This window comes from Lagenorhynchus albirostris, chromosome 3, assembly GCF_949774975.1.
Source record: "Lagenorhynchus albirostris chromosome 3, mLagAlb1.1, whole genome shotgun sequence".
NCBI classification, from domain to species: Eukaryota; Metazoa; Chordata; class Mammalia; order Artiodactyla; family Delphinidae; genus Lagenorhynchus; species Lagenorhynchus albirostris.
In genome coordinates, this window is record NC_083097.1 from 163,984,884 (window position 1) to 164,226,592 (window position 241,709).

A 241,709-nucleotide genomic window follows, 5' to 3' on the forward strand; every position below is an offset into this window, starting at 1 on the left:
CTGTACCTGTCCATCAAAGAACCTCCTCCCGTTCTTGTGATTGTCGTGTCTACTGGAGTCTTCCGGAGCAGAGGGTAGGCCCGCAGTACTCGCCAACGCGCGCCACCTCCTGGTAGGATGCAGTGGCGATCCTCACTTGTGAGTTTCTGGGCTCTAGAGAAAACTAAAAGTCCCAGAATGCGTCTCGGGCCCGGGCTTGCAAATCAGCTCCCTGCGCGGGGTCCCAATGCACTTTGAAGGTGAGAGTCAGGCTGTTAATGGTTCCTAGGGAGAGGCAGTCTAGCACGGCCTCGCTGGCTCCCACTTTCATTCCTATTAAGACGCCTCCATGCCCTTGCAAACGCTGTGCTCTCCCCTAGGAATACCTTCCGCTCACGCCTGTCTTGATGCGGCTAACGCTCCAACGTTGTTCCCCTGCCTCTTGAACTTCAACGCATCTTGGATCTTTTTTTTAAAAATAAATTTATTTATTTTTTATTTTTGTCTGTGTTGGGTCTTCACTGCGTGTGGGCTTTCTCTAGTCGCAGCGAGCAGGGGCTACTCTTCGTTGCAGTGCGTGGGCTTCTCATTGCAGTGGCTTCTCTTGTTGCAGAACATGGGCTTCTAGGCATGCGGGCTTCAGTGGTTGTGGCACGCGGGCTCAGTAGTTATGGCTGGCGGGCTCTAGAGCACAGGCTCAGTAGTTGTTAGTTGCTTAGTTGCTTCGCAGCACGTGGGATCTTCCCGGACCAGGGTTCGAACCGTGTTCCCTGCATTGGCAGGCAGATTCTTCCAGGGAAGCCCCTGGATCTTTTCGAGTACCCGATGAAACTCAACGGACCCTTTCCCCAGGAAAAAACACGTTATTTTGCAGGTAACGTTGGGGGTTCTGGGAACTGGGAACTCTTGACCACTTGGAAAAGAGGCCGGGAATAGGGGGAACAATTTTAAGACAAATGATTTGATTATGCTGGGCATAGATAGGCCAGAGAGACAGCCCAGTAAGGAGCTAGCAGCAAAGGAGGTGGGGAAGTAGTCTGACAGAGCGGGGTGGTAACAGGGGAATGGAGAAAGGAGGAGTAGGAGGATGGCAGAGTGGCCAAAGGTATATGCCTGCTCCATGACCCAAAACTATTAGTCTCAGAGATAGGCAAAAAGACTGACAATGTTTGGCACTGCAGCCTTGACCACGATCACAGAAACCTGGAAACACCCTAACTGCTCATCCATAGAGCTCATTAAATAAATACTATGCAGCATCTGTAAACAAGATTGAGGAAGTTTTCATGTACTGACGTGTAAACAATTTGAGATACACTAAGAGAAGGGAAAAAAGCAAGGTACAGAACTGCATGTATAGGATGCTGACATTCATGAAAAAATGTACACATGGAAAATTTATGGAAGAATACACAAATTGATAATTATGATATTTGAATTGTAGATCCTACAAGTGTTACTTTTTCAGTTTAAAAAACTGTAGCTTCTAAGAGCACCACCAGCTCTGTAATTGGCCATATCTGGATTAGATCCTAGGCCTGTTTATTTGCTGGGTGATAATGACCAAGTGACTTCATTTCTCAGTTTCCTCATCTGTAAAATGGGGAACCATAAAGTTGCAAGAATTAAATACACTTGATGACCATTTAGAACAGTGCCAGGCACAGTATAAGCACCTTCTAGATCACACATGTTATTATCACTGTGTTTACTGACAACTAGATTAAGTCTGAAGAGTCAAGGTCAAGAACCAGAGCTTTGGAGCCCAGGTGCTTCTTCCTTGATGGTGACCTTGGCAAGTGACTTCCCCCTCTCTGGACCTGTTTCCCCACCCCCAGGATGGCTGGGGGGCCTGAGCCACAGGAAAGGAATGCAGCTCCCACTCAGAGCACTTCCTACATGCTCAGTTTCCAGATAACAACTGCTGCTATGGTTACTTGTTGTTATTATCAGTTGGGGGTGGGGGTGACATGGGCCCCAGTGACACTCAGACCAGGAAGGGAACCTAGACAGGCCACCTCCCCAAGAAGACACGGACACACTCTATGTTATAATTTAAAAAAAAAAAAAATCCTTCAATATCTCCCATCCCCTCCCTCCCTCCCTCCCCCAAGCGGGGTCATCCCAGTGTGATTCCCACAGAGGCCAGGGCTTCAGTGGCCCAGGAGGGACAGAGGGTGGGGTCCCCGTACATGGTGCCCATAAAGTCCCTCACGAAGTCGGGGAAGCGCTTCTCCACAATGCTGGCGCGTACAGCGCTCATCAGCCGCAGCTGCAGTGGGGAGGGGGGTCAGCAATCAGCCACCAGCATAGGGGAGACCCCCATCCCCCTTGCCTCACCCCTCCCAGCTACAGGCCCACCTGATAGGCGATGTTGTGGACAGTGAGGTGGTGCAGGGCCGCGGTGTTGTCGCTATGGAGCAGTGTGTGCAGGAAGGCCCGGCTGTGCCTGGGGACAGAAGGAGGGGGGTCAGCAGTGCCGGGTCCTGCCCCCCTCCCTGCCCTCCCCCTGCCCCCAGGCTCCATCCTCCCCTACTTTTGGCAGGTGGGACAGGCACACTCTGGGTCTATGGGGCGGAAGTCTTTCTCATACTGTTTCTTCTTCAGCGGCAGGTTCCCCGTGGGCACCAGGGCAGAGCCAAAGCGCTGGGGGTGGACAGGGGGAGGGGAAGGTGGGTCAACCAGGTCTTCCCCCCCTCCTTGGCCCCCGCAATCCCTCTCCGGTCTCTCCCCTGCCAAGGGCCTCACCGCTGTCCGTGTGGGGAAGACGCAGTCAAACATGTCGCATCCGAGAGCCACGCAGACCACCAGATCAGTGGCATAGCTGGGGGTGGGGCCGTGGGGGAGGGGAGCAGAGAACCTCAAGCCCTGGTCACATACCCAGGGCCCCCATCCCCAAGAATGGCACCCTCAGAACCACCCCCAGCAGAGGGCCATGTCCTCCTCAGTTCCCTCCCAAGCAGGGCTGTGTCCTTCCCCCTCCCCGACCCCCAGAGGCAGGGGTTCCCAGGAATCCCCTCCCCGTAGGCAGGGCTATCTCCCCTCTCCTCCACATACCCGACCCCCATCAGGTATCGGGGCTTGTCCTTAGGCAGCCTTGAGGTGCTCAGTGCCACCATCCTCCAGAACTGGCCCTTGCTCTCACCCCCGCTCAGGCCCCCGATGGCGAAGCCTGGCACGTCTCTCTTGGTCATCTCTAGGGGTGCAGAGGCAAGGTCAGCGGTGATCAGAAAAAAGGAAATAGGCCACAGTCTCCTCCTCTTCTTCCTCCTCACCCTCAGGGCAGACCCTGCCCAGACCTCCACAGGCCATCAGGAAAAGAAAATGTGACAGAGAGAGAGAGAGAGAGAGAGTGTATGTGTGGTGTATGTGTGTCTGGGGGCTGCTGGTGATCTCAGCTACCGTTTATAGAATGCCTGCTGCATGTCAGGGCTTCTTCTTCAATCCTCAGGAGAGAGGCCCAGGGCCCACACTCCCTTAGCTGAAACCTAAGATGAAGCCAGATGTGTTTCAAAATTTTCTAGGTTTTAGAACAGTGAACATCCTACATGCTGAAGAACAGCCTGTCATCAAACGCTGTAACATTTTGACAACAAAATGTGTAAAGACTCCTAACAAACTGGGGTCAGTAAGTCTGATCTTGCCACCAAATGAATTGCAAATTCTTGCGTGTTTTGGATATTAGAAGTGGGCAGGGGAATTCCTGGGCGGTCCAGTGGTTAGGGATCTGCACTTCCACTGCAGGGGGTGCAGGTTCGATTCCTGGTCAGGGAGCTAAGATCCCACATGCCTCGCAGTAAGACCAGAAAAAGAAAAAACAGAAGTGGGCAATTAGGCTCCAGAATTGCAGGGCAGGAGCTGCAGATCTGCACTGTGGTTGAGGCATGCAGAGCTTAAACCACTGGCCCCAGGCCACATATGCCAGAGGCTGGATTCGAACCCAGGTCTAGCCTCAAAACCAAGACTTATCTCTGGCCCCAGCTGCCCAGTTCAACTAGGGGGGAGGCCACAGCATTGACAAAGCAGGCCTGGTCTGGGGCTGGGTTTTGAAGCCGGAGTGAGCAGCAGAACCAACTGGGGATGAGTTGTTCAAATGCAGCTTCCCAGGTCCGCCCTGGCCCCAGACTCTGACCCAGTCATAGGGAGAGCCTGGGGGGTTCTGGTGCAGGCGAGACTCAGAGCACTGAGAAGCACCACCGGGACAGTGCTTGTCAAACTGCAGGTGGCTGAGAAATGAATTTGATTTGATGGGATGAGATCAGGGTTGTTGCTGTTGTTGTTTTTTTTAAATGAGAATAGAAAATATTGTATCAAAGATTCTCTCGTGTATAATGGTAAATGCTTCAGGAAGCCTTGGTTTCCACTCTCATATATGTGCACGCATCCAGAGCCATGACACGAAATGTACTTCTGACTGTGGGTCTCCATTAAAAAGACTTACTGGACCGGGGTGGGGGTGGAGACTGGGGGTGGTGGGCAGTTTGAGGACAAAAGGAATTACAACAGGACAGTCTTCACAACAGCATACACTGATGCCAGGTGCAGGTGGGACACCTTGAACAAATTTTCCCATTTATTCCTCACTTCGATCCCATGACATTGGGAGTATGTTCCCATTTTACAGAGGAAGAAAGTGAGGCTCAGAGAGGCCAAACCACTAGCCTAAGGATGCACAGCCATGAGGCAACAGATCAGGGGGTTGGATCCAGCTGTGTGGACTCCAGAACCCAGAGTCTTTTCCGTGACACCTCACTGCCTTTGAGCCCCCATCTCTGCCTCCACTTTGTCTCCATGACCACGGTCTTGGTTCAGGCCTCACTGTCACCCTCCCCCTGGGCAACTACTCCAGCTTCCTCTATGGGCCTTACGCTTCCTATCTCATTGGGATTTTTCTCCCACTCTCCCACTCAACAGCCTTCCATAGCTCCCCAGCACCTCGGTGTGCTGTCCCAGGGCCTCCACCATCAGCACAATGCCTCGGGCCCAACCCCTTGCTCCTGACTGACTGCATGTCTCACTCCCCAGGGATGGAGCAGCTCCATGTATCTGTTAATGCTGTAGGTTCCAGAGCCCAAGGTCTGGGTTCAAATCCCAGCTCTGCAACATGCACGCTGTGTGGCTGGGCGTAAGTAACTTAACAGCTCTGTGCCTCAGTTTCCCCTCCTATAACCTTGGGAACCTGGTAGTTCCCACCTTACAGGATCTTTATGAAACCTCAATGGGTCAGTCCATGACCAGCGTCTGGCATAGTGCCTGGTGAACACCCGAAAATTGATAGCTATTGGAATTTTTATTCTCCAAACACACTCTGCTCCATGCTGCCTGAGGGCCTTTGCTTCAGCTGTTCCTTCCACCTAGAGTGCTCTTTTGTTAATTAATAACCACTCTTGGACTTCTTGTCCAACCACTTGTGGCGGAGTGGTTAAGAATCTGTCTGCCAATGCAGGAGACACGGGATCGATCCCTGGTCCAGGAAGATCCCACATGCCGCGGAGCAACTAAGCCCGTGCCGCACAACTACTGAGCCTGCACTCTAGAGCCCACAAGTCATAACTACTGAACCCACACGCCCCAACTACTGAGCCCACATGCTGCAACTACTGAAGCCTGCGCGCCTAGAGCCTGTACTCTGAAACAAGAGAAGCCACCGCAATGAGAAGTGCATGCACTGCAACAAAAAGTAGCCCTTGCATGCCACAACTAGAGAAAAGCCTGCATGCAGCAATGAAGACCCAATGCAACCAGAAAAATAAATAAATAAAAATTTAAAAAGAGAGAAAAAATAATAAATAAAAATAGGTGTTGCAATATTAACATCAGAAAAAAATAAAATTCAAAGCAACCCACATCAGGGGCTTCCCTGGTGGCACAGTGGTTGAGAGTCCGCCTGCCGATGCAGGGGACACGGGTTCGTGCCCCGGTCCAGGAAGATCCCACATGCCGCGGAGCAGCTGGGCCCGTGAGCCATGGCCGCTGAGCCTGCGCATCCGGAGCCTGGGCTCCGCAGCGGGAGAGGCCACAACAGTGAGAGGCCCGCATACCGCAAAAAAAACAAAAACAAAAATAAAACAAAAACAAAGCAACCCACATCAAAAAAAACAAGGAAACTATTAAAAAAAAACAACAACACATAATAATCACTCTTGGGAACTCCCTGGCGGTCCAGTGGTTAGGACTCCACACTTTCACTGCCGAGGGCCTGGGTTCAGTCCCTGGTTGGGGAACTAAGATCCCACAAGCCGCAGCGCAGCCAAAAACAAAAACAAAAAAACCGCCAACTCTCTCAGCACCATCGCATGCCAGGCCCACGTGGGGCTCTCTGCAATGGAAAAGCCCTGGTCCTGTTGGCACATGGCTTTACCTTCGAGGCAGGTGGCCCGGAGATCCGCATCCAGCCCACCCTGGATGATGGCGAAGAGGTTCTGTTTGTCCGGCCGCTGATGGGCTGCAATGCACCGGTCCAGCCAGCGGATTGATCTGAAAGAGGACCCTGGTTGTAAGCCATAGGGACTTGGTGAGGGGTAGGGAGATAAGGCTGCAGGACCAGGATCCTCTCCCTCTCCCCCTCCCTCTCCGAACACACACACACACACACACACACACACACACACACACACACACACCTGTACATGGCCTCTTCCACACGTGGCCCTGTCACAGTGCTGCTGACCACATCATCCAGCTGCATGATGATGTCTGAGCCTGGAGAGTGAGACAGGAACACAGTCACTGGGAAAGCCCCCACGTTGAGGACAAGCTGGACCCCAGGTCCCTCTCCAGGTCTTGCTGACTCCCAGTTAACCCCCAATCTGCTTATACAGCAACCAGAGGAAGCTTTTCAAAATGCACATCTGATCTTGCCACCCACCAGCTAAAACCCTGCCCTGGCACTACTGTAGAATAAAATCCCACCTCGGGGATTCCCTGGCGGTCCAGTGGTTAGGACTCGGCGCTTTCACTGCCGAGGTCCCGGGTTCAATCCCTGGTCGGAGAACTGAAACCTCACAACCTGTGCGGTGCAGCCAAAAAAAAAAATCCCACCTCTGCAGATTTACCCTTCAAGAACCAAATGACGTGTGTAGCAAGTGATTCTTCACAGTGTGTTGGGTAATAGCAAGATGGGAGTCCAAGTGTCACAGGGGTCTAGTTAAGTAAACCATGGTCCAGGCCTTAATGGAAGGTTCTTTCCCACAATTCCAAAATCCAGAAACTTCTCAAAATCATAGGATTTTTCTTATGCTTATGGCATCCTCATTTGGCAGCAAAACCTGAGACAGTTGTCATCTTTTTTTTTTTTTTTTTTCCGGTACGCAGGCCTCTCACCGCTGTGGCCTCTCCCACTGCGGAGCACAGGCTCCGGACGCACAGGCCCAGCGGCCATGGCCCACGGGCCCAGCTGCTCGGCGGCTCGCGGGATCCTCCCAGACCGGGGCACGAACCCGCGTCCCCTGCACCGGCAGGCGGACTCTCAACCACTGCGCCACCAGGGAAGCCCAATAGTTGTCATCTTTTTAAAAACCTAATTTACTGTGAAGGTTCATAAGTGTTAATGCAATAAATGTGAAGTGTAGGGACTTCCCTGGCAGTCCAGTGGTTAAGACTCTGCACTTCCACTGCAGGGGGTATGGGTTTGATCCCTGGTCAGGGAACTAAGATCTGGCATGCCGCACAGTGCAGCCAAAAAAAAGAAAAAAACAAATGGTTAAGATGGTAAATTTTATGTTATGTGTATTTTAACACAATTTTTTTTAATTGAAAAAAAAGAAGTGGGCTTCCCTGGTGGCGCAGTGGTTGAGAGTCCGCCTGCCGATGCAGGGGACACAGGTTCGTTCCCCGGTCTGGGAGGATCCCACATGCCGCGGAGCAGCTGGGCCCGTGAGCCGTGGCCGCTGAGCCTGCGCGTCTGGAGTCTGTGCTCCGCAACGGGAGAGGCCACGAGAGTGAGAGGCCCGCGTACCGAAAAAAACAAAAAAAAGTGAAGTGTAATACCACAGGGTACTGCCCCAGACCCAATTGAGGTACTGTGTAATAAATGGTATGTACCCTTTATTATCTTTCTAAAATGTGAGAATTCTGAATTCTGACACCTATCTGGCCACAAGAATTTCAGATTAGAGACTGTGGACTTATAGGTTAGAAATCGCAAGGAAATATTGCCAAGATGTATCATTATAGGAAAAAAGCACAGTGTACCACACTAGCCAAAGATGGGGCGATTTGAGAAGCAATAAGTATTTTAACTGCAATTGATTGAAATGTATCAAATACATTTAAACCCATGAGTGCATGGTGATCCTAAAAAACTAAACATTAGTTGATCATTGCTAGAAGATGCTACATAATCAACCCATAAAAACTAGTAAATGAGGGAAAAGAATGAATCCCACTCTTCCTGTGTGAACTAAACTGCTTGCTCTCCCAGGAGTAGGTGAGAAATGTTTCTCTTTACAGAAGTAATCTGGCTAATAAATGAAGAAAGGATGACAGAATTGGAACATCACCGGTTTGCAATTCCTAATAATGGTTCCTGGGGAGGAGCATGACAGCTCACTGGGAGAGACAGGCAGACATCAGATGCCCCCTGATGGACAGACACACTGTGAAGACTTCTTGCCAAAAGGAAGAAGGACTTGAATCTGGCTCTAACCTCTAGATCCAAGTACCAACCTACAGGAAATCTAGAGGGTGGAGGAAAACTATTACACGACACCCAGGGGATGCAACCAGCAAAATTCAGACCCGGTGAAACACTATAGGGCAAAGGAACCAGTTTCTTCAAGAAGCAAATTGCTGGGACTTCCCTGGTGGTCCAGTGGTTAAGAATCTGCCTTCCAATTCAGGGGACGTGGGTTCGATCCCTGGTCAGGGAACTAAGATCCCACATGCCGCGGGGCAACTAAGCCCATGCACCACAACTACTGAGCCAACGCACCACAACTAGAGAGCCTGTGTACTGCAACTACTGAACCCACACGCTCTGGAACCCGTGCACCACAACTATAGAGAAGCCCGTGCGCCTCAACGAAAGATCCTGCGTGCCACAACTAAGACCCGACACAGCCACAATAAATAAATAAATAAATCTTTTTTAAAAAAAGAAGAAGCAAATTGCTGGGGCATCCCCTGGCAGTCCAATCATTACGACTCTGGGCTTCCACTGCAGGGGGCATGGATTCCATCCCTGGTTGGGGAACTACAATCCCACAAGCTGCTCGGCTCGGCCAAAAAAAAAAAAAAAATTTAATGAAAAAAAAAGAAGCAAAAAGAAAAAGCAAATTGCTAAAAAAAAAAAATGGAATTGGAAGGCAAAACTATATGATATGTAATATATATAATATATTTAAAAAGACAAGAGATCTTTCAAACAACTGCAGTATCTGCACATTATTTGGATCCTGAAGTAAACACACTGTAAGAAAAACTGACATTTATGAAATGACTGGAACGTTGAACACTGGCCAGATATTTGATGATGTTAATGAATTATTGTTAATTGTTTGTAGGTGGGATGATGGTATTGTGATTATGTTTAAAAAAAAAAAAAAGAAACTATGGGTCTTCCCTCGTCGTGCAGTGGTTAAGAATCCACCTGCCAATGCAGGGGACACGGGTTCGAGCCCTGGTCAAAGAAGATCCCACATGCCGTGGATCAACTAAGCCCGTGTGCTGCAACTACTGAGCCTGCGCTCTAGCCCGCGAGCCACAACTACTAAAGCCCATGAGCCACAACTACTGAAGCCTGCGTGCCTAGAGCCCGTGCTCCGCAACAAGAGAAGCCACTGCAATGAGAAGCCTGTGCACTGCAACGAAGAGTAGCCCACGCTCACCGCAACTAGAGAAAGCCGTGCACAGCAACGAAAACCCAACATAGCCAAAAATAATAAATAAAATTTTTTAAAAAACTATGTTTTGGAGATAAAAATTAAAATACTTAGAGGTGAAGTGGTAGGACGTCTGAGATTCGGTTTGATATAATACAGATGATCTACGGAGACTAAGAAGCTAGAAAAAGAAAACCAATGCAAAACTAGCGAAAAAATTAAAAATAAACAAGATACATAAGATTGCAACTATCAAAAAATAAAATAAAATCAATGAAGCATATCTATTAACTAGTATGTTATTTGGCTATAAAAAGGAATAAAGTACTGATGCATACTACAACATAGCTGAACCTGAAAAACATTATGTTAAGTAAAAGAAGCCATTCACAAAGACCTCCTATTGTATGATTTCATTTACATAAAATGTCTAGAATACACGAATCTATAGAGACAGAAAGTAGATTACATAGGACTGGAGGAGGGAGGAATAGGGAGTGATTGATAATGGATACAAGATTTCTTTTTGGGGTGATAAAAGTGTTCTGAAATTAGATTGTGGTGATGGTTGTACAACTCTGTGAATACACTGAAAACCACTGAACTGTACATTTTATATTTATTTATTTTTGATCTTCTTTTTTTTTTAATTTTTTTTTTATCTTTGGCCACACTGTGCAGCATGTGGGATCTTAGTTCCCCGACCAGGGATCACACCTGTGCCCACTGCATTGGTAGCATGGAGTCTTAACCACTGGACTTCCAGGGAAGTCCCAACCTGTACATTTTATTTATTTTTTATTTTTTTTTCCACAGTCGCCGACGCCCCAACCTGTACATTTTAAATGGGTGAATTGTCTGTATATCATATCTCAATAAAGCCATTTAAAAAAAAAAAAAACAAAGAAGTCAACAAAACAGAAAACCAACAAATGAAGAAAATGAATAAGCCAGAAGTTGGTTTTTGGAAAAGATCAACAAACTCGAAATCAATAAACCCTTAACAGACATCAAGAAAGAAGAGATCACAAGTTTTTAACATCAGGAACGAAAAAGGAGACATCACTACAGGCACTATAACATTAAGAGGTTAATAAGAGAATATTAATGATCAACTTTATGCCAAGAAAGTTGAAATAAAGTTCAAGGAATGGCCAAATTCCTTGAAAAATCCAACTTATCAAATCTGACCCAAAATGAAACACAAAATCTGAATAGCCAAATCAAAATGTCAAATAAATCGAATTCATCATTAAAAACCTTACCACAACAAAACTCCAGGCCCAGGGGGATTTACTGGACAATTCTATGAAACATAACACCAATCTTAGGCAAATTCCAACAGAAAATAACATGGGAGAAGCAAAGTGGGCTATGATACTGATGAAACATAATGGCTGTGACCTGGTGATTGTTGAAGCTGGGTGACAGGTCAATGGGGTTGTGTCTATTTTGGTATACACTTGAAATTTTCCAAAATTAATAAAAATGCAAGGTACAGAAGAATGTGCCATAAATAGCATGCTCTCATCATGGAAAAAATAAGACTAGATTTGAACTTGCTTGTATTTACATAAACTCTGGAAGAATACATAAGAAACTAGAAAGAGTGGTGACTTGTGAAAGAGATGGATAGAATATAGGCATGGGAAGACCACTGTTTCCTGCACACATCTTTATATAGAAATATATACAAAATGTCTTCTTGTTCAAGTTTTTTCTTTAAAGGACAAACCAAAACTCACAAGGTCCTGTAGGACCTGTCCCCAACACCTCCCTGTCCTCACCCTACACACACACACACACACACACACTCCCCCTACCCCACTCAGCTCCAGCCATGCCAGTCTTGGTCCTGCTTCAGGTCCTTTGCACTGGCTGCTTCCTCTTTCCAGAACATACTTCCCCCCTTTGGACATCTAGTTTATTCCTCCTCATCCATATAGGTTTTAGGCCTAGGGCAACATTCCCTGAGCCTACAGACTGAATCATGCCAAAAGTCCCATGTACTTGGCCTTCACAGTCAGGGTCCCAACCTTATATCTATTTGTGCCTTTAAAACAAAATTTTTTTTTTTTTTTGGCTGCACCATGTGGCTTGCAGGATCTTAGTTCCCTGACCAGGGATCGAACCCGTGCCCCCTGCAGTGGAAGCACAGAGTCCTAACCACTGGACCACCAGGGAATTCCCTAATAACTTATTTTAATAATAATATATAATTATTCAAAATGTTAAATGCACCCCCAATTTAAAAAAATACAACAGGACATTTGGTGAAAAGTCTCTTGCCCACCAAGGGAAGGATTACAAAGGGGCAGAAGTAACCCTTTAGGGGTGATGGACATGTTCACTATCTTGATTATGGTCAAGGTTTCATGGGTGTATACATGTGTCAAAACGTACCAGAGGGTACACTTTAAATATGTGCGGTTTATTGCATGTCAATTATATCCCAATTTTTTAAAAAGGAAAAGAATTTAAATGCTCCCTGTCTACCCAGCTCTTCAGTTCCCTTCCCTCCGAGAACCTATACTAGTTTCTTATTTTTCTTTCCTGAGATACCGTAAGCAAATCATGTGTTTGGGATTTGGGGTTTTTTTTCCCAATACAAATGGAAATATACAATGCACTCTACCTGCACTGTTTTTTGGGGGTTTTTTTTTTCTCTTTTTTCTGCCTTTCTAATTAAGATGTTTTCACCAATGCCTGTCTCCCTTTTGGACTGTAAGTTCCACGGATGGTACGGCACCAGCACCCAGGCCCATTGCTATAAGCAGAAGCCACAGAATCTGTACATAGAGGGGTCTAAAAGCACCAGTCTGTTTGGAAGATGGGAAGTTTTGAACCTGTTTCCATAGCACTTTATGAGATTGAGAAATGTTAATTGTCCTTATCAAGGAATAGGGGATATTGATGGAGATGGGAGGGGTCTAAAGCCTCCCCGATACCTCCCTTGTTGCCCCCATTATTTCAACATATCTTTGCCCAGCTAATTTACTATTTAAGAGAAACAGTAACAAGAAAGATAATACGAAAAGCTACTAATACATGTCAGGCATTGTGATAAGAGATTTACTGACATTACATCGTCATTTTTGTGAACTATCCCCTCAGGTGAGGCTCAGGGAGGGGGAGTGACTTGCCCAAAGCCGAGCCGCACGAAAAGAGCAGGCCCGCCTCACCTCCACCTCCGAAAGGCAGGGGAAGGGGCGGCTCCCCGGTATCCGCTCACCCAGCGCGTTCTGGATCTCCACGGATCTCTCGGGGCTCAGAAGGGTCTCGTCACCATCGTAAGGGGAGCGGAAGCGGACGCCCTCCTCCGTCACTTCGGACAGGGACACCAGGGACACCATCTGGAAGCCGCCGCTGTCCTGAGGGAAACCCCACCGCAGGGCTGACAAGAACGGGACTGGGAAAATCCACGCCCAAGGAGGGCTCTCGGATCCCGGCGCTGACCCCGCCTTACCGTCAGCAGGTTGTGCGGCCAATTCATAAAGCCGTGGAGACCGCGGGCTTTCTGGATCAGCTCGGGGCCCTGGGGTGGGGGAAGAAGGGTCAGGCTAGGGGTGAGGGCAGCCCTTGGGGCTCATATTGGGGCGACAGGGTTGGCCAACTTCCATCCTCGCTGGTTCCTCAAGCCCAGCACAAGGCCTGAGCCATCCGGGACTCTCGATATGCGTTTTGTCGATAGAGTTTAGGAGGCGTGCCCGGGTCTAGGGAATCTCCTGGGCTCCCCCACGCCTCGCCGCCGCCCAGCCCGGGGCACAGCCCACCCACCGGCCTCAGACCCAAATGGTAGGTGTTGCCCAGGCAGATGCGGCAGCCCAACGCGTCCAGTTGCTCGGCCGTGATGCCCTTCATGGTGGCCTGCGTGCCCACTGGCATGAACACTGGAGTAGCCACCGGCCCATGTGGCAGCCGCAGCTCCCCTGCCCGGGCCCTAGAGCGGCTACACTCGGCCACCAGTCTCATGATGCGCGGAGCCGACTCCAGGGATGTCGGGCTGACAACTGCCGCCATCTTGCCTGCCGGAACCACGTGGTCCGTGGAACACCCTGGGCGGCGCCATGTTGGCTGAGGTCACGTGGCGCGCGACGCGGGCCGAAGCTTGGGGAGAGCGTCAGATGAACCATGGAAACGGACGTCTGCGAGCTTGTCTCTGCGCTGCGCCCAGTTAGTTCCCACAGGCAGCACACTGCTGGGAAGTATTAAAATTGTCTTGGTTTGGAGGCCCGTTCCTGCCAATTCCTCGAAGTAAAAGCCTCTCTAGCTATAATTTTATCTTCCATCAAATGGGCCGAATAATAGTATCTAGACATAGGGACGTTGCGAATACTGAATGACAGGATGGATGTATATAGATTTTTACACAGTGCCTGACGTAATCTTTTGTCAATTTTTTTTTTGGCCGCCCCTGTCAGCTTGCGGGATCCTAGTTCCCCGACCAGGGATACAACCTGGGTCCTAACCCACTAATAATAATAATAACAGTATAGATATATATTAATACTTTAATAATCTTATGGTTGGAAATGGAGCTGATATCTGACCTGGCCAGCAGAGGGCGCGTTTGCCCCAGAAGCCTTCCTTTCGGGACCACCCGCCGAAAGCCCCGCTGATCTCAGCAAGAGCCTGACCTAGAGGCTTTGGGCTAATGCTACCAGTTTCTCAGTGTGGTGGAGTCCTCACTGAGTCCACATCTGGAAAGCGCCCACCAATGAAGCCCACCTCAGGGCCTTTGAACTTGCTATTGCCATTGTCAGCAACACTCATCTGATATTCCCACACTGGCTCATATTTTCACCGTCAGTTGCTCCTGACTCCCCCAATCTTAAAAACCCTCCACCACCGATGACTGTATATCACATATCCTGTAATTGATATGATGCTTTTAAAAACCTCTATACAGGACTTCCCCGGTGGTGCAGTGGTTAAGAATCTGCCTGCCAATGCAGGGGACACAGGTTCCAGCACTGGTCTGGGAAGATCCCACATGCCACGGAGTAACTAAGTCCGTGCACCGCAACTACTGAGGCTGCACTCTGGAGCCCGCGAGCCACAACTACTGAAGCCTGCGCGCCTAGAGCCTTGTGCTCTGCAATAAGAGAAGCCACCGCAATGAGAAGCCCTTGTACCACAACGAAGAGTAGCCCCCGCTCGTTGTAACTAGAGAGAGCTGCAGCGTGCATCAATGAAGAGGCAAAGCAGCCAAAAATAAATGAATAAGATAAACAAATTAATTTTTTAAAAAACCCTCTATACATTGACAATACCCAAATTTTTATTCTCAGCATAGTCTTCTCTCCTGAACTCCCATCTCCTCTTGAGAGATGCCTCCTTGACACCCTCAGTGGGCATCTGTAGACATCCAAACTCCACATGTCTAAAGCAGAATTCATGATGTCCTCCCAAGCTCGCCTACCTACCTCCGTCTTCCCCTTCTCAGTAGTACCAGCTCATGCCCTCCACCTCTGGGACTGAACTTAAAAAAGGCCTAAAGGTTTGGAGGGATTAGTGTCACTACTGGCCAGGCTGTGATTTGGAGGGGGCCAAAAAAAAAAAACAATGAAAAGAAAAGAAAGTCCAATCATATAATATTTACTTTCTAATTTATTATATACATTTTATTTCCATTCCTGAAATAAATCCAGCTTGGTCATGGTATTTTTTTTTTTTTTTTTTTTTTTTTTTTTTTTTTTTTGCGGTACGCGGGCCTCCCACTGTTGTGGCCTCTCCCGTTGCGGAGCACAGGCTCCGGACGCGCAGGCTCAGCGGCCATGGCTCACAGGCCCAGCCGCTCCGCGGCATGTGGGATATTCCCGGACCGGGGCACGAACCCGTGTCCCCTGCATCGGCAGGCGGACTCTCAACCACTGTGCCACCAGGGAAGCCCTTGTATATCTTTTTACTTGATATTAAAATAAGTACTCCAGGAACTTCCCTGGTGGCTCAGTGGTTAAATAATCCACCTGCCAATGCAGGGGACATGGGTTTGAGCCCTGGTCCGGGAAGATCCCACATGCCACGGAGCAACAAAGCCCGTGTGCTGCAACTACTGAGCCTGTGCTCTAGAGCTAGCGAACCACAACTACTGAAGCCCACGCACCTAGAGCCCGTGATCTGCAACAAGAGAAGTCACCGCAATGAGAAGCCCCCGCACCGCAACGAAGAGTAGCCCCCGCTCGCCGCAACTAGAGAAAGCCCGCACACAGCAATGAAGACCCAACGCAGCCAAAAATAAATACGTTAAATAAATTAAAAAAAAACTACTCCAGGGGACTTCCCTGGTGGTCCTGTGGTTAAGAATCCGCCTTCCAGTGCAGGAGACGAGGGTTCGATCCCTGGTCAGGGAACTAAGAACCCACATGCCACGGGACAACTAAGCCCGCGCGCCGCAACTACTGAGCCCACACACTCTGGAGCCAGTGCTCCACAACTAGAGAGAAGCCTACTCACCGCAACGAAGAGCCCGTGAGACACAACGAGAGATCACACGTGCCGCAATTAAGACCCTATGCAGCCAATAAATAGATAAATATTTTAATATTTTAATAAATAAATAAATAATAAAAGAAAATAAAATAACCTCTCCAATTACTTTCATGTTATGATAACCCTTAAATATTTTTGTATATCCCACTATTTAGAAATTTTCTGTCTCATTTGTGTATATTTAGAAAACAACAAAAAGCTGGATTTTTGTACTTTTCCACCGTTCCAATGATCTTTGCCTTTTATTGATAAGTTTAGTCGATTTACATTTATAATGGTTACCAATATACATTTATAATGGATCTGATACCATCTTTTTACAGACTTTCTATTCTTGTAGCTTCTGTGGGTTCTTATATTTGTTTTTTCTTTCCCATCTCTCTTGCCTTCTTTTGAATCAATCAAAAAATTTTTCTCAATTCATTTTCCCTCTTATTTTATGAAACTTCTGTGCACTTTATTTTTTTGTGGTAGATGCTCTAGCAATTTTAAGTGGCATACTTAAAAAATTATAGATTTTTACCTTTACCATGGTCCCAATCAACTTAAGGTTTCTAGACAGTTGAACTCAGAACTCAGAAGGCTTGTCTGTCCAGTGTTTGATATCTTGATTGGGGTTTTTTTCCTCACAAATTTGGCATTATTGTTGTTCTTGTTGTTTTATGCAATCAATGTTTATAAATATATTCACATATATAGCAATATCTTTGCTTATAACTTCTACTCACAGATCTCAGATCAATTTCTGTTTGTCAGAAGTACCTCTTTGACACTTTTTTCAATAATAAGAACCCTGTGTTTATAAACTTTCTAAATTTCTGTTTACCTAAAAGAAATTTATTTTGCCCTGGTGCTTGAAAAATTGTTTCACCGAATATAGAATTCTAGGTTGACAATTATTTTCTCTTAGCATATTGAATTTATTCCACTTGTGGCTTCTATTATCACTTAAGAAATAGTAAGTGATATTGTAATGTAAATATAAATGCTATTTCTTGAGATCTGTTTTTGTCTTTCTGGTTTCCTTTAAAAATTATTCCTTTATCTTTGCCAGTTTGCAATTTCACATGATGTATCTAATAATTTTAATTTATCCTGTTTGGGATTCCCTGGACTTCTTGGATGTGAGGATTGTGGTCTTTCCATAATTTTGGCAAATTCTCAGTTATTCTCTCTTTGAAGAGCTGCACTTGTCTGTAACTAAGCCTCAACACAGGTAGCTGTGAGTAGAATGAGAAATACTGACTTGCTGCCCTTCCTGAGAAGTTAGCCCTCCGACTGGGGAGCAACCTCCTGCTACTGGTTACTCCAGTCTGGACTGGAGTTTCCATCTCGCTGAACTGGTATAAAGGAGGGAGGTAGGAGATATCAAATACCAGCTCCCTGGTCTAGCTGAATTTACTCATAGATTTTTTTCAATAGTTGTTTCCTCATTTACTGTATGCCCTTGAGATTATTTCCAGAGACTTTAAATGATTGTTTTATAATACTTTTCACGTTTCACTAAGAAGTGGATCTGTGAAGCTCCTCAAGCTAGCATGCAGGAGATCGATTACCTTTTTAATATTTTTTGATGTTTTTATTTCCCATTCAAAAAATTAAATATATTCGCAGTATATACATATATCAAATCATTATGTTGTACACCTAAACTAGTACAGTGTTATATGTTAATTATATCTCAATAAAAGGGGGGAAAGAAATCTTTTAGAAAATATGAAAAAAGTTTAAAATGGTAAAATTTATATTTTACCACAGTATATGGTAAATATATATATGTAAATAAAACGTGTGCACTAACAAAAAATGTATGAAATACAAAGAAGTTTTTGAGAACTCAGGAATTTAATAAACTTGACTTATGATTCCATTTTAATTAAATAGATTTAAGTTTTTTAAATAGATAATACATGCTTAAAAAATACACATAAAATGTATACTGTGAATTATCTTTCCCATGCCTGTCCCATGTAAATAGTTCTCATCTCTTAATTTTTTTTTAACCTCTTAATATTAAGTGATGTTTAGTATGCATTCATTTTTCTTTTCCTTCTTTTTTTTTTTTTTTGCTGCGTTGGGTCTTCGTTGCTGCGCACCGGCTTTCTCTAGTTGCGGCGAATGGGGGGCTACTCTTCGTTGCGGTGCCCAGGCTTCTCATTTCGGTGGCTTCCCATTTCGGTGACACGGCCTCTACGCACGGGGGGCTTCAGTAGTACGGCGCACGGGCTCGATTGCTCCACGGCATGTGGGATATTCCCCGACCCGGGCTCGAACCCCTGTCCCCTGCATTGGCAGGCAGATTCTTAACCACTGCGGCACCAGGGAAGTCCTTAGTATTCACTCTTGTCTATACTTACATATTTTTCAGCATATAAAAGAAAATATGTACTTTATTGTTGCAGTTGTTTTGTTTAGGGTTGATTCATCTCAATATACTAATGGTGGGGTTTTTTTTTTAATCTTCTGGAATCTTTCATAGACTAACAGAGTGTTTGAACTGTCATTTTCCACTAGTCATGGATCACTGACTCATGGAATTGTCTAAAAATTTCAAAACCCTTACAACTTACTCTAGTGTAAGTTTCATAATAGTTTTTTTTTTTTAACTCAATAGCAAAAAAGAGGTATGGGAGAAATTGCCGTCTGTCCCACAGCTATTCCACTAATAAAATCATATTATACCACATCTAGTCCCTGTGATTTGTTTAATGTTCCTTACAAGTATGTTTGTAAAATTCATTTGTGTTGTATGTAGTTGTGATCCATTCATTTCTTTTTTATGTATTGGTATAAATATACCACGATGTACTTATAATTTCTCCAGTCAATGGACTTGTGAACTCTTCAGTTTTTGTTTTTAAAGATTCATTCATCATTTATTTATTTATTTATTTATTTATTTTTGGCTGTGTCCGGTCTTAGTTGCAGCATGCGGGATCTTCGTTGAGGCATGCAGGATCTTTTGTTGTAGCACGCAGGCTCTTCGTTGTGGTGCACAGGCTCCAGAGCGCATGGGCTCTGTAGTTTGCAGCACTCGGGCTCTCTAGTTGAGGCATGCGAGCTCAGTAGTTGTGGCACAGTCTTAGTTGCCCCACGGCATGTGGGGTCTTAGTTCCCTGACGAGGGATCGAAGCGTCCCCTGTGTTGTAAGGCAGATTCTTTACCACTGCACCACCAGGGAAGTCCCCAGCTTTTGTTTTGTGTGTTTGGTTTTGCTATTATAAACAGTGCTGCTCTGAGCATTTGTGTGTGCATCTCGTTGTACACTTCTGCAAGAATCCTAGGAATAGAACTGCAGGACCCTAGATCAGGTGTATATTCAACTGGAAAAGGCAGGACCAACTTTTTTCAAGGTGATCACACCAATTGACATCCACAACAGCAGTGTAGATAAGCTTCCTCATCAGGTTTTCACCAACTATATTTATAGAACTGTTCGATTTTGCCGATCGGGTGCCTGAGAAATGGCATCTCCTTTGGCTTTAATGTGCATTCCATGATTTTATGCTGCTGAGGTTGAACACTTTTTCAGATGTTTGAGCCATTTACTGACATCTTTCATTACTCAGATGATTTGGCAGCAGAATTCAACACAGCTGAGCTGAACACTCCTTATTAAAATATATATGTACTGGGACTTCCCTCGTGGTGCAGTGGCTAAGACTCCGTGCTCCCAGTGCAGGGGGCCCGGGTTCGATCCCTGGTCAGGGAACTAGATCCCACATGCATGCCACAACTGAGAGCTCGAATGGTGCAATTAAAGATCCCGTAACTAAGAACTAACTAAGATGCTGTAACTAAGATCTGGCACAGTCTAAATAAATAAATTTTAAAATAAAATAAAATATATGTGTGTGTGTATATATATATATATATAAATCTTCATATGGAACAAAAATACAAAATATTGGTCTTTGGAGGTTGTAACTACAAGAGTGTTCAATGAACGGCATTTTTGTATTTTATGCACTTTTCTGTATTTGTAATATTTCATATTTCTGAATGTATAAAAAATTCAGAAAGTACAAAAGTTGAACAAACTCATCCCCCCCACACTCACTTTCCAACTCAGCCTTTCCTAATAACATGTTTTATCAGATTCTTGTGTCCTTCTAGTGTTTTTTCATGCAAACAGAAGCAAATGTTAAGTTCAATACTTACTTTTATCCCTTTATACACAAAAGGAGGCTTGCTAGTTACTGTGGGGCATGCACTTCCCTTCTTGTGTACACCTTGGAGGCCATCCCATGTCAGTACATAGTCTCCTTGTTTTTTTTCTTTTTTAATTAATTAATTTATTTTTAAAAAATTTGGCCACACTGCATGGCTTGTGGGATCTTAATTCCCCAACCAGGGATTGAACTCAGGCCCTTGGAGTGAAAGTGAGGCATCCCAACCACTGGACCACCAGGAAATTCCCATCCTTGTTCTTTTTCAAAAGTTGTCTAGTATTCCAAAGTATGGGTAGACCATCTCTCACTTATGGGGTCTCCTGTTGATTCTCACTTGTGTTGTGAGTAATCTTTTGCTTCTACAAACAAGGCTGCAGTGAATGATCTTGTATTTAAGTTATTTCACAGGGCAGCAAGTATTTCTTTAGGAAGATTTTCCAGCAGCTAGATGACTAGGTCAAAGAGAATAATAAATCCTATTCAATGCCCTCTATAGGGTTTGTGGCGTTTGCACCTTCACCAGCAAGCAGTATATGGAAGTGCCTGTTTCTGCACAGCCTCTCCAACGCCATTTCACCTGTCCCCTTAACAGGAGAACTCTGGTAACTCTGTGTTATTATTATTATTATTTTTAAAGCATGCATTTTTTCCCCTTTTTAAAAAAAATTATTTAATTTAACTTATTTTTGGCTTCTTTGGGTCTTCGTTGCTATGCATGGGCTTTCTCTAGTTGTGGGGAGCGGGAGCTACTCTTCGTTGCGGTGCGCGTCTTTCTCATTGTGGTGGCTTCTGTTGTTCCAGAGCACGGGCTCTAGGCGCGCGGGTTTCAGTAGTTGTGGCGCGCAGGCTCAGTAGTTGTGGTTCGTACGGGCTCTAGAGCGCAGGCTCAGTAGTTGTGGCGCACGAGGCCAGCCGCTCCGCGGCGTGTGGGATCTTCCCGGACCAGGGCACGAACCCGTGTCCCCTGCATCGGCAGTCGGACTCTCAACCACTGCGCCACCAGGGAAGCCCACTCCCACCTTCTTGAAACATTCTTCCTATAGCTTTTCTAGCCTCATTCTCCTGATTTTCCAATATTTCTTTTCGTTCTCCCCCAAAATTATGATGATTAAGAGCCAACGCTGCCAACACTAATGGAGCAGGTGCCAGTGTGTGTCGGGTGTCTGGTAAGCCATACGCTGTCATTGCCTTATTGGACTCTCACAGGACAATGAGGTGGGTACTATTATCATCTCCATTTTATGAATAAAGTAATTGAGGCAGAGATATTTACTAACTCCCTCCTGGTCACAGGAGTAGTAATCCAGGAACAGGAATTGAAATCTCGGCCTGTCTGAGCCCTGTGAAGCCGCCCTCTCATACAGCGTCTTTTCCTGAAGAAGGCAGTGTTAGGGATTGCAGCACAGAGCAGGGGCGAAAGGGTTACAGCCAGAGGAAGTGGAAGAGGGGATTCAGGCTCAGCCACTCAGAAGCCAGGTGACTTTAGTCAGGCGATGGCCACTCTGTGAGTCTCAGTGTCTTCATCTTTAAATTGGGGTAGAGGGTCATTATGAAGGTACACAGTAAATGCCAACATACACACATGAATAAACATTACGGAGCACCCACTCTGTGTCAGGCACTGTTCTCACAGCGGGCAACATAGCAGTGAAAAAACAGACAAAAATCCATTCCCTGGAGGGGTGAACAAGAAAAAATTGTAAAACACGTCATGTCTCGGGTGGTAATGAGCGTTGGGAATAAAGAGGGCAGGAAAGGAGAGGAGTTGGGAGGTGACTATTTTAAGTAGCGTGGTCAGGACCAGACTCACTGAGAAGGTGAGATTTGAGGTAAGGCCTGAAGGAGATGAGGGAGGGGCCAAATGAGATCCGAGAGAGCATTTCAGGCAGTGGGAACAGTGAGAGCGAAGGCTCTGTGAGGTGGGAATGTATCTGGATCGTTTGCAGTGCAGCAGGGAGAGCAGTGTGGCTGGAGGGAGTGAGGGAAGGAGCGGAAGGTGAGTGTGGCAAGGTCACAGCGTGAGATCCTGAAAGGCCTCTGGTTTGCGGTGGGGACTTTGGCGTTCCTCTGAGCTACATAGAAGCATGGAGTGAAGGGAGCCTTTTCTATCACCAGAGGTAAAGTCGGGGTTGGAGGTGGGGTGCAGTGGCACCTCCTTTACCGTTTCGGCGCCTCTCAGCAGGGAGGGCTGTGGGGGGGCCACAAGACCGCCCGTTGAGGCAGCGCTACGAGCGCGGCTTCAGCACTCTGGACAGAGCCGCGCACGTCGCCCGGAGACCAGGGAGGCAACCGCCCTCGGGGCGGAGCCTGCGGAGGCGGCCTATTAAAAGCGGCGCGCTTTGCGCAAGTGCCCATCCCATAGGACCGGGGCCATGGGCGAAGCTTGAGAAACTGTCCAATGAGAAGCGCTGGCTCGATGACACAGCGTACGATGTCAAGGGGCGGAGCCTGTGAAAAGCACCCATTCGGAGCGGGGCCTGTTGATTGGCCCTGTTGAAGCGTCGGTGCGCCAAGAGGCGGTCCTAGGGGCAAGGAGGACGTCGTTTTTGAAAGGGTGGTGTTTGCACAAGCGAGTCCTCGGGTGATTTCTGCGCCCCTCAAGTGGAAGCCCGCGTACCTTTCCAGGTGCGTGACCGGGGTTGGTACTCTCAGTAGATTCTCCAACCTCCCCTTCCTTGGCGTCCCCGCAACTGCGCAGCGTACCCCGCCCCCCCAGAACTAGACGTAGGGGACTGCCCTTAAGGAGTGGGTACTAAGGTCCAGGAATCCAGAAGGGCAGGAGTTTCTGGGCGTGGAGTGGAAAATCCAGAACCTCTGGATGAGAGTTGGGGGTTTGAATACCTCTGATGTTGAAATAGGGCTCCCAGAAGCCTGGATGGTATTTTCTCTGGTTTATCCAGCTGGGGGTGGGAGCTGTCTTGTGAGATAGTCTCGGCCCCCACAGACCTGGTGCCAGGATGCCAGCATTTTGGGAAACACTGGGAAGGCCACAGGCCCAGGACTTGCGACCTGTGCGGAATGACCTCTGTGGCCACTCCTTAAACATTCCTGCTTGTTTTCCCACAGCACAGCAGAGAGCTGGTGAGTCTGGACCCCTCTCCTTCCTGTGTCCTGGGGCAAGGCAATGCATCTCTCTTGGTCCCAGTCAGCTGTCTGGGATATTCAGTTTTATCCCCTCTTGGGTCTGGAAGTTGATCCCTCACCAAGTCCAGTGGACTTTTGCCACATAAATCACTCTGAACCTCAGCTCAGATGTTCCAGAACTCAAGCCTCTTTCCTGGTCTCTCAGCCTCCATTCTCACCTCTCCCACACACATGTTCTTCGCCCAATAGCCAAAGGGACTGTTCCTGAGCATCACTCAGCCTGGGTTCTTCCCAGCTCAGAATCTTTCCATGGCTCCCCATTGTCCTCAGGATAAAGGTTAGAAGACCTCTGCCTGCCCGTCAAGGCCCAGCACTGGGTGGCTCCAGGATTACATCAAACCACACTTTTTCCTTTTTGCAACCAAAATGCCTCACTCATCTGACTTTAGCTCCTTGCAGTCCATTCCCACCTCTCAGGAGAATTGTTTGAGCCGTCTGTTCCCTTGGCATGGCATACCCTTGGCTCACCCCCTCAACACTGTCTTGAGACACAGAAAACCTTTCCTGACACTCCCTGCCCCAGCTGGGACAGGGCCCTCTTGGTGCCTGGAAGCTCCATGAGGGCAGCGGCCAGGTTCACTGCCACATTCCCAGCCTGCAGTACAGGACTGATACGTAAGCAATACCCAATAAATACATGTTGCGTGAATGAAACAAATGAGCACATGAAGTTTCCATTTATTCCGGGATGGGTTAGAATGAGCCTCTCAGCCAAAAACACGTGCTGCACTGTTGCCCAAAATTGTGTCCAGAGGTCTTGGAACAGGCCAGCAAAGGGAAGGAAGAGCCGGCGTGGCGCTCACACCTGGACATGGACTCCTGAGGCTGGACAGCCCAGCTGCAGAGAGGTCCAGGCCTGGGTCCCTAGGGGCAGGGCCAGCCCTGTTGGTTACACAAGACTGGTTGATGATCGGAGGTCCCTGCCAGGGTAGTCGGGCAGCTGGGTGGTGACTTCAGGTCAGGCTGGACCCCAGGGACAACCAGGGCCCCAGTGACTGCTAAATCTAGAGGCGCAAATCCTGGATTTGCCTCCCCCATTCCTGCTCAGAAGCCCCCTTTCATCCTAGGTCTCTGATCCCCAATACTTCTCCCTGGGATCAATTCAAATTCCCGGCAAGGCCCTGCCCCTCCCTGGGACATCATCTCATCCCGCCATGAGGTGTCAGTCGTGTGCTTTCTCCCTTCCTACCTTCCCTCCAAAGACATCCTCCAGGGTGGTGCCCAGTCCCAGGTCACTGACCCCCAGGGCCTATCCACCAAGCACCCTGTCCCGATCAACTTGCTGAGGCTGTGGGCCATCGACCCTTCTGCTGATACTCCTGGTGCTCTCTGCTGGTGACTCCAGGACGCATGACACCACCCTCCAGCAACACGTGGGCCAAGACATCTCTTCCTAAGCCAGCTGTTGCCCACCATGGCCCTGGCTGAGGAGGAGGAGCTGGAGAAGCAGCTCTGCTAGGACCTCCTCCAGGCTGGCCTCCTGGACTTGGAGGGCAATAGGCCTGGGCGGAGGCCTCAGTCAGCTTTGAAGGAGTGATGCACCAGCAGCAAGGCCTTCTTCATGCTCAAGGTGTCAGCCACATCTTCCTGAACCCAGCTTCCTGGGGTGGTCCTGAGGGCTGGGATACTGTTGTTGGCCAGCTGCATCACCACCAGCGAGGTCCCTGAGCACAGTCAGGGTGCCAAGGATCTGGGCTCACGAGCTGTCTCCTCAGGACAGTTACCTGTGCTGCAAAGATGCTGCTGGCTCTGTGGCATCCAGACCTGACTACGGTAACCCTGTCTGTGTTCGACAAACTCCCAGGGCTGTGCCTGCATCAATGAAGATGAAACCTTCACCCAGCCTTGTACTGGGCCGAATACTGTCCCCCAAAACAGTATTTCCAAGTCTTAACAGCCGATATCTGTGAACGTGACCTTACTTGGAAAGGTCTTTGTAGATGTTTTTAAGGATCTTGGGATGAACTCATCCTAGACTAGCGTGGGCCCCAAATCCAATGACTGGTGCCCTTATATAAGGGAGGAGATTTAAGACGCAGAGACTCACAGGAAAATGTCATGTGAAGACAGAGGCAGAGATTGGTGCGATGCTGTCACGAGCCAAGGGACGGCTGGAGCCACCAGAAGCTGGAAGAGGCAAGGGGAAATCCTGCTTGCTTCCCAGTTAACGCCCTCTTTTTGGCAATAAACTTGTCCTGACCATGGCAAAGACTCAGATAGGCATCTGATCAAAGATAAGCCACCCGGGGTCTAGCCCTTCCCCGCAACAGATGAACATGGCAGCAAGTCTCAACTCCCTGAGGACTTGTCACCATAGGTACATATTTAGCCGCTGCCTTCCCTAACCTTGAGAGTCATTCCCTTGCGGTGAGTCTGCATTCAGAAATGTGAATGGTGGTGGTGGCTGCTGCTTGGGAAACCAATGGTGAAACCTGTGTTGAAAACGCAGGTCCATGGTTGAAGGCATTTGGCAGGCGTCGCAGGAGTGTTCCTCGCCATGGACTTCTCTCAGTGACACAGCTTCCGTCCACAGTTTTATCCTATCTTCTGAAACACAAGGTCCAAGTGATCTTGTGTGGGTCTCTTTTTTTCCATCCCCTGGACCTGTCTGGGAGAGGAGTCGAGGCTGGAAGCCATCCCTCAGGTCTGTCTCTGGTCTCCAAGTGCAAATGCCTGAGGGATCCCAGGGGACTTCAGGCCAACACAAATGTTTGCACTCTGGGACCCGCTCCCAGGGCTGGACCATTTGGCATCCCAGGCCTCCTCTGCTCTGGCAGTAAGCAAAATTCTTCCAATGTTTCCTCTTTTAGTGGAGAACACCTTTCTCTCACCTCCCCAAGAAGGCAAATCTTCATCCTTTGAAGGCACACTGGACTTGCTGCCTCAGCTGAGTGATTCTGAGTCAAGAATGGTTCGCACTTCTCCCAGAGGCCATGGTTAACCAAGCACGGGAGGCCAAGGGGCCACAGTCTTTTTTTTTCATGTGTGTGCCGTACGTGGGCCTCTCACTGTTGTGGCCTCTCCCGTTGCAGAGCACAGGCTCCGGACGCGCAGGCTCAGCAGCCATGGCTCACGGGCCCAGCCGCTCCGCGGCATGTGGGATCTTCCCGGACCGGGGCACGAACCCGCGTCCCCTGCATCGGCAGGCGGACTCCCAACCACTGCGCCACCAGGGAAGCCCGAAGGGGCCACAATCTTGAACAGTACCTGCTCTGAGAGAGTGGAGAGGCAGCAAGACTAGGTGGGTTCCTGTAGAGATGCAGTCCCAGGCCTCAGTGAGGGGCTCGTTCCAGACAGGCGGGTAAAGCAATCCGGGCGCGACCCCCACTTCTCCCGGACCCAGGGCCAGAGTTGAGAAGGGGGCTGCTCTGGGGAGGGTTCCTCCACCTGCGCACTGCTGACATTCAAGTGTAGAATGGTCAGCAGCATCCCTGGCCTCTACCCACTAGGTGACAGACGTCTCCCAACCACTGCAAAATTACCCAGGATCGTGAAGCACGCCAACCGTGCACTCTGTGGAACACGCTCGAGGTGGGGCGGCACCAGGGGAAAGGCCGTGGCTGCTGCAGACACAAAGCGCCATCCTGGCACGGATGCTTCTGTGGCTGGGTTCCCTAGATCTCGGCATCTTTCAGCCAGATTCAACTGGGCTTTTTTAGGTTACACGTACCCAACCTACAAGGATGTTTTACTCCGTGGTGACTTGAAATTGCACTTCAAACCATATGAGAATTCATGGAGAAAACAAAGCATGCCCAACTGTGTGAGCAAACCCCCTACAGCAGTGTGGGTCTCCGGAAGTCACTCTGCAGCCCAACGGGAGAGCTGGGACTATGGCGCCGCTGGGACACCGGTTCTACAAGCTGCCAGGAAACTGGGTTGCTGGCCTTGGCTGTTCTCTGGTGACCAGGGACTGCCCTGCCCCCCACACCCTGCCTTCCCGTGCTGGGAACAGAGTGGAGGAACCTGCCCATCTTGCTGCTGGTGGCCCAGACACCCAGGCCTACGACAGGCACAGAGTTTTGTTTTTCTTTATTCGTCTACATTCAGCTCAATTCAGATGTACTGCCTGAATGAACCAGACATACAAAAAAACCCCCCACTCTTTCCCACTGGTTTTTAAAATAAAATCTTCACTTATAAAACTGAAACACTAAAGCATTAAAATACAGAAAGCTCGTTTAACTCACTTCACAAAAGCATTAACAGATGAAGTATCCCTTCCGTTACTATTTAAAGACAAACTGAGTTAACACTAACACCAATTGTAAATAGACAGAGGGATACTTAATTGCAAGAACTCAAAAAAACTCTACTCAGACAAAGTTGTAATGGCAACTAACAAACCACTGAAGACACGGAGTCCCAAACACAGCTAAATATGGGTCACAGGACGGGTCACAGGAGTGACCAGCTGCACCTCACAACACAGCAACGTGGACAGGGTAGGGCGGAAGGGGCCTGGAGAGGCCGGTTGACATGTTAACTGTGATGCATAAAACTGAATCTTACAACGGGGGAGTAAGTGCAGAAGGTACAAATCTTCACCCCTTGGGGGCTTTATCTGTACTGGTAGTTCATGCTGTGATCTGCGTTTCTGCCGTAGCCCCCCTGTGACGACTGGTAGGAGCTGGGAGGGCCGCTGTAATTCTGGCTGGACCCCGGGGAGTTGTAGTTCGACTGTGATGAGTAGCCTCCTAAGGGAGAGAGGGGGGAGGGTTAGAGGTGAGAGGCACAGGCCTGCCCCGCGGTCAGAGAGCAGGACGTCAGCCAACACCAGAACTGTGTCTGCCGGAGAGATCGCAGCAGGGCAGCCATGGAAGCTCCACCTTGTTCTGCTAAGTGCCTTTCCAGGGTCACTGGGCCTAGTTGTCCCAAAAACCCTGAGGTGGGACCATCAGCCCTGCGTTTATGAGGGGTGGGGAGCTGCCCAGCCACGACGCATGGGCAGCGGAAGCTGTAACCGGGGGCTGCCTGAGCACAGGCTGAGCTCACCACCCCAAACCAGAGCTCCACGTCAGGCTCTGTTTGGCCCTCACTGTTCTCCGTATTCTTTCCCGTTGGTGCCAACATTTAATAGTAGGGCAGGGCTTCCCTGGTGGCGCAGTGGTTGGGAGTCCGCCTGCCGATGCAGGGGACATGGGTCCGTGCCCCGGTCCGGGAGGATCCCACATGCTGTGGAGCGGCTGGGCCCGTGAGCCATGGCCGCTGAGCCTGCGCGTCCGGAGCCTGTTGCTCCGCAGCAGGAGAGGCCACAGCAGTGAGAGGCCTGCGTACCGCAAAAAAAAAAAAAAAAAAAAAAAAGAGTAGGGCAATTTCTGAACGCCTGGCTCGGGAAGAACCCGACGCTGGAGCTGTGCCTAAGCCCGTGCTCTCACAGGGTCCTGGTGTGCCCGTGTCTCCCACGCCTTGTTCTTACCCCACATGGAAGCCAAGCTGCAGCTGCCACCGGGGCCCCCCTACCTGTGCTGCTATCTGCCCAGGCCAGGCCACGCCCCCTCCTCATGGAATCCGTGTGGTCCCTGCTGGCTCTGAGTTTAAGGGGCCCCATGCTGTGCTGCCTGCTGCCCCAGGCCCACCTTGTTTGCCTTGGTATGAGGAGCCGCCCCCAGAACCTCCGCCGTAGCCCCCGTGTGACCCTGGATTGTAGGACGACCCGCCTGAGCCGTAGCTGTTCCCGCCGCTTCGGCCTCCACTACCACTGTAGTCTGGGGGAGAGAAGATAACACAGTTAAGGGGCTGTGGCCAAGACTGCGGCTGGGGCGATCTAGGTTCCTTGTGCGCGGCCTCGGCAGTGGCAGGAGCTCAGCTGACGCCTGGGCCTTGCCCGATCCCCATCTTGACTGATGAAATTTGGCACCCTCAGTCCAACCACGAAGCGCCGGGGGCCACTGGAGCCCTGTAATGTCATCACGTTCTGAAGCCCAGGTCCATCCTGCCTTCCCGCCTGCTCCTCCATCCCAGGGTCCCCAGCAGCCTCCTCCCCTCTCCCACCCAGCCAGGTACCCGAGGCCCACCGCCAGGCCCACGCACAGGCAGCACAGCTTCTTTAAGGTCCCCGGCACGCAGCTGCCCGCTATCCTGCTGTGCACGAGTTCACACCCACGCTTCCCCAGGCCTGCTGGGTCTGTGCACGAGGTGGAAGGACCGGCAGACGGGGAAGTTAACTCAGGATGTGTTGGGGGCTGTCTCCAGAGCCCATCCCTGGAGATGACCTTGCAGCAGCTGGCCCAGACTCACAGGCTCTATCCACCCTTGGGCCCCAGCCTCAGCCCACAGCCTCCGGGACCTCGGAGAAGGCAACAGGGACGGACCAGCAAAGACCTGGGCCAGGGGACCCTGCTGTCAGGATTTTCCTAACGCCCGCCCTGCAGCCAGCACCACCCGGCTTCCTTCCAGTCCCTCCACCAGAAGTCAGGTTGGGGCAGGGCTGAGCTTCCACCACTCCTTGGGATGTGCTGCTGGCCTGGACCCCTGGAGGCTCTGGAAGCCAACTCACTGAATTTGCTCTCGTAGCTGTAGTCTGATCCGCCCCCGCCTCCGGGGGAGCTGTAGGAGTTTGAGTAGGAGGAGTAGTTGCCTTGTCCATGATTATAGCCTTTCTGCTTGCCCTGTGGGGGGCCGTAGTTGCTGTACTGGCTCTGGTTGTAGGACTGCTGCTGGCCCTGGTGGGACTGGTAGCCCGAGCCGTAGGAGGGCTTCTGCTGGCCCCCGTGCGGCTGCTTCTTCCCGGCGTGTTTCGGGGGCACTGGTGAGTTGTAGTTGTCACCTTGGTAGTAGGAACCGTAGCCAGAAGAGCCACCACCGCCCCCGCCGCCGCCACCACCACCGGCATTCCCAGAATGCCCTCCGTTGCTGTAGAACTGACCTAAACAGGAAGGCAGCGGGTCAGCTGGAGGATCGGGAGACGGGGGAGGGGAAGGAGAGGGAAGGTCACAGCTGTGGGCCCTGAAGGCTGACCCACAAGCCCACTGGCCAGGCCCGGAGAGACGGAAAGAGGCAGGAGAGTGAGGAGCAGCGGCTCCGGTCCTTGAAGCAGCCTGGTATGGACTGGCCCAGCCTTCAGCCCCACTCACCCATCAGCTGACGACAACAATGGCTCTCTGCCCAAGCAGCGGCACGACAGCAGGCCAGCAGCAGCTTTCGCAGCGGATGTCAACATTACAATGAGATGGGCTCCAAGCGCGGGATGACATTCACGACTAGCTGACTGCTACCCAGATGTCCCCAACGGTGAGAGGAAAAGCAAAGCCCCAAAGAAGCAGCTGGCCACCGCCACCTCCCCCCTGCTGTGCTGGGAAGAGGCTCTGTAGTCCCAGGCCTGGGTGACCCCCGGAGCTGCTGTGTAACGATGCCCCTAAAAGCCAGTCGTTCCTGGAAGACCAGCTGGTCCAACCTGGGTCTGGGAGGACCGAATGGAGACTTAGCCCAATGACCTAGGGCATCTCCCTGGTGTGACTGCCACAGCCTCGTGGGCGGAATGAAACACTATGGCTGGGTTCAGAAGACCCAGGTGGGCCCTCAAGCTACTGCCTTGGGTGGCCCCCCCCAGAGGGCCCCTCCTTACTCCCAGCACAGCTGCCGGGCGCAGGCAGGACCCAGGGGCAGGACTGACAAGCGTGCAGCCAGGCCGCCACATTCTCAGGCCCTGGAGCGGAGAATGTCACGGTGGGTCCCCCCTCTGGTTACTAGGTACAGACCCCGGAAGACAGGTTTCTTAACACAGCCCCACCACTCAGATGAACTGACGGGGCATGGGTCAGCTAAGGTGAGGCGACAGGAAGAGAACAGGTCATGTGGGTGGCTCTCCGACCCAGCCAGGCAATCCCTAGCATTCACACAAGGGCTGCAGAACTCTCGGGCTCCTGGAGCAGGCGGGCCTGGGTGCACCTGTGCTGGCTGGCCGCTGCCCCTGCCACAGACAGCCGGGGCTGGTGCCTGGTGTGGCCACTATGCCCAGGGTGGGAGGACGGGGAGAGGACGCTCCCCACACACCCTGCCCTTCCTTCCCGTATTTAGCACCAAGGATCTCCTGCCTTTTGAATGGGGTTAATTCCTTCCACCCGCTGCAGATGTACGCCCCACACCGCTGTGTCTTGGGTGGTTTGAACAATAATCTGGATAGAACTGATCTGCAACATCAGTTAATTTTCTCTAGACCCTTCCACCCACACCACCCAAAGCCAAAAACACCAAGGAGAAGGACGTGTCCCACAATGCAAGAAAGTAAACGCGCGAAGGCTTCTCAAGGAGGCTGGAGGACAGGAGGTCCCCTGCAGACCCCCTCTCGGAAGCCCACCACCTCGGCTGCCCACGACCAGCACTGAGCGCCTCCTCGCCCCTCCGCCAGTGTGGGAATGAATGAAGACGCCAAGGACTGAGGGCTTGTTACTTTAACATGTATTGATTAAAAAAAAATAATAATAATAATAAAGGGGAGGGGAAATTTTCAACGTCATTTCAGGATAACTATTTCCTGGTATAAAAAGACATTATTCTCAAACAATAACTTTCTAGGAAAAAAAAATACATCATGCAATCAAAGTTTTAAAAAGTTTCACTGAATGTTTCAAACCCCTGGGAACAAATTATGTAATAACCGTTTTGACCAATTTTTTGCCTGACTGAATAAACGCAAAATTTTGCAAGTCAACGCAGAGGCAGGCCTTGCTGCAAAAAAACCTGCTGACCAGAGCCCAAACTACACTCATTCCCAAGAAGGACTCCCGCCAAGAGACGGGGGTCTCATTCAAGAGCCAAAACGCCTGTGTGTGCCTCTGCGCACAAAGGAGAAGCCACACAAGCTCAAGCCTGCACCCTGAGGTGAGAGGGCAGCAGCTTTCCGGGCCTTCTGGACTCTGCCGTGGACGTGCGCCCAGCAGCACAGGCCCTGCTGAGGCTTGGCTCTTCACTGGAGAATTGTGCTATGTATTAAGCTCTTCCTGCTGGATTATTTTTAAAGCCCCATTAAAAAAAAAAAAAAGAAAAGAAAAGAAAAGAAAAATGGAAAAAAAACCTCTAGAATCCCATGCGTTTGCAGGTGTGATTACGACTTGCAAAATTCCACGTTCTCTCTTCCTTAAAGCCTGTCTGTTTCTTGCACTAATAGTGGAAGCACAGTTTTGATACCTTTGAGAGTTCACCTCTAGCTAAAGCAGCCACAGAACATTGCATCCCGGAACAAGAACCCACCAGAGCATTTACAAAAGGTGGAAGAGGTTAACTTAGCACAATATACAATTCCCCAACGTTCCCAACGTTTCACATGCTTATGAAAAAACAACAAAAAAAAGGCTGGTTGCTCTGGATTCAGATGTGGTGAAATCGTTACTGTCAAAGGCATCAACCAGATTTGGGAATTTGTTAAAAGGTTAAAAATTCATACAAAACCTGCTGTAAATTAAGACAAAGGTAGATTAAAATGCATTATTATCTGTCTCTTAAATAAAGTAATGCTTTCCATAAAAAGCAAAGGTGGGCTTTTGCCTTGATGCTGACCAACGCTGGCTCTAGAATTCTGTGCAATTCTGCACAAAAAACACATTCTCTGAAAATTGTTTTCCACTTATTGTGAACTTCAATATGACCAAGTTCAAAGGCAAATCACGATAAAAACTGCCATTGTCTTAAATTCTGCAGGCTAAGAGTTTCAGACAAGCTGCGGTGACAAGCCACGGTTGAGAAACCCAGTGAAGCACAGGGCACAGCACGGACACTTTGGGTTTTGGAGTTCGAGAAAATTGGAGTAAAAAGTTGATTTTGTGTGCAATACTTTTAGATGCTCTAGGAAGACCCAAAATCATGATAGCCGTAGCAGTCTGTGAAAAAGTCACCTACAAAAGGGGGAGACAGAGCAGAGAAAAAAAATTAGAATTCTTTTGAAAAATGGCACAGAGCGCCACATTTGAAATTCATGTTTTAGATTTCTCTGCTCCTGTAACCCCCCAATGAAGGCTCCTTCTCAAGACAAGAGCTGTGCACTGTCAGGAAAAGTATTATCACAGGATTGGTGCTTCGCATGGCTTAAAGCAGAGAAATTTAAAATTCTGACTTTTAATGAACTTTCAAGTCACACAAGTGTGTGCATTAACATTTAAAGAGTAAATTACACTTTTGCAGGATGGGGGGTGCTGGAGGACCGCCTGACCTAACCACCGAGAATGGGTGCCAGCCGCCCTTAAGCCTCAGGGAGGCTGCTCCTGCTGCTGGGCCACCCTGCTCTAACTCAGGCCACGGGAGCTAAGCTGCAGCTTCTCCCCAAGCTCAGACAAAGAGAAACACACACTTACTGTAGCCGGCGGTCGCCGAGTTGCCTCCATACCCGTAGCTGCCATACCCGGCGCCTGAAAGGGAACAGACAGGGTCACCAGGGCAGGAGGTGGGTCTGCCGGCCCCCCTGCCTCTTCTGGCATCTCAGTTGGCCCCAGGGGTCCCACCCACTCCAGGGAGCAGGCCGAGCCCACTGGGACAGCACAGGACAATGGTCCTCACCAGCATTCATGTAGCCTCCATGGTTGGCGCCACCAAAGCCTCTCCCTCGACCTCGACCTCGGATGTTCCCTCCTCTTCCCCGTCCTCGGAGATTGGGGGGCGGGGGCACTTCGTTGTGCATGGGACCCCCCATGCCGAACCCAGGGTTATGTGGCTGGACGGGAAAGAAGACAGACGGGTTACATTCGCCTCCCACTCGAATCACCAGAGAATACACGCCAAGGTCAGAGAGTTCCGGGGTGACCGCTCACCTTAGCAGCAAATTTCGGTCCACCTCTCACAGGCACGGGGGCTCTCTTCTTCTTGTTGGCCTCAAGGGCTAGAGGGGCGTCAGGGAACAGCTTTTCTAGCGCAGCAAGGGCGGCATATGCTTTGGCCACCTTTTTGTTTGAGCCAGCGCCTTGAAACTTCTGTCCGTCCACCTCGACCTGGGAAGAACACATGCGTGTCTGGGGTGACCCAACACCCACCTTGGGACGGGGGGGAGTCTCCAAGGACTCCAGGCCCCCCCAGGACCCGCCCCCAGGACCACTCACCTCCATGACGAAGCGCTTGTCGTGGCTGCCCCCTGTCTCTGAGATGAGCTCATACTTGAGGCCACGCCTCTTCTCATTAAGTTCCATAACAGGGTTCTTGCCATGCTTGGTCAGGATCGGCCCCTGCTGTTTTACGTTCTCAGGGAAAACAGAAAAGAAAACCAACAAACTCAGCTAAGGGCTTTCCAGCACGTGGAGGAGGGCAGCCGCCCCTATGTCATGGCTGAGGCCCTCCGCTCCATCCCCCTCGCCACTCCCGTCTCCAGAAATCATCTGTGGCCTTCCCAGCAATGGGACCACCTCCACCCACACCCCATCTCCCGGGGAAACGGCACACCCTCGACTGCAGGCCACCCCAGTGCAGCCCCAGATGCTGGGTCAACACCAGCAAGGGCCTCTTGGTCATGGCTCAATAGCTCACACCCAACTCCCTCCAGAGGCTCCTGGACTGGAAGGTACACTCTCTTGGGGTAAGAGAACAAGGACCAGTAACTGTCCTGGTTCATGGGACCCAGGGCTGCCTGCTCCTTCCTGCCGGGCACCCCAGCACCCATCCCGTGCTCACCTCGGCAGTGGGATCTGAGGGAAAGGCAGCGCTGGGGGTCGAGACAGCTTCCACCACAGGTGGAGGGGCCACCACGGCTGGCTTCGCCTCTGTCTCCTCAGCTGAGTCTTCCCCCTTGCTGGAGTCTCTGCCTTCGGCACCCGTGGGCAAGCCCATGTCCTGTAACACCTGCAGGAGGGAGACCCAGGCCCCCAGTGAGGGAGGGCTCAACCACGCAGAACCCCTCCCACACCCGGGGTCCTGACTCAGAAGTTCCTAGGGTAGCGTCCAGCTAACTGGAGGAGCTTTCCTATAGCTGCCAAGACCACCTCGATGCCCGGCCACACTTGGGGGCCCTCTGCCCATCAGCTACAGTGATGATGGCATTCTTGCCACGTGTGACTTGGCTACCCTTCAGGAATCTAACCATTGCAGTATGCGCATGCCCTCCTTTAGCCTCGTGCTTAAACAGGGGATGATGGCTCTGAAGGGGAGCAAGATGAGGGAAGTGTTTTGCCGTTGTACGACGCTGCCGGCCGCGCTCACCTTAACGGCCACGTGCAACTTGGCAGTCTTTTTGGAGGGCCCAGAAGCCTCGAATGAGTTGCCGTCTACCTCCACAGACATGGTGAAGATGGGGGCGTGAACTGGACCGGTCTGGGAAACCAGTTTGTACTGCAGCCCCGGCTTGAGCTGGTTCAGTCTCATCAGGGCATTCATCGCTTGGGGAGGCTCTGCTTTCTCCTCTAGAGAGAACACACCAATGTTGCTCTGGAAAGTCAGTCAATTCTGAACCGGGCAGGGGAACCTGTCCTGACTGCGCCCTGATGCACGACGTGGAGGACTGGGCAGGGGGCTGGGCGGCAACACGTGCCGAGGCCTTGCCTGCCCCACTCCCAGGCGCACACCACGCCTGCGGTCACCAGCTGAGGCACGTCCACCCCACTTGTGCTCCATACCCATGCTGTATTTATTTAATCATTCTTAAAAGGACTGAAGTATCATGTCCGAGAAAGAGAAGGCAAAAGGAGGTATCCCACTCACTTTGGGGTGAACCTTAATTGAAGCCACGTGGAGGGTAAAACAAGGACTATGAATGAATGCTGGTACCTTTCTTCTGAATCTTCTTCTTCTTTTTGCTGGGAGACTTTTCCTCCCCATCTTCCTCCATTGGGCGTTTCATGGGCGTAATGGCGTAGGTGGTACTGGGGGGTATTTGCACTGAAACGAGACAAGGACAGAAGCAGCTGAGACTCCAGTCTGGGCTCTACTGGGAGCGTGCGATGATACCGCCTGCCTGGGCATGGGCACTGCGCCATGCTTACCTGTGTAGTCCACTGGGTTTTCATTCTTTGGTTTCTTGGGCATCTTCGAAGGCAAGGGGTCCATACCCAGGACCTTATGGAGCTGGCCAAACGCAGCAAGTCGCAGAGCATGCTGGAGAAGGGGAAGAGGAACCTGACTCAGCCGCCCTGCGTTCCCAGCCAACGTGTGTGCTCTCACTAATGCCTTCTGGAAGGGGTGGGAGCTGACGGGTTGCTAACGGTCTCCCCTATAACAGCGAGGGGTCCCCAACAGCCAGGGCCCAGCCTTGCTGTGGGGGAAGGCCAGCCTGTGACCACCCCCCTCGAGAGGATTACAGGAGACCCCAACCTGGGGACTGGTTGCCACACGGAGCCACGTGGTGGGCCTGCGAGGGAAGGACTCCTGGAGCAGTCCGCACGCAAACACATCTCCCCGCTGAACTCGGTGTCTGAAAACAGCACTCGAGCAGGCTGAGGGGGCAGGCGACAACCACGCGTGGCGCCAGGGGAAAGAAGCAACCCAGATTGGGGCACCCTGTATCAGGCACGATCCCTTGACCTTCAGAATCCCCAGCCTGAGCCTATGAGTCCAGTGGCTACCCTGAGAATACCCAGTAATGGAACTGGAAGCCAGTGATTACAGACTGGGTAAGGGCTCACGTTGGCAATGGCGATGACTATACCTGCGCACTCTGTGTGATATCTTCCCGTTGCTGTCTGTCTAGATGCCCAATAGCATCAGTGGCTTCTTTTTCACAAGGGTCATAAATGCCAGAACCATCTGAAGGCAGGAAACAAGGAAGATATGCAGAGGATTATCTTTTAGCATCTCCGAAGAGTTGTGCTGGCTGAGGGAACCAAGTGCGTTACCCCCCGCGCCCCATCCACACCCAGCTCTGGAAAACACACCGAGCTCGGTGACCCACTCGGCATCCAGCCTGTGAGAGAAATAATCCACATGTATCTCAGAGCATGGAGCTCGCGTGGGAGTGGGTCACCACTGCCCCGGATCCGCCCTGAGTCACAGCTGCGGAGCCGGCACAGGGCTGGATATGATGGTGCAAGAGGGTAGTCACATGCTTCATCCCTAGGGGGACACGGGGATGCTGCTGCCCTAACCCGGTCAGGGGACCCGCCAGGAAGTGGCCTCAGGGCCTCAATCCCTGTCCTTTCCCTGCAACTTGCAAAGCACAAGGCCCCAACCTGGCATCACGATGCCTGAAGCCAGGCACTCCAGCACTCTCCGCAGGGCCTCGCCAGCACCCATTGGTCTGTTGGCTGTACCGATGGACTTCTCACAGAGAAGCTCGAGGGGCTGAAAGGCAAGAGGGACAGTTAACTACAGTGTCCAGGAGGGAGTTGGCTGATGCTGAGGAGCTGTTGCCGTGTGTGTGTATGTGTGTGTGTGTGCGGGCGCGCGTCCAAGACAGGACACCTGGAGTGGGTCTTAACCAACTTCTCCTTAAAGGACCAGACGTTAAAGGGGCAGGCTGTGTGGGCCAAGAGGCAAAGTTGAAGCTGTTACATAGGTACTTATACTTAAAATACAGCCATTTAAAAACATAAAAAGCATTCTTAACTATAGATAAACAGGCAACTAGCCAAAATTGGCCTGTGGGCCTCAGTTTGCTGACCCCTGTCCAAGAACAGCTACAAAACCCTCTTCACGGAGAGCAATCTGTCACAGTAAGTGTGCCACCTGGCCGGCCCCTGCCTAGGTTGAGCTGTGCACCTTCCATGGGAGTCTGGTCTCGTTCTCATCCCCACCCAGGGTGTGGCACACAGTAGTTGCTCAATGAGCAGCTATGACTGGAGTATCGGCCACACCCTGAAGGGCCACTCCAGCCCATTTACCATTAACATATTCTTGGGATCTGGGAGGTCTCTGCACACATGACCCAGGGTGGCTATAGCTACAAAGGTGCCTTACCCATCCTCTGAGGGGACCCCAGGTGGGAACGCGGGTGCACAGGTCCCTCAGGACCCGGATGACAATGACACACGACTTCAGCCCATTGGCTCTGGCCTAGAGGAACAAAGCACAGGCTTTTCACACCAAGGCACCTCCCTGAACACAAGGCAAACATGAAAAACACAAGTCTCAGGGTGCTACTTTGTCAAGGGTAAACGGTGAACGTTCACAACCATCAAGTGTGTGGTCGGCAGCGACTTCACCGAGTGGACGAGAATGATGTTACTCTTGGCACAAAGCAGCAGCTACCCACCTACTCAGTCACAAGCCTCCTTTGGGGGTGTCAAATTTGTCTATGCGTGCTCCTTTAGCAACTGCACGCCTGCAGGTGCTAAGTCCAGCACGGTGCTCTTCAATGTTACCGAAACTTTATGGTGAAAATTAGCCAAGTTAAAACTTAGGAATTCTCTACCGAAAGACAAATAGAAGAACAAAATGCAAACCTGGAACCACTTGGCGTGTCGGAGGGACGCCAAGGCAGCAAGGCATTTCTGCCTGTCCAGAACGTCCGGGGGATCGTTGACTGATAGCGTTTCTATTCATGGATGGAATAAGAAGACAAGGTACAGTTTGACCAAGGGGTTTCTGTCAGGTGGAAAGGGGATGTGGCAGCTTCCTAAGGGGCAGCTGAGGCTCCCAGAATCTCAAGTCATCTCCACCCTTGACCAGGGAAGGAGACGCTCAAGTGCATTTAACTCTGCCCCAAGAGGAGATGGTAAAAATCAGAGGCCCCCTCCAAAAAACAAAAAAACAAAAAACCAAAAAAACAACAATAAGAAAAACAAAAACAAAAGTGGGAAGTTACTCTAAAAGGAATAATCCCATGGGGGAGGGGGACAGATAGGTGGATCCTATCTTCTAGTAGAGACTATTACCTTGCTTCCTCCCCAGGATCTCCCAATAAATTAGCTATGCTAAAAAATTCATTAGCAAAAAACGAAAAACAAAACCAAAAACCAAAAACCAAAAAAAAAAAAAAAATAGGCAGGGGGTGGGGAGTAGAAATGCACTCCCTCTCTGCTTCCCACAGGCCTTCCCCTGAGGCGTCTATGGCAAAGGGGACCACCTCCGCCCACCAGGCAGGACTGCCCTAGCCCCAGCCCTTGACAGAGAGAGTCCTGTTGGTCAAAGGTCCAGCGTCCCTAAATTGATAAACTAGAAGGGCTCTGGTAGTAAATCAGGTATCGGAACCGAAGGTAATCAAAGAACAGCAACAAGGGCACGGCGTTAGCCTGTGCTGCAGCAAAACCGGAGCGTTTGTCGTTTCCACCATCTGTGCATCAGGGGTTTGGATAAGGCCTGTCACTTTTACTTTGAGGTGTGAGAGTTGTGACTGAAAAACGTCCACCCAGCGATGTATGAGGAGCCCTGGGTGGACTTTGAATCGTGAAAGCATTATCACTGTCTGAGGTTCAGAGACTTGATTTGAAAATCACTCAATTGTTTAAAACTTTATCCAAAACTCTGCATCAGCTCTTTGCGTTTCAATCACTGCAACTGATAAAAGCAGCCAATGGAAGAGGACAAACGAAGAAGACCTCGGTTCTGCTGCAACACAAGCTGTTTGCACAAGTCCAACGTGATGCTCATGCAGAAACCATCTGGTTGTCTTCCATAATTTAAAAAGCCTATAATCACCAGGGACACACTTTTCCAAGGCCAGAGACTGGCTCAACAGAAAAAAATCACATTTAACACCGATGAGAACATCCAAGGATTAAGACAAACAAAAATGGTGCAATCCTCTAGGAAAAGTGCTACTCACTTTTAGTGCAACCGTTTTGTCAAACTCCCAGGACTGAAACCGAGTGGGAGATGTGATCTCAGAGTAAAAGGTGGTCAAAGCTACACCGCTATCCTTTTATCAAAGCAGTCTAAAACTGAATAGCACGTTTGAATCGTGAGGGAACACCAAGTTGCCAGTGTCCTGCTGGCCTTTCTCAGCCTCCCTACCTCCAGCTAATACTTTCTCCATTTCTTCTCTGACAACAGGGGATGTCAGGTGGATGGTCAGGGACAATGGAGGCTCTTTTGTGTTTTTTATCACAATCGCGGCATCGTCGACAGATTGGAGTATTTCGTACTTGTCATCTGTAACAGCCTACAAAAGAAAATGCAACTTTCAAACGCACTTTCCCCCCAAGGCTATCGACAGTTCTGTTTAGCTCCTGGTTACTACAGCAGACAGGCCAGTTTCTTGGACTGTGACTGACAGCAGTCCCTTCAGCTAGGGGTCAGAACCTCCCTCTTGCAGGACAGGTCTTTGGCCATCTTCCAGGTACACCAAGGAGGAGGTGACTACTTAGAGGATTTTCACAGGAAGCTTTATAATGTAATGGTAAGAGAGTTTAGGGTCTGGGAGGAGATGAGGGTGTGAATCCTCATTTTGTTGCTTGGTTGTTGTGTAACTGGACAAATCACTTCATCTCATCAAGATTGTGGTTTCTAATTTGTAAAATGGACTTAGTGACACGGCCGACAGCACAAGGCTGCAGAGGACTTGAACCGGACACTCCGTGGAAAGCACAGCACCCAGCACAGAGTCGGCATCCAGCCACCGCTATTTCCACACCAGGCTGAGCAGCTATCACAGAATGCGGGATGATGGAAACTGTGTGCAGTAAAATAGTCTCATCATATGATGCCTATAAAAGCACACACTTGCTGCAAATGCACGTGTCTATAAGAGGACGTTCACAATTGTGACTTCTGCTTTCTTCTTTATACCAGTTTATATGCCTTGATCAAGAAAACTCGAGCGTTTTTGATTTTTTTCAAGAAAAACAAAGTAAATACATTACGGGGAGGACAAAGGCACTATGGAAAATCTAAGTTGACTTTTCTCCACCTCAGCACTACGGACGCTCTGGGCCAGATCACTCTTGGTTGTAGGGCTGTCCTGTGCACTGGAGGACCTTGAGCAACATCTCCAGCCTCTATACCTAGGAGATGCCAGTAGCACCCAACTCCTCCTGCTGTGACAACTAAAACTACCTCTAGATTCGCCACATGTCCCCTGGGGTGCAAAATCTGCCCCAGTCAAAAAACACCAAGCTAAATTGATAAAAATATACTTTCTTTGTATCTATCTTTAAAGACTCTTCAAAAACTGTCTTTCCTTTAGAAACATTTACGTCAAATTAATTTTCTTCACTTAATATACTTTTTATAGACAGATTAAAATTAACTGATCAATTCTGACCTCTGTCCTGAATCCCCAGTTGTCAGTCACACGTGACAGTACGTACCTTCACACGTGACAGAACATACCTTCACACGTGAAAACGAACAGTGTGTCTAAGAGAGTCTTTACTTTCTTCTTTTGCTTATCCTGTCACTAAATCCAGGGTAAATGTGTCCCAAAGAGGCACTGAGTGGCAGTGACACTCAAGAGGTTCTGAAGCCCCAGACCTCACCAGCTGGGTATGTGGGGTCAGTTACTGAGCTCCCCACACCTCAGTCACATCTTCGAAAATACTTAGATGATAAAGTCCTATCTCAATCATTACGATGAAATGATAAAGAGCTCTTCTGGCCTAGAGTCTGGTGTAGTCAATGCTCAAGAAATGCCAGAGGCTATTATTTATGTAGTACTTTTGTAATAAGACAAATAAATCGGTTAAAAAATTTTTTTTATGTTCAGCTTTGCATCAGGGAGGAAGAGTCAACAACTGTGCTACCTATTCATCCACTCACCCGCCCATCCATCACTGGAATCTGGATGTGAAGGTCATGCCCAGTGAGGCCCAAAAACAGTGCAGCCTTGTGCATGGCAGGCACTGGGCCCTTCTTGGCTGCCAGAGCATCTGGGTGGCTCTGCAGCGTCCTGCCTGTCACCTACAGAAGGTGTGAGCACAGCAGGCGCAAGGCTGGGTTTGGAGTGTGCCTCTTGGCGCACAGCGCGGTTGGGCACCTCTTCCCCTGACCACCCTCCAACCCCAGTGGTGGTGGTCACACTCACAGCGAGCTGGATGGCCAGGTTGTCAGCCACCTTGTCCAGGAGGGCGGTCGTGGGCTTCTCCTTACACAGCAGCACCAGCTCCAGGTCCAGGTCCCCCTTGAGCAGCAGGCCCTTTGCCACGAGGCCAACACGCATCACGCCCCTCAGGGTTCTAGTCACATGCTCTGCCTTCTGCTCCCTGAGGGACAGCCCAACACATGCTCAGTGAGAGATTCCATCTGGCCAGAACCCAGGGATCCTGGAAAGGCTGGAGTTTCTTAGAAAAGGAGGTGCTCAACCCTAGCCTGGCCAGTCTCCCTAGAAAGGAGAAAGGAAAAAACAAAACAAACACACAAACAAACAAAAAACAACCACCCTACAAAACCAACTTACCCGGCCCCTTCTTTGGTCTCGTCCTCTGGGGGCACATCCACATTCTCAGACTCAGCGTGATCGCCACTACCTTTCTCCTGCTCATCGATCCAGTCGGACACAGCCTTGAGAGCCCGCTCCGTGTGGGACACCATGTTCTGAACTGCCTCCAGCTCCTCTTGTGTCGGATAAACAGAAGAATGCTTTGCCATCACATGGCGATCATCATTCACAAAAATTCTCACTGGACGCTGGAAATGTGAAAAATTAGTTAAAAACAATGCAACTTGACGCTTATCTTTTAAGCTGTACAACTGAGAATTATTCATATGAAAATAAAACTATATGAACTTATCTGAAAGCCTGAGCAGGACAACCAAACATAACAGCTGTGCTTTCTCTAGGTGGTGGGAGGAAGGGGGCATTTACTTTACACGTTTCTATATTACTAGAATTGTTACACTATGTACTTGAAAAAAGTCCAATGAAAAATGATTACAGAATCAAATGCTTTGGGGACGCGAGACAGTGAAGGGGATTAAGAGGAACAAACTATTAAGTATAAAATAGGCAAGTTACAAGGACACAATGAGCAGGATTGGGAAGGTAGCCAATATTTTATAAAAACTTTATATGGAATATAATCTACAATAAGTTATCAAATTACTGTTGTACACCTGAAACTAATATGATATTGTAAGTCAACTACTTCAATTTAGAAAAAAGAATCCAATGCTTTGGGGCAACACTACAGACATTTTTGTACATGAATGAAGAAACCGTATCTATGATTAAGAAAAAAACTTTCTTACCATTTTTACTTCTTTTCCTGTAGTGTCTGGAAATCAAATTTTTCCTTATCTTTTCAAATTGTGACAGATTTCCTTGGTGTTATCAATACTTCAACTATCTATAAGATCAGAAAATCTTTTTAGTTTCACATATTTCATCAATGGATGAATCTTAGCAGTCAGATATTCAGCAGGATGCAAACGGCGCTGCCTCAGGAAGGAGGCCCGTCCACACAGCAGGACACATCTTTATTTCCAAGTAACCACTAAGCCACGGTACAAACAACTAATTATAAAATTCCATAAAAATGAAAACAGCTGGTTTCTAGATGGTGCGTCTCACTTCGGGCCCACACTCAGGTGATTTTTACTTTTTTAAAAATCCCTTTTTATCGTATCTTTATATAAGTATGCCAATTTTTACAAATAAAAAATAAGCCTTTTAACAAGCCTCCAGAAAATGGTACAGGTGAAAATGTTCAGCAAAATCTTGGTATTTGGAGAAGAAAGAGGGAAAGAGCTCTGGTCCTTGAGGGTGATGAAGAGATGGAAGGAAAGCAGGAAACAGAGGGGCTCAAAAGGCTTCTGTAAACTGGAGAGGCAAGAACCTTCTGAAACGTCAGGTGCATGTGGCCACTGCAGCACATGGACACACACCTGTGGGTTCAATTCTGGAGTGGTTGAGACAACTGAAATACACAACAGAAGTCTTCAAGACAAACGTAGCTATAATTACAATTTTGGACTCTAAATAACATGCTGACTACAACCTACTCAATTCCCACTCTATGCAAACAGTCTGGTCCACACTGAAATCTTCCAAATGAGTAAACAACCAAAAAAACCCCATCAGCGTAATAGACAACAGATGAATCCACCCATTCCCTCCAGCCACATAACAGCTAGCCCCTTGCATCCACACCAGTTACCAGCCAGGGCAGCAGGTTCATCTCTGAAACACACCCCCTTCAAGGATAAACTCCGACATGACTAGCCAGAACAAGAATTTCCCACAATGCTTCAGGACTACTTAGCAATCTCATCGAAAACTTGAAGGGTTCCAAAGTAGAACCTGAAAATCTAAGGGTGGAATGACAGGCGATGTCCCTGCAGAGCCAGGCAAAAGGACAGGTGGCGTCAAATTCTTCTTGACATGGGAGGGAGGGAAGGGAGGAGTGGAGGACCAGTCCCTGGGCTCAGCTCCTGGCTGAGCCTGGGCCCTTGGTAGTCACCAAGTGGGAGCTTTTGCAAAGATGTGGGCCTGAAACTTTGCCAGCTGTGCCACTACATGTGTGGCCTTGAAGTTTCGTTGGAGTTTCCTTCTAACCTGCAACATGAATCTACTCCTCTACCTCTTCAAGGAGACTGTGAAAATTAAATGAATTGACCTATGGAAAGCATGGAGCATAAATCCCACAGACCCGCAAAAACAGCACCAACTTCTGCTACAGACAAGATGTACATCACTGGCTGTTGTAGGGCGGAGCACATGCAAAAGCACATCCTGTATTAAGGGAATAATTGTTCATTCAGTTAGGAACGAATGATATTACGGCTGTGTTTGAAAAGAACGTCTTTGGGGCTTCCCTTGTGGCGCAGTAGTTAAGAATCCATCTGCCATTGCAGGGGACACAGGTTCGATCCCTGGTCCGGGAAGATCCCACATGCCGCGGAGCATCTAAGCCCGTGTGCCACAACTACTGAAGCCTGCGCGCCTAGAGCCTGTGCTCTGCAACAAGAGAAGCCACCACGATGAGAAGCCCGCGCATCACAACGAAGAGTAGCCCCCGCTCACCGCAACTAAAGCCCGCGCGCAGCAACGAAGACTCAATGCAGCTAAAATAAATAATGGCTTAAACTACATGCCTGGTATTTGCTCTAAAATACTCCAGTGAGGTTGTGAGTGGAGAAGGGAAAAGGATAAATCAACACTGGAAAATGTTGATACCTGCTGAAGATGAGGATGGGTATACTGGGATCATTTGTACATGTTTGAAAATTTCCATAATAGTTTTTGGTTTTTTTTAAAAGTGAGTAGTAAACAAGAATTCTTACAAAAGTGCAACCATGGCAGGTAATCTAAAATTTAAAGCAAAGCTCAGAAAACCAATTCTAAACTGACAAGAGGCAGGCCATCAGAAATCACAGCTGACTGGTGAGGAGCCCATGTTAAACAGCCCCCAGTCCTGGCCATATCTATACTGAAACTTCATCAATCTGATAATGAAGGATGATGTTTAAAACTGTATTTACTTATTCAAAAGTATTCAGCATGCACCTCCCCTGTGCCAGGCCTTGAGCTAGATGCTGGGACAGTGATGAACACAGCACTCAAGTCCCCCATTCCCGTGGACCTGGCCAGCGAGTGTACCCTAAAGGAGAAACGCCTTCCCTCCAAATCCAACATGGTGCCCGGAGCCAATGCATCACTGTACACTTACCACCTCTTCATTTTACATTCTTCCTCCACCACAGATATCAGATATAGAGACTCGAAAACAACAGAGCTTAAACTGAGATCCCAGGTGACTAAGACCTTTTTATTCAGGGTTTTGTAGGACCGATATTGTCTAAAATCTTCTAAAAGGAGCTCCTGGAAGAAATGGTTGATTCGGCACCTGATGCACAACTATGGTGGGTGAGCCTGGGTCACGCTGCAGTGTCAGAAAGCAAGGAAACATGCACAGATTACTGCAGGCTTGTCCAAAGGACAACTGAGCTGACCTATGAAGACTTCCAGTGGCTACATTTGGGGCAACTATCAAAAAAGAAAAAGGAAAAAAAAAGCTACCCAGATGAAGTTCTCAAACTCAGCAAAACAGCCAAAACTCATCAGCGGTTGCCTCTGGGGGATGGTGGCAGGAAACACCTGGGAAGGGGTCCCGGTCATGGTCTACATCTTGGTAATACTGATGGGGACATGCAGTGGTCAAAATCCATTGAACTGGATATTCAAGATCTGTACGTTTACTTCAAAAGAAAAAAAACGTAAATAAATACTGGACTCTAGTTAATATTTAGAGGAAAGACTACAACTTTCTGCTACTTTGAAAAGCATCGTAAAAATAGATTATGTTAATTATATTTCAATAAAATGAAGTGGACTGAAAGATGAAAAGAATAGAGATGGAGAGATATGTGAAACACAACTAAAGTCAGATGTCAATGGCATATAGGACTTCCCTGGTGGCACAGTGGTTAAGAATCCGCCTGCCAATGCAGGGAACATGGGTTCGAGCCCTGGTCCAGGAAGATCCCACATGCCGCAGAGCAACTAAGCCCGTGTGCCACAGCTACTGAGCCTGCGCTCTAGAGCCCTTGAGCCACAACTACTGAGCCCGCATGCCACAACTACTGAAGCCCGTGCACCTAGAACCCATGCTCCGCACTGAGAAGCCACCACAACGAGAAGCCCGCGCACTGCAATGAAGAGTAGCTCCCGCTCGCCACAACTAGAGAAAGCCCACGCGCAGCCACGAAGACCCAACGCAGCCAAAAATAAATAAATAAAATAAAATGAAACATTAAAAAAAAAAAGATATTCACTGTGTAAAACATCAGCCCATCACAGCCCTCAAGGACACTTGTGCACCCCCAAATGCTCCTGTCTTCGGCAAACGTCCCGCAGCGAGGTCTCCATCTGCTGTCTTCACTGCTAAAACTCAGAGCATGGCTGTGGCCTGTGCTCCAGCAGGCTGCCTCACTTGAGAGGCAGGCCCAAGAAGGGACCCCTAAAGGGGTTCACTGGGCTGTGGCTAACTCTGACCACCACCCTTGGCCCATCTGCGATCCTTTCATCCCCTGGCCCTCCTCCCTCAGGCCAGGCCTTAGTGGCGATGGCTTTTGATTCAGGGGGACAAAGTGAGTAAGAGTACTTATTCTGTGAACTAAAACAAACACGTAAAAACTGAAGTCAGGAATTCCCGGGCGGTCCAGCGGTTAGGCTTCTGTACTCTCAGTGCCGAGGGTACGAGTTCAGTCCCTGGTTGGGGAACTGAGATCTCACAATCCGCGAGGCAAAGCCAAAAATAAATAAATAATAAAAACTGGAGTCAGGACTTCCCTGGTGGCGCAGTAGTTGACAGTCCGCCTGCCGATGCAGGGGACACGGGTTCGTGCCCCAGTCCGGGAAGATCCCACGTGCCGCGGAGCGGCTGGGCCCGTGAGCCATGGCCGCTGAGCCTGCACGTCAGGCTCCGCAACGGATGAGGCCACAACAGTGAGAGGCCCGCGTACCACAAAACAAACAAACAAAAAACTGGAGTCAATACTTCTTTGCAGGGCAACAAAACCGGCCTCACTTGCCTCTGCGTGAGCCTTTATCTGTCATCCAAATCAGCCTCTTGGAAGCCAGCTGCTCCAGTCCTGAATACCAGAGAATCCACCTCATTTAACCTCCTTTTCAAGATTTTGAGGAACACTGCTGGCAAGAAACCCACAATACCCACCTATATATGCAACACTCCACTGCCCCCTGCCAATCTAACTTTAAACCCAAGCCTTGAAAGGCTCACAGAGCTGCTCCTGCAACCTCATTCAGGATTCAAACCAGGCCCAACTGAAGCCTGATATTTACCAGCCCAGCCTCTCTGAAAAGAAGTCCAAAAGAAGAACGAGTGAAGAGCGAAGAATCAGGATCTTAAACAACCTCTGTGTGGTTTTGGGATGTTCTAACATGCAGGGATCAGGTTTCTTTCTTTTGTTCTCAAAACCAGCCCACCCAGAGCACGCAGAGTTACAGAAGTTTAAACGACAGCATGCAGTGAGATGACCACCTCTCTGACCTCTCACTAACTGGAATATGCCGTTCATGACCACTTGCTGTTGGGAAAGAAACGTGCCCAAGTCAGCATGTGTGGATCAACACATGTCTGTAGAATGAATGAAGAGGTGTAGTGACAACACCCCAACAGGTATGGCCCCACCTATCTTCCAGAGTAAATTCCCCCATCCAGGGTACTTCACAAAACCTTAGAGTCCCAGTCACTCCTGGGAATGATCCCAAACTGCATGCTCCTCTTAAAGAGACCTAATTAGGCTTTAAAAGGTACAGGACCCAATCCTGGTTCCCTGACCTCTGGAGATATAATCCTATCCTGGAATGAGAAATGGAATAATACACACATACAACTTGTAAGTGACTCCTTAAGCTTTTACAGATTCACATCATCGAGGATATATGGAAAATAATTTTAACAAAGCAACCCAGCCAGAAGAGGCTAATCTAAAATCTGATTATGGATGCCACTGTGAGAAAATTTTCAATTCAAGACATATCTTAAGTCTAGTGCAATGGTTCCCAGTTCTGTCCCCCACAGTGTTTTTACTGGTCCATAGGGAGGTATAAAGTTAGGAATAAAGATGTTCACAAATATTTTCAATTTAAAGGACTGTCCTTGGGACTTCCCTGGTGGCGCAGTGGTTAAGAATCCGCCTGCCAGCGCATGGGACACGGGTTCTAGCCCTGGTCCAGAAAGATCCCACATGCCGTGGAGCACCTTAGCCCGTGCACCACAACTACTGAGTCCACGTGCCACAACTACTGAAGCCCACGCCTAGAGCCTATGCTCCACAACAAGAGAAGCCACTGCAACAAGAAGCCCGCGCACCGCAATGAAGAACAGCCCCCACTCGCCACAACTAGAGAAAGCCCGCGTGCAGCCAACAAGACCCAACAAAGCCAAAAATAAAGAAGAAAGGACCGTCCTTTACTCTAAACTTATTTTCTTCCTATATGTTCAGTATTAAAACATCCTTTTTTCTTATGAAAAGGTGGAGATGGAGTATGTTAATTAATTAAAAAGATATTTTAACTGGCAAATGCAGGTTGTTGCCTAAATTGCTTCTGGAACTATAACTGGTCTGTAAGACCCAGGCCTCCAGGCCCAATGACACGGTGGAACAGCCACAGGTCTCAGAAACAGAAGCCCCAGGTTTGTGCCCACCTGGGCTTTCCAACCTGGCCACTGTGGAACCTCCAACAAATCACTTTATCTTTTCAGAGCTCATTTCAAAAATGAGATTAAAACACTACCTACACCTAAGAGCCGCAAACAGTTAAGGATTAAAGGTGACAAGGTGGAAAAATGCTCTATCAGCTGTAAAACTACAAATGCAACGTATTGAAGGAGTAATTTCAGCTACTCTTGGATGAACCAACAGAAATATTTTAACATCTGCCTGTGAAAAAACAATATTACAGCAAAAAGGTTTAATGTGACTCCAAGTGGGAATTATTAAACTCTTTTAGCAACATGCCCTTCAGGCAGCAAGGGGGGAAGGGAAGCCAGCTTAGAAATCCTTAAGAGGGAGGGGCAGGCAGAGGCAACCTTCCCCTGTGTTCCCATGGGAAAGCCTCAGATTTATTTTATTTTATTTTATTTTATTTATTTTTGGCTGTGTTGGGTCTTCGTTGCTGCACGTGGGCTTTCTCTAGCTGCAGAGAGCAGGGGTTCTTCGTTTCGGTGCATGGGCTTCTCACTGCGGTGGATTCTCTTTGTTGTGGAGCACAGGCTCTAGGCCCATGGGCTTCACTAGCTTGTGGCCCGTGGGGTCAGTAACTGTGGTGCACGAGCTTAATTGCTCCACAGTATGTGGGATCTTACCGGGCCTGGGATTGAACCAGAGTCCCCTGCATTGACAGGCAGATTCTTAACCACTGAGCCACCAGGGAAATAACCAGTTTTTTAAAAAACTAGTTTCTAGTTAAGAAACAAAACAAAAAAATGACTGGCTCTCAAAGGCTGTTAAATATTAACAACATGCAAACTGTGAATTATTTTAGTGGGTAAGTTTCTTTTTCAAATGAAACTTTTAAATTTTGAGATATTGTAGCTTCTCATGCAGCTGTAAGAAATAACAGCGAGATCCCCCATGTACTCTACCCAGTTTCCCCCAATGGCAACATCTTGCAAACTCTAGAACAATATCACAACCGCAATCAGATACAGACTGCTGCTGTCACAAGGATCCCTCCTGTTGCCCTTTACAGTCACACTCACCTTCCAACTGTCCCCCCTCCCCAATGCCTAACCCCTAGCAACCACTAATCCTTTTAAGGTTTCTGTAATTTTAGCATTCCAAGAATGTTATATTAATGGAATTGTAAAGCATACAACTTTTCAGGATTGGCTTGTCTGTTGCAGCGTAACTGCCTCAAGATTCATCCAAGTTGTGTGTGTATTGACAGTTTGTTCTTTATTATTGCTAACTAGTATTCCATGATAAAGATGTACTATAGTTTAACCATTCACCCATTAAAGGACATCTGGGTGGGTTCTAGTTCTTGGCTGTTATAAATAAATATTAAGAGACACTATGAACCATGGGGCCAGGCTGGTCATTTCCATATTAGGGAAATTTAGACTGGTTTTTTTTGAATTATGAATAAACAGTAAGAATTATTAACCTGCAAAAGCTCTAAATGTACCACTGAAAAGCAAGCCTAACTTATCACATTCATCCTTTACACACACACACACCACACACACTCAGATAAAAGAAAGAAATCAGTTCAAAGGCAAGCAGCACAAAAGCAAGTGGCCTAGAAGATTATCCCAGTAAGACCTTACCCTTGAGCTTGAACCACAATCCTAATGGAAATCATATAAATGGCTGTTTCCAGGAAAATTACCATGAACCTCAAATTGCCAATAGCACCTCTTCTCACTAATCACCTAAGATTAAAAAAATAATCTGGAATAAATTTACAGACTCTAATAAAAGGACACACATTCAACTTTGTAAATGATCCTTTGTGATCTTATATGGACAAGAAAATATCCCTTGGACAGTAAACTCATTTTATTGTTAAAACTAGAGCCACGTTTTCAATTTCTTCATTATGTGGACATCCAATGAGAAGAGAAAAAAATTAAATTTCAACTGGACATCATTTCACAAAACATCTGAAAACAGCTGATGTTACAAGTCTGAATGAAGGACTTCCCTGGTGGTCCAGCGGCTAAGACTTGGCACTCCCAATGCAGGGGGCCCGGGTTTGATCCCTGGTCGGGGAACTAGATCCCAAATGCTGCAACTAAGAACCAATCTAACCAAATAAATAAATATTAATAAAAAAAAGTCTGACTGAATTTCCAATTGCTATTTATAACAGTATCACCTAAAAAGTGATGTCTAGGAAAAATCCCACAGAGATTTAACAGAACATAACAATGGCAAGAAACAATTTCTTTTAGCAAGTCAGCACACTGACAAGCCTCCCCAACAAACATATGCCTACCCTGCTTTCAGTATTATTTCTGTAACACTGTTAGCACCGAGGCAGCACCGACTTACCCTAAATAACAAAGTAGGAGGGAAACTAGTGGCTTCAGACAAAATTGTCAAATGCTGCAGCAGAAGACTAAAGTCCGCCTCATCTCTTCAGGGCCACAACCCCATTTCACTAACCAACAGTGTGTAGGCTCCCATCAAACCACTATTTGCCTCTAATTCCGAACCCTGCCACTGGAAAAAGAAATCAAATCTTTCTTGCCCAGGACTTGGCTAAAATAAAATATAATATATAATAATATACAGAGGGACTTCCCTGGTGGTGCAGTGGTTAAGAATCCACCTGCCAATGCAGGGGACACAGGTTCGAACCCTGGTCCGGGAAGATCCCACATGCTGCAGAGCAACTAAGCCTGTGCGCCACAACTACTGAGCCTGCGCTCTAGACCCCACGAGCCACAACTACTGAAGCCCACACGCCTAGAGCCCATGCTCCGCCAACAAGCCACTGAAATGAGAAGCCCGTGCACCGCAAGAGTAGCCCCCGCCTGCTGCAACTAGAGAAAGCCTGCACGCAGCAACGAAGACCCAACACAGCCATAAATTAATAATAATAATACACAGAGCCTAAAAATCCTAACTCCTAAGAATTTTCGATCAAAGCAACGTGCAAATCAAGTATCACCATTTTGTGGGCCATACCTGCTAATACTAGATGGTGACACTTTACACATCTTTCAAGACTGCACAAAGTTAAGCAACTTAATGACAAAACACAGCAGGAGGGCAAGTTTCCAGGGGGAAGGAATCATTCCTCTGAGATGTAAAAGGTGAAATCAGGAAGAACTGGAGAGAAAGATGAGAAAGGTAAGTAAGAGGGAGCTGCCTCAGCCCAAAGAAAACTTCTAAAGCCTTTTTCAAAACTGAGCACACAGGGCTTCCCTCGTGGTGCAGTGGTTAAGAATCCGCCTGCCCATGCAGGGGACACCGGTTCGAGCCCTGGTCGGGGAAGATCCCACATGCCGCGGAGCAACTAAGCCTGTGCGCCACAACTACTGAGCCTGCGCTCTAGAGCCCATGCACCACAACTATTGAGCCCATGCGCCACAAATACTGAAACTCGCACGCCTAGAGCCCATGCTCCGCAACAAGAGAAGCCACCGCAATGAGAAGCCCGCACACCGCAACTAAGACTAGTCCCTGCTCGCCGCAAATAAAAGAAAGCCCACATGCAGCAACGAGGACCCAATGCAGCCAAAAATAAATAAATAATTTTTAAAAAGTGAGCACACTTCCAACTCCCACACGCTGCTGAAGCCTACAAGTTCTGCCTATGTTTAACCAAAGAGAAGAGATTTATAGACTTGTAAAAGGCTCTTTCCTTATCAGCGACTCCACCTGTCCCTATGTGGCAAATTTAACCAGGGGAGCATGAGCACCATATTTGTGACATCAAAATATTAACAGCCAGTGGACTTCCCTGACGGTGCAGTAGTTAAGAATCCACCTGCAAATTCAGGGGACACGGGTTCGAGCCCTGGCCTGGGAAGATCCCACATTCTGCGGAGCAACTAAGCCCGTGCGCCACTACTGCTGAGCCTGCGCGCTATGGCCCGCAAGCCACAGCTACTGAGCCCGTGTGCCACAACTACTGAAGCTGGCGTGCCTAGAGCCTGTGCTCCGCGATGACAAGCTACAGCAATGAGAAGTCTGCGCACCGCAATGAAGAGCAGCCCCCACTCGACGCAACTAGAGAAAGCCTACGCGCAACAACGAAGACCCAACACAGCCAAAAATAAATAAATTTAAAAAACCAAAGTGTTCTCCTTAAACTGAGAAAAGAAAAGATATTAATAGCCAGGACTTCCCTGGTGGCACAGTGGTTAAGAATCCGCCTGCCAATGCAGGGGACATAGGTTCGAGCCTTGGTCCGGGAAGATCCCACATGCCACGGAGCAACTAAGCCCGTGTGCCACAACTACTGAGCCTGCGCTCTAGAGCCTGTGAGCCACAACTACTGAGCCCGCATGCCACAACTACTGAAGCCCATGCACCTAGAGCGTGTGCTCCACAAGAAGAGCCACTGCAATGAGAAGCCCGCGCACAACGAAGAGTAGCCCCCGATCACCACAACTAGAAAAAGCCCGCGCACTGCAATGAAGACCCAACGCAGACAAAAAGTAAAATTAAAAATACATAATATATGTGTATATTAGCAGCCACTCCTGCCAATATTTTTTGTTTGTTTTGACAAGAAAATAATTTAAGAAAAATAAGACACAGCCTTAGATTCCTCACTCCCAGGAATGTGGGCATCTCCTCGAGTACAGTGGAAGTAGTTAAAGGAATTTTTACCTACAGGCACTGGACAAGTTCAATCAGGAAAAAACAAAGAAAAACTGCAAATGATTAGGCACCACTCCACTCCACAAACAGGGAGATTCCCAGGCTGGCCCAAGCTTCAGCAGGGTAGGGAGACCCTGATAAATTAGTGCCCAGTGCTAGCAAAGCCAAGCCTGGCAGTAACTGCCTGCCTCCAATCAATTCAGACAACACTAGAGTCTGCACAGATTCTATTCACAAATCCCAGGGACCAGGAGCTGTCCACAAGGCCAAGAGACAGCTCAGGGGTAAAGACCCAGGACTAGTGACAGGGATAGTAGCACCTACCAGTGCCCTGGGGCCTTCCCCCCCCATTCCAGCTGTGAATGAGCCTCTGGTTCCCACATTTCATTCACAGTCTGAGCGGCTGCTGTAGCTACATCCCATGAGACCACACACAAAGCATAGTGGCAGCACTGTGAGCAATCCGTGGAGGAAAAGAGCCTAAAGTTGTAAATTTCAGTCCTAACTTCGGGTGACACCTTGTGTTTTCCCGTGGACTCCAAATATGCCAACCAGACCACTCATTTTAAAGCCATCACAGTCCTAAACAATCATAAAAAGATTCAGAATCACTGAAATACCTGGGTCTGGAAAAGGCTAGCCAATGCTTCCTTGCTGATGGATCAGGTCCCCAAGGCAGAATCCCAAGCAACTTTCAAACAGTTTTGGAAATATTGAGAAGAGATGGCTTACTCTCCCTAGGTTTAGACAGTGAACTGGGGGAGAACATGCTGATCACTGTACACCCCAAATAATTCCCCCAGGCGGAGTATTACCCTGGACAGAACCTCAAGAGCAACCCCAAGAATCTGTCACTCAACTACTTGAGAAAATAAGGTAGAAAAGGGAAAGGGTTTCAAGCTCTCATGCTTGGGTCCCAATCTTGCAGATCACAGGACACTCAAATATCGCACCACATCACAGTTTTGGGGTAGAATGAATGCCAAGTCCGAAGCAATCTGGAGAAAATTCAACATCAATGAAACACCTGAATTAAAAAGAAGAAAAGCTTAAACCCTCCGCCAAATCTGGCTCCTGATCTGGGGGAGGCCTAGGTAGCCAGAGATTTGGGAACCCCATGAAGCCTCCTTTGCAATCCAAATAATGACGGGGTTCCAGGGAGGGGGTCTGCCTCTCTGCCCCACGTAAGGACAAAGGAGGCGACGTTTCCCGCCTTGGGAACCTGGGACCCTCCTGGAACTCGGGGCGGGACTGGGACAAAGAGGAGGACAGATGGGAAGGGGGGTCGCCCCCGCAGCGCGGGTCAGGATGCTCCTGGCCGGAGGGGGGTGTGTGCTGCCGGCACGTGCGCGCGTGCGCGCCACAACAGACAAAGCCCGGCCCGGGGGAGGCGGCGGCCGGGGGCCCGGTGCGCGCGCACCCCCCGCGAGAGGCGCCGCCGCCGGCCGAGGGGCCGCGAGGGGGGGCGGATGCGCGCGCACCGGGCCCTCGCCGCCGCCATTTTGTTTCCTCGGCACAATGGGGGAGAGTAACGGCCGAGCGCGGGAGCAAGGCTGGCAAGGAAGGAATGAGCCAGGCGCCAGAGCGAGAGGACTGGGCGGAAGCGGGGAGCGCGGGGCGCCTCAGGCCTTGTCACCTCGACTCTTCAGCCGATCCCGCGCTAAGTGGGAGGAGGGGCGGGGGGAGGGGGAGAGGCGGGAGCGGGCCCGGCCGCCGCCACATTGACTCTTACCTTGTCCGCGTCCCGTTCTCCGACCGCAGCCGCCGCCCTCCTGCCAGATCCCGCCGGGGTCTCGCCCCAAAAGCCACGCGGTGCGCACCGGGCTGCTGAGTCCAACTGCAATGGCGAGAAGAGGAGGAGGAGGAGCCGGAGCCGGGGCCGGGGGCGAGCGGGCGGGCGCGCGCCGGGGAGGTGCGGGGCCACGTGACCGGTCGGAGCCCCGCCCCTTCGCCGCCGCGTTGCCGCTCGACGCAGGCCCAGCCGGAGAGGGAAGGAGGGACAAAGAGAGATAAGGAGGTGGGCCCTAGTCACGTGACAGAACCGTAGGCGTTACGTGGCGTCGGAACGTTTCCCTCCCCTTTCCACGCCTCTACTTGATCATGTGACAGTGGCAAATTCAGCGTTCTCCTTGGCCACGTGACAAGGACCGTGGCGCCTTCCCGTTGTCGTATTGGTAGGCCTGCATCATGTGACAACATCGCGGCTCTTTTTTTCAATGGCGGTTTTTTGAGAGGCCATTACCACGTGAGGCAGGGCGAACGTCTGAGTCTCTCTGCGGTTGCTAGTTTACGCGCCTGCGCGGACGCCATCTTACACTCGTTGAAGTACGTTGGCGGAAACGGGAAGGAAGCTTGCGCGTGAGCGTACTCATAGTGGCTTGTTCTCGGTAGAGGAGGTTCGGCCTCCAATCGAGGGATTACCGCGGAACTTACTCCCCACTGTCCGCATCTCCTGCGAGAGGCCGAGCAGACTCGAGGTGCGTGTGCGAGGAAAGGGCGGGCCGAGCTCCTCGTTGCTGCCCCGGGACTGGTGCCAAGCGAGCGCCCCGGGTCTTTGGTGTTAAAACTTTATCCGGTGTAGCGCCCAGCCGGATTGCCGAGCTTCTGAAGGGCAGAACCGAGTTGGCCGGGATCTTCCAGCCGCCCACTCACAGATGGAGAAACGGACGCCCGATCCAGAAAAAAACCCAACTGGAGACTTAACGGTCTTTGGTGGGAGAGCTGGGGCTGCGACAGAGATGCTCGGCCAACCACTTCTCAGGGCTCATAAGTAAAGCTACCGGGGACCGAGCGCCTTTTCTTTACAAGCCTGGTGTCGTTGAATCCTCCCGAGCGCTTCGTGAGATCCCCGATGTACAACCTATGCATAAACTAAACGCCACTCATCTCCAGTGTCAGGATCAAGTTGGCGCTCGACAGGCGTCGTTGTTAGGCAGGTTGTCGTGTGCGAGTCTGTGATTCAGACTGCCGAGATTTGGAGCAAGGAGTAGTTCAAAAGCTTTCCTTCCTAAAGAAGGCGAGAAGTTCAAAACTTACGGCCTAATAACGGATTTTCCTTGCAAAAACGTAGGGATGGTGCAACTAATTTGTTAAGAATGCAAGATCCAGGGTCGCACTAGGTTTGAGTCTCCCGGTGTGACCAAGAATAGTGCCCCTCCCTGAGCCTCCGTTTTGTTATCTACAAAATGGTGATGATTTATTTTCTTAAAAGCACCTGGCACAATTCTTTGTGCAGAACAAATGCCCCAAAATGATAGTTGTTACTAACAAGGTAAGGTGTAAAAATGTGATTACAGAATGAGTGCATGCTGTACCTATCACTTTTCATTTTTGTTTACACTTAGATCTTGAACCAATAATCTATTCATACGATATAAATAAAATGTCAAATGTGCAAAACGATGTGAGAAAACAAAGTCAATTTGTCTCCTCCAGACACCCTCCTTTTTGGCAACCATTGTAAAGTTTTTTGTGTGTATCTCTCCAGAGATGTTTTAGTTCCAGAGATGCTTAATTATGTTTTTATTAGAGTTTCTCGTAAATAATAGACGCTCTGCATCTTGCTTTTTTCCCCCGACTTGGAGATCTTTCTTTAAATAAAGCTTGAGATTGAAAAAAGTTTTGGTTAAATTAATGGGGCAGTATTCAGACAAAATTAGCTAAAATAAATTTAATTGTTCAAGGTCACCATGACAATAAAGGTGATAACTTGGCTTTAACACTGAGTTAGAGATCAGCTATTCCTCTGCGTGACACTTGAGGGAAGAGGCTCAGAGGTGGGGCAAGTTGACTAAGCTAATAGCGCTACCAAGTGGCAGAACAAGGAAGGTTTCTAGTTTTCTGATTGGCAAGCCCATAGGACCTTTCTTGGGAGGGACCCAAGGTTGCTTTTTTTTTTTTTTTTTCTGGCTGCGCCAGGCAGCTTGCAGTATCTTAGTTCCCTGACCAGGTAGCGAAACTGGGCCCACATCAGTGAAAGCGCTGAGTCCTAACCACTGGACTGCCAGGCAATTCCCAAGGTTACATTTCTGAAGAAGTGGCTTTTGAGGATCTCATTCCTCTAAGGTAGCCCTTACCAAATTCCTTTGATATATGGGCAGATAAGATCATGATTACAGGCCAAGGCTCCATGGAGGAGCCCAGGATGGACCTGAAGAGTTTTTGAACCACAAAGTGTTGCTGGAGTGGCTGGCATGGAGTTAATGCTAAAGAAACAGTTGTGTGGGGCTTCCCTGGTGGCGCAGTGATTGAGAGTCCGTCTGCCGATGCAGGGGACGCGGGTTCGTGCCCCGGTCCGGGAAGATCCCACATGCCACGGAGCGGCTGGGCCCGTGAGCCATGGCCGCTGAGCCTGCGCGTGCGGAGCCTGTGCTCCGCAACGGGAGAGGCCACAACAGTGAGAGGCCCGCGTACCGCAAAAAAAAAAAAAAAAAAAAAAAAAACAGTTGTGGTTGTGATTGTTACCTATTGGACTGGTGCCCCGTCCAACCAGATTCTTTCAGTGACGTGGTCCATTAAAGTGCAGGTGAGGTGATGAGAAAACCAGAACTCCCTTAAGAGTGTATTCCCGTGGACCCACCCGTACGCCATCCACCAGGAGCTGCTGGGTAAGAGGTTTTCAGCCCGGCCTTCCTTGTCCATGTTCTCTCCTTGGTCACCATACAAGATGGAGACCCAAGATGTCATCTGCCCTCTCATCCCTACACCTCCACCCTGGCCCAGCCTCCCACCCTTGCCTTTCCATTATTCCATGGTTAGCAACCCCCTGTATGCATAACAATTCTCTCACCTCCTTGCCTTAGCTGACCCCTGCCCACTGTCATCTGGCTTTACCTTCTGTCTCCATTACACCCACTCCCTCATTAGTTGAAGAGTGAGGTCTGCCCCTCTCCTCTTGCAGTCCCTTGATCTAAATAGATTCTGCCATCCTGTGGGACTTTAGTGTCTTCATGAACATCCTCTCCATTCCTTGCCTTCCTCAACTTAAGAGATTTCTCCTACTTCAGGCCCCCAACCCCAAAGTCCCCTGATCACACCCAAGAACTCCGCTTGAAAGTTTTTTGAACCACACCTGCTGCTTTCCCACCCTCTCAGTAGAGTGAACGTAGGTTGACCGCCGTGCTTTGGGGAACCACCCCGCTCCCTTGCTCAATCTGTAGTTCAGTTGTTGGGTCCCCACTGCTGGACTCTGAAACTAGTCCCATGGCCTGGCTACAATGATTGGCTTAGCAGTAACTGACCAAAGTCAGGCTAGTCAGAGCCAGTGAGCACCAGCCTTGGGATCTGTGGGTAAAAGAAGCCTTTATTTCTCTGATCTTGAAGCCAAAGTACAAGGTGTGGTTGGGGGACAGGGAGTGTTTGACAGAGAATGAAACTGACCTGGAAGAAAGCTGAGCCAAAAGATGGGGCAAGAAAACATTACGGTGTTTACTCCAAAAATTAAACATAGAATTAACATGTCATCCAGCAATTCCACTTTTTATCTCTTTTTCTTTTTGGCCGTGCCACAAGATATGTGAGATCTTAGTTCCCTGACCAGGGATCAAACCTGCACCCCTGGCATTGGAAGCATGGAGTCTTAACCACTGGACTGCCAGGGAAGTCCTGGCAATTCCACTTCTGAGTATATACCCAAAAGAAATGAAAGCAGGGACTTGACATACTTGTACACCCAAGTTGGTAGCAGCATTAATAGCCAAAAGGTAGAAGCAACTCAAATGTCCATGGATGGATGAATGGATGGATAAACAAAAGGAAAGGAAATTCTGACACATGCTACAATGTGGATGAACCTTGAGGACATTTTGTTAAGTGAAACAAACCAGTCACAAAAGGACAAATACTGCATGAGTCTATTCATTTGAGTCCCTAGAGGAGTCAAGTCCATAGACACAGAGAGTAGGATGGCGGGTGCCAGGGCTGGGGGAGGGGGATGGGGAGTTAGTGTTTGATGAGGACAGAGTTTCAGTTTGAGAAGACGAAAAAGTTCTGGAGATGCCTGGTGGTTGCCCAACAATGTGAATGTGCCTAATGCCACTGAACTGCACAGTTTAAAATGGTTATGGTGGTAAATTTAACGTGTATTTTACGACGGTGTTTTGTTTTTTTTTGGCTGTGTTGGGTCTTCGTTGCTGCGCGTCGGCTTTCTCTAGTTGCGGCGAGCTGGGGCTACTCTTCATTGCGGTACGCGGGCTTCTCATTGCGGTGGCTTCTCGTTGCAGAGCACGGGCTCTAGGCGTGCGGGCTCAGTAGTTGTGGCGTACGGGCTTAGTTGCTCCGTGGAGTGTGGGATCTTCCCGGACCACGGATCGATACCGTGTCCCCTGCGTTGGCAGGCGGATTCTTAACCACTGCACCACCAGGGAAGTTCCAACACAGTTCCTCTTCAGTCCCTTGTATCTACTACATGAAGTGCATGGCTGAGCGCACTCAAAGTGGCTGTACGTGGGTCACCCACCGATGTGCCCATATCAGGCCAACCTCACAGATAAGTAATATAATATTTACCCAATCCTAAGTGTAGAGCTTGGTAAATTTTTACATAGCATACATCTGTGTAAGTACCACCCCAGTCAAGACAAGGAACATTGTCACCACCCCAGGAAGTTACCTCCTGCCCTTCCCAGCCAATTGCCAGGCCTTTTCTTACATCACCAGGGTGAACATTACCTGTTCTAGAATGTTACAGAATTGGAAGACATCTTTGTGTCTGTCCCTTGCCTGGGCCACTTTTGAGTTTTCTGCCAGCTTGTAACTGGCCTGCACATCTGTACTTCCTTTCCAAAAGGGCAGCAGTCCTCTCCCCCTGGCCTGGCCTCATCCTGACTCATTCTATATACCTCTCAGAGAGGCAAACTGCAGCAATGAATGCCGGCCACCAGAGCTGGTAACTTACAGACTGTCTCTGGAGGCAGAGGAGCTGGCCTTAGAGGCCATGCAGCTGGGAGCAGCTGCTGGGACCCAGTGAGAAAACCATCCAATGGGCCTGGCCTCATGGAGCTGACCTAGAAAGGGAGGAAGGCAATAAACAACGAGCGAAGTATGTAAGATGTCCATAGTGGCAAGTGCAGTGGCGAAAATAAAGCTGGGGGTGCAGGGCCAGGGTGGGTGCGATTTTAAGTCAGATGGTGTGCAGAAAAGCCCTTACGGGGAGCCTAAGGACCTAGGCCAAGCAGATTGCTGGGTAGAGAGTCTTCCAGGCAGAGGGAACAGTCAGTGCAAAGTCCCAGAGGTTGTCTGTGCTTGTGGAAGGAGCAGCGAGGAGGAGGCCCGAGGGGCTGGAACAGGGCCAGTGAGGGAGGAGGGGAAGAAGCACCTTGCAGGAAAGGGTGAAGAGGTCCTATAGGGCCCCCTGGACCCACATGGAGACAGTGGCTTTCACTCTGGGTGCCTTGAACTCCAAAGGAGGGTTTTGGTTTGGTTTGGGTTGGGTTTTTTTATTGGAGTATAGTTGATTTACAACTGTGTCAGTTTCAGGTGTACAGCAAAGTCAATCACACATATACATATATCCACTCTTTTTTTTTTTTTAGATTCTTTTCCCATATAGGCCATTACAGAGTATTGAGTAGAGTTCCCTGTGCTATACAGCAGGTTCTTTTTAGCTACGTAGGAGGGTCTTGAGCAGCAGAGAGATAGGATCCATCCTTCATCTCTCCCTTGCCCATACCCTCAAGTCCCTGCTCCTCTCCATTAGCCACAACTAAATCTAGCTTTCCACCTGCACCTTGTACCCCGGTGAGTTTGGGGGGAGAAAAGAAACTCCCACAACCCTCGTAACATTCCTTGTTCATTCCTTGTTCACGCGGTGCTCTCCCGCACGCAAAGATGATTTCTCACACCTTCATTCTTCTCACAGCTCTGCCATCTCCCCATGCTCTGCTCTCAGCTGATGACCTTCCTGCTTATTTCAAGAGCAAACAGTTGCTCCCATGCATATTCTTCCACCACTAAAGCCATGAGCACTTGTGCCCACATCCCTGTCTTCCCCCATCTCCAGATGTCCCTCTCTGGCTCTCCTCAAGTCCACTTTTTCTCCTCCTCTCCCCAGGGCTCAGACTGGCCTCTGTCTAGGGCAGGTAGTCTCAGCCAGCCCTGGGGACGTGAAAGACCATCCAAAACACTGAACACTCTTGATGGCATGCCTGCAGCCTGAAATTCTCCCCTGTGGTCCAGATCCACCCATGCAACCATCTATGTGACAGCTTCCCTTGGAGGTATTTTGTCCAATGGGTTCCAAAATGAACCTACCTGGGACTTCCCTGGCGGTCCAGTGGTTAAGACTCTGCGCTTCCAATGCAGGGGGTGTGGGTTCGATCCCTGGTTGAGGAACTAAGATCTCACATGCTGCGTGGCGCAGCTAAAAAAAAAAACAAAAAAACCCAACCTACCTACCCAGATCCCTTCGGGTCCACTTTATCATTTCTCTGCACCCTTGCCAGGGCTTTGTGTGGTTTTGCACCACTGCCTGTACCTGCAACTCTTCTTCAGAGAACTACCCCTGGGCTCTGGACCACGTTGCCAATGCACCTTTGCTAGCACACTCAGAGAATCAGAAGTGCCTGGGAGCTTACCTTCCCCTGGGGCGACCTCTAATCAATGACTTACCAGTGCAGGCTGTAACTCAACCTCCAGAGCTCCCTGGCAATCAGGCGACATGTGCCCTCTGCAGGACTCTGCCTGGGCTTGCCTCCACTCAGAGCTGTGCTTCCTCCTGCTTTTTTGGCTCTTTTCCTTTTTTAAAAAAATATTTATTTATTTATTTATTTAGCTGTGCCAGGTCTTAGTTGAGGCACACGGGATATTTGTTGCTGCGTGCCGGATCTTTTAGTTGTGGCATGCAGGCTTTACCTAGTTCCCTAACCAGGGATCGACCCCAGGCCCACTGCATTGGGAGCTCAGAGTCTTAACCACTGGACCACCAGGGAAGTCCCAGCTCCTTTCTTTCACATTCCACGTGTAATCAATCAGGTCAGCTTCTCTTCAGATTATATCCAAAATCTGCACACGTTTTATCACCAAGACACATCAGAGCATGTGCTGGGACTAGAGCAGTAGCCTCCTCTTTGGTCTCCCTGCTTCTACTTTTGCTAACACTGGGCACTTTCCAGATCAGGCACTGTGCTAAACCCTTTACATTCATTCAGCTGTTTCATGCCTCTATACTGAGTGCCTGCTCTGTCCCAGGCACTCCGCCCAGCCCTGGGAGAAAGTCTCAATACTAAATAGGCAAGATCTCACATTCTGGGTGGGGAGACTGACAGTTAGCAAGTGAAAATACAAAGAAGTAATTGCAGACTGTGACAAGTGCCATGAGGAAAAGAAACGGTGACGTGGTCATCACTAAGAGAGGCCAACTTTTTTTTTTAATTAATTAATTAATTTTTGGCTGCGCTGGTCTTCATTGCTGCATGCAGGCTTTCTCTAGTTGCGGAGAGCAGGGACTACTCTTCGCTGCGGTGCGCAGGCTTCTCATTGCGGTGGCTTCTCTTGTCGCGGAGCATGGGCTCAAGGCGCGCGTGTTTCCGTAGTTGTGGCTCGCGGGCTCTAGAGCGCAGGCTCAGTAGGTGTGGCGCAAGGGCTTAGTTGCTCCGCGGCATGTGGGATCCTGCCAGATCAGGGCTCGAACCCGTGCGCCCTGCATTGGCAGGTGGATTCTTAACCTTCTTAACCACTGCGCCACCAGGGAAGTCCCAAGGCCAACTTTTTTTTTTTTTTTTTTTTGCGGCACGCGGGCCTCTCACTGTTGTGGCCTCTCCAGTTGCGGAACACAGGCTCCGGATGCGCAGGCTCAGCGGCCATGGCTCACAGGCCCAGCCGCTCCGCAGCATGTGGGATCTTCCCGGACTGGGGCACAAACCCGTGTCCCCCGCATCGGCAGGCGGACTCTCAACCACTGCGCCACCAGGGAAGTCCCAAGGCCAACTTTTGATGAGCAGGGAAGGCTTCCTGGAGGTAAGCGCTGAGCTGAAGGCAGGATGGGGAGCTAGCTGTAGAAAGAGCCAGGTGGAGAGCGTTTCAGGCACAATCCCTGGGGCCAGGGTGTCTGGATGAATCAGCAAGAGGGTGTTAATGGGGCGGATGGGGCAGGGCCTTGTGGGCTGCCATGAAGACTTTGGCTTTCACTCAGTAAAAGGGAGCAACGGAGGGTTCTTGAGCAGAGGAGGGGTGTGAACTCACTCCGGTGTTAGCAGGCGCCCTTCCGCACCTGTGGGGGAAACAGTGAAGGAGTGGGGACGGAGGAGTTGATAACGAAGGTTGGGAGCTGAAACTATGGGGAGAAGTGAGCAGGTTTAGGAGCTGTTTTGGAGGCGGGGTTAACAGGAGCTGGGGGGTAAGAAAGGAACAAACCTAAAAGATCGAACGAACAAGGAAACCCAAAGAACATCTGTACAGGATAGCGGGTGAGGGCTTTGGAGACCTGACCGTCTCAGCCCTTTTCCTGCTGGGGTCACCTTCAGACACGTCGCCCAACTCACCTGCCTTAATTAGTGAATGGCGACAGTACATAAGCAGATGAGAAGTACTCCAGAAATGGTCGTTATTTAAGAAAAAATTCCGGAGGCAGGAATGTAGGAGGGAGAAAGGCAGTTAACATGGTGGAGCAGTTGGCCCAGAGGTGACAGTAAGCGAGCTGGCACCAAGGGGGCAGTAGCGAGCCTCCAGGTTAGCAGGGTCGGGCAGCTTGGCAGGTCTGAAGCCCTTTAGACGAGACTATGGTGCCCAGGTGCCTGGCCAGGGACAAAGCAGGCCTGGGGGCACATGTCCAGGCTGTGTGATGAGGAGGTAGGCAGGTCACTGCCACCTTCTGCAGTCCGAGGATCAAAGCCTAATAAGGGCTATTTGTTCAGGAGAAACCTGAGCCGCCTGCATGGTGGAATTCAGGCGGAGGCCAGCAGACAGAGGCTTCCTGCCCTCCCTCCTTCTCCCTGGGGAGAGTAGCCCCAGATCAGAGGATCCCAGGGAGGTTGAAGCTGGGGTTCCCCCTACCAGCCTCCCACTCCCCCCACAAACACTCCAGGCTCCGGCTCTGTACAATAGGCACTTTATTAGTGGTTGGAATGCAGTTACAAGTAGGGCTGTACGGACAGAACGGGGGAGGGGGCGGCAGGCACTGGAGACAGAAACCCCAGGCTGGGATTTCTCCAGATCCCGGATTGGGATCCTGGATTGGATTGAGCGGGGGTGGGGTGGGGTGGGGGCTTGGGATATGGCGAAGGGGGAACCAGCACACCCGTTCCCCCCGAGTTCAACAAATTTGGCAAAAGGATCCTCAAGGGGAGGTGACTGGGCGGGGGGAGGGGTCCCCCCATTTGCCCAGGGCATCTGCCCATCTCCCCACTTCCTCTGAAATCATCCCTTGGGTGGATTCAGTTTCTTTTCTCTCTTACAAAGAGAGCTGTGTCAATAACTGGCAGAGAAGGGCGGCGGGGGGCGGCGGGATTCGGCCCAACCTGCCAGCCAGCCGGTTTCCATTAAGCCGCTATTAGCGACCTCCTCCCCCCTGTTCCACACCAGCTTGATCCCAGCCTCCCTCCCCGGACAGCCTGCCTTCTGTGCCAGGAGACACCCCTACCTGGCACACCCCCACCCCAACCCTACCCGAGGAGGGGACATCGGAAAGCATTCCTCAGTGGCCCCATCTCAGCCGTGATGACAGACAGAAAAAAAGCTAACAGACCATTTAACGCATGTCCAGGTTAAAAAAATAATAATAAACGCCTGCAGCAGTCGGTAACCAGTTGTTCAGCCCCAGAGAAGGGTCCTGGCATCCTGGCCGGAGCAAACGCAAGTGAAAAGTGGACTTCCTGTGGCCACCGCTGCTGCAGACACAAACACTGTCCTGTCATAAGAGGGGGACAGGAAGCGGAGGGCAGCCCGCAGAGGGCCCTTGCATGTCAGACGTCAAGAAGCCTCGCTGGGCTTCTCATCCGGGCCAGTGGGGGCTGGAGAGACTCATCGCACAGTTTTTTTGGAGGGTGGGGGGCGGCCGTGAAAACGCGGACTGGCCCTTGGCATAGGGAGGAGATCCCACAAATCCTCCAGGTTCCCGGAAACTGGTGGTAACTGGATGATGGGGAGGGGCAGGAAGGGGGCGGCAGTGATAGGACTTCAGGTCAGCCCGATGGGCTGGGGGTTCTGACCCAGCTGCCAAGCACCCATTGTGAGACTTCCGGGGAGGGGTAGGAGGGCGGGGCCTTTAAGACTCCACCGGCTTCTTGTTGGTCTTGTTCAAAAGCTTCTTGAGGGTGAGAGACATGAAGTAAGGCCTCTCAGCGGTGCCATCGTTCCTCTCCAGGTCCTCCACTGCGGAGAGAGAGGCCCCAGAGCAGGTGGCATGAGGGGAGCCCACGGGCAGGGGCCTTAGGGGACAGGGTGGGCGGACAGGGGCCACAGAGAAGCCTCAGAGGGTTAGGAAGCAAGACATGCTGGGACTGGAGGGGGCGGACTGGAGCAGGCTGGGAACTCGACACACACACACACCCACACACATGCTCCCCACTCCCAGGCCAGGAAGCCCCGCGTGCACCCCCGATCTACAGGGAGGAAACTAGGAGGCCTGCGTGGCCTCCAAGCCAGCCTCCCTCTCTACTCCTCAACTTCGCCCCGCTTCCCCTCCTCCTCCGCACTCTCCTTCAACAGGATGTCTCTCAGCTGGGGCGACATGAAGTAGGGTCGCTCCTGAGAGCCGTCATTCCTTTCCAGGTCCTCACCTGGGCTCCCCCCAGGAACCAGCAGGGGGGGAATGGGGGTGGTCAGGAAGGGAGGGAAAGAGGGAGGCAGGGAAGAACAGGGAAGCCAGCAGGCATGGAGGAGAGGAAGAGAAAGAGAAAACAAAACAAAAAAACACAGACAGATGGAGAGACCAGAGTTAGTGGCAGCCACCGATCCCACCCGCCCCGCCGCAACAAAGCCGGAAACTCCGAAGCTGAGGGCCCAGGGGCACAGTGTTCTAGTTGCAGCCTGGACCAGGGGACAACAGGATGGAGAAGCTCTGAGCGCAGGGGGAAGCTGAGAGGGGGCGCGCCAGGGCCCTGCGACGAGGGACAGCCAGGCCCTAGGGGAGGCTGCGGGCACTGGGTTGGCACGTGTACCCCCATCGGAGGGAGACGTTCTGCCCAGAGGGGAGAAGGGAGTCAGGGCCCAGGAAGGGTGGGGATGAGGGGTTACTCACAGAAACAGAGGAATAGTGTGTCCACACACATGCCGTAGACGCTGAAGAAGCCGTGGGCAATCAGGTAGGAGCCAACAATCACCGTCTAGGCGAGGAGAGACAAGCTGTTTCCACCCCAGCTCCTGCTCAGGGCAACCCCCCACTCACCACCACGTCCCTCCCCAGCTGGGGTTATGGCATTTCCCTGCTGATAAGCCCCTCCTCCGGACCTCCCCGGTGCTGCAGTGGTTAAGAATCTGCCTGTCGGTGCAGTAGTTAAGAATCTGCCTGTCGATGCAGTGGACACAGGTTCGATCCCTGGTCCGGGAAGATCCCACATGCCGCGGAGCAGCTGAGCCCACGCACCACAACTACTGAGCCCGCATGCCACAACTACTGAAGCCTGCGCGCCCTAGAGCCCGTGCTCCGCAACAAGAGAAGCCACCGCAGTGAGAAGCCCGCGCACCACAACGAAGAGTAGCCCCCACTTGCCACAACTAGAGAAAGCCTGCGCGCAGCAACAAAGACCCAGTGCAGCCAAAAAAAAAAAAAGCCCCTCCTCTTAGGCCTTCCTCTGGCTGCAATTTTATGCATCTTCAGGGCAAGACAGGTTTAATGCTCACAACCCTACTAGACTGTGTCTATCCCGTTTATAACTATATCCCCAGTTAGGACTTCCCTGGTAGTCTAGTGGTTAAGACTCTGCACTTCCACTGCAGGGGATGTGGGTTCGATCCCTGGTCGTGGAACTAAGATCCCGCATGGCACGAGATGTGGCCAAAAATATAAATAATTTAAAATTTTTTTGTTAATTTAAAAATAACTATATCCCCAGCAATCTGGAAACTCACGGGGCCTTGGTAGGTACCTGATAAGCATTTATTGACTGAAGTGAGCAGACTTCAGAGAGATTACATAACTTGCCCAGAGTCACTCAGAACTAGCAAATAAAGAACTAAGATACAAATCGAGGTCACATATATACACTAATGTGTATAAAATAGATAACTAATAAGAACCTGCTGTATAAAAAATAAATAAAATAAAATTCAAAAAAAAAAATCGAGGTCACTGGGCTCCAAGGCCTGCACTCAGATACTGTACTGCTCTTAGGGTGATGACCTAATCCCTCCATGGCCCCATCACCTCCCTGCCCTTATCTCCACCTCCTGGACACTTCACTCCCTCCACACCAGCCACACTGATTTGCTCACTGTTCCTGGCATAGTCCTGTCTCAGGGCTTCCGTACTTGTTCCCTCTGCCTGGATGTTGCCTGCATCTTCTTCAGATCTTAGGTGTGACATCACTTCCACGGGGAAGCCCCCTGGACTCCCACACCTGCCCACATCCTCCACCACAAGCTCTAACAATTGGTTCCCTGTAATTCTGCCCTGTGGCACACACAAGTCTGCAAGCGTGCATCCAATGCGGAGCATCATTGGTTAATGTCGATTTACTCCTAAACTGTAAGGCCTTTTTCTTTTTTTTTGGCTGCACGGCATGTGGGATCTTGGTTCCCCGACCAGGGATCGAACCCGTGCCCCCTGCAGTGGAAAAGCGGAGTCCTAACTGCTGGACCGCCAGGGAAGTCCCAAACTGTAAGGCCTTTACAGGTCATGCCTGGAACGTGGTCGGTACTTAATGTTTGTGTCCTGAATTAACAACTCCCTTCTTCTGAGCCCCATCCACATCTGTCTAGTCAAAGGAAGCTAGGCAAGTCCCAACATCTTCTCCCCAACCCCTGTCTGTCCCCAAAAGTTCATACCAGTATAGGGACCCAGTAATAATTGAGGGGTGGTGCTGTGTCCTGCACGATCCTGATTCGGTGGGTGAAGAAGAAGAAAGCCAGGATCCCTGGAGAGGGGGAGGAAACCGGGATGGTTGAGGGTTCTGGATAAAGGAAATAGCTCCCCTCAAGAAGACCCCAGAGAAGAAGACAGTTATCAGAGAAGACGTGGGGGCCCGACAGCAGCTCACAAGCGGCCCCCAACAGGCTCCCGCAGCTGGACAGCACTCACCCACACTACCCACGATCAGAAGTTTGCCCAACAGGAAGAGGAAGTCGGTAACTTTGTCCAGGACAGCCACCCTGCCGGGGACAGTAGGAAACAGGCATGAGTGCTGGCTCAGGGCCTGGGGGAGGAGGGAGGTGGCCAGAGGACAGTGTTTTCCCAGACCTGATGATGTTTCTCATGAGGAGGAAGAAGGCGTTTCTGGCTGAGGTGCAGAAGTTGGTGCCGTAGATGGCAATCTGGAGGGAGGTGGGAGGGACGGATCAGGCCCAGTGGGTGGGGAATGAGGGCTCCTCCACCCAGCAGGAGCTGGTGGGTTAGTGCCTGGTCCCAGGCTTACTCACCATGATGTAGGCATTCCTGTTGAGGAATCTGATGAATTTCTCCAGGCACCAGAAGCAGCATTTGAGACAGGTCATGAGGAACTTTGCAAACTTGTTCTCCGCAGCTGGTAGATGAGGGAGAGATGCAGAGGTGGGTGAGAGGAGACCCCACTCGGCCTGGTAGGAGCCCCCTATCTCCTTGTTACACACACTTGCCATAGTCCAGGACCCTTAGAGCCCACCTTCTCAAAGAGATGGGGAGAGGAGACTTGATCCAGGACCTCAGGCCCAGCCTCCAAGACAATAAGCGGCGACAACCCACGCTGCTATCCTGGCCCCGCCTCCAGGGCAGAAGCCAATCCTTGATGCCTCCTTGGCTCCACCCCAAAGTACAACCAATCCCAGCCCAACCCTCTCGTCAGGAACCAATGGTGGCCCAGTCCTCTTGTTCCCACCCCCTCAGCAGTAAGAACACCCAGTGGGCTCTTTCAGCCACCCCCCTCCATCACAGGAACCAATCACTCAAGACCCTCATCCCCACCCTTTCCCCACCATAGGCAGAAACCAATCTCTGTCCTACCACCTTAGCCCCACCCCCCCACAAGAACCAATCCTAAGCTGCCCCTCAGCCCCCCCCCCCCACCTCGGGAGTTACTGCCAACCATCTGTGGGCCATACCTTTCAGGCGCTGATCCAAGTACTCGAGTATCACTCGGATGATCTGCACGATGGCCAGAATGAGGGAGCCGAAGGCCAGAGAGCCTGTGTGATACCTTTGGGCCGAGGGAGTGGTCAGTGGTCCAGCCAGGCCTCTTCCACTCCAACTCACCCCTACCCCCAGCCCACCTTGGGCCCCACCTGAGCGCCCGGCCAAAGGCAGAGAAGAGTGGGAAGGCAGGCAGGTCATCCGGCTTGTTCAGGGCCCAGTAGTAGGAGGCGAAGGCGCCAGCTAGCGTGACCTGGCCCAGCGCCAGCACGAAGTTGGCCAGCCAGAAGAACATGAAAGCATTGAAGATCTGCAGGCCCAGCAGGGCCCGGTGGTAAGTCGACTCACCACCGTAGAAGGCGAACTGGCAGTGGGCTCCAGGGCACAGGCGGGATTCATTGGAGGAGGGGAAGGTCTGTGGGAGGGACGCAGAGCCTGGTCACATCATAGGGGCTAGGGGTTCAGAGTGGGCTCTGGGCATCAGGTCAGACCTGTCAGGTAGACCACGAGATGGGACAGGAGTCATGGGGAACAGAGTTAAGTCAAGGAATTGGGGGGTTAGGATAGGGGCTTTCAAAAGGCCTTCTAGAAACAAGATTAGGGATCATCATCCCAATGGGTGTCAGGGAGGCGGGATAAGCTACCTTGGGGATCAATGGAGTGGCCATGTGGACAGATCACAAGTGGCAGAGATCAGTATGAGGACCATGGAAGGCAGGTTAGGGGCTTGTGAAAGGCAAGACGGGGCTCTAAAGGAAGAACTGACCACCACTGGGTTAAGAGAGGGGTGTCGGGGCAGGAAATGAAGTCAAGGCGTGGGGGAAGGTGGGTAGATCAGCACTTAGTGGGTGGGGGGGAGGAGGTGCCAGGCTGGATCTCTTCCTCTCCATGCCACCCACATCTGGCACAGGACAGACGGCAGGCACCAAATGTTTGCTGAATGGTCCCCAAGTGGGGATGAGAGGCCTTCAGATCAACTGTGGGCTGCTAGGGAAAGAGCCACCCCGCCACTTCCGGACACCCACCTCAGGGTTGCACGTTTTCCCAGCAACTGAGCAAGCGGTGTCATTGAAGATCTTATAGACAGCTTCGTTGGAAGTGGACAGAAAGCTAGAGGCTCATTAAGGAACCCAACGTCTGGGATTAGGGACCACAGGGGCATGTGGAAAAGAATCCATTCCCACACCAGGTTCAGGCTCTGCCCCCAGGATGTAGGTCACCTCCAGGCAAGTGTGGCACTTAGCCCCCAGCCCCGGGGTCGGAGATCGGGGTCTGACGGTGGATACATAGCGGTGCTAGCCCAGTAGGCGATGCAAAGGCACAGCAGGAAGAAGGTGACCAGCGGGTACAGCAAGGAGCACATCACGTATCCCACAGCCCTGGGAGGAGTAGAAACACAGACATCAAGGCCCGAGCAGCCCTGGGACTACCCCAGCCTGACCCCCTGGCACCCCGGCACCCACCTGCTGGCTTCTTTAATGAGTGCAATGGCGATGAGAATTCTCTTCCGTAGAAAGATGAGCAGTAAGATGATAATAACCTCGAGGATGCTCAGAATGATCACTGCGCCGGGCGGGGGGGGGGGGGGCGGGCAGAGAGTGATCAAGTCTGCCACCTGCCTGGGCTCCCCACTCCCACCCAGGCCTCACTGAATGGGGAGCTGGGACTCACTGAAGGCCATCCAGGTCTGCCGCAAGTGCAGGTACACGCGGAGGTCCGTCTGGAAGCCAAGGTCCACCAGGGAGATGTCAGAGCCGGCCTCACCACGCAGTCGAGCGTACTCCATGTAGCAATGAAATATTCCTGCATGGGGAACCACCGTGCTACGACTGACCTCAGCCCTCCGACGGCTCCCGCAACATTACAAAGCATGTACAACCACACCCATTTAACAGAAGCCCACACCCATTTAACAGAAACAAACACCAAGGCTGAGAGGGGCTGCCATCACTTGCTGCTGCCTCAGGGCCTTTACCTGCTGTTCCTGCTGCCTGGTTCAGTCTCCCCCCAACTGGTTCTTCACATCCTCTAGTCCCTGCTCAAATGTCACCTTCTCATGAGACCTTCTGGGATCTCTTCCCCCATTTAGAATCATACCCTCTTACATTCCAACTTCTTATCCCCCTTCACAGCTTTGACATCCCAGAGGTTTTCTGGTTTGTTTCTTGCCCATCTTGCCCATCCCCTCTGGAATATAAGCTCCACAAGAGTAAGGATTTGTCCTGTTTTATTCACTGCTGTAAGCCCAGGACCTAGAAGACTGCCCAGAACATAGCAGCCATTCAGTACATGATGGATGAATGAATGAGTGAATAGAAGTCAGGACGCTGTGTGGCCTGAGGCTTTCCTGACCCCTCTGCCATCCTGGAACAATGATTCATGGGTGGGGAGGGAGGACACGGGTGCTAACGTCCAGTGGGGTAGCATTAGGGATTTTCACCATTCCCCTTAGCTCTGGTAGAAGAAAGTTATAAAGTACAGATAAAGTACAAAAAGCTAGTCACCAAAACGGCCAGCACCCAGCTAGAAACGACTATGAACGAATATTTTGGGACTTTCCTGGCAGTCCACTGGTTAGGACTCCACACTTCCACTGCAGGAGGCATGGGTTCAATCCCTGGTCGGGGAACTAAGATCCCACGTGCTGCGCGGCATGGCCAAAACAAAATTTTTTTGTAGATGAATATTTTAACATCTGTGTCTCCAGTGTAGGTTGCACATCCAGCATCTTTCCTCTTGGAAAGTTTAAATGAATAAACAGAACGTGAAGCATCGGCTTCTGAGCACTGCCTCTGAGTTCCACAGGCCTCAGGCCCTCCTGCATCTCATCCGCAGACTGTCTTCTTCTCATTAAGTCTCCTAACTAGTAAATACTAATTATCCCCAATTTATAGAGAAGGAAATTGAGGCATGGGGAGGTGGAGTCACCTGCCCAAGGTCACAGAGCAAGGAAGTGGCAGAGCCAGCGTTTGAACCCTGGGCTTCCTGATGCCAGAGCATGTGGCCCTAGCCACTGTGCAAAATGGTATACTTTAGAATGCATTTGCTGTCGATGAAATACAGATCCAGTCCCGCTTGGGAAGATTATGATGCAATGGTTGTTTCCAAGTACCTGCTCTCATAAACAATGTTGAGATGAATATCTTCACAAATATTCCAAATAAAAGATGGAGGATGTCGGATGGCTCAGGAGAAGTTTTGTTTTGTTTTTTTTTCGGCTGTGCCACACGGCTTGGAGGATCTTAGTTCTCCAACCAGGGATCAAACCCAGGCCCCATCAGTGGAAGCGCCAAGTCCTAACCACTGGACCGCCAGGGCCAGAAGATCCTTGATAGGCCGATGACAGCTCAAAGGGCACAGGCATTTTGCCGACTGTGGGGAGGGGAGGACACAGGGAGGGAGAGACATACCGTAGCCTAGGACCAAAATCACCATGACAATCATCACCCAGACCATAATGCCAGCCAAGAAGCGGAGCAGGACGATGAACAGGAGGCTCAATACCATGGCGATGACCAGGCCTCTGGGGGATAAAATGGGTGCATGAGCGGACCCCACCCCTTCACCAGTCTCAGACAGGGCAGCCCAATGAGGGCTACCTTCCCTCTCAACTTACATGATAATCCAGTACCAGGAGACTGTATAATCTTCAAATATCCTCATGGCCAGCTGCCGGGCCTCCAGGACTCCATTGGCCTTCCTGGGGGAAGGCAGATAAGGCTTTAGGTCGGACCCCGCTCCCTGATTGGGCCAGCCCCAGGGGATACCCTGTCCCACCCAGGAAACTGTGATGTCAGCATGGTGGGTCACAGTCCTCACTTGGCGCCTTCCACCAGCTCCGTGATGTTTTTCCGAAAGCCGTGCCCATCCTCATAGGTTGTCTCGTTGCCCACCATGAGGACCCCCTTGTGGCTGTGGATGTCTGGGAAGCACCGCTGGGCCACTGCACAGAGCAGGGGATAGGACCAGTCAGGCTGAGCCCCTGAAACCTCCCCATGCCCCTCCCAAGCTCATGGGAACCCAGACTCACGGGGTTTGCTGGGGGTGAGGACGGCGGGGCAGTCGCCATCTCGGAGGACCTCAGCCACACCCTGCCAAGAGACAGGGAGGGGGTCAATCCTGCGGGCCAGCACTCTCGACCTGCCCCTGCCTGGGCAGTGACCTGCTTACCTTGTTGTTCTGGAAGCCGGGCACACAGAACTGCTTGTAGTACTCAAAGTCCTGGGATCTGTGAGCGTTCAGGTAGGTGAGGTAACGGTCAGGACATTTCTCCACGCAGATCTTGGGGGGGCAGGAGGCAGGGTTTGAGTGGGGTCTGGACAGACACCTGATCGCCTCTCAAGACAGAGGTCCCATCCCCTTCCCCCTATTCACCAGGGAGAGAGAAAGGGCTGGGAGAGAAGCTGCTGCTACAGAGGGAAAAAGGACCTGATGGTGGAAGTGGGGGACAGGAAAGAGGTGGGGAGGGGACAAGTTACCTGGGGGGTGGGACACTGGAATTCCAGCAGGACCATGGGGCTGGCACACTTCACAATGTTGAAATAAAACAGGAAGGGTTTGTTCCTGGGGTTGGGGAAGGGAGATGGAAACTGTCAAGACTTCTCAATCAGCTTATATAGACCATCTTAACAAAAACAACAATAATAACCACAGCAGCAGCAACTCCGTGCCAGGTGCTCTTCTAAGCACTGGACACGTGCTGGCTCATCTAACCATCACAACAGCCCCATGAGAGTGGGACTGTCATGATCCCCATTTCAGAGATAAGGAAAATGAGACCCAGAGAGGTTGAGACACTTGCCGTAGGTCACACAGCCAGGGAATGGCACAGCGTGGATTGAACTTGCTCTTTTACCTCACCTATTCATCACCTGCGGACATCAGATCTGGGACTGTCTCCTCTCTGTCTCTCCCCTAAAATATGGGCCACCAGAGGACAAGACTTTGAATGTCTCATTTAGTGCTGTGTCCCCAAGGCCTAGAACAGAGGCTGGGGATGGCGGGAGTTTTATAAATACTTGTTGACTGGACTAGTGGATGGATGGAGGCGAGGAAAGCCTAGAACCTTCTCCCCAGTGCTCATGAAGCTCTCCCGCACACTCCTCCCCAGACCCAGCAGGCCCCAAGGAGCCAGACTCACTCATTATTCGTGCCCTTCTGCCCGCAGAACTCGCCTCGGCTATCAGTGGGGTAGATCACTTTTCGAGGGTCCCCGTGAGTCCAAGCTGTGGAGGGATCCAGAGATGCCGAGGGGCTGCCACTCCTCAGCACCAGCCCCACTTCTGCCCCAGAGGCGGTGGCTTGCCCTTCCACCCTGGAACCCCAATCCCATCCCCTCCTTTGCTCACCTATGATGCCTACAGCCACATAGCCCACAATGGCCAGGAGGAGGAACACACAGCAAATGACGTCTGTGCAGCCTCTGGGGAGCAAGAGACCGTGTCAGGGTGGGAGTACTGGTGCCCTGGATATCATGGACCCATCCTGCCTTGTACACATATATATTTGGACACATGTTCCTGAGTGGTACCCATGCTGTGCCGAAGGGCACGTGCATTTTAAATATTAATACCTTTCATTGCAGCACTATTTACAAAAGCCAAGATATGGAAGCAACCTAAGTGCCATCCCTAGATCAATGGATAAAGATGGGGTGTATATGTATACAAGAGAATATTACTCAGCCCCCCATAAAGGATGAAATCTTGCCATTCGCGGCAGCAGGGAATAGATCTGGAGGATATTCTGCTACGTGAAATAAGTCACACGGAGAAACAAATAACGTATGCTTTCACTTATATGTGGAATCTAAAAACATGAAACAAATGAATCAACAAACAGAAAGAGACTCATAGATGCAGAGAACAAACTGGCAGTTGTCAGACTAGGGGTGGGTGGGGGATGGACGAAACAGGTAGAGGGGATTAAGAGGTACAAAATTCCAACTACAAAATAAGTAAGTCATAGGGATGTAATATACACACAGAGAATACAGTCAGTAATACTGTAACAACTTTGGGGACTTCCCTTGTGGTGCAGTGGATAAGACTCCATGCTCCCAATACAGGGGCCCCGGGTTCGATCCCTGGTCAGGAAACTAGATCTCACATGCATGCCACAACTAAGAGTTTGCATGCCACAACTAAGGAGCCCTGGAGCCACAACTAAGGAGCCCACATGCTGCAACTAAGGAGCTGATGAGCTGCAACTAAGGAGCCCACCTGCCATAACTAAGACCTAGCACAACCAAATAAATAAATATTTTAAAAAAATATATTGTAACAACTTTGTATGGTGATGGGTGGTAACTGGTCTGATTGCAGTGATCATTTCATGATGTATAAAAATATCAAATTACTATGTTGCACACCTGAAACTAATATAACATTGTATATTAATTATAACTCAATTAAAAAAATGAAAAACTAAATTTTAATACCTCATGCTACACTGTCCTCAAAGCAGGTTGCAGCAATGTTCAGCTCTCTTTTGATTAAGTGCCCATTTCCCTACATCCTTACCAGCATAGCACATTAATGTTTTTTAAAAGTGAAGCTATTTTGTGGTGATCAGTTTGTAATGTATAGAAATACTGAATCACTATGCTGTGCACCAGGAACTAACATAGTGATGTAGGTCAATTATACTTCAAAAACAGACTAACTGGGAAGAGATACGGGAATATATGTATAACTGATTCACTTTGTTATAAAGCAGAAACTAACACACCATTGTAAAGCAATTATACTCCAATAAAGATGTAAAAAAAAAATAACTAACTCATAGAAAAAGATATCAGATTTGTGGCTACCAGAGGTGGCAGTTGGGGAGTGGAAAGGGGCATTGGATGAAGGTATTCAAAAGGTACAAACTTCCAATTATAAGGTAAATAAGTGATGTAATGTACACACGGTAAATACAATGTTGTATGATATATGTGAAAGTTGTTAAGAGAGGAAATTTTAAGAGTTCTCATCACAAGGAAAAGTTATTTTTTTCTTCTTCTTTTCTTTCATATCTATATGAGATCATGGATGTTCACTAAACTTTTTGTGGTAATCATTTCATGATATATGTAAATCAAATCATTAGGCTGGGGCTTCCCTGGTGGCGCAGTGGTTGAGAGTCCGCCTGCCAATGCAGGGACACAGGTTCAAGCCCCGGTCTGGGAAGATCCCACATGCTGCGGAGCAAGTAAGCCCGTGCGCCACGACTACTGAGCCTGCGTTCTAGAGCCCGCGAGCCACAACTACTGAGCCCACATGCCACAACTACTGAAGCCTGCGCGCCTAGATCCCGTGCTCCACAAGAGAAGCCCTCGCAATGAGAAGCCCGCCTGCCACAACGAAGAGTAGCCCCTGCTCGAGGGAACTAGAGAAAGTCCGCACACAGCAACACAGACCCAACGCAGCCAAAAAATTTTAAAAAATTTTTTAAATTAAAAAATCATTATGCTGTACACCTTAAACTTATTCAGTACTGTATATCAATTATATCTCAATAAAACTGGAAGAAAAAACGAAAACAAAAACCCATAAGTTTCACCAACCATGTTAGCACTTACTAAAAAGAAAAAATTAAACTATTATCATAAGATTAAATACGAACATGATAAAATTTAAACCACACAGGAATGTACATAACCAAGAACTGTCTCCCACATAACCCTCCTCTCCAGGAGTAACCTGTTTTAGTGATTTCTAGTGAGTTCTTTATTCACTGGTACAAATGTTTTCCAAAAAAACTTTTTTTTGGTTAACTCAAGTATGATTATGATACATCCACTATTTGTGTCTTGTTTTTTTCACTAACATATTGAGAGGGATCCAAGTGACTATTTATAAAGGCTCTTGTACATTTTAACAGCTGTGTAATAAAATAACCTAAGGATGCACTGTAATGTATCTAACTAGTTCCAAGAGATGCAACTCAGATTGTTGGTTTTTGCCATTTTCAAAAAGGCAGCATTATCATACAATTTTGCCCATCTATGCACGGTGTACTGGGAGAATTTTTTTCATAGAATTTTAATCTCTGGAACAAACAGCTGTACATCAAAAAAAGAGAAAAAGTCATATTTCCAAATTCCCTTCAAAAAAGACTGTATCAATTAGTTTCAGAGCAGAATATGTGTCAATCTTTTAAAAATTGAGGTAACATTGATTTATAACATTATGTAAGTTTCATGTGTACATTATATTTCTACTTCTGTATACCCTAGTGTGTCAATCTTTTTAGCCTCTGCCAATCTGTGATGGGGAAATTCTGTTTGGTTACTGTTTTAAATTACATTCCTTTACTTTCCAGTGAGTTTGAGCATTTCTCCATAACTCCACTGTTTACAGTATTTCTTGTTCTATAAATGATCTGTTCCAGTCTTTTGCCTGAATTTTAAAAATTCATTTGTAAAGACTTTGTATATTAAGGAAATTCCTTTATCGTTCTTTTATCATTCTTTTAAGTTCTTTTATCGTTAAGTTGCAAATATTTATCACCAGGTTGTTGGAGTACAAATGCGGAGGTGTGTAAAGAAACAGGGGTGGAGGCAGTGTTAGTAGAGACCCCTCCCCTCTCAGGAACCCAGACGGCTTACCTGTTGTAAATGGGTCCTTTGAAGGTGGGGTCATACTTCTGTGGTGTTCCTGAAATTCAGCAAGATTGAGCTGAGTGATCCAAGATGACGGTGGCAGACCACCCTTCCCCAGATGTTCCTAGGGGTGTCTTGGCCACGGAGAAGTAAGATTCAGAGATCCTGAGGATTTTCTGTGAACAGCCCGATTTATCACCTGACGACCACTCACTGGGAGGGGGCTGGAAAAAAGGCTACCAGCGAGCCCGGTGGAGAGGGGAGAGTCCAAGGTGGGATCTGGAGATGGTTCTCACAGGAGTCCTGGGGAGGCTGCGAGGACAGACCCTTCGGATGAGGGAGTTTGGAGGGACCTCTGGGTGGACGTTGGGGTGAAGGGTGCTGCCAGGTGACGATGGGGGGTTGGGGGGGTACAGGTCGAGATCTGCAATTCCGCTCCCCCCTCGTCCCCCCATCCCGGGTCCTCCCGGTGCCCCCTCCCCCTCCAAGTTGCCAGGCCCGGGCGCGGGAGCGGGGCACTGCCTACCGTGCTTCCCGTAGTAATGCTGCCGCTCGCCCCCCATCCCTGCGGGCGCCCTGCCCCGACGGCCCACTGACGGCTCGCGCTCCCTCTCTGCCCTCGGGTCCAGACGCGCAGGAGTCCCGAGGGAGGGAGGGACCGAGGGACCGACGGACGGCGGCCCCTCCCAGCAGAGCCAGGCGGGGCGGCCCAAACCGGTCAGACCGGCCCTAGCAGAGCTGCTGCCTCAGACGGACTGGACCACGGAACGGAGGGAGGGAGAGAGAGAGGGAGGGAGGAGAGGACCGGGCGGGGCGGCAGCTGCTCCCGTCACTCACCCGCAGCCCAATTTAGCCCTCTCCGCACCGCCCCCCGGCCGCCCAGCCCCCACCCGGGGAACTCTGTGGCTTCATTCTGTGGCTTCACCCTGCGGCCTGGGCTAGCCCCCTGCCCCCAACCAGGCGACACCGCCCTAGAACATCTCTCAACCCTGGAAAGCGCCTAATTACTGTCCCATTCTCCAGGTATGGAAACTGAGGCATAGGGAGGTCAGTGTCTAGCCAGGCACAGCAAAACGGGCAGCTGGCTTAACCCGAACAACCGATGACAAGAGTATTTGGGCTGAAAACTCTCCAACCTGTGGATGCATTTTTTTAAAAAGTAAATGCCAACAGTTAAATATTGGGACAGTCCATGTAAAAAGCCACATCCCTGTCTCTGGAAAACTGCCAAATTAGGACTGACAGCCCCCAGTGCCACATCCCTTTCTGGCATTGCCCCCAGCTGGTCCTTTTGTGGCCCCCAAGGCTACACACCTCAGCTCACCACCCTTGCACACTTTCACTGTCGATAATCCTGAAGCCACTGCTTTGAAGAACACGTATTTATTGAGCACCTATTGGGTACAGTGGCATGTGAGAGACCTAGTCTTGTGGGTCTGCTCTTGTGGAGCTGATATCCTACCAGGTGGCCCTGGATTTGAATGTTCCTGCCCCATCTGAGCCCGAGGATACTCAGGCCAGGGCCTTACCTTCTCTGAGTCTCAGCTTCCTCAACTGTGAAATGGGTCTAAAGCATAAAACCAAAACCAGACAAAGACCAGGCATGGGATACCAAGAAGTGTACAGTTGGCACGGGTGCAGTATATTGTCAGTGTAGGAAGACTCAGCTGATATGGATGTATACAGTAGGTATGGGGGTACTGCCAGCATGGGGTATATGGCCCACATGGAGGTATACAATTCGGGGTGTTTAATCAGTGTGGGGTGTACAGTAGGGGTAGCGGTATACAGCTGGTGGGAGGTATACAGTCAGCGGGGAGTTATACAGCTGGTGTGAGGGTACACAGTCAGCATAGCATTCCCAGTCAGCTGGCTACACCCCCTACACCAACCATCCACCCCGGCGCCAGCTGTATACTCTCTTGATCATGTGCCTGTTCAAACTGCATCTCCCAACAGCCCTTGGGGCCAGTTGTATACTTCATAGTACAACCAGCTCTACAGGTGACATGGCATGATACAGTCGGCGTTAGGGTGTAGTCAGCAGGAAGAGATATCCAGTGTGAAGCATACAGCCAGCGTGGGGTTATAAGAGAACAGTTGGTGCTCAATAATCGTACCTGCTGCCTCAGAGTCAGGCACCCCCTGATGGGACTCTGGTCGCCAGCTCAGCTTGCGCCTAGAGAAATGTCACACCACCCCCGCAGTGGCTTCTAGCTGTGGAGGCCCCACCTACCCCCTGGCCCACAGGCTTCAGCAAACAGGCGAGGCCCAAGGCTCCAGGCCATGCCCTTGGGTGACCAGGCCTCCCAAAGTAGCCCTGTAGTTGCCACAGTCCCTGCCAGCCCAAAGGCTGGCTGGTCCCACCCCGCCCAGTGCAAGCAGTGCCCAGGCCACAGCCTCTCTCTTCCCAGATACGCTAGGTCCCCTGGGGACACTCTTGCAAACTCCGGCCTTCAGCCACCAGCTCCGCCCTGATGATGCTCAAATATGGGTCCCTGGGGAGGGCCTCACTCCTGAGCAGCACGACCCTGTGGCACCTGCCCCCCAGCACCCTACATGGGGGTCTCATGGGCACCTCCCACTCAGCATGACCACATCGAGCCCCCATTGTCCCCCAAGCTGCTCTGTCCTCCTGAGTGCTCAGGCTGGAAACCTGGGACACGTCTCTCTTTGCTTCACATCAGCTTTGCCTTCAGAATCTATTCAGGATCCAACCACCCTCACCCCCTGTTTGACTCCCACCCTTGTCACACAGCTGTCGTCTCCTGCCTGGACAGCGCAGGTGCCTCCACCCTGGTATCTCAGCTCCCACACTTGTCCCCCACTGTCCACTCCCCCACAGGGGCCAGAGGAGCCTGTGGACACCCGAGTCAGGGCACTCCCTCCTCTGCCCTGAACCCTCTATGGCTCCCATAAGCCCAACTCCTCACCATTCCCACAAGGCCTTGCCTGCTCTGCCCTATCCCCTCCTCCCTGCCTTCACGCCTCCCACTCTCCCCTTTCCTTGCTCTGTTCCAGCCTCACTGGCACCCTGGTTATACTGTAGGTTATACTGGTTACACTGTATACTGTTTTTTAACCTTTTTCACATTTATTAAAGGTTTTGACCATGAGGGCTTCATAAAATGTCAAGAAATTCTATTTGCCATCTAACCGTCTACCTCTAAATAGGGGACAAACACTAGTATAGCGACTGTTTTAACGTGGAAAATGTTTTAAATTTTTTGAGAAAAGAATGATGCATATATATATTTTTTTCCTTTTTGAATTTCAACCCCCAAAATATTCCAGCAAAAAAATCGGGGGAGGTTGGGCTGGGTCTCCTTCAATGGGCATCTGTTGCCCAGGAGGATGGTGGACTTGCCCTCACCCAGGCCACCACCGGCCCATGTCCCCCCTGATTAGACTATAAACTCACCAGACACAGTCTCACCTCGGGACATTTGCTCTGGCTGTTCCCTTTCCCCGGAAAGCTCTTCCCTGAGACAGTCATTTGGCTCCACCTCCTTCAAGCTCAAACATCACCTCCTCAGAGAGGCTTTCTCTGACCATCCTGTCTAAAACAGCACCCTTGAGGGGAAGAGGTTAAGAATCCTCCTGCCAATGAAGGGGACACGGGCTCGAGCCCTGGTCTGGGAAGATCCCACATGCTGTGGAGCAACTAAGCCCGTGCGCTACAACTACTGAGCCTGTGCTCTAGAGCCCACGTGCCACATCTACTGAGCCCGCGAGCTACAACTACTGAGCCCGCGAGCTACAACTACTGAGCCCGCGAGCCTGGAGCCCGTGCTCGGCAATGAGAGAAGCCACCACAATAAGAAGCCCGCGCACCACAACAAAGAGTAGCCCCTGCTCGCCGCAACTAGAGAAAGCCTGCGCACAGCAGTGAAGACCCAGTGCAGGCAAAAATAAAAATAAATAAAATAAATAATTAAAAAAAAAAATAAAACAGCACCCTTTCCCCCTTCTCTCCTGTTACCCTATTTTATTTTGTTTCTGACTCATTTACACATTGACTATTGTCTGCCCCCATGTCTGTTTGCTGCACAAGGGCAGGGATTTATGTCTGTTTTGTTCATAACTTTGTCCCCAGCACCCAGCATAGCATCTGGCACAAGACAGGCACTCAGTCAGAGTTTGTTAAATGAATAACCACGATATATAATCCATGTATAATACAGCTAAAACTGAAAATAAAAATGCAGCTTTGAGTTTTCCGGGTGCACGTATTTAAAAAATTAATTTTCGAATTTTATACATATAAGAATTGAATACATGATAAAAGTGGAATTTCCAGTTGGCAGGGAAAGGATAAATCAGTCAGTAGCCTTGACTGCTCATTTGGAAGAAGATAAAGTTAACTCCACTCCCACCACATAGCAAAACAAATTCCACATGGATTAATCATGCAAAAATATAAAACTCAAAACTATGACAAGTAGGATGGGAAAACACAAGAGCATATTTCTACCATCTGATAGCAGGTGAGACAGGTAAGGTGGGTGGGGGAAGAGAGAAAGGAGTGCCGGAAGTTTCTTATGTCAGCCAAACTGGCAGTGGGAACCATCAGATAAGAACAGCTGGGGCTGGGACTTCCCTGGCAGTCCAGCGGTTAAGAACCAAGGAATATCTTTCAGACACTGGCGCAGAGCTCTTTACAATACGGGTGATCCTATCAACAACCCATTTTAGGGAATTGCCTGGCGGTCCAGTGGTTAGGACTCAGCGCTTTCACTGCCGAGGGCCCAGGTTCAATCCCTGGTCGGGGATCTAAGATCCCACAAGCCGCGCGGTGCAGCCAAAACACATCAATTTTACAGCGGAGGAAACCGAGGCTCACGGAGAGGAAGTGGCTCCCCCAGTCACCAAGCAACAAGTGGTCAGTCCCTACTCCAGTTCTGATGAATTAGTGGAAGCCACTGAGGGTGTCTGAACAGGAGCATGATGAGGCCGGGCTGGGGAGGGGAAGACACATGGGGAAGTCTCAGACAGCTCTCAGGGAAATTGGTGGCCGTGGATGGGACAGATGGGCTATGGCCTTCCTGTGTGAACTTGAGTTATCCCTCTTTGAGATGGAACTAAAGAAGCAGAGAGGCACCTGGTGTAGCCTTGGCTCAGGGCATTGCCTTGTGGGTGGCTCAGGAAATATAAGAGGGAACAAGGTACTGTCATCTGATGGGTTCCATTAACTCTCATTTTAACATTAGCCAAGTGGGGACGGAGGGAGGGGCAAGGCAAATACTAATGGTTTGATAATTGAGCCTGAGGATGGAAACTTGCTGAATCTTTGCAAAAATGCTGCAAAATAATAACAGTGGAATGCCCCAGTGCCTCCACATTTCTGACCCGTTTACTGTCTGCCAGGCACTTTTCTAAAACGTTACACGGTTTACCTCAGCTCACCCTTATAGCAACTTTGTGAGGTTGATCCCATCATTACCCCCATTTGACAGATGCAGAAACTGAGGCCCAGAGAGAAACACATGCTGGTGGCCACAAAGATGGTGAGCAACAGAGCTGGGCCACCCAGCTCCTGAGTTAGTGTTTTCTATGGCTGCTGTAAGTAATTAACACCAACTTGGTGGTTCAAAACACAAATTTATTATCTTATGGTTCTAGAGATCAGATGTCCAAAGTGAATCTCACTAGGCTAAAATCAGGGTGCTGGCCGGGCTGCGTTTCCTTGCCTATTCCAGCTTCTAGAAGCCTCCCTCATTCCTCAGCTCGTGGCCTCCTCCTCCTCCACCCTCAAAGCCAGCATTCTCATTAAGCCCACATCTGCTTCCATTGCTACATCTTCTCCTCTGACTCCCCTGCCTCCCTCTTTTCTTCTTTGTGGCCACACCGCGTGGCATGCAGGATCTTAGTTCCCTGACCAAGGATCGAACACACGCCCCCTGCAGTGGAAGCGCAGAGACTTAACCACTGGACAGCCAGGGAAGTCCCCCTCTTTTCTTTATAAGGACCCTTGTCCTTGGGGCCACCTGGATAATCCAGAATAATCTCCCCATCTAATGATCCTAAATTTAGTCCCATCTGCAAAGTGCCTTATGCGTGTATGGTAACATATTCATAGGTTCCAGGAACTAGGACATGGACGTCTTTGGGGGGACCATTATCCTGCCTACCACAGTGTCTTTTTTTTTTAAGATTTTTTTTTCTTTTGACGTGGACCATTTTTAAAGTCTTTATTGAACTTGTTACAATATTGCTTCTGTTTTATGTTTTGGTTTTCTTGCTGCAAAGCATGTGGGATCTTAGCTCCCCGACCAGGGATCGAACCCACACCCCCTGCACTGGAAGGTGAAGTCTTAACCACTGGACAGCCAGGGAAGTCCCTACCACGGTGTCTTAACCATTTAGGCCACGGGTTGACAAACCATCCGTCCCCTGTGGGGCAAATCCATCCACCATGCTTTCATATGGCTCAGCACTAGGAATGGTCTTTCCATATTGTTTTTTTTTTAAATAAATTTATTTTGTTTATTTTTGACTGCATTGGGTCTTCGTTGCTGTGCCCGGGCTTTCTCTAATTGTGGCAAGCAGGGGCTACTCTTCATTGCCGTGCACGTGCTTCTCATTGCAGTGGCTTCTCTTGTTGCAGAGCACGGGCTCTAAGCACGCGGGCTTCAGGAGCTGTGGCACGAGGGCTCAGTAATTGTGGCTCGCGGGCTCTAGAGAGCAGGCTCAATAGTTGTGGCGCACGGGTTTAGTTGCTCCGTGGTTTGTGGGATCTTCTCAGACCAGGGCTCGAACCCGTGTCCCCTGCATGGGCAGGCGGATTCTTAGCCACTGCACCACCAGGGAAGTCCCCGTTTTCGTATTGTTGATGGCTGCTTGCTTTCATGTTGTCTGTGGTCTATGGCAGACTCGAGTAGCAGGCATAGATTGTATGTGAAAATATTGACTCTCTGGCCCTTTACAGCAGTTCGCTGCCCCCTGGTCTCTAAGCCATCAACCCACACGTGTTGAGCCCAAGTCTGTGCCAGCATGTTTCATGTGCTCTGCTTACAACAACCGGCAGGGTAAAGGCATGTCATCCATTCCCGGTAATGTGGGTGGGGAAATGGACAAGCCCCTTCCCTCTCCAGGCTAACGTTTTCCTGTGTGGAGAATGGGACTCATCCTTGCATTTACTGGTAGCTGTTGCCAGGGCTTGGTGCTCAAAAAGCACTTAGCACAGGTCTGGGGTACAAGGTTTTAAGGAATGGTAACCAGGGGAATTCCCTGGTGGTCCAGTGGTTGGGACTCGCTTTCACTGCCGAGGGCTCGGGTTTGATCCCCGGTCAGGGAACTAAAATCCCGCAAGCCACGGCACGGCCAAAAGAAAACAAAAAAATAAGAAAAAAGAAACGCTAACCAGGAGCACGGTACCATTTGACAGAGGGGGCAAACTGAGGCCACGTGCTCAGACCACATAGCTGGTGAGGGATGGAGCTCTGAATCAAACCAAGGTCCCTCCGGCTCCAACCCAGGCCTTTTGTGGGCAGATACTGGCAGAGGCAGAGCTAAAGATGTGACAGTGGTGGGGGAGAAGGCATGGGAAAGTCGGACCGTTAGACCAGGATCGGGGAGGGGAGGCGGCCGTTGGGTCCCAGCCTTACTGAGTACGACGGCCGGCCCACCCGGTTCAGTGGGTGTAGGAGATAAGGGAACAGATACAGGCTACCCAGTCACGATACTCGTGCCAGGACATCAAGTGCCACCCAGCCTGAGGCTTCTGGATACAGGCCAAGTCCCCAAAGCCTACAACAGCCAAGGGCCTCGCCCATGCAGCCAGGCCAGCTCACCATTGCCTTCCCAGAAATCTCTGCCTGGGTAATAGGCATCCCAGCTGCCCAGAAAAATCCCTTTGACAAAAGGTTGGGGTAGGAAAGCTAGAAGTGATTCTACTGGCCACCATGATAGGACCAAAGATAGAGCACCTGTTGTGTGCCGGGCACCAAAGCAGTTATTTCCTTCTAGGAATCCATTTTTTCCTTTCAACGAGGCTCTGAGGACGGATGGCACAATGAAGAAATGGAGGCACAGAGATGCTTTGTGACTTGTCTGAAATCACACAGCCGGCAGGAGCTGAGATTTTGAACTCTGGTCCTGACACCATGCTCTCTTTTTTTTTTTTTTCCAAAAATTTTTTCAGTTGTTTTTGGTCGCACTGCGAGGCTCGTGGGATCTTAGTTCCCTGACCAGGGATCGAACCCAGGCCCTCCCTTGGCAGCGAAAGCACAGAGTCCTAACCACTGGACTGCCAGGGAATTCTCTCAATTTTTATTTTATATTGGAGTATAGTTGATTAACAATGTTGTGTTAGTTTCAGGTGTACAGCGGAATGATTCCATTATACATATACACCTATCTATTCTTTTTCAAATCCTTTTCCCATTTAGGTTATTACACAGTATTGAGCAGAGTTCCTTGTTGGTTATCTATACCATGCTCTTGAAATGTGTGCTCTGTGAATAACTCCGATTAACTAAGCATTTACTGTAGACCCATCTCTGAGCTAAGTGCTATACCCACATGAGTTCACTGAACCCTTGAGGCAGCCCCGAGAGGGAGCTGATACTGTCATTAACCCCATTTTCTGGATGGAGAAATTGAGGCTCAGATATGCAAAAGGTACAGATATGAAAGGTTCATGGATACTAAAGGTCTCTGCTAGTACAGAGCTAGAAGAATGGAGCTGGGACTGGAACGGAGCCAATCCTGGGTTCCAGAACCTGGCTGAGAGTCAGAACTCTGCTTAACTTTTTTGTAGATGTGTTCATTTATTTAGCCCCTTGCTACAAGGCGATTCATGTCCCTTGACTAGTGCTATCACCTCTGGTCTGGTTTCCTGGCTTCTGCCATTGCACCCCAGAAAGGCCAGGGGGTACCTGTGAACCCCTGAGTCAGGCTAGGTTCCTCCTCTGCTCAGAACTCAATGACTCCCACCTCTCTCAGAACAGAAGCCCAGGGAATTCCCTGGCAGTCCAGTGGTCCAGTGGTTAGGACTCCGCGCTTCCACTGCCCAGGTTCAATCCCTGGTGGGGGAACTAAGATTCTGTAAGCTACGTGGCACGGCCAAAAAAAAAAAAAGAGCAGAAGTCCAAGTCGTCCCATGACCCACAAAGCCCTGTACACTCTGCCCATCCCCTCTCTGCCCCCACCTCTTCCCATTCTACCCCCTTGATCTCTCCACTCCAGCCACACGCGCCTCTTGGCTGCTCCTCAAACACACCAGACACGCTCCAGCCCCAGGGCCTTTGCACATGCCTTGCCCACTGCCTGAAACATTCTGTACAGCTCCCTCTCTCACTCCTCTGGTCACCTCAGGATGACCTTCTCTGATCCTGTTTGAAATTTTAAACCGTGCTTCCAGGCCCTATAGATCACTCCTATCCCTCCTTCCTGCTAAACTTTTCTCCAGAGCACCTTCTCTGACATTGTGAGAATTTTCCCCATTCATCTTAGTATCTTGTCTGGGTTCCTTTCTACAATTTCAGCTTGACAAGTGCTGGATCTCCAGGGTCTAGGACAGAACCTGGCACATGGTACCAGCACAATAAATGTTTGCTGAAGGAAGTTATGAATGAACTTGCTTATGTTAAGTAAACTGTATGCTTATCAAGACTAAAACAAAAAACAACTTCAGGCAGAACAAGCCTTTGGACTAAGAAAAATCCCTCTCCCTCTCACCCCTGGCCCAGAGCCCTCACTTCCTCTCCCTGGGGGCAGTTCCTCTCACTGGTTTCCCTTCTAGACACTGTCCACAGGGCACATACCTAAGTAGATTTCTAGATGTTTATCCCTCATCCCCCCTGTTTTGTTACACACCCTGTTCCTCACTTTGCTATTTCACAAACTAACATAATTAGACATTGTTTTGCATCTGCAAGGCTCTTCATCTCACAAGGGAACATAGTAGCCCACCCTAGGAACAGTACCCTTTCTCATTAAACCAGCCTGAGGAGCTTTAAAAAGATACAGATGCCACACATACACACAGAAATAAACAGTCTAAGCTCTGGAAAGAGTCTTCTTGGCTGTCTTACCTCCGGGGTGAGGACAGCTAGCTGAGGGTATGTGAAGGGTTCTTTCACTTGGAAAGCTAAAATCTTCTGTGCGGTTGAGGGCTTATTTTTAATTTTCAGCCCCTACCCCCAGCCCAGCAGAGAGAATATATTAATTTTGTTATAAAAGAACTTCAAATCCTGTTTAAAAATAATCCTCCCTGGGAACTCCCTGGTCCAGTAGTTAGGACTTGGCACTTTCACTGCCGTGGCCCAGGTTCAATCCCTGGTGGGGAAACTAAGATCCCGCAACCTGCGTGGTGTGGTCAAAATAATAATTATTATTATTATTCTCCCATTGGGGATTGACTGGGAAGGGGCAGGAGAGAACTTTCTGGAGTGATGAGAAGGTTCTTACAAGAGATCTACAAGTTTTTTCTAAGGGCCAGGTATTAAAAATTTTAAGCTTTCTGGTTCAAATGTCATCTCTATCACATATTCTTCTAAGAACGCTTTAAAAATACAAGAGCCATTCTTAGTCCAGGCCACAGTGCAACAATGTAATAACAATACCTTATACTACTGAGCTATACCCTTAAAAATGGTTTCGATGGTAAATTTTATGTTATGTATTTTACCACAAAAATTTTAAAAAGTATATTAATAATGATAGGCGCTCGGGCTTCCCTGGTGGCACAGTGGTTAAGAATCCGCCTGCCAATGTAGGACGTACGGGTTCGAGCCCTGGTCGGGTAAGATCCCACATGCCGCTGAGCAATGAAGCCCGTGCACCACAACTACTGAACCTGCACTCTAGAGCCTGCGAGCCACAACTACTGAGCCTGCATGCCTAGAGCCCGTGCTCCGCAACAAGAAAAGCCACCGCAATGAGAAGCCCATGCACTGCAAGGAAGAGTAGCCCCCGCTCGCTGCAACTAAAGAAAGCCCGAGTGCAGCAACGAAGACCAAACGCAGCCAAAAAGAGAAAAACAAATACCGTATGCAGCCAAAAATAAAAGTAAAAAAATAAAAACAAAAAAATTAAAAAAAAATAATGATAGGCCCTCCTTGGGCATGAGGGGATTCAGGAAACTGGTAATATTTTTTACCTGATCTAGATGCTGGTTACCTCATACATTTAGAATCTATACCCTTTTACGTATGAATTTTCTACTTCAATAAAAACTTTAGGGAGTTCTCTGGTGGCCTAGTGGTTAGGATTTGGTGCTGTCACTGCTATGGCCCAGATTTGATCCCTGGTCGGGGAATTGAGATCCTGCAAGCTGCACGGCAGGGCCAAAATATATTAAATAAATAAAATGAAATTTCATCTTAAAAAAAATGTTTAAAATATTCTGCTTGATTGGTTCAATGTAAGAGGGTCCACCCACAAATGCACAGCTTAATGCAGCCATCAGCAAAGATTGAGAAGGGTTTCCAGGTGCTGATGTGAGAAAGGGGTCATCTCTGACATATATTAAGAAAAAGGAGAAAAAAAGCAACACGATGTGAAACAAACACCTTTTCATTCAACAAATATTTGTTGAGCACCTACTATGTGCTATGTGCCAGGCACTGTGGATACACCTTCAAACCAAACAGACATGCCTTCTTGCCTCATGAAGCTAGTACTCTAGGGATTTGCTGACATTTTTGTAAAAGGGGAAAAAAGCCACTAAATAAAGAATATGTATATAATTGCATGCAAAGGTCTAAGGCCTAGACTTTGGAAGAAAACACAAGATGTTGTAATACTGATGCATCCCAAGAACGAAGTGTGATGTTGGGAGAGGGAGCAAGAGGGAGATTTTTCATGATAAAGCTTGTTATCTTTTGTTTTTTGAAGCATGTGAATGTATTATCTCTTCCCCTGCAAAAGTTACAATTAACAATATCCTCTTCCACAATATTTTTAACAATTCAGATGCCAGAGCCCTACTGCTGGCTGAGTTGAACTCTCTAGCGAGTGAGCCATGGAATCTGCTTTTAAAACAAGCACCATGACTTTTTTCCCAGTCCCCGAACCCCATCAGAGTCTATTGTTTTAGGTTCTAGAATCTTTTTCCACACTGCTCATGCCAAGAGTGGGCTGGGAAGGATGGCAGTGCCCCTTGTTGACATCCGTCGGGGCCGGGAGCCATTTCCTGGCTTCCTCAGAGATGCTGCCTTTCTCTAGATATGGTGTCTGATAGGGAAGGAGCTTTCTGTCCTGCCCAGTCTTGTCCAAGTATGTGCCTCAACAGATAGGGCTGCTTCTCCAGCAGCTCATGGAAAAATCCATGTCCCCAGTATCACCAGTCCCAGAGCCCTCCTGAGCACGTACAGCTTACCAGGCACTGTGCAAAACACTTCCCACCAGCCAGTACAGTCTGCCCAGCCCTACAGATGAGGATACAGAGTCTCAGAGAGGTCACCAACTCGCACATGGCCACACAGCTTGTATGTATCAGAACCAACCAGGATTTGAGCCTATGTCTGTCTGACATCACCCACTAAATTCACAATGACCGATGGGAAGGCACTGGGGTACAAGGGAGGATTTGTGAGCCACTCTTTCCAAACCACACTGTTCCCAAAGGAAATCTTGTTATCTGATTTCACAGGGCAGAGCAAGGGCCCTAGGTTTTTGGTTCTGATGAGAATGGACTACTTACAAACTAAGCAAGACACCACCACCCCCCGCCCACTCTGAGGATTCAAGCCATGTGGCCCCTCTGGAGGAGTTGAGGGCCTGGCTGCAAGACCCAGCTGAAGTCTCCATCTCACACTCTCCAGCCTCACAGAGAGAAATAATTAAGCAACTGTGTGGTTTGTTTGCTGTTCCCTCTGCCACATTTTGCTTAAATCTTCCCATGGCTGGCTCAACCTCCAGCCCTTGGTCACCTAAAATAATCCCAGATGATCCTCCCCCCACCACACACACTCCTACCTAAAATTACGTATTTCTTCAAGAATTTTTCCACTCTGTTGACTGCTGTGTTCTCCGTGTCTAGACACTGCCTGAAGGATGCTCAATACATATTTGTCGATGGAATGTGCTTCTAGTGCCCAGCACAAGGTCTGTTGGGCACATAGGTCCCCTGTCTCCTGTGTGTTCCTGGCAAGACCATGCATGGCTGGCTCCCTCTGGCCAAATTCAAGGCTGGGTGAATCATATCACTGTCCACTCTGCCCCCAGGCTTGCCTCAGGGAGACCAAAGATCCCTCAGGTGCTGCCCACAGGCAGGCAGGACCCCAGGCAGAGAATCCCAGATCAGAGACAGCCAGCCACACCGAAGGGACGCACAGCACGGGCAGCCACAGGGTCTGGGGCTTGGGCCAAAACCAAGAGCAAGGGGGCCCCTCAGGAGGTCTGGGCTGGCAGCTTCAAGCAGAGAGGGGAGAGGCTGTGCAGTTGCCAGGCCCTTGGCTGGGCTGGGCAGGGAGAGCCCAGCCTCCCCTATCTGTCTCTCTTTGCAGCCTCTGAAGGCCACAGTCCCTGGGGGGAGGGAGGCACAGCTCTCGCCAGCTCGTTTTTCTTGATTATTTTTGAGCGGTTTCCGGCCCCCTCCCCAAGGCCCTTCGGTCTCACAGTTTCCAGGAAGTTTCAGACACACAAGGAGGGGTGGCAGAGCCCCTTTAGCCCAAGGCAGTGCCACGTGGGCCGTGTGCCCACCTGAGCCCTGGGGACCCAAAATGGAGGAGAAAAGAGAAACTGAGGACCGCACACCCCTCCGTGGAACCCTGGGAAGGGAAGCTCTGCAGGGCGTGGGTGGGGAGGAAGCCTCATCTTTGCCCCATCCCATAGGCCCAGAGGCCGCCCTCAGAGGTTCGCGGGAGGGGGTCCCGTCGCTGGGACCCCTCGAAATGGGAGCGAGCGCCCCCGGCTCCTTGCACAGGGCGGGGAAAGTTTCTCAATTGTTTCCTGTTTCCTTCCTGTCCCTTCGCCGGTGGCGCCCTTGTTTCCGCCCTTCCCAGACGGCGGGCGAGACCCGATCGCCTCCCACCCCAGCACTGGGTCTGCCTAGTCTTGCCTCAGTTTCCCCATCTGGCCGAAAGCCCGGAACGGCTACTTCTAAGGGAGTGTGAGCAGGAGGAAGAAGTGGATAAAGGGAATTGGAAGAGGAGGATTTGGGGAGGTTGGGGCCCTGGTCCTTTTCCGAGCCCCGGTCGCCGTTCCTCCCCTCCCCCGCCCTGCATCGAGCCGCCCAGATAACGGGACCTCCCCGGGCGGAGCATGCGCCGTGTGTCCCGGCCCATCAGCCGGAGGGGGAGCAGGGGCTCCCGAGAGGGGATGCAGGGCGACCTGGCGGGAGCAGGTGGGTGTGGGCTCGGCGCAGAGCAGGATGCAAGGCCGGGAAGCAGGAGGCCCCCAGCTGCAGCGCAGCTGTTTAAGATCTCGGATGTCTCCCCCCACCAAGGCCCCCGAACTCAGCAGAGGCGGCCGCGGGCCAGAGGCGGCTCCTACCGTAGGCTCCGTCCTTCCGCTCGTCCACCATGGCCGCGGCGGGCGGGGAGGGGAGTCTGAGCCAGCGCGACCCCAGCCCGGCAGGGCGAGAGGCTCCGCGGGCTGCAGCGCCCCGCCCCGGGTCCGGGCCCGCCCCTCCCACCGGGTCATCCCCTCGCGACCCCACCAATGGGAGTCCCGAGCGGGTGGGGGCGGGACCCAGGGGCGGGGTCGAGCTCGGGAAGGGGTGGAGCCCCAACCTTTGTTTCCTATCTGGGCTCTCAGAGAGACCCTCTAGGTTCGTTTAGTGGGCAAGGAGCAGTCGTCATTCATTCAATCTATCCATCCACTCATTCGCCAGATAGATATTGAGTGTCGACGGTGTGCCAGTGAACAGACAAAAAGATGCTATTTTTCATTCATCAGATTGGCAAGAATTTTAGAGTTTGGTAACATCAAGCGGGGTGAGCTGATGCTGTGGGTCAGAATGTTCTCTGGCAGAAAGATTAAATCCAAACCGTGTTCACCCTATATGATTCCTCTCTGCCACTGATCCTGGAGAAACCATATGCACGGCGAGTACGTGCCAAAAGGTGTTACCTGCAGTTTTGGGAGTTCTTGTAAAAAATGGTGGAGAACATGTATGTCCACCAATTGAGGGGTGCATACAACACAACACAACAGAACACCATACAATGGATGAAAAGAATGAAATCATTAGGGAAATGCAAATTAAAACTTGATAATAACACCACTACATACTCACTGGAATAGCTAAAACTCAAAATACTGAGGGTACCGAGTGTTAGTTAGTATCTGGACCAAATGGGGCTCTCCTACACTGCTGGTGGGAATGTAAAATGGTACAACTACTTGGAAAAAAGATCTGGTAGTTTCTTATAAACGGGCATCAACCATATGACCCAGACATTCTACTCCTAAGTATTTACCCAAGAAAAATAAAACCAAAACCACTAAAAAAAAGAAAGAATAGAAAAGAAACCCACAAAATGTGTATGCAAATGTTCATAGCAGCTCTGTAATAGCTTTATTCATAATGGCTCCTAGCTTGAAGCAACCCAAGTGTCCAGTGTCCATCAACGGGTGAATGGTTCGTCAAACTATGGTCCATCCATACCATGGAATACTCCTCGGCAAGAAGAAGGAATGAACTATTATTGGTAACTGCCACAGCATGGATGAATCTAAAAAAAAAAAAAGACATTATGCTCAGTGAAAAAGGCCAGAGACTTTGATATGAAGTTCTAGAACAGGCATAGCTAATCAACCCATGGAACATGAATCAGAGGTGGCCTTTGCTGTTGGTAGTGATTGGCAGGAAAGGCCATAGGGTGACTTCCTGCGGGGGCAGAAACAGGACTGTGGTTAAACAGATGGGTTCAGTTTGTCACAGTTACTTGACTTCTGCCCTTTCTTAATATATGTTACATTTTAATAGTGGGAAATATCTCAATAGTTTGAGAAAGAAGGAGGTGGCCCTGCAGGTTAGTGCAAGAGTAAATGTTTAAGGAGATTAGTCAGCATCAGGTGAGGTATTAAGTGCTTTTCATTAAATCTTTATCACCTTTTTCCCATTGGGGAAAATGACACAGGGAGATTAAGCAATTTATTAAGTATTTTGTGTTACTTCTTGCAACCATTTTCCAGCTGCAGAAAATGACACAGAGAGGGTAATTAATTTACCCACAAACACACAGTTAGTGAGCACTGAGCTGAACAAGAATTTGAACGCGTGAAGGCTAACTTCACATTCCACATACATTCCACACCCCTCAGCCATAACCCTGCAGAGTAGCTCAGCTAGGCTTTCAGGTCCTATTGGTGAGTAAAAATAGCAAGTTGCTTTTAGTCGGTTACCTTTGGCATGAGAAAGAGAAAGAGAGAGAGATACATCAAACAGACACACAGACACACATCTGCACATAACAACAGAAAAAGATTTCAACTTTATAGGGGATGTCAGAAGGACCAGGATGGGGGAGGGGAGGCAAAGGGGACTTTTTCCTAATCTATCATGTTCTATCTATCTTTCTCTCTGTCTCTTTAGTGGAAGAAAGTATTCATGCGTTTCTTGGGTAATGAAAACTCTATTTCAAAAAATAGATTCCAGGGGGCTTCCCTGGTGGCGCAGTGGTTGAGAGTCTGCCTGCCGATGCAGGGGACACGGGTTCGTGGCCCGGTCCGGGAAGATCCCACGTGCCGCGGAGCGGCTGGGCCCGTGAGCCACAACTACTGAACCTGCGCTGTAGAGCCCGCGAGCCACAACTGCTGAAGCCTGGGCGCCTAGAGCCCGTGCTCCGCAACAAGAGAAGCCACCGCAATGAGAAGCCCGCTCACCGCAACTAGAGAAAGCCCGCACACAGCAACAAAGACCCAACGCAGCCAAAAATAGATAAATAAAATTAAATTAAAAAAAACAAAAAATAGATTCCGTGGAAATTCCCTGGCGGTCCAGTAGTGAGGACTCTACCTTTACACTGCAGGGGGTGAAGTTTCGATCCCTGGTTGGAGAACTAAGACCCCGCATGCCGCGGGGGATGGAGGGAGGGGGATGGGGAGTTATTGCTTACTGGGGACAGAGTTTCCGTTTCAAAAGAGAAAAAGAGTTCAGGAAATGGGTGGCAGTGTTGGTTGTGCAACAATGTGAATGTACTTAATGCTACTGGACTGGACACTTAAAATGGATAAAATGGCAGATTTTATGTGGTAAATATATATTAGCACAATAAAAGTTTTTAAAATAGCTTTTTAAAAATACGGTGCAACACAGTTGTGATGGGGGCACAGGAGACTTGGGAAAGCAAAGAGGAGGGATCTGACCTAGACAGGGGGTGGGAGGTCAGAAAGGGCTTCTGAAGAGGAGGCCTGAGAGCTGAGTGAGAACCAGGCGGAGTCAGTGTGTCTGAGTCAATGGGTTCAAGCGTGCCTCCTGGGAGAGGTCATCAGGGGTCAAACTTTGTCAAGCAGGGCAGCTTGAGGGCATTGGGGAGCCCTGGGCTATGTGAGGGTGAGGGAGGGCCATAGGACTGTGAGTTTCAGGGAGATGCCTTTAGTGGTGTGGAAAAGAGATTAAGGGGGGTGTCTAGAGGCAAGGTCCCTGTAGGCATCTAGGAGGAACTGGGGCAGGGCCTCAGCCTCTAGGGACGGGGGAGGTTGCAGCTGCAGTGGGGCAGCTGGGCACACAGAGCTGCTCTGTTCTCTGATCCCACTGAAGCTTTTGGGCTCATGAATTTTTCAGCCAAACAGACCTTGAGTTTCAGATTCCAGGGCGCTGGGCCCAGGCTTTTAGGTTCTGTTTACTGCCTGAAAACATCTGAGGGCCCCAGGAGAAGGGCCCTTGCAATGTTCAGTGATGCTGGGGCTGGGGCGAGGGACTGGCAGTGTCCTCAATCCACCCAGTTTACCTTCTGAGCAAGGGGCTGGTGGAGGCACGAAGGACACCCCTCTTTTGGGCAGAGGCAACCTAAAACCTTGGGCTTTGCAGGGCTAGAATTTCCAGCTCTGCCTCCGCTGGCTGGGTGATTTTTGTACAAATCATTCACTCTTTCTGAGCCTCAGTTTTCCTATCTGTCAAATGGAGATAACAGGTTTCCTAACTCAGAACATTGTCTCCCACATTGGAGACTTTTAGGGGAGCCCCAGAGTGTAGTGAGCACCAAATAGGGGTTAGCTATTGTTAGTAATAGTAATGCTTGTATCCTGTAATGAGACAGAAGAGGGCTGGGACCTAGCTCTCAAACTCCACAACGCAGGTTCCAATTCTGGCTCAATTGCCGTGTGGTCTTGGGCAAGTGGCTTCACCTCTCTGTGCTTCTGTTTCTTTCTCTGTAAGAGGACATGAAGGTAAGTGCTCAGTGGATGATATTAGAAGCAGTGGGTGGTTCTGATAGATGCTGTACTCTCTCCTTCCTTCCTCAGGTCCCCTGTGGGGATGCCCATCCCCCCTTCAGAGACTGATAAAGACCTGGGGCTGGGTTTGGTGAAGGAGGGACTAAGCATGGGAGAGCTGAGTGTCTCCCCCTAGAGGCCCTGCAGGACCCTCCCTCCCTCTGTGGAGCATGATCATTCTCAGGCAGGCTGAGATTTATTTTCCCTTTCCTTTCCCCTCCCCACCACAAACTTCCCTGCCAACAATCTTAGGGTGGAACCCAGGGTCCACGGTAGCTGATGAGCTGGGAGGCTCCATCGCAGGCACAGTTCCAAGCATCGTGTTGCATGTCATAACTCAGCTGAGCTGCGCTGTAACCTAATTAGGAAAGAGCAGTGGTTTTTTTTACTGTGTTTGTTTATATTTTGTTCTGTTTTTTTTTCCTTTTTTTCTCTTTTTTTTTTCATTTTGCAAGGTTTTTAAAAAAATTTTATTGGAGTATAGTTGATTTACAATGTTGTGTTAGTTTCAGGTGTACAGCAAAGTGATTCAGTTATACATATGCATACATTCATTCTTTTTCAGATTCATTTCTCATATAGGTTATCACAGAATATTGAGTAGAGTTCCCTGTGCTATACGGTAGGTCCTTGTTGGTTATCTACCTTATTATATATAGTGGTGTGTGTATGTAATCCCAAGTTCCTGATTGATCCCTCCCTATTTTTTTTTTTTTTTTTTTTTTTTTTTTTGCGGTACGCGAGCCTCTCCCATTGCGGAGCACAGGCTCCGGACGCGCGGGCTCAGCGGCCATGGCTCACGGGCCCAGCCGCTCCGCGGCATGTGGGATCCTCCCAGACCGGGACATGAACTCGTGTCCCCTGCATCGGCAGGCAGACTCTCAACCACTGCGCCACCAGGGAAGCCCCCCTATTCTTTTTATTTTATTTGTGTGTGTTTTAATTGAAGTATAGTTGATTTACAATATCATATTAGTTTAAGATGTACAGTACAGTGATTCAGTTATAATATATATATATATACACACACACACACACACACATTATTCTTCAGATTCTTTTCCCTTATAGGTTACTACATAATATTGTATATATTCTCTGTGTTATACAGTAGGTCCTTGTTGGTTATAGTAAAGTGCAGTTTTAACTGTATCTCATAGATGTGCAAACCGAGATCCAGGGAGGGGAAGCCAGGTGCCCAAGGCCATCCAGCTGGCTGCTTGCATACCCAGGACTTGAGCCTAAGCCGTAAGGTCCAGAGCCCATGCACTCAACCAGCACACACACGAACAACAACAGAAACAATACTATTACCAGCTTTGTGCCAGGCTCTGCAGTGGGACTTTCCCTTGGGTTGCCCCTGCTCTGAAGATCATGGTGGAAATTCACGGATGGGAAGCCCGTGAACTTCAGCACAGTTAAGGGATCGGCAAATAGTCCCTGGCAGTAATGGGATCTCATCACATCACCATTTACCCTCAGGACTTTCTCAAATGTCAGCTCCTTCTCTGATCTCCCTGCCTCACAGCCCCCCATTTATTCTCCAACACACACACACACACACACACACACACACACACACACACACACACACGCCTCACAGCTTGTGGGATCCTAGTTCCCCGACCAAGGATGGAACCTGGGCCCTCAGCAGTGAAAGCGTGGAGTCCTAACCACTGGACCACCAGGGAATTCTCAAGGGTCACCTTATTTTTTTTGGTTTTCAAGTTGCATACCTCTCGCCCTCCCTAGGAGGAGAGCAGTGGAGTAGCTTTGTCTGCGTCACCATCCATAGTGTCCCAGGAGCGCTCAATAAATATTCACTCACTGAATGAACCATCATCACCATAATGAAAATGGCTTCCACATATCCAGTCTAGCACACAGTAGGTGCTCAATAAATGTAGGTTGAGTGAATAATATAATAATTATAGTCATACTAATGATGACCATTTATCTTTTCAACATTCTATCAACATCCTAATGTCACATAGTAGGACCTTATAAATACGTTGGGAATGAATAAGAGTAACATCAGGGGAGGGAATTCCCTGGTGGTCCAGTGGTTAGGACTCCACGCTGTCACTGCTGAGGGCCCGGATTCGATCCCTGGTCAGGGAACTAAGATCCCACAAGCCGCGTGGCGCAGCCAAAAAAAACAAAAAAAAAGAGTTAACATTAGGGGATAAAGGTGTGGTACATATATGCATTGGAATACCACTCAGCTATAAAAAAAGAATGAAATAATGCCATTTGCAGCCACATGGATGAATCTAGAGATTATCATACTAAGTGAAATAAGTCAGACAAAGACAAATATCATATGATATCACATGTGGAATCTAAAATATGACACAAATGAATTTATCTACAAAACAGAAACAGACTCACAGACACATAGAACAGACTTGTGGTTGCAAGGGGAAGGGGGGTGGGAGAGGGATGGATTGGGAGTTTGGGATTAGCAGAAGCAAACTATTATACATAGTATGGATAAACAACAAGGTCCTGGCCTTCCCTGGTGGTGCAGTGGTTAAGAATCTGCCTGCCAATGCAGGGGACATGGGTTCGAGCCCTGGTCCGGGAAGATCTCACATGCCGCGAAGCAACTAAGCCCATGTGCCACAACTACTGAGGCTGCGCTCTAGAACCCGTAAGCCACAACTACTGAAGCCTGCATGCCTAGAGCCCGAGCTCCACAACAAGAGAAGCCACCGCAATGAGAAGACCGCGCACCGCAACGAAGAGTAGCCCTGGCTCACTGCAACTAGAGAAAGCCTGTGCCCAGCAACGAAGACCCAATGCAGCCCAAAATATAATTAATTAATTAAAGAAAACCAAGGTCATACTGTATAGCACAGGGAACTATATTCAATATCCTGTGATAAACCCATAACGGAAAAGAATATGAAAAAGAATGTATATATATGTATAACTGAATCACTTTGCTGTACGGCAGAAATTAACACAACATTGTAAATCAACTATACTTCAATAAAATAAATTTTATTTTATTTATGTATTTATTTATTTTTGGCCACGCCCTGTGACTTGTGGGAACTTAGTTCCCTGACTAAGGATCGAACCCACACCCTCGGCAGTGAAAGCATGGAGTCTTAACCACTGGACTTCCAGGGAATTCCCTAATAAAATAAATTAAAAAAAAAAAGTAACATTAGAGTGTCGGTCAACAGATGAATGGATAAAGAAGATGTAGTATATATACACAATGGAATACTACTCAGCTGTAAAAAAGAACAAAATTTTGCTATTTGCAGCAACATGGATGGACTTGGAGGGCATTATGTTAAGTGAAATAAGTCAGACAGAGAATGACAAATATTGTATTATATCACTTATATGTGGAATCTAAAAATTACGACAAACCAGTGAATACAACAAAAAAGAACCAGACTCACAGATATAGAGGATAAACTAATGGTTACCAGTGGCAGGGGGAGGGGCAATATAGGGATGGGGGGGTGAGGCACAAACTATTAGGTGTAAGATAGGCTACAGCATGTATTGTACAACACGGGGAATAGAGCCAATATTTTGTAACAATTGCCAATGGAGTGTGACCTTTAAAAACGGTATAAAAATTTTTTTAATTAAAAAAAATTGAAAGAGTAACGTTAGGAATAACAATAAAAAGCAGCTACTTGGGGAATTCCCTGGCGGTCCAGTGATTAAGGCTCTGCGCTTCAAGAGCAGCCCCCGCTCACCACAACTAGAGAAAGCCCGCGCGCAGCAACAAAGACCCAACGCAGCCAAAAATAAATAAAAATAAAAAATAAAAATAAAAAAAAAAAGACTCTGAGCTTCCACGGCAGGGGCCACTTGTTTGATCCCTGGTCGGGGAAGTAAGATCCCACATGGCTGTGGCCAAAAAAAAAAAAAAAAAAGGCAGCTACATTTGTCCTGCTAAGAATGTAACTCATAGTTCCTGTCACTGAGTGAAAGAATAAATTATTTAGTAAATATTTATGGTAATAATTAATTAATTAGACACATATTGAGCACCCAGCACTGGGCCCTGGGGACACAGACATGAAAAGGACAAAGTCCCTGCTCTATTCGGGTGCACATGCAGTGGGAGTGACAGAAGAAACAAGATGAGTGGATGGGGACTTCCCTGGTGGCACAATGGTCAAGAATCCGCCTGCCAGTGCAGGGGACATGGGTTCGAGCCCTGGTCCAGGAAGATCCCACATGCCGCGGAGCAACTAAGCCCGTGCGCCACAACTACTGAGCCTGCACTCGAGAGCCCGCGTGCCACAACTACTGAAGCCCACGCGCCTAGAGCCCATGCTCCGCAACAAGAGAAGCCACCCGACGAGAAGCCCGTGCACCGCACTGAAGAGTAGCCCCTGCTCGCCGCAACTAGAGAAAGCTTGCGCACAGCAACGAACGAAGACTCAACGCAGCCAAAACAATAAAATAAAATTAAAAAATAATTAATCAGTTAATTAAAAAAAAAGATGAGTGGATGGGTGGATGGATGAATGGTTGATTGGTTGGATGGATAGATGAATAGATGGATGAATGGATGGGTGGATGGTTGGTTGGATGCATAGTTGGTTGGTCTGGGGTCCCCACCCATCAGCCCTCCAGGGCGCAAAGGGAAAGTGAGGCGGGGCAGCTGTCCCATCCGAAGCTCCGCCCCTCCCCGCCCCCGCAGCGTCTTCTCGTCGGCAGACTGCGCCGCTCACCTGGTGGCCTCCCCTTTAAGACGCGCTCACCTGGGTGCTCACCTGCGCGCGGGCGCTTCCGCAGGAAGAAGGAAGCGGCGCCACCGTCGCCTCCCGGCCCTCCCTCCCCACCAGCCAGGTCCGCCGGCCGCCACCATGTCCGCCTCGGCTGTCTTCATCCTCGATGTCAAGGGCAAGGTGAGTCTGGGCGCAGGGAGTGGGGAACGGACAGGTGAGGCTGCACCCTCCCGGACCCCGAGACGGCCCCTTCTTGCAGGCAGCGAGGCCCCGGAAAGCTCTGGGGGCGTGGGGACACCCCTCCCCCAATCCCTGGGAGTCCCGCGTCGAATCCCACCTCCACTGTTCACTAGCCGCGTGTCTGAGGCAAGGGGCTTCTCCTCTCTGAGCCTCAGTCTCCCTGTCCGTACAAATGGGAATAACAGAAGTCCCCACCCAAGAAGAACGAATACAACCTATGCGTGTATACCACCTAGCACAGTAGCCCTGCTGCAAACATTAGGCGTTCAGTCAATTGAAATTATTATTTCTGTCGCCATCATCATCCACAGTACTAATATTTGGGAAAGACAGCAGGGGCCGGAGAGCCTAATTCCCCTTTGGGGCTGTCTTGTCCCTTTCTGGTGCCCCCTCCCATTCGTCTTGTCATTCGGTAGCAATAATAACAGTGGCGGTGAAAATAATATTTCTGATAATAATCATAGTGGGAGCTAAGGTGTGTGAGGACCTGCGGGTGCCCTCTCTGTTCTAAACACTGGACTAAACAACCTCACCAAGTAGGTATTATTATTGCTGCTTGCCAGGCAGAGCTATATGAACTATGAGAGATGTATGAGAGATATATGGATATAATTGTTTCTTTTCTTTTTTTCTCTCTTTCTTTCCATTCATCGTCACTACCTCACCGCTTTGGTGCATGTGGAGCCTGGCTTGAGAGCAGGAATTCTGGAGCCGGGGCATCTTCCTTCAATTCCCAGCTTCCTCACTGACTATGGGCGTGGTTCATACCTCAGTTTCCCCATCTGTAAAATGGAGATGGTGGTACCACCTACCTCATAGGGTTGTGGTGACAACAGAATAAATTAGCAAACAACCAGGCTTTAGCAGATGTCAGTGAGGGCTCTAGACGCTCTAGCTGTCATTATCACGTGCCCATTTTGCAGAGGAGGAAACTGAGATGCAGAGAGGCAGAGCCTTGCCCACGCCCCCTCAGCCAGCAAGTAGGGTCAGAGCTCGGCACTCTGATGATGCCCCCGGGCGGACAGTCCCTGGATCCCAGCAGTGACCAGACCTTCTCTGCCCACCCTTAGCCCTTGATCAGCCGCAACTACAAGGGCGATGTGGCCATGAGTGAGATTGAGCACTTCATGCCTCTGCTCATGCAGCGGGAGGAGGAGGGCGCCCTGGCCCCACTGATGAGCCACGGCCGGGTCCACTTCCTGTGGATCAAATACAGCAACCTCTACTGTATCCGGGGCCACGGGAGGATCCCTGGGGGCCCGGAGTGGTGGGCAGCTCAGGCCCAGAGGTGGCGGGCTGGGACAAGAGGTGCACAATACAGCAGTGGCTCAGGCTGGAGGGTGAGGGTTCAGGGTCTGTGCTCCATTGGAACCCTCCAAAACGGCACATTTTCCTTAACCTCGCTGCCCGCAGTGGTGGCCACCACACTGAAGAACGCCAATGCCTCCCTCGTGTACTCGTTCCTCTACAAGACAGTGGAGGTAGGTCCTGGCCTTCCATTGGCCGGCTGGTCTGTCTGTCTACCTGTCTTGCCCACCTCTTTCGGAATCCATCTCTCCTAGGAAGATTTCCCTGGGGGTGTCACCATCAAAGCCCCATCGCTCTGTGTTCTCATTAGCTGCTGTGGGATCATCTCTCCCTATAGGGTAGGAACCAAGGAGGTCTCCGGTGCTCAAAACTGAACCAGAGGGAACTGGGTTCCAGACCCAGCTCCCCCACTTCCTGGCTGTGTGACCTTGAACAAGTCACTTCTCTCTGTGCCTCTCAACTGGGTTTAGTCCTGCCGCAGGGTTGTTGTACAATTTAATCAAATTTGTACCTCTAAAGTGCCTAAAACAGTGCTCAGTATACAGTAAGTGCTCAATAAAGGGTTGGTATTATTGTTAGCATTACCACTAATGTTGTATCATACTATCATATGGTAATTTATTGAGCCCTTACTATATGCCATCCTCAATGACTGAGAAAGTGCTCAGTAAATACTTTTTTTTTTCCTTTGGCCGCCGTGTGGCTTATGGGATCTTAGTTCCCGACCAGGGATCGAACCCACACCCTCGGCAGTGAAAGCACAGAGTCCTGGACTTCCCTGGCCATCCAGTGGTTAAGACTCCGTGCTTCCACTGCAGGGCACACGGGTTCGATCCCTGGTCAGGGACCTAAGATCCTGCATACCACACAGTGCAGCCAAAAAAAATTCCTAGTAAATATACTATACTTCGACAAACAAGAGATCTGTATTGATTTGTCTCCTCTCTGCCAGGCAGAGGTGGGGACACAGCTGTGCATAAGACAGGCACTGTCCCTGCCTATGCTGAGGAGTTAAAGGGCAAGAAGGAGGGACTTCCCTGGTGGCGCAGTGGTTAAGAATCTGCCTGCCAATGCAGGGGACACAGGTTCGAGCCCTGGTCCGGGAATATCCCACATGCCACAGAGCAACTAAGGCTGTGCGCCACAACTACTGAAGCCCTCACGTTCTAGGGCCCATGCTCCGCAACAAGAGAAGCCACTGCAAAGAGAAGCCCGTGCACCACAACAAAGAATAGCCCCCGCTCCTACTCGCCGCAACTGGAGAAAGCCCATGTGCAGCAACAAAGACCCCCCAAAAATAAATAAATAAATATGTATATAAAAAAATAAAGGGCAAGAAGGAGATTCAAAGGGACATTGTGATAACCAGTCACTGGGGTGCTAGTCTCACCCTGATACTCACAGGGGTCAAGGGATAGTGGTGGCTTCACTGAGGAGCTGAGGCCTGTCACAAGGAGGCTGCTGTGAGGAGAGTGTCCTAAGCAGTGGGCATAGCATGTGCACAGGCCCTGAGATGGGAACAGAAAAAAGGCCAGAGAGGCTGGAGCAGGATGAAGGATGAGGTTTCCAATGCTGGGTGACTGACAGGTTCTCTGCTGTGGTGATACCTATTAATCCCAGGGACTCCCATCTTGGGGTCCCCCAAGTCCCAAGGGCCCCTGGATAGAATTCAGGGAGTCCATAAACTGAGACGTATTTCTGTGTAACAGTTTTCCTTTGCCATCTTGCGTTTCTTTTTGTTTTTTTTGTTTTTTGCTGCGCGTTGCATCTTGGCTTGTGAGATCTTAGTTCCCTAACCAGGGATGAAACCTGGGCCCTTGGCAGTGAAAGTGCAGAGTCCTAACCACTGGACCACCAGGGAATTCCCATCTTGTGTATTTTATTTCATGCATTTACAAACCTTGTTCTGAGGTGGGTCCATTCCAGGAGGGCAGAGACCCTGTTGGCTTTGTTCACCATTAATATACCGACAGTGGTATATAGTAGGCACTCAATAGTTGCTTGTTGGGTGGCTACTCAGCCCACAGCTACACCAGCCACACCTCTGTGGATGTCGGTCTCCCTGCACCCGCAGGTATTCTCTGAATACTTCAAGGAGCTGGAGGAGGAAAGCATTCGAGACAACTTTGTCATCGTCTACGAGCTGCTGGATGAGCTCATGGACTTCGGCTTCCCACAGACCACGGACAGCAAAATCCTGCAGGAGTGAGTGGGCCCTGGGTCAACCACAGTGTGGGCCATGGGTAGAAGAAAGTTGGGGAGGGCTGGGGAAGTGTCCCTGGGCCTACCTGCTCATCTCCCTGCCCTGCCAGATACATCACGCAGCAGGGCAACAAGCTGGAGACGGGCAAGTCGCGAGTGCCACCCACTGTCACCAATGCTGTGTCCTGGCGCTCGGAGGGCATCAAATACAAGAAGAACGAAGTCTTCATCGATGTCATAGAGTCCGTCAACCTGCTGGTGAGCCCCCATACCTCTGCCCCACCCCTGCCATGGCCTTAGGGCAGGAGAGTGGGCCCTATGCCTGTGTGACACCCCCGCCCCGTGTGTCCATCCTCAGGTCAACGCCAACGGCAGTGTCCTGCTGAGTGAGATCGTGGGCACCATCAAGCTCAAGGTGTTTCTGTCAGGAATGCCGGAGCTGAGGCTGGGCCTCAATGACCGCGTGCTCTTCGAGCTCACTGGCCGTAAGTTTCTGGAAGGGGGCGCAAGCGGGAACCTGAGACTTCGTCCCATCAGGGGTGGGTGGTACCGAGAGACTTGCAGTCAGTTCTGAAATAGCACTCGCTCGCCCTCTTCTGGTTGTAACCAGTACTGCAGCTGCTGGTTCCTTGAGCAAACAACTGCTTCATTATTGAGTGCCAGGCGCAAGGAGACCGCAATGAAGAAAAAAATCCCTGCCCTCATGGGTCTGACATTCTAGCGGGAGTAGGGGACAGAACAGCATCATATTTAACAACCTGGCAGCAAGAGCCTGATTCCCGGAGTTCAGATCCTAGCTCCGCTCCTGGCCAGCTGGGTGACCCTGGGCAAGTTACTCATCCACTCCGGGCCTCAGTTTCCTCATCTGTTAAATGGGGGTGATCGTAGCGGTAGAAAGGGAAGACAAGGATAGGGACCATGCCCCGGGCTCCAGGGTCGCCCCAGGCTTCAGGATCACGCTGCTAACTCGGCTCCGAGTTTCAGGGAGTAAGAACAAGTCCGTGGAACTGGAGGATGTGAAATTCCACCAGTGTGTGCGGCTGTCTCGCTTCGACAACGACCGTACCATCTCCTTCATTCCGCCCGACGGTGACTTCGAGCTCATGTCCTACCGCCTCAGCACCCAGGTAAGGCAGGGTCAAGCCCCTGGCAAGGGGTAAGAGTTGACCCCAGAGCCTCGGAGAACTCCCTCTTCCTCTGTCTGTAGGTCAAGCCGCTGATCTGGATTGAATCTGTCATTGAGAAATTCTCCCACAGCCGCGTGGAGATCATGGTCAAGGTGGGCCCTGGGGAATAATTACAATGCTGGATCCGCCCCTTCATACCACCCCCCCTCCCCCATCAGTGTAACCTCATCTCCTACCTCCCTCCCTGCCCCTCACTTCCTTCCAGCCACATGAGTCTTCTGGCTGGTTCTCAAACATGCCAGGCATGGTCCCCGGCTGTCCCCTGGATCATTCTGCCCCCAGCCACCCATATATACACATAGCTTGCTCCTTCACCTCCTTCAGTTCTTTGCTTAAATGTCACCTCCTCAGAGAAGCCCTCCCTGATTTTCCCACCTCCCTTCTTTGCTGTAGTTTTTCCCTTATTACTTACCACCATCTGACACATGATCTGTTTTACTTATTTACTTTCATACACGTAGATAAACCATATAGTGTATTTATATGGTTTAAAGATTAATAATAAACCACACAGCTTATCTGAACGTGCCTGGCTCCACCAGCTCTTCTGAACCCCCACCTGCCCCTCCCCCAATTACTGCTCCTCTTTTGCCTGCAGGTAATCACAGTTTTGAATTTCCTGTAAATAATTTCTTTGCTTTCCTTTATAGTTTTGCCACCTGCATTTATAACCACAAATATTTCATTCTTCTGGTTTCTGACCTTTATATCCATGGACTGGAGCAGTATGACTTTCTGTATAATTTGCTTTGTTCAGGTAACGTGGATTTTTAAGAGGAATCCCAGCAGCCAGAGCTTAGTGCATCCATTTCGGTGGCTGTAGAATATTCCACCGTGAGAACCTTCTGTCCCATCTCTTGCATGGGTTGTTTTCAGTTCCTCGCTACTCTGGTTCACCTTACCATGAATACCCCTGTGCTTGTCTGCTGGTGCCCCAAGCAAGAGCTTCTCCAGAGCATATAGTTAGCCCCATTTACAGATGGGGAAACTGAGGCCCAGAAGAATTAAGATGTCATTCATCTAGGAAGGGAGGGAGCAGGTTGAACTTGGGTCTGCCTGGCTCAAGAGTCTGTGTTCTCAGATTTAACTTTGTTCCCCAGTCTTAGAGTCTTCGGGGAGCTGGGTTGTGGAGTGGACGGTCATGGGGCGGGGGTGTTGACATCCCCAGTGTCCCCGTCTCTACGGGCAGGGAAAGTGGAAAGGGCCTTTAAAGCTGGTGCCTTCCAGAAAGAACACCCCCTGCATTGTTTTACCTCCAGGTCCTCTGCCCCCAATCCCACCTCTCATATATCCCCCCCCACCACCAAATTCATAAATAAGAGCAGTCATCATAATGCTAGCTACTGCACATGGACACTTAGAGTCCTTGTGTTAAAAGCCAGATCTTAAAAAAGATCTGGCTATAATGTTGTAACTTATCTGTAAGGAGAACATGTGAGGATTGAGAACACAGGCTTGGGTCAAATCCCTGCTGTGCCGGTTATCAACTGCGTGACTCGGGCAAAATGCTCTTTCTCTCTGGGCCTCAGTCTCCTCATCTGTAAAATGGACCTTAGGAATGGCTCCTACTTTAGAGAATTAGTGAGAGGGCTAACTGCTTGGCACAGGGCCCAGCACATGGTAGGGGGTCGGTAAATTTCAGCTTTCAAATGAAAACTCTGTGATGGGCTGAGGACCCTTCAGGCTTTGCAGTCAGAATCTTCGGCTGTGAGTCTTGGCCAGGAGCCTTTACTTTCTTGTCTGTGAAGTGGGCTGAGAGCAGAGCCTGCCTTAGAGGCTGCTCAAATGAGGGATCTTTTGAACCAGACAAAGGTGTATGACACTTTCCAAACGGAAGGCACCAAAAGCAGGGCCTCTGGGGGACCTCCCTGGCAGTCCAGTGGTTAAGACTTTGCGCTTCCACTGCAGGGGGCATGGGTTCCATCCCTGGTCGGGGAACTAAGATCTTGCATGCTCTGCATACAGCCAAAAAACAAAACAAAAAAACAAAATCAGGACCTCTGGAGTCTCTCCTGGGTGTGGACCCCGGCTCTGCCACTTGTTGGCTGTGTGTCTCCAGGCAAATGCTTTAACTTCTCTGTGCCTGTTTCCTCATCTGGAAAATAGGCTGGATTATGGTCCCCACTTCAGGGCTCTTGATGAGCTGGCACATGAAAAGGCCTTGGTGAATATTTGCCTGAGTGAATTCCTCATGCCCCATGTTCTCTCCACTGACAGGCTAAGGGGCAGTTTAAGAAGCAGTCGGTGGCCAACAGCGTGGAGATATCTGTGCCGGTACCCAGCGATGCCGACTCCCCACGCTTCAAGACCAGCGTGGGCAGTGCCAAGTACATGCCAGAGAAGAACGTCGTTATCTGGAGTATCAAGTCTTTCCCGGTGAGCACCGGGGATGGGCGGGGGATCTGGGGGACCTACCCCTGCTTCTTGAGAGCAAGGCAGAGAATAAATCAGAGAGCCACCTACGTGTGCACACGGCTATCCTTCGGGAATGATAAAGCTGGAATCCAGACCAGCATAATAGTTAAATTCTCCCAATCCCAGACAGCCTTGGGAATCCCACTTCCTCTCATGGAGCCTCAGTTTGCCCATCTGTAAAATAGGCAATATCATGTTACCCACATCCTTGGGCTGCTGGAGGGAGGATTGGTCTGTCCCTGGGATATTGGTGGGGCTGTTCATCAGGGCCTGGAAAATGGGAGGTGATCATTAGAAGGTCCCCAACCAGAAGCTTTGGCTGTGAGTCTTGGCCAGGAGCCTTTACTTTCTGGTCTGTAAAACAGGCTGAGAGCAGAGCCTACACCTAGGGGCTGCCATGAGGATTGTCTGGGGTATAGAGGGGCCCCTCAGTGTGTCTGATACCTCCATGTGCCCTCAGGGGGGCAAGGAGTACCTGATGCGCGCCCACTTTGGCCTCCCCAGCGTGGAGAAGGAGGAGGTAGAGGGCCGGCCCCCCATCGGAGTCAAGTTTGAGATCCCCTATTTCACCGTCTCCGGGATCCAGGTGAGAGAAGTGGGCAGAGTGGCTCCTCTCCTTGACCTCAGTGGGTTCCCTGCTCTCCCGTCTCTTAGCTTGGATCACCTCCATTCCCTGGCCTGGCTCATCTCTCCTTTGCAATCATCCTTGTCTTTTCCTGGAACAGTGTTGCCTTTTCTACTCTCAGCCTGGGTCCCCTCCCCCTCCCCCTCTTACTTTGCCCTGTGCCTAAACTGTGTTGTGTCTCTTCCCTTATACTGGGCCATCTTTCCCACTGTCCTGGACCACTTCTCCCCTAACCCCCACACACACTGTCCTTGACACATCTTTGCCCTGAGCCATGTTACTTCATTTCTCCCAGTCTGTGCTTCCTTTTTTTTTTTTTTTAATATTTATTTATTTATTTGGTTGCACTGGGTCTTAGTTGCGGCAGGCGGTCTCCTTAGTTGTGGCATGCGAACTCTTAGTTACAGCAGATCGAACAGCAGTCCCTTGACCAGAGATCGAACCCCGGGTCCCCTGCATTGGGAGCTCAGGCACCACTGTGCCACCACAGAAGTCCCCAAGCCTGTGCTTTCTTATTCCCCGAAGTTGTGTTATATATTTTCCCCTGGCCCCAGCCAGCTCTCTCCCCCTAGCATGGGCCACCTCCTTTCATCCCTTTTCAGGTCCGATACATGAAGATCATCGAGAAGAGTGGTTACCAGGCCCTGCCCTGGGTCCGCTATATCACCCAGAGTGGCGGTAAGGCAGCCCAGCTCCCTGGGATGACGGAGACAAGGAGATGAAAGGGGATGGTCTTGGGGCTTTAATACATCCTGTCTCAGAGGGCTCCAAAACTCAACAGGCCTGGCCCCAAGTCTACCCTGTCTTTGTCAGTGTGCCACCCTGGGCCTCGGTTTGCTTATCTTTAAAGTGGGGACAGTTGCCAGTTCCAGGTTAGTGGTGGTGGGGTTTGGATGAGGGGCTGAACACATAGCACCCCCATCTACTGCCTGGAAGCAGGCTTGTTGCTGTGGTTACAGTCCCCATGTTTGAGCCAGTCCGTAGCCTTGTTACATACCTGTAGGGTTGATCATGAGCGCTGGGGAAGGGGCTGGACTTGGGTGGGGGGCCTGTCCCTTTGTCTCCTTTCCCCAATTCTGAGATGGTCCCCGCTCATTGTTTCCCTGCAGATTATCAACTTCGTACCAGCTAGAAGGGAGAAGAAGTGGGGGCTTGAACATGGGCCGTCCTCTCCCCAGGCCCTGACTGCGAACTCTAGAGAGAGAGAGGGAAGATGCGATGCGTGTGTGTGTGGGGGACGGCAGTCCCTGAATTAGCAGTTTCTTAAGGGCTGGCTGGCTCCCAGCCTTTTCCTTTACCCATAGGCTGGGAGGGATGGTCTCCCTGTCTCCAGGCTCCCGCCCCTCCCCTCTCCTATTTTATATGAAGAAATAGAAAAGGGGCTTGAAGTCCCCCTCATGAGTGCCTTCTTGCAGTGACCTGCCTTAGGAGGTGTGGGGAGGCCCTCCTCCACAGCTGCTGAACCCAGAGACACCGCGAGCCCAGAGACCCCGCTGGCCCATTCTGAGTTTTAGGATGGCATTAAAAATGAATCTAGCTGCTGTTATGTGTTTCTTGGCTGGCGGCTGGTGCCAGGGCTGTCCCCTGAAGTGCTGGGATAAGCGTGAGCAACACATATCCATTTCTCATCCCGGTTGCCACTCATCTGGGCCCTCGCCGTTGCCCCCACTTTGGTTCCCAGGGGCTTCCCTCCCCCACGACAGCCAGTTACCATCATAGCCGCCAGAGGGCGCCCGTTAACTCCTAAATCAGATCATAGCTCCATTCTTTTTAAAAAGTAAAAGTCAAGCGCTCACAGCAGCCCACAGGCCTGATCAACATTACCCCTCCCCGTCCCCTACCTGCCCTCACCTCCTGCCCCCTCTCTCCCCCTCTCCCTCACTCTTCCTGGACTTACTAGGCGTGCTCCTACCTTTGGGCCTTTACATCTGCAGCGTCTTCACCTGGTATGCTTTCCCCCAGAGATCCACATGGCTCCTTCCCTCACCTTCAGGTCTCAAATCAAATGTCACGTCCTCAGGGTGGCCCTCTCTGACCTCTCTCTTTCAACGGCTTTCTTTTCCCAAGAGACTATTACTTATCCCGATTTGTCAGCTCCACAGTGTATACCATTCTGAAAATATGTAATTATTGTCTTCTCCAGCCCTAAACGGTAGGCGTCCTGCAGCAGGAGGCACCCAGCTTGCTCTCCACTTGGCCGCCTAGTACACAGTAGGTGCTCCGTAAATGTTTGAAGGTCTCTGTTAAGAGCCTCCGACCGCGACTCTCGCCTCCCAGGCTTACCCACGTGGCACCTGCAGCGTGAACTTTCCTCCACGCCCTTGCACTTGCTGTGCCCCGGCTGGCCCCATCTGAGCCGAATGTGATTCCTTCCTCATCCACCCCATTTCCACGTTTTATTTTCTTCACCGTGCTTAAGACTATCTAAAATTATTTAGTTGCTTGAATGTGCGCTCCCCAGCGCCGGGTTCCTGCACACAGAGAACGGTTGCTGCACACAGAGAGTGAATGAATCAAATAAAGCGCTCAGCACAGTAAGAGCTAATAAATACTTATCGCACGGTAGAACTCCGAACAGGGCGGCCCCAGCCCTGCCTCCCTTTCCCTCGGAGGTGCCGAGGTCCCGGAGCGGCCCGTGCTACTCTGCTCCTGACCTTTCTCCCCTGGGTCAGTTAAACCGGCCCTCTTTCCCGCCCGCCCGGCGCATTTGAAAAACCGAAAACCCCGCCATTGCCGGCGGTCTACCGGTCGCCGCAGTTCGCCCAATCAGAAGCGGACCCGCCCACGCCCGTGTGCACAGCCTCCCTGGCGACGCGTGGCCATTGGCTGCGCTGGCCGAGTGGGCGGGGCACTATAGGGTCCAGAGCCGGGCAATGCAGCTCGTCTGCAACCTAGCTAGTTCTTAAGAAAACGAATCCGCGGCGTTCGGGGGCGGGACCCCGAGCGCGTTGGCTCCGCCCCCTGGCGGCCGGCTCGGCTGCGGCGTCGGCGTCTGCTCAGAACAGACCCCGCCCGTCGAGGAGGAGGGAGGGTGAGTTGGGGGAGACCCGGCCCCCAAGGGGCGGGCGCCGGGCCGGGCGCTGCGGGCCTCGGAGGGTTGGGCCCGGGCCCACCGGCCGACAGGGGGAGGAGCCGGACGGGAGGGCGGGGGTCGCGCCGGAGCCCCGGACTGGCGAGTCGGACCAGGAGCCTCGCGCAGGCCGGGGACGCTGTGGGAGGGTTGTTCGGGCCAGCGCCGGTGGGCTCCCCCGCACTGACCGCGTCGGGGTGGGGCGGGGGGCTTCGCAGGCCGCAAATATCGACATGCTGCTGGAGGAGGTCCGCGCCGGCGACCGGCTGAGCGGGGCGGCGGCCCGGGGAGACGTGCAGGAGGTGCGCCGCCTTCTGCACCGCGAGCTGGTGCACCCCGACGCCCTGAACCGCTTTGGCAAGACGGCGCTGCAGGTGAGGCCCGGCCCTCCCGCAGCGAGGGCGAGGCGGGGAGCGGGGCGAGGACCGGGACCCCAGATACCTTCCCTCTTCTCTCCTTGTTCCCGTTGGTAGCCAACTGGGGTCTGTTCCTCCATCGCTGGGCTGACTTGGCTCCCTGATGTCCCCTTTCTTAGGTGGGTGGTGGATGGGGTTAGGTTGGGGGAGGGGAGAACTTTCCATCTTCGGAGTATTCCTCGTTCTCTGATTGCGGAGGATTCAGTTTCCCTGGAGAAGTTCGTATTCCTTGGGTGAGGGTTCAGCTTCTTTGGATCCCGGTTTCATGAGGACGGCTCCGGTTTCTTGGAGCTTGCATGGAGGATCCGACCGCAGGAAAAAAGGATTCATGTTTCCAGGGTGTCCCCATTTTCTGGGGGGGGTTCTCTGAGAGGTATCCAGTTTCTGGGGGGTCGGGGAATCTCCATTCCCGCGGGATTTTCATATTGCCATATTATTGGGGGGATCCCAATAAGGGAATAGTTACAGATTGCATGGGAGTCCCTCTTCCCTTGGGGACATTTACAAAAGGGGAACCCCATTTCTTGAGAGGGTCAGGTACCTTTGGGAGCATCCTCACTATATGGGAGGGGGAAATTCCTTGGAGATGGAGTTTCAAATTCCCTGGCCATCTCCTTTCCCTTGAGGGGGCTGTTCTCTGAGGTCTGTTTCCTGGTGGGGGTTTCATATTTCCTGATGATTTCCCATCTGTGGAGAGAAGTGTCTCTGGTTCCTTGGGGGAGGGTCTCAGGTTCCTTGAAAGTTTCCATGGGGCTATACCCTAGGGGGAGTGTATTATCCTGGGGGGGGGCCAGTTTTTTGAGGGTCCTTATTCCCAGATCATCTTCTATGGGGTCTCAACAGCTGCCTGGGAGTTTATGTTCCCTGAAGTTTCTCGTTCGCTAGAGGACCTCGTCTCTGGCATTCTCTACTCCTGAATGCCCCTTTCTGCAGTCACCCATTTTCCTGGACCTCCTCCTTCGGAGACCCCCCTGACCCTCTACCCCCCGAACAGGTCATGATGTTTGGCAGCCCCACCATCGCCCTGGAGCTCCTGAAGCAAGGTGCCAGCCCCAACGTCCAGGATGCCTCCGGCACCACTCCAGCCCATGATGCAGCACGCACTGGATTCCTTGACACCCTGAAAGTGTTGGTGGAGCATGGCGCTGATGTCAATGCACCTGATGGCACCGGGGCCCTCCCCATCCATCTGGCAGTGAAAGAGGGCCACACGGCTGTGGTCAGCTTCCTGGCTGCCGAGTCCGATCTTCATCACAGGGACGCCAGGGGGCTCACACCTCTGGAGCTGGCAAGGGGGAGAGGCGCTAAGGATCTCATGGACATACTGCACATACCACTGTGACCTGGGGCCACCCACTCCGGCAGCAGGACCCGGCTGGGTTCTGTGTCAGAAAAGGAGAGAAGAAACACTTTCTCCCTTTCTTCCTCCTGCCCACTGCCGAGGGGCACCAGTTTGTGGCTTGTTGGTGTTGATTTCTGGGGTGTGTGTGTTTGAGGTACATTTCTCATTTTTTTTTCTCACCCCTTTTGGTGTGTTGGGCAGAGAAGGGCTCCTGCAGGCAACAGCCACCTAAACGGTTCGGTTTCCTCCACGCCCCGACTGCTGGGGCTACAGACGAGTCCCAAGGGCAGAGCGTTTAAAGCCCCAGCCCTAGAGTGAGGTCATCGCTTCCAAGGCTCCTGGAACCTGTCGACCTTGGCTGGCTGTACCGAGAGAGAGACCTCAAGTGTGCACACTGCTTTCCGGCATGGGGGAGGGGGGAGTGTTCCAAATCAATAAAAGGGTAGTATGAGTTCATTCATATTTTGTTGAAAGCTTGGTTTCCAGTCCCTTGTACAGCGTTAAAGAAAAAAAAAGTCTATTTATTATGATTTATGGAAGAAATTGTTGTGTGTGTAATTTAATGTTTTTACCCATTAAATTAAGACTTGTGCATGATCACAGCGCCGGTGGCTTCTGATTTTTGAGGCTGCGATGGAAAGTCGCGTGTTCAGGATGTTTGTCGGGGTGGGCACCGGGGTCGCGGATCCTGGATGCTTTGGGGGAGGGGAGAGAGTGGTAATTCCCAGGGCGCCACGGTGAGTGAGCTGGGTGGGGCAGCGGTTTGCGCTGTCGGAACGGAAGGGAGGCAGGAAACCGCGAGTGGAGAAAGGGCCCCCAGATGTCAGCTGGGTGCCGGGAGCCCCGGCGGGTGGGGGAGTCGGGTGGGCGGTGGCTGCAGCCTTCCCCGCAGAGGCGTGGCCCATGGGCGGGGACTGCGGTCACAGGGATAGGGATCCCGGAAGGACCGGGGGCGGATTAGGTGCGGCCCATGAGGTTCCGCCCCATTTAAAGCTCGCTAGTGAGTAGCCCCGCCTCCTGGGGGGTGGAGCCTCTTCACACGCGTGCGCAGTGGATCGTAGAGCCGCCATGCCGGAGCCGCGCGGGTCGTCACCCCTGCGGGTGAACGCGGCGTTCGCCGCGCGGTACGGCCGCTACCGGGAGCGCGAGGAGCTGCAGCGGCGTGAGTGCGGGGCGCATGCGCGCTGGGCGCCGGCGCGTGCAGGGCGGTCGGGAAGTGGGGGTTGATCTGCTCCCCCAGCCTGAGCTGGGGGGGATCCCATCTGTGCCCCACAGTGAAAGATCGCTATGGGGATAGGGACAGCTGCGGCGACTCCAGCTCCGAGTCTGACTCCGGCGACGAGCGCGTGGTGAGCTTCCCCGCCTCCTTCCCGGACTTGCAGGAGGTGTCCAAGCCCCACACCGCATCCCGGCCCCGACTTATAGGAGGCGGCTAACCTCCAACCCCATCGCGCCGTACGGGAGCGTCCATCTCCCACCCCCTATTTCCATGAGGGACAGACAGCGCCCTTCCCATCCCCAGGGAGTGGGCAGATCTCCCCTACTTCCTCTCCCCTACCTCGGATCTACCTGCCCATCTTGATCTGTGAGGTGTGAACCCTCTGTCCACATTTTCGTCCCTAACAGTTTAACCGTTTCTCCGTGTCTGTCTCTGTCCCCAGAGTGGGGCATCCCTCTGCCACATGCGGCACCCAGCTTTTCCCCATATCAGCCCTGATCTTCCCAGCCTCACTGAGCAGTCCAGCCCTTCCTCTCTGTTCTGATGTGCCCTCTGCCCACTTGCCCCTAGGTTGTCCATCCCTTGCTGATACCAGAAAGTACCACCCACCCCCTTGCCTGCTACCTTCCTCTGTCTCATATCCCGTACCTATGTGTGGACCACCCCCAAGAGGGCCCCTCTCCTTCCTCCACCTAATTGACCACTCCCCCCAATTCAGATCCAGCCCTCCACCCCCACCTGCCTCTACCCAGCCGGATTCCCCCGCTTCCTTCCTCCTAACATATACTCCTCTATGCACACTAATTCCCACACACTCTCAGCCCACCTGCCCCTGTTGCTTACTGCCCCCATCACAGCCCCTTTCTGAAGTCTGTCCCCACCCCTTTTCCTGCCCTAGGAATTTGACACTCAGCAGGAGCGTGACTTTTACAGGACCCTCTCCTTACTGAAGAAGAAGGATCCGCGCATCTATCAGAAAGATGCCACCTTCTATCAGAGAACAGGTCTGGGGCTACTTCTACTGAGGCCCAGATTCCTCATTGCTTTATAGGCGGTTGTGACTGTTTTTTTTTTGGCGGTACGCGGGCCTCTCACTGTTGTGGCCCCTCCCGTTGCGGAGCACAGGCTCCGGACGCGCAGGCTCAGCGGCCATGGCTCACGGGCCCAGCCGCTCCGCGGCATGTGGGATCTTCCCAGACCGGGGCACGAACCCGTGTCCCCTGCATCGGCAGGCGGACTCTCAACTACTGCGCCACCAGGGAAGCCCGGTTGTGACTGTTTAATGGATCTCCACACACATCAAAACTGATTAGCAAAGGGACTTCCCTGGCAGTCCAGTGGTTAAGACGCCATTCTTCTACTGCAGGGGGCCCGGGTTCAATCCCTGGTGGGGGGAACTAAGATCCGGCATGCCACGCGGCAAGGCAAAAAAAACAAAACAAAAACACCGCTTAGCAGAGTGTCTTAGGTTGTCATTAATAACAGCTGTGTGCTTGGCCCTGTTCTGAGTGTGAATTATTCACTGAATGATCACTGCCAGGTACTTCCAGGTAGTAGCAAGTGTGATGCCTCTTTGATAGCTGGGAACTAGTGGCTCGGGGATTTGAAACCTCGGTCTGACTCTGGCCCAGCATAGTCTTACTCTCTGCCTGGGGGAGGAAGGGGTTTGTGGATGTGGGTGATGGCAGGTGTCTTCTGGTGTCCCCGCAGCATCGTCCTCAGACAGTAAGGAGGAGCCAGCAGCTGAAGAGAAACAAAAGAAGGTGCAGCCCATGTACCTGAAGGACTACGAGAGGAAGGTTATCTTGGAGAAGCGAGGGTAAGGAGAAAGCCTGACCCCTCTGCTCCCACCTTCCCAGGGCAGGTGGACACATCAGGCACTTAGAGGCAGGGGTGGGAAGAAGCCAGTGACTCACCAGAGTTGAGGGAACCCTGGAGAGCAGGAGCCTGCCTGCACCCCACTGCCCCCTCCACCAGCTGTTGCTCTGAACAGCCCCCTACCCCATGGGGACAGACAGGCCATGGGGAGTCTATTCTGAAGCCTTCTTCCTTCTTCACACAGCAAATATATTGATGAGGAGAATTCAGATGGGGAAGCCTCCAATCAGAGACTTCAGGTGAGTGGGGTGGAGGCTGGGTGGGGGGCTTGGGGGCTCTTGAAGCCTCAGGGCTGGGCCTGAGGCCCATGTCACTCTCTCTGCAGCAGACCTCATTGAAAAGTTATGTGGAAGAACAGAAACAGCTGAAGGAAAGGTGAGCCCTGGGGCTGGCTGAGTGGCCAGATGGAAAGCAGTTGAGGCTCTGAGGTTGGGCGGGCCTGGGTTCAAATCCAGCTCTGTCACTTAATGGCTGTGTGCCCTTGGGCGCATCGCTTGCTAGCTCCGGGCCTCAGTTTCTGCATCTGTGACATGGGGTTGATCATGGGCTCTATGTCACAGCACAGCTCTGGGCTTGTCAGGACGAGGTCAGGGATTAGTAGACGGGGCTTGTCTTGGGGCAGCGGGCAGGGCCAGCTCACCCATCCTGAGGCTTGTTCTCTCGCATGGGCAGCTTCCGGGCGTTTGTGGAGGACAGTGAGGACGAGGACAGTGCCGGCGAAGGTAGCTCCGGGTTGCTGCAGAAACGTGCTAAAAGCAGAGAGGAGAAGGTGGGTGCTGGGGCCCAGCTAGCTGGGGGCTGGTGGCAGAGAGGGGGCCCCAGGGCTCCCACAAACCCTCAGCGCTGGCCTTCCCCCCAGGCCCAGGAGGATGCTGATTACATCGAGTGGCTGAAGGGCCAGAAGGAGATTCAGAACCCCGACACCCTGAAAGAACTGGTGAGTTCGCATTCATGGTCACTGACCCACTAAACTACCTGGTCTGCTTCCATCCAACCTTTCCCTGGAAACCGGCCCTTGAGACGGTAGCCAGGAGCACATTCTCTAAAGATGGGGTGTGTCCCTCTCTGGGCCTCGGCGTCTACATCTATAAGATGAGGATTAGCCCACCTACTTCCTAGGCTGGCTGTGAAGCTGCAGTCACCAAATCCACTGGGTGCCCGTATCTGTGCTCCTTCCCTGTCCCTGATCCGGGTCCTGTTACCCCCCCTTCACCCCTAGACTCACCTCAAGGAATATTGGAACAACCCAGAGCTAGATGAGGGGGAGCGCTTCCTGCGGGATTACATCCTCAACAAACGCTACGAGGAGGAAGGAGATGAGGAGGAAGAGGAGGAAGGAGAAGAAGGGTGAGTAGCCATGTCCCCCAGGGGCCTCGAGCCAGCACTGGCCAGAAAGGAAAAGGCACCAGGCGTTTACACTTTTTCACATAGATGGTAGCAGAGTTAGCCTTTTTCTTTTCTTTTCCTTTTTTGGCGGTACGCGGGCCTCTCACTGTTGTGGCCTCTCCTGTTGCGGAGCACAGGCTCCGGACGCGCAGGCTCAGTGGCCATGGCTCACGGGCCCAGCCGCTCCGCGGCATGTGAGATCTTCCCGGACCAGGGCACGAACCCGTGTCCCGTGCATTGGCAGGCGGACTCTCAACCACTGCGCCACCAGGGAAGCCCTTTTCTTTTTCTTTTTGGCTGCGCTGTGTGGCATGCAGGATCTTAGTTCCCCAACCAGGGACTGAACCTGTGGCCCCTGCAGTGGAAGTGTGAGTCTTAACTACTGGACCACCAGCGAATTCCCCAGAGTTAGCCTTTCTTGAGGAAAAGCTGCAGAGTGTGGGCTCTGGAGCCAGGGGGCCCTGCCACTGGATTTCCATGCCTCGGTTTTCCCATCTGTAAATGGGGGTAACGGTGGCACCCTAGCAGAGGGTTCTTGTGAGGATTAAATGAGTTAATATGCTGGTACACAGGAGTGCAGGAGCTCGGCTGACGCCCCCAGTCCCATCCCATCTCATCCCTCAGGGTCCCTGGACCCCCGGTCCAGCTGGCCGTGGACGACTCCTCAGACGAGGGTGAGCTGTTTCTGAAGAAACAGGAGGACTTTGAGCACAAGTACAACTTCCGCTTCGAGGAGCCAGACTCTGCCTCGGTAGGTGGCCAGTGCCAGCTCCGGGGAGGACCTGGCCCGCAGGGTCCAGGCCGGGAGAGCCTGGAATCATCTCTGCTGCCCACAGGTCAAGACCTATCCTCGGAACATCACATCCTCCGTGCGCCAAAAGGACGAGCGCAGGAAGGAGAGGAGGGAAGAGACGCGGGAGCGGAAGAGGAGGGTGAGTGTCTGTTGGGGCAGTGCGCTGTGAGGAGGCGGGACCCAGCCTGCAGGGGGCAGGGGGGAGCCCATACCCTCCCTCTCCCGTGAACTGCCGCCTGCAGGAGAAAGCGAGGAAGCAGGAGGAACTCAAGCAGCTGAAGAACCTGAAGAGGAAGGAGATTCTGGCCAAGCTGGAGAGGCTGCGGCAGGTCACAGGCAACGAGACACTGGGCTTTGAGGAGCAGGACCTCGAGGACGACTTTGACCCCGCCCAGCACGACCAGCTCATGCAGGTGTGGCCCCAGAGCCCCAGCCCGGCTGTGCAGCCGAGTGCTCAGAGTGTGGCTCTGGAATCAGCAGTCCCTTCCTGGCTGTGTGGCCTCAGAAAGTGACTTGACCTCTCTGACCCTGTGTCTCTGTCTATAAAGTGGGTCTAACTGCAGCATTTACGTCAGGGCTGTTGTAAAGATAGCCTGAGAGGAATACTAAATGTTAATTAACTTGGTAAATGCTCAAGGAACTGTGGGTCCTGGTATTTCCTTTAAACTCATTTATTGAGCCGTGAGTGTTTATTGTTGTATTTGGGGAAACACAGCTTCAGGCCACTGGAACAGGCGATGAGGGCTGGATGGGAGAGCAGTGGGGACCACGGGCACCGCAAAGCTGCCCCTGACTAAGCCTGGGAGGTCAAGGAAGGAGACTAAGGATGCATAGGTGGGCCAGGTGAAAACTGGAGTGGGTGGGTGCTGTGTGGTCAGCATTCAGCCTTCACTTTCTAGAAGCTTCTCAGTCCTGAGCTTCAGCTTCTCAATATTTGGCAGTAGTTTCTGTCTCTTGGGGAGCTTGTGAGAACACAGTGAGATGCAGCCCAGCGTCCAGCATGCAGTAGGTGCTTATAAACGGCACGGTTAGCAATATCTGCCTTTGCCAGCCAGTGGAACAGGGGGAAGAGAGCAGGGGGGGTCAAGGGGGCAAGATGAGCCAAAAGTGGGTGTGGAGGAGCCCAGACACACAGGGTTCCCCCGACATCAGGAGCTGAGGGGGGTGCTGCAAGGCCATTTAAGGTGCAGGAGTGCTGCCATCTGGGGGGAGTGGGCCCTGCTCACCCTCCCGGCCCCGACCCTGCAGAAGTGCTTCGGGGACAAGTACTACGGAACCATGGAGGAGGAGAAGCCACAGTTTGAGGAAGAGGAAGGGCTTGAAGGTGAGGTCACTTGGGGCAGTGGGCTGGGGGCGGGGGCTGCTTGGCCTGACATGACCCCCCAGCCCATCCCTGCCTGCCTGTCCTCTGGAATCAGACGACTGGAACTGGGACACGTGGGCTGGGCCGGAGCAGGGTGGAGCTTGGAGCCAGCAGGAGCCGCACTGCGAGGACCCCAACTTCAATGTAGGTGCCCTGGGCGCGGGGATCTGGGGGTCCTCAGAGGGTCCCGAGGACCGCAAGGGCAGGCCTGACCTGCGCATCCCGGCAGATGGATGCCGACTATGACCCCAGCCAGCCTCAGAAGAAGCAGCGCAAGGCTCCTTCGTTGGGCAAGAAGAAGCGAAAGTCGCCCTTCGCCGTAGCCGTGGAGCAGGAGAAGCCTGTGTTTGACCCCGGTGAGGCCCGGGTGGGCGGCCGTGGGCCGGCAGGGGCTCCACAGGGCCCGGCACACCCCGGCAGCCTGGCTCTGTCCCCATTCAGGGGACAAGACATTCGAGGAGTACCTGGATGAGTATTACCAGCTGGACTACGAGGACATCATCGATGACCTGCCCTGTCGCTTCAAGTACCGCACGGTGGTGCCCTGCGACTTCGGGCTCAGCACCGAGGAGGTGGGACCCTGGGGGCACCCGCTGGGCAAGGGGGAGCCTGGAGCCATCTGTGCTGTGACGTGGCCTGTTTTTTCATCTCGAAAACAACAGGAATAATAGTGCTGATGACAGTATTAACAATATTACCTGCCTCAAAAGGTTGCTATGAGGCAGGGGCTCAAACAGTGCTTTGCCCACAGCAGGCCCCAATAAATATTAGTTTTAATTCTGTTACTGTATATCGGCAGCAGGGTGACCCTTAAGACTTGACACAGGTTCAAATCCTGGCTCAGCCGCTCACCAGCTGTATAACCTTGGACATGTGACTAGAGCCTCTGTGCCTGGGTTTCCCCGTCTGTAAAATGGGCCTCATAGCAGCCCCACCTCATGGATGTGGATGTGAAAAAAATATGCTTGGAACGTCACTTGCGCCTTAGCCACAATGGCTACGGATGCTTGACAGTAAAAGTAGACGATGTTTATTGAGCTTATAACATCTGCATTCACTTCATCTTCCTGATGACCTTCCAGTAGGTTCTAAGGGGGTGCCCAACTCATAAGTGAGGAACCTGGGCCTCATCTGTAATTAGCAAACCCAGTCAGTGGCATGGAGACCCCTGCCCTGGTCTGAGGCTGCTGGGACCACAGTGCATAGGGTCAGGGCTCAAGGGCCCAAACTGTAATCTGCGAGTAGCCACTTCCTGGCCATGTGACTTGGGGCAAGGATCCCCTCTCTGAGCCTCAGTTTACCCATCTGATGCCCCCAACAACAAAAAAATCAATTAGCCTCTGCAGAAATCAGTTCTTTCTCACCATCATGACATTTCTGCTGGGTGGAACTGGCATTACCCTGCTTTGACCCATGAGGTGACTAAGGCTTAAGAGTCAGGGCCCCCTGGGGCTCACGAGCAGGACCCCACTCTCCCTGCCCTTGCAGATCCTCACTGCCGATGACAAGGAGCTGAACCGATGGTGCTCCCTGAAGAAGACCTGCATGTACAGGTGACGGGGTGGGGCTGGGCCAGGTGCCCCAGGGGGGAGGGGTGGGCAGGCTGAAGGCAAGCATGGGCAACTCCCAGAGCACCCTGCGGCCTGCAGGTCGGAGCAGGAGGAGCTGCAGGACAGGAGGGCATACAGCCAGAAGGCCCAGAACGTATGGAAAAAGAGGCAGATCTTCAAGTCGCTCTGCCCAGAGGAGTAAGTATTGCTGGTTGTAGGGGGTGGGTGGGCTTGGGAGCCTGCCAGGCCCAGGTTTGAGTCATGCTCTGTCAGCCATCTGTCACATGACCTTGGGAATGGGGTTTCCCTTCTCTGATACCTGGGTGTCAAGTCCTGGCTGGGCTGTAGCTGTGTGATGTTGGGCAAGTCACTTTCCCTCCCTGGGCCTGCTTCCTTATTTGTAAAATGGGGATAAAGATGGCTCACTTCTTGTTGGGTTTTTCTTTTTTTTGAGGATTAAGTGAGTTAATTCATGCACAGTGCTTAAAACAGTAAGTTCTGGATAGGTATTAGCTCTTGTTATTATGCCTGTTATTTCCTGATCTATAAATGAGGAGTGATAAAAGCTCACGGAGTTGATGGAAAGCTAAAATGAGTTAATTTGTGTGAAGAGCTTAGTGCAGGCCCAGGCTCAACAATCAAAATTATCAGTGACACAATCCAGCCTCAGAGTTCAGTAGAAAAATCCCAGCTTGGTATTGCATTAGACCCACGTTTGAGTCCCAGGCAGGCCCCTGAATTGTTTTATTTTTTTTTATTTTTGGCCGCGCCACGCGGCATGTGGGATCTCAGTTCCCCGACGAGGGACTGAACCCGTGCCCCCTGCAGTGGAGGCACGGAGTCTTAACCACTGGACCGCCAAGGAAGTCCAGGCCCCCGAATTCTGAACCTCTCCTTTTCACATCTGTAAAAATGGGGGATGGAAAGCCTAACTGTGACTGGCCTGGGCTGAGCCACGCCTTCCTCCTCCAGGACAGAGATGCCCACAGAAGCCACAGGGAAGCCACAGAGAGACAAAGCTGGCCCACAGGGGCAGCTGCTGGCACCCGATGGGGCCTGTGGGAAGTGGCCCCAGCCTGAGAGCCCCCCAGTACAGGAAGAGGCAGCCCCTGCGACAACCGCTGAGAAACCGGCCCCCCAGAGGCAGAGGAGGGGCAAGAAGGCACGTCTCCTGGGCCCCACAGTAACACTTGGTGGATGTGAGTTCAGCCGTCAGAGACTGCAGGCCTTTGGCCTCAACCCCAAACGGCTGCACTTCCGCCAGCTGGGCCGGCAACGGAGGAAGCGGCAGGGGCCTAAGAGCCACCCCTGAGCTCAAGGGAGCCTGCAGGGGCCTTGGGGCTCCTCCCCTTCAATCAAGCCCCCTCTTATCGACTGTATAGACCCTCACATCTACCTGTGGGCAAGGGAGTCTTCCCATCTTAGAGATGTGAAAGCTGAGGCCTACTCAGTAAGCTTCCCTGGATGACTTGGAACCTCACCTCGAGACATACCCTGAGCCCCATCCCTCAAATGCTGGGCCCAGCCATAGCCAAGGTCAAGTCAAACAGCTTTATTAGCCCCCATTGGTCACAGCCCCTCCTCCCTCCCACCAGCCCTTGGCAGGATGGGGGCGTCGGGACCGGTGAGGGGCATGGACAGTCCAGTGCAAACTACAGTACTGAGTCAGGCCCTGAGTGGGTGCCCGGGGGCCCTCCCTCCCTGCCGGGTGAGGAGGGCCCAGCTGGTGGGAGGCAGGTGTGCGGGCTCTGTTCCTGGCTGAATGGCCGCGGCCCGGAGGCTTCCTGGACTGCTCTCAGCTGCACTTGTCAGGGAGGGGAGTTCAAGCTCCCACACCCAGAGTGACATAAATAAAAAAATAAATAGGGTCGTGTCTTCTCCCTCATCCCCTCCCTTTATAAAAACACAAAGTCGTCAGAGCTTGGGCGTTTTGCCTTGAGGAGCCGGCCTGTGCGAGGGAGCCGCAGTGTGGGTTGGGAGGGCTGGGAGCAGAGGTCGTCCAGGCTGTGGTCCTGAGCATGGCCCTCAACCAGGGTGAACATGGGGTATCGCTCTGTGGCTGAGGAGGAGCTGAGGACCTGGTGGGCGGAGAGAGAAGAGCTCAGCCCCCAAGCCATGTGAATTATCCTAGTGGGTGTAATTATCTTAACAGGTACATTTATCAGGTGCTTCCTGAACTCAACTCCCATCCCTCCAGGGCAGTGATGCAGGCCAGCCAATCAGCACCTTCTGTGCCCTGGCTATAGTGATTGGCTCAGTGATGAGCACATGGCAGGGTCCTACCACTTGACCCCCTGGAAGCAGCTGTCCACTTAAATTTTTCATTTCATGCCTCTTTTTGCTCTAATTAGAGCTGGGCTTTTGCAGCTTGTGGTCAGGATAATAATCCTAACAACATAGCCTGGACGTGGCCTTGCCAGGTCTGCTGGCCTCAAAGCCTCTGTTCCTCTTCTACCCTTGCCCTGCCCTTTGCCTCCCACCCTCCAGCATGCCTTGCTCACCCTGGTCAGCTCTGAGCAGAGCGTCTCAAACTCCTTCCTGTCTCCAGCATAGAACCCCACAGTACAGCTCGGGTCCATCTTGGCAAAGGCCATCTTGCGGGGTGAGGTGCAATGGAAGGACTGGGGCAGACAAACAAGGGAGGCTCGGGGGGAACCCTCCACAGGCCTCCAACCCTACCCTGGGGATCCCAGCTCACCTCTAGGGGGAAGTCAGCCTGGCTGACATCCACAGTGGGCTGGCAGTAGTGAGGGTCCAGGTAGAGGAGGAAGTCATCTGCAGGGGAGGAAGCGTGAGCAGGGGTGGAAGAGGGTAAGGTGGGATGGGATGAAGCAGGATGGGGTGGGCCTACCCTGATAGCCAATGAAGTACAGCGAGTGGCGTGGCTTGCCCCCCATGATGCCAAGGCACAGCTCTGAACGCAGGAGCTCCTGCAGGGAAGAAAGTGGGTGAAGGTAAGGACCCACAGCAGGTGCCGTCAGTGAGCATTGTAAGCACTGTCAACAAATGCATAGCAAAGGCCCAATGTGTGCAAACCCAAGCCTGTGCTGGGCCCTGGGGGGTAGCAGTGACCAAGATAGACAACACCCTGCCCTTATGCAGCTGATGTTCTAGTGCGGGAGAACAAGGAACAAGATGAGCAAGTTACATCACGTGTCACAAGGCGGTAACACTGGAGAAAGAATAAAGGCGGGAAGAAGGCTTTGCAATTTTAAACAGGGGAATCAGGAAAAGGCCTCACTGAGAGATGACGTTTTAGCAAAGAGTTAAGAGAGTTAAGAGTGCATCTTGGGATACGTATAGCTGATTCACTTTGTTATAGACCAGAAACTAACACCATTGTAAAGCAATTATACTCCAATAAAGATGTTAAAAAAAAAAAAAAAGAGTGCATCTTGGGAAAGAGTGCTCCAAGTGATGGGAACAGCAAGTGCAAAGGCTCTGAGGCAGGTGTCTTCTGAGAACAGTGAAGAGGCCTGTGTGGCTGGAGCAGAATGAAGTGAGTTGGAGAGTGTGGGCAGATGGTACAGGGCCCTGTGGGCTGTGGAGGGATCTTTGGCCTTTATTCCGGGTATAAACACATCAGGGTCTTTCCAGCCTTGCTGTTCCTTTTGCCCGGAACACTCCTCCTCTGGCTCCTCTCTTGCTTCTGGCTAGAGAGGGGCTTTCCTAGGCTGTGCAGCCACCTGCATCTGCCCCTCATCGTGTTAATTTTGGTTCCTTTAGAGTCCGAGTTGTAACACCACAGCTGTCAATTTGGTTCCACATACACTGCCTGTTATTCCCCCATTAGAACGTCTGTTCCCAGAGGGCATCAGTTGTTGCCTGTTCACCTCTGAATCCCCAGCAGCTGGGACAGTTCTTGGCACATAACTGGCGCTCCGTAACTACTGGATAAACCGATGAAGAGATGAAGGAAGCATAAACACCTAACCCAAGCTAAAAAAGTCTGTAGGGCTCCTGGGGGGAGGCATGGTAGAATCTGGTAGAACCTACCTTCATGCAGGGCACGTACACGGGGTTGAGAGTCTCACCACCCAGCCGCACTGGCACCAGGATGACCACGGATTTCCACTCAGCTGTGGGGTCTGGCCTGGCCACCAGGCGTGCCACATCCGCCTTGTACACTGGAAGGACAGGGCAGCAGGTCACATTCTCTCCGGCCCTTCAAGCCTCAGAGTATGGTCCTCCATCCTCAGGGGACCAACCCTGCCTGAGCAACCTCTTGGGATGACACTCCTGTCATCGGCAGAAAAACACCTTTCCCGTGTCCCCCCACCCCAAGCTCCCTCAGACAATCCCAGGGCCTCCAGGCAGGTGTGGACATCCCCATTTTACAGAGAGGGCAACTGACGTCCTGAGACTGAGACAAACAGTGTAAAGCTAGGAGGAGTTAGAGAGCCTTCCCCGCAGCCCAGAGTGCCTCTAGTCCTCCCCGACTCGGCGCCTGGGTTTCTAAGATGGAAATGGGAGCGCTGAGCAATCCGCCAGTCAGCTGAAAGTTCCTGTGTGTCCCTCCTGAAGTCCCGTCTGCTGGTTTCTCCTCTCCCGCCTCCTCCCTTGTGGCTATGTGAGCCCCCTCCTGGCTCCCAGAAAAGTGCATTCAACCCTTTCCAGAGGCAGCTGCTACGGTCTGAATGCTTGTGCCCCCCTCTAAATTCTTATGTTGAAATCTTACCCCACAAGGTGATGGAATTAGGAAGTGGGGCCTTTGGGAGGGGAGTAGGTCAGGAGTGAAATCACTGCCCTTATAAAAGGGACCCCAGAGAGCTCGCTTGCCCCTTTTGCTACCTGAAGACACAGCAAAATGAACCAGGAAGTGGGCTCCCAACAGACACGAAAACTGCCAGTGCCTTGTTCTTGGACTTCCCAGCCTCCAGAATTATGAAAAATAAATCCCTGTTGTTCACAAGCCACCCAGTCTATGGTTTTCTGTGTGCTGTTTTGGTTTTTTGGCCATGCCGCGCAGCTTGTGGGATATTAGTCCCTGACCGGGGATCGACCAGGGCCTCGGCAGTGAAAGCGCTGAGTCCTAACCACTGGACCGCCAGGGAAGTCCCTGGTCTATGGTATTTTTGTTACAGCAGCCCTAACAGACTAAGAAAAAGGCTCTCCTGAACTGTTTTCGAGGGAATAATAACAAGAATAGCTAAGATTTAGTGAATACTTACTAAGTGAGAAGCACTATCCTAAGGGTTTTACTTTTATCACTGACTCACTTAATCCTCATGACAACCCTGTGAGGCAGAGACCCAACTTTCGTACATGTTGGACCTGTTTACACAGTAAGAGCGAGTTGGACCTGCGAGAGGAATTCCTTATGTCTTTTATTCTATCACTCAGGGAGAAGCCCCTGACGTCTCCTCTCCTGGTTCCAGAGGGAGGGAAGGAATCCTGAGCACCCCGACCCAGTGTGGGCCTCGAATCCTTTCCAAGGGTCCCTCTGCCGCAGAACTTGTTTCAGCATCTGAGGAATGTGGGTCCTAAGAGGCAGCTGAGGTAGTGACTGGCTCAGGGTGAGAACCCTGTGACCTTGGCTCCCAGCCCCTTACCTGTGCAGTCCTGAGAAACGTACACCACCAGGCGGGTGACCTCTGAGCAGCTCTCCACAGCTTTCCTGGGGATGGGAGGAAAGGCCTGAGCTCCTGGGGGTACCCAGTAGCTCCCGTGTCCCCTGCAGCGGCCCTCACCTGAGTATGTGCGCCACCAGGGACGGCCCATACCAGTCACCCGCCTTCTTGCCCGAGCTCTGCCCAAGCTCCACCAGCCGGTGTAGGCCGAAGGGGGCCCGGGGATGGTCAGCGAACCAGGATACAATCTGCCGGTGCCGGCGCTCCTGCTCCGGCTCAGGGGCAGCCTGGGCCCAGCGCGGAGGCATCCAGTGGGCAGGCCCACGGTACCGGTTGGGAGAGGCCAACCTCGATGGCTCCGGGGGACCCAGGCCCGCGCCCAGGGACCACGTCCAATCTGGTAGGGATGGAGTTAAGAGTCAAATGGCGATGGTGTAGGGGGGTGGGGCACAGTTCCCACTATCCATGATTTACACACAACTCTACTGCTCCAGAGATGCCGTGTTTAACTACAATTTTCACATTCCTTCAACTTATTTTCTAAACAACTCTCACTCCCCGCCCCCCCACAAGCTTACTTTACACACAATTCTAACACGACTTTAAACTCTTTGTTTACAAACAGTTCTAACACTGCTGACCTGTGGTGGGCGCTACGCTCCTACTGTGCCCTTACCCCTCCACCGCTCACCTCTGGGCAGGAAGTGCAGCAGCAGCCCCTGAGCTAGCATCATCTGCCCACTCCGTAACATGCATCCCCAGCCACAGTCGGAGGTCAGGCAGCCCCCGGCGAGAGGTGGGAAGTCCCGGCGGTATGTAAACCATAGGCGAGATACAAAGTCCCGCTGGAAACGTTGGATGTCACCTACAAGAGCAGGCTTGTCAGTTGCCACCAGAAACACCCCTGCGGGACTCCTCCAACCCTAGCCAGGGGCCACCAGCTCACCCTCGCCCTCGAAGCGGTAGCGGCGGCCACAGAGATGGACGCTAGAGATCTTGCTAAAGCTGGTCCGGCTTTTGACTGCCCAACCTGGGGAGACATGGGGCAGTGTCCAGCAAGATGAAGCACTTGCTTGGCAGACACGCAACCTAACAGGGCAGCAACAGCGCTTAAATCCTCCCATCTGTGTGATGGGGATATCCTAGTTCCTATCTCAGGGAAGGCTCTGGGGAATCCGTGCTACACTTCTCCTGGATGGAGGCGGAGCCCCTAGTAACAGCCACATGCATGTCTGCCGTTAATTCGGGATGAATCAAAGCACGTCTGATTACTGTACCCATTTTACAGAGGAGGAAAATGGAGGCACAGGGAAACAGAAAACCTTGCCCAAGGTCACACGGGGAATCGACTGAGGCGTGTAAACACATTCCCCTTTGGACCTGCCAGCCAGCGGCCCGCTCTGGGCAGGGCAGGGCGGGGGACCTACCCACAGGTGACTCACGGGAGGGGAACAAAGGGTGGAATACTTGACAGGTGCAGGGTCTGGTTCTCCTTGACTCCCACCGACCTCCAAGTCCCCAGCCCGCCTGAACCCTCAGCTCGCTCCCACCTCAGAACCCAACCCCGGGGCCCGCCCCCTCCTCACCGTACTTGACGTTGTTCCAGGCTGTCAGGAACTTCGCTTTAAACTTGTCCACTTCGTCCGGCTCCCCCGGGCCGGTCCCGGACGACGCAAGAGCGGGGCCGCTGGCTCCGGAGGGCCCCAGGCCGTTGGGGTCCGGGGTTCGGGGGCGCCGTGGCCTGCGGCCCTCGGGGCTGCGCGCGTCCTCCTGGCTGCCGCTCCGGTACTGAGCTGCGGCCGGCGACACGGAGTTCATGGGCGCGCCGGGAGGGCTGACCGAGGGCCCCAGGGGCCGCGCTCGAGCGCCCCAGGGGCCAGGACGCGGCCAGGACGCGGGCGCCCAGGAAGGCGCTAGTGGGCCCCCGGCACGGCGACCAGGCCCCCGGGCCCTGTGCGGGACGGTGTCACCGCCGCCGCCGCCGCCATTTTAGCGGCCCTGGCCCCGGGAGGGAGGCGGGCGTGACACAGCCGGACGCCCCGCCCAAGCCCGGCCTCCAGCCTGGGTCCCCAGCCCCAGTCCCTTGTGGCTGCGCTGTGACCTCCTGACGCCGCGCCTCCCTGCGGCGCCCCGCGACCCCCTCCACCGCCCGCCTTATCGCAGAGCCAGGCGCGGCCGAGCCCCTGGAGGTCCTTATCGGAGGCCCCAGAGCCGGGAAGCCCCGCGCCAGGCCCCGCCCCTCGCCGGTTCCGGCCCCGCCCCTCTCGGCCCCGCCCCCTCCTTGCGCTGGGGGACTGACCCCCCAGGCGGGACCCCTACGCGGTTTGCACCTGACCACGTCCGCCAGAGGATCAGAGCGCTGCTCTGCGGGCTGCGCACCCAAGACCCGCCTCGGTCGGGGGCCCAACCTGCGCGTGACACCCACTCCCCCAAACTCCCCCTTCAAGCCATACCCCTACGTGCTTTAGTTTCCCCAGGAGCAGACGGGCTCAAATACACGCAACAACATAAACGAATCTTCCTAATTTTGCTGAGGGAAAGAAGCCAGACAAAAAAGAAGAGTATATACTCGCTGGTCCCATTTATTTAAACTCTAGAAAATGCAACCTCGGCTATAGTCGTAGAAAGCAGATCAGTGGTTGCCTGGGGGTGGGGGGGAGAGGTGGGAGCGAGGGATAAAAAAGGGCTGAGGATGTGTTTAGTATCTTGATTGTGGTGATGGTTTCCAGCATGTGAAAGCTCAACGGATTGTACACATTAAAAGTGTGTGGTGTGTTGTATGTCAGTTATACCTCAAGAAAGCTGTAAAAATTTTTCAGTGCATCTAACTCAGGGGAATGTTAGGAGGACGAGCTGAGTTCATTCTGGTAAAGCGCTTATAGAGGCATTTGAGGCACAGTTAGGGCTCAGAGAAAGCCAATCATGACCTCAAAGGCAGGATGAGTGCCCTGGGAACCACAGAGAGGGTGCCCTCTAGTGGCCAGCCCACGGGCTCTGTCCTCAGCAGGCAGAAGGAAGTTGGATGAAGGCTTTAGACGAGGGCGTGCAATGTGAAGAAGACACAAAAGTACAGTCACCTCCCTGACTTTCTCACCTTGGGTTCTCCCCTCATTCACTTCCCTTCAACCACACACCTGCCTGCTTCCTCAAATTCAACAGGTACCAATCCACCTCACCTTTGCACTTGCTGTTGCCTCTGCCTAGACCTCTCTTCCCTGAGATATCTGCATGGCTGTCCCTCAACCTCTTTCAGGACTATTCAAATGTCACCCCTGCAGTGTGACCACCTTCAAAATTCCACCTCACCCCTACCCTTGAGATCCTTCCCCCTTCCTTGCTTTTTTTTTTTTTTCCCACAGCAGTTATCATAACCTGATTGTCTGAGTCAGCTTGGACTGCTATAACATTAGTGCATGGTGAGGGCCCTATTCCTAGCGAAGCCCTCACATGGCCTTTCCTTGGTGCATTATACAGAGAGAGAGATATCTCGTGTCTCTTCCCTCTTTTTAATCCCATTAGGGGGGCTCCACACTCATATCCTCATCTAAACCTAATCACCTCCCAAAGGCCCCTCCTCCTAATACCATCACACTAGGGGGTTGGATTTTGACCTGTGAATTTTTGGGGGGGACACAAATGTTAGACCACAGCACTGATCTTATATTTACATGTATAATTTTTATGTTTATCACCTCTGTCCCCACCACACATCACTAGAGCAGGCATCTCTGTCCATCTTGGTCACTGCTGCCTCCACAACACTCAACGTGGGGCCTGGCATATGGTAGTTGTCAAACAACTTGTGGAGTGGAAGGAGAGCTGATAGCTTCACAGGGGACAGATGGACTGGGGTGGCCCCAGGTGACCCCTTCTGTTTGATTTGCTGGCTGAACCCCACCCCAACCATGGTCACAGCTGTTGACCGAAACCCCCCGCCTTGGTCAGGCAGGACGCTAACCACTTGCACGAGTTGTCTCACAACAGGAGCTCCCAATAAAGAATATGGTGCTGCCGCGGAAACTAACTGGGAGAATTTGGGAGGGGCCAAAAGGAGGGAGGAGATGCCAGCCCATAATATTGTCCTACAGACCTCCCAGGATCCTTCGCGCTAGGGTCCGTCTTGGCTGAGACAGGCACGCGCCACCAGAAAGGACCTTGAGTCAGACTATATATGGGCCAAGCAAGATGACTGGCCAGAGACAACCCGGAAACTAACTCCATTACCATAAAACCTAAGACTGCGAGCCACGTGGCAGAGCAGTTCTCCTGGGTTCCCTTACCGTGCTGCTCTCCACCCGGGCGCCCCTTTCCGATAAAGTCTTTTGCTTTGTCAGTACGTGTGTCCCTAGGACAATTCATTTCCGTGTTAGACAAGAGCCCACTCTCAGGCACTGGAAGGGGTCCCCCTTCCTGCAACAGTTCCTTCCTGGAGGAGGGCAGTGATTCACAGTGTGACCTTCAATTTCTTCCCTTCACTCGCCTTCCATACAAGTACAGCCACAACGTCAGCTCCCCACCTGGGTCTCTGTCCCCACCCAGCATTCAGCTGCCACCTGTATACCCCCTGGGATGTCCCCCAGGTTCCCCAGTTTCGGTTTTTCACCCCCACTGGCTTTTCCTCCCATGCCCTTGGCTTCTCCCCACCCAGGCTTCATTGCCTTCCTTCCTGTGGGTCTGTCAGTCCACTTACTAATCTGTCCCCAGTTGTCCTCATGTCCCCAAAGGAGCACAATAGTTATGGGCAGATGCTGCAGCCAGGTGTCTTAGACAGGTGACCTTGCTTCTCTATACCTCAGTTTCTTCATCTGCCAAATGGGATAGTAATAGTGCCTACTTCCTAGGGTTTGGGAGAAGAATTAAAGGAATATGCAAAATGTTTAAAACACAGCAACCACCATTTCACTTTGAATTGTTACTGCTATTGTCTTTCTTATTCCCACCACTGCCCTCTGAGGTCTGGCCCCCACCACCACTGTTGCATCCTTCCTGGCCTCCTGAATGCCATCTCTGACCCCTCAAATCCACACAACAGCTGGAAGAACCTATTTATAAAATTATTTTCACGAACACTTCCACCACAACAAAAAAATCTAGAGCAGCACTGTTTAATAGAAACATAACATGAGGTACATTTTTCAATATTCTAGTAGCCATGTAAAAAAAAATAGAGCTAGTTCAATTAAAAAGTGGGCATGGGGGGCTTCCCTGGTGGCGCAGCGGTTGAGAGTCCGTCTGCCGATGCAGGGGACACGGGTTCGTGCCCCGGTCCGGGAAGATACCACATGCCGCGGAGCGGCTAGGCCCGTGAGTCATTGCCGCTGAGCCTGCGCGTCTGGAACCTGTGCTCCGCAACGGGAGAGGCCACAACGGTGAGAGGCCCACATACAGCAAAAAAAAAAAAAAAAAAAAAAAGTGGGCATGGGGGACTTTCCTGGTGGTCCAGTGGTTAAGAATCTGTCTTCCAGTGCAGGGGACGTGGGTTCAATCCCTGGTCGGGGAACTAAGATCCCACACGCTGTGGGGCAACAAAGCCCGTGCACAACTACTGAGCCCGCGCTGTAGAGCCTGTGTGCCACAAGTAGAGAGAAGCCTGTGCGCGTAAGGAAGAGCCCACTTGCCAAAACGAAGACCCTGAGTGCCGCAACTAAGACCTGATGCAGCCAAATAAATAAATAAATTTTTTTTAAAAAAGTGGGCATGTAAGCAGATAGGGTAAAGGTTCCTGGAAGAAAAGAACCAGATATACCTTTTTGACATAAGAGAAGCCATTTTTTGCCTAAGCCATTTTGTGATCTAAGGCCGGCCACAGGGCTTGCCCTTGAATGAGTCTCAGTAATTAATGATCTTAAGGGAACAAAAGAATGCAGGAATGAACCACTGTTATCAGGCAAGAGAAGTAACAGTAGCAAAGATAATAAATCCGTTGTAAAGATTTCCAGTTCTGTTTCAGTGGTAAAGAGTAGCCTGAAGCACTCTCTTGAGCTGTTTTGCAAAATTCAAACTCCCCTCAAGTGCTCAGTCACCAGATCAACTAGTACCTAAGGAATGAAGATGTTGACCTTTTCTGACCCTCTTGATTTCATCAACTTAAGCTTGGACTCTGTCAACCTTTGTCCAAATTCTATGCTGAATTCTCCTCTGCTCAAACCCCTTCATGGATATGCATATAATCTTAGCTTAAAACGTCCCCAATTTTACTGCCTGGGGAGACACTGCTTTGGGAGAGATCCCCGGGGTTCTCCTTACTTGCTGCAAGTAATAAATCCTTCCTTCTCCCGATCTTATCTTATCTTTGGCTTGGTTGTGTCTTTTGGCTTGACACCCGCAAAGAGGCGGGTTTTCTGGTAACAGGCAGAGGATCTGAATAGATGTTCTTCCAAAGAAGTCATACAGATGGCCAACTGGTACATGAAAAGGTGCTTGACATCACTAATCATCAGAGAAATGCAAATCAAACCCACAATGACTATGATAATAGTCGTTCTAACAGGTGTTAGAACGACTATTATCAAAATGACAAGAGATAACAAGTGTTGGTGAGGGTGTGGAGAAAAGGGAACCCTTCAACACTGTTGGTGGGAATGTAAAACTGGTGCAGCCACTCTGGAAAACAGTATGGTGGTTCCTCAAAGAATTAAAAATAGGACTATCATATATCCAGCAATTCTACTTCTGGGTATTTACCTGAAGGAAATGATATCACTATCTCAAAAAGATATGTGCACTCCCATGTTTATTACAGGGTTACTTACAATAGCCAGGATGTGGAAGCAAGCAACCTAAATGTCTACCAGTGGATGAATGGATAAAGATAATGTGATATAGGGGAATTCCCTGGTGGTCCAGTGGTTAGGACTCTGTGCCTCCACCGCAGGGGGCACGGGTTCGATCCCTGGTGGGGGAACTAAGATCCTGCATGCCAAGTGGCGTGGCAAAAAAAAAAAAAAAAAGTGTGTGTGTGTGTGTGTGTGTGTATATATATATATATATATATAAACGTTACTCAACCACAAAAAGAAGGAAATAAGTCAGACAGAGAAAGACAGATACTGCAGGATCTCACTTATATGTGGAATCTTAAAAAAAATAAACTTGCAGATACGGAGAACAGATAGATGGCTGCCAGAGGCGGTGAGTGGTGGATGAAATCAGTGAACAGAGTCAAAGGTACAAACTTCCAATTATAAGACAAATAAGTCATGGGAATGTCATGTACAGCATGGTGATTATAGTTAATAATACTGTATTGTGCATGTGAAAGTTGCTAAGAGAGCAGAGCTTAAAAATTCTCATCCCAAGAAAAATAAATCGAACTATGTGTGGTGATGGATGTTAAATAAACTGATTGTGGTGAACATTTCAGAGCATATACATACAGCAAATCATTCTGTTGTATACTTAAAATGAATACAATGTTATATGTCAATTCTATCTCCATAAAAAAAATTACAAGAAATAGGTGGCTAATTTTAATAATACTTTGTACTTAACCCATTATACACAAAATACGATCATGTAACAAGTATAAAAAATTATTAATGAGCTATTTTACCTTTTTGGGGGGTACTGTTCTCAAAATCTGATAGAGTTCATGTGTTTTTTTTACAACCATAGAACGCCTCGATTTGAATTGGACACATTTCAAGAGCCACATGTGGCCAGTGGCTACTGTATTAGTGCAGGAAATGTAACCATTGCCCAGGTGAAGACAGGAGACATCCCAGATGCAGCTGGAACCCTGGGTCCTTCGCTCCATGTTCCCAGATAGTCTCTGCCTGAATTGCGGTGGACTCCTTGGAGCCTGGTGTAGGGCTGGAGCCCAGTCTGTATCTCCAAAGGTACTCACTCTGCTCTTTGAACCCCTTCTCCTCTCTTCCCTCCTCCTCCTGCAAGGTCCCACTACCTTAAACAAACCAGATGCCAGGCACCCCCACAGGGCCACCCCAGGCTTGTCTGGATTGGCCTGGGACCACCACCTCAGATTCAAAATAACAATGACTGTCACGGGCTGTCCTGCCTTGTGGGCTGTATTGTTTCTCCACAAAAGATATGTTGAAATCCAAACCCCAGGTCCTTGAGGTTGCGACCTTATTTGGAAATAGGGTACTTTGCAGATGTAATTAGTTAAGATGAGATCATACTGAATTAGGGTGGGTCCTGAATCCAATATGACTGATGTCTTTAGAGAAGAGAGATGCAGACAGACACAGAGGAAGAAAGTCATGTGATCATGGAGGCCAAGATTGGGGTGATGCAGCTTTGTGCAAAACCAAGAAGGCCAGGGCTTCCCTGGTGGCGCAGCGGTTGAGAGTCCGCCTGCCGATGCAGGGCACACGGGTTCGTGTCCCAGTCCGGGAAGATCCCACATGCCGCGGAGCGGCTAGGCCCGTGAGCCATGGCCGCTGAGCCTGCGCGTCCGGAGCCTGTGCTCTGCAACGGGAGAGGCCACGACAGTGAGGGGCCCGTGTACCGGAAAAAAAAAAAAAAAAAAGAAAAACAACAAAGAAGGCCAGTAACCACCAGGAGCTAGGAAAGAGACAAGGCATGATTCTCTCCTCTCCCCTAGAGCCTTCAGAGAGAGCATAGCTCTGCTGATACCTTGATGTTGGACTTTTAACTTCCAGCACTGAGAGAGAATCCATTTCTGTCTCAAGGCACCCACTCTGCGGTAATTTATTGCAGCAGCCTTAGGAAATGAGTGCAGCCTGTTTATCCCTTCTCTTCTTCAGGTCTTGGCTTGCCAATCACCTGCTCTAAGAGGCCTGCCCTGACCTCCAGCTTGGGCCAGGCTCTCTTTATTCTCAGGCTCCTCCTGATTACAAGTGAATTATTACATCTTTACAATGGTGTCATCGCTTGTTAATCCCAGTGTCCCCTGTGAGAGCAAAAGCCCCACGAAGAGAAGAGCCACAACAGTCGTAACTCCATTATTCCTTCAAGAGCATCCACGGTAAAGAATGAATTACTTTTTTTGCTTTTGGCTGCACCACGTGGCTTGCGGGATCTTAGTTCCCCAACCAGGGATCGAACCTGTGCCCCCTGCAGCGGAAGCGCAGAGTCTTAATCACTGGACTGCCAGGGAATTCTCAAAGAATGAAATTCTGCTATTTGCAACACCATGGATGGGCCTCGGGGGCATTATGCTTAGTGAAATAAGTCAGACAGGGACTTCCCTGGTGGCGACTGTGGGACTTCCCTAGATCCCACATGCATGCCGCAACTAAGAGTTCGCACGCCACAACTAAGAAGCATGCCTGCCGCAACTAAGACCTGGCACAAGCAAATAAATAAATCAATAAATATTTTTTTAAAGAAGAAATAAGTCAGACAAATACTGTATGTTGACTTATGTGGAATCTAAAAATAATACAAATAAGTGAATATAACAAAACAGAAACAAACTCACAGATACAGAGAACAAACTAAAAGTTACCAGTGGGCTGAGGAAGGAGGAAAGGGGCAACGTAGGGGGAGGAGATTAAAAGGTAGAAACTACTATGTATAAAATAAATAAGCTACAGGCTACATTGTACCACACGGGGAATATAGCCAATACTTTATAATGACTTAAAATGGAGTATATCTACAAAAATATCAATTCACTACATTGTACAGCCAAAACTAATAGAATACTTTTATTATTATTATTTTAAATAAATTTATTTATTTTATTTATTTATTTTTGGCTGCATTGGGTCTTCGTTGTGGCATGCGGGCTTTTCGTTGTGGTGGCTTCTCTTGTTGCAGAGCACGGGCTCTAGGTGCACGGGCTTCAGTAGTTATGGCACGTGGGCTCAATAGTTGTGGCTCGCGGGCTCTAGAGCGCAGGCTCAGTAGATGTGGCACACGGGCTTAGTTGCTCTGTGGCATGTGGGATCTTCCTGGACCAGGGCTCGAACCTGTGTCCCCTGCATAGGCAGGTGGATTCTTAACTACTGCTCCACCAGGGAAGTCCCTAATAGAATATTTTAAGTGAACTTTACTTCAGTTAAAAAAAAGAAGAACGTCCATGGTCATTCTCAGTGTCCTGCACCAGGCCAGCGATGACAAGGAGAGAAAACCAGCCGTCCCGGCTCTCTGGTGCCTCTTGTGTTGTTACATGACAGACACACAGTAATTGTTTGTTAAATGACTAAGTGAATAATTAAGGAACTTAGCTGTCCTAAGAGCCTCCTCCCAGCTATTGTTTTTTAAATTTAAGTAGAGTTGATTTACAATGGCATGTTAATTTCTGTTTACAGCAAAGTGATTCAGTTATACATATATATACAACCTTTAAAATTTTTTTATAATGATTTTTAAAATAAATTTATTTATTTAATTTATTTATTTTTGGCTGCATTGGGTCTTCGTTGTTGTGCGCGGGCTTCTCATTGCAGTGGCTTCTCTTATGGTTCAGCACAGGCTCTAGGCACGCAGGTTTCAGTAGTTGTGGCTCACGGGCTCTAGAGCACAGGCTCAGTAGCTGTGGCGCACGGGCTCTAGAGCGCAGGCTCAGTAGCTGTGGCTCACGGGCTCTAGAGCGCAGGCTCAGTAGCTGTGGCGCACGGGCTTAGTTGCTCCACGGCATGTGGGATCTTCCTGGACCAGGGCTCGAACCCGTGTTCCCTGCATTGGCAGGCGGATTGTTAACCACTGTGCCACTAGGGAAGCCCTATAATGATTTTTAAACAATTTATTTATTATTTATTTTGGCTGCACCAGGTCTTAGTTGCACCACGCGGGCTCTTCATGGCAGCATGCAGACTTCTTAGTTGCAGCACGCAGGCCTCTTAGTTGCAGAATGCATGTGGGATCTTAGTTCCCCGACCAGGGATAGAACCCGTGTCCCCTGCACTGGAAGGCGGATTCTTAACCACTGGACCACCAGGGAAGTCCCAGGACCTTGTTGTTTATCCATTCTATACATAAAAGCTTCCATCTGCTACCCCCAAACCACTCCATCCAAACCACATGGATCCCAGATCCATGTGGGATCTTCCCGGACCAGGGATCGAACCCGTGTCCCCTGCATTGGCAGGAGTATTCTTAACCACTGCACCACTAGGGAAGTCCCTAGATATGATTATTAAACCCATTTTACAGGTGAGGAAATAAAGTATCAGAAATAGAGGTCATACAGTGGGCAAACTACTGTTATTCCCAGTGGTCATCTTCATAGTCATCATACATTTAAAACTCAGAAAGCAACCCAATAAAAGCACAGGCAAAAGATCTATACAGTCTCTTCACAGAAGACAAATGGATGCCAAATAAGCACATGAAAATATTCTTATTGAAAACCATCAGGAAAATGCAAAATAACACGACAATCAGATACCACCACAAACCCACCAGAACAGCTAAAATGAAAAAGACTGACCCTGGGGCTTCCCTGGTGGCGCAGTGGTTAAGAGTCCGCCTGCCGATGCAGGGGACACGGGTTCGTGCCCCAGTCCGGGAACATCCCACAGGCCGCGGAGCAGCTGGGCCCGTGAGCCACAACTACTGAGCCTGCGTGTCTGGAGCCTGTGCTCCTCAACGGGAGAGGCCACAACAGTGAGAGGCCCGCGTACCGAAAAAAAAAAAAAAAAGCCTGACCCTACCAAGGTGAAGATATAGAGGAACCAAACATTTAAAGGGCATGCATTTTGTTGTATGTCAATGACACCCCAATAAACAAGAAAAAACAAATCAGTATGGTAACATTAGGACATGGACACAAAATTGCATTTGAGTGGAATCCAGTGAGGTAGGATTGGTGACTGTATTCTGGTGATTGTATTTTGGCGTCAGTGCCTGAATTTCATCCTGGGTCTCTCAGCAATTTCAAGAATGTTTCTGTGCTTCTCCACCCAGTTCCCATGCTCCTTAGTGAAATCATCCCTCCTAGGCTGAGCTGACTAAATTACACACTCTTGAAGGAAACACAAATATGTATAAAGATGCTTTCTCACATAGATCACTTTCCTAGTCAAACTTCCTTGCTTCCTTAGAGCCCCCTCATCCTACCTCTCATGCCTTTATTGCACCCAGAGTTGTGTGAGAGAATACTCTAGAAATGAACTCACATTATGACTGCCTTTTTGGCTGAAAGGATGCCAAACTCTTCTTTCATTCAACAAATGTATCCTGGGGGTAGGGATAGATTAGGAGTTTGGGATTAAAATATACACACTACTTTACATAAAATAGATAACCAACAAGGACCTACTGTATAGCACAGGAAACTATATTCAATGTCTTGTAATAACCTATAATGAAAAAGAATCTAATAAATAGATAAAGTATAGATAGATATGGATATATAACTGAATCACTTTGCTGTACACCTTAAACTAGCACAACATTGTAAATCAACTATATTTCAATAAATTTTTTTCTTTTTTGGCCGCACTGCATGGCATGTGGGATCTTATTTCCCCGGCCAGCGATCTAACCCTCATCCCCTGCATTGGGAGCACAGAGTTAACCGCTGCACCGCCAGGGAAGTCCCTCAGTAAAAATTTTAAAAAGTAAAAATAAAAAATAAAAACAAAAAAAATAAAAATAAAAAATAAAAACAATACTACTAAAAACCAACCAAACAAACAAACAAAAAACCCCCACAAATTTATCCTGGGCATCTACTATGTGCCAAGCTCTATGCTGGGCACAGGGCTATAGAAAGAGGACAAATACCACGGTCTCCTCTTGGGGTCTTGGAGGTAGGATAAAGGAGATAAATGTTGAATTCATTACACAAATAATTACATAGTTATGATTGCAATAAGGGTCACATAGGAAAATACAAGCTTACAATAACAGGAAGTAACCTAGTTTGGGGGCTGTGATCCGGGAGGACTTCTGAGGAAGCCACATTTAAGTTGGGCTCTGTATTAGTCCGAATGGGTCAAGTTTCCCTGCAATAGCAAACAAGACCAAAGTCCAATGGTTTAACACAACCAAAGTTTATTCCCCCGTCATGTTACTCATCCTACATGAGCTGGCAGAGGCTCAGCTCTACACAGTCATGAAGGGGTCCAAGCTGACCAGGTACGTACCATCTTGTGGCTGTACCGTCAGGAACTCACTGCCTCAGTTGCCACAAAGGGACAAGAGAGAGACTGGAGAAGCTTGTGTGGGCTTTTTTTATTATTTTTTTATTTAATTAATTTATTTATTTTGGGGCTGCGTTGGGTCTTGGTTGCTGCGCGTGGGCTTTCTCCAGTTGCGGCGAGTGGGGTCTACTCTTTGTTGCGGTGCGCAGGATTCTCATTGCGGTGGCTGCTCTTGTTGCAGAGCATGGGCTCTAGGCGCTGGGGCTTCAGTAGTTGTGGCTCTCGGGCTTTAGCGTGCAGGCTCAGTAGTTGTGGTGCACGGGCTTAGTTGCTCCGTGGCATGTGGGATCTTCCCGGACCAGGGATCAAACCCGTGTCCCCTGCATTGGCAGGCGGATTCTTAACCACTATGCACCCAGGGAAGTCCTTGTGTGGGCTTTTTGATGCCTCCTCGGAATTGATTGACATGCAGAAGTGATGTATGTCATTGCATACATCTCATATTTCAGTGGCCAAAATTAGTCAAGAGAGTCACCTAATTGAAGTAGTTTTTCATTCAATAGTGATCCCCAGAAATGTTTATCGTAGCATCTAAAGGATGAGTGAGAATTAGTGAGAAAAAGAGAGGAAGGAAGGAAGTGCCTTCCTTGGTAGAACAGCACATTCAAAGACATGGGAAACAAAGAGACAATGGGGGCTTCCCTGGTGGTGTAATGGTTAAGAATCCGCTTGCCAGTGTAGGGGACGTGGGTTCGATCCCTGGTCCAGGAAGATCTCATATGCCACGGAGCAACTAAGCCCATGTGCCACAACTACTGAGCCTGCATGCCACAACTGCTGAAGCCCCTGTGCCCAGAGGCCATGCTCTGCAACAAGGGAAGCCACTGCAATGAGAAGCCCGTGCACCACAACGAAGTGTAGCCCCCACTCGCCGCAATGAGAGAAAGCCCGCATGAGGCAACGAAGACCCAACGCTGTCAAAAATAAATAAATAAAATAAATAAATCTATTAAAAAAAAAGAGAGAGCTTCCCCGTCCCACTCCTGCTGAGAACCTGCCTTTGCTTCCTGCCCTCAGGTGTGTGAGAGGAGCATGTTTCTTTCCAATAAATACCAATACATCAAAAAAAAAAAAAAAAGGAGAGAGAGAGAGAGAGACAATGGGGATATGGATTCAAAATTCTGACAGAAAAGGATTTTCAATCCAGACCACTATTTCCAGCCAAAATATTGATCAAGTGTGAGGAGCAAGTAAACACATATCAAAACATGGAAGGACTCAGAAATGTTATCTTTGATGCTCTTACATTCTCAGAAATTTACTGTAGGATGCACTCCACAAAAACAGAGGGGTAAACAAAGAAAAAAAGAAGACATGAGACTGAGGAAACAGGGATTCCAGCTTAGGAAAGAGATGAAGAGAATTCCTGGGATGGTGGCAGGAGGAATACCCCAGCAAAAAGAACCCAGGAGGAAAACAGAGTGCTACCTATAGATTATCAGATGAATTTTATCATTTGGAAAGTTGGATTGAGATAAATTACCAGAACTTCTAAGAGAGACAGCTAAAGAAAAAAAGAAGGTAATTAACTCCAGGTGGAGAAATTATACATCATAATAATTACATTTCTTAATTGTATCCTTCAAAAGGAAATTACATTTTCATAAAATCAATAAAAAGAACGTGAGCCACCAAGACACCAGGTGAATGCATGTCTCATATTCAGTTGATGACTCAGTGGCGCCACCTGATGGCGGGGAGGCATCTCAAACTCAACTGGCCCTGAACTGAACTCCCTGAATTTAACTTCTGCCCTTTCTGTTGTTCCATGCCCTTCCCATCTCAGATGCCTGAAAAGCAACCCACCAAAGTTTGAGGACTCCTAATGGCCCACGTGAAGATGCTCAGACCAATTTTGGGTTGACTCCGCCCACATTCTCCAACCTGACCAATCAGAGCAGTCCACTCCCCAGACCAGGAGATTGGTTTGGTTATGACATGTGATCCTAGCTGGGCCAATGAAATTCAGTACTAGGACTTCTGGTGGAACCCTGGGGTGACCGGATATCTTTTTCCAAGTTGCTACTGAGTGGGAATAATGGATCTGTAGTGCCAGGAAGAATCTCTGCCACCCAAAGGGGAGCTTGATGAGATGAAAGCCCAGCTGAGCCAAGAGACAGAGTTAGATTCCTGGTGACACTGGAGCTTCTTGATCCAGGTATGCCTGAAGTTAACCCAACTCCTAGATCCCTAGATTTTCAGCTACGGGAGTCAATTCATTCCTAACCACTGCCCCCACGGCAGTTTGAGTTGTTTTTAAGTTGGACTTAATTTTTTTTCCTGGAACTTTCAACTAAACAAATCCTGATTAATACAGCCCCTACTCAATACCAGGCATTGCACTAAACAGTTGACATGACCAGTCTCATTGAACCGTATGAGAGGGGAATAATTATGATTCCCGTTTAACTGGTGAGGAAACTGAGGCTCACAGATGTCAATCCATCTGCCCAAGATCATCAGAGCCAGAATTCCAACCCACATCTCTCTGACCCCAAATCCTGCTTCTCTGACCATGAGGAACAGTTGCCAGGTTTGGAGATTTAGAGACAAGAGGTATGGTATGGTAGGGGGTGGGGAGCAGGGCAACAGCCAGTTGGCAAAGGCCTGGGCTGCCTGAGCTTGCTTTCTTTTATTATTATTTGTTTTAATTGAAGTATAGTTTATTTACAATGTTGTGTTTGTTTCAGATATACAGAAAAGTAATTCAGTTATACATGCATATATATCTTTTCTTTCCAGATTCTTTCCTCTTATAGGTTATTACAAAATATTGAGTATAGTTCCTTGTGCTATATAGTAGGTCCTTGTTGGTTATTTATTCTACATATAGTAGTGTGTATATGTTTATCCCAAACTCCTAATTTATCCCTTCCCCCCTCTGCTTGAGCTTTCTTCAAAGTGCTCCAAGGAGTTACGGGAGGGTCATGAGTGGGGAAGGACAGGAGGAAGCATGCACTGCAGTGTGTGCGTTGGGATCAATAAAAATAATAACAAAAAGTAATAACTATCAAACCACAATGAGATGCCACTTCACGCCCACCAGGATGACTGTAATCAAAAAGGACGGAAGGGACTTCACTGGTGGCACAGTGGTTAAGAATCCTCCTGCAGGGGACACGAGTTCGATCCCTGGTCCGGGAAGATCCCACATGCCACGGAGCAACTAAGCCCTTGCGCCACAACTACTGAGCCCGTGTGCCACAACTACTGAAGCCCGCATGCCTATAGCCTGTGCTGCACAAGAAGAGAAGCCACCGCAGTGAGAAGCCTGTGCACCGCAACAAAGAGGAGCCCTCGCTCCCCGCAACTAGAGAAAAGCCTGCGTGCAGCAACGAAGACCCAACACAGCCAAAAATAAATAAATAAATAATAAAATTTTAAAAGGATGGAAAATAACAAGTGTTAGCAGGATGTGGGGAAATCAGAACCCCTATATATTGCTGGTGGGAATGCAAAACAGGGCAATCACTTTGGAAAAGTTTGGCAGTTCCTCAAGACGTTCAGCAGAGAATTACCACATGACACCACAATTCCACTCCTAGATATATTCCCAATGGAAATAAAAATATATGTCCACATAAAAAGACCTGTATACAGGGACTTCCCTGGTGGTGCTGTGGATAAGACTCCACACTCCCAGTGCAGGGGGCCCAGGTTCGATCCCTGATCAGGAAACTAGATCGCACATGCATGCCACAACTAAGGAGCCCGCCTGCTGCAACTAAGACCCGGTGCAACCAAAAAAACAAAACAAAACAACAACAACAACAAACCTGTACACAAAGGTTTATAGCATTTTTCAAGGTAGCCAAAAATAAAAGAAGAAAAAGAATAGAAACAAGCCAAGTGTCTGAGAATTCCTTGATGGTCCAGTGGTTAGGACTTCGTGCTTTCACTGCAGGGGCCTGGGTTCGATCCCTGGTCAGGAACTAAGATCTTACATGCTGCATGACATGGCCAAAAAAAAAAAAGTCTGACATTTATCAAGTGGTTAGCTCTGGGCCGAGCAATGTGTTAGCTCTTTACACCAATGATTGCCTTCATACTCCCAAGATCACTGTGAGAACGAAAAAGATTTCCATGACTTCATTTTACAGATGAGTAGACTGAGGTCAGAGAGGTTAAGTAAGTCACACAGCAAGATGGTGAACAGATATCACAGGCCTGATATTTGAGGTCCACCAGATCTGCCCTTGCCCCACCCCCAGCTTCACCTCCCACTCCTGCTCTTTCCTCCCCCTAAGCCATAACTCTGCCCTACTGACCTGATTTCTGTTTCTTTTACCCACACATTCTTTTCAGCCTCCACACTTTTGTTTTTGTTTTTGTTTTTGCGATATGCGGGCCTCTCACTGTTGTGGCCTCTCCCGTTGCCGATGCGCAGGCTCAACGGCCATGGCTCACGGGCCCAGCTGCTCCGCGGCACGTGGGATCTTCCCGGACCAGGGCACGAACCCGTGTCCCCTGCATCGGCAGACGGACTCTCAACCACTGCGCCACCAGGGAAGCCCAGCCTCCACACTCTTGCATGTGCTGATTCAATCTCTCTGCCCAGTTGTTCTTTCCCCTCCCCTCCCTATCTAGTCTGTGAAATGAATGTCTAAGTGTGAGGGGGAAGAGAGAGAGAGAGAGAGAGAGAGAGGAAGAGAGAGGAGGATCTGACTCCAAGTTTCCAAACCTCAGTTGGAAGTGAGGGATGCAGGGAGGGGGGCACCAAGAGGGCTTCTTGGTGGGAAAGATCAGGGCCTGCCTCTTCTGCCTTCTGAGGACTTGGTCTGCCAACCATGTCTCCATCTTTTGGAGCCCTTGGCCTGGGTTTAACCCAAGCTGTATCTGGGGACATCTGTGCAGGAAGATGAGGTCAGATTTTCCCCTGGGCAGTTCACCAGGCCCGGAGTGAGCAGGGGAGAAAAGCATGGCTCTGCCCAATTTCTGCCCAGCACCTGGGGACAAGGTGATTCCCCCCCCCCACGAAGCCCCTCACTCTCCCAACTCAAAGCCTCTTCTCGGAGCCTTTTAGAATTTTTAATAAGTACATTAATACAATAGTAGTATTCACTCATAAAAAGAAATGAAGTCCTGCTGCCTGCTACAACCTGGAAGAACCTCAAAACATTATGCTAAGTGAAAGAAGTCTGGTGCAAAAGGCCACATATTGTATGATTCCATTTATATGACGTATCCAGAATAGAGAAACCCATAGAGACAGAGTGCAGATCAGTGGTTGCCTCGGGCTGGGGGATGGCGATGGGGAACAACTGTTTAATGGGTGTGGGGTTTCCTTTTGGGGTGATGAAAATGTTTTGAAACTAGATAGAGGTGGTGGTTGAATACCATTGTGAATGTCCTCAATGCTACTGAATTGTTCCTTTAAGAGGATTAATTTTATGTTACGTGACTATCACCTCCATTTTTTTTTTTTTTTTTTTTTTTTTTTTTTGGCTGCGATGTGCAGCCTGCAGGATCTCAGTTCCCTAATCAGGGATTGAGCCCAGGCCACTGCGGTGAAAGCGCTGAGTCCGGACTTTCCTGGTGGCACGGTGGTTAACATCCGCCTACCAATGCAGGGGAAATGGGTTCAAGCCCTGATCCAGGAAGATGCCACATGCCTCGGAGCAACTAAGCCCATGCGCCACAACTACTGAGCCTGCGCTCTAGAGCCCACGAGTCACAACTACTGAGTCCACGTGCCACAACTACAGAAGCCCGCATACCTAGAGCCCGTGCTCTGTGACAAGAGAAGCCACTGCAATGAAGAGTAGCCCCCGCTGGCCGCCACTACAGAAAGCCCACACACAGCAATGAAGACCCAACACAGTCAAAAATAAATTAACAAATAAATTTGTTAAAAAAAAACAAAAAGAAAAGCTCTGAGTCCTAACCACTAGACCACCAGGGAACTTCCTCAATTAAAAAAAAAAAAAAAAGGAAGTACAGTAAGCTAGGCCTTTGCTCATGCTGATTCCTCTTCCAGGAACACCCTTCCCTCTGCCTTCATGTTATTCTGACCTCAGCTCACTTCACCTCCACAAAGAGGCGTTGCCTGCTCTTGGATCTAAAATGGTCCCCAGGACTTCTCTGGTGGCGCAGTGGTTAAGAATCTGCCTGCCAATGCAGGGGACACAGGTTTGATCCCTGGTCCGGGAAGATCCCACATGCCGTGGAGCAACTAAGCCCATGTGCCACAAAGACTGAGCCTGCGCTCTAGGGCCCGTGAGCCACAACTACTGAGCCTGCGTGCTGCAACTACTGAAGCCTGCGCACCTAGAGCCTGTGCTCTGCAACAAGAGAAGCCACCGCAAGGAGAAGCCCGTGCACCACAACGAAGAGTAGTCCCCGCTCGCCGCAACTAGAGAAAGCCCCCGCACAGCAACGAAGACCCGATGCAGCCAAAAATCAATATATAAGTAAATAAAAATTTAAAAATAAATAAATAATAAAAAAATTTAAAAAAATAAAGTGGTCCCCATTCCGGGAATTCCCTGGTGGTCCAGTGCACACTTTCACTGCCAAGGGTGCAGGTTCAATCCCTGGTTGGGGCCCACAAGCTGCGCGGCCAAAAAAAATAAAATAAAATAAATTCCCCATTCACTCCCGTAACACAACATTATATTTTATTTGTTTATAGTACATGTCACTATGTGGAATTCTCTTAATAACTTGTGTATGATTTTTTTTTGTCCCCCACAAAAATGTGAGCGTCTTATGGGCAGAGGACCATGGTGTTCCCATTTTTAGATGAGGAAATGGAGGTTCAGGGAAGTTTAGAAACTGAAAGTCGCCCTGCCACCTGTCTCCTCTGAAATCCATGCTCCTGGCACTGCAGCCAGAGATTTCAAGCTCAGATACTGTGAGAGACCAGGCTGGCAATAGAAATGTCCAAAGCCTCCTGGTGGCGTGGCCTGGGAGCATATGTCTTCTCGAGGACCTCTCAGGCTGTAAAATTACCTTTTTAAAAAAAAATTTAATTTAATTTATTTTTTTGGCTGTGTTGGGTCTTTGTTGCTGCCTGCAGTCTTTCTCTAGTTGCAGAGAGCAGGGGGCTACTCTTCGTTGTGGTGCGTGAGCTTCTCATTATGGTGACTTCTCTTGTTGCAGAGCACACGCTCTAGGCACGTGGGCTCCAGTAGTTGTGACGCACGGGCTTAGTTGCTCCGCGGCATGTGGGATCTTCCCGGACCAGGGAACAAACCTGTGTCCCCTGCATTGGCAGGCGGATTCTTAACCACTGCGCCACCAGGGAAGTCCCTAATTTTTATTTTATATTGGAGCATAGTTGATTTACAAGGTGGTGTTAGTTTCAGGTGTACAGCAAAGTGAATCAGTAATACATATACATAAATCTACTCTTTTTCAGATTCTTTTCCCATATAGGTTATTACAGAACACTGAGTAGAGTTCCCTGTGCTATACAGTAGGTCCTTGTTGATTATCTATTTTATATAGAGTAGTGTGTGTATGTTAATCCCAAACTCCTAGTTTATCCCTCCCCCCACCTTTTTTTTTGATTAATAAACTCTATTTTTTAGAGCAGTTTTAGGTTCACAGCAAATTGAGCAGAAAGTACAGAGATGTTCCATATACTCCCCGTGCCCCACACCCAACCTCTCCCACTATGGACACCCCACACCACAGCAGTGTATTTAGTACCACTGATGAACCTACATGAACACATCATTATCACCCAAAGTCCATAGGTCCATAGTGGCTCCCCCACCCCCACACCTTCCCCCTGGCACTTCGAGACTGCGAGGCATGCCAGGATCTTATTTTCCGGACCAGGGATTGAAACTGTGCCCCCTGCAGTGGAAGCACGGTCTTAACCACTGGACCACGCGGAGTCCCGAAAGTCCATAGATTTTTTACATTGAGGTTCACTCTCTGTGTTACACATTCTTTGGGTTTGGACAAATGTATAATGACATGTATCTACCATTACTGTATGATACAGAATAGTTTCACTGCCCTAAAAATCCCCTGTTCTCTGCCTATTCATCCCTCCCTCCTCCATAATCCCTCTCAACCACCGATCTTTTTACTGTCCCCATAGTTTTGCCTTTTCCAGAATGTCACATGGTTGGAACTATACATCATGTAGCCTTTTCACATTGGCTTCTTTCACTTGGGAATATGCATTTAAGCTTCCTTCATGTCTTTTCATGGCTTGATAGCTCATCTCTTTTTGAGCTAATAGTCCATTGTCTGGATGTACCAGTTTATTTATCCATTCACCTACTGAAGGACATCTTGGTGGCTTCCAAGTTTTGACAATTATGGAGAAAGCTGCTAGTAACATCCACGTGCAGGTTTTTGTGTGGACAACACTCTATTCTTGAGAAGCAAGTCTCGAAGTCCAGCTCCTTCCCTCAAGGAGGGGGGAACTTAGCTCTCCCCTTTAGAGAGAGTTTCCAAGAATTTTTGGACAAAGATTAAGGCCACCTAGGTGATTAATAAATATTTGGGAGGAGAAACTTTGAGGCTATGCGAATGTCGTCTTTCTCCTTAAAGTTTTACCCATTAATTTTCTCATTAATCAGTGGGTTCTACCTGCAACAATGACCACAGTGGTATTCTAACAGTGATTTTCTATTTTCATCATTCATTATACTTTTTTTTTTTTTTTTGGCTACATCATGCAGCTTGTGGGATCTTAGTTCCCTGACCAGGGATCGAACTCGTTCCCCCTGCAGTAGAAGTGCAGAGTCCTAACCACTGGACTGCCAGGGAATCCCTCATTATACTTTTATTCATTGGAATTCTTCTGTCAGGAAGATTTGTTCCTTCTCCCTCAGTTTAAATAGATTCATTCATGTATTTAAATCGGCATGGATTTGTGGACATTTATTCTATTCTTTGGGTTATAATCCAATTCTATCGCTATTTATTTTGTTCAAATTGTTCCAGCTTTGGCCAGTGGGAGTTCTTTCAGACTGGCTCTGGTGTCTTTTTGGCATTTTTTTTTTTAAAGCACTCTGTCTAGAAGATGCTCCAGGGTCCTTGTGCAGTTTCTCTGCCCCAGCCCTAGAAGTGGTCGTTTCTCCAAGAAGCCCTGGTTCCTCATACTGGGAAATGGTATTTAGAAACCAAGATCTGGGTGCTGAGTGTACTCATTGCTACTGGGGTGTCATTGCTCTAAGCCCTCGGCAGGCAGAGCTGGGAAATGTGTGTGTACTAACCCGTGTGTACACTCACATCCATATTTACTTTCATATCTAACTGTTAAAATAAACACTTCATAATGGTAACCCCATCCGGCACCACACTGCTTATTTGTAACTTCATTCTCCAACAGTATGAAAACTGATTGTCAGTATCTACAACATATGTACTTATTTGTTCAGTGCTAGTACATAGCAGTTCCAGAATTAACCCGTACCCCTGTGAGAAACAAATATACCGACCAGACTTGTGTTTCTGTACCGTTCGGACAGATGTTTGAATGGGAAACCTTTGAGCCAAGTAACCGAATCTTGAGGTTGTGAGCCGGAGTTCGCCCTACGACCTCCAGTTTGAGACAACCCCCCACCATCCCCCCCACCCCACCCCGCCGAAACCATGAATGCTCTGGTCTCTGGCTGTGGGAAAGTTGTCAGTTCGCACCTCCCTGCAGCCACATTCATGCCTCAGGACTGGTCAGAGGGAGATGGAGAGGGGGGGAATGGGAAGTCCTGCTGCAGCCCTCTGCCTCTGGATGGGTGGAGGTGTGAGGGTACTGTGGGAGGCATTTTGCTCTTTCAGAGATGAGGATACAGCTCAGTGAGAGTGGGCACAGGTTGGGTGGGGCGGCCCCTATGGGTGAGGGCCCTGGCAGCAGAACCTGCCGGGCAGGTGTGCCGGCCCAGACATGCATCAGGCGGCGGGCTGTGGCAGGAGCTCGGAGGCCAGGGGTGCCCTTCCCCTGGGAAAGAGACCAGGCATGGCTGGGGGGCAGGGGGTGGAGGCAGGTTGGGGTGCTAGTGGTGCCTGGGGTTGATGGGCCCTGAGTTGAACCCCTTCCTAATTCCTCCTCTGGGATACAGTGGTGACCAATAGCACCTGAGCTAACATTGACTGAACTCTCACCTGTGTCTCACAGCTCTGTTCCACTCCTTCCTCCTCAACAGCATCCCTCGGAGTGGGAACTGTCGTTATCCATTTTACAAAAGAGGCTGCCAATGCTCAGAGTGGGTGTCACTTGCCCAGAGTCCTAGATTACAAAGTAGCTAAGCCCAGCTCCACACTCCAAGCTCTTAACCTTTACTCAGTGACTGGGCAGAGGGACAGACAGGGTCCCTGGCTTCCTGGAGCTGGGAGTCTAGGGCAGAGACCCACAGTATGCCAGATGAATAAGTAAACATTCAAGGTAATTTCAGATGGTGCCAACTGCCGTGTGAGCTTGGGGAGGAGGGGGACGCAGCAGGGAAGGCCTCTCTGTGGAGGTGACCGGCTGGAAGGGCTGGAAGAAGGGTGTTCCAGGCAGGCTGATCCCCAAGTGCCAAGGTCTTGAAGTGTGTGAGGAACTGGGGGGAAGTCAGTGGGGCTGGAAGGGAGTATGACGGAGGAATAGCAGAGATGTAAGGAGGAAAGACTGTGCAAGGCCTTGTGGGTTTTGAAGGCCTTGTAGTTGGGGTTTGGACTTGAACTCTGAGCCACATATGGAGCCATGGGAGGGTCTAGAGCAGGAGAGGGCTGTGATCTTGTGGGATCTTGTGTACGAGGTGGCATGAGTTGGGGGTGCTGGGCCTGAGACCCGTGGCAGGAAGAGCCCCCCTCCACCCTGCGGGGCCCGTGGGAGGTGAGATCGCCGCCTGGGAGGTGAGAAGCAGCCACTTTCCCACCCTGGGGTGTGGCTTCCCCTTTGCAGAATGGGGTCATTTATGGATCACATGATGTGTGCCAGGCATGGCCCCGCCGCGGCTGGGGAATCTTCAGGGCTCATCCCAGCGGGCTTGGTCGCGGGAGGCTGTGGAGCTCTGGCACCCAAACCTTAAGGTGCCCCCCCTTCGTGGGCCCCACTGGCTGCGCTGTCCCTGTGTGGGACCTGTCGGAGCAGGCAGGAGTGGTTGTATTTGGAGCCACAGAGATTCCCTAAGAGGCTACACGGGGATGCGACCCGGCCTGGGTGTCCCACGCGGTCCCTCCCCTGGGGGCACCCTTCCGATCCATCCCCAACCTCTGGCTCATGGTCCCTGGGACGCCCTCACCCCACCCGTGACCCGCAAAGCCTGAGGCAGCCAGTGCAAAGGGCACAGTCCTGGTGAAGGTCGTGGCAGCCAGGCCCAGCCCCCCCTTCCCGGCTGTGGCCTCTGGTAGGAGGGAGCTTCCCAGCCTGGAGGCTCCTGGGAACTGGGGGTGTGGGCTGCGGGGCCAGCTGGGACTGGCCCGTCGGAGGAGCGGAGGCCTGGGAGAGACGTGGGAGAGGCACAGAGAAAGGCGGAGAAGCGACTGAGAGAGACACACACAGAGACGGGGAGAAACAGAGACGGAGAGACCCTGAGAGAACAGAAGAGAGACACACAGAGAGAAAGTGAGGGAGACAGTCATTCATTCATTCACTCAGCGGCTGCTTACTGGGCACAGGCTGTGTCCAGGCAGTGCCCACGACAGAACGCAAATTCCTACCCCTGTGGGGCTGACTGGTGGGGACACAGTCCAGAAACATGACAACCGAGTAAATCACGTTGTCGGGAGTGATAAGGGTGAGAGAGACGGGGTGGGGGAAGCGGGAGAACCAGGGGGACTTACGAGCCAGATTCTCCTTATCTGGGGAGGAAAAGGTTCCCACCAGAATCTTGACCGCGCCTGCCCCTCCCCCACTCGCCCCAGACGGGGGGTGGGAGCGGGGAAATGGGGTGGGGCCTGAGCCCGGAGGCCGACGGGACCTAGCTGCTGGGGGGAGGGGATTGAGGCTACCGCTGCCGAAGACCCCTCCTAACCCGGGTTGCCAGGGTCCCTCCGCCGGTGGGACGTACTTGGGGTGCAGCCCAGGAGGTTCAGTTGGAAGGTAGGTGGAATACAGGGAGGGACCAGTGCCCAGAGGACAGAGAGGACCCCTTTACTTCGGTGGGCGGGGGGAGAGGCTGAAGAACCCTCCCCTTCTCATGTCTCCGGGTCCTCCCACCGCGACGGAGCGTCCCTGGGAGAGAAGCCCAGGCCCGGAGGGGGAAGCTGAGGGCTCGCCTGTGCCAGTCGCCACCAGGGCGCGTTCCGGTGCCGCGGCGGGTGGCACAGGCTGGCAGACACAGGCTGGGAGCCCGGACCCCAAGGGGAGGGGGCAATTGCTTGCGACCGCGGGCACTCGGCCTTGCGGGCCCGCCCCCTCGCCTGTCAGCTCCAGTCCCGCCCCCCGAACAGAGGCAGCTCACTCAGCTCCAGGCCGCTCGACTGCTGAGCGCACAACACCTGGGCACAGGGGTGAGTGTACAGCACCGGGTCCTTTCGCGCGCGGGGCTCGGCCTGGCCCAGAGGGTGTTGCCCTTGTCACTACCCTTGTCCCCTTGCTTGGGTTCCTCGGCCTTTCCCGAAGGCCTCGCGGGAGAGGAAAACCGGCGACTTCGTGACTGGATGCGGGACCCGGGATGGGGGTGTTTGTGGGGCGCCCGGAATCCCCTGGCCTCGCTCCCTCCCAGCCACGCCACTGCAAGTTTCACTACCTCACTTGTGCCTCCAGGCAAGACGAGACAAGGCGGGCGGTGCACAGGGTGTGAGCCTCTGTGCAGTGTTCCCAGCAGAGCGAATGTAACCTGTATCTGCGTGTATCTGATGCCCCCTTCCCCCACAGCGTGGCTGAGTCCGTGACTCCCTGTGAGTCCGTATTTGCGTCTGGTTCCCTGTGTGCAGCTGAAGCTGTCTGGGGTGCATTTGTTTCTGCCATGTCCAACTAAGTCCGTTCCCCTCCCTAGGCCTTGGTTTTCTCATCTGTTAAGTGGGACTCCCGTGATTGTGTAACTGTTTCTGCGTGGATGTGTTTGTGTGGGAGCGTGAAAACCTTTGTGCCTGCTTCTATGCAGGGTACTTTGAGCGTCAGCTTCGTCGTCTGTAAATTGGGGACGAGGGGATTATAGCATGCAGTCACAGGTGGGAGGTATTATTATACTTTAATGACATATATGCCCTTCTGCAAGAGTCTGTGAGATGTGGATCCTGTCTGCTGCCCTCAGGCTCTGTCGCTGCAAAATGCGTGGATGGGCTCAGCTTTCTCCCTGGGGTTTTGTGGCGGATGAAGGGGGGTTCGCAGAAAAAAGCCCTGTGTGCAGCGAGGTGTGAAGATTGTGGGGCTCTGGGTTCCAGGCTGGGTGTGGGTGGAGTTTGTGAAATTGTGGCCTGTGAGACTAGGCATAAGATCCCGTCTGCGTGTGGCGGAATTTGTATATCTTTGCCTGTGTCTCTCTGTCCATGTGTGAATGGGCATTCGTGTTTCCCTGATAGGGTGTAACTGCGCATTTTGCCCTAGTTTGTGACTATCTGTGCACATGTCCTTGTCGGTGTGTCACTGTATTTGTGTGTCCCTTTCTGTGTGTGGCTATTGCTGTCTGTTTATGATTAATATGCCTCTGGACATCCCTGCTTGTGTGTGAATTATTAGTGTACCTTTCCTGTGGGACTTGTGTTACCCTGTCCCCTTGTGATGTTATTTGTGTGTCTTTGTGTCGGCCTGTCTCCATGGACACCCCCCTGCCATCCCAAACTCCCTCTGGGCCCCGTAGTGCGTGTGGGGTAGGGAGTAGGGGGTTAGGACCCCCTTCGCAGGTGAGGCCCCGCCCGTGCCCGCCTCCGCAGGCCGCGGGGATGGTGCGCGCCAGGCCTGACATTGCACCCAATCTCTCTGCAGTCTTGGGGCGGGCAGCCCATGGAGCCGGGGCTGCTGCGGCCAGCGCCAGTGAGCGAGGTCATCGTCCTGCATTACAACTACACCGGGAAGCTCCGCGGTGCGCGCTACCAGCCCGGCGCGGGACTGCGCGCCGACGCCGTCGTGTGCCTGGCCGTGTGCGCGCTCATCGTACTCGAGAACTTGGCCGTGCTGATCGTGCTCGGACGCCACCCGCGCTTCCATGCGCCCATGTTCCTGCTCCTGGGTAGCCTCACGCTGTCCGACCTGTTGGCGGGCGCCGCCTATGCAGCCAACATCCTGTTGTCGGGGCCTCTCACGCTGCGCCTGTCGCCCGCGCTCTGGTTCGCTCGTGAGGGTGGCGTCTTCGTGGCGCTCGCCGCGTCCGTGCTGAGCCTCTTGGCCATCGCGCTCGAGCGCCTCCTCACCATGGAGCGCCGGGGACCCGGACCCGCTCCCGCAGCTCGTCGGGGGCGCACGCTGGCGCTGGCGGCCGCGGCCTGGGGCGTGTCGCTGCTCCTCGGGCTACTGCCCGCGCTCGGCTGGAATTGTCTCGGCCATCTGGACGCCTGCTCCACGGTCCTGCCGCTCTATGCTAAGGCCTACGTGCTCTTCTGCGTGCTCGCCTTTGTTGGCATCCTGGCTGCCATCTGCGCACTCTACGCGCGGATCTACTGCCAAGTGCGCTCCAAAGCGCGGCGCCTGGGAGCCCACCCCGGGGCTGGCGAGGGCGCCTCGACCCGCGCACGCCACACGCCGCGCTCGTTGGCTCTGTTGCGCACGCTCAGCGTGGTGCTCCTGGCCTTCGTGGCTTGTTGGGGACCACTCTTCCTGCTGCTCTTGCTGGACGTGGCGTGCCCGGCGCGCGCCTGCCCTGTGCTCCTGCAGGCGGACCCCTTCCTGGGCCTGGCCATGGCCAACTCGCTTCTGAACCCCATCATCTACACGTTCACCAACCGCGACATGCGCCAAGCGCTCCTGCGCCTTCTCTGCTGCGGCCGCCGCTGGTGCAGCCTAGGCCCGGGTGCCTCCCAGCCGTCGGGGAGCCCCCCTGGGGCTTCGGGCGGCCTGCAGCGCTGGCTGCCTCCTGGCCTGGATGGCAGCTCCAGCCACTCCGAGCGCTCGTCACCCCAGCGGGACGGGCTGGACACCAGCGGCTCGACAGGCACCCCTGGCGCACTCACAGCCGCCTGGACCCTGGTACCCCCTCCAGCCGCAGACTGACGCCCTTTGGTCCGCCACTGGCCTCCCTAAGAGCTCTTTCGCAGACTTTCTTGCTAAATTAAGGAATTTATAGGAAAAGCAGCTGAAGATGGTGGAGGCAGAAAAGACGCAGGAGAATGTATTTTATTGCCGCTAAACCCCACAGCAATGAACAAAACAGACAAAAATCCCTTCCCTTGTGGGATGGATGTTCTGGTGGCGGACATAGACAACGGAATGAAGAGGTATGGAGATAATTCCAGTGACAATACAGTGATGCGATGGTGGTCAGGGGATGCCTCTCTGCAGAGGTGGTAACGTGTGACGTGAGATGGACTGTCCCGGGAACTTCTGAAGGAAGATCATTTCAGGGTGGGGCTGCAAAGGCCCTGAGCCTAGAATATGCCTGTGTGTTCTCTGAAAAGCACATAAGTCAATGTGGCTGGAGCGGAGGATGGAGAGGGAGAGTGGGAGGAAACAAAGGCAGGGGAATAATGGGACAGATGGGGCAGGGACTTATGAGCCCAGGGGAGGACTTTCTTTTGCTCTGAGTGAAGTGGGTTCATGGAGCGTTCTAGGCAGAGGAGGGACTTAATCTGGCTCACGTGTTTACAGATGCCTCTGGTCTCTGTGGAGGGTGAAGCTAGGAGAACAAGGTGATGGTGACTGCACTGGCCTAGGGGAGTGATGATGAGGAATCAGACCGTGTGGATTCTCCATGGATTTGGGAGGTATTGGACGGAATTCCGGAGGAAATTGGGCGTGGGGGAGAGAGGAGTCAAGGACAGCTCTTCACTCGAGAGGAGAGACCAAAGACAGGGCACCCTAAAAGTTTACTCTAGGAGACTCAGCCAATTCCTATCTGAAACAAGATTTCTTTGAATGTGGTGTCAGATCCTTCATAAAGAATAAAAATACAATCGAATAATAAAAGTGATTACAGTTTATTGTGCCTGGATAGTCGCCCCATAGTGCTAGGCCCAGGACAGGCCTTTTCCTCACCCTTACTGCAACCTTTCAAGGTAGGTTTCCTCACCCCCATTTGACAGATGAGGAAACTCCAAGAACAAAGTACCTTGTCCCAGTGTCTGAGCCAGGATACAAGACCAGGTGGTCCAGGCTCCAAGGTCCGAGGAGGCGCAGGCTTGATGTCTGGTCCCTCTGGAGGGGTCTGTTAAGGCCAAGCAGACACTCCCTCCTTCAAGGGTCTACATTTTCGGCCAGGGGCGATCCTAGGGCCCCGTTTGTGCCCATAAAAGGCTCCAGGAGCGGAGGCCGCGTCTGCCAGCTGTCCCTGGCCCCCAGGTGTCCCCAGGCGTATTCCTAACCTCTGTGCGGAGGGGCTGGCGGGAGAGGGGTGGGGTGGGTGTGGGGAAAGGATTGGGGGCTTCGGGCTCAGATTGCGGCACGCCACCTGCCGGGAAACATCGGAACTGCAGGCAGCCGTAAGTAAAGATCGCGGTGTGTTTTGGGGCGTGGAGCGGGGGCTGACCCCTGCAGACCGTACGCACGGGGAAACAACCTACTTCCTGGAACACAAACACACTCAAACCTGGGGTCGCCTCCCAGGGCACTTCGAGAACTGGACCCAATCTCCCACCTGGCCTGGTTCCCCTATCCCCAGGCTCCTGTTATCTTCCGGGGCAACCTGAGACACCCCACCCCATTGTTCAGTTGTGTGATAGTGTGATGGCAGACGAGTTATTCACTTGTTCACATCTTACAAAATTCAAAAAGCACCAGTTCCCCCTCCTGGATGCATACACTATTGGGAAACTTCCAGAGCTATTCTGTGGATAAATGAGCTGAAATGTAAATACACCTCTCTCGTTTTACACTTTAGCACTGCTCTCCACCTTGCTTTGATCACTTAATAGTATATCTTGGAAATTGTTGCACATCTAGATTTTGTACTGTGTTAATTGGCTCTGGCTGCCATAACAAATACCATAGTCTAGGTGGCTTAAACAGCCAAAATTTATTTCTCACAGTTCTGGAGGCTGGAAGTCCAAGATCAAGGTGTCAGCATGGTTGGGTTCTGGTGAGTGCTCTCTTCCTGGCTTGTAGACAGCTGCCTTCTGCTGTGTCCTCACATGGTGGAGAAAGAGAGCAAGCTCTCTGGTGTCTCCTCTGATAAGGGCACTCATGCCATCACGAGGGCCCCACCCTCAAGTCCTCATCTAAACCTAATAACCTTCCTAAATCCCCATCTCCAAATACCATCACCTTGGGGGTTAGGGCTTCAAAATATGATGATGGGGGGGGGTCACAATTCAGTCCATAGTACTTTTTTCTTTTTTTCCACATTAAAAAAAATCGAAGTAAACATGTCTTGCTTCTTTTCACTGGCTGCATGGTATTTCACAGCATAGACATACCACCACTTATACCAGGGCCCTAGGGAGGGACACGTGTTGAGTCCAACACCTTGCCTTTATACACAGTGTGGCAATAAACATCTGTGTACATACATCCTCCTGCACCTGTGCCAGTGTACCTTGGATAAATTTCTACATGTGGCACTGCTGGGTCACAGGTCTTGTAGATGTTATTTTGAGATACTGGAGGTTTCTTTCGGCCTGTGGAGGAGGGTGCGGGTTTCCTCACAGTCTCAGTCACTCCCTGTACAGTATTTGCCGGCTATGCTATTGCGCCCCCTCTGGAGCTACCCAGAACTGCAGCTTCACGCAACTGGAATGGGAGGAGCGGGGAGGAACCCCACTCCAGCCTCGGACACCGGATTAATCCCAGACCCTGAGCAGGGAGGCTGAATCTTCCAGGTTCACCCCGGAAGCGGGTGGAATCCTTTCTTAGACCAACATCTATTCAGCCTAGTGTTTCATATAGATGGACTCTTTTAAAAAAAACTTAAATACATTTACTTAAAAACTAACTTTATATCACAAACAGCATAAATGGCAAATCAGTATCACTTGCCACGAAAAATAACAATCCATATTTATTGGGCCCTAGCGTTCTCCTTTAGTTCTCCCGATAACCTAGCAGGTATTAACATTTTACAGGGAGGAAACTGAAGCATGGAGAGGTTAAATTATGGGCCCACCAGCACAGAGCTAGAGAGTGGCAAAGCAGTTGTTCGAATGCCCGCCCGCGAGCTCCACACGCCTCCAGACTGGAGATAAAAAATAAAGACAATGCAAATCCAAGTAGGTAGACAATTCTGGCTGGATCCTGCAGCCGCCTTAATGTGAGGCCTGCACTGTGTGGAGTTAAAGGGAGAACAGGTCGTGGAGAGCAGACCTGCCCTGACACGACGAAACCCGGCGGATGGAAGGGGCTGCGAAGGAGGGACGGGCCGGGTGGGCTTGGCCATGCGCCCTCGCCCGACGCCCCATTCCTCGCTCATGGGCGCTGGGCACCTGCGGGAAGGGCGGGGAATCGCGACTCCTTCCCCGCGGCGCCCTCTCCCTGCCTCCTTCCCGGGCGTCCCGAGGCTGCCCCCCATTCGACGGCCGCAATCCCGCAGGCCCCGCCGCCCCAAAGCCGAGGCCCCCCAGACGGCGGAAGCTCCCGCGGGACCCTGACAGTGAAGGTTAGGCTGGAGCCTCGCCCGACCGGGCCACGGCCCCTCGGGCTTCCCGGAAGCTCGGTGCGCGGGTGGCACCACCGTACCCGGAGCCACCGCCGCGCCCCTGGCATCCCCACCCCTCCTCGAGAGCAGCGGAGGCTACGCAGAGACGCAGGTGAGCGCGCCGGCGGCGGCAGCGGCGGCGTGGGGTGTCCACTGATCCCTGGTGCGGGGAAGCGCTGGGCCTCGAACCTGGGGCTCATTCTCCGCGGCTCCGACCACGCGGCTGGGTGCGCTGCGGTCCTCGGCCCCGCCGCAATGACCGGCGCTGTGGTCGCCGCGCTGGGGCTGCGCAACAGGGCGACATCTAGCGTGGACGGGTGAGGGGGGAGCGGCCCTGCCGCGGGAGGCCTGGGGCCGCGGGGACTTTTATTCTGACACGGCCGGCGCCCGGCTCTGCTTAGTCATGGTGACCTGCGCGCGTTCTGCGCCTCCCCCCTGCGCACTGCGATGGAGGCGCCCGGGCCTGGGCGACGGAGGCGGAGCCCGAGCGCGGCCATGGCGGGGTGAGTGGGGCGGCCAGCGCCCGGGCTGAGGGCGCCACGGGCCGTGAGCGCCCTGCGGCCGTGCCCGGGGGCCAGAGAACCGGGAGATGCGGGACCGGTCTCGGGGTTCCCGCGGCTCCGCGGAGGGCCAGGAGGGCGCGGCTCGAGTCCTATCCTTTTGTTGGACGGCGCGACTCGCGGGGTGGCCCGGGAGCGACGCAAGCCGAGCGAGAGGCCCAGGGAGCGCCGCTCGGACGGAGGCCCGGGGACCCCGGGGCGTTGGGGGGCTTGGTTTGCGCCCTGGGGCTGGCAGTGGAGAGGCCGCGGCGGGGTCACTTCCTCCCTTCTCCAGGCCTTGGCGGCTCAGGCGGGACATGCGCAGTCCCCCACTTACCGCTTCTTGGGGGGAAGTGCCCGGTGCCCAGGGGGCACCGTTGACCTATTGGCCAAAGACCGAGAGGCAGGCCTGGGTCTCGGCTGGGGAGAGGCGGCCAAGCGGCATCCAGGGCCCGGTGGAGGAGGGTGCTCTGGCAGGGACAGTGGAGTGGGCAGTCAGCCAGCCACAGCTTACTGACCTCTGCGGGGTGCCAGGCCCCAGGCAGGATGCAGGGGAGGCACATGAGAGGGTGGGCATAACCCTGACCTACACAGGTCTACCTGCTCTCTGAAGCCTGGGGCTCAGGGCCAGAGGAACAGGCCATCCTTCAACAAGCAAGCAAAGGAGCTCCTTTCCATTCTTGACAAGTGCTGTGATGGAAATAAAACAGGGAGGAGGTGACTCTGAGTCGAGCCCAGAGAAAGATAAGATGAAGAACCCAGGGAGCCTCTTGCAGACCCCCCTCCCCACGCCACTCCCCACAGGACTTTTCAAAACATAACTCATGCCCTGGCCCTCCAGACTCCACAGGGTTCACCGAAAGCCTCCCTTCACTAGTCAGTCTCTCTCATTACACTCCTCCCTGATTCTCTAGATTGTCTCTCATCATTCTGCCTCTGAGCCTTTGCACTTGCTGTTCCCTCTGCCTGGAAAACTAACTCCCACCCCCAGCTTCTTCATACGTTCACCCTTCTGGTCTCAGCTCCAGCAGAGGCCTGGACTACCTGATTTAAAAAAAACTGCCCCCATATGACACTGTCCCAATGCTGTTGTCATTTTCTTCATAACCCCAGTTTCTGCTCCAGTCTTGCTTATTTTACTTATGGCCCTTCCCTCCCCAGTGTCAGCACCAGCGGGGCACAGTGCATTTCTGTCTTGGTCACTGCTGTGTCCCCGGTGCCTAGAACAGTGCCTGGCACACAGTAGGTGCTCAATAAATGTTGGTGAGGTGAATGAAGGAATGAGTTGGACATGTCCTAGGAAGGGAGGGGCCACCAGAGAGCTGGAACAGAATGAGCAAAGGGAAGAGGTGGACAGGAGCTGACTGTGAAGGACTTTGCAAGCCATTGAAGAATTTGGTTTTATTCTTCATGCCACAGGGAGTTGTAGGGGGATTCTGAGCAGGGGAGGGACACCATCTGACCTATGATTTAGGCTGGACCCTCGGGCTGGTGAGGCCATGGGGCAGTTAGGGAGTGCAAATGCACACTGCTTCACCTGTGCTTAGGAAGGAAAACTGGTCTAGGAGTTACTTTATCTTAGAAAAGAAGGCCTGGCCCCAGGCCCTCCCCCCAGCCCTGTGCTCTCCCTCCTCCAGGCCCCTGAGTGCCAGTGGTGGTGTTGTCCCTTGTCACCTGGAACCCCATGCAGCTGGAACCCGGGCCTAGTGGGGCTGGGGCCCACACCCAATTCCTACCCCTGAGGTCACAGCGCCCTGAGGGGGCAGGGGACACGGTGATGTACGCCTCCACCGAGTGCAAGGCCGAGGTGACGCCCTCCCAGCACGGCAACCGCACCTTTAGCTACACCCTGGAGGATCACACCAAGCAGGCCTTCGGCATCATGAACGAACTGCGGCTCAGCCAGCAGCTGTGTGATGTCACACTGCAGGTCAAGTACCAGGACGCACCAGCCGCCCAGTTCATGGCCCACAAGGTGGTGCTGGCCTCATCCAGCCCCGTCTTCAAGGCCATGTTCACCAATGGGCTGCGGGAGCAGGGCATGGAGGTGGTGTCCATTGAGGGCATCCACCCCAAGGTCATGGAGCGCCTCATTGAGTTCGCCTACACGGCCTCCATCTCCATGGGTGAGAAGTGTGTGCTCCATGTCATGAACGGTGCCGTCATGTACCAGATTGACAGCGTGGTCCGCGCCTGCAGCGACTTCCTGGTGCAGCAGCTGGATCCCAGCAACGCCATTGGCATCGCCAACTTCGCCGAGCAGATCGGCTGTACTGAGCTGCACCAGCGTGCCCGAGAGTACATCTACATGCACTTCGGGGAGGTGAGCAAGGGGAGGGGACGTGGAGCCAGGGCTTGGGAGCAGCATCAGAAGGACCAGGGAACAGACAGGTGGTCATCACTGTCTCCCCTTAAGATGTGAAGGGTCAAGGCAAGGAGCTGGAGAAACATGGGGTTCTGGTTTCCTAGTCTACATATCTGGGGCAACTCGGAAACAGCGAGGAAAGTGAGGCCTTCACGGGTTTCTGGGCCCCCTGGTCTCTCTGGGGTCAAAGGTGGGGATAGGGTGCAGTGAATATGTTGGCAGTTCCATCCTGGTTTGCTGAGCAGGGCCTGACCTTTCAGTCAGTCCTCCATTATATATTGAACACCTATGGCATGCTGTTGACTGCAAGTATGACCCTTACACATGTTTTCTTTGGTCCACGGAGTGTTGTCCTTGCACTATTCTTTGTTTCGTTTTCGTTTTTAAGTGGAGGAAGTTGTGAATAGAGAAAATAAGTGCTTGTTTAGCACTTGCTGTGGGCCAGCCCCTGTTCTAAGTGATTTTCATCCTTTAAATCACTGAATCTTCCCAGCTCTCCTAGGAGGAGGTATGCTTTGGAGTGCCTTCTTGGAAGTTTTCAAAGTCATCCTCCAGTGGCTGGGACCAGCTGGGGTGGACACTACCCTGATCCCCACTCCTCTTCTTCTCTACCACCTTGGGGGTTGTCCAGATGCTCCAAGAAGCTCTGGCATTAGTCCTCAGGCCTGTGGCTTCCAGGAAGGTGGTCCAAGAGCAAGGCTCTCCCACTGACCTGCACAGCATTGGTTTCAAGGGATTGCATGGGCTTGGGGGTACCAGAAAATTGGGAACCCGCTTATGTGGGGTGACTGAAATTATTTATATAGACCAGTGCCTGGCAAGAAATATTTACCCCAGGAGTAGCCCTGCTATGAGATAGCTACTAATTTAATCCCCTTTTTATAGAGGAAGAAAACCAAGACCTGGAATGTTTCAGATCTTTGCCCAAAGTCACACAGTTAGAAAGTAGTAGGCCGAAATTGCAACTCAGGCTGTTTTCTTCGAGCCTGAACTTTTTTTTCTTTCTAGAATATTCTATTGCTATTGCCTTTGTAGTCGGTCTGCTATTTTGAAAGGTAATTTCCTTAAAAGAAAAGGGTAACGTTCAAATACAAAATCATACAAAAACGTACACGGTACATCGTGTCCTTGCCCATTTACCTGAGTACTTGTGTACTACACGCTTGGCTCACGTAATGTAACTCATTTGATCCTCACACACTGTGAGGTTCACACTATTCAAATCCCCATTTCACACCTGAGGAAGCTGAGGTCGTCAGAGGCAGGTTGAGTGACTTGTCCAAGGTCATAGCACTGTTGAAGGGCGGGCTGGGGTGGGGGGGAGGTGGAGAGAGAAATGTAAGTCAGCCCGTCACACAAATGCCCTCTGCAGGTGGCCAAGCAAGAGGAGTTCTTCAACCTGTCCCACTGCCAGCTGGTGACCCTCATCAGCCGGGACGATCTGAACGTGCGCTGCGAGTCTGAGGTCTTCCACGCCTGTATCAACTGGGTCAAGTACGACTGCGAGCAGCGGCGCTTCTACGTGCAGGCGCTGCTGCGGGCTGTGCGCTGCCACTCGCTCACACCCCACTTCCTGCAGATGCAGCTGCAGAAGTGCGAGATCCTGCAGTCGGACTCCCGCTGCAAGGACTACCTGGTGAAGATCTTCCAGGAGCTCACCCTGCACAAGCCCACACAGGTGATGCCCTGCCGGGCGCCCAAGGTGGGCCGGCTCATCTACACGGCCGGCGGTTACTTCCGCCAGTCACTCAGCTACTTGGAGGCCTACAACCCCAGCGACGGCACCTGGCTCCGGTTGGCGGACCTGCAGGTGCCAAGGAGCGGGCTGGCGGGCTGTGTGGTAGGTGGGCTGCTGTATGCCGTGGGTGGTCGGAACAACTCCCCCGATGGCAACACCGACTCCAGCGCCCTGGACTGCTACAACCCCATGACCAACCAGTGGTCACCCTGCGCCTCCATGAGCGTACCTCGAAACCGAATCGGGGTTGGGGTCATCGATGGGCACATATATGCTGTCGGCGGCTCCCATGGCTGTATCCACCACAACAGTGTGGAGAGGTGAGTGGCGGCGTCTGGAGGGGTGGGCTCCAAGGGTTCCACTGCTGACGGGTCCCAAGCCATCGGGATCTGGGGGTTCCCCCTGTTGTTGAGTGCTTTTCTCTGTGCCTTGCCTTCAGGGAGTGGAAGCCTCAAGGTGAAGCTAAACTCCTGGGAGATTTATGGTCGTGACCTTGGATGCTGGGTCTGGGCCTGGTAACTGTTTACAGGGCCACCACAAATGCACACAGCAACTTTATGCAGCTTTGGAAAAAGTTCCATCAGTTTGAAATTGTTGTAATATGCTAATTTTGTTAAAACGTGACACCTCACTGCCATCTGTCCACAAATTGTTGTAATAAACATATGTATGAGGCCTGCTACATGGTAGGTCCCCCCTCAGATGTGGTGCCCTTGTGCAGTACACAGTCTGCACAACTGTGCGTGGTGACCCTGTGTTTAGAGGCCAAGTATTTTGGGCTTTTGACTCTCCTATAGCCTCGTCCTCTGCCTTCTTGTTTTCCAGAGGTGTGAGCCAGAATACAGTTCTCACCTGGAACTTGTTAAAACAAACTCCCCGGCCCACGACAGGGGATGCTGGAGATCTGGCATTGGTGGGTTTGGAGTGAGGCTGGGGAGTAGGAATTTTAAACAAACACCCCAGAGGCTTCTAATGTACACGGTCTGTGAATAGGATGATGAGATGATGCATCGCCCTCAACAGGCCACTTTCGAGAAGAAAAGGGGCCCTATGAATTATTCCAGGAGCACAGGCCTGAACTGGAAGTGCCTGGGCCAACTGGGACATATGGTTACTCCGTCTTTGAGCATCATACTTTGAGAAGAACCATGCCAGGGGGTAGCCTAGTTGTTCGGACTGGGGTTCTGGTGTCCAAGAGAGCTGGATCAAACCCCAGGTCTGCCACTTCCTGGGTGACCCTGAGTATGCCATCTCACCTCCCTGTGCCTCTGTCTTGTCATCTGTGAGGTGGGGGACAATAGCGAGGACTCCTTTCCCCACTAGGCTGTGTGGGGCTTTGGTGAGATAATACACATAACACTCAACACAGGCAGTGGTACGATGGAGCCATTGGGGTCCAACACATGTGCATGTGACCTTGAGCAGATGGTGGCTGTGAACCTCAGTTTCCTGATCTGGAAAATGGATCTACTGATAACTTGTGTTTTGGGGAATCCTTGTGAGAATTAAAGAGTTCAAGTGCCTAAAGCCATAGCAGAATATTGGTGGGGGTTAGTGTTCCAGGTCAGCTGTGGTTGCTGCTGTCATTGTTATTATGTCGTTGCAGGTATGAGCCAGAGCGGGATGAGTGGCACTTGGTGGCCCCAATGCTGACACGAAGGATCGGGGTGGGAGTGGCTGTCCTCAACCGTCTACTCTACGCGGTCGGGGGCTTTGACGGGACGAACCGCCTTAACTCAGCCGAGTGTTACTACCCAGAGAGAAACGAGTGGCGAATGATCACACCCATGAACACCATCCGAAGTGGGGCAGGTGCGCAGGGGCTGCGGGGAGGGGAGAGAAGAGGAACACCTTCCCACCCCTGGGCGTGAAACTCGGCCAGGCCTCCTGTTTCAGCCTTAAACCCCGTGGCACACACGGGAGAGCTAGATTCTGATAGAGTCCATGCTCTTCTCTCCCGGCTTTGTTTCTAAAGGGTCACTCGGGAGAGGGGAGAAGGGGGAGGGGAGGGTCCCCCCGCCCAAGAAGGTGGTGGCTGAGGCCCGCAAGGCCAGGCCCCGGAGTCACCCTCTCTGTGTGGTACCACTTAGGAGTCTGCGTCCTGCACAACTGCATCTATGCTGCGGGGGGCTACGATGGTCAGGACCAGCTGAACAGCGTGGAACGCTACGACGTGGAGACAGAAACGTGGACTTTCGTAGCCCCCATGAAGCATCGGCGAAGCGCTCTGGGAATTACTGTGCACCAGGGAAGAATCTATGTTCTCGGTGAGGCCCTGGGGGTGGGGGCCTGGGTGGAGAAGCCTACCTAACCCCATCTTTTAGGGGCAGCCTACCTAACCCCATCTTTCCTGGCAGGAAGGCATCTTGTGGTTTCTTCTCCTCTTTTTCCCCCGCCCTCGGAGGGAGCAACCATCCCTTCTGCTCTCCCTGCAGGAGGCTACGACGGTCACACGTTCTTGGACAGCGTGGAGTGTTACGACCCAGACACGGACACCTGGAGCGAGGTGACCTGCATGACATCTGGCCGGAGTGGAGTTGGCGTCGCTGTCACCATGGAACCCTGCCGGAAGCAGATTGACCAGCAGAACTGTACCTGTTGAGCCACTTTTGTTTCTTGGGCAAAAAAATGTTCCAATCCAGAGTACTGTCGTCTTTGTACAAAAACAGGGACAAAAGAAAAGGCTACAGAGCAAATGCTTGTCCTCCAGGATGGGAGGCTGGGATGCCTCAGTGTTAAAATGACAACTCGAAAGAAAAGGCCAGAATGGGAACCCATGAGCCCATCAGAGTAGTCCCAGGAATGTCCAAGAGAGCCTGCCCGGGAGGTGGGTACGGGAAGGGCAGGCCCCCCGGGGAGAGGCCCCTACACCTGCTACCCCGAGACCAGGCCTGGGTCCCACACCAGCAGCCACCACCTCCCCTTGGGATGAAAGCAGGTGCCGAGGACAGGCTGGTTTTTGTTCCCTGCATCTTCGTGATTGGTTCTTGGAGGCCTGGGAACGAGCCAACTGAGGCCTCAGGGGCTGAGGCCCCTCCAGAGGTGTGGACCCCGGGGATGGGCCTGTACATAGAAACCATTGGGTATCACTGCCCTGGACAGTCATTTTGTTGATAAGTAACCCTGTAACTTTCCATTGAAAATAAAGAACAAACTAACTAGTGTCTTCCACCCGGGCTCTCAGCTGGAGGTCTTGAGCCAGTGGGACGGAAAGGACTCTTCTCCTGAAATGCACTCAAGTCTTCGAGTTAGGGCTTGGATTTGAAACCAGTTTGTTATCTCGGCCCATTGAATTTTGATACGTAGGTTATCTTTCTCCCCATGGGCAAGCCACACAGGGCTCACTTTGTCTGTCACTTTTAGCTGCTTTGCAGACAGTGACCCAACTCCTTGACTCATCTCCTAGGGCTCCCTGAGGTTAATTGCACACGCGAACAGTTTGTATTTTAAGGAGGACTATCCCCAGCACGCCTTCCAAATTCCGTGAAAGTCCATCCGTCATCTTTATACACTTCAATAATGTAGACCGAGCCTTTTATTTTATTTAGGTGTCTGGGACAAAGGGGTTCTTGAGAATTTTCTTCAGGCAAAGGGTTCAGCAGCCTGGTTCCTTCTGAACTATATGTGTGAACGGAGTACGTGGCCTGGATCTTTTCTGCGAGTCAGCTCTGTTCGTGCTGGGGGAGTGGAGAAAAGAAGAATGAAGTATGGTCTCAACTATTGGGGATTTCACAGGTTCTTCCAAACAGCTTAGAGGAAACATTTGATTCCTTCCCTGCCAGGAGCAACAAGAGAAGCCACCACAATGAGAAGCCCGCGCACTGCAATGAAGAGTAGCCCCCGCTCGTGGCAGCTAGAGAGAGCCCGCACGCAGCAATGAAGACCTAACACAGCCAGAAAAAATAAATTTATTAAAAAATACTATACTAATATCAATAAAAATAATAATATATTAAAAAAAGTATCCAGTTGGGGAGAAAACAATTTTTATATTAGGTCTTTCTGTTCATGAACTTGGTATATCCGTCTATTTAGTGAAGACTTTGCTGTCCTTCAGGAAAGCTTTATAATTTCTCCACAAAGGGCTTGCAGTAGGTTTTATGGGAGTTTTATAGGCCTTGCTCTTGTCAATGAGATCTTTACTCACTGATCCTTTTAAATTGATATTTCTGTTATGGGGAAGTTGTTGATATAGATGTATTGGTCTTCTGCCAGCTTCTTTCTAGTACCTTTTTTTTTTTTAGCAGATAGCCATCTACAAATAATGATAGTGTAATGTCATCTTCCCAATAGTTCTACAAGTCATTTCTTTTCCTTGTCTTACAGCATTAGCTAAGACATTCTATACAATTTTGATTAGTAATGGTAATAGTGGGCATCGTTGTCTTAGTTCTAACTATAAGGTGACTGCTTCTAATGTTCCACCATTAATTCTGATACTTGCCAAAACATTTTCTGTAATCTGTGCCTTAAGTTTTGCTGGAAACTTTATCAAGTTCAGGAAGCTCCCTCCTATACCTAGTTTGCTACATCTTTTTAAAAATCATAAATGGATGTTGAATTTTCTAGATGTCTCTCATTCACGAGGTGGGTGCCAAGAAACTGCATTTCTGACAAGTTCCCAGTTGATGCTGAAGCTGCTCGTCCAGGGACCACATTTTGAGACATTGGCGTAGAGCAAGAATAACGGGTTAAAGGCAAATTCTGAGAAACAACATTTAAGGAGTAGAGGGATGTAAGAGAAGGCCCGATAGGAGCACAACAGCAGCAGAAAATTACGAGAAAAACTAAGAAATGTACAGTGTCACAGAAGCCAAGTGGTGAAAAATTTGAGCACAAAAAGTTTAAAAGAATCACACTATTAAATACAAAGCAGTTCAGAAGGACACCTTCAAATGCTCACTGGATTTGGCGATTGGAAGGTAAGCTTACTAAGAACCATTTTGGTAGAATTGTGAGGGTAAAGCAATAGATTCTGCAGGTGTTTATCGAATGCCTCCTTAGGACAGGCACTGTTGCTGAGGAGATAACACTGAAGGATGCTGAAAGAAGGAATATCTCTTTTGAGACATTTGGGTGAGAAGAGGCAAAGTACGCATGACAGCTAGAGAGGAACGAAGGGTTCAGGGAGGGTTTGGGGTTTTGCTTTTAAGATTCAGAAGACAGAGCGTGTTTATAAGCTAAGGGGAAGTTCCAGTATAGAAAGAGAAAACAAAGATGAAGGCGAAAGGATGAACTTATAGTGATGATGAGCAAGTAACTTCCCACTCTTAATCAACTGGACAATGTCTAAGATAACTTTCAGCTCTGTGAAGGCCACTGTAGTTCTGGGTGCTAGAGTATCTTGCTTTGTGCAATACAACATACCTTCAATTCAAGGACTATCTTCTCCCTTGGGAGTGTATTCTGGTGCGTGCGTTTGTTTTTTAATTGGGCGAAGGAAGTATTTATTACTTGCAACAAGTAAGGAGAACACTAGGGATCCTGGTTTTAAAATATAAATGTTAGTGGGAATATACAGTATTGCAGAAGATAGAATTTAAGAAAATTAAATTTAAAAGAAGAAGAGAGAAAACAGAGTAGGTTTGAGACCCGTATCTGTCACTTACTAGGTTCAAATCCTCTCTGGGCCTCATTTTTCTCCTCTGTAAAGTGGGGAATAGTAACAGTATCTAGCACCTGGCACACAGTAAGAATGCAATAAATGTAGTTATTATTGACTAGGAACGAGATAAGTACTAGAAACCTGAAATGCTAACATTAATCTGAATTATTAAGGTTTTCAAAGTCAGAATGATAATGATAACATTTTATTACCTCAGAGCACTATACCTGCATTACTTAAAATTCCTCACTGGCTCTCATTACCTGTGAAAAATCAGTGCTTCCACCAACCCACCTGTCTCATTTTATGATGGTTTTGTAGCTCCCCAAGACCTCAGGGTTGATACAGGAAGTGTGGCCTAAAAGGAGTGCAGCACCCTCTTGTGGGCCTTTGGGTAAAAAACGGAACTATTTCCAGGGAAGAAAAGGAGCAAGATTGGAGAAGCCCCAGAGTGTAGAATGCCCTGATTTTGGCTTGTTCCTTTTTTTTTTTTTTTTTTTTTTGCAGTACGCGGGCCTCTCACTGCTGTGGCCTCTCCCGTTGCGGAACACAGACTCCGGACGCGCAGACTCAGCGGCCATGGCTCACGGGCCCAGACGCTCCGCGGCATGTGGGATCTTCCCGGACCGGGGCACGAACCCGTGTCCCCTGCATCGGCAGGCGGCCTCTCAACCACTGCGCCACCAGGGAAGCCCAGTTCCTATTTTTTTAAAAAAATCAGCATGCTTCAAAACTTCTGGGAAAATTATATTTTTATAAATAAACAAGGACTCTCCCTCCTGTGAGCGCCAGCACCAAATCCACACCTCAGGGTTGTAACTTTGATTTTATTACACCCAATTGTAAGCCGGACACCCAGGAACACTTTTCAGACTACACATCCCAGGATCCCCTGGGATTTATTCAGTTGATTTAGACAACATTTGTGGGAAATTCGAAACTGCAGCCCGATGCTGACGTCAGCTACCTCTTTGCCTTCCCCTGCCCTCACAGGAAAGATTAATAGCATTGGCCAAGGAGTTGGTGTTTCTTTCTTAAGTCTCAGCTATCGCAGGTGGATTCTCTTTCGTTTCTAGCCCATGTCTTTCCCTTACTGATCGTATATCACCGTCTCTGACCATCTCCCAGTTCCTCTGAGGATTCACCAAGTGAAGAGATGAGGCGGGAACAACAAATATTTTAGTGCCTACCATATTCCAGACCCTGTGTAGATACAACTGGGAGCAGAAGACATGGTTTCTGCCCTCCTGTAGCCCATGGTCAAGGGCGGTGAGGAGTGGACAGTTATTTGTATTTTATTAATGTACAACCAGAAACCCTGAGAAGTGCTCTAGGAAAAAGTAGCTTGCAGAAATCATAAACAATGTATTTTTTGCCTTGTATTCATAATTATTCTTCGATTCTTCGTCTTGTTCACCATTTTATTTACTGGCACACAATAGGAGCTTCACCCATATTTGAACGTTGAGTAGATGAATTCTTGGTCACAATGGATGTATGATAAACATTTGTGAGATTAAATGGAATTGGTGAGGTCATGCAGATGCTTCTCCAATGGTGTGGATTTCGCCAGCTCTGTGCAAGAGTAGAGCTACTTACTTAGCCTGTTACGATTTTAGTTCAACCCAAGAAGCCCTTTTGACCTTTCTTTACCTGTTATCATCAGATACCTTGGAACGTCATGGAACAGAGTAATCCCTCTTTCAGGTAACAGCCTGAATATATCCAGTTGCTGAATAAGTACCTACTGATGATGTCAGGAGCTGTGAGAAGCACTTGATAAATATTTTAAGGCAGCTTTAGATCCTTCCTCCAGCTCCCGTTTTAGGAGAAACAGCCCCAGTTCCTTAAACAATTTCTCATGTGACATGGTGAGTTCCTTTATCAGCTAGTTTAACTCCCCCGCCCCCAAACATTTTGAGGGTGATTTGAGTCTTGCCTTCTCCCTCTCCCCAGCTGGGGATAGGAAAGCGCAGGAGGGGGCTTTGGGACTTCTCATGTACGGGGACCACCGAAGCCCTTGCCGGGGTCCTTCTCGAATTGCAAGGGAGGAAGAGATTACCCTCAGAGAGAAGGGGGGTGATGGGTCCTTTCAGAGTGTGGGGATGGCAATGACGACAAACCCTCAGGAAGGGAGGGGACAATGCCAGACCCCTTCTCAGGAAGGAGGAGCAATACGGGGACCCTTGAGGAAGGGGGGGAGTATGACCCTGGGGGTCCCCTTCGGAAAGGATGACATAGGAGGGGACCCCTCAAGAAGAGGGGGTGACGCCAGGGTCGGTCTCCCTCAGGAAGGATAATGCTGGGGCCCCATCAGCAAGGGGCCTGACACCAGGGTTCCCTAAAGAAGTGGGGACGACTCTGGCGTCGCTCTCAGAAAGAAGAGACGCTACTAGGGTTCACTTCAGGAGGGGGAGAGGATGCTGGAGTCCCCCTCAGTACGGCAGGAATGACGCTAGGGTACTCTCAGGAAAGGGGGATGACGCCAGGGTCTCCCTAAGAAAATGGGAACGGCGCTGGGGTCACTCTCAGGAAGGGAGTGACGCCAGGTCCCCTCACCCGCCTCAGGGTTCGTCGCACCTGCCTCGGTCCAAGCTCCTCGGCTCCCTCGGTCATCTAGTTCGAAAAGCGGAGCGGCCGCGCCTCTCATTGGCTGCTTTATTGGCTAATGACAGCTACGACAGCCAATCGTAGCTCGGGGAAGAAAATCTCCCGCGCGACTTTGGCACGCCTTCTTCCCAGTCTACGCGCCGCGCACCTTCCTGCCTGCTGTAGTTCCTCAGATCCACTCTAGGGGGCGCAAGGGGGTTCGAACGCCTAGTCCTACCTCCTTCCTCGCCTGTGACCCATTTTATAGAACAGTACCTACTTAGCAGGGCTGTTACGAGAGCTAAGTGCAATAATTTATGTAAAACAGTGCCTGTCACATGGTAATCGCCTGGCAAACCTGAGCTGTTATTATTTGCATTTTACAGCGAGGGAAACTGAAGCACAGCATGAGTAAGTAATCTGCTCAAACTAACTCAGTCATTAACTGGCAGAGTCGCGACCAGAATCCAGAGTCTGTGTGCTTATCTACTATGCTTCTGTGGCTCCCAGATAACAAATACTGGCTATGTCTTTCCTCTGATTACGAAACAACTTCCCCTTGATTATGAAAGTAATACATGTTCATTGCAAAAATTCAGAAAACATCCAAGACTACAGAACAGAAAACACCAGTGTCTTTTAATCCGTTCACTGGAGACTGTAAATATTTTGATGAACAAGCTGCTTTTTCTATGCAGATACGTAGGATGGTATAAAGCAGAACATTTTTTAAAATTTTATTTTTATTTATTTATTTTTGGCTGCATTTGGGTCTTCATTGCTGCGCAGGGGCTTTCTCTAGTTGCTGTGAGCAGGAGCTTGTTGCGAAGCATGGGCTCTAGGCGCGTGGGCTTCAGTAGTTGTGGCTCGTGGGCTCTAGAGCGCAGGCTCAGTATTTGTGGCACACAGACTTAGTTGCTCTGCGGCATGTGGGATCTTCCCCGACCAGGGCTTGAACCCGTGTCCCTTGCATTGGCAGATGGATTCTTAACCACTGCGCCACCAGGGAAGCCCATGCAGAACGTTTTGAAGCCCGCTCTTCTCATTGTGAACATCTTGTCATTTCAATAAATACAGACCCACCTCATTGTTTTTTTTTATTTATTTATATTTATTATATTTTATTTTTTTAATTATTATTTATTTTATCTATTTATTTTGGGCTGTGTTGGGTCTTTGTTGCTGCACACGGGCCTTCTCTAGTTGCAGCGAGTGGGGGCTACTCTTCGTTGCGGTGCGCAGGCTTCTCGTTGTGGTGGCTTCTCTTCTTGTGGAGCATGGGCTCTAGGCGTGCAGGCTTCAGTAGTTGTGGCACAAGGGCTCAGTAGTTGTGACTCACGGGCTCTAGAGCGCAGGCTCAGTAGTTGTGGCGCATGGGTTTAGTTGCTCTGCGGCATGTGGGATCTTCCCGGGCCAGGGATCGAACCTGTGTTCCCTGCATTGGTAGGAAGATTCTTAACCACTGCGCCACCAGGGAAGTCCCACCTCATTGTTTTTAATAAGTGCGTATTACTCCACCATACAGGAAGCATAATTTCATGACTACCTAGTGTTGGACATCTGGGTTCTTAACAATTCTTCACTATTCTGACCAGCACTAGAATGGGCATTTGGTACCTGCAACTTTAGGTTTTCAGCCAACTGGTTCTTTTTTTTCAAACTTTTTTATTGGAGTAAAATTGCTTTACAATGTTGTGTTAGTTTCTGCTGTACAATGAAGCGAATCAGCTGTATATATATATCTATATCCCCTCCCTCTTGGACCTCCCTCCCCACCCCCACCCCCATCCCATCCATCTAGGTCATCACAGAGCACTAAGCTGAGCTCCCTGTGCTATACAGCAGGTTCCTACTAGCTATTTTACTCCTGGTAGTGTATTTATGTCAAACCTAATCTCCCAATTCGTCCCACCCTTCCCTTCCCCCAATGTGTCCACATGTCAGTTCTCTACGTCTACGTCGCTATTCCTGCCCTACAAATAGGTTCATCTGTACCATTTCTTCTAGATGCCACATATATGCGTTAAAATACGATATTTTTCTCTTTCTGGCTTACTTCACTCAGTATGACAGACTCTAAGTCCATCCACATCTCTACAAATGACCCAATTTCGTTCCTTTTTATGGCTGAGTAATATTCCATTGTATATACATACCACATCTTCTTTATCTATTCATCTATCATTGGACATTTAAAAAAATTATTTATTGATTGATTTTTGGCTGTGTTGGGTCTTCGTTGTGGTGCACGGGCTTCTCATTGCAGTGGCTTCTCTTGCTGTGGAGCACGGGCTCTAGGCATGTGGGCTTCAGTAGTTGTGGTGCGCAAGCTCAGTAGTTGTGGCACACAGGCTTAGTTGCTCCACAGCATGTGGGATCTTACTGGACTAGGGCTCGAACCCGTGTCCCCTGCATAGGCAGGTGGATTCTTAACCCCTGGGCCACCAGGGAAGTCCCTGGACATTTTAAAAATAAATTTATTCATTTGTTTTTATTTTTGGCTGTGTTGGGTCTTCGTTGCTGTGCGCGGGCTTTCTCTAGTTGCTCTGGGCAGGGGCTACTATTCGTTGCAGTGTGCGGTCTTCTCATTGTCGTGGCTTCTCTTGTTGCAGAGCACGGGTTCTAGGCCCGCGGGCTTCAGTAGGTGTGGTGCACGGGCTCTAGAGCGCAGGCTCAGTAGTTGTGGTGCATGGGCTTCATTGCTCTGCGTCATGTGGGATCTTCCTGGGCCAGGGCTCGAACCCGTGTCCCCTGCATTGGCAGGAGGATTCTTAACCACTGCGCCACCAGGGAAGCCCCGCTGGACATTTAGGTTGTTTCCATGTCCTGGCTATTGTAAATCGTGCTGCAATGAACACTGTGGTACATGTGTCCTTTTGAATTATGGTTTTCTCAGGGTATATGCCCAGTAGTGGGATTGCTTGGTCATATGGTAGTTCTATTTTTAGTTCTTTAAGGAACCTCCATACTGTTCTCCATAGTGGCTGTATCAATTTACATTCTCACCAACAGTGCAAAAGGCTTCCCTTTTCTCCACACCCTTTCCAGCATATGCTGTTCGTAGATTTTTTGATAATGGCCATTCTGACTGGTGTGAGGTGATACCTCACTGTAGTTTTGATTTGCAAAAATATGGAACGCTTCACGAATTTGCTTGTCATCCTTGTGCAGGGGCCATGCTAATCTTCTCTGTATGGTTCCAATTTTAGTATATGTGCTGCCGAAGTGAGCACCAACTGGTTCTTTAGGATAAATATTTTTAAAAGTGCAACGTCTGCGTCAAAATGCATGCACAGTTATGTTTTTGATAAATATTGTCAGACGACTCCTGGAGAGCTGTATGTGCTAATTTCTACCAGCACTAACGAACTATGAAAGTGCTTTGCCCACCCCTGGATGGTCCATCTTTTCATTATTTGCCAATAGGTGAAAAAAGAAAACTGTCTTCTTTTCATTTTACTTCCATATATTTTGATGCTGAGAAAGAGGGAGAAATATTACCCACATCTCATAATTTTGTGCATGTGAACTAAAATAGCGATAATAATATAAAAGTACCAGGCAGCTATCATTGTCAAACAGGCATTGGGTGAAGTGAGATCCCTGCCTTATTTTCCTGAATTTTCTCAACACTGTGAGATCACTTCTCAGCCTCAGTTTCCTCATCTGCAAAATGATAGTACCTATCTCAAGAACAGCTGGAAAGTTGATAAAATAATCTGAGTAATGAGTTTAGCATAGGGCAGAGCCCTCTGAAGCCTGGGCGAGGTGGAGCCATTTGCCCCAGACCCCTGTAGCTTGCAAGTGGCTGACGTCAACTTCAGAGAATGAACTGACTCCACCCCTTCCCAGGGCCCCCTGTCCTGTTCAGATTACAGGGCTTCTCTGCCCTTGGCCACCTTTCCCCGAGGAAAGATGAACTCCCCAACAGGAGAATTTTAAAGAGCCAGCTGACGGTCACATGCCACCTCTATCCTTTGACCCACATTCTCAGACTGTCACCAAGTCCCAACTCGGGAGGCATGTGGGACATCACTCCTACCCTTTTACACTTGGGAAAACTGAGGCCCAGAGCGAGAAGGCTCACCCAGAGCCGCCCACCTAACCCCCTGCAGGCTGGGATTGATACTGTCGCCTCCTGACCCCCAGCCCAACACCCTTTCCCCGACTCTGCTTCCCTTTGAAACACCCTCGGGAAAACAACCGTCTCCTCGTTGCTTCTTGCGCAAAATTCAGATTCCCTGGAAACTTCTACCTAGTTTTTCAGCTTTGCTCCGCCCCCCTGGGTCCAGGCTGGCCCCTGCTCCTCTGGCCCAGGATATCTACTATGAATCTTTAAGCCAAAGTCAAGCAGGAGAACCTCTGTATACATTAAACCCTCTACATTAACTCTCTCGCTTAAGTGCCAGTACTGCGCAGTCAGATAGAGCAGCCATTGGCTAAACGTGGCTACTTAATGTAAAGGAAACTTAAAACTCTAGTTCAGTTGGACTAGCCACATTTCAGGTGCTTGATAGCCATGTATGGCTAGTGGCTACCTTACTGGATAGCGCAGACATAGAACATTCTCAGCATCATAGAAAGTTTCACTGGACACCCCTCTCTAGTCTGGAACTTTTGTTAACCCCATTTTATAAATGAAACAATTGCAGGTCAGAGAGCTCGCGCCCAAGGTCACACAGCTAGAACTGGGATCCACACCAGTCCTTGGCCACTAGAGACAAACAGCAGAGTAGGTGGGTCGGCCTATCCTCAGATCCAGGGACGCTGCCATCCTTTTTTTTTTTTTTCCAGTATTTTTTTATTTGGCTCCGTCGGGTCTTAGTTGTGGTGTGCAGGTTCTTTGTTGCGGCACGCGGGCTCTCTAGTTGTGGCTCTCGGGCCCTAAAGCACGTGGGCTTAGTTGCCTCGCGGCATGTGGGATCTTAATTCCCTGACCAGGGATCGAACCCACATCCCCTGCATTGGAAGGCAGATTCTTCACCACTGGACCACCAGGGAAGTCCCAAGCTGCCATCATTTTGTTTCAGAAGACACATGCTGTGAATATATACTGGTCCCACTGTGCTTAACCACTTAAGGACTGTGTGTGTACGTGTGTATCTCTGTTTATTACACACCAGAGGCAGCCCGTATTCTAGTCTGAAAACCTGCATCACAAACACTTCCTCCATCTTTATCTTTATTCACAAGGGAAGTTTTGCTCATTAGCATAATGAATGGCAGAAACGTTTTATTGGTGAAATCGGGGCTTGTTAATTAGGCTGATAAAGGTTGGAAAAATGGGCTCCCAGGGGTGGAGTTAACAGTATTCACATATGTGGATTGGTTAAAATACCTGAGACTCCCTAGCTCCCCGATCCTCTATGAACTTGTCGGAAAAACAGAGCTAAAATCCGAAGCTGGTCCTGTGTGAACTTGGAGTATTCAGCTTGCCTGAGATACATCGTAAGGTTCATGGGCTTTAGGATAGTCAAGTTTGTTTGTTTTGGTTTTGTTTTAATGCAGCGTGAGGGCTGCAACACTATCATGGCCAGAATTCATGGAACTTACAGATGTAAATTCTCTTGTGCTAATAAATCAAGTTTAATGTCTGCAGGGCAGAATTTGATCCAAGTGCTTTTATCATGACCTGGCAACCAGATGTTGGAGGCGGGGGTCAGTCAGGTTTCCAGGAATGACTTCGTGGTACCAGGAGAACCTGAGTTGCGTCAGATATGCTCCACGTGAGAGAAACAAGGCTTACCTGGGTCTGCTGGCCTCCAAAAACTGCGTGGTCTGAACCTCCACATTACAACCTGCAGCCCCTGTGCCTGGACCTGGCCCAGGCCAGGGGGCTGCCTCCCACCAAACTATCTGCACCCCCTTCAAGTTCTATCTGCTTGGGAAGGGGCAGGGACAGAGCCCGCTCACTTTCCCCACCCCTCCCCAGACAGATAGCGAGAGAGACACACACCTTGAGAAACAGGATGGGAAAGGAAGCCACATCAGCCAGGAAGATCGGTGAAAGCCTCGGTTTAATTGGAGACAGATCGAAGGATTGAGTATCGATCAGCAAACCGACTGACTGATCATCAAAGTGGACAACACTCGAGCAGCTCAAGGGGGTACTGACTCCCCTCCCCCGCCCCCCGGGGTCCCTGTCCCCAGTTGGCAATCACTCCTGGCCCTGGGGCCGGGGGAGGGGCAGGGTCTGCGCAGTCCTCCCTCACCCCCTCTGATGACATGACTCGCCGTTCAACAACAGCGCTGAGTCCACACTTCCGGGGTCTATGGTACAGTTTATATAATACAGCAGGAATGGAGACTCCCATCGGGAGACCCCCAAACCCTCCTTCCCCTGAGTCAGCGGGGGAAGGGCAAGTTTATTTTCCCTTTTTGCCTCTGTAGAATAATTTACAAACCAACCTTACAGTATGTACAAAAAAAAGAAAGAAAGAAAGAAAGAAAAGAAAGGAAACAAAGAAAGAAAACCAAAAAAAAAAAAAAAAAAAAAGGCCCACTCCGGTGGCCGGCTGGGACTGAAACTACTTTCGCTACAAAAATGAACCCTGTACAGCATCATGGGGGTGGGAGCGGGTGGTACTCCCCACAGGGAAGGACAGACAGATGGAAGGCTGGGGGGAGCTGGGGGCTACAGTACCGTGTGCTCCGAACTGGAGGGGAGAGAGATGAGAGAGAGAGGACAGTCCTGCCCAGCTGCAGAGCCAGGCTGAGGGGCAGAGCGGAAGGGGAAGAGGGGGTCTTTCTTTCCAAACAGTCCCCCATGGCTTGGAGAAAAATGGCCTTGCATCTGTCTGTCGTATTGCTTGGGGGAAGAGCTAGGGGTAGGCTTGGCAAGGTGCGGGCAAAGGAGAGACGACCTTGGTTGCCAGGGTGGGAAGGGCTGCCCAGAAAGGGGACGTGGGTGTACACTGTTATTGCTTCCTCCTAGGGCAAAGAGTCGGGGAGGGGGGGCAGGAGGATGCTGGGGAGGGGGCTGTGCCCACGAGGGGGGCTCCAGGCCTGGCCCTACTCCACCCAAGGTGCAGGTGGGAGCCACTGCAACCCCCCCTCCTATGGCCGTGGGAATCATTAAGGCAGAAACAAGAGGAGAAGCAGCTGGAAGGAGGGGTGCGGCTCCAAGCCATCCCCCGCCCCCGCAAACGGAGAAAATTCAAACGGAAACCAGACTGGAAGGGGAAAGGGGTGGCCGGTGGAGGGGGGAGGTGGATCACACCCTCCTCAAACCTCAGACCCCAGGTGGGTGGTGTGAATGTCCCTCCAACATCCTACCCCTGCCTCCTAAGATCCACCCATCTCCCCCCTGCCCGTCCCCCAAGTCAGTATTGCCAGGTTTGTGCAAAATGAGGCTGAGGACTTCTTGGGGGGAGGGCAGGGAGCTCATGGGGCGCCCCCTCCCCGCCCCCAGAGGCCCCACCCAGAATGGCTATTCCTGGCTGGGTTCTAGAGACCCTCCCAAATTCAGAAGAAAAGTCTGGAGGGAGACCCCACACCAGGTGAAGAGCCCGAAGAGGCCGGAAGACTGAGCCTGGAACCTGGGGCGGGGGTGGGGGGGGCGGTGGGGGGATGGGGGGTGGGGGTGGGAGGGGGAAGCGGGGGTGGGTCAGAGGAGGGGGGTGGAGCTGGCCGAGGGGAGCTGGGTACAGGAGCATCTACAGTTGCTGTGTTTCATCCTGGGCTTTTTTGGTTTTTTTTTTGTTTTTTTTTTCTAAAAATGTAACAATTAAAATTCCAAAAATAAAATCCCTTCGGGGACCTCAGCCCCTTGTTCCCCAGCCCCCACCTCCAAAAAGAGGCCCCATGGGAGGGGGTGGGGGGAAAGGGGAAAAAAAGAAAAGAGAAAAAACCCCACTTTTCTGTTTTCTTTTTTCTCAGGAGGCCCAAGAGTCTTTGAGGCAGTGGAGGAGGTGGGGGGGTGATGGTGGTGGCGGGAGGCAGGGAGGCCAACGGGGTGTAGAGGCTGAGGCTCAGGCAGGGCCTCCGGCTGCCCCCCACCCTCCAGGAGCTGGGAGTGTGGATGGATCCTCGCCCGATGTTCCTGTGCAGGCGCAGCACGCCCTTTTGGCAGCCTGATCCTCTTTTTGGGCCCCCACCTCGGCCGCCGTGGAGGGGAGGCCCAGAAGGCCCGGGTCCTCCTCTGGAGGGGGCGGGGTCCTCAAGACAGGCAGAGGGAGGCTCTCGGGAGACAGGGCAGGGGGGCTGCTGCAGCCTACAGATGCACCTGGGGGCGTGGACGCGTCCTGACCCTCAGCCACACTATCTGCTGAGTCTGCTTGCTGTGTCAAGTACATTTCCTGTACCTCCACCTCCGTAGACTGGTCCTGGCCATCGACCTCCAACGGTTCCTCAGCTGGGAACACGTCCTGGGCGGTGGACAATTCCTGCACTTCAGTTGCACCTGGGGCAGTGGACACCTCCTCCTCTTCTTCCTCCTCCAGCGTCAGCTCAAACTGGAACTTATCCGGTGGAGGGGGGTGGCCTGGTCCCCCAGGCTCCTCCTCGGGTGGTGGCGATGGGCTCTGCCGAATGGCGCTGTAGTACCAGTCCCGGTTGTCCTCCAAAGTGTCCAGGATCTCTTGGGCATCTGGGTGAACCAAGTCGGCCCACGTCTCCCACAGCGGGTGCACAATGTAGTCGATGAAACCCACCTGAGGGAGGGAGAAGGACGAATAAACCAGGGATCTGCTGGTGCAGATTGCACCGCCATGCTGCGGGATCTAATACAAAATTTTTTTTAATTCTTTATTGAATTTGTTACAATATTGCCTCTGTTCTATGTCTTCGTTCCTTGGCCACGAGGCATGTGGGATCCTAGCTCCCCGACCAGGGATCGAACCCACACCAACCCCCCCAACCACTGGGCCGCCAGGGAAGTCCCAAAGATCCCGCATGCTGCGTGGCGTGGCAAAAAATAAAAGATGTTGATACCCTTGGACCCAGCAATCTTGCTTCTCCAGAGCCACCCTGGAAAAACTCTTGCACAAGTAAGAAAAAAAGAAAAAAACCACGTATGAGATGCAAACAAAAACTGGAAACATCTCCATATATACATCAGTTGGGCATTAGTTTATTTGTTTTAAGTTATTATTATTTTTTTTGGCCACACCATGCAGCATGTGGGATCTTAGTTCCCCGACATTCCAGGGAGGAATGGTTGGAGCTTCAAGAGCATCTGTGACCACAAGAGACATCTCTGAGGAGAGAAGCCCCAAGCTTCGCATGACAGAAGAGAAACACTGAAAGTTCTGGGGTGCCTGCCAACTATGTGGAGCCAGAGAGAGCCAAATTCCCTTTCTCCAGACTTTCCTTACATAAGAGAAAAACAAACCAATAAAGCTTTATCCTGTTTGAGTCACTGTGAATCCCTAACTACTAAACACTTGTATGTCCACCCACAGAGCACTCACTACACAAACCATTATTCATCTGTCTCTGTGGGAATACTATACAGTAGTGAAAAAGGATAAGCTTAATCTATGTGTAATAATGTGCACAGATCTCCAAGTCATTTTTGGAAAGAAAAGGCAAGCTGTATAAAAATAGGTATACATTGAGATTCCCTGGCGGTCCAGTGGTTAGGACTCTGCACTTTCACTGCCAAGGGCACAGGTTCAATCCCTGGTCGGGGAACTAAGATCCTGCAAGCCATGCAGTGCCTCCCCCCCCCCGCAAAAAGGTATATATTGATACAGTTTATATTTTTTAAAAGAGCTAAACCCACAAACTATTGCTATTAAGTTGCTTGTGAACATAAATACATAATAAAACAAGCAAAACTGGGTTTCATCAGGGGTTTGGGGCTGTGTGCATGCCCTGGGAACATTTGGAAGTGTTTGGAGACATTTTTGGTTGTTACCGCAGGAAAGGGAGGGCGTTCCCGGCATCTAGTGGGTGGAGGCCAGGGACGCTGCTCAACACCCTACAGTGCACAGGACGGTCCCACCACAAAGAATGATCCAGCGCCAAATGCCAACAGTGTTGAGGCTGCATAACCCTGGATGGGAAGGGCATACACACCGAACCGGGAAGAGGCCTCACCAGGGAGGAGGCTGGAAGCAGGGAGAGTGAGAAAGTCTCATATTCACACTTCAGTGTTGTCTTTTACGAGACTGTGTTTCTGTCCCTCTCGTTAAATTAAAAAGGCACGTGATGGAGACGAGTCATTTAACTTCACTTCAAAATCCACCAAGGGACTTCCCTGGTGGTCCAGTGGTTAAGACTCCACACTTCCACTGCAGGGGGGCACGGGTTCAATCCCTGGTCAGGGAACTAAGATCCCACATGCCACGTGGCGTGGCCACACAGCAACAACAAACTCCACCAAAACTCAGGCACAAAATGAGTGGCCAGGTTATAGGGAAACCGAGAGGCTGAAAGGACATGAAGTCTGTAATTAAGGGCCGGATAAGTGTTATTACTGATGTTACAGCAGTTGTTACAAATGAGTTACAACTGTCTGGGTGCAAAACTACAACTTATGAGTCCAGAGGCTCAGTTCAATTGTTTTGTGGAGGAGAAAGTGTTGCCTATTTCCCATCAGGATAGAGAAGGAAAAAAAAGACAAACTTGACACTGTGTACGGGCAGGTTAGGACCTCTTGGGCCTTTGGAGCTCCAGGCCGGTGTGGGGTGAGGAGGCCCGCCCTGCTCTCTTCCAGTGGTGCCGAGACTGTACCTGAGACTTCTCCACCGAGGCCGTGTGCTTGTCGCACATGGGGCTGATCTCCATGCCACGCTCGCGTTCACGGTCACCCTGCTGGAAGAACTCGGCCATGATGCGGTCGGTCCACTGGCGGTACAGCTCCAGCGGCTTGGTGGGGTTGCTGAGATCTGCACAGTGCACCATGTTCCGTAGGACCTGCATGGGGTGGGGGACCTTCAGAGGCCGTGTCCCCGTCCTAGTCTGAGGCCTCAGGCTTCCTTACTTCCCCTTTGGAAGGACAGTAGGGGAGAATGGGTAGCGGGGAGATGGAGAAAGGTAGAAGAGGTGAGGGAAGAGGGTCGATGAGTGGGGAAGAGAAGGGGAGAGATGAGACGAGGTTGATGAGCAAAGGGCAGAGGGAGGGAAGGGAAAAGAGGCGGTGGGGAGACAGGGGTGTGGGGGACATGGAAACGGGTTGATGAGGAAAGGGAAGAGCGAACTGGAGGAGATGGGGGGAGATGGGATGGAGAGGTGGGAGTTGGAAAGGGTTAGATGGAATAGAGAAAAAGAGACAGGAAGATGGGCAACCTGGGAGCTGGAGCAGAGGGAGGGGCAGCAACCCAGACCTAACGGGGGAGGGGAGGGTCCAATCTCCCTATACGGTGTGGGGAGGGGGGCACCTGGATGCGGTCGGCATAGTTATCCAGCAAGAGGACCCCCGAGCTGGTCACTTTCTTGGTCTCCACCATGGTCTTCAGGTCAGCCAGGAGGGTCATGTGCTTGGACATGTCCGTGGCCAGCACCTGTGGGCAAGAAGTTGTCACAGGGGCCATCGAAGCCTGGCTGCCCGCTGTACTGACCTGGGCAGGGCCTCTGAAGTTTTCACTCCGCACAATCAGCCGCCACGACCCACTCCCAAAGGACGCCTCCCCCACTAGGGGCCTTTCTGTCCCAGACTCAGACCTGGCCCTCCCCAATGCCCCCTTGCTCCAAAGGTGACCTTTCCCGCTCTGTCCCCGCCCCTCGCCCCGCCCACCATGTCGATGACCATCTTGCGCAGGCTTTGCCGCTGGCGCTTGCTGAGGTTCTGGAAAATGTCGCAGTTGTCTTCCTGCAGCAGCTTGAAGCCCACGGCCAGGTGGTGATTCTCCAGCACCGACTCGTCATTGTACATGAGCGCCAGTTCAGAATCTGTAGCCCAGGCAGGGTCGGGCAGTCAGGAGAGGGGAGGACCCACCCAGGGCGCCCCCCGCAGGCCCCGCCTCCAGCCCAGCAGACCCCGCCCCCGTGGCGGGCCACTTACTGGTGTTGATGAGGAACTGGTTGGAGACCCCAGGGTGGTCCACATCATGGATGGAAGCTGCGAAGAGGGCGGCGAGAATCTCCAGGTCCGTGAATACGGCCTGGGGGCAGAGGGAGATGGGTTTGAAAGATGGGGAGTCAGAGAGACAGGGTAAGAGAGAGATGGGGAGTCAAAAAAGATGGGGAGGGCTTCCCTGGTGGCACAGTGGTTAAGAATCCGCCTGCCAATGCAGGGGACACGGGTTTGATCCCTGGTCCGGGAAGATCCCACATGCCACTAAGCCCTTGCGCCACAACTACTGAGCCTGCTCTCTAGAGCCCGCAAGCCACAACTACTGAAGCCCGCACGCCTAGAGCTCGTGCTCCACAACAAGAGAAGCCACCGCAATGAGAAGCCTGCGCACCGCAACGAAGGGTAGCCCCCGCTCGCTGCAACTAGAGAAAGCCCGCACGCAGCAACGAAGACCCAACGCAGCCAAATATAAATATATACATTTACAAAAAAAAAAAGAAAGATGGGGAGTCAGGAGAGAGAGGAATGGGGTCAGAGAGAGATGGACGTCAGAGACTCAGGGTCAGAGAGATAAACAGAAGATTGGAGATGGATAGTGTGAGGGGCAGCTGGGGAGACATGGGGGCCAGGCGATGCTCACATCCAGTGCAGGTGTGGCCAGCAGCACGTGGGTGGACTGCAGCACGTCAGCCGCGTGCAGGCTGTTGTGGTAGGCCACATCGGGGTGGTAGTGGTCCTCCAGGGTCAGCATGTATGTAACCATCGTGTCCACCGGGATGCGGAACTTCTTCAGCAGGTCCCGCTCCTGAGGGCAAGAGTAGGGGGCGGTGACCCCCACACCGGCCCTCTGCTCCCCGCCCCGCCCCCTCCCTTGCATCCAGCCCCACTCAGCCCGCCCTACCTGGAATATCGTGTACATGATGCAGCTGAGGGAACGGCCCCCCGCATAATCCGACACGCAAAAGATGTTCAGGCCCCACTTGTTCAGATTTTCCAATTCCTGGTGGAGATGGAGGCCAGAGGTCAGGAGCCCCCAAGGCCCAGGGCCCTCTAGACTCTTTTCTAGGAGTTCAGAACCCTGGTCTGAATAGTGGCACCATTATCGCTCACCCAGTAGGTGGCATGCTCAGCAGTATAGAATTTACTGCCCAGGTCCTACTGGGCCAGAAAATAACAAAGCAACCCCAGAGTCTACTGAGTGTGTATTATCCACCAAGCGCTGCACTAAGCGCTTGATTTCACATGGCAGGTGACGGAACCAAAACTCAGAGCAGCGACGTGACTTACCCGAGACCTTGCATCTCACAAGTGGCAAAGCTAGGATGTGAACCCAGCGTGGCTGACCCCAAAGCACAGCTCAGCCTCAGTTAAACTGCTCTTGAGCGCTGAGAGGAAAGGAACATGGGCTAATGTTCCATGTCTCCCCAGAATTCAGAACAGCACCAGCACATAGTAGGTGCTCAATAAACACTGAATGACTGAATAGAGCCCTGGCCAGTACTGGCACGCAGAGGGTTACAGTAAATGTCAGCTGAGGGAGCCACTGAGCTTGCATCAAGTCCACTGTGCAAATCATTGTGGGAGCCCCTTGGCTTAAGATTTCATGGAAAAGCCAGGAGGCGAATCCAGGTCTGGTCTGTAGTGGATGCTGTTTGGGTTCTGCCCAGATTCCCTTCATTGGTCTCAATGCACCCATCACCCAGCTGCTGGGGCTGTTGCTTACAAAGACTCACAGCTGCCCCTTGTCAAAAATCGGCTCTTCCCTCACAGGAGCTATGTGGAGGGGGTGATGCCATCCACCCTGGGGACAGCCCCCAGCCAATGACTGACACAAGGGTATAAAATGTCAGCACACTTGCCTCAAGGTGGGCTCCACTCAGTGCTGTTGTTCATATTCCAGAGCCCCCTGTGGACACCAGCTGAGACCACTCCCTCTCTCCTGAGAGTCTCATAAAGCAGGTACACCCGAATCCTCATCTCAGGCTGATCCAAAGCCCAGTCCTTCTTTGGGCCCCAGGAGAACCCTGCCCCTCTCCAGCCCAGCCCCCCCCCCACCGAGGCCCCACCCACTTGGGCCAGGAGTTCCTCTTGATCGGTGTTCACCCCAAAGCGGGGGATGCTGGAATCGTTCAGGCTGCTGCTATGCACCACCTTCTTCACCCCGGTGATCTGAGACATGGGCTGGAACTGTGGCCCAGGGGGCGGAGGCTGCTGGGAAGGTCTCTGCCGTGGGACTTGCTGTTTTTCTCGATCCTTCATTGCGGGTGATGGGATCTCCACTTCATTCTGCTTGTCTGCAGAAGATAGAGGAGAAGCCAGCATGAGAACCTCACAGAGGCTCCCTCATCTGGCTCTCAGACCGCCCCCCCGCCACCAACCCCTCAAGCCCTGGGAAGTCTCACTCAGGAGGGCCGACCTATTCTGGGTGTCATGCTGTTGGTTACTTATGGACTGGAAACCAGAGAGGAGGTAGGAACTCTTCTGGGAGGTGGTGGGCTGGAGTGGGGACCCTGGGGCCAGCCTGGAGCTATGGGGTAGCCCCCGTCCAATCACCAAGTTTGGCATGGGGGTGGTGTGGGAAGTCAGGAAGCAGGGTGGGGATGCTAGAGAGAGCCACCGCCTGCCTGGGATAGGCAGGGAACCTTCTCCAGCAGGCAGGGAAGACACCCCTATGGTGACCCAGAGGGCGGGTGGAGGCGGACAACGCTGGGAGGCGGGAGGGAAGGGTGGTCTCTGGCTCCATGGACCCCCACCCCCACCCCCTGGACACCAGGCTTTCTGGGGACCAGCCCCAGAAGCCCCTTTCCTGAGCTCTTTAGGGTTTCCAGAGCCCAGCCAGGGCCACCCATTGTGACCTGGGGACCGCCAGTCAATGACAGGGCCTAAGAAGGCTCATTTGCATGCCGTGCTCTTATTGGCTGGATCTCAGGCACACCACACCCCCACTGGCGGGAGTGTTTGAAACTCTGAAACCTTCTTTCCAGCTTGGTGGGGGGTGCCCTGAATTCGGGGACCTTTGGTAATAAATTCTGAGGGTGAAATTATCCTGAGTTTGTGGGGGATATCCTCAGCTAGGTCTCTTGGGTTCAGGATGAGATTAGGATGAGTTGGAGATCCCCATGAGCTTGAGGGTTCCAATGAATTTGGGGTATTCTACTGTCTTCAGGGTTCCACTGAGTTAGGAAATTCTCCTAAGTTTGGGGAATCACTTACAGGTTCTTCAGTGGGAGAATCCTATTAAATTTGGGTATCTAAAGTTTGCGGGGGTCTACTGAATTTGGGAGACTCTTCAGCTTGGTGGAAAGGTTTAGGGGTCTTTTACGGGCTCTTAAGGGCAGGGTTTCCCTTAAGTTTGAGAACCCTAGTGAGTTCAGGCACCTCTCTTGAGTTTGAGGGGTCTTCTGAATTTGTGGGGGGCTGAAATCCAAGTTTGGAGATTCTAGTGAATTTTGGGAGACTTTTCAGCCTGGAGGCATTTTAAAGTTTAGGAATTCTATTTGAGTTTGGGAGTTTCTTGGGGTCTTGAGTTTAAGAGTTCCAATGGGGTTCCCCTAAGTTTGGAGGAGCTTTGCAGCTTGGAGAGATTTTTAAATGTGGGTGTTCTAAAGAAGTTGGGGTCCCACTAAATTTGGGGGCATCGCGATATAGTAGCTCTTGAGCGTGGTGACTTTGACCTTTGGGGAGTTGAGTCGGGGTTCCCTGGGCAAATGTGGGCAACAGGACCCAGGGTCTGCGGTGGCCCCCTGCAGTCCAGTTATGCAATGCCCCCCCACCCACCCACCCACACACAAGTGCCACCCTTCACTCACCTAGGAATGTGGTGGAGATGTACTCAGAGACCTGGTTTCCTGACCTGCTCATCTCTGACAGGTGTGTGAGTTCACGGTTTAGCATCCTCTTGAACTAAGGTGAAGGAGGCAAGAAGGAAGGAATGATGGGGTCATGGCAGGTGTGGGTGTGGGGGGGTGAGGCCAGGCCCTCTCAAGAAACTTCTGAAGAACCCGTGAGTCCCTCTCACTTCTCTGCTCAGCCAACAGAGTCCTCAGCAGGCTGCTAGAGGGGAGGGGTCAGTCCTTCCTCTCCTCCCAGCTCTGGATGGGGGTACCCAGGCTTGGGGAGTCAGGACTCAGCATACCCCTCCCTGTCTGAGGAGGCGGGGCTCCTCTCACCATACTCCCTCCTTCTCCCCCCCAAGGAAGAGCCAGAGGGGCACCTGTGGAAGGGAGGGGCTCCTACCTAACAGGAAGCCAATGGGGTGTCAGGAGAATCCCGTCACCATGGTGATGGGAGTCTCCTTAGCAACTCCCCCTCCAACCAGCTGCTGAGCTGGGGGAAGGGGGGGCAGCCGGCGGGCCCTTTAACCCCTGCCTTCCCAGAGCTACCCCTGGCCCAGGTATTCCCAGACAGGGACCCCACTCCCTAGGGTCCCGGCCCCCAGCCCCCAGCCTGGTTTGGGAGGAGGGAATGTAGTCCTGAAGTTCTGGGTGGAGAGGTTTGACCGGGGCAGGGAGAATAGTGAGCTGAGGAAACCCTAGTTCAGTCACCCAGGGGAGGGGGTTCCCATCATAGCCCCCTCTCCCCCAACCTCAGAGTGGTGGACAGCTGCACAGGTGGACGGAGTATACCCAGAACCAGGCTGGTCCCCCCATAGCACTTCACACAAGCATCTGCTGTGACATTGTGCGTGAGGAGAAAGGGCATCGGCTCCCCGCCCCCAAGCTCCACCAAAGCACCCCCAAAGCAGGAGCAGACTCTGTCCAGAGAGGCAAGAGGGACATTCAGCAGGAAGGGTGAGCCCGCATGGCCCACATCAGGACGAGCGCTCCCTCCTCCCACTGCTGCCAGAGGCCTGGGCACACATAGAGTCACACACACACACACACACACACACACACACACACACACACACACACGATGGACCCACAAAGTCACACAACCGCACACAGACTCCCATATTACACAGTTCTACACAGCCCCAGACACACAAACCAAGGAGCATACACAATAAGGCAGTCACTGACACTCGGGGTCACATGCCCCAGAAAATCACGCCGCTCTGGGCTCATAAACATGGCCCCAAACACAACACCACAATCAGAGCCACGTGACTTCAGCCAGGGCCACCCCCTGGTCCCTGACCCAGGCAAACAAGCATATAGTCAGGCAGCCCCCCACCACTGCAGACACACACGTGTGTGCACTGGCAGTCACACCCAGAGAAAGACTCACACCCCCAGCCACCCGCCATCCACGCCCAGCTCTGGGCCCCACACAGAGAGACCCAGTCACAAGGCTTCACGTCCAGGCCGCACACGTGCACAGCCGCACACACAAGCCTAGACTGGGGGCTGGAGGGTCTGAGGTGGGAGGACCAGAGCCGGGGCTCCTGCCCATCCTCCACCCCGAGTTCCCCTACCTGGTCCCACCAGCCCACCAGCCATGGCTTGGAGCAGGTCTCGCAGAAGAAATCCACCAAGGGCATCTTGGAGTCTTAGCCCTGCTCAGGGCTGCCGCACACAGAGGCTGGGCTTGGGGAGTCCCGGGATTAGCAGCTACTGTGCGGGGGGCGGGGGGGCAGGGTGCTGGGCAGGTGGGCAGTGGAAGGGGGAGCCGCGGAGGGGCCCGGGCCGGCCCAGCAGGGCTGGGGGCTCCCTTCCCCTCCGCGCTCCCGGCAGCAGACCCGGTTACATGGTCCGCCAGCCCCTGGCCCCGATGGGCACTCGCGCGGCAGCGGCTGGAGGCGGCCAGGGACCCCTGCCCATGGGGGGGTGGCAGGGTAAGGGTCCCAGGAGGAGGCTTCGGAGGCTCTGGGCTCCGTGTGTTCGCCTGTGTGTGTGCGTGTGCGTGCTCACTGCAGCACTGGCAGGCTGCACTCGATGTCAGGTGGTGCTGGAGGTGGGGGGGGCGTTAAAGGGGCATTGGAGCCCACGGGCCTCAGGCAGGACCCAGCTGGGGCTGCTGGGGAGAGGCAGGGAGGCACGCACACCCTGGAGAGGACGTGCCCCCTCCGTGGACACACCCAGAGACAGACACACACCCACATGCTCCACACACAGACACACCCACACTCAGACACACCTTCCACACCAATACAGCCAGACACCTGACACACTCATGCACTTGAATACACTCCAACACCCAAATGCTCTCCGTCCTTTGCTGACCACACACACACACACACACACACACAGAGTCACAACTCTGTTGTTCAACACATTTATAGGTATATAGTTGACCTCACAGAAATACAAATGCCTTCAGACACACCCCTTCCAAGAACGCAGACTCACACTCAGATGTGGAGACACACACTAAGGGATAAACACCCAGATACTGGACACACTTACAGACACTCAACACACCCACAGACACACTTGTAAACAAACACAAATACCCATGTGTCCTTAGACACATATGTGCCCTGACAAATCCATAAGGGGATACTCACACTCACACCCACAGATACACACGCACACACCCCATCGTAGAAATACACCCACAGACCTACATTCAGAGACACAGTCACATTCTCGGATGCTCAACACACCCTCAGGGACACAAGCGCCCTCAGACTCACATGTTCCCAGACAAACCTCCACCCATGGGTGTATGCACCCCCCAACACAGACACCTCTACCTGCACATTCATTTCCTGATAGGCATCCTCCCACAAGGGCTGCTCCCATGCTGCACAACTCCAGGAAGTGTCATTCACATTGCCTGCTTTCTGAATGGTGTCCCCTGGAGTTGTGCAGTGCACAGTCTGCACAGCTATGCATGGAAGCCTTGCACCCTCTCCCACAGCCCTGCAAGCGTGCACACACACACACACGCACACACACACACACACACACACAGTTACAAACACATGGAGATATACACTCAGATTCACATCTGGACCAACTCACACCTCTAGACATACACACCCCTCTGCCACAGCCCCCCACACTTACAGCCCCACGTAATCAGCTGTGCACACCCATACACGCTCCATAGATACACACGTGCATGCCACTCCTGCCGGATCCTATTGGAACACACCTTCCCACGCTGCAAATATGTAGCCAACAAATCAACAGCCACATAGACCCATAGCCACAGATACACATTCACAAACCATAGAAACATACAACCCACCCCCCGGGAGAGATGGTCACCTACGGACACACACACACACACACAAACACGCACACACATACACCCCAGGGCCCCCCAGCCCTGGGAGAAGTCAGAATCTATAGGCGCTACAAAGTCCGCCCAGGGATTGACCCCACCCCATAGGCTCTAGCCACAGGCTGACCCCGCCCACCAGCCACGCCCCACAGTTAACCCCACCCCAGCAGTCGGCCCCACCCCACAGGCCTTGCACACCTTGTGGGATGCCATCTCGCTAACAGAGCGGTAGGTCTGCATGGTCTCCAGCTGCTCCAGACACCAGTCGAGCTCCTCCAGCGTCTCCCGGGCCAACTGCTGACACGTCTCTTCTGGAGAAGGAGCAGCCAGGGCAGTGGCTGAGAGGGTCTACATGCAGACCCCAGAGGTGATGGGGGCCCACCACGTGAGGAGGGTGCAGGGAGAGGGGGATGAGACAGCCTCCCCGGGTGAGGGACCCCCCCACTGGGGCAGCAAGAGGGGTCTTTCCCATCCCCCGGGGCTTAGTTACCTGATAGCGTGGCCTTGCAGATGGGGGTTGGGCCACCCAGCGGGGACCGCCTGCAAAGAAATGGGGCTCCAACAACAGCCTGGTTCTCCCCCATCTCTGCTTCCCCTTGTCCATGAAGAATGCTGATTTTCCTTTTTCTGAGCCTTCTCTGTGTCCCAGGCATGCTGCCATGTACTCTGCCCGCAGCCTCTCACAGAGTCCCACAAGAACCCATTTTACAGATGAGGAAACTGACGCTCCAGGAGGTGAACTGACTTCCTCAAGACTACACGGCTGGTAGGGTCAGGTCCTGTGTCTCCAAAGTCCCTGCTTCCCTGACCATCCCTCCCCCCAGCTCCTTGAACATGAGGATGGCTCTGCCGCCCACTCCCAGAGGGACCAGCAGCTCTCAGCCACACCTCTGCCCCCAAATAATAACAACTACTTCTATTTAGTGAGCACTTACTATGTGCTGAGCAATATTCAAGCGCTTTCTATATATCACCTTCTGAACTCCTCACAGCAGCTCTCTAATGGAGACACTATGAAATTCCCATATTATGGAGGGGAAACAGAGGCACCAGAGGATGCTATTTGCCCAGCAAGTTGGCATCAGTGCTAGGAGTGGCCCAGAGGCTGGGGTGGCTGGCCACCTAAGAACTCTGTCCAGACCCCTCCGTCTTTATTTATAAAAGTTTCTGCGTCTTAGGCATTCAAATCACAATGATTTACTGGCTCAGAGGGAGCTGTCACTTGAACAGAGGCTCAGAGAGGTCAAGTGCCTGCCTGAGGTCACACAGCAGCACGGAGAGTTGAACCCAGGTGTGCTGAGCCTCATGTTCATGGGGCATTGGGGCCCAACCTCCACTTACTTGTTGCTGGGAATGGGCACATTGGTCAGGAGGGAGAAGTTGCTGCGAACGCTCCGGAGACTGGCCAGCACCTGAGTTGGGGAGCCACAGTGAGGAAAGTGGTCCACCCAGAGGGGCAGCGGGGGCTGGGCCCCTGTCCCCAAGTGTGGTGTAAGGTTAGAGCCCCTCCCTCCTTAGGGGAGGGGTCTTACCTGGGCGAACGGTGTCACGATGAGGTCCTCTGCATGCCTACAAGGACAGGGGCAGGTCAGGGGTCCTCACAGTGGGACCCCCAAGGGCCCGGGGTGGAGAGGGGCTGGGATGCAGGGAAGCAAGTCTCTTGGGGGGGCGGTCACTCTGGGGGGGGGCTGGGCCCAGGGAGGCCGGTGGGCAGGAAGGGGGCTCTGTGGGTCGGTGGGGGGAGGACACTTACACCTCACAAGGGTGGCCATGCTGCGGGGGGCCGGGCAGGGAGAAGGGCTCAGGGGTGTGGGTGGGGCGGGGGGAGGTGGGCGCAGAGACAAAAGGAGGGCGATGAACACACCATAGGGGCTGGGCTTGGGGAGACCAGTGGCGGGGAGGGGGCGGAGGGCCGGAAGGAGCCGCGGGGAGGTGAGATGGATGCCTCGATGGGTAGGGGCAGGGCTGGAGGACTGGATGAGAGGGAAGGGGGCTGAAGAGATCAGGAGTGCTCACACCTCCACAGGTGGTCATGATAAGGAGGGCTGGCTTTGGGAAGCCCAGAGTGGGGGAGGAAGAGGGGGTCAGCCCAGGTGGACGCACTGGAAGCAAGTGGTGGCCAGGAGGGGCTGGCTCCCTTCTTGCTGGAGAGACGGGATGAGGTGGGCCAGGTCCCCAAAAACCAAGGGGTAGGAGTGGGCTTGGGCAGGTTGGGTAGGCGGGGACTATATGGACTTGAGTCTGGGCTGGGCCTGAGGGAGGGGTTCAGCGTGGCTGGGCAGGGGGCAGAGATAGGGTGGGCGCTCATACGCCGCTGGGTGGACATGCTACAGAGGGACTGAGCCCTCGACAGGGGATAAGGGTGCTGTTTACTTTTCACTAGGGAGGACGGGTGTGCAGGTGGACGGGGACTTGGGCAGTGTCCCCCTCCTTGCTGGGAAGGGCAGCTTGTGCTGGGGCCAGGCCTGGAAGAGCTGGCGGGTAGGGATCGGGGGTGCTCACGCCTCGCTGGTGACCGACGAGTTCCGGGACATGGTCTTGGGTGACATGTCATAGTCGCTGTCTGAGCGGTAAAGAAAGGATTCTCGGCGCTGGCTGGTGGCCACCCCAGCGTGTAGCACGAGTCCCGGGCTCGCCTGCGAGTCCAGGGGGCTGCGGCCTGGCGATGGCGTCGGCCCATTCTCCGCCTCCAAGCTGCAAGGGGTGGGCAGGAAGAGGGGTCAGGGGGGCTGAGATGGCATTGGGGGGGGTGGGTCAAGAGGAATACGGGGACCAGGGAAATTCCTGGCAGAGAGACAGGTACCCCAAAAGAGATGGGAGACAGGAAATGACAGAGATCAGTGACTGAGCGCCTTTGTGGGCCAGGTCCTGTTGCAGGAGCTAGAGACACAGCAGGGACCAAGACAGACCATGATCTGCCCTCACAGAGATGACACGGGGAGGGCTAGACTATCAAAAGGTTAACCTAGCAGCAACGCACACCCCAAAAGTCGTGGGGTCTTCCTTGGCTCTGTTTTTTCCTTTGCACCTCAAATCAACCAAATTTGTTCAGAATCTGTCCGCTTTGCACCCCTTCCTCGGCCGGCCCCACCTTAACACTTGCCTGGACCAGTACATTCGCCTCTGCCCTGGTCCCCAGCTCCCGTCTTTGCCCCTCAGTCTGCTCTCCTACAGCGGCCAGAGGGAGCCTGTGAACACCTGAGTCAGGTCACATCGCTCCTCTTCTCAGAACCTTCTACGGCTCCCAGCTCACTCAAAGCAAAAGCCAAAGTCCTTGCTGTGCCCACAGACGCTCCCCACGACCTCCCAGTCTACCCCTCACGTACTCTGCTCCAGCCATAATGGCCGCCTAACTGTTCCTTAACATTCCAGATACATTCCTGCCTCAGGGCCTTTGAACATCCCTTTGCCCAGATCTCCATTGGCGCCTCCTTCACTTCCTTCAGGCTCCTTCTCAAATGTTGCCTCCTCAGGAAGGCCTCTCCTGACCAACCCATCTAAAATGTCAACCCCTGCCCTTATAGTTCACATTTCCCTTCCTTAAAACAAATACTACTTACCTGACACATTCTATATTTTACTCTTCACTGTTTGCCTTCCCTTCTAGAACTAAGCTCTGCAGGGCAAGGACTTTTGTCTGCTTTGTTCACTACTGTATACTTTAGGCCAAGAACATGGCCTGACACGCAGTGGATGCCCAAGAGATGTCAATCGCATGAATCAATGTATGAGTGAATGAATGAATATACGGACTGCCATGCAGAGAATTAAAATGATGTGGGTAGGGCTTCCCTGGTGGCGCAGTGGTTGAGAGTCCGCCTGCCGATGCAGGGGACACAGGTTCGTGCCCCGGTCCGGGAGGATCCCACATGCCGCGGAGTGGCTGGGCCCATGAGCCATGGCCGCTGAGCCTGCGCGTCCGGAGCCTGTGCTCCGCAGCGGGAGAGGCCACAGCAGTGAGAGGCCCGCGTACCGCAGAAAAAAGAAAAGTGAGGTGGGTGACTGGAGAGGTGATTTTAGCTGATATGGTTGAGACGGGCCTCTCTGAGGAAGTGATATCTGCAGGATATCTTTCAGGAGCAGGTCCTGAAAGATGAGAAGGTGTAGGCCACAGGTCAGGAGGTAGGAGAAAGTACTCCAGGGTGAGGAAACAGCAAGTGCAAACGCCCACTGGCAGGATTTGGTTTTTGTTGGAGGACCAGCAAGGAAACTGGTGTGGCTTGAGCAGAAATACAGACAGATGACAGAGACAGGACACAGCCTGGTGGCACTGGCAAGACAGACCCTCAGGATGAGTCAGGGAAAAGCTGGCTGTGCCACTTCCCGGCTACGGCTACGTAACTTGAGGGAAAGATGGAATTTCAGTTTCCTCATCTACAAAATTGGGACAACCACCATCTGCCTCAGGCCATCCAGGTGACCAGTGTCAACACAGGCAAAACGCTCAGAATGGTGCTTAACAAAGAGCTCAGAAAACACTGGCAACTACAAGTCTATCAGCCTCATATATGCCACCTGGGTAGTGAACTCAGCAAGGCAATCAGTATGAAGATTTGAGGATGAGAGTGGGGAGCTGTGTGCCTGTGACATGCTGTGTGACTTCAAGAAGGTCACTGCCTCCTCTGGTCTGTTACTCTTAAAGTCAGGGGGTTAGCAGACTGGTCGGCCAACTTCAGGCAATGCTCTGGTGGGTACAAGGGGGTAGGGGGAAGAAAGAGAACCCTCCCTCCCTTTCTGGTCCTACTACTGAATGTCAGCCTAAGATTTTATTTGAATGTTCCCTCTGCCAAGAAATAAATCTGAAATCTCCTAGGCCAGGACAGTGATATCAATTTCCAATTGGGCCTTTCTTCCGGGCCAGTCCTGGGGTGAGGGAATGGGGAAGGACTTCATTGCCTCCATTTTACAGATGAAGAAACTAAGGTTCAGAGAGGAGAATGATTGGCTCTGTGTCACACAGCAAGGTCATGGTGGGGTCAGAATTCAAACCAAAGTCTTGTGATTCCTCAGACCAAAATGTTAACTGCTGCCCTCTGCCGACTTGACCCCCATCAGAGCACATTCCTCCCCTTAGAGCAAATGTTTCCAGGGGTCAGGCGGCCAACATAAAAAGCAGAGTGGAGCTGGGGACCCTGACCAACCAGATGTTCCAATTTTAGTAAAGAAACCAGAAATTTTAAATAGTCAAAAATTCCAACTTCTTTTAAAAACAAACTTCAAAAAACGTTTTAAAAACATTGAAAACTGCTCTGCAGAAGACACTGTCAAGAGAATAAAAAGACAAGCTATATAGACTGGGAGAAAATATCTGACAAAGGACTTGTGGCCAGCGTACATGATGAACTCTGAAAACTCAATAATAAGAAGACAAATAACTCAGTGAAAAAATGAGCAAAAGTATGGTCAGTTCACCAAAGAAGATATACAGATGGCAAATCAGCACAGGAAACATCATTCCTCCTTAGGGAAATGCAAATTAAAACCATGGACTATCACTTCACACCTACTAGCATGCTAAACAAATGAAAACTGACAACGATATCAAGTGATGATAAGGATTCAGAGCAACTGGAACTCCCATTCATTGCTGATGGGAATGCAAAGTGGTACAGCCACTCTGGAAGACAGTTGGTCAGTTTCTTATGAAATTAAACACACGCTTATTGTACAAGCAAACAAATCCACTCCTATATATTTACCCAAGAGAAATAAAAACATACTTCTACTCGAAAACCTGCTGACTGATGTTTAGAGCAGTTCTGTTCATAGTCACCAAAAACTAGAAAAAACCAAATCAAGTGTGCGTCAACTGGTGAATGGATAAACGGTAGCAGAGCCATGCCATGGAATACTATTCAGCAATTTCAAAAACACAAACATGAACTACAGCTCTTCCTTGACTTATGACAGGGTTATGTCCTGATAAACCCACCATAAATTGAAAATATCGATAGCTGAAAACACATTTAAGACACCTAAACTACCTACATCACAGTGTAGCCTAGCCTACCTGAAACGTGCTCAGAGCACTTACATTAGCCTACGGTTGGGCAAAATAATCTAACACAAAGCGTATTTTATAATAAAGTGCCGAATAGCTCATGTAATTTATGGAGTACTGTACTGAAGCTGAAAAACAGAGTGGTTGTACGGGTCTAGAACGGTTGTAAGTGTATCAATTGTTTACCCTCATGATCGCGTGGCTGGCTGGGAGCTGCGGCTTTTGCTGCTGCTGCCCAGGATCACAAGAGAGAATCAGACCACATGTTACTAACCCAGGAAAATATCAAAAATTGAGGTACGGTTTCTACTGCATGCGTATTGCTTTCACATCATTATGAAGTTGAAAAATCATAAGTCGAACTGTCATAAGTCGGGGACCATAAGTACTGTGAAAGAATAAATATATATATTTGGCCTCAGCCTTGGTTTCCTGGTACACAGTTCCTGAAACCCTGGAAATCTCCACAGTAATAGGTATCTTTTTGTATGCTAACGAGATGACTGACCGCTAGGGACTCCTGGACAGCCTCCGGATGGGGGCTGGTTGCCAGGAGAGCCAACCATGTGATTAGAGAGGCTGGACCAGTTCAGGGACCAGGACTGGAGGTTGAGTTAATCACCAGTGGAATGGCCAATGGTTTAGTCAATCGTGGCTACATAATGAAGCCACCATCAAAATCCCTGAATGACACGGTTTGGAGAGCTGCTGGGTTGCTGAACATATCAAGGTGCTGGGAAGGTGGCACACCTGGGGAAGCTCCAAGTCCCTCCCCCAATTCCTTTTTCTATGTATCGCTTCCATCTGGCTGTTCCTGAGTTGTATCTTTTAAAATAAACCAGGAGGGGCTTCCCTGGTGGCGCGGTGGTTGAGAGTGCACCTGCTGATGCAGGGGACACGGGTTCGTGCCCCGGTCCAGGAAGATCCCACATGTTGTGGAGCGGCTGGGCCCGTGAGCCATGGCCGCTGAGCCTGTGCATCCGGAGCCTGTGCTCCGCAACGGGAGAGGCCACAACAGTGAGAGGCCCACGTGCCGCAAAATAAATAAATAAAATAAAATAAAATAAACGAGGAGGGGAATACAAAAAATAAATTTTTAAAAATTAAAAAAAACCACCACCACCCCCAGCCATCTAGTAAGTAAACTGGCTTCCTGAGTTCTGTGAACCGTTCTAGCAAATTATCGAACCAGAGGAGGGGGTTGTAGGTACCTCTGATTTACAGTTGGTCGCCCAAAAGCACAGGTGACAACCTGGATTTGAGACTGACATCTGAAGTGGGGGAGGTCTTGTGGGACTAAGCCCTTAACCTGTGGGATCTGCACGAACTCCAGTTAGTGTCAGAATTGAATTAAACTGTAGTTCACCCAGTTAATGTCCATGGAGTATTGGAGAATGGGTTGGTGTGGGGAAAAAACCAAACACATTTTGTGTCAGAAGTTTTCTGCAAAAGTAGAAAGAAACAGTTTCCTTTTTAACTACTCAAACACAAAATAACTTGGATGACTCTCAAATGAATTTTGCTAAGAGAAAGAAGCCAGTGGTGGGGATTACATGTGTCAAAACTCATACAACTGGGGCTTCCCTGGTGGCGCAGTGGTTGAGAGTCCGCCTGCCGATGCAGGGGACACGGGTTCGTGCCCCGGTCCGGGAAGATCCCACATGCCGCAGAGCGGCTGGGCCCGTGAGCCATGGCTGTTGAGCCTGCGCGTCTGGAGTCTGTGCTCCGCAACGGGAGAGGCCACAACAGTGAGAGGTCCACATACCACACACACACACAAAAAAACCCCTCATACAACTAATAAATGAATTTAGCCAAGTTGCAGGATATCAAATTAACACACAAAAGTCAGTTGCTTTTCTATGCCCTTAACAATGAACAAACTAAAAGGGATATTATGAAAACAATTCCACTTACCATAGCATCAGAATGATTAAGATACTTAGGAATAAAGTTAACCAAGGAGGCAAGACCTCTGTATACTGAAAACTACAAAATGTTGCTGAAAGAAATTAAAAACACAAATAAATGGAAAGACATACCATATTCATGGACTGGAAGACTTAATAATGTCAAGATGTCCATACTACTCAAAGCAATCTACAGATTCAATGCCATCCCTATCAAAATTGCAACAATGTTCAGGACTTCCCGGGTGATGCAGTGGTTAAGAATCTCCCTGCCAATACAGGGGACACGGGTTTGAGCCCTGGTCCGGGAAGATCCCACATGCCTTGGAGCAATTAAGCCCGTGCGCCACAACTACTGAGCCCGCGTGCCACAACTACTGAAGCCCGCACACCTAGAGCCCGAGCTCCCCAACAAGAGAAGCCACCGCAATGAGAAGCCCTTGCGCCGCAACGAAGAGTAGCCCCTGCTCACCGCAACTAGAGAAAGCTGGCGCGCAGCAATGAAGACCCAACGCAGCAAAAAAAAAAAAAAAGAAGAAAGAATAAATAAAAATAAATTAAAAAAAATAAAAAGACACTATTCAGGGAGTGAAAAGGTAATCCACAGAATGGGAGAACATTTCTTTTTTTTTGCGGTATGTGGGCCTCTCACTGTTGTGGCCTCTCCCGCTGCGGAGCACAGGCTCCGGACGCGCAGGCTCAGCGGCCATGGCTCACGGGCCCAGCCGCTCCACGGCATGTGGGCTCTTCCCGGACTGGGGCATGAACCCGTGTCCCCTGCATCGGCAGGCGGACTCTCAACCACTGCGTCACCAAGGAAGCCCCAGGAGAACATTTTTTTTAATAGTTTTTTTGTTTGTTTGCTTGTTTTTGCCCGCACCACGGGGCAGGCAGGATCTTAGTTCCCCGACCAGGGATTGAACCTGCGCACCCTGCAGTGGAAGCGTGCAGTCTTAACCACTGGATCACCAGGGAAGTCCCGGGAGAATGTTTTTGCAAATCTCATATTTGACAAGGGATTAATGTTCTAGACTATATAAAGAACTCCTAAAACTCAACAACAACAACAACAACAACAAAACAAACAACGCAATTAAAAAGTGGGAGGGAATTCCCTGGTGGTCCAGTGGTTAGAACTCCGTGCTCTCACTGCTGAGGGCCTGGGTTTGATCCCTCGTTGCAGAACTAAGATCCCACAAGCCACGTGCGTGGCAAAAAAAAAAAAAAAAGTGGGAAAAGCACTTAAATAAACATTTCTTCACAGAAGATATACAGATGGACAATAAACGTGAGAAGATGCTCAACACCACTGGTCATTAGGGAAATGCAAATCAAAACCCCAATGAGAGGGACTTCCCTGATGGCGCAGTGGTTAAGAATCCATCTGCCAGTGCAGGGGACACGGGTTCGATCCCTGGTCCGGGAAGATCCCACATGCCACAGAGCAACTAAGCCCGTGTGCCACAACTACTGAGTCTGCGCTCTAGAGCCTGTGAGCCACAACTAGTGAGCCCGCATGCCATAACTACTGAAGCCTATGCACCTAGAACCCACGCTGCACAATAAGAGAAGCCACCACAATGAGAAGCCCACGCACTGCAATGAAGAGTAGCCCCCGATCACCACAACTAGAGAAAGCCCGCGTGCAGCAACGAAGACCCAACGCAGCCAAATATAAACAAACTTATATAAAAAGAAATCCCGGGGCTTCCCTCGTGGCGCAGTGATTGAGAGTCCGCCTGCCGATGCAGGGGACACGGGTTCGTGCCCCGGTCCGGGAAGATCCCACATGCCGCGGAGCGGCTGGGCCTGTGAGCCATGGCCGCTGAGCCTGCGCGTCCGGAGCCTGTGCTCCACAACGGGAGAGGCCACAACAGTGAGAGGCCTGCGTACCGCAAAAAAAAAAAAAAAAAGAAAGAAATCCCAATGAGATACCACTGCATACCCATCAGGATAGCTATTATTAAAAAAAAAAAAAAAAAAAAAAAGGAAAATAACAAGTGTTGGGGAGCACGTGGAGGAATCAGAATACTTGTGCGCTGCTGGTGGGAATACAAAATGGTGAAGCCAGTGCGGAAAAGAGTTTGGCAGCTCCTCAAAAACTTAAGTACAGAATTACCACGTGATCCAGCAAAGCTAACTCCTCAGTATGTACACCCCAAGGAATTGAATGGCAGGACTCCAACAGATACTTGTACACCAGTGTTCCTAGCGGCATTATTTACAACAGCCAAAAGGCAGAAACAACTCAAATGCCCATTAATGGGTGAATAACGAAAATGTGGTATATATACAATGAAATATTACTCAGCCTTAAAAAGAAAGGAAATTCTGACGCATGTTTCAACATGAATGAACCTTGAAAACATTACGCTAAATGAAATACGCCAGACACAAAAGGACAAATATTGTACAATTCCACTTGCATGAGGTCCCTAGAGGAGTCAAATTCATAGAAACAGAAAGTAGAATGGTGGGTGCCAGGGGCTGAGGGAGTGGGAATGGGGAGTTAGTGTTTAATGGGGACAGAGTTTCAGCTTAGGAAGATGAAAAAATCCTGGAAATGGATGGTGGTGATGGTTGCACAACAATGTGGTTGTACTTAATGACTGAATTGTACACTCAAGTTAAAATGGTAAATTTTATTATGCATATTTTACACAATTAAAAAAAAACCCTTATGCAATATATACTAAAAAGGCTGAATTTTGGGAATTCCCTGGCAGTCCAGTGGTTAGGACTCTGCGCTTACACTGCCAGGGCCCTGGTTCGATCCCTGGTCGCAGAACTAAGATCCCACAAGCTGCACAGCACAGCCAAAAACAAGGTGAATTTTACTTTATGTTAATTTTTTTAAGTAAATTAAAAAAAACACAAAACACTCAGGGACTTCCCTGGTGGCACAGTGGTTAAGAATCCGCCTGCCAATGCAGGGAACACGGGTTCGAGCCCCGGTCCGCGAAGACACCACATGCCATGGAGCAACTAAGCCCGTGCGCCACTACTGAGCCTGCGCGCCTAGAGCTTGTGCTCCATAACAAGAGAAGCCACCACAGTGAGAAGCCCCTGCACTGCAACGAAGAGTAGCCCTGCTCGCCGCAACTAGAGAGAAAGCCCGCACGCAGCAATGAGGACCAAATGCAGCCAAAAAAAAAAAAAAAAAACCACGCTCAGGAATGAAAATACTCTTAGATCATGAGCTTGGGCCTTTGATGATAATGCCCATTTATTAAGCACCTGCTGTGTACTGGGTGCCAGGTTAGATCCTTTAAGCTTATAGTAATAATAATAAGATATTTATTCAGTATCTGCCATGTGCCTAGCACTATCAAAGTGCTTTGTACACGTGAACCCAATGAGGTCTCCCACTAACTCTGTGAGTTGGGTTCTGTTAACGTCCTGGGTCAACGAGGAGGCGGTGGTGCAGAGAGGCAGCGAGGGGTTGGTGGCCTTGCTGCCTGCGAACCATGTCCTGTCTCCCAAGGCCCAGCCTGGGCGTTTTGGCTCTGCTGAGTGCCCCTGTGGAGGGGAGAGGAACATAGTTCCATACTGAGGACCTCAACCCCGCCCCAGGACCTGAAGCCACAGTTCGTTGGGGGAAGGTGAGACCCAAGTCCAGAGGGCGCCCGACTAGCCTTGCGGGCAGATCCTGCAGCCCCAGGGGACTCAGCTCACATAAGCAGGAGCCCAGAGGCCGGGATGGGAAGAGGAGGCTCCCTGGGGCCCTGCTGTTTGTGCTTCCAGGAGCGAATGTCCCCTGGGCTGTGGAAGGGCAGAGGAGAATCGGGCCTGTTGAACTGCAGCCTGAGTGTGTGTGTTTGTGTATGTGTGTGTGTGGGGGTGGGTGGGGGTGGGGTCTCAGCTACCCCTCAGAACCAAACCCCAGAGCTGTGGGAACTCACCCCTCCCTGACCTGCCACTGCTCAGCGTGGCCAAAGTCTGGCTGGAGGCTATTCCAGCACTGTCCCAGTGGGACCTGAAGCCACAAGTCGGAGTCAAGGGCAGCCAACAGGCCCTGACATCACAGCCACACACCCAGACACTTCATCACAAAGGAAACGACTTGCCCAAGGCTCCCCTTTGGACAGGCTGACCACTTGATGGCATTCTCAGTTGAAGCTGCTACCTGCCTCCACCCCTCTGGGGCCCCGAGGCCTGCCCACCTGGGCTCCCAGAGCATCAGATTGGGCCTCTGCAGGACTGTGCAGCCTAGGGGCAGATCCAGGCTTCAGGGAGTTCTGCTGCAGGGGCCGATGGGAAAGAAACAAGCAGGGGAGTGGGGGTGGCCAGGAAAGGGGACACATCCCAGTTGGTAAAGATCATGACAATGAAAGTAGCCAGCTGCTACTGAATGTCACATGCTAGGCACTCTGCTATGCCTGGATGTGTACTAATGCCCCATTTTCCAGAGAAAGAAACTGAGGCACAAACAGGATGAGTAAGTAACTTGGCTAGTGGTAAAGCCAGGATTTGAACCAGGGCAGCCGGGCTACAAGGCTGCCCAGTAAATCACTGGGTGTCCGTCTCCCCCAGGCAGGCCTGGCATCTGCCTGGGCTCCCTGCCCCACTCCACCTGACTGCCTTGTAGGAGGTGCCAAGCAGGCTTCATGGAAAGGCCTGGCATTTGCTTTGTGAAGGTCACACGGAGGTTGGGGGCGGGCGCTGGTGTGTGTCTGCCAGGAGGGCGCATGGTGCCAGGTGACACGGCAGTTTGTGGGGCTGGTTGTGCAAGGAGGGTCTGTGTGTGTGTGAGTCGGGGTGTGTGTGCACGCTCAGGAGCCCCTGTGTGCATATAGTGTGGATTTGTACGTGTGTGTGTGTGAGCGGGGTCTGGGTGTTGGTGGTGCCTGTGTATCTATGTCTGTGTCTGTGGTCTGTCTGACCTTGGGAGAGGGTACCTGTGTGCTGCACATGGGCCCTGACTCCTCAGTGGGTATGAGGTTGAAAGCTCCTGTGTGTGGCCATGTGCAGGTGGGAATCGGGCCTGGGTGTGCGTTGCAGTGACAGTGTGTACCTGGGGTCAGCGCAGTGTATGCGAGGCTGTGTGAGACCAGGGTTTCTGTGGTGTTTGTCACCATGGCCATGGGTCACCTGTGGGGTTCTCTTTTTGACCCCGTCAGCCAGAAGACCCATGCCTAGCACAGTACACACCAGGTGATCTCGATTACCCTGTGTGTGGGTGTGTCTGTGTTTGTGTCCTGTGTAGCTGCATATGTGGAGTGCGTGTATCCATGTGGGAGAGCATGTGCATGTCTGGGTGTCTGAAGCGGTTGGTGCAGGGGAGCAGGTACAAGGCTGGAGCACCCTGAGAACCTAAAGACCACTTCTCTGCCTCAACGCTGTCCAGCTGATTCTAAATACCCCCCAGGAGTTCCAGCAGGAACCTCCTCCCCACCCCCACCCCAGCTTGGTTTTCATCCTGGCAGCCCCAGCAAGGAAGAAGGGAGGGTAAGGCTGGAGGCACTGAGCAGAGCAGGGCCGGAGGGACGTGGCTTGAGGCCAGTAGCCCGGGAGTGGAGCCTGGGTGATGCAGGACACCCATATTTGCTGCTACGGTGAATGCCAGAAGCCCAGATTTGGGGCACAAAGAGGGTTAAGGGATCCCATCTTGGGTAAGCAGGAAGGGGGCAGGACCCAGCACCCATTCTGGGGGGCACCACCTGCAGGAAGCCCTCAGCAGCATCCAGACAGTTTAGGGCCCGGGAAGGGGGTGAGGCTCCATACCAGACAGACCCTGTAAACCACTTTGGGGACTCCCCCCAAGGCAGACTGCTCCCCCACCCTACACACACACACACACACACACACACACACACACACACACACACACACACACACACACACACACACACACACACACACACACACACACACACACAGAGCAGCCAGAGCCCTCCGGTGGCAAAGGAGGGGACTGGCCGGGGGCCACCCACCTGACAAATCTGCCTGGAGGGTACCAACAGGTGTCCTCGTCGCTGAAGGAGAAGTGGGCCAGGGACTCAGGGCCCGCGGGGGGCAGTACCAGGGCAGGGGGCCGGGGTCGGGCCCGGGGTGCTGCACTGGAGCGCATGAGTGCCAAGCACCGTCGGGGCGCGCATGGGGACGGCTGCACGGTGGTGCAGCGCGCACTGCTCTCCAGGCCCTAGGTGTCTGCAGCCGCCGCCGGCGCCGCCTCCACACCCGCCCTCCCGGTGACCCCCCGCCCCCAGGGACGGCCCCGGGCGTTCGGGCACCCCCCCACCCCCTTCCGCAGCGCCTGGGCGGGCTCCGCGCCTGCCTCCTCCTGCGGGGGCCCTGCGGAACTCTACGCATACTTCCCGCCTGCCTCCCTTCCCCCGGGCCTCGGAGGGTGCCCCGGGCTCCGGTTTCCCGGGTTCCGAGCCCTCCCCTGGCCCCGCCTTTTCCACCCCTTCCCTGACGTCGAGCTGGGCCCCCTGGAGGTCTCCGAACGCCGTGCGTCCTGCGTGGGGGAACGACTTGCCAGCGGGCGCAGTGCGGGGTCCGGTGACAAAAACCCGGGGGAGGGATGATGGATGCGGGGGAGGTGGAGTTGGGGGCGTAGGGGCGGCATAACAGAGACAGGAGAGGCAGAGGTGAAGACAGCGACACCGAGAGAAACCGGAGACAGGCACTGATTTCCCCACACACACACTCTTCCCGACCCCACGCGGGCCTCCCAGGGGGCTCGACCCCTCCTCCTTATCTCTTCCCGCCCCGATCTCGTCCCCAAATCCGGACGCGGGCCCGCGTACTGTCCCTGCAGCGCCCTCTCTCAGCCTGTGTCTCCGGACTCAGGTTCTAAACAAGTGCACGCGGAGAGTATCGAGGAGAAGGGCAACCAGAGGACCTCTCCGGGCTCCGGAGAAGTCCCCGAAGCCAGCCCGTGCCTACCTCCGGGCCGCCAACCTCCGTTTCCAAGAAAAACGGACACTGGAAAGCCAGACCGGATGTGGCCTCCAGGCTCCTCACCCCCAAGCTGCCCGCCGCCGCGGCCCACCCCGGGTCTGGCCAGGAAGGGAACTTCCATTTGCCCTCCTTGCTCGGTGCACGCGGTAATATTCCAGTGCCTCCTGGCAAGGCAACCCCCAGAGGGCAGCGCTGGCCCCATTTCACAGGCCTGTGGACTAAGGATAACACAACTGAACACATGTCCCCACATCACCCTGGATGGCAGGTTGGCTTCACTCCCCCAAAGCCTGACCGCAGCTTCAGGTCTGCACAGGAAGTGGGAGGAACATAGCGTTTATTGAGCGCCTACTGCATGCCTTATCAGATGTCTCCACAGCAACCCTGGCGAGCAGACTTGATTTTTATCGCTGCCCTGTGACGGAAGAAAAAAAGTGAGGCTGACAGAGCCAGCTACGAACCCCAGACCCTGGCGCGCGCCTGATGGCCAGGGGGGACTCGAACCCACAGCCACCAGCGCGTACTTACCCGGCCCACGCCTGGCGACCGAAATCCTGAAAGCCGCGGAGAAGCCGAAGGCGCCTGCGGAAAGTTGGGGACGGGCTGGCAAAGAAGACAGGCGAGGAAGGTGGCGAACGTGGGCGGCGGGGCGCGCGCGGGGCCGGGGGCTCGGGCAGGAACGCCTCGTCCTCGGTGGCCGCCGCTGCCGCCGCCGGGAAGGCCTCCAGCTGCAGTTCGGGTATGCGGCCCAGGCCGCGCGGCCGCGCCATGACTTCGGCGCGGGGCGCGGGTCGGGGGGCCGCAGGGCGGCCCAGCCTCGGCGGGCGCTGGGGAACAGCGCCGCCCGCCCCGCGCGGCCCGCACAGGCCGGCCGCCCTACCCGCGGGCCCACGGGCCCCACCCCTCCCGGCCGCCTCGGCCCTTCCGGCTACGCGCTGGGGCCGCCCCTGGGGCGGGGCGGGCCAGAAGCCCCCACGCGCCGCGGTGGGGACACCCCACAGACGCCAGGGGCCCCCCGCAGTCCCTCTGCCGTCCTCACAATCGCCGGAAGCATCTCTACAAACACCTGGAATGCCCCCAGATCTCTGGGGTGCTCTCACACACACACAGCCTCCACGATGTTGAGAGGTACTACAGACCTCAGGGTCATCCCCAGAGTCCCTCAGACTTAGATCTCCACAATCCTAAGGAGTGCCCCTACTATCCCTGAGCTGTCCTCACACAACCCAGAAGTACCCCCCAAATCCATGGGTTCCCCCACAAAACCCAAAGGTGTTCTGAGAGGCTCCCATAGTCACCGGACACTCTCACAGCTCCCCAGATGTCCCCTCATTGTTACTGAAACATGCCCACAGACTCCAGGGGCACCCCAACAATCCCAGGATGCACCCACAAATGCCAGAGGTCCTCTGAGAGTCCACGAGAAACCCCTTCAGATCCCAGGACAACCACTATGTTTCCTCAGATGTCCCCCAAATCCCCTGGGGCAGTCCCACCATCTCTGAGTCATGCGGAGACCCTCCAAACACCCCAAGAACCCCCCACAGCCACAGAGCATTCCCAAAGATCTCCGTGAGGGCCCCCCCAAATCCTAGGGTCCCTTAGAGGCCTCAGGAAGGCTTCCACAATCCCTCAGATCCCCTCCCCTAGTAGTTCCACAGCATTCCTGAGACGCCCCCAGAAGTGCAGAGAACCCAGCATTACCTCAGGGGTGCCTTAGGACTCAGGGGACATTCCCATAACCATGGGGATGCCACCAAAATCCTGAGGTGCCCCCCATAGATCCCAGGGGCACAACTAGATTCCTCCACAGCTCCTAAGACAGGCCTACCACCCTAGGCTACCCCCAGAATCCAAGATGTACTCACGATCCTTGGGGCACCCCCAGAATGCCCCCCCACAGGCTCTGAGACATGCCTTATAAGTCTTAGACACCCCTAGAAGCCTGGAGTGTGCTCACAGCCCCCTAGACACTCCTAAGAATCCCCCCAGTCCTCCTACTACTTAGCACCTCTGAGGCACCTCTTAGAATTGGGGGCCCCACAGCTCAGGAGGTGGCTCCAGGAACCCAACCTCCCCTCAGCACTGACTTCTGTGGGGTCCAGTGGTGGGGACTCTGCATGCCCAGCCACTGTGACTCTGTGGGGGGCATATTATCCCCTCTCACAGATGGGGAAACTGAGACTCAGAGAGATGAAGATCCTTGAATAAAGCCAGCTAGCTAGTTATGATTCCAGAGCCTATCCCTCCTGTCTACAGCTCTCTGGGGTTCGGGAAGGGGGAGAAACTTGTTTAAAATAAGAAAATGGGGCACATCTCTACTTTAAATCTAAATTGCCTCTGTGAATATCTTTCCCTCTCTACCTGTTGGCTCCCATGTCAAGGGGCCCAGAGTTGGATGACCTAGGCTTGAGTCCGGCCTCCGGCGCTTCTTATTCATTTGACCTTGACCCAGTCACTTCATTTCACTGAGCCTCCGTTTTCCTACCTGTAAAATGGGTAAAGTAACACTACAGACCTCATGGATGGACACATAAAAGGCTCAGAAAAGTGTCTGTACACTTTTCACTGAATGTTAGGACTAATTCTCAGGACAAGTGGTCCTAGCAGCTGCTAGGGCCTTACCTGAAAATTCCCCAACCACAGCAGCAAGGATCCTGGCTGGCTGCACCAAAATGTGTTACCAAGTCCAAGCTTGTACTGCTTGCCACACGACAGGCCAATAAATTGAGTGCTAAGTTATTGGGGCAAGGAAGAGTGACTTTATTCGGAAAGCCAGCAGACGGAGAAGATGGTGGACTCATGCCTCAAACAACTATCTAGTTACGATTATTATTACTGGACAAAACATTTATGGAGAGCTTATAATGTGCAAGCCATGCACTAGACAGAGGATACAGATGATGGTTGATGATGATAAAAAGATGACATAGCAGCTAACCTTCAGAATGCTTCCTGTGCATTTACCGCCTCTAGCTATGATCTCATTTAATTCTCACAAAATGCCCATCAAGTGACATTATTGTCCCATTTTACAGATGGGAAAACTGAGTCTTGGAGAGAAACAATCTGCTCAAGGTCACAGAGCCAATGAGTGGCTGAGCCAGGCTCCAGACCAGTGGTTGTCTCCTTTTATTTCACGATAATCCCCCCCTCCCAGTGCCTTTTTAGACGCTCCCTTCCCCACCCACCCCCAAGGTGCCTCCTTCATGAAATGTTAATGCCATAGATATGCTGTATATCCATTTATGTACTGGGTGTTTATCTGGGCTTTATACATAAAAGTAAGCATTTTTTTTAAAACCTCCATCCCAAGAACCAAATTTCACCCCGTTGGAGGTGATGTCGCCTTGTTGGGAATGCAGGGCTTTCCAACCTTGGCACCATTGACATTTAGCACCATATGATCCTTTGTCCTGGGGGGCAGTCCTGTGAGACAGTAGCAGTGGCAGAATCCCTGGCTCCTCCCCACTAGATGCCAGTAGCACCCCCTCAGTCACGATGACTAAAATGTCTCCAGCCATTGCCACATGTTCCCTGGGGGGCAGAATTGCCCCTGGTTGAGAACTGTTGCTCTAAACCCACTAAGACCCATGCCCTGGCCACCGGTACCCCTCAGTCTAGGTACAAACAGAAAGGAAGGGCATTTGTATTTACCTGCCCTCAGGGTTCCCTGCATTGTTTTGTTGATTCCTCACATCAGACTTTGGGAATAGGGTTCATACTAGACTCATTTCAGAGATGGGGAAGCTGAGGTCCAGAGAGGGAAGTGACTTGGTCAGGGTCACTCAGTCTGGAAGGAGCACAGCTCGATTATGAGTTGATTATTATTATTATTATTATTTTTCCGTGACACGTGGCTTGCAGGATCTTAATTCCCCAACCAGGGATTGAACCCTGGCAGTGAGAGCGCCGAGTCCTAACCACTGGACCACCAGGGAATTATCTCGATTACGAGTTGAGTTGTCTGACTTCAGAGACTGGAATTCTGGCCCAAAGGGCCTTCACGGTTCAGTTTCCTTCTGGCCCCCTGAAGTCAGATATAAACTGAGGTCTAAAGCCAGCCCTGACCATGATCTACAAGGCCCTACATGAGCTGCCCCATCACCTCCATGCCCCATTTCCTTCCAACACCCCTTGCTCACTCTGTCCCAGTCACACTTGCCTCCCTGCTTTTCCTCCAACACATGAGACAGGTTCCCACCTCAGAACCTCTGCACTTGCTATTCCCTCTGCTTGTCAACCTCATCCTTCAGACACCCACATAGCATCTTCTCTCACTTCATTTAGGTCTCTCCTCAAATGTCACCTCCTCAGAGAGGCATTCCCTGACCTCAAGGTCCCTCTTTTCTTCACATCCCATGCGTCACCATCTAGAATTATTGAATGCCTTTCCTTATTTCTTCCTCACTCACTAGTCTGAGAACTCCAGGATGGCGGGAACTGGGTCCATTTCAGTCTTCACCACAGTTCGAAGATGTTCAATCAATGTTTTTTGTTTTGTTTTTTATTTCTGGATTTTTTTTGGCCGCGATGTAGGGCATGCAGGATCTTAGTTCCCCGACCAGGGATCGAACCCACGCCCCCTGCAGTGGAAACGCCGAGTCTTAACCACTGGACTGCCAGGGAAGTCCCACTCAATCAACGTTTTTGGAATGAATGGCCCTGTTGCAGATGAGGAAACTGAGGCTCAGACAGGTGAATTCCTTTTCCAAGGTCACACAGCAAGTCAAGGGCAAAGGCTGGATTTGGGCTCTTACTCAGGAGTGAAAACAGTGGGCTCAGATGCCCCCCAAAACTCTGCCCTCACCCTGCCGATCTGCAGTTCTCCCAGGCCCAAAGCCCTAGTTTCCTGCAACTCAGAGGAGCTTGCAGTCCATCTGTTACTGCTGAAAGACAGGGCACCCTGGCAGCCAGAACCCGGGTTTGTGGTTTGGGGGACGCCCCCTTTCGCTCTGCTGAGGAAGTGCATTTTGAGGAAGTGCAGTTCTCAAAACAACAGCTTCTCGCTGCCCAGCCCCAATGTCGGCTATCTCAGCCTTACCGCAGCCCCGGGGGTGGGCAGATCTTATTCAGCCCGGCTTTACTGATCAGGAAACTGAGGCCCAGAGAGGCATGATGCTGGCCCCAGGTCACACAGCGAGTCAGCGGACAGGGCTACAATCTGAATCTCACCCACTGGTCTGGAGTCGAGGAGACCTGGTTTTTAACAATAATTCTGCCCTTCCTTCCTCGCTGTGTGCCCTTAGGGAAATCACTTGTGTCTCGGTTTCCTCGGCAGGAATGGAAAGCCAAAGATGCCGGGAGTTAAAACGCAGGTTGGTGTTGGGAGGCCCTGGCATGGGCATTGGCTTGGGCAAGTGCGCGCGGAGGCGAGACGGGAACTCCGCGTCCTCAACTTTTCCGCCAAGTTCCTCTCCATCCGCCTGGCGGCCGTCTCCACCACGCTCGGCTGAAGGTGGAGGATGGAGGTAGCGGCCTGGTACCAACCCCGGGTGGGCGAGGACCTCACCCGCAGCCTGCGGTCGGCCGGCCTGGCGCCCGCTGTCCGCGACGCTCAATAAACATGAAGTAATAATACGGGGCGCCGCGGCAGTGACGGCGGCGGCGACTTTGCTCGGGGACGAGAGTTCCGGAGGCAGGTCCGGACTCTGAGCGCACACTCAGCCTGTGCCTTTCTTGTCACCCAGCAGAGGGCGTGCGGAGGGAGGGGCGCGAGGAGAGACCTACTCCCGATACACACGCAGGGATGTGGGAGCGCCAGGGACTGGGGGAGGCGAAGACCCCAGTGGAGACCACGGGTCAGAGAGAGACCCCAGTCCGGCTGTATCCACCTCCTCCTGGGGCCAGGCAGAGCCTCCCTCGGTGGGGAGAGTCTGGGGGTTCAAAAGGGGTCGGTACGTTGGCCTCGCCCCCCAGTTCAGGCAAGTCTCTCCACCTCACCACCAGAGTTCTTCTCTTCCTCCAGCTCCATCTGCCTTTTGACAGATCGTGGCGGTGCCGTGACTCAGCCCCACAGGGAGCCGGGAGCGCAGGCTCTTACATCCCCAGGTCTGGAGGGGGGTTCAGATGCCATCTCAGGCGTGGGGGGGGGGCAGTGCCCTCTCTTTGGAGGTTCCTGTGATTCAAGTCTGGAGGGCTCTCTGGATCCCCTTTCTGGTGGCTGCATGAACTCTAACGCGGATAGCACTGGAGCCCCCTGTGTGTGCACCCTTTCTGGAGGACTGGGCTGGCAGAATGCTCATTCCTAAGGAGTGAGTTCCCATGAGAGGCCTTTCAGTTTCTCCTTCCTCCTTCTGCCTGGGGGTGGGGGGAGGATGCTGGCACCAGTGCCCTCCCTCCGGCCACAGCCACTGGAGGCTATGCAGGCCCACAGTGAAACAGAAACCTGAGCCCCTGCGGGGATGTGGTTGAGGTTCCTGTTTTCCCTTCCCACCCTACAGGAGCAGGGTCTACGGAGGGCCCACCTCCTCTCCCAAATTCGGGTCCCTGAGTGACTACCAAGCACTCGCTGTGTGAAGTCCTTTACACACATCCTCAATCTCACAGAACTCTCGAAATGATCCCCACAGGGCAGTGACAACAACAGCCTCACTTTACCGATGGGAAAACTGGGGCTCAGAGAGGGCAAGACACTTGTGCCAGGACACACAGGCATCAGATGGGACCTATGTTGGAATCTCAGCTCTGCCATTTCCTGGTTGTGTGAACTTGGGTAAGAAGGAGAAGGCGGGACTTCACTGGCAGTCCGGTGGTTAAGACTCCACACTTACACTGCAGGGAGCGCGGTTCAATCCCTGGTTAAGGGGAACTAAGATCCTGCATGCCATGTGGCGCAGCCAAAAACAGGAGAAGGGGCTTTGCCCCTCTGGGCCTCAGTTTACCTCACAGGTCACTAGGGATGAAGACGTGTGGAAAAGTCCCCGGCATGGAGCCCAAGAGTGAGCCATGATGAGACGGATCTCACTAAAATAATGACGATGATTGTCACTCAGCCACTGTCCCCAGAGAGTCAACATCACAGAGACCAGGGTAGGGGGAGTCCCTGGGGCCTAAAAAGGGACTAATGTCCAGTTCCTATTGGACTCCGCCGCCCCTCGGGTCTCTCAGGACAGTGACCTGTACCAGTTTGGCGCGCTGCCCCTGGTCTTGGCATTTCCTGTTGATTCCAGCTTTGTTTTCCCTCAGCCTCTCTCCAGTTCCCTGTGGGAAACAGCAGGCTGTGAGTGCTGGATCCGTGACATTTGCTTCCTGGGGGTGGGCAGGGGTGCTGGAGTGCCCCGAATGGAGGTGGGTGGGCGACCTGGAGGCTGTGGTGTCTGCTGGAGATCCCCAGAGAGAGCTAAAATAGGAGGGTCCCAGCCTAGAAGGGCCTCCCTCAGGAACTCCAGGAGAGGCCTGAATCTGACGGTCCCAGGGGTGTTCCAAGTAGAGGGGCACCCATGGGAGTCAGGCGAAGCACTCAAAGCCATCAGCCACACATGTCACCAGGACACAAAGTCAGACCCCATCGGAACACTAGGTGGTTAGAGGACAGCATGTCAGGGAGTTGGGTGCACGCCCTGAAAGTGAGAGCATCAGCTCTCAGACACGGGGCACACAAGCAGCAGAGAACATTTCACAGTGTCTCAATCACAGTGTCCCCAGGAATATAACATCACATGCCACCATCACTGCATCCCAGAAACACACGCTGTCACAATCACTGTCCTAGGAGCACACCGAGTCACTGTCACAATCACTGTCCTAGGAGCACACAGAGTCACTCTGTGACAAGCACCACATCCTACAGTCAGGGACACAATCACAATGTCCTGGGAGCACTTACAGCCACGCTGTCACAATCATAGTATTCCAGTAGCACACACAGTCATCCCATCACAGTCACAGCACCCCGGGGGCGCACTCAATCACCCAGCAAAATCACTGTGTCCCAGGACCACTCGATGTCACTGTCACAATCTCTGTCCCAGAAGCACACAGTCGCTTAGTCACAGTCCTGGGAGCACAGTCGTACAGTCACAATCACCATGTCCCTGAAGCACACAAGTCACACCGGCACAATCACTGTCCTGGGAGCACACAGTCAACACGTCACTAACTATACTATCCTGGACACACACACAGTTATGCTGTCACAGTCATAGGACCCCAGAACGCCAGGCAGGGCATGCAGCCAAGGTAGCCACAGCTGGCCATCCCCCACAGCTGGAGCAAACTCAGGTCAATGAGAGGGTACCCAACTCCCACTTCATCACTAACACTGTTACCTAGGGAGCCAGGGTCTCCCTCACCCTGTGGTGGGACTGTGCACCCCCTGAACACTGTTCCCTCCCTCTGGGCAGCTACTGAACCCTAACACTCCTGCCCTGAGCGGGGGCTCTGACATAGCACACAGGCCCCCAACACAGGGCTCCCCCAAGAGTCCCCCTTTAGATTACTGACTCCAGCTGCAGGGCAAGTCCATGAATCCCGCTCCCAATACAGTCCCCCCACTCTAAAAGGACCCTGGGAGCACCCCAGCCTGCAGGAAGCATTGTGGTTCTAGCAGGCACCCCCTACAGACTGACCCCTAGGCCATCCCCAAACACAGCGAATCTAGCCCCGTCAAGTGGCACCCAGCCTAGTCACTGTCCTGCACTGTCACCGACGAAGGCTACAGACCCCTAAAGCTGCAACCCTCAACCAAGACCCCGTTAATAGCACACGCAGCATGGCGCCCCCATAAATCGATCTCAGGATCATCTTCCATCTTCAGTACGAAGTCTTGGGTACAGTGCACCACCGGGGGTCAGGTCCCAGACGCCCCCGCAGTAGAACTCCTCCCCCCAGCCCCGTCAGTCACACTGATCCCACCCGCATCACAGCGCCCCTCCGCGGTCAGCGGGGCGAGTTGCGTCCTCTCTGCGCGCCTATCCGCTCCGCGCGCGTCCGCCGCGGAGTCTTACCGCCTGCAACTGCCTCCGCCCGCGCTGCCGCTGCCGGTGCCGGTGCCGTGAAAGGACGAGGGCCAGGACATGCGGGACGTGCGCAAGCCGGGCCGGTCGCCGGTGTCCACGGCGTCGGCGCGCTCTATAGGCCGGTGTGCCGGCCGCTCGGGCTCGGCGCGCTCCGCGCTGTCCGAGTAGCCGCGCTGCTGGATACGGATGGGGGTCCGCGGCTGCCGCCACAGGTGCTGGGGGGGCGGCTTCAGGGTGGCCTGGCCATCCCGGGGCCCTGGCAGAGACAGAGATAGGCTCCTCTCTGAGGGGACGGCCGGGGGCTCCATGGCCCCGGCCCCCACCTGCACACCAGGGGGCCCCGGCCTCTCCAAGCTGCACCCCGTTCAGCTGCGCGCGAGCTGACGCGCCCGGGGCCCCGCAAGTGCTCCTGGCCTCGGTGGGGCCATGGCGCCCCGGGGAGAGACCCGGGGGCGCTACGGGCCGATCGCCCCCGGGCCGGGCGCGGAGGCTTCCTGTCAGCGCCTGTCGCTCTGCTTGATGCGGGGCAGCGCTCTCCGCGCTCGGCGTCCCGCTCTGAGGCAGCCCCGGCTCCCCCGCCCCGTCCCGCCTCTCCCCGCCCCACGCCCGCCGCGGCTGTCAGCGCCGCCCCCCTCCTCCTCCGTCCGGGCCAGTGGGGGGCAGCCACCCGAGGAAGGGGCCCTTCCCGCCCACGCAGAGCCCCGCTCCCGGCGGGGAGGGGGCGCCGGAACTCAGCTCTCTCCAGAGCGCCCTGCCTTAGCCGCGGCGCACACGGCCACGAAGGAGTTAAACGGTTAATCCGCTCGTGAAGGAGACACCCGACTGGTTGCCGGTGTGTCAGTCAGTCCGTCCATCATGGTGGGGGCGGAGCCCAGTGCTGGCTTGTCCTCTTCGCTACCCCTGGCCAGGGGGAGCTTGTGGGAAGTGGTCCCGGTAACACGGATGCGGTCCCTGCAGCGGGCGGCGACGGTGTTCGGGGAATCTCCTTTTGGTGGGTCGGAGGACGGTGATGGTGTGTGTCCGGGGGCGGGATGTGCGCGCACGTGGCCTCTTCCGAGGGATGTGTGTTTTCGGTGTCTGCTAGAAGTGTGTGTGCGCACGTGGTTGGCTGCTGCGGTCTGCCTGTTTACCTGGATTTCGCTGTGCGTGTATCTGCGTGTCTGTGGCTGAAGGAAGTGTGTGCACGTGTGCTGCCTGTTTGGAGGGTGTGTGCCTCTCACAGGGTCTGTTCTGGTGGCCTGGGGTCTGTGCTTGTGTTCCCCCGCGATTGGGTGTGTACTGTGGTGGGTCCGCGCTCGCGGAGCTGTGCACTCGATTCAGCCTCTGTTGTTTGTGGTGTCTGAGGGAGTCCATGTGTGTTGGTGTGTGTGTGTGGCCGGCCTGGGGCCACTCTGAGGTGTTACTGGGGTGTGTCCCTTCTGTGTGGCTCCAGGAGGACACCCCGGCTCTGATACCCCGACTGCCCGCCCACCGCTCTGTGTATCGCTGCTCCTTCTAAAGTGCTTCTGCAGCAGGTAAACTGAGGCAGGTCCCGGGCAGCCGCGGGACGCATCCCCGTGCCCTTTTCAGGCGAGTAAACAGCCGCGCCTCCTCCCCGCTGCCCCCGCCGGCAGAGCCCCCCTTCCGGCACCTAAATCGGGAGTCGCCGTGACTCACGCTCCCGCCTCCCCCAGCGCCGCGCTGAGCGCGAGCGAGCAGAGAGCTAGCGGAATCCGAGCGCCCTCCCTTTCCCCCGCCCCGACCCAGGCCGAGCACTGGTGTCGTTGGCTGCCGGGCGGGGGGCAGAGCACACACACCAGTGGCCCGCCCCCGGCCGTTGCGCGCTCGGATTAACCAGCTTGGGTGCAAGTACGCGCAACCAGGCCCCGCCCCCGCGCGCCCCCCCTCAAGGGCTCCCCCCGGGCAAGCCTTGCCGTCTGCCACCGCCCTCCCTCCACACTGTTCTTATTGGAAAAAAAAAGAAAAAACAAAGCCCGTCTCCAACCCTCACAGCCTCTTTTCTCCCCGCCAGAGGGGGCTCCAGGCGTGGGCGAACGCAGAGCCAGAAACGCCCTCCCATTAGCAGCGGCTGGATGTCCCAGAGGCCAGAACTGTCCCCCAGCTTCTCTCAGGGACCCTCCCCACAAGTGCATACTCAAAAAGGCTTCTAGGGGATCGGTAAGGGCTGGAAGTCCTCCCCAGATCACTTGAGGGTCTTGGGCTGGACCAAATTCTTGGCGGGGGGGGGGGGTTGCTGTAGTCTTGTCAAAGCTCTGGGTGGGGTAACACAGGGTGGGGTTGAGGGTGGGGTCAGGTCACAGCTGGGGCTGCACAAAAAGGAAAGCCCAAGGCAGTGGGCCAGAGCTGGTAGTTGGATCTGTGGCCTGAACTAGGTAGAGGCTAGAGGAATTTCCTTTCTTTTTTTGGGGGGGGGGTACATTAGACCACTGGAGAGGGGAATGACAGTCACTTCCTCCCCCATTTGGAATTGAACCATTGTACCATGACCCAAGCAGAGACCCTGGAGCCCTCCGACTGAGTAGACAAAGGGGTGGGTGGGGAGATTGAGAGAAGCTGCAGAGAACAGTGGCAGCTGTCTGGCTTTCAAATTCATCCTTGGGCCAAGATGGGGGTTGAAGTGCTCTCCGAGGGCCCCAGATGAGAAAGAGCAAAGGAAGTGCAGTGTGCAGCTGAGCTCAGGAGAAAGAAAGATGCCAGTCCAGACCTCCTCCAGGGTCCCACCATCTCCTTTTAAGGCCTTGAAGAAACTGCATCCTCTCAGAAAGGGAAATAGAGGTGCACGGCGGATTGGTGGGAGGCTCACTCCCTAGCCTGTCCCAGCTCTCTGATTATGGGAGCATCGTTGGGGACTGGAGGGTTGAAACTCTTTCCGAAATCCTGCCCCTTGCTGACTCAGGCAGCTGCAAAATGGAAGAAGGGGTTCCTAGAGGCTGCAAGAGGCACCTCTTGCGGGGGCGGGGTTATGTCATAACCTGACCCACCAGGCTCCAGGAGAAGTTTCAGCTGCTTTTGCAAAACACAGGGAGCCAGGAGCCTAGAGCACAGGAAAGGGTTGGTGGCTGGACTTAGCCCAGGTGGCCCTGTTCCTCCACCCCACCTCCCAGCCTGGTCCACCTCCTGCCTACCTGTCAGCTTTGGTGATGGAAATCCGCGGGGGGATCAGCAGTGGCAGCGTGGTGGGCCGTGGTGGCAGAGGGACCCCAGTGTCCAAGGGCTCAGGCTCAGCCCAGCCCAGGCCTGGGCCCATGGAGAGGCGTCGGCGAGGGCGTCGGAGGGCAGCCCCGAGCATGTTGGCTCGGCCAGGCTCGGGGGTATCTCGCGGCCTCTGAGGTGTGACAAGGGCGGGGTAGGGGTGCAGCCTGGTCAGGGAGCTCTGAGCCCCTCCCTGCAGTAACGTCCCTCCCTAACCATCTGAGATGGTGGCCGATGGGGATATAGGCTACTGTGCCCCTCTCACGTCTTAGCCACTCACTAATCCCTCCCACAGAGGGTCCCTTCTCAGCTCTTACATCTGAAGGGTGCCCGTTCTCAGCCATAATTTTTGTGGGACTCCCTTTTTTCCTCTCACTTTTGTGTGTGTGTGTGTGTGTGTGTGGGCACACCACGCGGCATGCCGGATCTTAGTTCCCTGACCAGGGATCGAACCCGTGCTCCCTGCAGTGGAAGCATGGATTCTTAACCACTGGATGGCCAGGGCTCTGGGCCCTCATGCCTGTACTCTGCCTTTCACTGTGAAACCCCTCTAACACATCACCACCCTCCACGTCCAGGAAGCCCCCTCTTGGCCTAAACGTCTGTGGCCCCCTCTCCTCATATCTGAGACCCTCAAGGCCTCACCCCCAGCACCCTCCCCTCCACCCTACAATCCTCTCCCTATTTGGAAAGCCCCTTGGAAGACCCTGCCTTCTATCCCTGGGCTGAGAGCCCTTAATTTGGGCAGCAAGAGAATATTGAAGTCAAGGGAGTAAACTGAGGCACAAGGGGACAAGACTCCTTGCTGCCTGGGGGGAAGTGAAGCCAGGCTTAGTGAGCAGTCAGTCTTGGTCTCTAGAGGGCTCCCTAACCCCCGTCGCAGCCCAAGCCCCGCCCCCAGCCCGGGCCCCGCCCCTCGCACCTCGTCACCGGTCCGGGCCACCGACAGGACACTGCGACTCCTCTTCATCCCGCCAGACTAGCGCGCCTTGGGGGCTTCAGGGGCCATGTCGGCCCCGGCCAGCGCCTCCTGCAGGACCAGGCCGAAGGCATCCGCCATTAGCTCCCGGGGGCTCCCCCTGCCGGCTGAGCATGGAAACCGCCCCCGCCCCTCGCCAACTGCCTCTCCTGGGGCGTGACGTCAGCAGGTGGCTGACGCACTGCCTGTCGGTGACGTCGCCCGTCTGTTGCCAGAGCGACAGCTGATGCTCGACTGGGCTCTGAGCAGAGTCAATGCCTGAACTGGCCACTGGGGGGCCGAGAGCCTCCGGCCCGGGTCGCCCCAGCCCCCACCTGTCCTCTTGCGGGGGCTTCTCCAGCCTGGGGATCCCTCAGAGAAGACAGGGAGCTCCCAGAGCCGGCCGCGTGTGGCGCGTGGTCCGAGTCGGGGGCAGGAGGAAGCGTCTTCTCCGAGCTGTTGGGCTTTTATGCCTAAACCCGAAATAGCTCCGATGTGCGGGGGCCGGGTGCAGCGAGACGGCGGCTTGGGCACAGATGGGGGACGCGCAGGCAGAGGCGCGCAGAGACAGACAGGGACGCGTGGAAATAGAAACAGACAGGGACACAGACGCAACTCCCGATTATGAGTGCGCTCTGCTGCCGGCAATCCCTATCTAAAAGCTTGCGGGAGGGGAAGGCTGGCTCGCTCGCTGCACCGTCAACCCAGGCGCTGCAAATTATTGCTGTGTGGCCCGTAGGTCAGTGACTTAAACTGTCTAAGCCTCAGTTTCACCTCTGTGAAATGGAATGATAATCCTTGCAGCGTCTATACGAGAATGAAATGAGATCAGACCATATTGAATTCTCGAAGAACTGCGTCTGGCACGCAGTAAGTGCTTAATAAAGGCTATTACCATCTGAGCCTGTGGGAGCCTGTTAGAACCCAAGTCAGATCATGTCCCTCTTCTGCTCAGAGCCCTCCATGGCTTTCACCTCCCTCAGAGGAGACGTCAAAGTCCTCAACAAGAGGCTCACACAGTCCTGCTGTCCTCATCTCCTCCCACCCTCCCCCAGGCTCACTCTGCTCCATCTACACTGGCCTCTTGGCTGTTTCTGGACACACCAGGCAAACTCTAGCCTCAGGGCTTTTGCACTTTCTGTTCCCCCTGCCTGGAACTTTCCCCCTTAAACATCAGCAGGTCCCTCACATCCTTCAGGTCTTTAATCACATCTCACCTTTTCAGCATTTCTCCTGGTGTTTCTCTCCACCCCACCCCTGTTTAAAGTTGCTATCCCCTCAGGATTCTTAAACTCCCTTATCCTGCTCTATTTTTTCACAGCATTTATCACCTCATAACATACTATGTAATTTACTTATTACCTGTATTGTCTGTCTTGTCCCATACTAGAATATCAGCTGCAGGAGGACAAAAATATTTTATCTATTTTATTAATATATCCCCAGTGCCTAGAACTGAATCTGGAACATCGTAGGCTCTTAATAATTATTTGTTAAATGTCTAGTTATTGTTTTGAGGACTCAAGAGCATATTAATAATGTTCCTAGGTCTCCTATGGACTAGCTCTTATTTCTTTTTCTTGTCATATAGCTCTAACTAGCACTTCAGTTCAATATGAACTAGTAGAAGTGAATGTAAACGTCATCTCACCCACGTAGTGCTTAGCACCAGGCAAGTCTATGACAGACAATTGTTGAACAAATGAATGAATGTGTAAAGATAGCTTAAAGGTCACCTCCACTTCTCAGCCGGACAGAGCCAGTCCATGTTCTGGGCTCCCACTGCTGTTTGTTCTGCCCCTATTAAAGCACTCATCATCTGGGGTTGTAATTACTTGTATTCCCCACTAGAGCTCTGTGAGGGCAAGAAATGGTACCCATTCATCATGGTCCCCCACACATAGTCTCAATGAATGCTGAGTGAATAAATGAAGGAATGAGTTAGACATACAGAGAAAGAGGCACCCTCTCCTCTGTACGCAGACAGACACATATGCTCAGACAGGCAGAGAAAGGGCCATGTAGTAAGGACCATGCTTAGGCTCCAGTATTACATTGACAGACATGCATTCAAATCCTAACTGTGCCACTTATTAGCTGTATATTTGGGGGCAAGTTGCCCAGCCTCTTTGAGCTTCAGTTTCCTGTAAAATGGGGATAATATTCATACCTATCTGAGGAGGTTGTTGTGAGGATGAAATGAAATAATGCATGTAAGGTTCTGAGCACAGTGCCTGGTTCATAGTAGGTGCTCATGAAACAGTAGCCACTATCTTAATAATACTAACAATTATCACTGTTGTTGACTCAGTGGCGCTGTGGACATACATGGGAGACAGCTACACATTCACAGAGACCTCAATTCCTCCCGTCCTCTCCGCTCATCCCGCTGGCCTCCTCGCTGTTCCTCAAACACTTCAAGCATATTTAGACCTCAGGGACTTTGCACTTGCTTTTCCCTCCCCTGGAAAACCAGCCTCAGATATCTTGCGCTCCTCCCACCCCCGATCTCCCTGGCTCTGCTTTCCTTTTGTTTGTTTTAGACTTACAACATTCTAACAAGATATATAATTTACCTATTTTATTATTGCCTGTCCTTTGATTAGGACATGAGGTCAGGATGTTGGTCTGTTTTGTCCCCTGCTGGATCTCCAGGACCTAGGACAACACTGGTATACAGTAGGTACTCAACAAATGTCTCTTGAGTGAATGAATAAATCCACTTGACTCCTTCACCTCCTTCACCTCTCTGCTCAAAGTCACCTCCTTTTAGAGGCCTTCCCTGGCATGGATGCCTCCCCCAACCCCATCACCCTCTGTTTCTCACTCATCTTTACTTCTGTTCTCAGCACTTATCACCCCTGAGGTATCATGTTTATGTTTCTGCTTGCCCCCACCCCTTAGTTCCATGAGGGCAGGGGATTTTTCTGTCTTGATCTAGGGCCAACTTCATGTACACGTGACCTAAGCAGTCCCACTGAGCCCCATGCTTAGAAGGTTTAATGCACTGCTGTTGTGGTCTTGAAATTCTTAATAATTTTAAACAGGGGCCTTGCATTTTCATCTGGTCCTGGGCTCTGCAGAATTCTTTAGCCGGTCCTGGCTGTACCCTCAGCGCCCATAACAACTCATTGTAGATGCTCAGGGATTTGTGGAAGGAAGGAAGGAGGCCAGGGGAGAGAGGTAGAGACACACATGCCACCACTGTCTGGACACCTGTGCACATTTGCAGAAATCATCTCTGGCAGAAACCTGGGCATGGGACACAGGGCCTCAGAAACTGGCCTGAGTGCCCAGGTGGACGGGAGCCGCTAAGCCTGCCTTCCCCTCCCCTGCGCAGCAGCCAGCTGGCGAGGGGTTCCAGATGGCAGAGCAGGCACCAGGCTCAGGCTGAGAAGAGGCCTCTTCCCCCATCCAGCTTGTCAGCGTCCCTGGCCTGGCCTGACAGAGGAGCACTGGCTTCACCCAACCTCCACTGCCTTCAGAAGGACAGGGTGATGGGCAGCCAAAGAGGCATGGAAATGAGGATGAATACGCTTGTCCACAGCTTGCCCCAGATCATTCAGGCCTGAGGAGGTACAATGACTACCCAAGCTCCATGACCTGGAGCTGGGAAGGACTCTCAGCCCCTCTCCCCACGGGGCATGCGTGTGTGTGTGTGTGTGTGTGTGTGTGTGTGTGTGTGTGTGTGTGCGCGCGCGTGCGCGTGCACCTGTGTGAAAGTGAGACTTTGTACACAGCTGTCCACATGCAACTGGACAGGTGGAACTCTCTGGGAGTCTGAGTGTTGTGTAGTTGAGACTAGACCATACCTACAGGAGTGTATGTGACAAAGTGACACCATATCAGTCTATGTGGGCATGAGGCTGGCTGTGTCTCTGTGTGACTCTGAGTATGTGTGTGTGTGGAGGCGGGGAGGGTACATGCATGTGGGTGCAGCAGGAAGTACACTGGTTAGAAATGTGGATTCTGGGTTCAAATCTCTGCATGGCCACCCAGTAGCTATGGGGCCTCAGGCACACTATTAAGGTTCTCAGGCTCCAGCCTGTATGTGGTATGTGATTACGTTTGTCTGGATCAAAGTTTGTGTGTGTGTGTGTGTTTGAAGAGTAATGAAACTCCTCTGAGAGGTCTTCCTGGATACCCAACCCAAAGTAGACCCCTCCATTTTTCTCTCTCGTCACAAGCTATTTCTATCACCGTCCTAATCACAGTTTGTTGTTATATATTTATTCGTTAGTTTATGTTGTTTCTTCTCTGTTTTCTCTACTTAATATCAGCTCCATGGGCGTAGGGGGTTTTCTTCTGTTTGCTGTTGTGTCCTGAGCACCTAGCACATAGTAGGCATTGAGTAAATACTTGTTGAATGGATGAATGCAGGGCTGTGTCTGTGTGGTATGGGGAGAGAGATGGGCACTGGCTGGGTGTCATGGGTTCCTGGAGGGACCTGTGCTCAAGTCTGGTCTCTACTCTCTTCCATTCCCCGCTGTTCAAAACCATTCCTTCAGCCACCCTCACCTGTGTGGGAATGATGACACCGCGTCAACTCCCTTATTGCCTTTGACGACATCTTTCCCTTTTCTGGGCCTTAGAGACTCACTCGCCTCATCCGTAAAATAGGAGAGAGGATGGATTGGTTCGTGATAAGCCTCCTACCTGATCTAAAGTGCTATGAAAATAGTCTTAATCTAATCCCCTCTTTAACTCATTCAACATTTATTGAGCACCTATTGTGTACCAACCACTCTTCTAGACCTGGCCCTCCCCTCATGGAGCTGAAAGTGAACCAGGAAGGCAGATACAAACCGTAAATCTCATTTAATCTTGAACATCCTTCCCTGCAGTCACTCTCTATGCCTCGTGAAATTTTAGTCTTCACAGTCTGAAATCACCGTGGATATTTCTCTGTTTACACACTGATCTTGCTCCCTCACCAGTGTCCAGGGTCAGCAGAGCAGGGACCCAGCTGGTCTTGTTGGTTGCTGTAGCCTGACAGCCTGGTCACAGGCTGTCTGCACACAGTAGGCTCTTGGGAAATATGTGTGAAATGAGCTGTAAAATAAATGATGGCGTAATGGCAGACTCGCATGCATGACCTCCCCGAATGCTGGGTGTGTCATTACCCACTTTGCAGATGAGGAAATTGAGGCTCAGGAAGGCAAAGCCGTTTGCCCAGTCCCACAGCCGCAGCTAAGCAGTGTGTGGCTATGGGATGCAGCAGAGGAAGCTTGGGAGCCTGGAGGAGCATTCCCAGTCCCCCACCCCCACCCCACAGGTACAAGACGCCCAGCAGGGGGTGCGCTGATGGGGGGAGGGCGGTTGGGAGTCCGAGGGGCAGTGCAAAGCAACTCAGGGGTCTCTCAGTCCCCCAGGCTGGAGATGCTGTGTTGTCAGGAGATTAGTAAATGCTTGGCGCTGATCGGGGAGCTTCCGGCGCCCTGTCCCCAATTCTGGGAGCTGGGGCTCCTGGGACCCTGTTTCGCTGGGGCCAGGCAGCTCCGGTCTCCGAAGCCAGGTAGAGACCCTCGCGCCTACCCGGGAATCCGGCATCCGGGGTCCTCCCTACATACCCTCAGCCTGGAGGCCGGCCTGAAGCCCTCAAAGGGCGTACAGGGAGCCCCTGACTTTCTTGGGGGGCGAGGGAAGCCCCCCCCGTCCAGACCCCCTCCCTCCCGGCGCCTGGTCCCCCTCGCCACCGCAGCTTGTGGTCCAAAGCTTACCTTGCAGGGGGGCTGGGCAGGGGATGCCCCGCCCTCTCTGGCCTGAGGGGCGGTAGGGGACGGGGGTGTCCAGACCGTTTGTTGCTGGTGCGCGTGTGTGTGTGTGTGTGTGTGTGTGTGTGTGTGCGCGCGAGAGAGAGGAGAGAGAGAGACAGAGAGAGAGAGAGAGAGAGAGATTGTGAGACCCGCCGAGGTGTGGGTCCTTGCGCGCGCGTGCCCGGGACTTGACTGCCGCTGTGATGCTGGACTGCCGGGGCTGGAGGGGGAGGAGGAGGAGAGGGGGACTCCCCCGCCCCCGCCCGACTACTCGCGGGTTTGAATGGAGCGCGAGGGGGAGGGGCGGCAGCAGGCGGGAGCTTTTGTCCGAATGGCCCCTCCCCTTCCGTGGGCAGGGGAATCCCCCACACCCGCACCCTTTTAGAGACCTTTACTCCAGTCGCTCCACCCCCTCCCTCCAACGCCCGCTCTGGGGGAGTTTGGAAGAGGCTCCCTTCACCAGGAGCCTCCCGGTTGAAGCTCCTGCAGTCCACCCTGTCCCCCCAGCGCCCTTTAATCTGAGATAATCCTTGCCCTAGGCTGCAACGAAGCCTTTTATCCCGGTGTCACAGCGTGGATAGGGATGTATGAAAATGTGTGGCTGGGGTCGCCCAAGCTCAGCGTAATGGAGTCCTTAGCGCCCGGGACGAGGAAGGGGGCGGGCGCTGCGAGCAGTCCTAGAGTACTTCAACGGGTCAAGACCCCCCGCCGTGCTCACTGCCAAGATCCACCCCCACCCCCACCCCCACCCGGCGCGAGGCCAAGAGCACGGGCCGCTAGTTAGACACTAGCGACACCCAGCGGCTGCACGGGGGGACGCAGTGGACAGGCTCCCGAGGCCAGTTAGTGTGGTCCGGGTGATTCCAGAGGGGGCGTGTATGCGCGAATCACCGCTAAAGAGGCAGAAGATACGGACGCGAGGGGTAGGCTGTGATCCGAGCCGGGGAAACACCAGCCATTAAGGCAGGGCTACATCGCGCCCACCTCCGACTCCTCAAGGGCAGGGCCATATCCTTCCTTTACTTAGACCCTCCCAGGGCAGGGCCCTGTACCCCTCGGACTGGGAATGTCCGTTCCTATCAGGCACAAAGTTAAGTTCCTCTTCACAAGGGGCGGGAGCGAGGTCTTCTCGCCGAGGCCCGGCCCCAGCAGTGGGCTCGGTCTGACGTCACTGCGGTGTGGCTAAGGGGACAATCCTCTCCCTCAGTCTCGCCAACTGCCCCCCTCACGGACGCCGTAAACGCCCACCGTGGGGCACCGGGAGAGAAGGGGAGCTCAAGGTTGGAGAAGCCACCCGTATACCCCTAGGAGGTGCCTAGCGGAGGCCCCAAGCCCGATGGGGTGAGGTCTCGGCGAAGACTTCGGGGAGGCGGAACACGTGCGCAGGGGTCTTTAAGACCTCGGTCGCCAGTGCCGCTGCCGCGGTTACTAGGGATGTGACGTCACGCGCGGGCGGGGGCGCCCGCGTCCGGGCGGAAACGGAAGGGGCGGGGCTCTGCGGGCAGAGTCTGTGTGGTGCTACCGCCGTAGCCGCCGCTGCCGCCGCCGCCGCCGCTGCTGCTGCTGCCAGAGCCGGAGCGGGCTGGGCCGCGGAGGCAAGATGGTGGACTACAGCGTGTGGGACCACATCGAGGTGTCTGACGATGAAGACGAGACGCACCCCAACATCGACACAGCCAGCCTCTTCCGCTGGCGGCACCAGGTAGAGCGCGCGCGCCCAGCGCCTTCCCCCACTCTCGGGACTCCGCTTCAGAGTTCTGACTCCTGATACTGCTGGGGGCCCAGCCATTGACACCTGGGTTTCCCACCCTACAGTCTGGACTTTCAGAATCGCCCGGGGTTCCTTGATTCAACTCCGGGGCAACAGAATTGCCGAGACCCTTGAGTTCCTTGCCCGCGATCCTGGGCCCTCCCCCCTCCCCCCTCCCCTTCCAATTTCTTCTTGGAACTCCCAGTTGACCCCTAGGGCACCTTCTTCACAGTTTAGACTACCAAGACAAGCTTTGGACGTGCCCCCCCAATCCATTTGGGACCTTCCACTTACACCCAGAATTCTACCTCAGAATCTGCACCCTGAACCTTTCGGGTACCCACTTATGATCTTGGATGTCCCATTGGCCCCTCCAACCCCCAGAGTTCCCAATACTTTAAGTCTAGTTTGTGACCTGCCTTTCGGAATCTTGACGGTGATTCACATTTAGATCTAGAGGTTCTGCTCCTCTCAATAGAGCAAGGAGTTCTGTCCTCCCCCGAGATTTCTGTTCCTGGCCTGGGACTCCAGCCCACACCCAGGACCCCTTCCCTAGAACGTAGACCGGTGCCCCACCAGGACCCTCAGTCCCATCTAGGACTGGAATTTTGAAACCTGGTTCCCCTTCAGACTGAACCACCAGCTCCGCCCTGATGGAGCATCCAATTCCGGCTGCTCTCCTTCAGCCTCATGCACTGTAGACCCAATTTCCTATTGCATCAGGAAACCCTACCCACGTGGCGTCCTGCCCAGCCAGAGCCCCTGCCCCTACTTGGTACTGCAGGCCCAGTCACCGCCCACCCCCGAGACAGGCTTCCTGTAGGAACTTCCGCCAGCATTGGAATGCCTCATTCAAACCCAAGTCCAGGACCTAAACCCACCCCAGCTTCCTTCTGACCCCAGTTTGGTCTGCTGTTCTCAGACACCCACACTGACCCTGCTTTTACCAGGAACCCTCCCAGTCTAATTCCAAATTCCCTGCCCCTTCTTTTACTTATTTTCCCCCAAATCCAGACCCCAGAATCCCAAGTCTGTGTGTTCTCTCACCCCTCTCCCTGACCAGCAGCGCTCTCAGGCCAACAGAATGGCTCTCATGAGACCTAATGTTTTAATCTGCTCCACCAAATCAGAGCTCCTGCACCCACATTCCTATGCTTGTTACACTCTCAGACTGAGGGCATATGTCTCTCAGAATCTTCCAGTTAGGAATTCCTCACCCCACCTTCCCATATATCAGCTCCCAGTCGTTTATCTAGAAGCTTCTAGAAGGGCCCTTCCCCATCCTGCCAAGACCCAGCATTAGTCCCTACATCTGGTTTCCAGTCCCAGTTCCAACCCATTCCTTAAAGCAGCAGCCTCCTGGGTAGTGTCTGCCGGGTGGGCCCCTGGAGTGTAAGGAGAAAGTTCTAGCACTTCTCTTTCTTGACACGTGTAACATTTTATTATGAAATATTGAAGATCTCTGCAAGCTCTCAAGGCAATTCTTGGGAACACCTATTTCTGTAACATAGTTAATCTATATCACTGTGGGGAGGACGGTTTGGTCCTGCTGAGTTGGGAGGCTGATGTCCCCTCTCCTGCAGCATCCTCCTCCCACCACACCCTTCTCCCTCTTGGCACAAAACCTTTTCCTGGCCTGCCACTGGGAGCCCCAGTGCTGGAGTGGAGGCAGGGAGCCTGGTGTCTCCAGCACCCGGTTCAGCGGCCACCAAGCCTGGGTTCTCATCCCAGCCCTGCCACAGGGCCATTGCTGCTTTAGGGGGAGCGAGACCCCGCCTCCATGAGACCATCGTAAGGATGACATGAAATGAGATCTGAAAAGAACTTGGCTCAGGGCCCGGGAGGGAGTAAGCAGGACCAGAGGGGAAAGGGGGATTAGAGAAAAGGTAGCCTGGTGTGCTTCTGAGCACAGGCCTGCCCACCCAGGTTCAGATGCTGGCTCCTGCTGAATCACTGACCTGCTGCATTGCCCCCAGTGAGTGTTGATCTCTCTGTGCCTCAATTTCTCCAGCTGGGGATCTTATCAGTATCTACCTCATAGGGTTGTTGTGAGGGTTGCCTTATGTATTTAATGTATGTAATGCTCTCAGGACAGCACCTGGCATGTAATAAACTGTGTAGAAACTTTAGCCACTATCATTATTATTACTCATGTAATTCACGCTCATGGTAAAAAAATAATCCAAAGGTTCCAGAAGGGGACCAGCGAGTCTTCCCGGCTCCAGCTCCAGCTCCCTGGCTCCCTTGCCCAGAAACAGCCACCAGTACTAGTTTCTTGTGGCTCCTCCCAGTGAGCTGTGTGGTATCCAGGTTCTGTGAGCCTTGGGTCCCCTGTCTGTAAGGAGGGCAGTGATACCTGTGGCCCCTTCTCGCTGCCAAGGCTTCTGCCCTTCCCAGCCTGCTACAGCCCCTCCCGGAGGCGTAAAGCTCAGGCCGGGCAGGCTGCCGCCCCCAGCAGCTCCAGGAGGCCTTTATTTAGCTTTGGCCTCCCTGGCGGCTGCTCAGAGGATGCCGGGAAGATTTTGATGGCCGTCCAGCAGAAACCAGCAGTGTGGTAGATTCCTGCCGCCACCCAAGGCCAGCTATAATGCCATAAGGCAGCAGGAAGGCTCCAGGTGACACAGTCCCATCGTGGAAAAAGAGAGGTGGCAGAGGCCACAATGTGTCCTCCGCAAGGCGAGGGCCTCATCCGAGTGGGAAAAGTGAGGCTCAGGGTTGGCCATGTCGGTCCTGTGGGGCGTTAGAGAAGGATTCAGGTCTCCCGCTTCTCACCCACCGTCTTCCTGGCCCTGTGCTAGGGCCTCTAATAAAGCACAGAAGCAAGTTAGCGGACCATTCTGGTGGCCGTGGCCGTGGCCGTGGCCATGACGGCGGTGATGACAGTTGAGGACACGTATACTGAATGCTGTGTTGCAGGCAGTTTCCTGGGAGTAACTCATTTAGTCCTCAAAACAACCCTGTGAGACCCCATTTCATAGAGGGGGACACCAAGGCAGGGAGAGATATGAGACTTGGCCAAGGTCACATCACCAGTAAGTGGTGGAGCTGGGCTGCTCTGATGATACAGTAACAACTGCTCCCAGTTACCAGTTATAAGCATTTACTGGATATCGAGCTAAGCACTTGAAGTACATTTTCTTGTTTGAGCCCCAGTACAGTCCCCAGAGAGAGACAGATTGTCCCCTTGGACAGACAGTAATGACAGTAGCCAACGTGGGAATGGTGCTGACTGAGCACCCAGCACGGCTCTGGACTGTCTACTTTTATAACCTTTTTTGCTTTTCCCAGTGCAACCTTGGCACTATTGTCTGCATCTGACAGATGAGGAAACTGAAGTTAGGGGATTGGCCCAGGGACACCCGGCCATTACATGGTGGCTGTAAGATATGACCCCAGGTCTGGTGCCCCAAGGCCTTCCACTAGCATCTCATCACGTCATCTGATGATCACAGAGGGGCCTTTGGGGCTCAGTGACTCTGGGGGTCGGGCACTTGGGGAAGGCTTTGTCGAAGCTGAGACTTGGGGACAAAGCAGATGGAGTAAGGGGAAGAGAGTTCCAGGTGGGAGGAACAGCATGTGCAGACGCTAAGAGTCAGGAGAGAGCTGGTCCATTCAGGGCTAGCATCAACCACAGGGGCCGGCATCGGCCTGCGACCCAGCCCCCCAAGGAGCCTTGGCCATCTGGCCAGCGTGGGGCAGGGGTCTGGGGTCCCCTCTGAACCCAGACACTCCAGTCTGAGGTAGCAGGGAGGGCTGTGGTCAGACAGGTACATTTCAAAGACTCCTGTGGCAGGTTCCGAGCCTGGATTGGGGCGACAGCAATGGAAGATGGTGACACCTCTCAGGGTTCAGTCATTGGTCTGGGTTGAGCAGGCACTGCTGGGAGCCAAGCAGGGTTGGAGAGTGACAGGGCCCAGTGATCTGATAGGGGTCGGGATGGGGGACTGAGGAGATGGGGTGCAGTGGAAGAGGAGGTCTGAGGAGTGGCGTCTAGGGTAGGGGGGGACAGGAGGCTGGTGGGCACTAGGCTGGGCTCAGGAGGGCCTGCTGGCCTGGAGACAGAGCTGAGCGGGCCTCTGCAGATCCAGGTGCAGCACCCGGGGTGGAGCAAATTGGAGAAACAACTGGAAATGAAAAGTGTCAGGGGAGTTTCCTGGTAGCCTAGTGGTTAGGATTCTAGGCCTTCACTGCCGTGCCCTGGGTTCAATCCCTGGTGGGGGAACTGTGATCCCACAAGCCACGCAGCGTGGCCAAAAAAAAAAAACAAAAAAAAATAGTGTCAGGATTTGGTGGCAGAGAGGGAGGGACAGGGCTCACAACAGGCCTCAGCTTGGGACAGGAGGCAGGGGCAGGCTCTTTGCCGAGGGAGGACACAGCAGAAAAACAGGTCTGGGGGGCTCCGGTGGGGAGTTCAGTTTGGGGCACAGAATTGGAGGTGCCTGTGGGACACCCAAGCAGCGGTGGCTTGAGGGGCATGGTGGGCGCAGGAGGGTGCCTGAGTGTTACTGAGGGTGGCTCCAGGGAGGAGGGGGAACCTGAGACCCTGGGGAGGGGTGAGGCCTCTATCCAGCATCTTATTACTTTATTACATCCAACAAGGCTTTCCTGAGTCCGTACTGTGTGTCAGGCCCAGCTCTGGAGGCACAACACCTTTGTGGAGCCAGTATCCTTGGAGGAGGACAGTGCCCGAAACATGATAAATAATTGTCACAGGCTGTTGTCGGGTGACAAGTGCTGAGGAGGAAGATCAAGCAGAGCAGGGTAGGGGGAGGTTGAGACCTTCAGCCGGGTGGTCAAGGAAGGCCTCATCTGTAAGGGACTTTTTTTTTTTTTTTTTTTTTGCCGCACTGCGCAGCTTGTGGGATCTTAGTTCCCCAACCAGGGATTGAACCCGGGCCCTCGGCAGTGAAAGCACGAAGTCTTAACTACTGGACCACCAGGGAATTCCCTGTAAGGGACATTTGAAGATGATAAGGGGGACTTCCCTGGTGGCCCAGTGGTTAAGACTCTACACTCCCAATGCAGCGGGCACAGGTTCAACCCCTGATCAGGGAACCGCAATCTCGCATGCTGCAGGGCGCGGCCAACGAATACATAAATAATATATATATTTTTAAAAAGAAGATGTTAAGGATGCCGGGGTGGGGGGTATCTGGGGAGAGAACATTCCAGGCCAAGGGAACAGCCAGTGCAAAGGCCCTGAGGTTTGAAGTGGGTTCGAGAAAAGGTGAGGCAGCCAGTGTGGCTGGAGGGGGGGGGTGAGCAGGAAGAGGTGAGGCCATGGAGGGCACGAGACAGATTGCGCACGGCCCTGCGGGTCACAGGGAGGACTTAGGTTTTTGCTCCAAGTGAGGTGGCAGCCGTAGAGGGTTCTGAGCAGAAGAGGGACCCGCCCTGGCTCAGGTGCACCTGTAGGAGCGAGAGCGGGAGCTGGGAGTCCAGCACACGGAGGTTGGTGCTGACATTCTCCGGGGTCATTCCAGGTGCAGCTGTTGGGGTCCTGGGCCTGGGGCTGGGGTCAAGGGACAAGCCGTTCCGCAGAGTGATGGGCCGTGCCTGTCCCACAGGCCCGGGTGGAGCGCATGGAGCAGTTCCAGAAAGAAAAGGAGGAGCTGGACAGGGGCTGTCGCGAGTGCAAGCGCAAGGTGGCCGAGTGCCAGCGGAAGCTGAAGGATCTGGAGGTGGCCGAGGGCGAGGGCAGCAGGGCCGAGCTGGAGCGGCTGCAGGCCGAGGCACAGCAGCTGCGCAAGGAGGAGCGGAGCTGGGAGCAGAAGCTGGAGGAGATGCGCAAGAAGGAGAAGAGCATGCCCTGGAACGTGGACACGCTCAGCAAGGACGGCTTCAGCAAGGTGTGCGAGGGCCGGGCGCGCTCGGCAGACGGTGGCAGGTGTGGCCGAGGGGACTGCTCAGGTCCAGGGACGGGTGGATGGAGGTGGCGGGTGAGGGGATCATGTGTGGGGGCCCAGGCAGGTGCGGCACCCCACCGGTACCCCCCCTCTGATCTGCCCGAAGGCCCTAGTCCGAGGCCACACCTGCCACGCCCACGCTCCCGCCACGCTGATGTTCATGGCGCCGTCACCACCTCCACCCTGGATGGGATGGGCGCTGCGGCCGCGGCCCACCCGGCCACGCTTGAGGCGCCGCACAGCCTCGCCCCAGCCCACTCCCCTTCTCACCCCACCACAGAGCATGGTCAATACCAAGCCTGAGCGGGCGGAGGAGGAGTCGGAGGAGGTGAGGGAACAGAAACACAAAACCTTCGTGGAGAAGTATGAGAAACAGATCAAGCACTTCGGTAAGTTGGGCCCAGGTGGGGGCCCGGTGGGCGGTGCATGTGACAAGGGGCTAGCCTCTGCCTCCAGGGCCCTTCCAACACCTTGCCAACACCTTCCCGCAGGCATGCTCCGCCGCTGGGATGACAGCCAGAAGTACCTGTCGGACAACGTCCACCTGGTGTGTGAGGAGACCGCCAACTACCTGGTCATCTGGTGCATTGACCTAGAGGTGGAGGAGGTATGTGGAGCCCGCCCTCAGGGCTGGGGAAATTTCGGCTGTGCCCTGGGTCCGCCACTTGGTGACGCCGTGCTTGTTTTCCCCTGGCAGAAATGTGCGCTGATGGAGCAGGTGGCCCACCAGACCATCGTCATGCAGTTCATCCTGGAGCTGGCCAAGAGCCTGAAGGTGGACCCCCGTGCCTGCTTCCGGCAGTTCTTCACCAAGATCAAGGTAGGGAGGGGCCGGAGTGGCCAGGGCAGAGTGGAGGGTGGTCCTCCTCAGGGAACCAGCCTGCGGTCCACTGGGGGAGACAGACATGGGTTTACTTGGACTCAAGCCCCTGTGATCAGTCCTCTCCTCAGTCAGGAGAGGGCTGGGCCACGGAGGAGCTGACGAGTGGTCGGCTCCTGGGCAGATTTGGAAAGCCGAGCCGGCACGATGTGCTGAAAGTCCTAAGCTGGGGTGAGGGCCAGAGTCAAGGATGCCTGTGGGTTTCTTACCTGAGCACCTGAAGAGCAAAGCTATCCCTGCTGAGCTGGGGGAGCTGCAGGACAGACTAAGGGGTGTGACCGGGAGCTCCGGGGTGGCTGTGTTGCATTTGAGATGCCCGCTAAACTCCACAGGAGGACCCAGAGGAGGTGGGTGTCACGAGTCTGAGGTTCAGGGGCTTGTGCGGGCAGGGGGTCGTGAGCACAGAGGTGTAAAGTCGAGCTCAGAGGAGGCAGAGGAGAGCCCTGAGGCCCAGGGTGCCGGTCAGTCAGTTCAGGAGCAGATGCAGGGAGCCCTGGGGCGTCTCTGAGGACCTGCAGTGGGGCGGTCTTGGCTCCCCCAGTTCAATCCTGTGCACGCCCCTGCCCCCCACAGACTGCTGACCGTCAGTACATGGAGGGCTTCAACGACGAGCTGGAGGCCTTCAAAGACCGCGTGCGGGGCCGGGCCAAGCTGCGCATCGAGAAGGCCATGAAGGAGTACGAGGAGGAGGAGCGCAGGAAGCGGCTTGGCCCCGGCGGTCTGGACCCCGTCGAGGTCTACGAGTCCCTCCCTGAGGTGCGGCTCCCTGGGCCCTGGCGGGCAGCAGGCAGGCAGCCAGTGGGGTCCCCAGGCTCCCTGGGACCCAGGCCCTGACCCCACCCCTCTGCACCCACAGGAACTCCAGAAATGCTTTGACGTGAAGGATGTGCAGATGCTCCAAGATGCCATCAGCAAGATGGACCCCACCGTGAGTAACTGCGCCCAAGCCCACCTGGGCGAGCGATGTGTCTCCCCCGCCCCCTCCAGCTCTGCTGCCCACAGCATTGGTAGAAGTGTCCCTCCTGGGCTTCTCAAAGGAACAAGGGACGTTTTGTCACCGTGTGGCCAGCACACGAGGCAGCCAGGCTTTGTGCCACCTGCCCACTTACATTTATTGAGCACCTACTGTGTGCCCGGCGTCCAGATTGAGTGTCCCTGTCCCTGCGGGCTGTTGATGAGCACACCAGCTGACCCCACCTTTGCCAGCAGCTCAGAGTGGCCCAAGGAGGGGGTCCCTTTCCAGCCTCAGTTACCTCATCAAATCACTTTCTCTCGATATTAACTCACGAAATCCATGGGGAGGGCTGAGCCCGTAGTAGGTGCTGGCAAAAACAGCAGCTGTTTCGAGCAGTCACCGCGCTGGTAGATAAATACTTTGAGTCTTGATAGACCTCGGTTTGACCCCATTCCTGCTGCCTGTCTCACCCCGTTGGCCACACTGCTTTCCTCATCTGTAAAAAGTCTAGTCGCAAGACCTGGCCCAGGGTTTCTAGATGCTTCTGTGGGAATGAACATCTAGACCAAGGGTCTTCCGCCTATGGCTTGCAGGCTCATTGCCTGTCTCTACATAAAACTTGATTGGAATGCAGCAGCCAGGCTGGTTTATTTTCATCTTGTCTGTGGCTGGTTTTGTGCTACAACCATAAAGTTGAGGCATGATGGGTTGAGAGGTTTTGACAGAGACCATAGGGCCCGCAAGCCAACGATATTTACTGTCTGGCCCTTTACAAAAAAGTTTGCTCACCCTTGTTCTAGACTACACTGTTTAAACTTGAATTAAAGTTAAGTGAGCTTTAAAGTTCCCCTGCACCAGCCACATTTGAAGTACTCGGTAGCCACACGTGGCTGGTGGCTACCATATTGTACGGCACAGATTACAGGCCATTTCCATCATTGCGCGCAGTTCTTTGGTAAAGCTGTAATCTAGAAAGAGCAGGAAGCAGGCTCGAGGATGTGCGGGGGACAGGCGGGCCACCAGAAGATGGCAGCCCAGCCTCACCAACCCACCCTTCTCCCTGCAGGACGCGAAGTACCACATGCAGCGCTGCATCGACTCCGGCCTCTGGGTCCCCAACTCCAAGTCCAGTGAGGCCAAAGAAGAGGAGGAGGCGGGTCCCGGGGACCCCTTGCTGGAAGCCTCCAGTCGGGGCGACGAGAAAGACGTCAGCGCATAACCCACCTCAGCTGCTGCCCGACTGCCTGCAGGCCCCTGTGCGCCCCTTTTCAGAAAACAAAAATAGACACCATCTCCCCAGCTCCTGGCTTCCTCCACTTTGGCTGCTCCCACACCTAGCCCGGAGGGGCCTGCCCACCCCCCTCCACTGACCCCACTCCCTGAGCGCTCATCCAAGTCTGCTTTGAGTCAAGGGGCTTCACTGCCTGCAGCTCCCCCACTTCAGCATTATGCCAAAGGCTTGGGGGTCCAGGGAGGGGTAGAGGTTGCCAGGCTGGTCCACAGGGTATGGGTGGGGTCCCCAGCTGAGGGCCCTGCCCCAGTCACTGTGGGCTCCGTTTTCACTGTTCATCTGCTGTTGAGTCTCCTACATAGTAAACAGCAATTATCTTCCAATAAAGGATTTCAGATGCTCCGCGAGACCTCAGGAGGGCTGGCACAGCTCTTCTCTTGCAGGGTGGGAGGGAACCCTGGTCAGTGTTGGCGGCTGGGCTTGTGATGCCCCCAGCTTTGCCCTGCAGCAAATGGGCAATGTCCTCCGTCCTCACTCCAGGCTCTCCAGGAATGTGTCGTTCCGCCGCCTGGAACACTTCCTCAGGACACCTTTGTGTCAAGGGTTCTCACTCCCCCCCCCCCCCGTAAGTCTTGGGATTATCTCATCCCTCTGAGCCACCCCCCAGCGTCCGTTCAGGAGCATCAACTTGCACCGTGTCTCACCTTCCACATGGCCAGCTCTGCCTCCAAAACAAATCTTGAGTCTGTCCACTGCCCTTCGTCCTCCACCCTGGTTCAGGTCCCTGTCACCTCTGGCCTGCATGCCCACTCCAGCCTCTTCCCTGTCTTCCTTGCCCTCACTGGACCCCAGCAGGCAGCCGCCAGTGGGCACCTGTGAACACCTGAGTCAGGGCACATCCCTCAGAGCAGAAGCCTAAGACCTCCCTGCAGTTCGCCAGGCCCTACACCATCTGCCTGGTCACCTCCCTGCCCTCGTCTCATGTCCTCCCCTTGTCATCAACTCCCTCCTTGCTGATCCTTAAGCACTTTCAAGTTTTTCTTATCAGTGTGACCTTGGGCACTTTCCTCAGCCTCAGTGTCCCCCTCTGTACAATGAGAGTAATGTTCATGCTCTCCTCCCAGGGTTGCGATGAGGTGTAGGTGAGATAATGTACAGGCAAGCATGGCGCCTGGTACCCAGGTGCTCAAAATCTGGGCCTTGGCACATGCCCATCCCTCTGCTTGAACACCCTTCCCTTGAAAAAGTAATCTTTTGAAAGCAGTTTTCCTTTAAAAGGTAATGGAATATTCGGGCCACAGGAAAGGCTTAAAGAATACTATAACAAACGAGGACACATCAACTTTTAAGACATGAAATACCAAGGGTCGTGAAGCCCACTGCCCACCTCTTCTGGGGGACACCACCCCTTGGCAGCTGCTTCTCACTCCAATCAGAGCTCTGCCACCTCCTCCCAGAGGTCCTCCTTGACCCGCCTTTTGAGTCACCCATCACATCTGGCCTCGCAGCTTCTTCACCTGCCTGGTTTTGCTGATGTGTGTATTGCTGTCTCCTTTATGCTGTGAGCACCACCACGGCACAAACTGAGTCTTGGTCCTAAAATATTCCCAGCGCCCCGAAGGGGTCCTGGCCCTCAGTAAATGCCTTTGTGTCCAAGCTGATCACCACCAGGGGTCAACAGTGAGCTGCAAACCTGAGTGGCATTGCCTAATGCTTTTCATATAGATGAGAATGGCTGGTGGGGGGGGGGTATGGGGGGCCCTCCTAAGGCCCTGGATAAACCCCACCCATCCAGGATCCACTCAGGATCGTCAACTTGTTAATTCTTTACTGTAAAACTTTCAAAGATAGAATCCATATTCCTGATATTTTGTTTGACCTCAGGCTTCAGTAGAATTCAGCGCTGTTACTGATTTTTTTAAAAAAATTATTTATTTTTGGCTGCATTGGGTCTTCGTTGCTGTGCCCGGGCTTTCTCTAGTTGCAGCGAGCGGGGGCTACTCTTCGTTGCGGTGCGTGGGCTTCTCATTGCGTTGGCTTTTCTTGTGGAGCACGGGCTCTAGGTGCATGGACTTCTGTAGTTGTGGCGTGCAGGCTTAGTAGTTGTGGCGCACGGGCTTAGTTGTTTCGCGGCATGTGGGATCTTACCGGACGAGGGCTCGAACCCGTGTTCTCTGCATTGGGAGGCGGATTCTTAACCACTGAGGCACCAGGGAAGCCCTGTTACTGATTTTTGACTTAAAATTTCAATGTTTTGTTCATCATGTTTTTTTTCACATTAATGGTGTTTTTGGAAAATATTACATTAAAATATTTATCTCGATTACTGAGTTGGCGCCTTCTTTGCTTTCATGCCTCGCCTGCCTCACCCTAACACCGGCTAGGATTTAAAACACCAGCTATTAAGAGAGACACATAGAGTAGGTTCTCTCTCTACTCACCCACCACCCACGCTGTTCCCTGCCCCCAGCCATGGGAGCCCACTGTCTACGGTGTCTCGTGACTCCTTCCAGGGTTTCTTTTTGTAAGTTCAAATGTAATCTTACCCCTTCCGTTCCTTTTTCACACAGAGCTAACACACTGCAGTCAGCGACGCGCGTCTTTGCTGTTTCTCACTGAACCTTGTGGCCCTGCAGATTTTTCCTTATCAGTTCATCAGCACTTCCTCATTCTTTCTACTCTGGTAGAAAGCTCCAGTATGTGCACAACTCAGCATTTATTTCACCAGCGTTTTTAACACTTGCAAGTTTTTCCGTCTCTAATTTTACAAGCAATGCAGCGAAACATACCTTTGCGCACCATTTTCCACGAAGACGGGCATCCCACCTATAGGGTAAGCTCCCAGAAGCATGATTGGCTGGGTCTTAGCGGCAAACAGAATTCCACTCCAAAGGGTTTCACTGAACAAAATGTAATGATGTGAGTGGGACAGGAGAACCAACAGATGTGTGTTGAGTGGATTCATTTTCTGTGGCTGCTGTAACAAATCACCGCAAACTTAGTGGCTTCAACACAAATGCATTACCTTACACTTCCGCCGGTCAGAAGTCTAACATGGGTCTCGCTGTGCTAAAATCAAGGCATTGGCAGGGCTGTGATCCTTCTGGAGGCTCTGGGTAAGATCCATTTCCTTGCTGTTTCCAGCTTCTAGGGGCTGCCTGTGCGCCTTGGCGCATGGCCCCCTTCCTCCATCTTCAAAGATGGCAAAGATGAATCAAGTTCTGTCACATCACTCTGACCTCTTTTTCTGCCTCCCCATTCCACTTTTTTAAAAAAGAAATAAATTTATTTATTTTTGGCTGCATTGGGTCTTTGTTGCTGCACGCGGGCTTTCTCTAGTTGCGGCGAGCGGGGGCTACTCTTCGTTACAGTGCGCGGGCCTCTCATTGCGGTGGCTTCTCTTGTTGCGGAGCACGGGCTCTAGGTGCGTGGGCTTCAGTAGTTGTGGCTCGCAGGCTCTAGAGCACGGGCTCAGTAGTTGTGGCGCACGGGCTTAGTTGCTCCGTGGCATGTGGGATCTTCCCGGACCAGGGCTCGAACCTGTGTCCCCTACATTCTTAACCACTGCGCCACAAGGGAAGTCCCCTCCCCGTTCCACTTTTAAGGACCTTTGTGGTTACACTGAGTCCACCAAGATAATCTCCCTATCATTTTTTTTTAATATGGAATGATGCACGTATTTGCGCGTCATCCTTGTGCAGGGGACATGCTAATCTCTGTATCCTTCCAGTTTTAGTATACGTGCCGCTGAAGCAAGTGCTAATCACCCTACCTTAAAGTCAGCTGAGTAGCATTCTTTTTTTTTTTTTTTTTTTTTTTTTTTGCGGTACGCGGGCCTCTCACCACTGTGGCCTCTGCCGTTGCGGAGCACAGGCTCCGGACGCGCAGGCCCAGCGGCCATGGCTCACGGGCACAGCCGCTCCGCGGCATGCGGGATCCTCCCGGACCGGGGCACGAACCCGCATCCCCTGCATCGGCAGGCAGACTCTCAACCACTGCGCCACCAGGGAAGCCCCCCTGAGTAGCATTCTTAATTCCTGATTCTCACTGGCGATTAGGGCATGGACATCTTTGGGGCGCTGTAATTCCATAAGGCATCCGGAACTAGCAACAGTGGGAAGATTTCGACAGGACTAAAGAGGATGGGAAGGGAGCAGAACTTGCTGACATCTGGAGCCGTGAAGAAGGGGCTCCTTGCAGGTTATGTGGCCACAGAGAAACCACCACTGCCCAACTGTGGTTGGGCAGGGAGGGAATAGGGACCCTCGTCTGTCTCCCACCTCTGATCTCCTGTCAGCCTTCCCCATCGGCAGAACCCACCAGAAGCCAAGGACATGGAAGCTGAGTGAAGCAATGTCCTCTTTTTTTGTGGCTATAGGAGGAAGCCCTGAATACACAGCTGCTCATAGGCAACACATATCCTGCCGGGGGCCTGGAATTACACTGGGTGCTGAGGACAGAGCCTAAAACAAGTTACTCCTGCACCCTATACCCTTTATCTGCTCCACTCTTCTCTGCCCACCACTTCCACCTTCCAACAAAACCCACAAGTGGGCTTATTAGTATTTATCTGGTTTATGTAAGCTTCCTGAAGGCAGGGATTCCTGTGTTTTGTTCATGGCTAAAACCCCACGGCTGAGAACACAGCACAGGGTAAGCATTCCGTAAGTGTGTGCGCGCGCGCGTGTGTGTGTGTGTGTGTGTTTAATTGTGGTAAAATGTGCATAACAAAACTGATCACTTAACCATTTTGGGTTGTTTTGTTTTGTTTTGTTTTTTGCCACGCCACGTGGTATGCAGGATCTTAGTTCCCTGACCAGGGATCAAACCCACGGCCCCTGCAGTGGGATCTGGAAGTCACAACAACTGGACCGCCAGGAAAGTCCCCATTTTAACAATTTTGAGGGGTACGATTCAGTGGTATTAAGTACAAGACTTTATTGTTTTTAATTGAATTGTATACTTTATTTTTAAAATTAATTTATTTATTTTTAATTTTATTTTAGTGGGGGCTACTCTTTCATGCGGTGCATGGACTTCTCATTGTGGTGGCGTCTCTTGCTGCGGAACACGGGCTCTAGGCGCTCAGGCTTCAGTAGTTGTGGCACGTGGGCTCAGTAGTTGTAGC

The 241,709-nt window shown here is 52.0% G+C and overlaps 11 protein-coding genes, 1 non-coding gene and 1 pseudogene across 33 annotated transcripts; 6 read left to right on the forward strand and 7 right to left on the reverse strand.

Annotated features, from left to right (window-relative positions):
* Window positions 1–2,083: 2,083 nt before the first annotated feature.
* On the reverse strand, window positions 2,084–13,825 carry QTRT1 (queuine tRNA-ribosyltransferase catalytic subunit 1). Its single transcript, XM_060146682.1, has 10 exons — window positions 13,578–13,825; window positions 13,267–13,335; window positions 13,033–13,171; window positions 6,603–6,681; window positions 6,341–6,456; window positions 3,037–3,175; window positions 2,728–2,803; window positions 2,516–2,625; window positions 2,341–2,428; window positions 2,084–2,251 (listed from the first exon to the last, which is right to left on the reverse strand). The coding sequence occupies exons 1-10, from the start codon at window positions 13,818–13,820 to the stop codon at window positions 2,099–2,101; spliced, it is 1,212 nt and encodes a 403-aa protein (XP_060002665.1). The 5' UTR covers window positions 13,821–13,825; the 3' UTR covers window positions 2,084–2,098.
* Window positions 13,826–27,623: 13,798 nt separating this feature from the next.
* Window positions 27,624–56,046, reverse strand: ILF3 (interleukin enhancer binding factor 3). Of its 8 annotated transcripts, none has more exons than XM_060145173.1 (20): window positions 55,872–56,045; window positions 43,580–43,677; window positions 42,789–43,018; window positions 42,417–42,594; window positions 40,409–40,556; window positions 38,899–38,990; window positions 38,414–38,509; window positions 37,687–37,798; window positions 37,167–37,264; window positions 36,505–36,616; window positions 36,290–36,400; window positions 35,726–35,925; window positions 35,201–35,368; window positions 34,636–34,773; window positions 34,351–34,527; window positions 34,100–34,253; window positions 33,898–33,951; window positions 30,108–30,476; window positions 29,269–29,316; window positions 27,624–28,305 (listed from the first exon to the last, which is right to left on the reverse strand). In XM_060145173.1, exons 2-20 carry the CDS (start codon window positions 43,580–43,582, stop codon window positions 28,169–28,171), a joined length of 2,625 nt encoding a protein of 874 aa, XP_060001156.1. In that variant the 5' UTR covers window positions 43,583–43,677; window positions 55,872–56,045; the 3' UTR covers window positions 27,624–28,168. The 8 variants fall into 8 exon arrangements, with proteins under 8 accessions (XP_060001156.1, XP_060001155.1, XP_060001153.1 ...); XM_060145172.1 differs by having other exon boundaries at window positions 29,188–29,316; window positions 34,636–34,758; window positions 55,872–56,042; XM_060145170.1 differs by having other exon boundaries at window positions 29,188–29,316; window positions 34,636–34,761; window positions 55,872–56,042.
* Window positions 56,047–65,166: 9,120 nt separating this feature from the next.
* SLC44A2 (solute carrier family 44 member 2) lies at window positions 65,167–93,493 on the reverse strand. 3 transcript variants are annotated; one of them, XM_060145201.1, is made up of 22 exons: window positions 93,364–93,493; window positions 78,928–78,976; window positions 75,683–75,756; window positions 75,475–75,559; window positions 74,813–74,897; window positions 74,505–74,615; window positions 74,365–74,425; window positions 74,154–74,277; window positions 73,951–74,034; window positions 73,745–73,857; window positions 72,006–72,137; window positions 71,798–71,897; window positions 71,621–71,713; window positions 71,360–71,444; window positions 70,487–70,749; window positions 70,307–70,401; window positions 69,650–69,753; window positions 69,471–69,544; window positions 69,312–69,382; window positions 69,059–69,147; window positions 67,314–67,398; window positions 65,167–66,852 (listed from the first exon to the last, which is right to left on the reverse strand). In XM_060145201.1, exons 1-22 carry the CDS (start codon window positions 93,392–93,394, stop codon window positions 66,728–66,730), a joined length of 2,133 nt encoding a protein of 710 aa, XP_060001184.1. In that variant the 5' UTR covers window positions 93,395–93,493; the 3' UTR covers window positions 65,167–66,727. The 3 variants fall into 3 exon arrangements, with proteins under 3 accessions (XP_060001184.1, XP_060001182.1, XP_060001185.1); XM_060145199.1 differs by lacking the exon at window positions 93,364–93,493 and adding an exon at window positions 79,448–79,687; XM_060145202.1 differs by lacking the exon at window positions 93,364–93,493 and adding an exon at window positions 79,448–79,686 and having other exon boundaries at window positions 65,167–66,445.
* Window positions 93,494–102,036: 8,543 nt separating this feature from the next.
* On the forward strand, window positions 102,037–111,478 carry AP1M2 (adaptor related protein complex 1 subunit mu 2). Of its 2 annotated transcripts, none has more exons than XM_060145178.1 (12): window positions 102,037–102,140; window positions 103,271–103,427; window positions 103,614–103,681; window positions 105,583–105,713; window positions 105,821–105,968; window positions 106,069–106,195; window positions 106,689–106,837; window positions 106,918–106,989; window positions 109,115–109,273; window positions 109,773–109,898; window positions 110,540–110,615; window positions 111,047–111,478. In XM_060145178.1, the coding sequence occupies exons 1-12, from the start codon at window positions 102,099–102,101 to the stop codon at window positions 111,067–111,069; spliced, it is 1,278 nt and encodes a 425-aa protein (XP_060001161.1). In that variant the 5' UTR covers window positions 102,037–102,098; the 3' UTR covers window positions 111,070–111,478. The 2 variants fall into 2 exon arrangements, with proteins under 2 accessions (XP_060001161.1, XP_060001162.1); XM_060145179.1 differs by having other exon boundaries at window positions 106,695–106,837.
* A 1,368-nt stretch (window positions 111,479–112,846) lies between these two features.
* Window positions 112,847–115,362, forward strand: CDKN2D (cyclin dependent kinase inhibitor 2D). The gene is made up of 3 exons (XM_060145187.1): window positions 112,847–112,968; window positions 113,226–113,381; window positions 114,418–115,362. Exons 2-3 carry the CDS (start codon window positions 113,241–113,243, stop codon window positions 114,763–114,765), a joined length of 489 nt encoding a protein of 162 aa, XP_060001170.1. The 5' UTR covers window positions 112,847–112,968; window positions 113,226–113,240; the 3' UTR covers window positions 114,766–115,362.
* A 435-nt stretch (window positions 115,363–115,797) lies between these two features.
* KRI1 (KRI1 homolog) lies at window positions 115,798–124,821 on the forward strand. 2 transcript variants are annotated; one of them, XM_060145180.1, is made up of 19 exons: window positions 115,798–115,927; window positions 116,041–116,114; window positions 116,883–116,988; window positions 117,695–117,803; window positions 118,047–118,101; window positions 118,188–118,237; window positions 118,535–118,631; window positions 118,722–118,799; window positions 119,082–119,209; window positions 119,873–119,999; window positions 120,085–120,180; window positions 120,284–120,454; window positions 121,290–121,365; window positions 121,460–121,548; window positions 121,634–121,760; window positions 121,846–121,976; window positions 122,893–122,957; window positions 123,054–123,152; window positions 123,927–124,821. In XM_060145180.1, exons 1-19 carry the CDS (start codon window positions 115,834–115,836, stop codon window positions 124,264–124,266), a joined length of 2,112 nt encoding a protein of 703 aa, XP_060001163.1. In that variant the 5' UTR covers window positions 115,798–115,833; the 3' UTR covers window positions 124,267–124,821. The 2 variants fall into 2 exon arrangements, with proteins under 2 accessions (XP_060001163.1, XP_060001165.1); XM_060145182.1 differs by having other exon boundaries at window positions 118,191–118,237.
* Window positions 124,492–130,710, reverse strand: ATG4D (autophagy related 4D cysteine peptidase). 4 transcript variants are annotated; one of them, XM_060145183.1, is made up of 10 exons: window positions 130,111–130,704; window positions 129,471–129,554; window positions 129,216–129,389; window positions 128,645–128,921; window positions 128,507–128,571; window positions 126,951–127,081; window positions 125,806–125,884; window positions 125,653–125,729; window positions 125,456–125,575; window positions 124,492–125,032 (listed from the first exon to the last, which is right to left on the reverse strand). In XM_060145183.1, the coding sequence occupies exons 1-10, from the start codon at window positions 130,340–130,342 to the stop codon at window positions 124,850–124,852; spliced, it is 1,422 nt and encodes a 473-aa protein (XP_060001166.1). In that variant the 5' UTR covers window positions 130,343–130,704; the 3' UTR covers window positions 124,492–124,849. The 4 variants fall into 4 exon arrangements, with proteins under 4 accessions (XP_060001166.1, XP_060001168.1, XP_060001167.1 ...); XM_060145185.1 differs by lacking the exon at window positions 125,456–125,575 and having other exon boundaries at window positions 130,111–130,710; XM_060145184.1 differs by lacking the exon at window positions 129,471–129,554 and having other exon boundaries at window positions 130,111–130,706.
* A 12,925-nt stretch (window positions 130,711–143,635) lies between these two features.
* Window positions 143,636–157,529, forward strand: S1PR5 (sphingosine-1-phosphate receptor 5). 4 transcript variants are annotated; one of them, XM_060145189.1, is made up of 3 exons: window positions 153,452–153,589; window positions 153,917–153,999; window positions 155,417–157,529. In XM_060145189.1, exon 3 carries the CDS (start codon window positions 155,435–155,437, stop codon window positions 156,635–156,637), a length of 1,203 nt encoding a protein of 400 aa, XP_060001172.1. In that variant the 5' UTR covers window positions 153,452–153,589; window positions 153,917–153,999; window positions 155,417–155,434; the 3' UTR covers window positions 156,638–157,529. The 4 variants fall into 4 exon arrangements, with proteins under 4 accessions (XP_060001174.1, XP_060001172.1, XP_060001175.1 ...); XM_060145191.1 differs by lacking the exons at window positions 153,452–153,589; window positions 153,917–153,999 and adding an exon at window positions 143,636–143,761; XM_060145192.1 differs by lacking the exon at window positions 153,917–153,999 and having other exon boundaries at window positions 153,469–153,589.
* A 3,074-nt stretch (window positions 157,530–160,603) lies between these two features.
* KEAP1 (kelch like ECH associated protein 1) lies at window positions 160,604–168,021 on the forward strand. Of its 2 annotated transcripts, XM_060145193.1 has the most exons (6): window positions 160,604–160,711; window positions 162,385–163,070; window positions 164,485–165,170; window positions 166,457–166,662; window positions 166,941–167,117; window positions 167,286–168,021. In XM_060145193.1, exons 2-6 carry the CDS (start codon window positions 162,432–162,434, stop codon window positions 167,450–167,452), a joined length of 1,875 nt encoding a protein of 624 aa, XP_060001176.1. In that variant the 5' UTR covers window positions 160,604–160,711; window positions 162,385–162,431; the 3' UTR covers window positions 167,453–168,021. The 2 variants fall into 2 exon arrangements, with proteins under 2 accessions (XP_060001176.1, XP_060001177.1); XM_060145194.1 differs by lacking the exon at window positions 160,604–160,711 and having other exon boundaries at window positions 160,740–163,070.
* An 8,149-nt stretch (window positions 168,022–176,170) lies between these two features.
* Window positions 176,171–176,277, reverse strand: LOC132518971 (U6 spliceosomal RNA). The gene has a single exon (XR_009540076.1). It is a non-coding gene; the product is annotated as a U6 spliceosomal RNA (small nuclear RNA).
* A 4,371-nt stretch (window positions 176,278–180,648) lies between these two features.
* On the reverse strand, window positions 180,649–220,208 carry PDE4A (phosphodiesterase 4A). Of its 4 annotated transcripts, none has more exons than XM_060145196.1 (16): window positions 220,068–220,208; window positions 219,079–219,278; window positions 194,679–194,870; window positions 193,709–193,745; window positions 193,518–193,588; window positions 192,667–192,716; window positions 192,375–192,487; window positions 188,813–188,906; window positions 187,074–187,297; window positions 185,905–186,003; window positions 185,644–185,808; window positions 184,992–185,091; window positions 184,725–184,879; window positions 184,369–184,491; window positions 183,722–183,904; window positions 180,649–181,695 (listed from the first exon to the last, which is right to left on the reverse strand). In XM_060145196.1, exons 1-16 carry the CDS (start codon window positions 220,113–220,115, stop codon window positions 181,015–181,017), a joined length of 2,535 nt encoding a protein of 844 aa, XP_060001179.1. In that variant the 5' UTR covers window positions 220,116–220,208; the 3' UTR covers window positions 180,649–181,014. The 4 variants fall into 4 exon arrangements, with proteins under 4 accessions (XP_060001179.1, XP_060001181.1, XP_060001178.1 ...); XM_060145198.1 differs by lacking the exons at window positions 219,079–219,278; window positions 220,068–220,208 and adding exons at window positions 206,979–207,408; window positions 207,522–207,862; XM_060145195.1 differs by lacking the exons at window positions 219,079–219,278; window positions 220,068–220,208 and adding an exon at window positions 215,942–216,473.
* Window positions 220,209–227,342: 7,134 nt separating this feature from the next.
* On the forward strand, window positions 227,343–236,995 carry CDC37 (cell division cycle 37, HSP90 cochaperone). Its single transcript, XM_060145203.1, has 8 exons — window positions 227,343–227,561; window positions 233,177–233,458; window positions 233,796–233,904; window positions 234,007–234,122; window positions 234,213–234,335; window positions 234,969–235,151; window positions 235,252–235,323; window positions 236,417–236,995. Exons 1-8 carry the CDS (start codon window positions 227,460–227,462, stop codon window positions 236,567–236,569), a joined length of 1,140 nt encoding a protein of 379 aa, XP_060001186.1. The 5' UTR covers window positions 227,343–227,459; the 3' UTR covers window positions 236,570–236,995.
* A 3,242-nt stretch (window positions 236,996–240,237) lies between these two features.
* On the reverse strand, window positions 240,238–240,337 carry LOC132518909 (U6 spliceosomal RNA; annotated as a pseudogene).
* Window positions 240,338–241,709: the final 1,372 nt, after the last annotated feature.

Excerpts from the sequence above, each read along its gene's own strand:
- ILF3 (XM_060145169.1), bottom strand. Across the intron at positions 37,265-37,686 it reads TTCAGGCATCGTGATGCCAG|ATGGTTCTGGCATTTATGAC; the intron begins GTTGGGGCCTTG and ends TCCTGCCTTCAG. Across the intron at positions 36,401-36,504 it reads AAACCCAGTGGACTACACAG|TGCAAATACCCCCCAGTACC; the intron begins GTAAGCATGGCG and ends GTCTCGTTTCAG.
- PDE4A (XM_060145195.1), bottom strand. The coding sequence starts at position 216,261 with ATGGAGCCCCCGGCCGTCCCCTCAGAGAGGAGCCTATCTCTGTCTCTG. Across the intron at positions 193,589-193,708 it reads TCGTGACACCGTTCGCCCAG|GTGCTGGCCAGTCTCCGGAG; the intron begins GTAAGACCCCTC and ends TCCCCAACTCAG. Across the intron at positions 192,488-192,666 it reads CTGCAAGGCCACGCTATCAG|AAGAGACGTGTCAGCAGTTG; the intron begins GTAACTAAGCCC and ends CTCCTTCTCCAG.
- QTRT1 (XM_060146682.1), bottom strand. The coding sequence starts at position 13,820 with ATGGCGGCAGTTGTCAGCCCGACATCCCTGGAGTCGGCTCCGCGCATC. Across the intron at positions 13,336-13,577 it reads ACCATTTGGGTCTGAGGCCG|GGCCCCGAGCTGATCCAGAA; the intron begins GTGGGTGGGCTG and ends CCCCCACCCCAG. Across the intron at positions 2,252-2,340 it reads TCCACAACATCGCCTATCAG|CTGCGGCTGATGAGCGCTGT; the intron begins GTGGGCCTGTAG and ends TCCCCACTGCAG.
- AP1M2 (XM_060145178.1), top strand. The coding sequence starts at position 102,099 with ATGTCCGCCTCGGCTGTCTTCATCCTCGATGTCAAGGGCAAG. Across the intron at positions 102,141-103,270 it reads TCCTCGATGTCAAGGGCAAG|CCCTTGATCAGCCGCAACTA; the intron begins GTGAGTCTGGGC and ends GCCCACCCTTAG. Across the intron at positions 103,428-103,613 it reads CAAATACAGCAACCTCTACT|TGGTGGCCACCACACTGAAG; the intron begins GTATCCGGGGCC and ends CGCTGCCCGCAG.
- SLC44A2 (XM_060145199.1), bottom strand. The coding sequence starts at position 79,484 with ATGGGGGGCGAGCGGCAGCATTACTACGGGAAGCACG. Across the intron at positions 75,757-78,927 it reads AAAGGACCCATTTACAACAG|AGGCTGCACAGACGTCATTT; the intron begins GTAAGCCGTCTG and ends CTTGCTCCCCAG. Across the intron at positions 69,754-70,306 it reads CTTGGATCAGCGCCTGAAAG|CTGCGGAGAACAAGTTTGCA; the intron begins GTATGGCCCACA and ends CTCATCTACCAG.
- KEAP1 (XM_060145193.1), top strand. The coding sequence starts at position 162,432 with ATGCAGCTGGAACCCGGGCCTAGTGGGGCTGGGGCCCACACCCAATTC. Across the intron at positions 163,071-164,484 it reads TCTACATGCACTTCGGGGAG|GTGGCCAAGCAAGAGGAGTT; the intron begins GTGAGCAAGGGG and ends TGCCCTCTGCAG. Across the intron at positions 166,663-166,940 it reads CACCATCCGAAGTGGGGCAG|GAGTCTGCGTCCTGCACAAC; the intron begins GTGCGCAGGGGC and ends GGTACCACTTAG.
- CDKN2D (XM_060145187.1), top strand. The coding sequence starts at position 113,241 with ATGCTGCTGGAGGAGGTCCGCGCCGGCGACCGGCTGAGCGGGGCGGCG. Across the intron at positions 113,382-114,417 it reads TTGGCAAGACGGCGCTGCAG|GTCATGATGTTTGGCAGCCC; the intron begins GTGAGGCCCGGC and ends CCCCCCGAACAG.
- KRI1 (XM_060145180.1), top strand. The coding sequence starts at position 115,834 with ATGCCGGAGCCGCGCGGGTCGTCACCCCTGCGGGTGAACGCGGCGTTC. Across the intron at positions 115,928-116,040 it reads GCGCGAGGAGCTGCAGCGGC|TGAAAGATCGCTATGGGGAT; the intron begins GTGAGTGCGGGG and ends TGTGCCCCACAG. Across the intron at positions 121,761-121,845 it reads GAAGCCTGTGTTTGACCCCG|GGGACAAGACATTCGAGGAG; the intron begins GTGAGGCCCGGG and ends GTCCCCATTCAG.
- ATG4D (XM_060145183.1), bottom strand. The coding sequence starts at position 130,342 with ATGAACTCCGTGTCGCCGGCCGCAGCTCAGTACCGGAGCGGCAGCCAG. Across the intron at positions 128,922-129,215 it reads GCTGCACTTCCTGCCCAGAG|ATTGGACGTGGTCCCTGGGC; the intron begins GTGAGCGGTGGA and ends CATCCCTACCAG. Across the intron at positions 128,572-128,644 it reads CTGGTGGCGCACATACTCAG|GAAAGCTGTGGAGAGCTGCT; the intron begins GTGAGGGCCGCT and ends TCCCATCCCCAG.
- CDC37 (XM_060145203.1), top strand. The coding sequence starts at position 227,460 with ATGGTGGACTACAGCGTGTGGGACCACATCGAGGTGTCTGACGATGAA. Across the intron at positions 227,562-233,176 it reads TCTTCCGCTGGCGGCACCAG|GCCCGGGTGGAGCGCATGGA; the intron begins GTAGAGCGCGCG and ends CCTGTCCCACAG. Across the intron at positions 234,336-234,968 it reads AGTTCTTCACCAAGATCAAG|ACTGCTGACCGTCAGTACAT; the intron begins GTAGGGAGGGGC and ends TGCCCCCCACAG.
- S1PR5 (XM_060145191.1), top strand. The coding sequence starts at position 155,435 with ATGGAGCCGGGGCTGCTGCGGCCAGCGCCAGTGAGCGAGGTCATCGTC.